This window comes from Polyodon spathula, chromosome 21 (assembly GCF_017654505.1).
Source record: "Polyodon spathula isolate WHYD16114869_AA chromosome 21, ASM1765450v1, whole genome shotgun sequence".
Lineage (NCBI taxonomy): Eukaryota > Metazoa > Chordata > Actinopteri > Acipenseriformes > Polyodontidae > Polyodon > Polyodon spathula.
In genome coordinates, this window is record NC_054554.1 from 22,979,275 (window position 1) to 23,251,774 (window position 272,500).

General features: G+C 36.8%; 3 protein-coding genes and 1 non-coding gene across 10 annotated transcripts in view; 3 read left to right on the forward strand and 1 right to left on the reverse strand.

Moving 5' to 3' along the window:
* Positions 1 to 13,754: 13,754 nt before the first annotated feature.
* On the reverse strand, positions 13,755 to 209,315 carry LOC121296410 (myocardin-like). 5 transcript variants are annotated; one of them, XM_041221934.1, is made up of 16 exons: positions 208,820 to 209,315; positions 189,369 to 189,456; positions 95,795 to 96,021; positions 35,783 to 35,848; positions 31,074 to 31,129; positions 29,852 to 29,927; positions 28,625 to 28,789; positions 26,017 to 26,195; positions 22,838 to 22,963; positions 22,319 to 22,581; positions 21,900 to 22,053; positions 20,586 to 21,539; positions 19,900 to 20,037; positions 18,891 to 19,010; positions 18,226 to 18,283; positions 13,755 to 17,793 (listed from the first exon to the last, which is right to left on the reverse strand). In XM_041221934.1, exons 3-16 carry the CDS (start codon positions 95,931 to 95,933, stop codon positions 17,243 to 17,245), a joined length of 3,045 nt encoding a protein of 1,014 aa, XP_041077868.1. In that variant the 5' UTR covers positions 95,934 to 96,021; positions 189,369 to 189,456; positions 208,820 to 209,315; the 3' UTR covers positions 13,755 to 17,242. The 5 variants fall into 5 exon arrangements, with proteins under 5 accessions (XP_041077868.1, XP_041077872.1, XP_041077871.1 ...); XM_041221938.1 differs by lacking the exon at positions 19,900 to 20,037; XM_041221937.1 differs by lacking the exon at positions 18,891 to 19,010.
* Positions 209,316 to 249,389: 40,074 nt separating this feature from the next.
* Positions 249,390 to 249,461, forward strand: trnam-cau. Its single transcript has one exon. It is a non-coding gene; the product is annotated as a tRNA-Met (tRNA).
* A 357-nt stretch (positions 249,462 to 249,818) lies between these two features.
* Positions 249,819 to 269,889, forward strand: elac2 (elaC ribonuclease Z 2). 3 transcript variants are annotated; one of them, XM_041222093.1, is made up of 25 exons: positions 249,867 to 249,957; positions 250,248 to 250,450; positions 250,739 to 250,789; positions 250,882 to 250,952; positions 251,539 to 251,603; positions 254,468 to 254,525; positions 254,826 to 254,894; positions 255,724 to 255,882; positions 256,059 to 256,117; positions 256,400 to 256,458; positions 256,568 to 256,640; positions 256,896 to 257,008; positions 257,273 to 257,371; positions 259,198 to 259,336; positions 259,556 to 259,641; positions 260,259 to 260,380; positions 261,019 to 261,115; positions 261,853 to 261,991; positions 262,767 to 262,805; positions 263,504 to 263,613; positions 263,721 to 263,820; positions 264,285 to 264,405; positions 265,584 to 265,662; positions 266,173 to 266,317; positions 269,431 to 269,889. In XM_041222093.1, exons 2-25 carry the CDS (start codon positions 250,260 to 250,262, stop codon positions 269,713 to 269,715), a joined length of 2,529 nt encoding a protein of 842 aa, XP_041078027.1. In that variant the 5' UTR covers positions 249,867 to 249,957; positions 250,248 to 250,259; the 3' UTR covers positions 269,716 to 269,889. The 3 variants fall into 3 exon arrangements, with proteins under 3 accessions (XP_041078028.1, XP_041078026.1, XP_041078027.1); XM_041222094.1 differs by lacking the exon at positions 250,248 to 250,450 and having other exon boundaries at positions 249,819 to 249,957; XM_041222092.1 differs by having other exon boundaries at positions 249,865 to 250,450.
* Positions 269,890 to 271,979: 2,090 nt separating this feature from the next.
* Positions 271,980 to 272,500, forward strand: part of LOC121296591 (dynein heavy chain 9, axonemal-like) — a 117,402-nt gene continuing 116,881 nt past the window's right edge. The window contains exon 1 of the mRNA XM_041222301.1: positions 271,980 to 272,360. Coding sequence (XP_041078235.1) covers positions 272,010 to 272,360 — 351 coding nt within the window. The 5' untranslated portion in view covers positions 271,980 to 272,009. The remainder of the gene's footprint in view (positions 272,361 to 272,500) is intronic.

The window sequence follows — 272,500 nt, forward strand, 5'->3', positions numbered from 1 at the left end:
CCCTATTCTAACCCCCCCGGCATGGTTCCATCCCAGACAATACATGCACCTATTCAATAACAAGCAGACAAACAACATAGTAGAGTCCCTTCAAGGCACCACGCCCTCTATAGTCCCTCAGGTGCCCCCTGTTCTTTGCCCCTGAGGGAGCAAAAAGTCCTGGAAGTGACCTGGCAGTTGACACGCCCTCTAGGGCTGAGGCGTCCTGGACCCCTTTGAGGGGACAGTACGGGAAGGGCCCGACACCACTGGGGAGAGTGGCAACAAGGTCGATGGAGACTCGTTGGACACTGGCACTGTTACCCGTGGCAATGGATTGTTGGACAGGGGTCCCTGGTGGCCCGGCCCAGGTAGGGGGCCAGTCGATCCAGACGGAGGACCACAAGGCGGCCTCGTGGTGGCAGTCTGACCCGGTAGACCACTTTGCCCATCTGTTCCATTACTTCACAGGACCCGACCCACTTACTGTCCAGCTTGGGACAGCGCCCTTGGGTTCTACACCCACACTTGATCCCCTGCACCTAAATGACCTTAATTGCTCTTCTGGTGCCGGTCAGCGGTCTGTAGGTTGTGACGAGCGAAGCTGTGGGCTGTCTCCAGACGATCTTGGAGTCTGGGCGTACTCAGGCCCAGGAGGTGCACTCGGTGCATCTGGCGTCCAGCCATAGGTGATTTCAGAGGGGGTGCGGAGCTCTTGTCCCAGCATGAGCAAGGCAGGAGTATAAGCGGTTGACTCCTGGACAGCAGAACGGCAAGCCAGCAAGACCAGGGGCAAGTGTACATCTCAGTCTTTCTGTTCCCTAGCCGTGGTGAGCGCTAGTTGCACCCCCAAAGTGCAGTTAAAGCGTTCAACTAATCCAGGTCTCACTGTGTCCGCTTCTTGGTCTGGTAAAGCTTACCCATCTGGCCACTTTGTGAAGTAATCAACCGCAACTAAACAAACCAGCTCCCACCTGGTCGAACGTGTAAACTTGTTTCTGTGCTTTATTTAGTTAGTTAGTTGCAAGCAAGTATATTTAATTTAATAAACTGATAGGTGTCCCATCCCCTCGTCCCCCATAAGAACTGACGTTAAAGATACTGTTTGTTTTTATGCAGATCCTTTCTACTAAAAGCAAGCATCCAGCCATTTACTTAAGAGAATTTTTCTTTTAGGAAAAATTATGCCCCCTGCCAGTCAGACGTGGCATGACTAAGCATTAAAATCTTTCAAAATTTCAAATGAATGACTGACTGTACTGTACCTGACACTATTTATTTATTTATTTATTTATTTATTTTATTATTAATTATTTATTTGTTTGTTTTTTTAATAATTACGATGAATTGAATGTATTATTTTCTAAGGATATATTTTAATGTAAATAAGAGCAAGTGAACATGCATGACTGACAGCCATTTGTCGACTTCCAATGAGAATTTGCAGTATATTTCTGTAATGTCATTTGTATTATGTGTTATAGGCAAAATAGGTTGCTGTGGCAATAAGTTTTTTTTTGGGGGGGGTGGGGGTTGCACTGGGGCATTCAATAAGGAAACCACAAATGTAAGTGAATTCATATTTCAAGATAGTTGCCATTTTGAATCTTGAATGTTGTTGCTATGAATCTGTCATGCAGTTATTACTAAGGAAATGTTTGTGTGGGAGACGTCTCATTTTCAGTGTATGTTTTGGAAAATAGTACATTAGTAGGTAAATCAATGTTAGAAACTAAGTCACAATTAAATACAGTTCGAGAAATCCATCCCCTGTTCAATAAATTCCTTTTCCCCCAGTCGCTGCATTTACCTAAACAAGAGGAGATCTGAAATCCAGGACCAGCATGGCATTTCTAACTGTTATGCTTTTACTATGCTTTTACCACCGAATACTAGATTTTCCTTGTGAAAAGCAATTCAGTTAAAAAAAACATTCACGGTGAATTAGCATACACCACTACAGCCAGTACAGTTAAGTTTAAATGATCTTCAGACTGAATACTTTGCACCATCTTGTGGATATGAAAAGTAAGATATTTATGCACCCATCCAATACTAGATATACTACTAAACACATTAAGTATTCAGGTCTAGAAGTTAACTTTATGGCAGTAATGAGGATTTGCTACCTGCCTGGAAAGTAGGTAGCAAAACTGACTTCTTTGGTAGCATTTTATTCGACAAATAATTATATATATAATAGTTGAAAAAATAAACAACTACCTACTGTTTTAAAAAGACTGAATATCCCAAACTGTCACATAGTAGGTCTATATGTAAATTGGAAGGTATTTATTGAAACCACCTTGTGTTCAACTAATTAATGGAACTAATGCAATTCCTTGTCAAAATGTATTTTGTTTTATCTTTAAATTCTACAAGAATGCAACCATATCTGTCATAAGCATCAGCCATCGTGCCATCAGTACGGTTAACCAGATTAGGCCTACGTTTCATCAGTGCGAATTAAGTGGTACGAAATGATCCTCTTATCAGTCTTCAGTTGTTGACTGAGATTTCAGTAACCAACAAATCATACATACCTATAAAGCAATTTTTTAAAAAAAAGGATTAGAAATGAAAGAGGATGTACATTTTAATAATCTAACACCGGTAACTGTGTACGTGTTCACTCAGGATCGGTCATATAAACGGCAGCGTAAGGTATCAGAAAAATGCTACTGCACAAAAAAACTGAACAACAATGCTGAAGAAAATCTTGGCCAAAACTGACCAATACTCATAGAATCCTTTTCTTTGGGTATAAAGACCCCACCTGCTCGGCGCCATGCTCTTACTGCAACCTGTTTTTCATCAATTTCCACAGAATTCGTAGAACACCAGACGATCTTCATTACTCAAGCAGGGCATGGTTGTATCTTTCGCTGTTCTTGTGTTAATTAAAGTCATGTCTATCTTCGAATGGCTATTTATACAGATTCTTAATCAACTGGCAATTTTAACTCAACTCAAATACCAAACACTGAGTACCTGGCGTTTTTATGAAATCACATAACTTGAGCTCATTATTCTGCTACCCCAAGGAACAATAGTACTCAATCAATCAACAAACTTATCTGCTCACTATTTAAAATGTAAATAACATTATCTATGTGCCCAATGAGCTATTGATGTAAAACTTAGACTGTTGCATTTTCATTGTGCATCAATATATATATATATATATATATATATATAATATAAAATATATATATAATATATATATATATATAAATGGTAAAATGATTCAATCGGTTAGTCGGCTAGTCGAATTGATTCAACTAAGTGGTGCTGAGAACGACTCCAGCGGGCATCTACCGTAGATGGCAGATAATCTCTGGGCGATCGTGGTTGACTTAGTTTACCATTGGTTAGTTAGGTGCACATAGTATATAACAGCTTTTTAAAAATGACATTCATGCTTACAGCTAAACTGACAACATGACAAACTACCTAAACTCTGTCTATTTATGCACAGACAGCACGTGAGTCTTTTGTTCGGGGAGGCTATTCCATACTTTTTCCCCTGCATTTATTGAACCCAACGATGTACAGTAAGATACACACACATATATATATATTATATATATATATATATATATATATATATATATATATATATATATATATATATATATAGATATACACACCTTCTTCAACTCATACCAAAGATTCTCAATTGGATTTAGATCGGGACTTTGACTAGGCCATTCCAGAACCTTGATTTTATTCTTCTTTAATTATTCTGAAGTAGATTTTGATGTGTGGTTTGGATCGCTGTCATGTTGGAACATCCAGTTGCGCTTTAAACCAAGTTTTGTAGTGGAGGGTTTCAGGTGATTGTAGGCCAATGTATGATAGGTCAGAGGTTCTCAAACTGCAAAACCTCCTTTTTAAAAATTGATTCATAGTGACCCCCAACTAAAAATGGAGGCGAAGGACATTTCTAGACAAGAAAGAAAAACTGAAGAAGTCAAGTGAAACAAATGACCTTCAGCGTAACCCTAGGATAACATGTGATTGAAGGTGCCGTTTTTTTTTGTTTTGTTTTTTATAACGGCTTTTAAAAAATACCAACAAGAATTGTGACGATAACTCATGGTTTTTTATTTAATATTTTTTGCATGTGTTTATGTAGTGTAGATTAAATAATTGCACATTGATTCTTTCTTTTTTGTTATTTGGTACTTTAAAAAAAAACTGCTTTAAGAATAATGGCGCCGTAACTATATGTTATCCTAGTGCAAATAAAAAAGGTATCTGTATTATCTGCCTTCATACTGAAAAACAGCCAGAAAAATGCATGATGTTCTTAATTCGTGTTGATACCAAGTTTGGATAAGAGGTTCTTCAGCTAAATGGACAGATGAACGGATGGACAGACAACCGTGTATAACCCTGTATTGATATTCTCAATAACGTATGCTAAATAATGTTCTTACCGAATTTCAAGTCAATTGGATAAGTGGTTTTATGTGGGTGCTGCCTATTTAGTGTGTAGCCAAGCAGAGCATTAAAAACTGGATCATTGTGTTGTAAAGGGCACAGCATTGCAGAAGCACAAATTTGTACACAAACATTTAACAGTCTGTGGTGGCTGGATCAAAAATATATCTAATATTGTTTGGTCTGAAACATCTGTTGCTGCTTGAAGGATGAGTTTGAAATCCACTTGTAAAATAAGTTAGGTTTGTTTAATTTTATTACTTCCAAGCAGTGAAAGAAAGAATCACCATCATGTTTTAAGAATTATATTGATGGTGTCTATATAGAAGTTTGGGGTGAAACTCAGGGCTTTACAAATCAGGACCTGTGTAGTTTTGTACAGTGTCAACATCATCATTTATATAATATGGCTCAGATGATTTATTTTGCCATGTATTTTACCAAATAAAAAGCATTAAATCAGTTCATATAATTAATGTTGTCATTTGATTTTATGGGTTCCCCAAGAGGTTTTACAATGTACAGTTAGTACTTTTTTTATTCTTCTTAATAGAAAAAAAGCCCCCTGAATAGGGAAGTCCAGTTGATGTGAAATAAAGTTGTTATTTTCTTTAACAGTTTCCATGTAAAACAGCTAAGCTGCATTTCTGTAGCTCTTTAGTAGCAATGCTGTTGGCTAAGTCTACTTGTAAAATTGTTTAGCATAGTTCAGGAAAGTTCAAGGGAGGATAGCAGTTGAGGTATGGAGACAAATAAAACCTTTCAGGTGGACTTTGGAACAGATATAATGTTTACATAAACAAGTTGTTCTGTTTTCTGAAAGCCTCACATCCCCTGTATTGATCAAAGTGATTGTAAAGTAAGTAAATGTGCTGACAGTGGAAACCAACATAAAATGAGTAAAAATGCAACGCACTACTTTTAACAGACAGCAGGTCAGTAAACTAATCAAACATACTGCTATAATATTTATATGGCCATTTGTTTTTATTTTCCAGTATAAGACATTTAAACAGTTTCATGAGTTGGCCTAGTATTTAGCTGTACAAGCTCAGTTTACGTAAAATAAAAGTTGTGCTGTATTTAGGAAAATATGCTGTCGGAAGAAGAAAACGTTTTGTCCGGATTAACAGAAAAGACTTTGTGTTGCCCTCTCCTGTGTAAACAATCTTACCACCCACCACTCTCTATCTGCTGTCTCCTAAACCATGGGAGAAGTGGACACTTCCTCCACAGGAGATTGCAATGAGTCTGAAGGTTGTGTTTTCAGTAGGTTGATGCAAATGTTTAAACTGGGTTCCCTAAACTTGTTCTAAAGGTCCTAATGGAATCGAAGAGGGTAACTATGCTGGCAAATGCTATTCTATTGAATTACAACTTCACGTTATGTGTGATCTTTAACCACACAAATCTGCTAGTTCCATACTGTGTCATCGTTTAGCAAAACATGAAGTGCAGTATTTCAATAGACACATGCTACCTAAGACAGTTTGAGTGTAGGTATGCAAGATATACAGGGAGATCCTAGAAAACCTGTGACGTTTAGCATAGTACCGAGACAAATACATTTTGAAAGAATATGCAAACATAATATTTAGTATACTTTGCACCAAGTTACAGTAAAAAATAAAATCTCAATCTCAACACATGAAGTCTCAAAGAAAGGCAAACTCTCCTGTACAGTAGAGGACGTATTTCAAACGTCACATGTGCATTGGCTTCCCTATGCATGATCTTATTTTGACACATTCATCTGTAAATTGTGTTATATGAATGCACATGGTCATTTTTGCCACCAAATGCATTTCAAGCAGTGTTTGCTCGAATATTCAAATATTTGCCCCTACGCTAATTCAGTACAGTGCTCCTTCTTTTTGAAGTGGCCTTGCTATACATTTCTTCAAATGTAAGAGCTTCTGGAATGGGAGTCACAACCACATTATAACCCATTCAGCAGTATGAAGGGCCTTCTTGGAACGAGGGAACAGTCTGTATATAACACAGCTGGTCCTGTTAAAAAGGTATCTGATTATACATTTACTGTAACATTACCACTTGGAAGATTAGTTGACTGGTGTGTTTTTTTTTATCAGTTTATCTTTATCCCCATGTTCTCATTTAAAATACCCAATTCTGAATGTTTCCCGACAGCTGCAGTTCCCTCTGCTCTCACTGCCAGTTGCCTTTTTTTTTTGCCTGCTGAACATAAGCAACCAGCTTTGGGGTCAATTCCTGTTTAATTCCAGCTCTTTTTTGAAAATCAAATCCTAATTCCAATTCATTCAAAAAGAAATTGCAATTGATATTTTAGCGACATAATAATTATTGTGATTTGTTCAACTGCTTTTATTTGAAGCCAATTTAATTGACTAGCAGTGACTTAAATTTAAGTAATTCATTGTCTCTGGGAGAAGTTCATTTTAACAGAATACAGCTCATTTCAATTTTAGTCAATGTGTTGGAATGGATTAAACAGGCATGGAAATTGAACAGGAATTGACCCCAGCCTTGTAAGCAACAGATGTTACCGTCATACCGAACCCTTGAGACAGGTCTTTGCATCAACTGACCAGTAGGGGTCACTGAAGAACAGTGAGGTGAACTATCCCCAGGTGATTTTCCTCCTTAACCCCACAGGAACACAAAGGCCAAAAGCTTGCTGATGAAGATGTATATCAGAGGTCTGGCTGCTCAAATTCATTGCCCTTGGTCACATAACTAATCTACAGCACCTTCAACAGGACAGTTCAAAACCCAGGACTGGGTGTCAGACTGAAAGCCAGTGTGCTGTAGTTCAGTAAAACTATAGTATTGATAGTAAATAATAAAAAAAAAAGTTAAGTTTTTTTTTTTTTTTTTTTTTTTTTTTTTTAAATTCACTTTAGTCTTTAGTGCTGGTGAAATGGGAACAGGGGGACAACATTGTTCATATTTAAAGATTTACAGCAGGGTTTGAGAGGGAGGGGAATAAAGTACCTTGGGTGCTGGCTGTAATTAACAGAAGCTTTCCAGAAGGAATTTGGCTGAAACATAACATATAAATATACAACTTTCCAGAAAGCCTAATATCCCTTCTTCAAACCAAAGTAAATGTGTTTACAGTGATTACACCCTCCACTGCCTGGAAACCAACAAAAATTGAGTGAAAATGCCATTGTCTTTCTAAATTTCTGTTGGTATAGAATGCCACTCAAAACAGCAGACCAGTAAACTAATCAAATATATTAATTTACATATGGCCATGTGGCTAAGTGCCCCGCCCCTGGGCTATTTATTTGTGTTGTATGTTGCGCTTAGTGTGTTAATGTTGGTGTATAATCATTGGTACACGGGATATAAATGGGTTTGTGTAACACAAGTGGTTTAAAATGCATATTGGTATTTATACGCAAGGACTGCACAGCACTTCACATGCAGGTAAAATGTAGTAATATGTGAGCACGGGGAATTGCACTTTATTAATTCACGTGCAGTTGTACCGAGACTCCAATTGAATGATTGATTAGCAATCGAGTCTCGGTACAGCTGCATAAAAGCCACATTTTTTCACTCACTCTGGGTTCTGTGTTGGGTGAGTGGAGAATGGGTATGGAGAGGAGAAAAGTAAAAACATAAATTTAAGTCACCGTGTTTGTCTGTTTAGTGTTTTGTTTGCATATTTATTTTGGCTAAAGTGTCATGTCCTGTGTTTTGTTTGTCTTACAACCTTTTATTTTCTGTTTGTTCATTTATTAAATGCTGAGTGCACTCAAACCACAATCTCATTGCCTTCACTGTTTCATATGCTGATCGAAGAGAGAAAGATGGAACCAAAAGATTTTGCAAAAACAGACATTTTTCATGCACGGATCAAATAAACAAGCTGGCTTATGTTTTCAACACTAAACTTGTATGTTTACGAAAGAAGTTGAACACTGGAGATTAAATATAATAAGTGTTAGTATTCTGGCACAACACTGGCAAGAATTAGCTGAAGAAATCCTCAATAGCAAAACACATGGGTCCATTCAAGGCTACAGTGTCTTTGAAATTCTGGATGTCCCAAAGATTAGGCATGATAGACAATGCCATTAATTATGCTGATATGTGTTCTCTGTAAAATTGGATAGGCAAAACCTGCTGACTATCTGCACCACACATCAAAATTATCTGAATGTGTTCCTCTTTGCTTAAAGACATTTTACACTTGAAAGAACTAGAGAGACAACAAATATTATCAATTGTGCCTATGATGCTTGACCTATGGGACACCCTGTAGAAAGTGATATCACATAAAACAATATTTTATTAAAAAGAGAAGAAAAAAACTTACATAGCTTGATATAACTTGGGTATTATTTAAGTGGCAAATATAATTGCATTATCCCATCGAAATAAAGTACAGTACATGCAAATGAAAATGTGAAACATACAGTATTGTGCCTAAATCGTATTCTTCAGGTGTACTTACTACTGCCATTCTATATCAGAAACAATACCTTGTTGGCTAGCCCATTTGTTTATATTGTCTGAAGGTTGCTTCAGCTTCACTTACACAAGCTTCCTCTTTCCTTGAAGACATTTTTGCAACTGAATCATTGAGCTTAGCAGGCATGTCCCTTCTTCCACCTGAAATCTATCAACCATTTTACAAGACACACTCAAAGAGCTGGTATTCTCCACATAGTCTTATATAAGTTAACCTAAATAATCACTAAAATTAATACAGATAAAAAAAAAAAATAACTCCAGTGCATCTTACCTGATTATTTTACTGTAATAAAATATCCATGTTATGGTGCTTTTGATTTTCAAATGGTATTTTGGTCAAAGCTAGATTTACTGGACTTTTTTTTGGTTAGCTCTAGGTACAATACTTTAAGGATAGTAGAGTCAAGCAAATACTAAGAAGAAATGCAATTTAAATTATAATATATATATATATATATATATATATATATATATATATATATATATATATATATATATATATATATATATATATATATATATTAGACAATTATATACAGGACAGTCACACTTTAAAAAGACCTGCTGCAAAACTTAACAAGTCACGCCACTTCATTCACTAGTGATTCCAATCTTTACTAGTATAGGAAAAATACTTTTTACTTTACTAAGGTGAATGTGTAAATATTTAAAAATGATAAAGCTGTTGATATTATTGGCACAAGGCCACTAATTCCATTTGTATATAGAAATAGAGCTGTGTTTTTATTACAGCTTTACAAACAGCCACGCAGACGTACCTAACCTTTCAGTTCAATTCCAGTGATATCTGAAACTTTTGTTAATGAAAATAAGAGATAAATATTTCTATGAATTATGTGCTGACATTTATGGGAGACAGAGCTTCAAAAGTTTAATGTGGACATAAGGTCATATTTGACTCAAGTTCAATGTACAGTGAGGACTGTTGTGTTAGGCAATCATATTGCAAATGTAAGTGCCATATATTCAAAGGTGCACGTATATAGAAATGTACTAATGAAGCAAGAAGCTGATCAATCAAAAAGCTTGGGTGTAAGCATAAAAAACACTTTATCACTAACTTACTGTGGATAACTGAGGGTCAGTTGACATGAGAAGTAGAGGATACATGAACACTGAATTGTTTACGGCACTCTGTAAGAGTAAATAACCCCAGGACTGTAACATGGTGTGTTCTGATACATTTAAATGAATGCAAGACAGAGTCCAAAATGAGGACAAATATTTGAAAATATATAAAATGATTAAATGTCAATGCTTGATGTATAATTTAAAATATCTAGCTGTGGAAGAAATTATTTTTATTTTCCAACAGATCCTTTAATTTTTGCCCAGAAGTATTTATTATATTCACAATATTGTGGTATTTTTGTTTTTAAGGAATAGATTTCTAACATTTAAGTAAACATAAAAGCCTACTGACTGGTAAATATGATCCCCCCCCCCACCCCCCCCCCCCCCCCCCCCCCCCCCCCCCCCCAACTACGGTAAATAAGTAATATTTGAAAATATTCTTGTTAATGTGTAGACTAACTTGGTTAAAAAATAAACAGATCAGAAAATAAAATGTGCTTAAGTGAATCAATCACTTTGTGATGACAATGTGTACAAAAGTCACTTGACCTGTCTTTAGCATGGTTGTACTGTGGCACACTCCCTCTGCTGGTAAATTATGTGGTGATGTGGTGAATAATTTAGCCTGTCTGTTGTCTGTTGGCCTAACTTAAAGCCAGGTCTTTTAGATTAGCTGTTCTGGGGAATGGAAAATCTTTTATTAAAATCTGTCCAATTTGTATGCACTGTATATACTAATTCTATCATTTCTAACAGTGCAGGTGTTCCAAAGCAAAATGATTAGTTTTGGAACAAACCTGAATTTTCCATGTATTTGTTTTATATTCTTTCAAAATGCAGTTGAATATTTAATTATTCTTTAATTAAATATTTTTGCGCAGAATGTTTATACAGTTTAAGCAGGGCTGGAAATAAGACTCCCATTGCATAGCCATTTGAGACATTCCTGATTTTACTATGAGTTTAAGAAGACACACCCTGAGCATTTTATCTATACACTGTGGCTAATCAAGATCATAGTGAAACCTTGAATTGATTAAACTGCTAAGCAATTGGAGTCTTACTTTCATCCCTGGTTTAAGTACAATAGTACTGAATAATTGGTGACAAAATCTACTTTCTTTTTCCCTTAAACCGACGGCCAGCTTGTGAGTGAAATTCTAATCTCTCACTTCAGTTTTTAGCTGTTTAAATAGAATCCATTGCTGAAGTTTTGAGAGGCTAATTAAATACCACCGCAATTAACCTAGGGGAGAAAAAACTTTCTTTATACCACAAAAAGGGACACAATTGATCTCATTAACACATGTAAATATTTCTGAATGAAATCTAGCTGGTTTTCATTCAAAATGTGCAGATTTCCTTAGGCATTTGGCATGCGTTGTATTAGCAGAACCAAATATAAGAATCAGAAGTTATACCCCTATCCAAAAGTTTATATACTGTATGCAAAGCAGCAGGTTTCTGACTTGTTGGAACAAGATTTCTCTATAACTAATATTTTTTTTTTTTCTATGTTCTTGGCTTGACAAAGGTAAAATAAAAAGGAATGTGTATTTGTATTGTAAGCATTTATGTTTGTTGCTGTAATGAGCACAATTATCCAGATGTCTATTGCATTATTAGGAAAAGCCTATCATTTCTAAGGCATTTCTTTATCAAAATGATCAAATACAATGAGCAATTTTAGGAATGGAACAAGCATGAACCTGGAAATAAAAGCATTTCTGTACAGGTGTGTCATTATTAATACTTTCATGTCCCGTGGATATATGATTTTGCAAAGGTAAGGACGCCATGCATTTCATAATTATTGATCATTTGGTAAAAAATCAGGTGATGTGTTGATGATGAACAGCAAATGTACAAAAAGCTAACTATTTTGGTATAGAAACTGCAATAGATTCAGACAAACCAAATACCATTTTTAAATGACAATATCGGTATTGCTTTTGTTGCATAGTGAACAGAGTAACTGTCTCGCTGGGTGGTTACTGCACAGTTTATCGCAAACACACAACAGGGAGAATTGTTTTGATTTCTGTATTATGTAAGGTCAATTTCGAGGCTTATTTATTTAGAAAATGCATTATACAAATAAAAGGGATTGGTATTTCAGTGAAATGTAACAATATTTGTGTTGGCAAAAATTGAACCTCTGTTACAGCCAATAACAAAGGGAAAAACAGTTTTCACAATATTTATTTAAAATTGATACATGTTGGCTTACTCAAGATCAATTCCATATCAAAGGCTTACAGCTTGCCGTTTCCTTGACTGAAATAACTGTATACATGTACTTGTGCCTCCTTGATATTTTCAGATTCCAGGAAACCTCTATTGATGGACTTTGTGTAAGCAAATGGTCTGTAACCTTTACATTCATCTATAAAATATTGGTGCGCTTACATTATTAGAGTAAATAAGCATCAACAGTGAGCAGTGGTTGCCAAGTGACTCACTGCTGCTATAATACAGTCCTGGTTTTGGCTAAACATTTGCACTCAACACTTAGTGACCATTGCCAGTAAAATGTTCAGACGTTGTTGTGGTGATGTTTTGTATTTCATAGTCTTACAGTTCAACTGGCACGCGCCATGCAGCCATTTATCCTTCCTAAGCAATGATTCAGCCTGACCCTTACAGATTCCTTTGCTGTATTTCATCTCTGCCATGGTTTAGTTTACATTGATAGGCTGTTTTTATAATTAGCTGAAGAGGTCATTGATTCTTACCATGCTGTCATACAAGTGGGCCAGTCTTACTCAGAAATGAAGCAGCATAATGTTTTTGATGTTGCTGGTTTTCAATCTATTACAGTCAGGTTATTAAAAGTGAGAGTGGGAAAAATACTTTGAAGTGGTCCATGGTCATCATGACACACCTATTCCGTAGAAATATTTTTTTTTTGCTTGCTTGGCTGTGCTGCACTGTAATTTTTACCATGGTATACAAGACCAAGCTGACAATCTAAAGCTCTGTGATTAGATAATAAAGGGAAATATGCTGGCTTGTTTATATGGCATGTTTATCGATTGATAGATTGACATATGTATGTTAACAGTAAAATAGTCCTTGCCTGGCTTTGTTTTAAATGTAGTGCTGGGTGCTCTATTGCAGGACAGTGCTTGGTACTGATAGGTTAAAACAATAAGCACCAGCCCTCACATTACAATGATTAGTGATAATTGGTTGAAACACTAAACCCCAACCCTCACATAGTCGATTTATGACAGTATTACAGGCAGTGCAGATCAACCATACACTGCTCATATGTTAACAAGAATACAGTTGTGTTCAGCTGCACTGACAGCACTTCCACTTCTTAGACACCTAAATAAATAAATAAATAAATTTAGTTTTTCAGTTTCTTCCAGGCATACTGCACCTTGCTTTCCATGGTGACAGGTAATATCTCTTTTGTATATAAGAGGTGGGTTTGCATAAACTTCCATAAACCCTCTGATCATTATTGAGGTACACACTAGCTTAAATCCATGAGCAATATTATGCTTTGTTATTCATTAAAGTTAATAATGGGGGGAAAAATCCAACTCAGATGACAGAAGTCCACTATATAACAAACTGGCTCTCATATGCAATTCTCCTTGTACGTGGTTTAGTTTTTTGTAATTACAGTATTGATTCTATTTAACAAAAGAATAATATTCTTTGTAAAAATCATGGAACTTTGCCCTTATAGTGTGCAGTTGTCTAGTCCCCCGTCCCCTCCCCATCCCTCCCCAAATTAAACATAACTCCGATTTTATCATAAAAGATTTATTAAGAACACACAATGCCAAATCCAGGTTTAAAGTTCAGATCAAGCTTATATACAAATAGCAAAAAAAATCTGTATGATACAGCACAATAAGCTCAAAGTACAGTATTTACAGAGTGCAAAAAATAAAGCATACAGTTGGGAAGGAATCTCGTTCATGGAATTGGTCAGTGTAACAATGACTCTTTCATAGGCTGTTCCGATTGGCAGTTACGTCCAGATACAGGCCACTTGCTACTTACATTTAAATGAAATGGCAGTTCAGAAGTGATTCAGGATACTTTTAGCATGAAGATGTTTAGCAGATTCTATGGGTGAGCTAATGTTAATGTCCAGTCTGTAATCATTCATCTTGGCTGAGGTCAAGTAGCAATGTCGTAGCTTTATGTTCAATATTATCCTTGTTCAATGATTATTTTTATATTGTTTAAGTAGCATGGGCAGTTTCTTAAAATTGAATCCCACTGAACAGTTTGAACTTTTCCTTGTTTGAATCTGACCTCTTATAGCGCAGAGCCGCTGCAGGGAGCACAGCATTTGATTTTTGGCATCAATAGACAACCAAAAAAATAAAATTATAATAAATTGATTGCAAGCTCAAACCATTCCACACAAACTACAACTTAAATGAGACAGGCGTTTAGCAGTAACATGTATTTAAAAAAGCTTGTATGGGCCTAAGTGTTGAAAACCCATAAAGCCATTACAACAGCACTGGCATATATAATACATACATGCAATTATTTTTTTCAAATTGCATAATGCAATACTTTTGTACTGATTGCATTAGTTCAACAGTAAACCAGGCACATCTTTTTGATTCTTGTAATGCAGGACATAATGTAGACATTAGCTGAAGCTGTTTGTTAACTGGACTTGGGCAGCATACCTTCAATGTTTATCCAACTGTCAAATTAACTTCTATTTTTTATTTTATTTTAATCCTTCCATAGTTTAGCCTCATAGTTAGTGTTCTGCACACAGTACCTGATTAGCAATCAGTCCAGTTAGTATACAATTCAAGGGTAATTTTGGCTGTACGGACACAAACGTTCTTTACACCTGAAAAACCCTTAATGGGTATTTTACAAGAAGCCCTTATGGAGCTGTTTTCAGCAAACTGCTTTTAAGTATAGTACTGGTATGTAAAAAAGGATGATTAAAAAAGGGATGCCTGAAGATTAGATTAGTAAGTAATAGAACAGTTTTTTTTTGTTTGTTTGTTTTTTTTTTTTATGTAAATAATATAGACCAAGATTTAAGAGGGTGTAAAATAATAAATAGTCAACTTTTCTAAATGTCTATCCTTCAACATCATTATTTTTGTATTTGATCTCAAGCTTTTTTATGTTTACATAATACCTGTGGGGAAAATTATTTATTTTTGTTATTTATTTGTCGTTTATAAAGAGCTTTTACATGAAATGTTCAAACCTTCAAACAAAAGTTGCTGGGAAAAAACAATGACCATGTTCGTATTAGTTCATATTACAGAAATGATTATCAAAAAGCTATCTTGCAAAAGAAACCAATACATAAATTATATCTGACAGAAAAACAAAAAAACCTTCTCCTTTCTTTAATAGGTAATATGATGGGGGTTTACTGATACGAGTTGTGCTTATTCAAAATGAAAGAATATTGAAACACAGCTACGGTCGTTCCAGAACTATTAAAAATACTATAATGAGGAGTGTAACACTGATATTTTATTGTAAAAGCCACATCTAAACAATACATCTTGATAGTTTCACAATACTTGTTGGTCTGTGGTTTTGTACCGCTGTATCATTTTAAAATCCTTTCAATGTAAATGGTACAGCAGCGCTGTAAACTGACATCAATGACCTAGGGACTTGCAGTATTTCAATCAGGTGATGTGTGTTTTTAATGCCACATGCATCATTCCCCCCCCCCCCCCCCCCTTTTTTCATTTATAAATATGTTCAGCATCATTTTAACAGTGTACTGTAGTACCAGGTGGATCCATACATGTGGAATGGGTTTGCGGCTTATTAACTATTAAACTTTATTTTTTTATTTTATTTTTTTACTAACTCAAACAACAATGTCAGTTGTTAGAAAGGTAAGAAAGAAGTGCTGCTTGGTTGGACCTTCTTCACCTTTTAAGATAATTATTCAATACTTTCAACATTTTTAGAAACATGAAGAAAAAAGAAATCTATACAAATGTAAAGAACAAAAAAAAAAAGAATGCAATTCAAGCATTCGATAACCAGACAAAACAAGTCTAATTGTGATTCTTAAAATCTAACGTGTGGTTAGTGTTATAATACAGCCTGATATATCCAATTGTGAAACTGCAGGAATGTCTAAGATTTACAAAAGTTGAAAGTAATAAATAAGTCTGAGAAATACAGCACTTGAGTAAAGTTAGGGGGTGGGGGTGCTACAAGACTTTAAATAATTTTGTACACACCTTGATCCCAGAATACAAATGTGTGGGGCTACATTCTAAATTAAAAATACAGATATTAGTTAGTGTACACTAGTCTTTTAAATGTAAACCCTTCTTATATTATTCACATGCATCCTCCGCTCTGAGGGGGGTCTACTTATTTTATCATACACTTTGTGATGGATGACAGGTTCTATTGCAAACATGCAAACTTTTAATGTTTTATTAATTAGTGTTTGCTGTATATGCATAGCTTTTTCCTTTGTAAAAGTGAGTTGGAAAAACTTTCCATTTATAAAAATAATGTACTTTTTTATACACTTTGTTTGTCCGCGTACTTAGTGTAGCTCTTTCTCTTTTTAAAAAGCAAACATGGTTTAAATGCTATAAAATATTTGCATGGAATGGCTTCTAAATAATTTCACTCCTAAATATAATAAAATGCAATCCTGTGATAAATCTTACTAAGCTATAACTGTGCAATGTGAGCATTCATAAAATTACAACAGCAAGACAAATTGGTAGCTTCCAGCATTTTATGTAATGCTGTTCCGAAACTGTGTTGCGACTCGTAGACACCGTCTGTCCATCCAATGTAGACCTCAATTACTTTCTGATAAACTTTTTACAAAGTACCACTGAAAAGGTATTGTATGTACAAATTGTTTATGGTTAGCAAACATATCTTTATAATAATGTACATTTCTACTGCTTATCTAATAGTTTTGCAAAAGTCTTTCCATTCAGTTTGTTTCCAGTAATATAAATATGTTTTCCTCAAGTGTTTTTTAACATCATAATACTGCATAGTAATCAAAACTGCACATCTTGAGCACAACTGGAGATATGAATCAAGGCTGGTTGTGTTTTTTTCTTTTTGCTTCACTTTTCCTTTTCAAAAGAACACACACCCTCTGTATTATAACACAATCCTGTCTCTAGCTCTGGCTATCAAACAGGATGATTTTCTAATAAAACATTTGCTATATACATCCTTTGTTTACCTTCCATTTTGGTGTAATTGCATGATTTCATAATGTCAATGGTCAAGTTTACCACTGCTCTAAATGCAGGTCCATGGCAGGATTTAAATTGAGATCTGTAACATCCAAGAACTCTGTGTTGAAGATACTGGGACCAGTTACTGGAAGAGGGGCAAACCCAGTCGCCGAACTTGGGGGTGTAAGGTCCAACCATTCCATGGTTTCCCAGGGTGACTCGTTGAAAGCGAGGTTCAAACCCTGGCCCTCGGTTGTCGACTGTGATATTCTGGCATCTATTGGAGAAAGTGGGGTCTCCATCATGTTGTGGGTGTTGAGCAGTTCCTCTTGGTGACAGCCTGAAAACCCATCAGCCATCCCTTCATGCTGGGGATTTTCAGTCTCGATTTTGAGCAGAGCAATTTCATTAGCCCTGCTCATGGGGCTGTTCAATAAGGCTTCAAGGTGGTTGTCCCGGCTACTGCTGCCATGTGCAAAGGAAGACATTTGTTTGTAAGGCCCTTGAGTTTTTCGTACAGGCACACTGGTGCTCCCTGAGGACACCGTGATACGAGGCACTTTTGATATGCAAGACCGTTCTTCTTTGGCATGAGCTGGCATTTCTGCAGGTACACAAGAGCAGAGGTTTAATAACCAGCATTATTTTATTGTTACATTTTAAGTCGTTTTCTATTAAAGCACCAAATGATATATCAGACAGCATCAAAGGCACACTTAATAAACTTCACAACCTTTTGAAGGTTTAAACCCATAAGAATTTCAACCATTCTTTTTGTTCTCATGAGAAGAAATCTGGATATAGTTAAGTGGTAAAAACTAAGCGATTTGGAAAAGAACCGGCCCCCCTCCCAAAAAAAAAAAAAAAAAAACAGACTGTCTACCTTGGAAAACAAAAACTGGTTCACTTATGAAGCAATAACTCAAAACACAAGACCTGATATGTTTAAGAGATCTCAGATTTTTGTACAGTTAAATTCCTCTAAGACTGTAATAATAATAGTGATGTCTTTACATTTATATTCATAGGTTCTCACCTCCACTCTCAATTAGGACATCTAGAAGTTCATCCATCTGCTGACTTCTAGTCAGTTGCTGAAATTAAATTGAAGATACATTTTACTCGATATTCCTGTACATGTTGTATAACAGTACTTTTTCTTGTAACAAAAACATACATTTGAAAATCTACAATTGTATGGCATAACTCTTCAGGTGTACGATTCAAAATGGCCCAGAACATTTAACAGTTAACATTCATATTTGTAGATCAGGCATCTTCAAATAGCATCTATTAAAATCAATGTTCTTTTTGTCATGTGTACACCCCCCCCCCCCCCCCCCCCCCAAATCCATAATTTAGTAATCTAAAATAGTGGGGCGTAAAAACAAGTGTCATTTTTGGACAATAAAGGATGTTCGAACTGAGATACTGTTCCTAAAAGAACCATTTTATATTTTTTGCAAAAGTAGAAAAGGGACTTTTTTAAAACAAAAATGATTTTAGATTTATTTAGCTTTGTCGCCGACAGGATTTACCAAATCTTTTTTGCATATTAACTAAAGGGAAAACACGCGTGTAAGCCAGGAAGAAGCATGCAGTGCCGTTAAAATACTGGTGAAAAGCAATGAATTAGATGGATGCATATATGAAAGGATTAACTTCTCATATCTGGCTGAATTAGATTTCAATTTAGTTTACCTGCTTTACTGCATCTTCATAGGAGGGGGGTTGTTTAATCTTTAAGTCTGAGCTACAGAAGGCAACAGTAGAGATGGGAAACTTTTGACCCGAGTGCCCAGGAGAGTGCAATATAGCCATCTATATGGAAAAAGTAAAAGTTTAGGTTATATTCGGTATTAGAAAGGGGGTTTTAAAAGAATAAATAGTAACTGGCACTCTGAAAGGGACAAAATCTAACCTTTCTGGCTGGGGGTTCTCTTCTTGATTAGCTAAACATATTCAAAGGTTTGAGTTGAAAAAGGAAGCAGTCATGTGGATGTAACTGGGTGACTAAGCAGCCGTGAAAGACAGAAATGGATAGAGAGCCTTAGAGAAAACCTCAATCTAGACAAACAAATCTCTGATTGGGAAAGGTGAGAAGTGTTTACAACCTTTTTCAAATGCTATTTGAAGACACATGTATTTAACTAACAATACATTGCGAATACCTTGAGTAGGTGTTTCAGAAAATTACCATTGGTATGCATTCCCAAACTCTCCTGTCCTTATTATGTAGTTTTGCTTTCTGCTTACAGGAAACCACATTGATAAACAGTTTGAAGGGGTGAAATATACTGAACATATGGTGTTTCAGCAGAAAGTAGAATTGCGAACACCACCTGTTTTATACTAGAGAAACAGTGTGTATCTGTGTTGCTCTTGTGTGATTGCCAATGATAAATAGGTCAAATTATAGAAAAGCAGGAGATGGTAAATTATGTATGTTTTTCCCCCTTTATTTTTGTGTTGTTATAAGCACTACTATTAAGTTGGGAACCCATTTGAAGTTGCTTGGGTCTGTCATGACCTCCAGTGCAAACTGCCGTACTGTTATAGTTTAGAATTATTCTTAGTTTTTCTGTGTTGGTATTCTTGTTGCTCTTTGGCGACACCCTAATATTTAACCCCCCCCCCCCCCCCCCAAATGTAAGAAACCTGTAAATGGAGGGTACGACCTTGTTATATTCATTTCTCGGTCATCACATACCTTGGGACTATTTGGTGCAGAGTGCTCCCTGCGGCTGAAACTGTTTTCTGTAACATTTGAGAACACTGGCTGCATATTCCTTTGGTCTGCAGAACAACAGCAAGAATTCCCTGGCTGGCCAGTACTATTCTGTGGAATCTAGAACAAGGAAAACCCTTTTAAAGTGATGCATTTTAAACGCTATCTGCTATGAACTGTACTTCTGAAATGATCAGAGAAAAAAAAATGTGGGTGGGGCGTATTCAGCAGCTGTATAAACAACTTGTTTCTTTATGATAATGGTTTTTCTTATGAATACATTGGAATGTACATTGCGGAGTTAATGTCCTCTTTCTACATTAAAGTTCTAATTGGAGACGTGTCATACATCCTTTGCTTCCACCACAGCAGCCAAACTAAATAAGAAGTCATTTCAAGAAAACCTGTGGTTTGTAAATATATGAGATTTGCATATATTTTGTAATGATGCCATGAAATGAGTGTATTCCAAGCTCATGTATTACAAAGGCAAATTGGCACATATTCCCCAGTTATGTGCTGTACAGTGTTTTTTTAAGTTAAATATAATAGTTTTGATATGAAATCCCTATTAACCAACACCATATTTTAAAAAATCTGGTATTGTTCAGAAAAAGGACTATTCTTTTAATTGAATCAAATCTCAGCAGCAGTGTATATCTCTTTACCTGGACTGGCCGTTGTCTGTTTCCATTTTGTTGCGGTGAACGACTGCGACTGTCCCCTGCCTGGGTGCTGGGGGAGACAGACAGCAGGTAGGGGTTGTTGGGGGATGGAGGGAGGCTTGCTGACTTGGCAAGAGGGGAATGCTGTGGGGAACACTGCGGGCTCAAGAATGCAGACATTGTGGGGCTTCCGCCAGCCGATTCCATGCAGCGGGGGCTCACCATGCTGGAGATCTGTGGCGGCTCACAAGAGTTTAAGCTTTCCATGCAGCTGCTGGGTAGATTGTTTTTGATGTGCTTGGACAACAACGGGCAGCTGGAAGCCACATGCTCCTGCTTGATAGAAACACCAAAGAAGTGCTGCTGCTGGTGAGGCAGCATCTGTGTCTCCTGCTGACCATGGTTCCGTTTGCGCCTGTGCAGCTGCATCTTGAGCTCCTCGACCTGCCGCTGCTCTTGGTGCAGTTTCCAGGTGAGCTCATCGATCATCTTCTGCTTCTCCACTAGCATCTTGTCCTTCTCTGTGTCCACCAGGCCGTCCATCTCTGCCTGCATGCAGCCCCCATTCATGCTGCCCATCAAACCCTCGTCGGTGCTCAGATGGCTGGGGGAAGGCTGAATGCCGAACTGCGGGGAGGACATTTGAACGTCACTGAAGCTGTCTGGTAGAGAGCCATTAACAGAGAGATCTGAAGACGCCGGAGAGATGGGTGGGGTGGAGCTAGTGCTGCCAAACTGGTAGAACCCATTGGACATGCTGCTGGATGAACTCTGAGACTGGTAGCCTGACATGGAACCCACTGGAGTCACTGGGAAGGTGACTGTTGTGATATCGCTTGATGTTGGTACCACGTTGGTGTTTGGATCCTGGAAAGGCTTGAGCCGTTCAATGAGAGCAGTTTTGGTGCCGGAAACTGGGAGACCTCTGATTCGCAGCTGCTGTCTCAGCTCAGACACCTGGAATTATGATTGAAGAGGGAGAGCCAAATGATTACATACAGTCAAATATTAAAGACCACCACCTGACCAGGTTTAGAAAGTTCCTTGAGCAGTCTCTGAAAACAGTTTTCACTGTAAAGTGATACATATTGTTTTAAGTCAATATATATATATATATATATATATATATATATATAGATATATTATATATATATATATATATATAATATATATATATATATATGATGGAGAATCTTTAGATCGTTACCTAAAGGTGGTTATTAGTTAGAGTATCTGAGTGGATTATAGTAAATGTTTTTTATACATCAAATCTACTTTTTTTTAATGTGGTTCTAAATACTAAAGATCATGACTTACTTTGAGATCATCCAGATTGGAAGGTAAGGGTGCAGGCTTTATTGGAGAGATCTGGGATTGCCCCGAAAAGGTGCTCTTAACAGGAGACAGGGAGCTGCTTGAGATAGTGCTGGTGGGTGCATTCGTAATCCTTGGCAAGGATTCACTACATTGCCTAAAACAAATATTGTATTAGGTGTTAAACATAAAATACCGTGCAGTTATAATGATGAAAATACAGAAAATGATGTTATTTCCAAGAGACCATGTGAAAACTCTTTTTGACCTCCCTCTTCCATGTGCTATTCAATCAAACTTCCAGATACAGATGGGCACTCTTCAAACCACCACCCTGTGAGCTCTGAATTGAAAACGCCCTTACGCTGCCCCTCTGGAAAAGCATGATTGCACTTCAGCATGTGGACCCCGACTGTACTCACTTGATCTGGGGCTGGGGCTGGGGCTGGTAGTTGAAGTGCTGTTGGTGCTGCTGTGGTTGGTGGTGGCGCTTCTGTTGACTCAGTATCTGGAGCTGGAGGAAGAGCTGTTGCTGCTGGAGAAGTCTGGCGTAGGCAGAGTCCATTGGGGGAGGGGACCTCTCAGCTTTCTGGTCTGGTGGAATATACTGGTGGTATTTCAGTTTCTTCACCTTTGGCTTAGTGTCTTTGGGTTTCTTGTGTCGATTCTTATCACACGTCTTTGACTATTGGATAGGGGGAAAAAAACAAGCCATTAAAAAATGCTTGATAGTCCATTTGAAATGTTTCCACATGAGTACCACATCTACTTTGCTTAAGGCAAAATACTTTCCAGGTATGCCTTATGTATTGTAATTTATTTCTTTATTTTAGAAACTCATTTGTTTGTTGAAAAGTTAAACGATTGTCTGATTTTTATGATTTTTTTTACTTTTATACTTGATTATGTGCTGCAAACACATACATTCCCTAGTATCTCACCTTCACAATAGCAGGGACAGGTATGGGTGACGTGAGCTGATGGTTTGTCGTTATTGGGCTTTCTGCTTGGTTTGTTTGATTATTGGGTAAATCATTTTCTCCATGTATTTCTCTTTTTGGAGATACCTGGAAGAGAAATACAAAGTTAATCTTTTATTATTTACGTAGATACAAATGTTATATATATAATATATATATATATATATATATATATATATATATATATATATATACATACACATACACACACACACACACACACACACACACACACAGACATATACACACACACAGTAGATGCCGGTTATCAGCAACCCTGATAAAAACAGCTTTCGATTATTAACATGTTCCCAGGAACCAATCCTGTCCCATAGACTTTAATGTAATTCTGATATTAGCAACTTCACGCTGCTTATTGAAAACTTTATTACTAGTTGCCAATAATACAGAGCACACTTGCATGATTTATGTGCATACTTCATGCAGTTTTTATAACACACTGACTTCGCAACTATGTATTTCTGGAGGACTGAGACAGAATTGTGGCTTTGAAACTGGCTACAAAACTTCACGCAAAATTGAGATGGATTCACAGTGGGAGGTGGTACATTATAAAAAGCAAGTAGCATTGTTCAATTTATTAATTTAAGATCTGATTTTGGATTTTTTTTTTTTTGCATCATTCATATTCAAAAACAAAGTGATTGGTAGAATTGAACTGTTCCAAACTCCTAAGCTAATGTGAAGCAATTTCCCAAATTCAGCTGTTCAGCTTCCTTTTAAACATACTTTATTTTCCATGCATTGCACTTGTTACAGTATATAAACAGAATACATTTATTTCACACATAAGGATGGCCTCGGGTGGCTTGCTGGTTACTAACCAGAGAACACACTGTTCTGCACTAAATGCTAGTGTGTTCATAAAATAGCTAATTTAGGAAAAAGTTACAAAAAAGATTGGAATGTTTTTTCGCTGTATGACTCATAGTATGACCTTTTACAAGGTTAACTAAATGATGCTGGATTTGGTGTAAAACATCATCCATTAAGGCAAAACATCAAAAGTGTTGATAAGAATCACTGATCTAAGACTGAGTCACTTTTTAAAATTAAACTCAGATGTGAAAAGTAGGAATTCAGCTTGAAAAAGGAAATGTCCTTTAGGCTGTCCTTGGGTCACTATGATATTGCTCTACCTTACCTATCATGACCGTTAGAACAGGACATGTGGAAACACTTGGTCACTGCTTTCAATCCTATACACGTGACACCAATAATAGTTTAATCGTCTCATGCCACTGCGCTCGCTGAACGCACAATAGTTTGGCACACTGACAGCGGTGCTGGAAAATCAAGACCCCTGTGCCAAGTACACTGTGTAACAAAGACATGGGTATGCAGAAAGAAGGTCGAAGCCAAGGATCTGTCACATCCAGGTTAACAGTCATTCAAGAGACTTTGCAGGACAAACAGTGTTCTCTTGTACCCACTATGTGCAGATATCCTTGCCGAATGACTCACATCATGTTGAAAACACTGCATTCAATATGCTACAACTTGTTAATAATCTTATACAGGATGCTTTGCAGCCCCTTTACTGAATACAATACTAAATATTGGATATTTTTGCAACACATTTAATGGGATTGTTTGCATAAATCAGATCTGATCATATCTTGTATGCTATTACTATTTATGCCAAGCAATCACAAGAAATACCATTCTTCACAGCGGTTATATTTTAACAAGAACGCTCGACTGTCCCTATAACTTACAGTGGAGGATCAACGCGGAATATTAAAGTACAGAAAAGTAGCCTAGAATTTCCTTTATATACATCCAGAAAAGAAATTGAATCTTATTAAATTGGAGAGCATTACACAATACGTTTTGGCAAAATAATCAATCTGGAATGCTGGCTATAGTTCAAATTGACCTTTAATGATAATCTAAGAAGTTAAGGTTTCTTGTACAATGGCTAGACAGTGATAGCTGGCAATAAAATCACAAGATGATGGACCTGGTATTTCTGCTGCATTCAATGGAGTGCAAGCTTAATGACTGACAAAGCGGCCCTCTTCAATCAAATGTATCAAAACACTCACACAGAGGTTCTTTTCAATATTTCAGACAAAAAACCCCAACAAAAACTGTTTTTGTATTTTTATATTTAACAAGTGCAGAAAAATAACAACAATTATTGGTACATTATTTTAGTTATAAGCACAGCTACGGAATCCCCACTAGCATTCCAGACATTTCTGCTGATCTGTGCGACCTCTATGTCTTCAAGGAACATTTGGTATTCTGGATTAAAGGTCATTAAAATGGGCTTGTCCTGCTGTTCACAGAATATACATGGAGTAAATGAAGTTGCAAGACATTGTGTATGCAAAGGTCCAACAAGAAATGTTCAAGTTGCATACCCCCTGTGAACAGGTTGGCTTCGTGGTGACGTCAGACCCAGAAGAAGATGGCACAGAAAGACAGTACTGCAGGGTATGAAAGCGCTGCTTGCGTGCTCAATTAATAAATAAAAAGGCTGAACAAAACAAAACTCTTCACAGAAACAAAAAGGCACAGTGGCCAAAGCAAACAGATACTAAACAAACACTGACCAAACCCTAAATAAAACAAGTCTCTTACAGGTGTCAAGCCAGCATGAGTAGCAGTTTTTATTTTCGTTTCAATTTCTCTTCAACTCACATTTTTTTCTCCCTGAACACACCAACCCCGTTCAGCCAAAGCTGCTAGTTTTTATATTGGGGCCGAGGGATTAACTGTCTATTAATTACCTTGTTTATCTCTCTGCCACATTTGGCACAGGGTTTCTCGTATGTGTGGTCAACAGCCAGTTTGTCAATAATCATTCGCTGTTGACCACTCATTCTCACAATTTTTTCTGGATGGAGCATTTGAACCCCATTCAGGCTGCAAACAATAACAATAAAACGGTGTGTTTTTACACACAAACAATACAATTTAAATATTAATAATAAAACAAATACAAATATAAATACATATGCACACAGGGGTGGAGTGTACCCCGTCACACACCCTAATATAGAGTTCCAATTGTGGATGCCAGAACACATGACCTGTAGAGCATGCATTGCATTCCTATCGGACAAGGCCAGGGCTGGTCCATTAGTGGATTTGGTTGTTCAAGCCCTCACCTGCTGTGCAGCTCCTGCTGAGTCTGGGGGAGACTCTTCAGGGCTCTTTGTTTCTGGGGGTGAGCACACCGAACCCTGAGACTCGTCACTCCGCAGCTGTTCAGGAGACAGACTGTCGCTGCTGCTGTCTTCTTCAAATGTGTACGAGTCTTCTTGTTTGGGGAACTTTTCATGATTCACTGCATGAATAAAGAAAGCCAACAGCAGTAGTAAATAAAGTTGCATCATGATGAACCACCTGCTACATTTAGTTAATTAAAAACTTAATGAAAATCTATTTTTAAGTTCATTGTTGTATACTGTGATGTGCGTGTTGTATGGTCATTTGACCTTTTCAGATGGGACAGTGGTTATTCATGAGTTGAATCTATCCATAACATCAAACACTCATACATTTAGAGGTACAACTGCCAAAATCACTATGTATGCGCTTTTTTTTTTTTAATAGGTGGATTTGCAAGAAAACAGGAACTGCTTTATAGACATAACAACAAATTACAAAACAGCTTCTTTGTAATCTGTATCTTAACTAGAATAAAACTGACAAGCTCTTGATTCCAATGATACCCTTACCCCCTACCCTTAATAACCACAATGCAGAGACATACATTGTCAACTAGAGGCTTAACTGCAGGACAGTAGGCAGGGGGATTCGCTTTGTATCTGAACATGTGAACTGCCAAATACAGCTCCTGGTTTTAATCCCAGCATTTTGTACACTGGCAATGTTGGGGCCTCTCTGTAAGTACAAAGGGGTGGTTTTATTTCCTACACCTGTCTATTTGGCCTTACTCAGGTTCTATACAAAACCCTGTGGACACCTGACTGCAAGCTGTCTAGTTGTGTCATATTAGGTCATTTGGAGGACTCTATGCTTGGACATAGTGGAAAAAGAAGAATAAGGTACACCTAAGGGTTGCTAACCCAAAATGCAAAGCTCTCTTTGAAATAAATTGATTTATGAATTTGTGGACTAGAAAAATCATTACAAAAGTACAGCCAAACATTTGTTATTCAGATGTTGCTCCAATGAAACTTGAAATTCGTATAAAATTTGACCCATTTTAAAGTGTTATAAAAAAAAATTAAATCAAGTTTATCATCTTAGCAATTGGTTTTCACACATTGGGGGTGAACCCAACACCTTTGAATGAAAAGTGTTAATGCACTCGTCCAAGGCCACCATGCTAGTCAAGTCAATTCGCGCCTTGACTATTTATCCCCTTTTTAAATTTATTGCCAATAAGAGTCTCCCAGTTGGTTCAGAAAGGGACAGCTGCATTATGGCAAAGATCTGTCAGAATCTTTGTAGGTGGTTTAGTAGAACCCCAAATGATAATAGCACTGGTAGCTCTAAATATGTGATTTATGAAGTTAAGGATAACAGAGTTAGTGCCAACTTTATTTTAGAAAGACAAAACAAATACCATTAGTTTTGTTAATGCAGTCTCTAAGGAAAGTGCAAGTAAATTGATTTATCCATTAGTAAAGCCTTGATTAATGCAGTTGCCACAGAGAGGACAATTATATTTTATTCGAGGAGACCAAGTTTTAAATAAAACTATACTTAACCCCAATTTCTCACAAACTGCAATTGTATCAATCAAGTATTTTTTCTAAGCAGGTGAAAACAAGATCTATGTGGATAGTCCAGAAATAAGTCTAAATTATCAATCATTTGTCAATCGTTTGTGTCTATTTTTGGGTTGCAGTATTATCTTGCAGACAGAAAAAAAGGAACACTCATTTCTTGAAATGTTTTTTCAAGTTGCCTTCTATCAGTTCTTTTTCCAGCAGCAGGAGCAGTCATCTATACAACGTGGGGATGACAAATGCCATACTTTTCTTCCTATCTTGTATTGTCCCCAAGCCTGTATATCTCCTTGATTTCAGGACCCCATGTCTCTACACTAATCTCAAACATAATGGAGCTCGGCCTCTGCTAATTTCCATTGCATGAGCTTTGTGCATACTAACCTATTGCTTGAGGTGATGACAGGACAGCAGCATAAACAGCAGCTGATATCAGCCTTCAGCTATGCACTGCATGGCAAGGGACATTTTCTCGCCCAGTGGCCAACGTGTTTTAATCAAAGTGAAAGCCCTTTACTATGCAAAGGAATGCCGCTAGAGTTTAAATGGCCTTCACAGAATTTTTTCTTTTAGTTTGTATGCACTACAAATTAAGTTTTGAAAAGCCTCAAAAATCAAACTTTACCAATAAAAAAATAATAATAAAATCTAAATTTTACTAAAAAAAAAAACCCTGCAAATGCATCGTGTTGAAAGTGTAGTTTTTTTATTTTTTTTTCAGTAAACAACAAGTAATTAACTAGCTACGTTTTATTGTTTGTCTAACAGGATACCATTGACAGGAAGAATTTAAGAGAAAGTTACAAAGTTTTTAGATTGTGTATTTATTTTGAATAGTTTCTATAAGAGAATCAGTACAAACATTTTTTGCAGATCTGAGAAATTGTGTTTGGTGACAGACAAGTGGAAAAAGCCAGTCCTTCTCTGATCATGCTATGTGTTATAGGGGATCCTCAAACACTTCGGTATGTGGTTAGCAAAGCAAGTGCATGTCTATTTTTTTATTGTCAGATACCTTTCACTGCAGCTTCTTTTACAGCGGAATCAACGGGAATGATATTCTTTTCTACCAGCTCCAAAGGGCCTGGTCTGAGTGCAATTTTCTCATTAAGATCGTCGGCTAGTCTGGCTCGCTTCAGTTTCATCTGAGTAGCTTGTAAGGACCCTTCCGCAGCGGAGTCTGCACAGTAAACATAATGATAAGCATTATTAATCCACTGTAGCAATTCCAGGCTCCACTATAAATCAATGAAAGGATTTCTACTTAAGAAAAAAGTTGTATGTGCGTTTGTATCATAACTAGGGTTTGAAGTTTTTGGCTTTTATTTTTGATCACATGATGTCCCTTTAAACTTATTTTGAGCTGATTCTGCTTCCTAATGAAACGGAAAAATCACTTAATTACAAAACAATATCACTTGTTTTCACCCTCATATCTTGACTGAGCCTGATTCTGTTTTGCTTTATTTTTTATTTCAAAATGACATGATCAATTACGTTAACTGCTCATCGCTGATCCTAATCGCCTAGTTTATCGTTGGGCTTTTGTTGTTTTCACTCATTTAACAGAGTTGTCCTGAAAGATTAAAATAAAATACCCAGTACAGAGCGTACACTGATAGCAAGTTCAGCATTTCAAATTTCCTTGATTTGTAGCAAAGAAAAAAAAAATCTTAAATCCAGTCATTAACTAGCAGTTCTCTCTTTGTTAGGATGCAGAGACAGCTTAGCAATGACTAATTAACATTTAAAGGGAGGTAGAGATTTGGAAAATAAAAACCGAAAGTTCAAGCCCTAATCATAACCACACCCCACGCGGTAATGTCTTTACCAGGCAAGTCTCTCTACAGTTACAATAATCTGAGAATGAATTGCGGGATATTAATCTCTCCTGATAAACTACTGAAACTAATCTCACTCAATTTTATTCAGGTTTACTGTATGCACCACAACTGTGTATTTGCAAAATCAAACCACTAAATGTATGGTGGCTTTGTATATAAAGTGTAGTTTGCCAAACAATATAATGACAAATTATTTGTAAAATCTGATGTGTTTTCAAATGATGTTGGTGACCCTAACGTCCCATTTTGTCAATCTTTACAGCTTTAAATATTGGAATAAAATAGCCTGAAACTTCTGGCAGAAGTTGTTGCTTGATTAAGATAAGCAGCGGTGATAAATACATACTTAGTAGCCACTTGCTTTAGAGCAAAGTGGCAACAATGAAGTCGCCTCTTACCTTGTAAAATATGCATATTGACCAAATCTGACTTCTCTGGTCTGCTTTTGATCTTGTGCTTTAAGTAATCCTCTGTCTGTAAAATATAAAAACAAGAGATGTATGTGGTAAAATAGTGACCAATGCCTTATGCTGGTGTTGTTTCAAACCAGACTCAAAGCGCAATGGGGAAGTCCTACAGACAGACTGGTGTACAACTTCATAAAAGGAGCAGCGATAACTAATCTTTAAAAGTACAAAGCAATTAATTCAAATTTTGCTTTTCTCCTAACACATGTGCTATGCTTCTGGATGACAAAACAATAACATAATATAAAAAAAAAAAAAAAAAAAAAAATCTGTATTTTAGGACAATAATTATCATTTACACATCATCTATTTTATTACATATTTTTAACTTGATACTCTGAGATATCAATCACAATCTTATCAGAGGGCTATGCATAGTGTTTTTCTTTTTCTGCTGCTCCCTGAGAGTACTTCGGTTGGTGAAGTCAGACAGTCTTCAGTATGCTGAGAAATCTCAGGGTTTACTGCCAAGTCAAATGGCAGTTTGGCTGTATACTGACAAGGGTCACTTAATTAAGGCAAAGGTGTGAAACCTACAGAAAAGAGCAGGGTTTCCATTCATTTACAAATTGAAGTCATTCACCAGGCAGCAGACCTGGCAACTACAGAGAACTGTAAGCAGTGGAAAAAAAAGTGTGCTGCTTTTGTTTTGACTATGTGTGTGTGTTTAATATATACTGGTTGAAGCTTGCAGTAAAGAAAATGTGCTTTATACTGTGTGATTTCCAAAGGGAATTATTTAATAGTAGCCCAGCATATACTTCTGAAGTCTACAGCGATGTTCTAACACTGAATAAGTTATAACAATACCGTAAACAAAATGAGCCACATGTTGAAAAAGAAAAACTGTTGGGATGCTCCCATTAAGTAAGCTGTAAAGCATCTATTCAAATATGACTTTTTAAATACATAAATAATAAACGTAAGTGTCTAATTCATTTATGACTACAGCAATAGTGGTTATGCACTACACAACTGTGAAGGCACCCTTTATCTGGTGACTGCTTGCTCTGGTTATCAATTAAGATATTGGTTTGTTCAGAGTAATGCCTTGGAAAGTTGTCATTTTGATATCTCTGTACTGTTGTTTCCTGAATTATGGCCCCCTATCATCTGTTTTATATTGAGAATTAGTACTGCTAGCAATTGTTACCTTGGATCTCTCAAGATTTTTCCTCTGCTCATGGAATACAGCTGGGCTCTTCAATGCTAGAATAATAAACACAGTCAAATCAGACTGATTACAAGGTAGATCAATAAGCCATTTGACAAGCATTTGTTAAATTAATCCTAAATAAATACACATTTGCAACAACTGGACATTCTAAAATACATGAGGCTTCAGTTACAGCATCTAAACGCCCTGTTTTAAATGTGACACCAACATAATGTATTGAACAACACCAAACATCCGTCAGGATTGTGCTCTTAGTTATGACGCAATTTTTTTTTTTTTTAATACCACGAAAAATGCAGGTCTGTCATTTCTAGGAAGTGATAGTCTTGAGGACAAACCGAGTCAGACAAAGGTTACATTTCTATTTCCAGAATTATTCCCTGCAAAGGGGCAAAAGGCAAACAAACAAAAAATATATTGCTATGACAGTGTTTGTTATATTTTACGATCATCCTGTAACAGTTTGAACAACATCTAAAGAAAGTCAAAGAAGCACTGTTGAATAATTATTACTGTATTTAAAGTGTTATGACTTAAATCGTCAAAATCACTGTAAATTAAAAGTTCAAAATGAACCCCCCCCCCATTTATTCTAGAGTGAATAACCTTCTTTAAAGGATATTAAAATCATCTGCTTGCTCTAGAGATGTCTAGAATGTTAAATTAACCACAGGCATGCCACAATGAGAGAACACATTTGTTCTGCAGCTGTTAACTCCAGTAATTGTGACCTCAGTGTTTCTCTTTGACTGCATACTAATACTGTACATGAGACCTGAGGAAGGAGGCTGCTTTATTGTCTTTATTGACCCCCACCTTTTCTCTAAAGGAAGAAAGCAGTAAGGGACACAAACACAACTAGCCTGCACATTGCACAAATCCAATATCCTGAGGTACAACAAGTAGTAGATGCACATTAAGAGAAGAGCAGAATAAAAAAGGTTATCCTTCATAGTGAAATACCCTATTTATGAATGTACTAAATAGTGTTGTGCAACAAGTGAACATCTGTAAGGGTTATGTTCAGGGTTAGGGTAAAGCGGTCATAGTTACTGTAGTGTTTAAAGACATACATCAGAATTAGGAACAAACAGAATGTGAACAAAGGGAATTCTGACAACAGGAATATAACATTATGAAGTTGTTAAGAGAAAATAATATTTAAGACAATCTTTTTTTTTTCACTGAGTGTCAAATGCTTTAGAAAAACAGATTAAAACGGAATCTGAGGAAGTGTTGTATTTGGTGGTAGTTTTACACTGGATGTGTTATTGTGATAATTGTTATTGTGAGGAATTGTGTATGGAAAGTTTGGCGTGTCAAGTCCTTTTTTGTCTACCCTTCTGAGTTCTGGCTAGTTGAAGAGCCTTATCAAACGCATTAGTAAGCGCCACAAGAATGTAGTACAGTAAAGGATAAGTAAGGGTATGTCTGTTCTTTTGATTTTATACATAAACTGACTGGGATCATATTTTAGTGTTTGCAAAAAACCCACTGAGACAGATGAACGAGCCACACACACACACACTTCCAAGTGCTTATACCACCAATCTTTTAGCCAGTGATGTAGCACCCAGAGGCCAAACAACGCTAAGAGGGCCAACTCGGAGACTAGAGGCTAATACGTACCAGATGTTTTCAAAAGAAAAAATAAGTTAGACCGAAAGCTAAATTAATAAAATAAATTGGCAAACATGCTAAATACCAGTACTGTATGTACTGCAGATCAAAAAGCAGTATATTCACTGTAATTTCTTATTGACATTTAAGGTAAATCAAGAACAACTCTTACTACTAATAACTAGTTGCTCTCATAACATTTAAGTCTGGTTAGAGAACTATCATCACTGTTCATTTGAAAATATATTGCAAGCCCCTGTTTAAAATAAATTTCAACACCCTAGCAAAACATTTCAAAAGCTTTCCATCTGTTTTGCTAAGTCTACAGTCATCTAATCAACAGATAAACTAACAATCCAACATTCTTTTAAAAGCTAACCAAGTCCGACTGATCACTTTACTGCAGGTCTTATCTCAGACAGACTCCTTGAAATGGATAAGTATGGCTTCTGGATTCCTTCCCCCTGTATACTTATGCTCAGTTATCTTTTATTTTCATGCTCATGCCCATTCAATACAATTATTGCCATTCTGTACAAGCTGGGGTCAATACACCCTGCTCACTCCCCCTTATAAAGGATTCATAAATATAAATGTTATTATTAATTTGCCACATTAATATGGATTAGAGTACTTGAGTACTTTCTTTGAACTAACATATCATTGATAATTAACCAAAAAGCAAATGGATCTGCATGTATCTGTTTGAGTGAATTTGTATGTTCTTAATCCTCTTTATCCCAGCTGAAAGTTAAGCCCAAAGTGTTTATTGCAAGACCCTAACCTGCTGCAGCAGTCAGTTACCATCTCTTAGCCCAGCAGAAAATTTAGCAGAGTCTCTAATACCTTATTCACGCTACCTAAATAATGTGCTATCAAAGTCAGAAACCTATGATTGCCATTACATTTAGTGACGATTGTGTTTTCACATTTTGTTTTAAGCATTTATATGTAAAACAATACATAAGACCATCTTATTCCCACAAGAGCATTCTAATGTAATAACTTCCAATAGGAAATCTAAAAATGCTGTACTTAAAACAAAGGTTTAATCTTTTAGGGCTGCATTTCGAATCATTTTATCAAGAAAACAGAGCTTTACATTTATTAGGTAGAAACAGGTGCTACTACTATAACTTTGTCCTAAGGAGGAGGCTTTTCATACACTAAAACATTCCTCGGAGGTCAGTTGCAGGCCTCTCTGTTATTTGTTTGCTGCCAATGGAAGCTGATGTTTAATACTTGTACATGTTCACCCCTACTAGATCAAGTTTTGTCATTGTTAGGGCTTTAGTCCTTTTCAGGAGGTGAGCTCCCTGGAACGTGGGTAGTGCTACCTGTGAGCCAGATAAAAAACCTGCCTTCAACCTGATTGGCAATGCATGGTGTCCAGCAGGTCATGTTAGGGCAAACCTCTGGACATCTCTTTTCAAATGTAATGGTATTATTTATTGATAACTGTGGCAGTGTTCCCCTCCCCTGTGTGTATTTTGTGTTATATGTTGCGTGTGGTGTGTTAATGTTGGTGTGTATATATATATATATATATATATATATATATATATATATATTATATATATATATATATATATATATATATATATATATATATATATATATATATGTGGTGCACGGTATATAATGTGGGATAGTTAGCATGAGTGTTGTTAAATATATAGTTGTATATAGGCACGGGGATTGCACAATCACTCCATGTGCAGATAAAGTATGTAATAATATGTGAGCATGGGGGTTGCACAAATTAGTGATTCAAGTGAATAATTAATTAGTAATTGAATCCTGGCACAGCCATATATATAGATGCATTTTTCACTCACTCAGGGTTGTGTGTTCGAGAGTGGAGAACGGGAGAGAGAAAGTAGGGAGTAAACTTTAAATAAAAATGACAATTGCTATTTCGTGCTGGAAGCATCAGCACGGTTCTTGTTTGTTCTTCCACTGTTTGGTTTTGTTTCGTCTGTTGTGTCTGTCTATTTAATTTGGCCAACGCACTATTTGTTTTGTGTGCAGTGTTTTGTGTTTTGTTTAAATCTTTTATTTGTTTGTTTAATAAACTCACTGAGCTTAGCCATAGCGCCTCAGTTTCACCCCGTATCGTCTGTGTTTTACTGCTGCTTTCTGAATCTGACGTCACCACCCACACGCACTACTCAAGTCATCTGTGACAATAACCCATGTAATACGCCAAATACCTGAATACAGCACTGTTTATATTATGTTAAAGCCATATAAACAGAAAATACAGCATGGCAAAAGGAAAATATTTACTCTGCTGTGTATGAGTCGTAAAATCTAACTGAAAACGATTTTGTAAAACTGTGCTTTTGCAGATTCATTTTTCTAATATAAATATTTGTGTGATGTTTGCTATAGGCACATCTTTGCAGTGCACAAGCTGATCTTGTTTTGTTTTTTTACAATTGATATCAAGCCGTAGATCCCGCATCCAATCATTTATAATATTGACTGCTAGTACACTGAAGGCACGAGCCAAAACGTTTCTCTACTTCGTTTAGTATAACATGACCTTAGAATTCTGATTGAGTGTTTTGATATTTGTCAATAGGCAAGAGACAGGAGACAATGTGGTCCAGTGGTTAAAGTCCAGGGCACAAATCCCACATCTGCCACTGACTGACTCACTGTGTGACCCTGAGCAAGTCACTTAGCCTCCTTGTGCTCCATCCAGGGGATGAGATGTTAAATCAGTGTCCTATTGTAAGTGACTCTGCATATAATGCACAGTTCACAGCCTACCTCTGTAAAGTGATTTGCATTGGTTGTCCATTATGAAAGCTGCTTTATAAAAATAAATATATTATTATTATATAGACGAAAACCATTCAAATTATTACTTTTGCCGATTTAAAATGTCACTTTTCTATTAAACAGTGTATTAATTTGCAAAATACAGATCCAGTTGGAATTCAGTAATGTACATTCTCTAAATACATTGTATATTCTAATATTAGATGTTCCAAGATGCTCCTTTTGTGTTACTCTGCAAATTGAACCAAAGAAAAAGAGAATGTCGAAGCACTTACGAGGCATAATGCCATGGTCTGCCAGCTGCTCCCTTGTCCTCCTCTGCTGAAGCCTCAATTGCAGAACTGGAAGAAGAACAAGAAGACAACACAAGTTAAGGGTAAAGTCTTACCTTAAAGGTCATCAGCACTTCTGCCTGATAAGAAGATCAGAACCATTACCTGGAATAGGGTCAGAAGGTCAGGATGAGTCTGGCACAAGCTTAGGTCAAGTTTCTACTGATCCTTAACCCTTGACTGAACACCCTCTCACCAGACTTGAAACACTGCACTGTCGAATTAGACCTCCTTATAATGTACTATGTATATAAATAACTGCTAAACATCCTAACCTAAAACTTAACAAAACACAGCATTCACTTTACTGTTTTTTCTCTCCTGCTATTTTTCTTCATTACCGTTTCAATATAAACTTGACACACATCTTTTTTTTTTTTTTTTTTTAGTTTAGTTTAGTGAAAATTTGTTTCCATGTAATACTAATCTGCAATACAAACATGAGGAACAGGTTTATTTTTTATTTTGTTTTGGTTTCCCGTTCACTTTCATCTCGTAATCATTAGTTATGTCAATAATTGATCCAAAAATCTAAGCATGGCAAAGTTATGATTAGAATTAATCACCAGAAAGAATGTGCAAGAAAAAAATTACATACAAAAAAGTTAAAATACAAGAAGGTGATAAATTGTGGGGAAAAAATACGGTCAAAATGAAATTGACAACAAAGAAACTGAATGACTTTTATGTAACTGACATTTGCCAGTATAATGTAAATATTCCCAGTGATATATAACTGAATTCCATAGCCATGCAGGCCAGTTCTGATAACCTCCAGATAAGCACTCTTCTAATAAGAATGTTTAGTCTCATAAGACGAAAGGGCTTCTATATTACTTTGTTAGATACCCTTCTTCAACTCCAGTGCAGTCAGACTGACTGTGGAGCTTTCTTGTTTTGTAAGAGGATTCTTACCCAAGAGCAAATGTTCAGCAACATGCTTAGTACTTGCAAGGTGCTTTATCTTTCCAAAACACTGCTTTATTTGAGGATTTACGAGGAGGATACCTTGCCCACTAAAGACATTACGAAGAAATTTGGAGAAATGCTGTCATGTAAAAACATACAATAACTGCAGACTTCCAAATATTTAAATAAAGCAGGATGTCGAACTATCATAAACACAGCTCCTGGCTTTTAAACAAGCTCTTATGCAGTGTGTGGTCTTTAGTAGGGTAGGGGGAGAGGGGTTGGGTGTGCCAGACAATACAAATTAATATTAGGAAGTCAATCACTAAACCATATGAATAATTGGAGTCCTGGGCATCAGAGACATAGTGTGTTCCCAGAGTTAATAAACTGTGGTGAAAAGTTGCATACATGTGGTTTCATTATGCTGTACTGTTGTGGTCACTTATTACTGGAGCCAGTGACCTGAGATTTGTCTGTTTTTTAGATGGTAGAATCCATGAAACCTTACCATGGATAAACAACATTACTGGTTCCAGAAAAAAGTGCATACTGTGCATTACCCACATGGTGTCTATATTAAGACACTGCCAGAAAGGTATGTTGGCATCCTAAATATAATATAATATAGAGTGAATGAAAACCAAAACATGCTGCCCACTTTACCAAAACAGCTGGGCTCTATTTTCAGAAAAGACAGATGCATCTTTATAGTGTTCAGCTCAGTCAATAACCTCTTTGCTTCCATGAATTTGTACCTACTTTTTGTTAAAATGTGCCGTTGTTTGGGCAAATGTAAATCAAGCCATCTGGGCATACCAGTTCCTGTTTGAAATTCCTTTCATTTTTAAATTGTTTTTTTTATTGATGCCATTTATGAATCGCTGCTACAATTTTTAATAGCCAAACACTCAATTATCATACAAATTCATAGTTTTTTACATAAACAATTCCAAACACTGAATATATAGGTCAGACCAGTCTGGTGTCTGTGTTAACAGAACCTCTGTCTCCCTCCTTTTAAATAACACCCACACATGTTTAAACTAGTAATATGAAATAAATTACCATGTCAAATACATTTTTCCTAAGGAAAGAGTTAAATTTCTCAAAAATTGTAATTTTAATTCTAAATATTGTTTTGGTAGCGTGCTAATTTTCTTGCTTGGGCTAATACTTTGTTTAAGGCTCTTTGCTTGCAAAGCCTTTAAAAGAATGAAAAAGGGAAGGTCTGAAAAGAGAACCGACAAAGATTGTGTCATCTGCAGTTGCTTAGTGACTCCAGAATGAGTGACCTTTAACCTTTCTGCATCTGGGAACGAATCTCCCTGGTCTGACAACAAAAACAAAACAAACAAAATACTACGAAAAAAGAAATAAGGAATCAATAAAGCAGCATAACAGGAGACATACAGCTATGACGACACTGATGAAGACAGTACTAGCTTTTGAAGTTATGCATATGTTTCAAAAACAGCTTTCTTTTATTACCAGACAGGACAGAGGAGCACTGCTGGAAACCTTCCCCCCCTTTAAGGGATGATAACAGTGTCATGATGCCGCCTGTTTCCACTCATTTCAACAGGAGCACCAGAGCTATCACCCCTGCTCTTAAATTAAAACTGCCCTTTCTAATAAGAGGAAATGCTGAAAATCTACTGTGCACTGCTTTGCCTACAGTGTACAAATGAAATTATCCCAGATCCTTTTGCTAAGCTTGCAATATCAGTGTACAGCGTTCCTGGAAACCTAACCTGTTCCAAGAACCTGTTTTATCCTTATAAACTGTTATGGTGTGCTACCTCTCTTCTTTAACCCTTGCAGATCAGAAGGAAATGGGCACCTCATAATCCTCAGATCTGAAGACTGACTTGAGAGGCTTTTTACCAAAAATGATCATAGAAAATGTGATTTGACTAGATCTCAGCTGTAAAAAGTATATATCTGGGCCACTGTTTTGAAGAGTATTTACCTTTTAAATACAGCATGTAAATTACTCACCAAATTTTTTTGGTTTTCATAGCATAGGGTTACAAAATAGCTAAAGCACAGGTAAGTAAGGTACTAAAAAGTATGGTAAAAGAAAGTGTAAAACAAGAAAACAAACTTTTTTTTGCTGGGTTGCGCATAAATAAAAGCCTGAGAAAATTGAAGTTTTATAGGGATGCTATCAGTGTACATTTCCTTTTAATGGCAGAGCACTTGACAGATTACTGAACTGCAACACTGGGCTATTGCATTCCTAAACACTCCACACTAGCAGTCTTCTTGTCTACCAGAGAAAAAACAAAGTTTGTTTTTCAAGGCATTTATTTTTTTAGTGGCCAAGCCAATGAGTCTTCTTTAGGCTTGGGCAGAGTGACCTGGGTGCCTTCAATATATCAGTCATGTTTACATTCCTTGATAGCCCCCCCCCCCCCCCCCCCCCCCCACCCCACCCCCAGCTTTTTTGAATAATAACAACCTTGATTGAAAACACTGCATATGAATGGTGTGAACTTAATTGGTATACAACTGTTGCAGTCTTGCAAGCTACAGCATATCAGCTGTAGTGTTTGGATGCAGAGTTTTGTTATAACTGATACCTAAAACTTCACCATTCTTATATATGAACAGAAACTACTGGTAATCGTGAGAGTGCTAGTCTGTTCTATATACCAGGGTAATCTCAGGTTTAAAGATCCTCTGGATTGAATATCTTTCCAAGCAATAAGAACCAGATGATTTACATTAATCTCTTATAAATAGTAACACCAGTTGTCTGCTGTAAATATACCTGCCAACAGTATTTTTGTACTGGGCTTGAAAGTGGGGAAGTCAACTCCCTACTGAATATGATTAGCAAAATAAAGTCACCTGATACCAATGTTTAAAAAAACAGTTGTAGTACAGTAGGTTTGCAGTTGGAGAATATGAATAACCCTAACAAAATGAACATGTTTTGCATACAAATTTATAAACTGCAGTTTTTAGTATCTGAATATTCAAAACATCTCCTAATTCAGAATAAGTTTGTTTTCCTTTCCAGTGGTCTTAGTCAGGCTGTATGAACATTCACTGGGACATGTTCCAAAGTTTCTCTATGACAGGGGCATGTGGCACTGCTGGAAGCTTCCCTCTCTTAAGCTTTACAATGAAAAGAGCATTCTTAAAAACTGCAGTTGGGACAAACTCAACCCCCCAGGGCTTCAACAACAGTTCCTTTTAATGAGGAGCAGTGGGGACCAATGTGAAGTGTGCAGCTTAGTAAACAGAAACTGTTAGCAAGCAGGTTCTGTAACTAGGAATACCTCTCTCTCCCTCAGCCCGCCCCTTTTCATGGTCTGTCATGTTTTTGAAGGCCGTTAGATCCTTTTATATCTGATTGACCAACACCAGTGGGTCCTGTTTAATTTACTCTGAACAGATTGCACTTTTCACAGCATATACAAGTCTCACCTGAGGTTTGCTTTAAGGGGTTTTTCATGCAGCTGTAGGGGAGTAACAGATTATTTAATAGGGGTCTGGTTTTTACAAACTCCTGCCTTCCCATCATGTAATTAAGATATGTAATTGAGGGGAGTTCTAACCCTGTAAACACATTTGAAATTTCATGTCTTTGTGGGTGGTTTGTAACTCCATGCTCTCTCAGAAGTGAAGCTAGATTAGGGCTTTGGTGGGAGTGCAATGAGGTCATTAAAAATGAACTGACAGCTTGCCAACAGGATCCTCTGGTCCAGACATCCAAGTTGATGGTGCTACAATCTCAATTTTCACTTGCTAAAGCATGTCAGGTCAGTTTATTCTAGTTGATATTACATAATGCTTCAAATCTCTCTCTCTCTCTCTCTCTCTCTCTCTCTCTCTCTCTCTCTCTCCTTGGTGATTGCTTTAACCATAGCCAGCAGCCCTCAAAAGGTCATTAACACCACAAGGTGGGGATTCGTGCTTCTAATACCTACCAATTCTCACTGAAATTCCTGAAAACCTGACGCCTCCATCAATACAGAGATGTGCAAGCAAGCAAATTTCTTCACACCCGCTAATGGCTTCAACTTATCAACTACCGGCTTTGTGGGGTGTTTTTAGGTGTAATGTATTAAGAGGGTTAATGGAATTTATTTTTGCAACGTGTCATACAAATAAAAGTTATTTAACTGTATGCTATTTGTCTTGAAAGCTGAGTGATGGCAACAGCTGATATATTGGGTCACTGGAAGAGGACGGTTAACAACCCAACACCTGACATGCACAGCAGTGCTTCTAAAATCCATTGTAATAATTATCATTGACAGTACCTTAAAAAATCTTATCTGTGCATTTCATTATTTGTAGAAATCTGTCTAAGGTTGCTTGAAAGCATTCAATGTATATAAAATATTTGAAGTATTTACAAACTCAAACTGCTTCTATAGATGAAATTATGTAATCAAGTCTGTTGTCTTTGACACTTAAGGTATTTTCCTGTCATGTAGCTACATAAAGGATTTGCAGTGGTGTAAAGGTTATGGCTTAGGGCACTGATGTTTATTTTTTTATTTTTTATTTTTTTAACAACCCCTTCCCATTTTCCAAGAGTGATTAGAGTTGTTATCTTGTTGAATGATAATGTGGTTCCTCAGCAGTCATGTTCATTTTAGTAAAATTTCGCTTTGGAGAAATCTGTTTAAAAATATATACAAAATAGCTTGAAGTACTATAGAAGCTGATGTAAAAAAAATATCAATTTTTTGAATAAAGTTAATAATTGCCAATTGTACCTACATTACATCGTAAATAGTTTGTTATTTTATTTTTTAAATATTGTATCATTCACATATTGTCACATCTGTAAGTGTCAACGGCTGGGGAAAGAAGTGATGTATTGGGAGGAATGTACTTGGGTTGCTATAAATAATTCTCAATGTATGTGTATGGTTAAAACTGTGATTTATAAAAATCATAGACCATAAAAATCTAATGCAAGCTTAGCCATTACATTTCTGCTGGAATAACCACAGTACCTACGAAGTACCTATCATTGCAACACACATTTCAATAACATTTTCATCAGAGAGGTGGCAGTATAGACTCAAGTTACACAAATGTTACAAAGTTATGGAACACAAGCTAATTAGAATCATAAGATCTTTTTTGGGGGAAAAAAAAAAAAAAAAAAAAAAAAAAAAACTGTACTTGGTTAACCTCCAGCAAAAGGTATGAGCTGATTCTGATCTACAAGCAAAGCTCAGACACACCCTAACCAATGCAAGCAGTCAGGCAGTCTTCTGTTTGACCAACAAACTCTTTACCAATTTTGAACAAACTGTCAAAGCAAAGTGTGAGTGATGTTACCGCTGTCACTGTCTGAGAGCTTTAGCAGTAAATACTCATTTATACTCATTTAAAAAATAGTATTGTATTTTAGTACTGGCAATTAAAAGAAAAGATAGTCATGTATACAGTTATTTACGCATATGTATTGTTGCAAATACTGCTGAATAACTTTTTGTATATAGGAACTAATTACAGTATTATTTTCATTCATTTAAATGAAAACTGCTAAAACATTATTTACAGGTGTAACTTGACAATATAAAAAGCTAATATGTGTTTGCTCATAAATGACAAGGTTCCTTTCTCAAGCGTACAACAAAAATGATACATACAAACTTTGAAACCCAATGAGCTACATCTGTTGCACGATATCCAGGTGGTACTGATAAAGCAATTTTACCATGATATAAAATGCAACTAATATTTCAAACCCCCCCCCCCCCCCCCCCCCATTGAAAACAGATGCTGGAACACTGTCAATGAGGCATCCATTCCCTCTCCAAACTCAAAAACTAATACACAATGTATTACTGATGAAAGCACATCTGTGTAGATATTAAGTAATAAACCAAATCATACCTGCATTTCTTTCACTTTACAAATAACAAGGATTCAGAACCTCACATAGTGTTATGACTGTAATTCCATTTGCGAGCTACACTAATTCCTCACTAAGAGGAAGAGATAAACAAGTCTACATACCCTTTAACTAACACAGGAGAAATGTATAAATACATACCTGAGATTACAAGCAGAAGTCATGCAATGTGTTGTCACTTGCTAAATAAGAAGAGCTGAAACAGTGGCAAGTTTATAAACTTGAGAGCAAGTCTTACCTGATCTGAACTTGCTGCGAATGAGCAGAGAATGCTCTGAACCAAGAAGAGTCATGATGATGATCTGTATACAATTCCAACAGCAAACGACAAAAACTGCAAAGCTCAAATTAAACCATTAACCAGCTCCAAGGAGTGAGTCTGATCAGTGCTAGCAAACCACTTCATTAAAAAAGGAGAGTATCTTTTTAAATTACTACACTCTGCTCTTCCCCTTGGGGTTGCTACTTCAGTCAGTCAGTCAGTCAGCCAGCCAGCCAGCAAAACTTGTGAAAGGTTTTGGTCCCATCTAGCACTGTTCCTCAATAAGACAGCAAATGATACCCCCAGCACTGGGAGGGGCTGAAAAGCTACAGATCAGCAAAACCCTCCTCCAACTAAAAGTTTACTATCAGCACAATGACCGAGCTGGAAGCTCCCCTGTCAAACTCAGCTTGGGACATCACTAGTGGGATGTTGCCTTGATATTCGATCCCACTTACTACCAACTGCAGGCCGGCCAATCAGAAGACAAGTGCCTTCTGATAGCAGAACTCCAGAGTGAAAGTAAACAGGAGTCAAGAAGCCTCATTCCCTCACCTTAACTCTTTCGCATCTAAAGGAGATTACATCTTTTTTTTCAGATGAAAAGCTGCTGGCCTGTTGCCTGACTGTCGTTTCCCAGAAGTAATTCAGCTGTTATCAGTATAAGAGTACAAAACAGTTATCCTTTGTTTGAATAAAGTGCAAGATATAAGAATACAAATACTATTACTACTACTAATAATAATAATAATAATAATAATAACACAAATAGTAAGTATAATATATAAAAACAATACTGTTATATGTTCAGTTAATATAAACTCTCTCCCACAATCTGTTTCATTGTAGTTCCATCTGTTAAAGAAAAACAAATTAGGTAGATCCAAGGTTTTGCAATCTTACTTTTCTGCGTTAAATGTAAACATTTTTTTCTTTCTTTAATCTATAACTTCAAACACTCACACATTCCAAAGGACAGCTAAATTAAAGTCAAGCAGACAAACCTGTCTAATGCGAAAACTGATGCTATCAATATTTTCTATCACTAATTTAAATTTGTATGACATTTTTTATATTATATACCTATATTAAACTCGCATTTATCTGTATTTTCTCGGGAGTGCCAACTTTTAACCCTGGTACTCCCTCAAATGGATGCATTTGCATAGGGTTTGTCATTGCATCATGTGGCAGCCTTCAATTTGCCTAATAGTATACATGCGTACTGTACTACACTTCCAGCTAACGTTTACCCACAAAACACTGCTGACAAGGTTATTGTTCGCTGCTACTAATCTGTTAAACACAGTAGACAAAGTAAAACGTACTCTCACTGTTTATACGCTATTTTAGTTTAGAAGAGTCCTTGCATTTAATGTTATGTTTCTTAAAAACCTCTTAGAAAAATTAGACTTCAGATATAAAAATACAAACTATACTGTAAAAGCAGATGTTTGCGACACATCTTTTGTATATATTTATTTATTTGTTTATAAATGCAAACATAGTCCACGTATGTATAGAGTCTGGTTATTGACCCTGACTATTTAACTGCAGTTGTTTCCACTTGATGTATTTATTAAACATTTTTTGTTACACCCCGTTCCCTACAGGAGCTGCTTGGAAGTAGCAGCTGGGAATGCACCAGCCAAGTGCTATGAGACTGATAATGTCACCATTCCCTGTTATAGGAGACGGGACAGCAATAGCTGACATAATACATACTGTAGGCTGACCATGGCACTAACTATAAATTAACTCATCTCTGATTCCTCCTTTTGCTTTCTTATTCTTATTATTATTTCTTCTTCTTATTATTATTATTATTATTAATCATCTATACAGCAGCTGTGAATAATTAACTTCTTTAGAGTGGAAAAGGCAACCATATATTGCAAGGGTGTTAAACGTTTGTCTGTGATAATGGCTCACATACTGGGGAAAAGGGACCTTTGGAGGCCCACAGAACTGCCTTGAAACATCTGTTTTATCAAATATACATAATGTACAAAAATCTATTTTTCTCTGTTGCGGTGGAGAGACCTTGTGATACTTACATACTATATACAGCACATTCAGTGCAGTTTTTCCTTTCTCATTAGTGTTTTTAAAAATGGGTCCCAAAAAGTAGGACCTCTGGTCTACAACTAGACAAAGACATTTCTTTAATGTTTCTTTCATTTCATGATTGAGCAGTACCAGTATTCTAAGTTATAGATGAAAAACATTGTGTTCGTTTATTTATATGTTGAAAAAGATGCTGTATACAACTAACCCAGGGGGACCTGTGTTTTTAAAATGTTTATTTTATAAAGTTTCACTCTGATCTTTTTATCATACATTGACCAGTAATTAAAACAAAACAAAGCAAAACAAAACAAAACAAAACATTGAACGGTTTGCATAATATACAGCACTTTAAATGGAAAGCTCTCCTTATCAGGCATATAAAAACATGTTATCTTGCACTCGGAGGCAGTAGAAAGTGACCATGATGTCCTTTTTAAATTCCAATCCAGGTCAAAGTATATTGGCATTGGTTAAATTCACTCTGGCAGGGAGAATTTAATTCCAAAGTCTTCAGTGCCCCCAAACCCCATTAGCAGAGACAGGGTGTCACATACAGATAAGGTGTTTCATCTCAGTGGAGTTACACAAGATCTTGAATCATGTTACGATATTTGTTTTTGTTAAACTACTACTTCTATTAACTTTGCATTGTTCTCCTATACCCTGTGTTCTCACATCTGTAATGTGCATTTTGATGACTAACATTAGTCACAAATAACACAGTTGCTTTCTATTAGAAAACAGCAATTTGTTGCTGTAATCACAGTTCTGTAGCTGTAAGCTATTACAATTGCTTCAACAATATAATCAGTACTGATTTCAAGATCAGTGAAACTATTACAGAGTAACATTGAAAGAATATCGAATTGAGTACAGGCCACAATTTGCATAAGCAGAAAAATCCCTGAACCCCATTACATTCATGTAACAGACTCTACTAAAAAATATTGCAAGTATTTAAAATGAATGCCTGACATATGCTATATGCTTTCCATGTTGTTGTTGTTATGGAATCTGGGGAATCCATCTATTCCTGTGGGAGTTCTTCTTCTTCTTTGATTAGGGATATGTATTCAGAAAGATATGAAAGAGGTTTAGAGCACTTTCCACCGCAGAAAGGTCAAGTGTTAATTCAACACAAAAGTATATTCTTAAAAAAAAAAAAAAAAACGTTTTAGAAGTTAGTTTTTGCTTTGACTTGTCAATGATCTCCTGTTATTTGACCAAATTTCCCTTTTATTACACTGAAGAAACCTACAATGTATAGACGATGCTAAGATAAGACTTCTGATTTATACAAAAGCATTAACCTTATGGACTCAAATAACCCAGCTGAAAGCCAGGAAACACCAGCTCTTTAAAAAATAGCTGGTATTAAAATAATCAAATCACAATGTGGCAAATGTTACATTAAGCTTCCTGTCATGTGTTTGATCCACAGAAATGTGCAATGACTTGATTTTTATTCCAAGGTTAACTGTCGCTAATGTCAGTTCCAGTTTTGTTGTTTTAAAATAGCTTAAGGCAAATACTATTGATGTTTTACTTGAAATGGACAAAGTCCTACCTCGAAAAAAGCAGCTGATAGGGTCTGGAGTGGAGACAGCCAAAGAACACTGTAGATGTTAACTGCTGTGCACTGTCTGGAGCCAGACATGTTAGTAATAGCAATAGTCCCCCCCTTGGAAAGCAGTCAGTAACCAGCAGCAAACAATTGGCTTGTCTGTGTGTTAGTAGCCAGAGCCAGAGGCAGACAAGCAGCTGGTCCTTATCTGCTTGAAGTCATCCAGTTTCAATTAGATTACTGCTTTAATTATACCTCCAACGGGTTCTGATTCTGCTTTCTGATTGGTGAAAATACTATAGGTAACCACCTTTTATAAACAACTTTAAAAGCCATCACTAATTTAAATTCAAATTAGCAGATTTAATATGCATCGGCTTCCATTTTATATAACTTAAAGAGTAGATAGCAGGGTTCTGAAAAATACAGCATTGCGCGTCCCCATGTGTTGCTACAACTGTTTAAAAATCACCTACCTGTAATTTTTATTTTCATTGGTAACATCCTGACAACTTTTTACACTTCTAACTTTAAAGTCTGTTTCAAAGTTATTTTCAAAATGTCTGCTCTAGTGCACTCAGTGCAAGGATTATTGCCCACTTTGTCAAACAGGTAACAGCAATAATGATCCATGACGTGGTATGGAACAGAAAAGCCAGAGCACTTTTTTATTGCTCCTCCTACAGTGATTTAGAGGACAGATCTCAAGCCCCAGTGCACCACAGCAGACATTTTGAAAATAGCTTTGAAACAGGCTTTAAAGTTAGAAGTGTAAAACGTTGTCAGGATGTTAACAATGAAAATAAAATGCCTTATTTTACATTATTTAAACAGTTGTAGCAACACGTGGGGACATATAACGCTATATGATTTTGGAACCCCACTACTTACCCTTTAACACAGGCTTTGGCAGCAGCTGGTGAGGTAATTGTCTAAACTGATTCCAGTGTTTTTTCTAATTCCATTTTCATCAGTTTTCCGATCAAACAGCACACAACGTTGCTTGCAAGTAAACTTTTTTACTTTTGCATCGGTACTCAAAATTTGTATTTTCTATACAGAATATGAGGGGTTAATGTTCTTTCCCTTGTCCAAATGTCACTTCTATCTCTGTCTGCTTCGTGGCACATGGCCCATCAGGATAGCTGAGATTTGACTTCCTATTCCTTTTTTTGTTGTTGTGGATTTCTTTAAGAAATTAAATCTCAGTTAAGCCAGCCGCAGGAGAGGATAAGTTAATAACAGCTCATCAGTAATGGCAGACTTCATAAAGAGCTGCCCTGAAAAAATGAAATGAAAACTGACAAGTTGAGTATGGAGCCAAAACCTCATAGCTCTACTGAGAGATCATGAACATTTACTTTGGTGTGAAAGTGTGAGATTTCCTTCTCGCTGGCAAAAGCAATCTGAATGGAATCTAAACTAAAATACAAGTGAAATCACATGGCTGACTCACATGGGCTGCAAGACGAGGAAACTAAAACACGAGACTATTATTTTATACTCTTGTTGTGTTTACATGTACGTGATAGATTTTGTTTTGCTTACTTTTTATGATGTTGGCTATGAGCCTTCCATAGGAAAGAAAAATGTCGCAATGCTTTTGGTTACTTTGTCAGCACTCAGACCCCGGGGGTCTTCAACAGTCTGTTCTTTTAACTGCCAGTTATTAACTTTATGAGGTGCTGCCTAGATGACATGGCCAAACTGGTCTGTTAATTTGACAGTTGATGATTTAATGTGTGATGTGCCTGTTCTGAATATTGTCTCTATTAAACTATGGAGATGATTAGGGATGGAACTTTTGTCAGTGTTTTTTGTTTCGTGCTCAAAATACCATAATAAAAAAAAAAAAATAGTCTGTTAGAGGAATGCATTTGTTTTAACATGCATGATTCTTCACTGAGACATCACAAAACCCTTTAAGCGTTGCGACTTTATGTGATAACAGTTTTATTAATATAACCACTGCCTGACTGTGTTGGTGGAGGTCAACTCCGAGTGAGCCCAAATTGAATGTCATTCATATGTTGGTGTACAGCTCACTGTATCAGCACAATTTTTCAATAAGGACCTACATTCTCACGATTATAACTTGCTTTTAGCGAATCCTAAAGACTTGTAGCGATCAAGTCCGTTATTGATTCATTGTGCCAATGGGAATATGACATCCAACTTGCTTTCTGTCAAGCGCTGTTTTCACATTATGTGAACAGATAACATGTTAAATGATGTTTCAATGAAGAACCTCTGCTCAAAACAAGTATATTCCTCTAAAAGATGAGTGGTCTTAGGCTGCACTTGGTCTTAGTCCAGCTTTCATTGTAGAGACTCTACTGTGTCTCTTATTTATACAAGAAGAACAGGAATACTTAGTTAACAATTATAATCCAAACAATAATTATGTTACATTTAAAATTCTCTCTCCGAACCTATAAAATATTGACTTCAGTGACGGTTAAATGCATGTGGCATATATCTGATTATTTCAGTTTGGTCTGTTCCAATCCTTGTCCGTTTTTCAGGTAACACAAAAAAAGATATCAAAAATACAGATCTGGAAGGACTGTGTTTTCAAATAAGTAGACTTCCACTTAGATGTACTGTAGTTGGTTTTGTTGGTACAGCACTATATTTTCAACAGAAGTAGTATTTTAATTCAAAACGATGATTCTGAAAATATAACTTGCCAAAAGAGACAACACATGGACTGTAAAACTGACATATTGTAGAGGTATGTAAAATTCCCCATTAACGACCGAACAGCAAAATTTTTTTTAAAATGTTACCCATTCACAGGACTGTAAAATATAAAAGGCATAGCAATTTAGCGAAAGTTTAAAAAATTAAAACAGTATGCAAAGTCAGTATTCAAAATTGCAGAATTTAGTGCTCGATAAGGTCCTAATGTCACAGTTCACTTGCAAATGAAAATGCACAAAAGCAACTAAAGATCATAGAGTTAAAAAAAAAATACATCACATTACCATAGCTTATCTCATTCGTTTTGTTTTGGCTACATTTTCGTCAGGTGATATTGGAGGAAGCGCTGTGTAACTGCACGATGAAAACAGACTGACTATATAAATGCAGGCTGTGACGGATAACCAAATAAACTGGAACACTGAAGAGATTTTATATCAGAAAACTGGTGACGGAGTTGGAAATCGCGTGTGACGGGTAAGTGCATTCATTTGTTACAAATATATAATGGGAACTGATTTGTTTCTTAATACAAGGACGCTCATAACATCTCCACACATTGTCTTCCGTCAGGTCTGTCAAGGGCAAAACAGCATTTATCAGTGAATAAAACACTCCACCACTCTCTCTGCTGCTACCTAAGATGTTCTCTGGCCCACAGAAGATGGCGATGTAGTCTCTCAGCTGTCAACATGTTACGCCTGAACGGCCTTCACAGGACAACATCTGAAACCTGGTGCAAAGCATGCATCGCAGATGTACTGCCTGTATTGCTTCTAATGCTGGCCACTAGCCTGTGACTTTCACAGTATCCCCCGTCCCCTCATAACTTTAGACAGTAACATGTAAATTGTTAATCAGCACAATATAAAGTCACTACACCTCCTCTAAAACAGAGTTTGTCATATTTAGTAAATGTTAGCCAACTATACTGCAAGTGATAAGTTTCTTTTGATGTTCAAATATAAATAATAAGTTTCTTTTGATGCTCAGTATACGTGCCCAATGAAAGTGTTAAAAGCAAGCCTTGCCCAGAACAACTGGAAACTGCTAGAGACTGGAAAATGCTGGCAGATGTTGGTCAATGGCTTATTTTTCCACCTGAGATTGCCACCACTAACCTTCGACCAGATATTGTCCAGTGGTCTGGATCAGCAAGCCTTGTTCACCTGGTAGAGGTAACAGTGCTATGGAAGGATACGATAGATGAGGAGTATGAGAGGAAGAAACTGCGGTATGTTCAACTAGCCACTTAAATGGAACAGCGAGGATGGACAGGCCGGGTTTACTCAGTGGAGGTGGGTTGTCGAGGATTTGTGGCACACTCTACAACCCGGTTTCTCAGAGATGTTGGATTCAGTGGCCAAGAGTTGTGTCTCACAGTGAAGAACTTATCTGAAGCAGCAGAGGAGCAGCAACAACTGGCTGTCATTGAAGATTCTGGTTGGGGATCTCAAGCACAATAGAAAGAAAGAAACATTAATGTACAGGTAAGTAAGCTGGGCTGAGTTGAGTGGGGGACGGAGAGAGGTGATGCTGGGATGCCAGAATCACCGTCAAGCCCTCTTGAGGTGTCGTGGGCTAGTCGATGAAACACCAAGGATGAAAGGTGCCCACTTGAAGACCCCAGAGATGTACCCTACTTAGCTCTATCAAGACGGTTGTCATGCTGATGCGCTGGGGAGACCACACTGTGGTTGATCGCCGGAGCCAGCATCGCAGCCGTTGTGTGTGCTGATGCGTTGGGGAGGCAAATTAAGCTGATCCCTGGAGCCAGCATAACACTTCAGCAATCAACACCAGGCAGAAGGATATCTACATCATCAGAAGGAAGGAAACACAAATGGATGGAGATGCAAATGGATCACATTAGCTTACTGTAAAGCTATGTCTTAGTTTGTGCTTATCTTGCTGAGAGCCGAGTTCAAATAAGCATGAAGTTTTAACATCTACTCTCATGTAATGGAAATCTTGATGTAAAACTTAGACGGTTGTGTTTTCATTGTGCATCAGTATATTTTTGCAATACAACAAGCATTTAATACAATAATTTAAGGCAATAAATGTAAATTGAGTGAAACATGCATTATTTGTTTTGATTAATAGTTCTCTATTAAGGGAAATGGGATCAGGCCACCACAACATTAAAAACAGCTTTTTTTAGTTTCAGACAAGCAAGCCACTCCTTATGAAGGTCATGGTTTCTGTAAATGTTTATCTAATCTCAGAGGGTAACTCAAGGGTCTGCTGCCAACAGACTGACTGTACAGTAGAGAAGTTTACAGCTATTGGCTGTGCAATGTTCATTTTTAATAAAATTGAACAAACCGAGCATGTGTGCATTTCACCTGACACAAATATTGTGCTTTAACACAGCACCCCAATTTTCAATTCCATACGGGCTATTATCCCGGTAGATGTGTTAACCAGTAGCTAGAAATTATTAATACCCATGATGAACTGTTTCATTGGTACTGACCTAAAGGTTCCTTAAAGTTCAAGTAATGCTTTAGTTAAAGCCATAAGGACAAGTTTGCTTTTCAATTAGAATCTGAATGCCCCATAGACTTAATTTGCAGTAATGCTCATGTTTTGTGAATTTATTACCATGCCTCATGCAAGTCATTGAAGTATATTGTTGAAGTCTAAAATGTCTCCAGCATTGTTATTACCCCCAAAAAACTAGTAGATCCTTCCTTTAGCAGTATTCAAACCATATGAACAGCAAACACAGATGTCTTAACAGTTTTGTTTAAAACATGCTATCAAAGAACAAAAACGACACAAACAAACAGGTCTCAAATTGAAAGTTAGAGAAAGAAACATTCACTAAATGTGAATAGACATTCACACAACCCTTTCCTACCTGGATATGTTGAATTCTAATCCACAGACCAACAAATTAAATAAGGATATCTGTCAAAACACACCAAAGGTAACCCTGTCCCTGTTTGCTCAGTTCTAGAAATCAGACAGTGAGCTACTTACATAGGTCTTCTGTGCTCTGATACATGAATTAAGACTGTGTCATACAACCAAATACCCTTCAGGAGAGGAGCCTTCAAGAGATATTCTAACCAAAAGACCTGAAAACAAATTTCTAGGAAAGAGCGCTTTCTATTCAATACACCTGTTTCCTGAATTGCTTGTACTCACTATTTCTGAAACAGAACTTTTGGAAATGAATCCACCTGTTATTGGAGAGCATATCTTCTACAATACCCAACAATAGCTTGAATTTACTCAAGATATACCAAGAACACAAGATATATACTGGTATTACTCCTGGGTAAGTAAACCCCAGTGCTTTAAATGATTATTTTCCTGATCCAAATGCCTTTATGTTTGACTTTTCACTGCAAAAAAAAAAAAAAAAAACACAGAAAGAAGACATTTGTTCTAGAATGCAGTTTTTGCCCAAAAAGGAAAAACACAATGACAAAAATACAAAAGTATTAATGTACACACTTCCCTCTTAATGAAGCGATTAAAAGATTTTCATAGCTAGTCATTACGGGTGGAGACCACATTAACCAGTGATATAAGAATGTGAATCAAAATCTCAAATTTAACACTTTGAGAAAGACTCATTAGTATTTATTAACTCCTTAAAAGGTACATAAGGACCTTTTTATTTTATTGTGTTCCCATGTGTTGCTACAACTGTATACTTAAGGTGTGTGTAGTGTTTTATTATTTATTTATTTATTTATTTACATTTGACCACTATTTTAAACTTTTAAATTGCATTCCCTGCCTCAAGATGGTTTCCCATGTACCTGCATGGACCTCTCAGAACTACATTTCCCATCATGGGTAAATCCATCTCAGTTACAAATGTAAAAAGCATGTGTTCATGTTCTGTCATTTGTTAATGAAAATGCATTTATATGAAGGAAACTATTAAAACCAGAGAACAGCTGAAACTTTTTTTTTTTTATGTTTCATTTTTATTACCATTTTCAATTGAATTGGCGATTCTGTTATTGCAAATACAAAAACTAACCAAAATGCAGTTTCACTGAAAGCACTTTAGTTTCAGATACAAACAAAAAAAAAGTTCAGCACTTCAATACATTCCAAACTCTTTTAGTTTTCCAGCAACTCTGACAGCTGACTATATTTTTGGTGATGCAACGTCATTAAATAAAATAAATAGTCTCAAACTGACATCATTTTAACTAGTGTTTGATGAAAGACTCCAATTTATTATATTCAGCATGAGGTATATTCAAAGTATAACACATGCCCAAGTAAAGGTTAACACGATTTGCTAAGTGATTTTGAAGACATGGCTTTCATTAGCTCAAACTAAAAAAGGCTGAACCTTAAGAACTTGTCCCTAACAAATTCTTAACTAATAATTCTTCTTTTTTTTTTTTTTGAATCACTTTGTGTAATTTCCTGTTTCATTAATCCCACCATGTAACTCCAAGAATCACGTCTAATTTACAAGTACAACTGGTAAAAACACTGATATTTTACAGTCATACTATGCCGCTCTTCAAGAAATGCCTAAACCAAGCATCAATCCAATTTCATGAGCTGGCCTCGATAAATAGAGTAGTTAAAATTCAAGTGTGGCATTTGTGACATGCTACAGGGGTATTCAAATGTAAATCAAGTTAATAAAGAATAATATATACAGTACTTCCAATACATATCAAAAACCAGCATTCACAATAAAGAAAAGATGATGTGATAGACTTCATACCCTGAATAATAATCTCACTTCTTTAGATTTATATTTTAAGTCTTCAAGCAACTGGACAACTGCTGAATCGTTTCACCCTGAAATATCTTCATTAGATAAGCCATGAAAGACAGCTAGTTTGCAAGTATGTGAAGCCGTCCAAAAAAATAAAACAAAAAAAAGATTGTGTGTTTTCAAAGACATGTTAAAGACAATTTGAAGGCAAAAGTAAACAACGTCCTGGACCATTTAAACAAGCCAGGTCCCTTTGCTATATCATATGTTATTCATCACACTTGCCACAACCTCCCCACCCCCTCACCTCCCAGTGGGTAGACACAAGCCATTTCTGCATAGTCCAAGCATTTGTGATTTATATTTTGCATTGGACGCCAGTGTAGGACTGCACCTTTAGGGCGCTGCATAATTCTAACCCTCAAAGCTGAGGTCAAGAGACCACTCAGTCAAAGCATCTGAAATGACCTTCTCCCCCCAAGCTAGCAGTTTCATCATATGATGTTCATTATAATGATGTTCAAGGATGACTTGAAGTTGATCATACCATTTAAAACAAAACAAAAATACAAAAAGCTAGGCAGAAGCTTAATCAACATTTATATTTTTAAGTTTAAAAACAACTGTTTACTAGATATAAAATGTGTGTAATATTTGTAAATAAAATTTTATCTTTATGGTATCAACGGCATATTTTTAACAGGTGTGGCCCATACACTGTATAAAAAGTATACCGAATGTGTTTTATTTCCATGTCAGATCCATACAAATTAGGAGGCAAAAATGTTAATTTCAGGGTTCATACAGAGGTTGTCTTTACTGGCTTGGAAATATTTTTACTAACGTGAACAGAGCTTTAATACAAGCCTTAACTTTGAAAGAATGAACATTGAGAAGTTCTAAAGTGTTCATTAAATACAAAGCAAATAAAGGTGTTGATCAACTATTTTCCCTGAATATTTACCAGTTGAGCAAAGAGTTTGTTCAATTGCAGTAAAAACATGGATTGAGCAAAACTAGCATCTTGGATGGTTCCAGACACAGACAAACCTTTTCATTCAGAAAAAAGGATGACCTGTGAAATAAGTAGTACCATTTTATAGTGCAATGGATTTTGGCCTCTGAGAGAAAAATTATTTGAACATGCTGCCTGCGGTGAAGACTCATAGCATGCTTCTTTCTTTTACGTTCTTAGGCTATCATTACGCAACTCGGTTAGCAGAGATCAGCATGATCCCTAATTAAAACTCCCTGTTGTTTTATTTACTTTAACAGTGCATGTGAGTGTCTTTAGAGTACTCTTGCCTATAAAAGTACTGGGCCTTCATTAATATTTATTTCTAAATGGCTGTCTGTGGTAGCACTGATGGCAAATAGTCAGTTGACACAACAAGGACTTACATAATCTTTTTGTTTGGTCATATATTGTGTTCATAATAATGTATCAAACATGGACACTGATAAAAGATAGAAAAGATAAGGCCGCTGTTATTTATGTAAAGCCCCTTTCAGGGCCAGATTAACCTATTGTGGGCCTTGCCAAACATATTTGTGGGCACCCATTTGCGGAAAAGACAGGAGATAGACTCAGAAGTTGTCTTTGACACATCACGTTTTTTTGAGCACCACAAATATTTTTTTCATCATTTTCTTACTCACCAGTTGTTCCTCCATGCTCTGCCTCTCATCTGCAATATATGCTGGAGAAGTATGCTCAAAACACTCACGCAACAAAAATACTCCCCAGAGTTCAAAACACTGACTTTAAAAACACTCTGGTCATGTTCATAACGCTCTACTTCTAAGTTCAGAACAGCACACTACGTGCTTTCAAAACACCCTCAAGCTCAAAAACTTACACAGTACATTAAGTTAAAAGCATTTATGTTGCTTTTTAGTTATAGTATTACATTGTATTTCTCCTAAAAGTTTTTCAGCTAAAGTGAACTGAATTAACCAACATAACAATGTACTAATAGAAACTGTAACTGTACAAAAGTACTGTATATGTTATGAAAAAACAAAATACATTGATGAAATAAAACTAATCGGCTAAATGTATTATATGTAGCTATTTGATTGAAAGGGAGTGTTTTGAACATGAATTCAAAGCTCAGCAGAGTGTATGAATGTTCGTTCATTACACTCTAGAGTGTTATCAACTTCAGCCGCTCCCTTTATCCAGACTGGTTTTCCTTCCTCTCTCCCTTCCCTCAGAGGAGGCTCCAGGGAGGATGACAACAGTGAATAAAATGTTTCAGTAGCGGTTGTAATGGTGGTCATCTCCTTCTCCCCCTCATAGCGAGCTTGTAGCCCTTATATACTGCCCCGCCCCTTCTCGCTTCTGAGAATCCGGTTGGCAGAGACCTCTTGTTAGCCTTCGCCTGTCGCCCAATCAGCATGCCCACCACCTGTCCACCACAGAGGTCCTCTGAGGATGTTAAAGGGGTCGCCAGCCCTCCTGAGGTCGTCACAATATAAACACACATTTCTATTGAAATGTATTTGCGATGTGCACACTTAAACATATCTAGGTCGTCATGGGCCCCTTTTGAGTTTGGGCCTGGCGCTGTGGCGCCATTGTAAAACCCAGCCTTGGCCCCTTCCATTACAACAAGGCCAACTGCTGGTTGAGTAGGTGTAGGATCAGCATTGAACAGACACATTTTCATTCTCTTCAAGCCCACAGTGTAGTCATGTTGATTTTCTCTCAGGGAAAAGAAACTGTTCATACCTTTACACTAATTGTTGGAATTATATTCGTGCAAATGAATACAATACAATTATATGCAATAGCCATGCACATCAATGTTAAGATTTTCTCTGTTTGGAAAGTTTTGGTAATTCTACCTGGCAGAAGACCAATGTTCCTTACTAAAATGCATAATAGCTTATTACACAAAACTCAGACATTGACCTGAGTTCCTGGGGTAGTTAAGGTAACAGCGCTGGACTGATGACAGTGAACATTAGTGTGCTGGCTTTTCATAATATTCATAACTTAAGGCATACTTGGGATTCATTTCAAGTCAAATGTCTGGATTTTTTGGCAGTTACGGTTGTTTCTTTTTACATCATATGTTGTAACCTCCCACCAAAAAGAAGATAAGAATGTTATATCTCATACCTCATTACACTGATCTGTAGAAAACTATGACATTTAAATAGAATGGATATATTGAAATTGTTTAAAAAATAAGAAGTTGCTAAATGAGTTTTCATGTTTGTATAGTTTATGTTCAGTTTTCTCAAAATGGTTATTCCAATATTACAAACTATGGCATACCAAAACATGCTTAACACAAACTTGGACACATCTGGAGATATTAACCTAAGTTACAACATGCTACTTTTACATCAACTACATTTTGTACTTTCCCCAGCTTCATCTAGGAACTGATGAGTTGTTTTAAAACTTTCCCTATTTATTACCGGACTTGAGTGCAATGTGTAATGGAGAAAGTAAATTTCGAGAAAGCTGGCTTTTTTGAAAAACGCGTTTCTATATTCTGCATAAATAACTATGCTATAGTCTTCATTTAGTCCCACAGCATTATCCAAAACCCTAATAGCCATCTTGAAAAACTGGAATTCTAACAAGCACAATACTGCAGCAACATAGAAGCTTTAGGTCTATGTACCATCAAGTTGAGTATATTGCTCTGGTTTGTTTAAATTTAAAATGTGACAAGGTCCCCTGTTTTCTGTCTGATTACACTAGTCAGGCTGTTCTAAATCTCTAGCATGAAAGGGGTTACCATAAGTAAGCATGGTGTAATGCCTAATCTGCGTATTACTCCTCTTGAATTTGACACAGTGGAGGAATCTCTCCCTAGACAAATGGGGCTGAAGGAGGCAATACCGGTTTGAAATACTAATTGATACGTTACAGTTATTCAAACTCAAATGGTCAGAGTGCATCTAGAAAACCGATCCTTGATAACAGGGGCTGTCCATTTTGGTTCCTTCTGGTAACTGGTTCCTGGCACAGAGTGGTTATAGACTGGTGGCTGAATCACAGGGGAATTATTCCAGTTGTTGGCAATATTTGTTGGCAACAAGGTGGAAAGGGTTAGTTGGTATTCAATCATATATTTTGAGGCTTCGGCACTGATAAAGGCATTAGCTCACATGTCTGACTTTTTCCACAAACTTTTACCTGCTAAATTAAACTCATGCCAAATCAATGGAGCCAATCAATCAAATCGAAATCACTATGAGCACTTATCTACAGCACAGTTGTAATTTCCTTGGGGTCATCTCTGTAATGTCTAAACAGGAAACATTTTAACATATTCATTACATCTCGTGAAACCTTAACAAAAAAAAAAGGCCCTGGTACAATGTGTAAATGTTGATTGAAGGGTTTAGTAAGAGGTATTGAAAGTCTCATGACTGGATACTTCAAATGGTTCCACAATGAATTCATGTGTTACATATATAATTATATTTAGATTTTAGACACCTCTTACGTGTTGCCATGTCGAGGTGGCAAGGTTATGCAGTGTTTCTGACAGCTAAAATAAACCGTAAAACGTTGCTTATATAGCAACAGGCACACACAAAAAGCACCATTTCAAGTGAAAATAGCCTGGGGTTGTAGTGTGGATGGGGGTTTGCATGGCAATTGTCCAGGGAATCTTTTCAAATCGTTTCCTGAGACTCCTCATGCAAAGTTAAGGTCAGGTGGTAATGCATGACTAGTGGACAGGTAATGAAGTAAAACAGCAGCTGGAGAGAAAAGGAGAGTAACGAGATAGGGAACTTAAACAATGTGTTTTGTAATCTATATATGGTCTTGCCTGAATTTGATACAGTTCCATTGAAAACCCCAACCTTATTTTTCATGTTCAATCTTAATTACAATCTTAATATTAGTTTACTGGAACACAACATAACAAAGAAAGAATGCTAAATCACAGATTACTATAATAAAGCACAGAAAACGCATGTGGCAAACTGCTACATTAGGTGCAAAAAACGTAGGGGACAATTTTGACTAATGGACAAAGTGAACAAATGCAATGCTTGTCTGTTCCTAAACATGCTAGTGATTTAAAAAGAAATGCCATATATACTTAATTCTCCCCCACCCCCTCCAAAGACAAATCATAATAAGTCAAATGATGAAATAAAAAATGTTTTCCAAGAAAACTGACTAGCAAGATATTTATATCCAATAAGAACAGTGAGTAGTTAGTTGGTGAACAGGGGAAGTGTGCAGCCTGGCAGGAGTACTTTAATAATCCAAAATGAAGATATGGCTGGTGTCTTTCTCGTACGTTTTTGATGTATGTCATATGCTGCTTCATTATCAAAGATCCCAACTAAAAACAGTGCTCTCGGTACCCAAGCCCTAAAATATATGTCTCAATTATTAAAGTTTTCCTTAAAAAGCCAGGAACCCATTTTGAACAATGCAGTCCATATCTGTAACCCCTACATTCAAAGAGTCTCAAAAAAAATTAAAACTAATTCTAAAATCTCAAATGTGTTAATGCAACACCTGCCAGAATTATTTTTGGGAACATTGTAAAAGCATTAAAACTTCTCCAGAATCTCTCTGGGCATTCTAAGTAATGAACTAAAGGCTCAGTTCCACAAGCATTCAACATCAAATATTTTACTTTGAAAGTCACCTGTTTCCTGGGTAACGGCATTACAGAGCATCTGCATCATAAAGTATTCGCTTAAAAAAACTATTTGAACAGCCAGCCCCTGGTGTGCAAGCTGTATCGATGTATTGTTGTCATCACAGCTTCACTGACTACCCTCATTGAGTCTGTAGCTATTAATATCTTTATAATGTTACATTAGCAATGAACCCTTGAGCTACTCGTATACCTGTCCAGACTGTGCCGTACTAATGCCATGCATTTGCATTGCATATATTTTAAATCTGCAGTTATTTTCTGTCATGGCATTCAATGTTTGTTCCAACTCCATCGCTTTATTTGTGAAAAGGGTCTGGTTTGTGTGGCTGATATTTATCTTTCCTCATTTGACCTAGGTTCCAAATGATACAGTACGTGACAGGACTGTCAATGTTAAACAACCTGGACTAGCTTTCTTCCAGTCTATAATGACACAATTCCAGTGACCTAAGTCAGGGATTCTCAAACTTTTTTTGCTGGGCCCTCCATTGGAAATGTTTCAGGTCCCCCCAGTACATTATCATATGAAATGACTGCACATATTACACAGGAAGGTTAAATGAAGCATGGACATGCAGTTATTACGCCTGCAGTCAACGGTGCTGGAACTTTTCTAAAAGTGGGTGTGAGGCAAAATCCATGGGTGAGGGAGTTAGGTGGTAACAACGATTTTCAGGAATACATATTTTTATTTTTAGCTAATATAAAATGCACTTTTATTTCGACCAAACATCTCAACTGTAAAATAACCAGTTTACTTTACAGACCACAGAGGCGGAAGTGTTTAAATCAACGGCAAGCTTGACATTTGTGTCACTTGTGTTCCTGCTTCAAGATGGTTGTTCTGTGTGAATTAAGATTTAATTTTGCCATCAGAAATTAAACAAAGCAATGAAAAACTTCCATACAGTATCGGTACCGTCTACTTGTAGTAGACTCCTCTGATTTGTAAATAGCGCCTGCTTCTTTAAGTTCCACTTTCAAAGTCTCTTCTTCAGGGGTATGTAGACATTTAAGAAACACGTGTTACTGTCTGAAAAAAACTTGTGTCTGCAGCCAACGGGCAGTTCTGGGTGCTGGACGTACAGTAAAATACTTGCGAACAAACTGAGTTTGCCAGTGATTGTAGCAGTAATCATAACACTGACCAAGGATTGTGGCAAACAGAGAAACCATGTGAAACACAAAAAACCTGAACATTTAAAAAACTGCAGTGGGGAAGGTGATGCTGTGGTAGTTTTTTATACTGTAGTAGATATTTTTATTTATTTATTTTAAATAGGAAAAGCCCACGTGAATTGGGTAGCCACTTCCATTGTTTGTATTTTTGTATTGGGTCTTTTAATCGGTTAGAAAATGAGAAGCCTTACTCTTAAAGTATGTCAGTATTTTTTGTGATCACGCAACCCCACTACAATAGTCTTGCGACCCCCCTTTTGGGTTGGGACTGCCAGTTTGAGAAACTCTGACCTAAAGTTGTTTATATGGAGTGAAAAAAAAAAAAGTCAGATTCCTTGCATATCGTCATAGACAAAGTTAACAGGCCTTCGGAGAGACTAATGTCTTCATGTCAGGATCTGCTGGAAATTGCAGGTTCATTTAAAACTATGTCATTGATACTTATTGAATAAAATATGTCTACATTTGGTTAGCATGTGACGGCACCATCAGGTCACAACACGCCTATATTAGTGGCAACATCTTATCTTGCCTGGAAATCTGATTTTAAAAAGCTGGAATGGTTTGTGTCTGGAGTTTTCAACAAATACATGAAGTGACGTGTCATGCTTTTAAAACAAATTTGTAAAGAACATGGAGCATTTCCAACATCCAAAAATTACTGCAGATTACATTTTTGCAATCATTAGATGATTTTGAAAGTAGGGCTTTAGAGATTCCTTTTCTCCAAGTTTTAACCCCCCTAATTTGTTAGTCCTGAGATTAAGTAAAGATCAATTTCCAATAATCTTGGGACACTGCATGAGGTATGTACAAATTATTGCATTTCTGTGAGCCACTAGTCATAATGTATATACAGTACAGTATCTTAAATGTACAAAGGTTACATAGCAAAGTGGGAGAATATAGGATATTATAATCTATATGCTTCCTAAAATGTTTTTTTTTTGCGGCTGCTATCAGATTAAATGTTTTAACCTTTTCTATACTGCTGATAAGTGTTGAGAGTGTTAAGTACTTTTTCATATTCAACACTGCTGATTTTACAGTGGCTCTCAAAAGCATTCACCCCCCCTTTGGACTTTTTCACATTTTATTGTGTTACAACATGTAATCAAAATGGAATTAATTAGGTGAACAGCAATTTTCAACTCTTTATATATATATATATATATATATATATATATATATATATATATATATATATATATATATATATATATATATATAGATAGATGCAAAGGAAGAAAATCATTCTCTAAGTTGAATTGTTTTATTTAGGTTAACATATAGTACTTTCTTTTCCATACATTGTACTTTTCATGGAGTGCTGTGGTAAGGGTGGCCAATCCACTCAAGCTAAAAATTATAATAAGTTGTGAAAATGTGGTAAGTAGTGCACAGGTGTATAGGTGATGCAGTGCTCAATACAATGACAAACAACAAAGTACTGGTGAAATGATGTTTATTTATAATCACTTAATTTGGATTATAAATAAAAGCACTAATAAAGCAATAATAAAAGGTGGACTGGGTTTCAGTCCCGAAATAATATAAACACGTTTACAAGTCCAGAGTGAGTGCTGAAGTGCAAGTGGTGCAGTACAGTTTATTAGTGAACACGAGTGCAGTGAAGTCCGGGTTGGGTGCTGGCCTTAAGCAACAGATCCCGGATTGTGTTAGCCGTCTTTCAAGAACAAACCGAAACAGTTAGACTGACAAACAAACAAAGCACAATAACACTCGCGATTATTAATTAGGTCTGTTTTCCCACAGGTCCTTTCAGTAACCAACCAAAGTAACAGATAACTGGGCCACTTCCCCTAAATACCCTCAGTTGTGCCCTCTTTCGGTGGCATGGCCAATCACGTATCTGCCAATCCATGACTGACACATCGCCTACCCCATTGGGATGGCTTCTGGTATCGTGGCCCTGCCCTATTCCTGGATGGCCAGCTTCTGACTGACCCTGGAATGAACTGCAAACCATCCATTACGGGGCACTCTGCTCCCGTTATACTGTGCCCCAACAGGTCGGAAGGGAGATTTTTTACTAGGATTCATTAGCTCTCTGTCACAAGTTCATAGTAAATTAATATCTTCAGGAGTGGCAAAAGTCTTTTCTCTTGCTTCCATTTTTGATGCCATAACAACCATTATGTTGATGCTTCAGTGTTCTCTTGGCTTACTAGTAGATTGTCTACAGGGTCAAATTGTACATATTAGCTTTCCCCTTTAATACTAGGGTTAGGGTTAACATTAGCATGTATAAAGCTGTTGCCTTGGCTGATTGAGTTCTTGCTTAAAAAAAAAAAAAAAAAAAAAAAAAGTTACATTCCAATTTCACAGCAAATTACAAATCAATATTTGCTTTAGTTTGACAGCTAGCAGGGTACCATCAATCTTCACCAAATTGCCAACTTTGCTCCAGTAGCCGTAGTGTATGTATGTTTATTATAAAGCTCTCATGGCTATTTTCAAGTAACCAGCAATTGATTGATGTCAAAAAATTTACTTTTTACATCATAGCATGGTCATTTTGTTTTTGTAACCACGGTCACTGGCACAGCCAAAAGATGTTATGATAACAAAACAAGAGAATGATTTTATTGGAATGTTCTGAGGGCTCTTTACCTGACAAGAAGTCCCTTGCATACAGATATATGGATGTGAAAAGCAAGATCATCACCCTTAAGCCCAGATTTTCTTTTGATGACTTTTCCTACCACACGCTGTATTCTTTGATTTTCGTTCTTATCACCGGTGTTGTCAAGTATAAATGAACCCTTTCACTGTTTTGATCTCTGGCCATATAAATGATACACTGCTTTACATCATGTTGGCAAAACATTTGATTTTATAAAACATTCCGCTTTGATTATGACACCAGGGAATCTTTGTTTTGTATCCCAAAATCGCATTTTTTTGTTTATAGTTTAGAGTATATATATATATATATATATATATAAACTATTCTGAAATAGCGTAATATTTCACCCTCATGTCTCGTAGAGCTCCAGTCTCAGAGACCCAGAATTATCTTGCACAAGTATGAAGAGAGTATTTGTCCAAAATTGTTCATGTTGCATGACCTAAGATTGTGGATCTACTGTTCTCCTTCTGTAAAACCACATATGGTACTGTGGAAGGGTGGTGGGTAATTCACTGACACCGGAGACAGACAGGTGATTTTGGCTACACCGCACAGGTGCCCAGTTTTATTTCGAGTTGCTATTTTTTCTTTTGTCCCGCAGATGGCGCTGTGGGTCCGTGGTCTGATTTACCAACAATGGTAAACAGAACCACGGGCATACCAAGCGACGGTACACAATACCGGCGCCCTTGCAGGTGCTTCGAAACAATAATTCAAAACAGAAGGCACAAAGAAAGAGAGAAAATAAAACAGTAACAAAATTACAAAGAAAAGGTGATGCACTTGACAGCTATATCCCAGTCGCCGCTACCCGTGTGACCCAGATCACCGTCCTACACTGCCGGCTAACTAGCCTGCTCTGTTACAATACTCCGGGGTCTGCCCAAGGGTTCCCCGCTCTCACTTTCTCGATGTGAGACTTTCTTTTTCTCCCAGCTGATTCCCGGTCCTGGACCAGAGCTTCCGCACTCTCTGCGCGTTTAACAGGGCAGACCTGAGGAAACAAAAGAGTGTTAACTTATAGGGCTAACAATCTCCCCAAGACCCACCTCCCAGCCATTCAGAGAGGGGGAAAGTCCACACACCCACTTTCCCACCTCCCCGTGTCACTGCCATGACTCACAGGAGGTTGTTGGACGACTGCCACCCTCTTCCTGCAGCAATGTGAACACGCCAGCAGTCAGCTCAGATCTCCCCTGCTACAGGTACCATTTCAAAACACTCCATCTCCCAGCATCCTGTGTCATTTGAATCACTTGACTACAGGACTCTGATTGAATCACTACATGCTCACTCCAGTTCCAGCCTGTCCAAGCTCTGAGCTGAATATACTATAACAGGAATTACAAACAATAAACCTGAAATCACCAAAAAAATAATAATAATGTAAAACAGTAAGAAATAAAATATGTAGTGAAGTCAGACCAACTGTGAGCATTTAATGTTTAAAAAATACAGTTAGCAGTAAAGTGAATTCACTCTCACAACAAATGTACCTAGACCAAAGCCTGAAGATTCTTTTCATGTTTACGTTTTGTAGAAGTGTGACTTGACTGTGTTCACTTATTTGCCAAGTCCGGATGTTTTGCTCTGTGCTCAGTCAGCACTATGTGCACTGAGGTATGTGACAGCAGCGATTAGGGTTTGGCAACTCAGGATACCGAAAAATCTTTAACTCTCATTTTGAAAATGATAACAAAGACTTCTTCTCTATTATTAAACAAGGCTACTGCCAAACCTTTGTGCATTGTCATATTTGATTGTACCTTTTAGGATCCTGACTATGTACTGTTTTTTTTTTTTTCATTGAAACTGATAGCAAAAACTATCAGGTGTTTTGAAATATCATTGGGCTCAAATATCCTGTTTTTAGAAACAATCTTTTACAGTATCTTTAAATGGCTAGTGAGCAATGTATTCCAGGAGCCTTGTAGGAACCTTGGCCTACAATACTGAAACTCCTGTTATATTAAAAATACTGTAAGTCACATCTTGTTGCTTTATTATTAAATATTAAAATGGATAGAAACATTTTTCAAACTACAACTAAGAAATAAAACCAAGCCTTGGTGCCAAAACGTTTAAACATTTGAACTCCTGAAAATGAAGCGGTTTGTATTTTGATCAGTTTAAGTTAGGAGAGAGTGACATTCCCAAGCAACATTTCTATTTTTCCCCATTTGCCAGTGTAGCATTGTGCCTTTAAAACACGTGTGGCCTCAATAGCTCACAGAAAAAGCACTTCGGACATCAGGAACACCAGAGTGTAAAATGAACATGTTCCCTCTGCTACACAGTGCTCTGAGTAGATGTACAGAAAATCATACAAAGTAAATCTAAACAACAAAGAATGTTCAGAGAACTAATTTCCTATGCACTCCAACTTGCCCTTTTAAAATGCTATGCTTAACAATGGATGGCAATGGAGCAAAGTAAGGCCAAAGGAGAAAAAGCCACTTGCTTGTAACAGGTTTACTTAGTATTTAATTCTCTTAATATTGCTCCTAAGTTTAGCTAATTACATCATTTTAGTATGTGACACCACTGCAGTGTGCATTTAAGAATTATTTTGTGACAGACGGGAAAGATCCAATATCAAACAAATATCACAAATACTTAATAATAATAATGCTGAAATGATACTCATTGAACCGAAACATACAGGGTTTAATGGAACTATGCTTTAAGCTAAAATCAGTCAAACACTAGAAAACATTTCATATGTCTGATTTATGTAAATATTTATACAGCATCTACCAAAGGCTTCAACTTTGCTTTCACCCAAGTACAAAAGAATGAGTACAATACAGCCCCACAAATAACAATATAGCTGAAGTTCCAGGCCAAGACCATCATATATAAACTAATTATCCCAACAAACCAGAAGTCAACATGTACTTCCTTGACTGTTATTGATGGGGATTTTATGTCACATTGGGCCCAGTATAAATATGAAAGTCTGCTGCAATATTTTCCAAATAAACAAACAAACATGGATTATTTAAGGTTAATTTGGCCTTGGGCTATGTGAGCTCTGTTTTTCTTTTTTTTTCTTTTTTATTCCTGCTGCGGCCTTTTAAGAGGGCTGTGTCTCTCTAGGGACATAGAGACTCCTGGTCTGGGATCTACAAGCATGCCCAGCGAGTTAACCTATGTATTATTCCAATAGGTCGACAAAGCACAGATTAATCAGTTTGAATTGGGCATGGTAGTGCCTGGTTCTATCAGACCTCAGCTGCAACCTGTGTACTTAAGAACTACTGTGGCAACCCAGAATATAACTATAGTGCTGATCCGTGACACATGGAAACGGTGAGCAGGAAGTTTGTAATGTGGGTCAATATTAGTCCAGGGAATTCAAATGTGCTTTTAATTCCACATCCATCTTAGTGTTGCTATTTGAATTTAGGTTAATTATAGCAATGATGGGTCTGATTAATCTGGATATTTATCCAGCATCTATTAAATTCTACAGAAGTGCAAAAATGTAAAAAATAAAAATACCCGTTTGATACAGGTACAGTAGCCAAAAATGTTACTACTAAAGACTGACACAATTGAGTAGAAGTAATGATGGGGCATAGCAACAAACATGCTTATAAACATTCTGCTTTGAACAAATAGAGTAAACTAATGAATCCGCTCTTAAACAGAGGGGTTTTTTTTTCTTGTAGTACGCATTACTGCTTACTGTTTTTTAACTTCCTGGTATAAATCCCAGTAGTTTAATTAGATTGTCTGTGACAATATGTGATAAAACAGCCACCTCGCACTTCAGCTTCCTTAAATTATCAGTCTGCTGCAATACAGGATGATTAACTCCATGTGCTTGCTCTCCAAGGGCTTCAAGTGCACCCTGTTTGCGAACCAGTTCTTTGATATCAGTGTAACAGGTGTCAGCTGTCTAAGGAGGTGCCACCAGGAGCTTGGATGAAGATTAGGGTTGGATCCGTCTAACATTTTCTCCAGATTAAACGGATCTAATCCAGCGTGCTGACAGTAAGGGCTGGCTATTATTGCACATTTATTGCATGCGTTATCTAATAAAACAGAAAGATACTGTAGGTACCCCATTAGCACTAAGTGCTCAAATAATCACTTCTATTTTTAAAAGCAACAGGAGAAATATCACATTTACAGCATTGTCACCATCATTGCCTATATTTTGGTACTGAAATTCATTAAAATAGTGTCACTGACAAAGATTTACTTTATAGATAATTTTGAGGCTGGTTTAGTGTACAGGGAAATAACTCAGCTACTGAGTGGGTATATCTAAGTAATGGAGATGTTTGAGTTACACACAGGCAGCCCTAAAGTTATAGCAATTCTGCGTCACGCATTTTCAACTTGACTTTTTGTAAGTACATTTTGTTGACAAAGAAAATGTTTTCCGCCAGTACTGGCGCTTGTCAACACTAGAATTTCAAATTGAGCTGGGATGAAAATGCTGTGGGTTTCTCAATTTTAGAAAACAGGACCAGTGAAGTAACATTTTTAAAGAAGAGTACTGAAATACGATAGCCATTTTTTACAGTTTGAAACAGTTTAAAAACAGGATTGTTAATTGGTATAGAGGATGAATATCAAATCCAAGTACCGGTACAGTATCAGTATGCAATCAAGAACGGGTGTTATTATTTCAAAATTATATACAAGTGCAGGTGCCCGTTTAATTGAAACAAAGGCACTTTGAAATAACAAGGTCAGTGCATATTTTATTTAGTGGCCAGAGCCTGAGCTGTGCTGAGGTTTAAAAAGTATAAATGTTGGGCCTATTGCATAGTGATTCTGTACTCAGCCAGTATATCAGATGTACAGACATGGAATCTCTCTAGCAGTGTAAAAGGCACTCATTTATGAAATACTTGTTTCTGTGGCTTTAGTGATCCTAGCTTTTTATCAAGAAAGATACTATTTGTTTAAGTGATGGTTCATTAAATATAAAATATAAGACACAGCTTTCCTTATTGTCTACAGGAAAGACTTTTTCCTCTTGTGTCTCTTGGAATAATCTCAAAACAGCACTATCTATCTGTCCCCAAACGAATGAGCTAGACCACCCTGCTTCGAAATAACAAATACAACAATGGGAATAACAGGTCAACTGAAAAACTGATTTTTTAAAATCAGAACATCTTTTCTAAAGGATTGTATATATATATTATACAATAATATATATTATATATATATAATGTATATATATATATATATATATATATATCCCTGACTTTATGTTACATTTATTGTTATTTTAAATAATTAGAGATGGGGTTTCCTTCCCTTTATCGCTTTTTTAGTAGCTAGCCATTCTATCTGAATGTTGCACTGCTTTGCATTGCAATGCCCTGCATTGGAGCTTCGAGTACTGGATGAAAGTTCTGAGGTTTCTAATTTTGTGATTTTATTACATTGTATGGGTGTCGCAGTTTCCTTCATGCTGATGCCTCCCAGGGGTGTGTTTGTAATGCCTGTTAAAACCTGAACCACATGAAGGTGCACAGTAAGACTGAGAGGTGACCTTTTCAAAGTATTTTAAGGGACAGAACATAATTTAAAAGATTTGTGAATAACAGCATATTTACAAGATGATTGTCAGCAGCGCCTCGCTTCTTAATAATTGTGATATGACTGAATCAAAGTTTAGCTGATCTAAATGTTTATATTAGTAATAGCCAGCACTACTTTAAAGTCCCTGATCTGGCCTATATTACATATTACAGGCTACTTGTTCTTTAAAAAGCCACATCTGAAAAAATGTACCAGTCCAATATTTTAAATAAATTAGAAACTAAACCAAAAGTAAAATAATAAGTCTGGTTAAACCATGCTTACTACATAGGATAATACCATCAAGCTTATGTGATGGTTGCTAATTGAGTTCCCACCCCATTCTAGGACTACTGTCATCACAACTGCTGTCTAACAGCAATACCTGCTCTGAATGGAAGCAGCTGCAAGTGCCTGCACAGCTGCTTCCAGTGTGAATGACACCATGTGCTGTGTTAAAGCGCTGCTCACTTCACCTGCCTCTTATTTTGTGTGTTAACACAAGGCTTTTGGTGCATGCTTTTCTTTCCCAAGCTCTGAATTATGCTTTCTATGTATGCTCAGTATACCCCAGTGACATCACTTGATGAGCCCCATGTCCATCCAGCACATGAACATTGTGGGGGGTGGGGAGAAGTGTTTATAAACACAGCACAAAGAAAATGAACATACTGTCGGCACAAGACTATGTTAGAACTTTTCTTTTTTTCTTTTGTACATGGTAAATGCATGGGTTGATACTTGGGTGCACTCTGAGAAAATGCAGTTACTCCTTTCATTTCATATATAAACCCATGTGCCCACCTCCCAAAGTATAAGCTTCCTTACAGCTGAAGATTAATTGCAAGGCATGGGAGCCAAGGCAGTAATATTATTTAAAGCCTTGAATTTTATTTCATTTAGATACACTGTCCTGCATACAAGCCCCATTGTTTATCTAGTGTATACGCACTCTTATTACACATAACCACATACACCAATGGTATTTGAACATTTACACTGTAATATTATAATAATAATAATAATAATAATAATAATACACTGCTCCAGTTACAGGATATTCAGAGATGTATATATTAAGCATGTGTATGCAATCACTCATCAACACACACTTCTAGTATGCATAATCAATTGCTGTATTAGTGGTCAACACACTATTTACTGGGTATGGAGGGAGAGAAGTTAGGGCACCCTTTTCCAGCACAGGCTGAAATGTTGGATATATATATATAATCTACTTTACAGACAGTAGGCATCCCACATTCACATTTCTCTAGCAACTGCTGAAATAGTAACAGCTGAATCATTCAATGTGGGAGCCTGCTATAATAGTGAGCTCTCCGTATTATAAATGTGGGTTGATTTCCTTTGTAACGTCATGGGTACCTGATAACCTCAACAAAAAAAATGGATAAAAGATTCTCAATATCACTGGTTTTGATGTCACCCACAAACAAGTGTCCCCATTGGCAACAGATATCTCCTGTCTTCTGTCTCCTCCTTTTATAACTATTGTATACCATCATGTACAAACCTTGGTGCAAGAGGCTTTACAAACTGCTGCCGTGTTTATAGCAGGTGCTTGATCCTGGTGGATAGACAGCTAAAACATTTAAGGGGTTACCTTTTCTGAAATGCATTTCATAAGTCTGCTGATCAACATCTGCAAAACGGGCCTCTTGAGAAGTAAATAAGCCACTGATGTCTCTGCCTGAAATGCAGACAGACTGACCCATGGTACTGAGCCAACATGTAGTATATGTTATGATCTCATATCTGAGAACAAACCACTGCAGTCTAGCTTTGGGTAAAGAAATTGGCTCTGGTGTAAATAATGTTACTATAGCTTAAGAGTGAAGAAATTAAAGTATTTTCAAAAATATGTTAGTGTTAAATAAACATAAACAGCTCCTACATCTCCAGAAAATGGGGCTGGTTTGGAATACAAGGAAGTGTGGTTTATAAAACATTCCAATGTGTGACACAGTGTACACATATATAAGTAAATGGTCTTCCACACCTGTGCAGGAACATTCCAGGAATGTTTATGTTTACATTCAAGCCCTCATTTTGGAAAATAAATCCTGTAGGGGGACACTGAACTTGACCCAAAACATACAGTTTGATTATTTTAGTTTTTATATGTATATGTTACAGGGACTGTTCAGAAGCTGCCATAATACAATATCAGATTAATAGTAATTGATAAAGACAACTGTATGTAACATAATATACATTATGTTCATTAATTACTTCTGAAATATTACTTCCTAAAATATGACAACATTTATTAAAAGTACACTGTACAAAATAAGGCTAATTTATGAAGGTGTTCTGGTGACACTATAAACTCAAGAGAGTGAATCCCAAAATAAAATTACAGCTTTAAATGAACAGTAGAGTGTAGAGAATGTATTATAATTATTTGTAAATGCTTTGACGTTCTTGATGGTAAATAATGTTTCTCGTTTTTGAATCTGGACATTCTTCTGATATAATGTTTTTGTCCATTGGTTTGTACAGCTGTTCAGTGAAGAGGCTTGTGTTTATTAATTATGTGCAGTCTTTTCACCCTACAGTTGTCCCGCGACAACCATAAACAACAGGACTGTAAACATCCGTAGTTTATACAGACGCAAACATTGTAAATCATTTTTAATTAGTTGCAAAAGTCAAAAATGATTTACAGAAGGACAAGAGAAAAAAATGGTAAACAGGCATACCAAGCGCTGAGAACTGACAAGAACAATCCTTGTAGTAATGTAGCTTAGGCAACAATAAGGCAGTAACCTGTGCTTAAAAACTACATCACCAGGCATGGTCTGATGTCACCAAATACAAAAGGTACAAAATATGCAAATACAAAAAAAAAAAAAAGGACAAGGTTAATTTGAAACAGGTGGTGTAGAAAAACAACAGACAGCTCACACGCTTAACATGCCGGTCATAAATGGGTCAGGAATTGCATTTAAAATGAGTTGCTATGTAACTTTAATTGGGCACACACCCATTGCTCCAAAATAATTCTGTTTATGAAACAAAACATATGCATTTGGCTGGAAACAAGGGTCAGCCTCTTACTTTTAAAGCAGCAGTCAAGCTTGAGGTACAGTATGGGATGTGTGATTGTGAGAGACAGAACCGGTAGAAGAGAGACATCACATCTAGGATGAAGGAGAGCAGTGGGACCACGTGTGCTATAATGCTTCACTCTTCAATGTGTCACACAGCATAGTAAGTAGAGCTTATGAATGTACTGTGCGAGCCTTCTATGTTTATGTACACAACATGTCATTACTCAGACAGTCGAAGGAGAGGCTGTCAGACTGTCACTGTCTCGCTCATGCAGAAATTACCACATAAATAAAAGTTGAATGGACATCAGTGAGAAATATAATGTTCTTTATGATGCCAGTGTCAGTGGTTATAAAGACAAAAAGAAATACGCCATATGCTAAGAAATAACAGAACTGGAAATTGATGGCATGTCTATCTCTCTTTATTTCAACTTAATTTTAGTCAGTGATGGGGAGCGCCACACACTGGTTTCATATTTATGTAAAATTATGCTTCTTTTTTTTTAATAATGTTTACCAATAATAATAATCACATTCACACACTAATGGAAGATTTTATTAAAAAGTGAAAATCATGTATTTACAAATAAATGTGTAGATGTATTCTTTAATGATTTTCATGTTAAACCAGATCACATATAAACATGAACTGTTAAATGTCATTTTTTACTGTGTGACGATTTCTTTGTTTTATTTATTTTATCTCTACAAAAGGAGCAAAAGTAGACAGTATTTTGTTTTCATGAATAGCTACAGATATGTTTTTCTATTTTCTGTACATGTGCTGTTTGTGTAGTTTGCTTCGCTCCCAGTGCGCATAGCCCTTAAGTCTGTCAATGGAGTAGTTGCCAGCCATGTGGAAATATCTTATGCCGTTACTAGCAGCAACCCCCCCCCCAAAAAAAACTAAATGTAGTGGCTTGAGATTAAAAAGTAGTCAACACGGGTTTATCAAGCCACAACGGTGTTGGATACTTCACACCCTGAAGAGCTTGTGGTATGATAGAAGGTGCTTTGTCTAGAACTGTGGTTCTCAAACTGGTGTCCAAGGAAACTGATAGACAATATACATAAAACTTCACTCTCACTGCAGTACAGTTTTTCTTATTTGGTGCCTATTCAGAATTTTTGATCAAAAGTCGTCTTCAAAACAAAAAAAGCTCTGGCTAAGGACACTTTTGCTTCTTGAACTTTGCAGCCAGATGAAACAGAGTTAAACTTTTCAAATGGACGTGATTGAAACCACAACAGACCACTATCACAACACTCATGACTAGGAATACATCCTTTAAACTTGGATGTCTTTCTTTTTGATTAACCCTTTTTCTGCCACTTTTTGGATGGCCATAATACCTACTAAAGTCACTTTAGTTTGTACCAAATTTCTTTACGTGTTTTGAGATGCGTTATTATACATGAAATATGGAGAAAACAAAATAGTGCCATTGTTATGGGGATTAGTTGTACGTCTAACCTGAAGTCTGAAACTGGTGTGCTAAATTAATGATGTCTGCTGTCGTCACAGTATATTTTCCAGCATTTTACTGTATGTTTGCTAAAAACAGAATAAAAAATACATTTCAAGGTTCCCTCACTTTGAAGGCATTGGTTTGTACTCACAAGAGGAGAGTTTCTCAGTCATTTCAGGTGCTCTGGCAGCTACTTTCATCACAGCAATTCAAACAGAATATGAGGTGTCAGACCATTTCCAAAATGCCACCGATACTGGTAGTAGTTACCCTTTTGGGATTTACACCCTAACAGCTGGAAGGATACACAAGAATCAAGAAGATATAGCAATGAAGGAAATGGCGGTCTTTAAGTTTGAACAGACTTGCCCTTATCCTCACCCCTAGGCAGCATATAAAATGACTCGGACTCCCATTTAGGTCAGCTATCAATTTGCACTTGTCCTGGCACACTAACAAGAATATTCAGGCCAAGTAGACAGCATGAAGGAAGCAGCATCCAATGATGCTAGGAGTGACTTGTATAGATATAAAAAGTTTTAAAACTGGATCAACTCATGTTCCAATGTCCAATAGCTCACATTTTATAATTACTGAACATAGTTTTTACTTTGGTGCTATGGCATAAAAATGTCTTGCATTCACTTAATTTATTTTGCTTGTGTATATTATAGCTAATTAACTTATTTGTAGATGATTTAACCTAGACCTTCCGGTAGTTAAGAAATGCATTTCTTCTGTTTTAGTAATGTTTAAAATGCCACTCAGACCACTTAAATTCAGAAATATTTCTAGGAATTCGCGCCATCTAGCCGAAACTGTGATTAAACCAGTTACCAGCAAATATGGTGGTCTTTTAATTGTGATATTTCTATAAGTATTCTCTAATTCTATGCACAAAGTCAATTAATCTAATGGAGGCGTTTTACATCAGAAAAAAACAAGGCCCCTTCCTGGTGTGTTATTTGCAAGTCATGCCCCCATCGTAACCTATGAGAATCAGCAGGATTCAACACAGCAAATCCCTAGCAAACAAACTGAGGACAAAACAGGAACTATCATCTAAAAACCAAATTATCCACAACAACAACTAAAAGGGAAAACAATAATATATGTAAACATAGACCAAGTTACCTTGCATTTATTGACTGAACACAGATGGTTTGTTGAAATGAATTAAAGTTAAAAAAGTATAGATGCTAGAACAATAAGAAATGATAGGAGGTGTTGAAGGGCAATGTCGCCTTAGGGATCTAATGGAAGTGCATAAAGCACTCAAGACTGCTTCGTATAATCTCCGTGATGGGGAGAAAGTCTTTATTACTCTGCCTGTCATTTATTATTCTTCCACTTATTCTTATCACTTCCTCTTCTTCATATACAAGAGATAGAGTGGACAGATTCACAATCTTGGTCTTCTAATATACTGATCCTTTTTCGAAACAAGGTTTGCTTTTTCAGGTAGACATTGTGTATCTGGTTGCAGAGAACCAAAGGCGGACATTCTGGACTGGTGTAGTGACATCATAAATCACTTAAATGCTACCCTATTTTTCAATGACTGGATTGTACTTGTATTACACCCTAGCTTGCTTTAGTTTGATCAAACTTACAATAGAACAGATTCTCTTATCCAAAGCTGTAATCATTATTTCTTAAAGACTATTGTTTGTACTGAGGTAATGTTCCTGCATGATGTAATGTTGTAAGGGAGTTTGTAAACTGGCACAAAAAAGAGATTATATCTCCAAAATCAATAAATAATTCCCAGCTTAATGTGTTGGTAGATACTGTAGTCAAGTTGGGATTGTCTAATCCTCTCCACCCCCGGGTGGGACCCCCCTTTCCTCCTCGCAAGTTGACGCGATTGTAAGCTTGTGAGTGAACTTGTATACTAGTCATTCTAGATGTAGAAACTGCTCATAGTCTTAAGATACAAATTCATGTGGAGAGTCTAAATATGTTGAGCAACCCCAGAACTCCACTTGAACGACACCCCGTACTGCAATCTCTAGCACAACCAAATCCACAAACTACCAGTGCATTACCAGCTTTAAAACAGTTCTAGTTCATTGTTAAGGCAATTTAAATGAAGCTTGTGGAGCAGAGTACAGTACATATCTAACTAAGCAATACATCTGTCTAGGCTCTCAGACTCTTGGCATGAGACGAGCAATGGCTGTTGTAACTCCAGTTGCATTTCAGATTATGTTACAAAATGCCTTAGTGGAACATAAGAAAACATGCTCATGTTCACATTCAGACCATCAATCTGCACAAGCCATTGATGTATTAGGTCACGCAAACACAAACACCTACGTGGTGTGTTACATGCAAATACGAGAATCAACAGCAAATCCCTAGCAAATAAACTGTGGACAAAATCTTCATTGAAGTTGCCTTTCTACATCAGTGCCTTGGTGCTTCTGCACCCCTGGTGCTTGGATGTTTTGTGCATTGGTGCTTAGCCCCAGCATGTCGAGATGTCGCAATGCTTCCCCCTCAAGACAAACATTTCCTTTGTGTCACGTGTCTGAGTAAGCAGCACACCCCAGAACAGACTCTGTCCTCAATGGTGGTGCCCCGGATGTCTCAGGCTTCAACCCCCCCCAGCCCTTCCTGGTGTTCCCGGATTTTCTGGATGCTAAATAAGTAAATAAGTTTGTTATTAATTTTATCGTAAAGACAATGACTCGAGTCAGATGGAGACATCTTTTGAGCAGGGAGTCACGTTGAGTCGAGTCTTTGCTTGCAGGAACTTGAGTCAAGTCAAGTCATTTGATGGCAATGACTCAAGTTGAGTCACAAAAAACTGCGACTTGACTGCAAGTCGAGTCATTAGCTCAAGTAATTACAACTCTGTTTTTTACTTCCAATTTTAACATCTTGCTTTTATTTTCTGCCTTAGTCATGCGAAGGTAAAGGTACAACAATACATACAAAATAAAACAAAAGCCCTTCGTAGCGATATAAAAGAAACAACCAAACATTCGACTCTCAGAGAGATCTGTAATAAGAAACGTTTGCTGTCAAAAAATGTACATTTTGTCTTAAATCCTATCAGTTCTGGAGGTAGTTACAGTGTAACTCCCCTCTTGAGGATGTGGAAACACATGGAATATTTTCATTTCTAACAGAGATACTTAAAATGCAGAGGTTTCTCGGTTTATAAAAACACTGCAGTTCAGCAGTAAGTAAATGGATGGTTATTATCCTTAAGTAGACATTGAATGATTACTATGCATGGGTTAAACAGTAGCTGCAAATGAACAATAAAAACTAACATTTAACCACACTTAAACTGTATTTCCACAAATTCTACTGTAAATACTAAAGATTCCACATATGCTTAATCCAATTTTCTATATATATTAATCTTATATATATATATATATATATATATATATATATATACACATATACACACACACACACACACACACACACTATCTTGTGTTATACTTGATGTTTTATTTAATATTCTCCTGCCCTGGTTATCATCATGCTTAGCCCAGACACATTCTTTGTTAACTTTGTTAAATAAATAATTATGTCTGTTTATAAAGGTTGCACCACATAATTGCCAGCATTTGTAATGACAGGATTTCAGGTTAATCCATAAAAAATCCAATATATGATAAACATCTAGCGTTAATACATATGCAGTAAACATCTAGAGGTAAGACACGGTTTGTGTCCAGAATTGGTGGGACTGACAAAGTTTGAGTCATTTTCAAATAAATGCGGTTTAAGAAAGTGTGCCAAAGTGAAATTTTGGTTTTAAATGGTAATTAGGCTAACATGAACCTGTTATGCCTTGAATGTCATCGCAACTCTCAAACAAATCTCCACAGGTAGTTTAATTTGAGTGAAGAAATACTTAGCACAGATCACTTTTCTGTCTTCAGTCTCCTAAATGTAAATCTACTCAAATTTCCTCCAACTAAAGTTGAGCCAGTTGGCTGTTTGACTCCAGACAAAATCCACATACACTTCGTGGGTTACTGTGGAGCACTTTTCTGCAAAGGAAAATGTAGCATTTTGATTCAGTTTGACATTGTGGTCATATAATTAATAGCAAGTCTCTAACTCATCTATTTGTCTCAAGTGGTTAGAAAGATTAAGGAAATATTAATTTGATGATAATCATTAAAACAGAAATTTCTGCAGAACAACTAGATACCCCATTCCTTCTGCTTCTGTAAACACATTTATCTGACGATTTATTTATCATTTGAAGTGTGATCTTTCTCAACAGCTGTAATCAAACACTGGTCCCATGGTGAATTTTAATTCTAATCTGAAGAATTTTAAACCCACCTCAAAATCAACCTGGTTGTTCTACGGCATGTTGCCACATTTCAGTTTCAGAAAAACTGAACCCCACATGCAGTTCATGATCCTGTGATGTGTTGTTAATTTGTTTGTCAATTTATTACTATTTCTTTACTATTAATGTTTAATAAATTCATCAGCATAATCTTTGGATAGACTCTGAGCAAGCCTGAATAAAGCAGAATTTCTATAAGGAAGCCAGTGTACAAAAGACCACTAGAGATTTTGAATGCAAACACTTAACTAAAAAATGTTAAAATATATACTTCCAATACAGATCCCAATAATGGTCTTATTATACCTGGCATCAGGCATCAGGACTTTTGCAGATGGCCATGACACACTTGACCACAGCTCAAGTAATCCTCTTCTATATAAAGCTTGATTTATATTCCAGTGAGTGTTAGATCTATATATTACAGCTCAGACACTGCCAACTGCACAGTAAACACAACTATAAACTGTTCTACTATCAGTATCTAATATGACAGTGTAATATGAATCTTTTTTCAGTCATGCTAAATTTTTCATTAAAAACCTCATGTTTATTTTCTGTCTGAACTGCTTTTCAGCTGCAGCCTGCATTCAGTATGTTGCTGTCATCAGCTGCATGCCTTAATCAGGAACATATGCTTCAAATTGAAATTAACATATGGTGTGTACCTCAGCTGTAAAACCTACAAATAATTATTCTGTACCTGCAACATGTATAAATCTCTGCTAGTACAGGTCTGGAATTTAGCAAAATGATTTCATCTTGCATACAACCGAACTTCTCTTCATTCTAATTAATGACCTGTCATGCTAAACAATAAGGCACATAACTTGCACCATGCAGTTTTGTTATGTTTCTTGAAGAAGAATTCAAAGCTTGTCAGAAGTGTAAGGTTTTATTATCGGTCAGGCTATTCCATTATGTCATGGTTTAGTTGATTGTGTCACATTAATTATGTTGAGCAAAGCATACTGCACAGGTTACTGTTCTCATTAAAACACAATACTGGCTTCCTTGTGCAGATTAGCCAGACCACTCTGCCCTAAGACCACAGCGCACACTATTTTTAGCTTCCTTGAAGCATTGATTAACTTGTTGCTTTGTTTTAATAAATCATATAATAAAACGTACTGTTCCTTCATTGGGCTGCCTGTCTATGTATTGTACTGTATAAGGCAATGTATTTAAAGAGTAGCTTCACTTTTTTTCTTTTCTGTCCCATCCCATTATGTTATCATTTAGTAAGATTCAGGGGGTGGGAGTTAGGGCTGCTTAATTAATGTCTATCATTATTAACTCTCTATATAAGGCACAATCTCACACACTCCCCGTCTAGTGTTTTTGCTTTATAGCAAAAGCTCAGGCGCCAACATTTGTGCTTCCACTTAACGTCGCTATATCTAAACTTTGTTGCCTCGCTTCTTTCACTGCAGGTCACTTCTATGCTGGCAAGATATTATCAATCATTTTCCTACCTGCTCTGGCGATTTCTCTTATCATTCAGCTTCTCTATTTTGCTGCAGGAGCTCCAACGTTCGTCTCCTGCAACCATCCAGTCTCCAGTCCCTTCAGCTTCATAAGCAACATTTAAGACACAAAGCCCCTCATTCATCCATCACCGTCTCAATCACTTCAATTAATACACGGCTCAAACAATATGGACAAACAGGTCGCTTCCAACGCTGCAGCATTCTCTATCAAGCCCAGTGTTCGCCACTCCAGTCATGGCCATCGTCTTGGCTCAGCACTTCTGCGTCAGCCGCCCTCAATGGTCCATAGCAAGCGCCTGTAGTTAGAAATCAAGTTCAGCGACCAACATATGGCTTTTGCTTTCAATACTTTTGCAACATTAAGGGCTAGATCAAAGCTATTTTCCAGCTAGTTTTAATTTATTTTCTGAAGACGACATTTTGAAGTACAGTTCTAATTTAAGACTGGTTGCAAGCACTAAAAGAAATGGCTGAGTTGTTGTTTTGTCAAGTTTATTTTCAGAAACAGGGTTCACATTGCTATTTCTACTGGACTTCCCCATCCCGTACACTTCCCTGCTACTGAACTAAAGGTTTTTTCATAATGTATTATCGCATATACACAATAACTTACACTCAGCAACCTGGGATCTTTACTATCTTTACTAGGCCATTTCAATTACGCAATTCGCATCATCCCCCTGGGTAGAACTTTAATTTCTCGCTCATTTTCTACAAGTCAGGAAGTGCAGAAAAGTATATCCACCCAATCCATAAAGGACATCAAAGGTGTGCATTTATTAATTCAAAACTGGAATAGGGTCTCACTACTCTACGATGACTACATCTCAGCCCCTCACAACTCGCCCCTTTTCAGACACCTCATTTCTAGGATTCAGGGGTTTGATGAATCGCCAGATTTTGCAAGCTGCAGCTCTGCAATAGTCTCTCTCCATCTGGCTCTAGGCACAATTAAATCATATTCATGGGATCCAGTATCACTATCGTTTATTGCAGTTTTCCCCTATCTCGCTGTCTGTCACAGTAGTCCATCTCACACTGCAAAGAATCATCAAGCATAGGCCGAGTCCAATTTAGCATCAGTAATTGCATCTGGTTCTCTTTCAGCCTTTACCATTAGGCACCACACTCTCTCCAAACATTCAAAAGCAAATAGCAAATAATCGGCTTCCACCAACTGGAAACAGTTTAAACAATAACATTCAGGTATTTTACCAAATAAATAATCAACGGTAAAGATACCAGTGTTACTGGCAACAAATTCCACACTGCCGTCAGGAGCTGGATCAATTTTTATTTTACATCTCTTAGATAGAGAGGTATTATGTTCTAGGAGCACCATAAACATCTTCCCCCGAGTCAGTCCTCAACCACATTTTCAGCAGTTTGTGCATTCACAGCCCATCCTACCTCTCTCTGCCAAATACAATCTGATATACCATCAGAGCATTTAGTAGAAACATTCCAATTTGCGAGAGTTATTTATCACAATAATCAAATATTCTATCGTGCATCAAGTTTTATTCTAATGATAACCTCTAGATGGCAGTATAACAATATACTCATCCAGATCAAATCAATTGGGTTTGCAGCAGCCTCAAAGCAATATATTCTTTATCCTCTCAGATTATACAGCGGCCTCAGATCTATGCATTCTTTATCTCTTCTGCCCAAAAGACAGCCCATCTTCGGCTCAATCTAACCGCCTTAACACAACATCACTACCGATGGCTGGTCCACCATTCACTATTACAGATAACTGCTTCAGCAGATCTCTGCTCTCTGTAGCTGGGCTTCTGCCCACTACTTCCTTAGATCTCTGCACTGTTCAACAGATCCCACACTCTACTCTTAATCACTCCTCACTACAGCAGATTTCGGATCTCTCTTCAGATCTGCTTACTTTTGCAGCACGCAAAAGTTGCTTTAGTTTACCATTTTAAATCTGCAACTGCCCTCCTCCAGACCTTCCAATGCTCCAGCTTGCCTCCAATACTCTGATTGTGCCAGCTATTTCACTTGACTTCCTCAGCAATCTAGTCATATGTCCACTCATCCTTTCAAAATACTACAAATGTTAATACATGGTACAAGGCTGGAAATCTGTCTTGATTATGAGTTAAGGAGTTCCACTATTAGGAAATGTCTGGAGTTATGAAACCAAAACCTCTAAATGTGAGTTCACCTTTTACATTCCAAGAAGACATGATAATAGCAAACTGCTGATCAATCCCTTATTAACTAACACATAGGATGCCCTCACCACACTCCTCTCAAAAAACTGGCCTTTTTCCCCAACCTTATACCCCCCCATTCAGTTTGGATCGGAGCAGCTACTTTCAAAGCAAACCTCAATCTCCATCTAATCAAAACATGGGGTGCCGGTCCCCTGCAGGAATCAATTTATACATCCGTTCATCCAATACATACATAGCAATAGCCCATCAAAGACTAGTTCATGCCTGGATTGGGCCTACCTGACTGCCGGGGCCACCAGAGGTTTTCCCCTTCTAGCAAAGGTTTTTTTTCCTGTCCACTGAGGCAGGAAATCACACAACCACACCACACTAACTATTTTAACCTCTCCAGTTTGTTCTTTCCCATCTTTTCCAGCTATTTCTTTTATGTTATGCACTTGCGCGTCTCCTGTTGCTTGTCTCATGGTGGGGTTTCTGCGGAGAGCTGGGGGTCCATTCTTTGGGGCACAAGTGAGTCTCACTTCCCTGACCTCAGGTCTGCTTCAACGACCTCGTCGTTGCTCTGGGGGGGTTCTCACCACTGTGAGTCAGAGGGGACCCCCAGCCACATTATCCTGTTGCAGCTCATGCGCTCATCTTACCTCGTCACCGGAGGCCCTGTTCTATTTCCCTCGGGACGTGGCCTACTTTATGCTCTCAATGCCGAGCCCCAGACTAACCCATCTCTCTTTGTTGCAGGTTCCCTCTCTGCTCCCGGCTTTGGAGGCCTGTGCCTATCCTTGTCCGAGGTCAGCACCAGATCAGTCAGGGAACTCTTTTCTATCTCTCCTTTCAGGACCTGATTCAGACTTTTCTTTTCCCTGAGAGGCGCCTCTGCCGAGTCAAAGCCCTTTTATGTGTATTCAGATCCTCAAGGCTTCAGCCTTTGACCAAGCCCAGTCCTACATAAAGGGGACTTATCGGCCAGGGATCTCTTTCTATCCTAACTTCAAGTCCTGGCCCTTCCAAGCCTGCCTCTAAAGTCCAGACCATCGGCTCGCCTTCTATCCTAAGTCTGGGTTCTCTCTGTCCGTCTCTGTCCCACTAAAAAGCTTGTTTCTGTTTTCTCTATCCTATCCTTACAGCCTGGAGTGGATTGTTCTCTAGCCTTCCATCTCTGGAGGCCTGGGTTTCTGGTAAAATTAGCTTGGTGGGCCACACCACTGAATAACACAACATTTATTCAGAACATATGAGCACCTTTGAATGTGGAATAAAAAAAGATAGTCCAAAATTTGATGGACAAACAGACCAAAGTGATTCCTCAATACCAAAGTGGGTAGTCACTCTAGGACAGGATTGGGACATGCTCACAGGACATTGTTAGAAAGTTCACATTGATCCTGCCTGTGTTATCCCAACTAGGTGATAAGATGGAGGGAATTAGTGTTCAGTGCTACAAGTGCAGAATCTTTCACAAGGAAGCAAGAATATTCTGCAATATAACCAAGAAAATACTAACTACACTGGTGTGGAAAATAAACAGAAAAATAAATACTGGTACAAAAAGAAGCAACATACACTTTAGCACACCGCCTGTTTGTTGTTAAGGTAATTCCTATGGGTAGAGTTGTAGCTAATTGCTTACAATTGTGTTTTGTTAAGGCTGATTAGTTACATATGCAAGTTTGTACTGCTCTCCTCACTGCAATAAATTAAACATGTGACAAACAATTGACTATGTTTTAAGCACTGTGATAAACTGATTGCTCTGGTTTGAATGCCAGACAGTATCAATCCAATCTTTAATCACGTCTAGTTTAACAACTTCTACCTCCTCTACTGCCAGAGACTGTATCATTTCAGTTGTTTATTATTATTAATAATAACAATAACAACAACAACAATAATAGTATTATAAATTTAGAGATTCCAATTTTTTCCCATGTTTTTCTCCCAATTTTAGAATGCTCCTTCACAGCATTCCCCACAGCAGCTCAGGAGAACTTAAGTTCAATGAACGAGCTCCAATCTCACAACCAAGCCAACATCCAGGAATTCTAGAGGCCGGTAGCTTGGTGAAATTTGCCATTGAGGTCAAAAGCCAGCCATGCAGGTGTCACCAGGCTCCTGCTCAATACGGTCTGCTGTAGGGTTATGAGGAGAAACCCTGCGCATGTGATCGTGCCTTTATCCAGTGAGCCACTTGGGGACCTGTACACATTATTCTATCAAAAAAAAAATCTTGAGGAGATGGGAACCTATTTTATCTAAACTGACTACACAAAGTACAACTATCTGTATTTTCCTGTTAAGGAGAATTAGGACATTCTATTGGAACATTTTATCAGTACTTCACAGATTAGATTTTTTCCCCACATTTTCCAGTCAAAGACAATATTCACTCTTCATAAAATGTTTGTAACAGTAACACACACACACACAAATAAAAAACCTTTAACAAATGTCATGTCTCTTCTGTTCTCGGGTTACTGTGCCTCAGTGGTCACTTAATTCAATTTGTGAAAACTATATTTTATGCTGCTATTTTTATGTCTGTAAATAGCCTGAGTTAAATGACCCCAAAACTTCCACAGGATCATACTGCAGCAGTGTGTAGAAAAAAAAAACAACCTGACAGAGACTAAACTCTGAATTTTAATGAAAAAGACAAATGCACATCAAAGAGAAAATAAGGATATTTATACTTTGCCATAGGTGAACGAGATTCTTAACATGTTTACCTATCATTAACACAGTTTCCCACAAGTTTTGTACTGTTTTGCTATTTGCCTTTATTTTCATTTTGATGCAGGTGAATCTCACTTTAAAACCTCCATATCGCAATATGTTTAATAGAAGTACACAAATTCACTTCCTGTGTTGCAGGTAATAGGACCCCCACCAGGGGTCATTTACATTTTGATAAACAAACAATTAGCATTGGAATTACCTTAAATATCTGGTGTGTATTTTCTGTCAAATTTTATAACAAATCTAGAATTAGATTGTTTTCTTATGTTGCTGCTTTTTTGGCGGAATGTACTACCCTGAGACATTCGATAATATTAAATGTAATATTGCAAAACTGGTGCAATATGAATGATCATTTTCTTCATTTGTTTACAGTTAAAACACTTTGATTTAGAAGAATGCATTTAGTATTTTGTAAAAATCTACTTTAGATCGCTATTCAACATCGTAAAAATGCTTTTAAAAAATAACATTTATTTGTTCGACCTTTCCCTTGTATTGTTTTGTGCTGGTCACGATGAGTGGTTCTGGGCTCTGATGTTCCAGTACTGGGTTATTACCATGTGTTTGTCTAAATCTGTCTTTGAGCTTTTCTGGAAAATTCTGCCAAGCGCTGAACAGACACCTCAATATGAACTCAATACTGGATACACTCAGAAAAATTCAATATAATTGCTAATGTCATAAAAGGGATGGATAAGGTGAAACAATAAACACTGCATGTTAAGCCAACTGCTCTTTAAAACTGTAATACCTACAGTAATTGTATAGTTTCTTACAGAAAATAACGTGTTTGTAGGTGAGGTGTGGTAGATGTGATAAGTGCAATTAACTGATCTGACCATATCTACATAGCGTATTCCTTACTGTCTTAACTGGAGTGTCTTTTGAAATACGACTGCTTGTTCCAATATGTGCAATGTGAATGTGTGCAGGTGTGAGAGGCTGAGCATCCGAATTAGATAGCATTGGTGCCATCTCCTGGTTCATGAACCTCTTTGTCTTGGTTACAGTTACAGTGTATTCCATTGTCCTGCTGTGTCCTAGTGAGTTACAAGTTATTATTAGAGGTCTTCAAGGCATTTGCTACATTTAAGGTGAAAATAAATACAAAAATATCTTTAAAAATTATTAATATTAAATAGGGGAAGTGCAAAACCCAAATACTAAACAGTGGGGTAAAAACACATTGATAATCTTTTGTAAATATAACTAATAAAATTATATAACTACTAAAAAATTACAGTGCTCATAATCACACATAATCTTCTGAATAACAGATTACAGGATGTTAAACTTTCCATTGCTACGGTAGTTTTTCATTAAAATGTAAGCCATATAAAAGTTTATGCCTTTCTGATAATAATCAACCCCTTTCACAACATGTCAATAGATCCTTAAACCTATGACCCCAGTCTCTTTCTGTCACCTCATAGTAAATACATATGAACCTTGAACATATAGGTTGTTTTCATGTTTAATATACAGCACATCATATCTCCAGCACCAGAGTGCCTCTCCATACACAAACACAATGCAGTTAGTCTCTTGAGATGCAACATATTATTAGTAGCTTTTAATTATTAATTGACACAATATGATGGTATCTGTGGACTGGCTACCTATTGAAGTTGCCTCCCGGGTGCCTATGGCCTAAATTAGGAGGTCACATATGAGCCATTTGTGTCACCAGGACTCAGGTTGGTCACCACAATAAAACAATAGTGCCTGACAGGGTTTGTTAACATATTTCCATGACTCTTGCCTGTGCTAATACTAGTTTCTTGCAACATCATGCTAGTTTATATTTGCTATGAACATCCATACATTCCTGTTAGGTGAACCACTCTTGGCTGAAGATGTGAATTTTTTAAAGCTTACAACACAATTAATTTCCAGTCAAGTGAACATATGCCATATGTGAATAACATTGTTGATGTTTTATTCATGTGGCTGAGATCAGACTTTACTGTACTTTGCTATAATGAATTTACCTTTTTTTTCTTCTTCTAACTGTGATATCATTAAATGTGATATCAATTATAGGAGTGTGTGCAAACAAAATTATTCTGTTTTCAGTTTTTCTGTTTAGCAAATTCATGATGATTACGTACATTTCTTCACCTGCCAGGTTCCTTAAAAACAACACTATATACTCCTACTTCGATAAACTGAACCCAACACAAAACAAACCTTATATAAAAAATGCAACTTACAAAATGATCCACAAACCCCACCTGTTACTTGATTAAACAATGCCGGTAGGAAACTTGTGCCAACCACTCTTTGGTATCTTTACCAAACAAATGTGTTTTTAAAAGACCAATAATTTGTTGGTCAAATGAAAAGAATGAACATTACCTCTGCAGCACTCTCTCAGGAATGTTGATCTTTAGAAAAAAAATAAATAAAAGGAACAGTCTTGTTATTTTGGCTCATGAAAAAATCTATTGTAAGCCTTTAAAAACTCAATTTCACTCAAAATAATAATACACTATTGTCCTGATCTGTGGCGGAGTGACAAAAAAGATACCCCAGAAACTAAATTAAAAAATCTAAATGATCAAGACTTTTCCACACTTTTGTTCTTTTGAATTTTGGACATATTGTTACAATTCTGAATTGTCGATTGGCTGATCTAAATCAGCCTGTAACCCTCGTTGAGACAAGCCACCCCTAGATTTTAAAACATCACCCTGAATCGCATCAACTGTGTGTGATTATCCCAGAATCCCCCCTAGAAACAGGTGGATGCAAGCCAAGTGGGTTCAGCATTGCTGTAAAATGCTCTTATACAATCCAGATGTGGTGTCTCCTGGTGGGGTATAGGATTGATCAAATCAACACTAATGAAAGTTAGCCAAGTATTCATTTTACTAGAAAGAGTACAAGCAAATAACCACATTATTGTTAAGTCTAAAACTACAGGGTATCTATACATAAGAGGATTGCAATACAGTATTTATCTTACAAGTCCATTGTACCACTAAATATCCTTAAACACGCGAATCACCCAATCTTCAAATTCATGCAAAATATATTAAATAAGCAATCCATGCCACAAGTCCAGTGGTACCACGGAGTATATTGTATTGGTTTTCAGCCTTTTTTTAACACTACCCCTTCTGTTGGGAAGTTTCAGCTAAAGTGCCCTTTACAATTGTCACTCAATGAATGCTAGTTGCAAGAAAAGGCTGAATAATAAATGTTTTCCCTGTTTATTTAATATATACTTTTTCACAACAGCCTGGGACTAACAAACTGCTGGTTTAAGACAAAATACCGAACAGTATCTTCATTCTTAATGTAATTATATGTCTTTGGAAGCACTGAATTAAGATAGTATTTATGAATCTCTTTGGAAACAGTTGTACTGGCTTTCTATTCTGAAAAGTCATTATAAATACAAAATAGTCTGCACTGGAAATGTTTATCACGTTACCATTTACTTCCCACCTCAGCATAATTGTGTGTGCCTTTTAAAATGTTTACTGTATCAAAAACATTAACCTCAAGATAGAACTATAATATCAATGATAACAAAATTATATATATTAAAGCCACCATAAACAGTATCCAAAGGGACTCTGTATAACTTTGTCGCTTTGCAGTTTTTGTAGAATCTTGTGCTTTTTTCATTTGTTTTTCTTTTGCAAGTAAGAATTATATCCATTGCAAACACCAAACACATCCAGGCACTTGCTGTGACTAAAATGCAGCCACAGTAATAAATAAAACATATACTGTCAAAAGTATGAGTATTGTGATTATTATTTATGTTTACCAGAGCATTTATACTTCTAAAAAAAACACAGAAACTCAGTGCTTCAGTGATACGATAAGTTATCAACCATCACCAGACACTTGCTTCACCGATATATCAGAGATGAACTCGAAATTACGCATGCATACAGGTGTTAAAATGTTTGATTTGATAGATTATGTGTTGTTCTTTCATCTGCGGTTCACTTTGAGCTGCTAAGCAAAGATTAATTAACTATACACAGTGTTTTAGACAATATATAATACCTTTAAAAAAAAAACATTTTCTTTTACTTTCATTTTTATTTGTGCATTTCGGAGTCATCCTGCATACCCCCTGTGGCCCTTAGACCCAAGAAAACCCCTGGTATATTGGATGGAACATTGGTTCTTCATTTTACCATTTTTCTGCAATGTTGATCGAAAAGACAAACCACACATTAAATCACACACACCCTGTCGTTCACAGCTCCTTGAAAATGGGTAACATTTTGGGGGTACTACTGCGATCATCTATTCACGATTAGCAAGATCTAGAGTATGCAAGTGAGGTCAGATATGAGTGTGCATGCTGAGATTACCAGCAAGTATTTCTTGCTGGCTCCTGAACGAAGTGAAGTGATCCAAACTCTGCTGAAAGTGCCGGTAACCCAAGAGCACTTGATCAAGCAGTTACTCTGAAGCTTCAAAACAGGGCACAATTATAACCAGATGGATGTAAACTCTCAACCTCAGCCACCACAAAATCAAGCTGGAATTTACATAAAAGCACCTTCTTGAGACCACTGGCACGATCCCTATTGTAATCCTGCTCTTTAACCTTTTCATGCATGTGGTATTTTAACACTGGTTATAGTTATGCTTCTTGCAACCTTGATGTGTGCCTCTCAATTTACCAATACAAGAATGGCAGCTGTTTAACATTTTTCACCATTGCTATATTAACTTTTTGGCTACTAGTTGCTGTTAAATTCCTTGTCACTAAAGTAACATGATTTACCAACATTTCTAAACATGAAAATGAAATGAATTCCTACAGCCATGGATTTTTAGTTCTACAAATCCATTTGAGAAATTCACATTTTTCACAATCTTTTTAGCATAGAGAGAACATCTGCAAATGAGTAAATGTATAAAAACCTGGGTGACACATTCTATTTTTACAACAGAAGCATATTTATACATTTAAATAGAAATAATTAGTGAAGTTATCATGGTATCAAAAGGCTGTAACCTCCTCCACTGTATTTGTTTATTTTTTTTTAACACACTTTCCCTTGACAAAGATTCAGGGAAATTCAAACATACAGCCTTTTAAAAAGAAATTTGTAGACTATATCTGCAAACATCAGATGACTAATACTTCTGCATTTCAGATGTGGTCGCTGTCCACCTCATGTTTTAAAAGTAATAAAATTACTATTTAAATGTTTTACTTAATCACCAAACCTTTAAACTTAGGCCACTTTTGTTGACCATCTGTCCATGACCTGCAGGTATTTTTTTAAACCTGCACGTTCTACAACCCATGCTTGCAAAATATGGAAAATATTCATCGTCTAAGCAATTTTCATAAAAACAGTGAAAGACCTCAACCTGGATACCAAGTTCAGTAGATTTGACATAAAATAAAAAACTTGCAGTTATTTTAGGGAAGGTTAAGCAATTCAGACCTGCAACTTTGCCTCTTCTGCCAGAGCAATGTGCTAGTCAACAGCAGTGAGATTTGTGTTTTTGTTTTGTGTGAAGAATTGGGTGGTGAAAGTGAGGGTTGACATTGCTTATATACATAAACCGGTGAATAGGTACATTTGAGTAACTGTATTCATTTTCTCAATAAATCTTCAGTTGCACAGTTTAAGAGTAATTTAAATGTTAAATTAAATGTTAAATTACTCAGTTTTTTTAAACAAAAATGCTCTTATGCACATGTCATTTTCTGCCTTGGTTCAATTATTACATCATTGAAACATTCTTTAAATAGAATTAGGCTCACCAAGATTCTTAGCAATATCCCTCTCCTGAAGACTAACATGTCTATTCAAGAACAATCGAAGACCAACACAACACGTTAAATAAAATAATTTACATTTCATAGCAACCCTAAAGTACCTGCAAGTTGTTTTGTTTAAGTAAATTTGAAAATAACAACAACTGCTGAACTGTAACATGACAAATGTATTGTAACAAAGCTTTGAAAATAACCCCTGGAGAGGTTTGGGCATTTAAATCATGACACAATTAGCCTTATTTACTTTTTAAAAATTCTGCACAGCTTCATGACCTGTGTTCCCTGTTTAATGACGCTATTCAGTCAAACTGCCTCCTCAACAACAAATTTGATATTATTTATAATATTTCTTCTTGTTGTTATGTTACGCATGGCAACGAAAAAAAATTGCAGCAGGGCACATCTACACACAGTAATTACAGCAGTTCTGTAGGTTTATTAAAATATTCATTTAGTTTTTCAGTGCTTCATAAGACCTTGTATGGTTTACACCAGCAAACGAAATCCCACAACAATATGCATATACATATTTGACTTGCATATCTGATCCTGTAGTCCAATACAAATTTTAGCAAGTCAATTTCAAAGCTAAAAAAAAACAAATAATGGCTTTAAATCTTAGAATTAATGAAAAACCCGAACCTCTGTGTTTACATAATCAGTATGAGCAACACTCTTCATTTTGAAAAAAAAACAAAATCAAACAAAAACAGCGTACAGCAACAAGTTCTGTTACAGCTTTCCCACGTTTGGAAATTACTACAGTAATTCTGTAATATTCTCCAATATTTACTGCACACAATCACAAAATGAGCCATACTAAAATGACTGACAAAACAATTATAAATAAGCATATATTCAGATTACAAAGCCCATCTTTGTATTAGATAAATACTCCCACTGGAAACTGCACATGCCAATATCGGTTAATATATCAGAGTTAAAAACTGACACAAGTTCTGCACCCAGTCCTGGGTTTCAAAACAACCATTGTTTAGGTATATCATTGAAATTACCAAGTGCCAGCAAAGCAAGCTCAACTAAATCTATTCTGTACTGACAGTACTTCTCACAGTCTTGCCTATATTTAACTGACTGCACAAACTACTGCTTGCTGATCATTTACATAATACATTTTATTGATGGTAGTTCTGAAACCCAGGCTTTGCTGGATAGCTAGCTTGTGTTTCTAACCCAGTAAAAACAATCTTTAACTTGAACTCTCATGTCCTAACAAAAAACTGGCACAGTTATAGGAAAATACCAGTTCTAAAAATATAATATTTGCCTTAACCATGGTAATGGTAAAAATCATGAATGGCTTAACTTGAAGAGATGCCAAAAATGTTCTACCTCTTCTCTCAATTAGTGTTGCCCAACCACCAACCATTACATCATGGAAAAAAATAGCCATGGAGTCATAGATTCATCAATCTAAAAATATTGTTTATATCACAGGATTCCAGAAATTCTTTGAGCTTAAACCTTGTGATTCAAGTGGCATTTAAGCTGGTCTGAAAGTCCAGAGAGGAGTGATATTTAAGAGTGGATTAATCATCAGCTGGTTTTGATACAATGTTCAAACAATCATGTTTTATCTGGCTTCAGAAATCACTTGGCAAAATATTGCATACTTACCTATTTACCTGGTATGTGTCCTGGCAAGAAAATATTACACTATTTTAAAGTGCTATTGAAAATGATGACAGTTTGAAGCTATTAAAGTGTGACAAGCATTTTATACTACTTACTCACTTTATTCCAACTATACTTAGTAATTTATTGTTATTACTGGTCATTTATACTTTTTTTATTTTAATGTAAATGTTATTTATGATATAATGATTACAAATTGAAGTTATACAACTTTATGGGTGTGCACAAACCCATCAGAAGGCTCCTTAAACCGCTGTACAGTATGGTACAAAAAGGATTATCCTGAGTAGTTAATATGAACATAAAATATGTTATTTTTATTCAAAACTTTCAATACAAATCTATAAATACTACATCTAGCTAGGGAACAACAACTATCAGGGTAAAATGTGTTTTATTAGATAGTCTCCATTTTTTATTTTTCTAGGGGAAAGTTCACAAATTTGCTGCACTGTGCATGTTTCTTTCTAATTTCTAATTTAAATTTAAGTTGTATTCAGTTCTGACTCTCAGCTGGAATGAATTCTCTGGACTCATGTATAGTATTCTAGAATGAATATCAACAACTTTTCCATTAATATTCATGACAAACTTGATCAACATTTCACTTAATGATTATATTTTTTTTTTTCATACACACAAAATACAGAATATGCTTGTGCTGAATGGCACTGAGAGCACACATACTTAAAATGGGTACTACTTCCACAACAGATATGCTGCCAATGCCCTCTTTCCATCTACTTCTGAAAATCAATCCTGTTCATTTCCTTCAACAGCAGAGCCATAACAATGTGCTTTGAAGTGGGCTTACCACGCACCAGTGACCCCCGTAGTCTGGCCAGATGCCTGCGGGTTTGCCTGTAGACTGCCCAGAGCTGCCCAGCTCTCTGCTTTCCTGTCTAAGCACTCTCTGCTTGACCCTCTCCAATCTGGTTTCCGCTCTGTTCACTCCACTGAAATTGTTCTCCTGTCTGTCACTAACTCACCAAACTCTGCCCATGCTGCCTCGCTCTCCACTGTCCTAACTCTCCTCGATCTCTTTGCTGCCTTTGACACTGTCTATCTCTATTCTCCTCTCTCGCTGACCTGGGAATCTTTGGCACTGCTCTGGCCTGGTTCTCCTCCTACCTCTCCGACCGCACCTACCAGGTAGCCTGGCACGACAACCTCCACACCTCATCCTCTCTCAAAAGGAGTCTTGGGTCCTCTCTTGTTCTCTCTCTACACCCGCTCATCGCATCCTATGATTTCTCATACCATTTCTATGCTGATGATGCTCAGATCTTCCTCTCCTTCCCCCTTCTGACCCCCCATACCCTCCCTTAGCTCTACCTGCATCTGCTATCTCCACCTGCATGCACTTGCATCACCTCAAACTCAACCTCTCTAAATCCGACCTCCTTTACTTCCCCCTCCTCTGATCTCCATTCCTCTGGAATCGATCACGCTAACCTCAGAGTAACCCTGGACCCCTGCCTCTCCTACTCCCAGCAGATCTCCACTCTAGCACACACCTGCTGATTCTGCCTGAGCAACATATGACGAATCCGGCCCTTCCTCACCAACTACTCGACGCAACTCCTCATCCAGGCCCTGGTACTCTCCAGTCAAGACTACTGCAACTCCCTCCTGGCTGGCCTCCCTGCGTCCGCCACCCGTCCTCTCCAGCTCATCCAGAACTCTGCTGCTCTTCTGGCATTCTCTCTGCCTCACTTCTTCCATGCTACTCCACTGCTCCGTTCACTCCACTGGCTCCCAATCACTGCTAGCATCCAGTTCAAGACTCTTGTACTCACCTACCGATGCCTTGACCAGACTGCATCCAGCTACCTCCAGACCCTCATCTCTCCATACACTCCTACCCAACCTCGCCACTCCACCTGCACTAGAAGAATGGCTGTACCTCATCTAAGCTCCCCTGCCTCCAGAGCCCGGTCCTTGTATTTCACATGCACTCGTATCTAACCCTGATGTAACTATCAACACTTATCTGCTCTTGAACTGCCCCGATATCAAATCGTACTGTGTTTTGTATCTTGCTCTTAATTGTACTGTAATTCTTTATGTATTTTTTGTATACAGCTGTTAGTCACTGTGGGTAAGGGCATCTGCTAAGAAATTAATAATAATAATACACAGGTACTAAAAAGACTCTTGTTCAATTAGACATATTTATGCTATTTCAACAATTAAACACAAAGATACATAGATAAGTGGCTGGTTATTGATGTTGTTTTAGAGATTATCTAGTTATCCAGCCTATAGCCAATGCAGTAGAGACAAAGATACCTATTTCATTTGTAATATCTTGGGTTGGATTCGCTCTTAATGGGATATAAAATATATTGGGATATATTATTTTCCAATCTCTTTCGACCAAACGGCTAGGATTCAGATTAGTATTTGGTAAAACATGCGATTTTTTTCTTAAATGGTGTGTTTTCCCTTTGCATACCTTCACTCACATTTGATACATAGTTTCTACTGACTACACTAGCACTATTGAGAAGTAGAAAATAAATGTTTTAAATGAAGTTGTTGAAAAAAATTGAAACTGTCCACTTTCAATTTAAAAGGACTCCACTGTCTTTGTGGGGACAAAAGAAAGACCTTTACTTAAAACAGATATTTGAGAATCAGTGAAGGAGTGATGAGATAAGTTGATCACTACCAGTTCTTGTAACATTGGGACCTGCATATCTGTATCAGTAGATTTCTTTCTCCTTGATCGCCTCAGAATTTTGTTTTCTTAAACTTTGCAGGTTAAAATATACTTATTTGTGATACACTTAAACACAGAAATAAAAATAAGGGGTCACCAAATTAAAAATAGATTTATCCTGCCTCTAAAGCAGCTTTAGATCTTTTTTTAAAGAAGAAAGGTAAAATGAAACAAGGACATGTTTTTTTTTTTTTTTTTAATTGTTTTAAACTATTTGCATCATACAGTACTCAACTATCAATGTAAATATATTTTAATAATTTAAATGGCCACTTGAGACCTGAAACACTTGTATTTCATTATTGCTAAAAACAACATAAAATGAACACTTAAATACATTAAAAAATATATTTTTACAACATGAATTTCAGTGAAAGAAGTGTGACAGGGCAAAAACGGACAGGGCTTACAATCAGGAAAGGGGGGCAGTACGTGAAAGTGATGGAATTTTTTTTGTGTTCAACATAATTGTATTTATTTTTTATTAAAATACTGAAACTTCAACAAAGCCTCCACTGCATGTCAGCGCTCTGAAGTACGATATTAACGCACTTTTATGGATGACAGATGCTAAATGACGGAACGGATCCAGTGTGCAATGGCTGTAAGTCTGCTTTGCGTTCATACATATGTAAAGGCCAGCTCTAGTCTTGGAACACAGGCCCTGTGCCAGATCGAAACGGAGATCCTGTGCTGCCTTTTCTGTTTTGGAGCGTTCACATATGAGAAAAGGCAGTCCTGGGCTGCCATAAATCACAAGAGTGAATGGAGTCTTAGAGAATCACACCTGGTTGTGCGTGATCTCTTTGTCTTTGTGGATTTCCAGAACTGCCAAAAGGACTAACAATAAAGCTCCTAATCCCATATGTTTTTTAAACATGTAAAATGTTATCAGTATAACAAAAACACCAGTTGAAAAAATACCTCCTTTTTATGCCTGTTATGCCATTTGAGCTATTATTAAGCTTGAATGTGTCGTTAATAAGCTTCTGAAAACAGTAGCAGCATGTAAACGGGTCTGTTTTCTGATATAGTGCACAGAAGGCCATACTTTGGCAGACCGACACCTAGGATACATAATTTAGTGTAAAACACCAACTTTCACAATGAAAAGAGGAATAGTTTTATTAAACCATCAGCTTTTTATTTGATTAGCTAGTTATGGTTAAATGGAAGGTCATCAACAAAAACTAAAGACGGTTTAAAGTGACTGTTTTAAAAAAACTAAGGTGTCTCCTACAGATCCCGGAATGAGAAAAGGTGCAAATTTACAAAACTACTACAGACGACTGGCATATTATATGACCTTGATGCACTGACTTGTCAAGTGAAAGCATCGTATAGAATAGCATAACTTACCATTCTTCCTCTCTGTTAGTGGTGGCAGCTGCTGGTTGATCTGCAAAGTGAGGTCCCGCATTTCATCAGTGACGAAATCCCATTTGAAGTGACTCTCACTACTGCACCGAGCTGCATCATCAAGACTGCCAGGCTCCATTCATCAGTGTTGGGAAGGATCGCTGCATATGCCTGTCGCTCCACTTTGAAACATCAGGGTTGCAAAACGTTAGGAAACTGAAGCCCAACTGTAAAAAAAGAATGCAAGTTGTTGAGCAATAAATCACTGGTAACTGAATTCTCCAATAGGTAAGTGAAACACATGTTGCAGTTACTGGGCCAACATGGATTTTCATTTTAACAATGAGTAAGAGCAGAGCAAATGAGCATGCTTCTTTTAATTTTTAATTGTATTCTTTTAAATAAAAAATGAAATGAAACAAAAAACAGTGAACGCTTACACCCTTTTGTTTAGAAGTACTCGGATCATATTGAAGTTGCTGCATTTGTAAGCAGCAGGCTAGACTTTCAAAGCCAGGTTTTAATATGCTGTTGAGCCCATTGTATTTGTTTGTCCAGGTCATGGGTGCACTGCTGCACCATTTAAAATAGAAACTGTTACAAAACAGGTAGTACCTTGTGCTATAAAATAGCCTGCATAAATCCATCTATGTCTTAGCCCAGCAGAGTATACATTGATAAAATCAACCCAAAGATTTATTATTCATAAAATCTAAATGTTTCTGCTTTAAACGTTCCAGGATGCTTCATAGTACAAGTGCAACTATATAATTATTTGTAAGAAAGTTCTACAGTATTTATTCTTAATAAAATGTAGTTACCTGTACCCTAGTTTGATCCTGCATTTACTCCTGCATTCCCACGTGTGTTTGATTTTCAGAATAATCGTCGTAAGCCTTTACGATTCAGTCCACCTCAGTAAGCTGAAGCAATAGCCACCTTAATAATCATCCCAAAGTTCACAAAGAAGCAAAAAAAATATTATTGCATTATTGGCCTTCCCTTCAAATAAATAGCTAATGCAATGTAAAGGAAACTAGGCAATCTCCACCTGTGGCATTTTTATTTAAATGCAGATCTAAAACGTAATATAAAACTTATTTGTGGAACTCCTGCCTTTACTGTTTATTTCACCATTTTTACTTGTCAATTTTACAGCACAGCAAAGCCTTTTGGTTTTGTTTTTTCTGCAAATCTGCCATCAGCCTGGAGATACTGCAGTGTCCATACAGCGTAGCTCGATTATATTTTATTTACAAAGCTTAAGCACACTTTTGAGCCCCAGAACGTGTCTCCCTTCAAACACTTCTGCCATCATATTAATTTATGGACTGTACAAAGTACAGAGCTTGCATGGTCTCCATCAGTCCATAAATGTTACATACGCAAAGTCCTGATTTCAGTAGCTTTCAGAGCCCCCAGTGTGTCTACTGTGAAATATGATTAGGGTTTCATCCTGATCCTTTTCTATTACTTTCATCATTCAACATTTACAGAAGAAAGCCCCCATAGTACACTATATACACACTGCCATGTTTTTATTCATATATTGTGTTTGGAAAACCACTTTGATGCAGAAGACAAATGTATTCTGTATTGTCATATAGAATAAAGGAACTATTTTATGGTCTATTCAAGTGGCTAGTCTCTCAAGACCAACTTTATCTAAAACACATCTAAGGACAGAGATTCTAACATTTAGGACAGGCTTTTGTTTGTTGTCTGTACATCATATGTGACAGTGCTTTGTATATTTTTTCATGGTATGCTGGCAGTTTTTATACTTCATTTGATACAGTAATACCACACATCACTGTAAAGGAAGGGAACATATATTATATTTTCATGCCAAAATGCATCTTGTTTCCCATGTCTGAGAATTTTTAAGAATCCTGCCCCTGGCAAACATTATCTTGATCTAAGAAATGAGACAAATACTAAATAACCAATTCCAGTAAACATTTCCTAATGAGCCTTTCCATGAGAATAAAGGCCCCTGCTCCAACATCTAACTAAGACAACAATATCACAATGATAGTACTGCAGGATAATTATATATATAGTATAGCAGTTACTATAGCTTTAACCTGCTGTTTCAACCAGATAAAAAAAGACACTGCAGTTAATCTAGCAACTGTCTATTGTTCAACTACTGGAGGTCTCTGTCAGGGAACGTGTGTCTGTATAGTACTTCTGTTTCTACATAGTGTGTGTATGATTTTTAACAGAGTTTTTCCTGTTTGTATTCTACTTCTAATCTGAAAATCATTATTTGTTGTGATTTGTTTGCATTCGTTGGGATTCATATACACTGTGCAAATTACAAAACCTGCTAATTATATTTGACAGACAGGTTAATGGGCATGTGCACATATGCTGGGTGTAATTTAAAACCTTTTAGACCAACTAACTTCTTTCTCAGACAAACTTAATTCACTTCAAATGCTATAGCCACAAAGCTTGTACGCTCTGCTTGTTCGGTCTCTAGGGGTGCCTTAAAAGACTTAACTGATAACTGAATGAGAAATAAAAGTAGTTAAATTGTATCTGTCATTTTTATTGCTTTATTCAAATGAAATCTACTTAATCAAAATTACAGATCAGACCTACTAACATTGTATCTGATTTGTGTAATTCCCTCTTGTCTGTGTGTCAGAAAAAAAAGTACAGTTAATTATTTAGCACACACTTTTATCCAAATTGGCTTACAGAAATTAAACAAAATATAAAGCTACTAAACTAAATGCAAACTATTTCTTAAGGAAAAATAAAACAGAAAAAGAAAAATAAGGACAAAGAGAAATGGCAGCTGAAAAGACACAGCAGACATTTAAAAACAAAATGAAGAATTTTAAACATTTCAAATACACAACTAACTAATAAAATAACACAATACATAATAACACAGAACAGCCAGTGGGCCCGATATTCGAAAGGTTTGCGCACATCGCAGAGGGGTATAAGCATCGCAAATGGCGTTGTGCCAAAATTGTGTCAAGTTACCATATTCGAAACGTCCTTTTGCGAGTCACAATCCATTCGGCGCTGGGCAGACATAAAATGTATGAATTGCACAATATGGGGGGAGTGGCAGACAATATGCATGATCCTGCTATGTTCGAAGATATGCGCCAAGAACAAAACCAGGTTTGTGACGTGCAGAATAAGGATTGTAAAAGGACTGCATTAACTCCGTCCACACTACCATTCCAGCACTGATTACAAACAGGCAACAATGGAAAACGTTGGCAGCATGCAGCGTGTCCGTCAACATGTGAATGTGAATGATGCAAGGCACACCCAGCAACACCAACCCCGACATAGGTGAAGATATGCTGAAAGGGTGTACCAGCCTCAGCACACATACGAGGAGCTCAGCAATGAGCAAATCTTGTCCAGGTATCGTCTCGACTCATCTATGCCACATGCTGCATGATGACCTGGCCAGAATAAACCTGTGCAGTCATGCCTTGTCTGAGCAATTGGTAGTGTCTGTGTTTATGTGTGTCCTGGCTACCGGGACCTTCCAGTCAGCCGTGTCCCGCCACCTTGACCGGTTCACAACCGCATTGCTGCGACGTGCTGTGGAACATATTAAATTCCCCAGTACCAGAGCAAATGGAGATAATGCAGGGTTTTTATGAGGTAGTGCACCTGCCACGCGTGGTAGGTGCAATTGACTGCACCCATATTGCTATCCGGGCACCTGTTCCATCGGGATTCCAGTTGTATTCAAAATAGTGGGAAATTTGAATAGCTATTCCATGCCATGTAAACGGGGTATTCCGAATGAATCCATCCGTATTATGGATACCGAATACCCACTTAGTATTAGGATACTATCGGAATACTAGCCCTTCTAGACACCTTAAGAAAACCTTTTTTTTTTCCTAGACACACAAGTTTTATAATCTATAATATGTAAGACGATGGCTTGTGTGCCCAACAAAGCCTTTGCAAAAACTGTGCACAAATACTTGTATGACCCCAAACTGGGTGCCGACTAGATCAAAAAAATCAATGCCAGGAACTAATTAATATATATATATATATATATATATATATATATATATATATATACATATACACACACACACACATATACACACACACACACTGTACTGTGCAAAAGTTTTAGGCAGGTGTGAAAAAATATTGTAAAGTAAGAATGCTTTCAAAAATAGACTTGTTAATATATTTATCAATTAACAAAATGCAAAGTGATTGAACAAAAGAACAATCTACATCAAATCAATATTTGGTGTGACCACCCTTTGCCTTCAAAACAGCATCAATTCTTCTAGGTACACTTTTAGGCACACAGTTTTTGAAGGAACTCGGCCGGTAGGTTGGCCCAAACATCTTGGAGAACTAACCAGTTCTTCTGTGGATTTAGGCAGCCTCAGTTGCTTCTCTCTCTTCATATAATCCCAGACAGACTCAATGATGTTGAGATCAGGGCTCTGTGGGGGCCATACCATCACTTCCAGGACTCCTTGTTCTTTATGCTGAAGATAGTTCTTAATGACTTTCGCTGTATGTTTGGGGTTGTTTTCATGCTGCAGAATAAATTTGGGGCCAATCAGATGCCTCCCTGATGGTATTGCATGATGGATAAGTATCTGCCTGTACTTCAGCATTGAGGAGACCATTAATTCTGACCAAATCCCCAACTCCATTTGACAGTTTACTGTCAAAAGTCATACACCATGGCAGGATGAAGAGGGGAGGGAGGTGCTGCCTGTTATCTTTGCTGTGTGTTGTCACACATCTGTAAATTAATTGTATAAATACGTGATATACCCATCTTGTGGCCCATTGCTTTATTTGGCTCTTCCGTAATGCACAGCATCCTACGGGTGAGGGGTGGGCAGCTGCAGTTAACATTTTCCTAAAGTCAGATCAGTGATACGATCAACCAACCAAATACCTGTATTTTCTCTGCAGCAGTCCAATCATAAGTTAGCTGAGGTGGGACACAGTTCTGTTAACTGTAATTTCTGGCCGTTTTTATGCAGCTGTCCAATCTACTGAATGTCGGTGTTGCTAATTGTACTGAGACTGTTCATTTATTGAGAAATCATAGTAGGCTAGAATTAACATTTTATTCGTATTTAGAATGAATTGATTCTTGCAAAAAAGATGGCACAACGAAAAAAATCCATTCCCACGACACTCAAAACCTTACAAACTGGGCTTAATCATGATGTTCAAAAGGGTGAGTAGAACGAATAACAACGCATTTTTGTGTATTGTGTACATAAAAATGCTTGATTGATGTTTACTTTGCAGGTGAATGACCTTGTTACATTTACAAATCAGAGAGTGTGTCATCACAGTAGACTGTCACGGCACGACTTATATAAAAAAAGAAAAAATGGTCAAATTGCTAAAAAAACTTCTGTATTCCACTGTCTCAACTGCTTTGTGCCATTTTGGAATATCTCTCATTTTGTGCCAAAGCACTATTTGCGAGGCACAAATTTAGCGAGGGGATTGCGCGAAGATCGGGCCCAGTGTCCTTTCCTGATGTCCTTACACGATTGCCGCACACATCGGCAAGGAAGATTTCGTAGCAAGCCTTAATTTGAGGCAGCAGAAACAAGTGTGTGATTGACTCATGTGAAAACAACAAAGTCCAGTGATGACATATATTATATCATATCAGCTATTTCCTTTTCATGTGCCTTAATGTTCCAGAAACACTATAAAATGCTGCTCAGTTTTAATTTGATTTAGTTAACTTTGCTGTGGGGGACATTTTGCTAAATGTACTGGGCATATGAAGCAAATAAAATGTTAAAGCAAATCTATATATACATTTCCTTACTTAAAAGTACGTACTGAAGGTATTCCCGTTGAAAGCATTCCTTACAATAAGTATTGGACCTGCCCCATAAGTTTGTTATAAAGATGATGCTACACATCCTATTTTTCTATGGGGCCTATGAGTTGCCATTTCTAATGTTTGTAAAAGAGTTCCACTGTGGAAAAAGCAAACAAAGGGAAAGGGATAGAAAACATTAAATATGGCACCAAGGAGCTGAAGAGTGTGTGGACAAAGAAGATGTGTACCATCTAGTTGAGGTGAAAGTATCCTGTGTGATATCAAACCCAGCACATAACTTGGGTGATTTATCATTTGCATTGAGACCATGCTGGGTTTGACTCAGATGACCAGCAAGAAGATGGTTAACAAATCTACCTGCTGGCTGTGCCAGTCCATACCATCATGGCTAGGCCTGTCTACCATCTAGAACTGGGTCAGGTGGTACGGTACAGACACTCTGTCTGCTGGTCATTCTTTCTCCAATCATTGTTTAAAAATGTGGGTGGTCAGAGTTTACCTGTTCGTTGATCTTTTGTATGGGCTATAATTCTGTCAGGCTGTACTGGAGCCAATGAGAAAGTCTAGTTGCTTCGTGATACCAGTTGGTGATAATCAGGAGGGAGACCTGCTGTGTGGCCAGACCAATCAGTGAAAACAACAAAGTAATGACCAGAGGAAGAAGGCTTTTAACAAGCCTGCCACAGTCCAAACAAAAAAGTGTTGTATTAATAGACAGTGCTGGCTCTTGTGTCTATAAAGACTTTATGGATAACCCCAGTCTGTATTTATTTGCTCACAGCAGTTTGTAGTGATCCTAGTTTTTTATACTCCTGTATTCACACAGGCATGACTATTCTAATACCGCAGTCTAAACATTATATCTAAACTGCCATCGACCGCTACATTTATTAAGATAAATTTGGCAGGATTTGGCCAAACAAGACTAGGTTGCGTAGGAAGAACAATTTCACGTGGCCTATCAAACTGCAAAGTATAATAAAAGTTAACATTCATAATCTATTTTGGTCCTTAAATGCCAAGTTGACAACCAGCTGCACCTTTTCATTGTAAAATGAGAGAATGTAAAAGTTGTTATCTAAAAAGGCAGCATACATCTATGTAAATCTGGCAATTCAATTTAAAACATGCAAATATGAAAAAAACACTGCACCAATACATATTCATGAGAAGGGTTCAAAAATGATCTTAGCATAGACAACAGATATGTATGTATTTATTTAATGTATTTCAATTTGTTTCTTCATTAGTGGCAATGGAAGGTTAAACAAATAAACATTTTCCAAAATTAGCAAATTTATGTCCAGTGAGTTCACTAACATAAGGCATTGTACCTTATGCAGGACCTCTTTTGGTTGCAATTTACTGCACCCAAAAAAAGATAATGAAGCATTTATCATGTGAAATATGAGTGCAGAAATCTTTATTAAACAATGTAGTATTATAAACAGTTTCTATTGGAACATTCCAGGTGAACTCTCTATGGAAAAATCTTTTAGATTACATTTGTTTAGAGCCTATACTACTGTGAGTTGCCAACTACTTGATCAAACCCAGAACCTGAGCTATTGTATGTAAACATATATTTCTATTCGATACTGCGTTACACTTGGAATATTTGCACATAAACAAAATTTCTCCCTATGGTATATGTCAAGCTATTAATTTATTGATCCATTAACATGCTCCCAGCTGAAGTAATACTTGGGAAGGTTGTCATTATATCGTTCTTTATTAGACTAAATAATTCTGCTGAAGGAAGTTGAACTAATTCAGTCTGTTTACTCTTGACCCCTCTGTTTGCATATTAAGAAAGATGCTTTTAATCCTATTTATTTATAAAAGAAAATCCTAAAGGATGGAATGGGACACATGCGAGGAAGAGTCATATTTCAAATCTGACAGTGGCTTGTGTCTAGAAATTATAAACACAATTAAAAAGGCTTAGAGGGGATTTTCTAAACAAACTTTCATACGTTTTTGTTTATAGATTCTCCTGTATGCTGTCATTTTGAAAAAAAAAGGCATAATACTGCAGTATTGACGTCAAAAGTCAAGAAGACTTAAGACTATATTTGACCTTGACCCATATTTGACTCCTGTGCACCCCGACCACTTTCAAACAAAATGTCTCATTTTAAGTCGCTCGACAACACCCGCAATTCATGATTTTTAGGCATTTAACAAATCTGTCTCTGTGAAGATTTACAATCACCCTCCACCAACGGGAGTACCAACCAAGCGAATGAGACCAATAACCTTGGACTCAGACAGCGAATAAAAAATAAAACAAAAAGCATACCCCATTGACACACCTTTTCCTTAAATACATTATTCTTTGCAGTTCAATATCTACCCAATTTAATTTCACTGTTCCTGAATTATCAAAAATAATTATATGTAAGATTCTTTAATATTGACTTAATTTACGTTATAATTATTCATTAAATGCAGTTTGTCTTTATTTATCACAGATAATACCCACGTATTGTAAAAAATAATAGATGGGCTTCAGCGAGTTAAAGGAAGCTAATTACATGTAAAATAATTTCATCTTGGGTTTCTGTGACAGTTTATAAAGTATATATAGTACTAGGTTTAAGAAAGGGTTAAGAAGTTTTACATTTTCTAGGTTAATGTTGCAAAAGAAGACATTGAGGAAAGTGCAGGTATAACAGACCACCAAAAAATAAGACTTGCAAAATGAGTTTTCTTGAACTCATTGTGGTACCAGAAACACTTCTTGGGTTATTGTATGTGTACACTGAAAGTGATCCAAGACAAAGTCACCACTAAAAATTGAATCCTGATGATCTTGGCTTTCAACTTTAATACATATTGCTGTTGTAATTAGCTTCAAATGAATAAGCAAACGAACAAGATTTATTATAACAGCAAATTATTAAAGTGTTACTCTTCTATAATTTCTCTTTGGTGACTTTGCCAACAGGCGCCAAAATCTTTTTTTCTGCCAAAACTACAAACAAGACCAATTTTGCTTATAGCATAAGACTAGTTAGTGGATTATCTAAAAATGATCATGTTTGTGTGTGGTTTTGAATAAATGTACACCTGATTATCTTGTATATATTGTGTAAATGAGGTATACCATTGTGAAAGGAAGCAAAACATAGTGAAGCATAATAAAATCATAGGGAGAACACGGGAAATCACCATTGGCAGGCATAGGAAAAGCTATGGGCACATACATGACTTACAGTATGTACATGGAGATTTATACACTAATTCATATGTAATCATATCCAAACTCTAAACATAACTTATGTTAATATTATTGTAATTTTAGCAGCACCCATCTGTAAAAGATTCAATAGCTCTGCCATTTCTCTTAATATCTCACCTAACCATTAAGTGATTTCATTAAGTGTAGTTAAAAGTACATGGCTGATGTCTGCACAACAGAACAATGATTTCTATGCAGGAAGCCAATTTTCATGTTAAATTTGCCTTGTGTATATAGTAAATGCATTGTACATTTAATTGCTGCCTGGTGTTTTTACATAAGCCCCATAATCACAGTTTAAGGTAAAAGCGTTCGCAAGTTGAACTCTAAAGCAAAGAGCACCTGTTCTATGTAGCAGTATTTAACAGCAGATCTTAGAAATCTCCAACAAGAGAGAGGTTATAGCATGCACGTGACAAAAAACAATAATAGTCAGACCACTGACATGAGGCACAAGACAACATTTTAATCACAGCCAATAAAAAAGCACAGCCACAAAGCGCAATCAGATCAAAAGATAGTGTTCCAGAGAATCTTTCCATGTAGTTGTAACTGATGGGCACAACTTAAAAGTCCACCCGAGTTCGAATCCCCCAAATTTATGAGCACCATGTACAGCTGGACATGAGGGAACGTTTGCAGCTCTGCTTTTATCTTCCTGTCTGTGGCTGTGATACTTGTTATTTGAAGAGTTTTAGACCCATCTTCAAAGACCTGTGTCACAGTTACTATTGATAGTATCTCTGTATAGGATGATATGATATATTAGGAATTCCTTTGCTAATATAAGAACAGACACACAGTCTTTATGGTATCAAGATATTAAATATTCCTTTTCTTATCAAGTTCACAATTGACTGATATTTTAGCAACCACTGCTGGAAAGAACTCTCTCCAGCTTCCTTCCAAGGGGTGGAAGTTTCCTTATTCATTTGTATCCAATTAACTTAGACAGAGTAGAACACTCCCTGAATACACCCCAGAAAATAAGCAATTTTAATAATGTCATGATTTGTTTTCACTTACTGCTGATATATCTGTGACAGGTATATAAATGTAGATAATAAATCATTTTTATATAGCACCTTGCATAGTGGACCACCATCACAAAGCGCTTTACAAGTTAAGAGACTAGGGTGTGTGAACTATGCATCAGCTGCAGAGTCACTTAAAACAATGTCTCACTCGAAACACAGCATAAGGAGGTTAAGTGACTTGCTCAGGGTCACACAATGAGTCAGTGGCTGAATTGAGCTTTGAACCGGGGACTTGCTGGTTACAAGCACATTTCTTTAAACACTGGACCATACAGCCTCCTTAATGTATATAACACATTATCGGTTTGAAAAATAAAGTGCCAAACATGTGCTTGTTCCACCAGTTTTCAGGTATGACAACAAACCACGTATCCTTTCTATGTGGATATCTGTTGCACACGATTGATGCAGAAAAAAGTTTATGGTCTCTCATAATCCCTATTATTATTAGCACTAGAAAGGTAGCATAGTTTACCTAAGCACTGCAGATTAAGTTCACCCAATAATGCTGCACCTGTACTCCGACAATGATGGCTTCTTTCAAGATGATAATGCACCCATCCACCCTGCCAGCATTGAGGAGCATGACAGACTTTGGAAATATTCCATGGCCACCACAATCACCGGATATCAATCCAATTTGACATCACCAGCCTCTACCAACCTCTTGGCACCAATTGCATATAACAGTAATGACTGAATAGAATATCATCCCTGGAGACACCTTAAAAGCACCTTGTAACTTCATTACAAACCGTAACTACTGTTTTAATAACACTATGTAACACAATTTTTTGTTCCTGGGTAGTAAGTGTTATTTCCTAATTGCTTATGCCTCAAAAGTATAGAAAATGGCTATTATTCCCCACAAACTTTGCTTTTGTGACCAGGACAGCGATATTTCAAAATATCACTATTTCCAATGAGAAAACAGGCGCTTTTGTGTCTTTTCATTCACATAGTCAGAAAAAATATGAATCCAAATTAACATGTATTTATACTAAAGTAATACAAAAATGACTACAAAAGAGTTAGAAGTGAGTAGTTTTTTGAGATTTACGATTATACTGTAAATTTATGTTGATCTTGTATTAAATGTGAGATGAACACTTTCTCCACTAAAAAGACCACACAACAACAAAGTTTGGACATGTTACTAGAAAGGGAACATACATATCATTTACCTCAGCAATCCACAGGGAATCATTTTGCAATTCTTATCAAACATTCGGTGAGCCTTTCAACTTTTACAGAGTAACCAGAAGCAGATGTGAGAGGTGGTACCTGGACTGAAACAGTAGAGACTGAATTAAGACGTGTAAGAAATCCCTGTGGGCAACTACAGCATCACATTAAAGACATTAAGAGTAGATGACGGGTAAATAATTCCCCACTACTAAAATACCTCTTTCAAGTTTAAAGTGCATGCCGATAATCCTGATTTAGATAACAGATTTATTTCTATGTGCAACCATGCAGTTATTTCTTATGTATTGCTTCACTGGCCTTTGAAATGTCTGATGGCTTAACCATGAACTCACTTTTTTTGTTGCTATCAAGATAAGTGTTTCTTATTGTGATAACTCAAATTTATTTTTAAACATTTGTTTTATATAGTTTGTTGCTCTTCGGGTCTAGTTACAATAGACATATGTAACACAGGTTAGATCAGTCTTAAAAATGGTGAGATTCAGCACCATCTAGCGAACACCTACAGTGGATAAGTTTACTTTTGCATTGCAGACAATATATAGTAGATGTGCACTAGATGCCTACTATGACGACACTAGGGGGACTTTTCAAACATCATTATTGCAGCAAACTCATGTTATTGGCACGACAGCTTTAGTAGCAATTCATTTTCAGATGGAATTTGTTAATAAAATCAATCCGATAATGCTTTGAATTCGAGCCTGGGGTCATTAATTAACACATTTCTCGTTAAAGCTTAAATGTCGCAGGTCATGTACATCAATTCCTGTCTCAACAACTATATAAGGAGAACTCGTTAATCAAAATGCGTGCTAATGAGATAAAGAGAAACAAATTGGTCACCCAACGTTTGAGTCAACTTGCATTACGGGGGAAATGGGAGCCACAAACTTACCATGCTATCACTGATTCCACACAATAACAGGTCGCGTTATAATTGGGTAGCACAGTATATACTGCTTATTAACAACCTCTCGGTTTCCAGCAAAAAAGTTGTCATTAACCGAAAGTTGCCAACAAGTGAAAAGCACCGTTTAAGTGTATTTATATGGAATTATATATATTGTAGTTATACAAATATGGCACTGAAATACATGTTGTTAAAAACACGAAATATTCAAAACATAGAACGGTTTGCTTCACACGTGTGTAAAATAAAATAAAGGAGCAGACATAAATAGTGCTACACAACGATGTACTACAATTATCCTTACAATGAGTAAAGCGAACAAAAAAAAAAAAAAAAAGTGTTGTACTGTGCCAGAGAGAGAATGAATTTTGGTTATAAATCTCCCTCCTGACCTGTGAGGGTGCTGTGCAAAGGGAACAGAGTGCCCTGGAGTTGATGGTCAGACAATTCATTTCAAGGGTTAAGTGGAAGTTGGCCATTTAGAAAGAGGGCTTGGAGGAGAAACGGTTGCACTCACTAAACAAGGGGGTGTGACTCATGGTACAAAAGGGGATGTGGCTAAGCGATCTGTTCCTTGTTTAAAAGGACGGAGAATAAAGAAGCCATGAGTGTTCAATGTTTGTTTTGTCGAACACTAACTGTAATTGCTTATTATTAGATCGCTAACACGTACCGGGAGCTGCCACTTGTAAGGCCAGCACCAACCTGGACAACACTTTTCCACTGTACACCAATAAATTGTATTTCACAACTTGCACGTAAACCACTCACTCTGGACTTGTGATCGTGTATGTTAATACTTGTATTAACAATTTGGGACTGCTACCCGTTGTTCAGAAACAGTGCTATGCACATTGCTGTGTATTGCCTGGGATTATTCTTTGCGGTTGCCAGACCAGGATTACAAAAACAAAACCTGTTTGGATTGTGAACTTTGTTGTGTCTTCTGTTTCATAATCGCATGACCTCTACACCTGCGCACTGCAAGCAACTTTGCCACATGTACTTACAATCAATTCTAAAGAACACAATTTTAAAATATAAAATTGTCCAACTTTGTTGGCTTTTTACAATGTACACTGTAAATCCATCTCAATTTTGCGTGCAGCAGTTGAAGTCAGTGTGTTATAAAAGCTGCATGAAATATGCGCATAAATCATGCAAGTCCGCTCTGTAGCACTGGCAGCTAGTAAGAAAGGTGTCAATAAGCAGTGTGCAGTTGCTTAAAGCAGAATTCCATTAACATTAATGTCTAAGGGAGGGATATGGTTCCTAGGAAAATGTTTAATAACTGAAAGCTGTCTATCAGGGTTGCTAATAACTGAAATCTACTGTATTTAATATTACAAGGTACACAGCTGTGTATCTAATTTGTGCTGCTGCTCAAACCCAAAAGGATGTGAGCTCCAAAATGAAGGCACCTTCGCCATCTCCCACCACACCACCTAGATAAGGGCAGGAATACTATCCGATCAAAACAGGGGGCCACCACCTCCAATTTCACCTGCAACCTGCCAGATAAATACTGCAGCCAGCATCAGAGTTGTTTTGTTTTGTTGCTAAATGTACAGAGGGAGGCAAATAGTGGGCAAGGTTACATCATCAAGATATTGGATATCATGAAGGACCAACAAGGGCATCAGTTGGCTGTTGTGCAAAACCTAACTGACCACCAGTCTTATGGCTGAAAATCACCAGGCTCTGGTACAGTAGGTGTCTGAAATAGGTACTGGTCTTGGGGAGTTTATAGCTAGCATGCTTCCTATTCTGAAAACTTAGTTCTCAGGTGCAGGAGGTGTACACGGACAACAGACACCTCCCGTTTCCCAGGCTGTGTCTGTCCCTCTGCGTCACACTGGCCGACATGCAGGTAGAGGGGAAAAAAAATGTTGTATTTTCATTTTTTTGGGGTGGGCTCGTAAGCCATCTATATATAATAGTATAGAAAAGGCTTAAATATTTTCATAACTACAAATATTAATTATCTGGGTAGTCTGTAAGAAATTAACCATGGTCCTGTACACCCTCTCTCAGTATGGCAGCCATGGTCTGTCAATCTCAAGCTCTAAAATTCAATTTGCTGCTGCAAAGCAAAGCTATACTGTAGTTTGTTTATTCTATTTTAACACCAAATAAGTTAGATACTGTTTAAAGAGGACTACTTTTTCGTTAATTAAAACCCTCCTTTTCCAAGTGCAAATAAACTGATAAATTAGGACAATTAAAGCAGATTTCCTTTTAATTCCCATGGAAACAAAATAGATAGTCGTAAGAAGCACTGCTTGTTAAGATAAACATTATTTTTGTAAATCAACATAGATTATTTCAGCGCGATTATTTAACTAAATAGGTATATCAACAAAATAAATCAATGCTACAAACAGATTTGTTTATTAACACTTGTTACATCACAGGCTTTTTAATAGTCTTTGTTCAGATGTTCTGATTCTTCCATTTCAGACTTACAGTCCTCATTGAACTCAGGAATAGAATCCAAGAGAGGTTTTTTTTCCCCCCCAGACAGTACAGGTAGTTGTGAAATTTGATTGCAACTTTATTGAAAATTTAAACACAATTAATGCTGGATTCTTGGTCGTGCATCATGTGCTTGCAGGCCTTTAAATTTAATTTGTCATCACATTTTGGAGCCTTTTACACCTCCACAAGAGAATGCAAAGTGAAGTACTCACCGTATCGTACCGTCTTGAATTACAGTATGAGGTTACTTTACTGGGAGAGCTGGCAACTAGCATAGTTTCGCCTTGCACTTTTCAAATGTTGTTTAAAATGCATTTTTCTTCTGAGGCAGAGAATAGCTTAAACTTTCTACTGTTTATAAGAGTCCCTGTTTGTAAATACAGAATGCTTAAGTTTAAGCAATCTTGGAAACTTCCAAAACACTGCTAGCTTCTCTGATTTAATCACGTAAGTTTGTAGGTATTTTTTTGACTAAATACTTTCAGTAACCTTTAAAAATCTTGATTAAAATCACCTGAAATATACAGTAGTTATGAACCATCCATGAACTTCAAAGAGAGATCAAACTACCAACAGTGTCTTCAGGGTTAATGTTTCCAGCTCAATATGTTACACAACGGAGCTTCACAAAGTTATTACATCAAATCTCTACAATCTAGACACAAGCCAGATTCTTTGTGCTTTTTGAACTATGTTTTTTTTCTTTTTTTGAGCAGGCCACCAATTGTGCCGAAGCAATGCCAAAATGGGGTTTGTGACGCATTCTTATTTACACAAGGGGGCTAGACTGAGACCACCCGATCTAAGTTACATCAGCACAGCAGTCTTTTACAAGGAGGAAAAATATTAAAGTGCTGTTTATTTTAAAAACACTTGTATATCATTGACCAAGGTTGTTTAAAAAATAAAATAAAATAAAACATAACTAAAGTTCACTAAGTGTTCTGATGTGTATCAGACAGCTGCTCTATTCAATGTACTGTATTCAATTAGCATGTTTGCTATACAAGAAATCAAATAGTTTTAAAAGGCATTAATAGTTTTTTTTTTTTACATTTATATTTCCCTGCTAATTTAGAATGTTTGCTATAATTCCGGGTGCCTTATGGTTTTATTGTTCCAATAATAAGTAATTACTTTTTTTTTATTTCAAAATCTGCTTTTATCTAGCTTTGAGTTTGTTTGGTGAATTCTAAGTGCCGGTACTGAAATTATTTCCTTATTTTGTTTCCATGAAACACATTCTGTTTGATGGTGTTTTATCGTTTTCCTAAAATGTGTTGACTGCAGGTGTAAATTACTGCAGTGTAACAAAGTGCGGGGAAAAGTGTTGGATAGAGTATATATTCGACTGCGGTTTGTACACAATAGCTGTGTGTTGTAAAGGAAAGTGTAGTTTAGTTGCTTTGGAACCATGAACTACATTTTCCAGGACTTTCCAGGAAGTGTCCAAGCAGGTACTTACCTGGTGTTAATTAGAAACATGTCCGATCAGTTAAGGCACGTATGTAAGCAGGGTTGAAGCAACAGGGCGGGGCTTGTTTTGGAAGCTCAGTCCTGTCCACAGACACAACGTGTTGCATCAAACTTTAAACGGTATCGTCTCTGTTCTTTATTAGAGATATGCAATGTGTTTTGATTGGTAAGCAGAGCAGCCATCCGATATTATAGTTTAGTTTTCTCCTAAAGTATTTTGTTTAGTTCTCCAGGGTGGAGATACTTTGGTTTCAGTTGTAAATGTCAGATGTACAAATACAGGTTTTCAAACTAAACAAAACAATGAAGAAAATAAAAATACACAAGCATTGTCTCATTTTGTATCAGATTCCTACTGTTGTAAGTATCCTTTCTTTACACTAGAGGACCGTGGTAAAGACCGACAACTGTGACTAAAAACATCTCACTTTGTCACAGTAGTTACAATTGAACCTGGGTTTAGGACGGTAGTGTGCTATTAACTATGGCTAATAGCAACAGTACTTCATTAAATAGAAAGAATGTTGGTTTACTTTACTGAATTTAGTTTGTATTCAGGAAAATGTATTACCAAGAGAGGCGAAAAGGTTCTTACATGGGTCTGACAGTGGTGACTCTTCGGAGGAGGCACTGCCTACAACAACTTTAAAATAAGTTATTTAATTGTTTTATATGTAATATTCAACATTTATTTTACGCAGCAGATGCCGTCCGATCCAAATTCTCGCAAATCCAAACTTAGTCAACACTGTACATTCAGAGGCAGCTGATGCGCTTTTGCTTCCTCTATAGTTATGATTAACATGTCTATTGGCCAATCATATGCTTCCATTTCTTCAGATGGCTAGCATGTAACGCATGAGTTAAGCCGTCTAAAATAACAGCCAAAGGCGGCTTCCCATCCCCTTATGCCTGTTTTAGCCAATGATCGGACGTGTGCCATCCCACATTGATGACCGCAGATGCTAACACTAATGAGATTGAAAGGAGAAGCACGGGTTGTAACGAACAACGTAGTATTAGAGAGTAGTTTGATTTATTTAATTTTCAATAAATATTTTTAATTACAATTAGGGGGCCAAGCAACAAAGTTGCTGCAACCCTATTGTTACTGGGCTTCCAAGCCAGAATGGCTTGGGAAGCCTATTGCTATTGTAAAGATTTTAATTTGAATTTTTTTTCTTAGTATTATCGTCGTTTTTCCTCCAAAAACTTTAAACTCCACCTGTTCACAAGCAGTGTAACCAATCAACATGAAACTTAGGCAGTATCATCTTGTGCAGATTACAGTTCAGATACAAAATAAAATTGCGCTCCTGCATCAACTAAGATGACCGCGTGACATTTTTTGGAAAAACCTTTCAAAATCTTCTTGGGAACCAGTGAACCGATTGACTGAAACTTATGTCATCAGCAACCAAACCCGCTTCAGGTATGCAACGCAGAAGTTGCTGTGATAATTTTTACTATCAAACTGGGTGCTACCACAAGCCAAAACAGCACCAAATATCAAACTGGTTCTGTTTGAAAACCGTTTAACCAACTAACTCTGAACTTGGTAGGCATCGTCCTGGGGACAACAGAATAAAAATAGGGAAAAATTGTTCGTTTGTGAAACAAGATGGCTGCCAGACCTACATTTGCGCCTTAAATTTAAAACTGCTTCAGTTGAAAAATGACTTATTTGATTAACTCCAAAGTTGACAATCATCACCCCTGTGTCAATACAATTGACCTTTCAAAAATGGTGTTTGTGTGTAAAACTTTCAAAATCTTCAGTCAAATGTAAAACTAGTTTATAACTCCTTACAGAGTGCAGATGGGTTAGTGGTTACTATGGAGCACATATAGGAACCCACATATGTCATATTCAGAAATTGCCTTGACCATGACCTTTGACTTCTCCTTGCAGTCAAATGCTAAATTAGCTTATAACAAGTGCAGATAGGGTCATGGTTATTATGGAACACATATAGAAGCCCATATATGCTCTATCAAAAAATGCCCTTGCCAGTGACCTCTGACCTTTGCTAAAGGTCAAATGCAAAACTTGCTTATATCTCCTTTGAGTGCAGACAGTGCCACAGTTATTATAGAACACATATAAACCCATATATGCTCTATCAATAAATGTCCTTGCCCATGACCTCTGACTGCTCCTAAAATGAAAAACTTAACTCAACTCCTTACAGAGTGCCGATAGGGTCATATTTACTATGGAACCAATTTACGAATCTCTATATGCTCTACCAAAAAATGTCCACTCATATTGCGCTTAGCCCCCAATCATTGCTGCTTGCAGCTATATTTAAAATTACTGTTTCTGTTTTTTTATTACTTTTGGGAGGAGGTTTTCTATCAGCCACGCTTGCTTCAAGAGATATAGTCGAGTAATGTACCTTGCTCCAGAACTAAAAAATGTGTAGGATTTGCTTCTTTTAGATTAAATAGATGAGATATATAATAGAATAAATTTCAATGGGCTATAGTTTTCTTTTCTGCTGGCTGGTGGAGAGAATGTATTTAACAGCTTTGAATTGGGGTAATACGTGAAGTGTGGCGGAGTGTCCCGCCCATATATATATATATATATATATATATTATATTATATATATATATATATAAACACACATACACACGCGACAAATTAAAATATACCAATATGGTTGTATATTATCTGTAATATAAATATATATTTCTGTTTTCTACGGATGGACAAAAGTGTACATGAAGTTTTGAGATCCCTAACTTCACATGATATGGGGTAAAGGGATTTTCATCCCTGGAAGTCTCATTAATAAGGTAATTTATTAATGGGTAATTAAGTATCCAGCCACGAATATTAAAAAAGACCAGCTCTCGGCGTAGAAGGGAGAAAGTGTCATTGGAGAGATGTGAGTCTAAAGTAAATAACAAGGAATATAACAATTGCTAAGTGTGCTGGTTTATACACCAGCACAATACTTGTTTGGCCAACGCGCCCTTTGTTTTGTGTCTTTTGGGTTTGTTTAACTTTTGTTTATGTAGTATTTAATAAACTGAGCGCCGTTGCGTTTCAGTTTTGCCCTGCCATTCACTTGTTTTGAGTCTGTTTTTGGTCTGATGTCACCCCTGCAAAGCCATCCTGTTCACAGAAGATATAAAAGTGTTGTCAGTCAGAATAAAATAAGATTATTTTGCTGCTGTTGGCTTAAGGGGATCCCAAGACCTCTGCTTTTTTCTTCTTCCCCATTTCTTTTTGAACACCAGCATCCACTGCTAGTGAATCATATAGCCACATAAATATAGATACCTTGAAGACATTTTCTAATTTTACTGATATTCTCTATTTCTTGCATTTAGTTTGGTCGTGGTATAAATGGTTAGTAAATATTTGTTTGTTGAATACTTTGCTTAAGAGTCCCAAGTGTGATAAAGTACAGAACTTGTCGTTTGCAAAGGACTGTTTCATTTGAAAATGTATTTTTCAATTATGTCACAACCACACCTTTGCTAGATGGGAGATAGTCAGGTGTCCAGTGTCGAAGGCGATGACACTTAACGAAAGACAATGTCAATTATCTTGCAGCCATTGATTGCCGAGGAGGACATTTGTGTTATTATAAACCAAACAAATGCCTTTGGTGAATGGAGTATTTTTAAAATTTAAAAACTACATGTGGGGTAACGACCGCTCTACTTTAAAACATACTGGTTAAGGCGATCAACAAGGACAGTACTTTCATTTAGGGAATTACAATTAAAGGGGAATTTACTGATTGTGTGGATTTGTTGACTGGTTTCTTGTAACAAACCCTCAGTTTTCTGCAACAAATGAGCCATTTGAAGAATCCTATAAAGTTCAACGGAGCTACAGAACCCCCATTTACACATTCATTCTCTCTGCAGCATGGACGCCTGTGCGCAAAACCTGTCTTCTGTCACATCTAATAAGCAAGTGTTTCAGGATTTGTTTAAAAGTAAATAGACATCTGAATAATAAAAGAATGGGGATTACGCATTCCCCGATTCACTGCTCAAGCTGTTAGAAAATGACTTTTTAACAGAGCCATTTTGCGATTCTATAATAAACAACAGCATGGCTATATTGAAAATATTTACTTAATCCTCTAAAATGACTTATGGCAACATTGGCTACTAAATAGAATGTCATGAGTGTTATGGCGTCAGGTGCCACAGACAGTATAAATATTCTCTGTACACTTGTTTATAGGAAAACCCCATCTGGATTTGGCTGAAACAGCCAGACATGCCAGTGACCCCAGTTTTTTCTAATGGAAAATATAACACAAGTGTTTGCGAAGCTAGAAAAACTACAGCAGTCAACTGTCAAATGACAGACGCAAGACTGTTGGAAAGACTCAATAAAATTTACAAGTGACTGCCGTCTAGGATTTACACCAAAAATCCCCATAATCCTAACAATGCAAGTGCACATTACGGTGTCTTGTGCAATAATAAAAAGGACTCATTTTTAATATAGGGGCAAAAACAGACTCCTACAAGGCTTGGTGCCAACATAAGAGCAGCTTTTACAGTATACAATGAATTTTGCCGATATACTGTACATGCCTGTTTTTATCTTAACCTTGAAAACACACATCACAAAAGCATCTAAGCCTTGAATTAAATTAAATTGTTTACTTTAAAATAATGTATTTATCCAGTTACTACTTACTGATAATCCTTCGATATTAGCAATTAGTTGTTAAAGCAATTCATGTATAATACTAACCCCACTATCTTTATATATTTTACTTCTGCAGAATGGAAGTTTAATAAATTTTAAATAAATTTAACAATCCAAACTTTGTTATATCTACACTGTTATGAGCAATTTCATTTAGTCTAGATTTTTTTTTTTTTTTTTTTTACGTTATAAAAGCTGTTAGCTGATGTAGGATACTTTAGTTTATCAAAGACAAGATCTGTACTATAAACTGTTGTGGTATTTTATATATACAATTGAATTAAAATACAGAGGTTTAACTGTGTTAAAGCAGCTAAAGTGAAATAAAAACAGGTTCAAAGCAGAATGATTTTTTAAAATTTGATTTCATTACTGGGGAATGCGTTTATAACTTACAAATGAATTCTGTGACCCCATAGTTGCACAGCATACATACTAGTGGCTTAAATGAACACTTAGAATGTACGTTAGCGGCTTCCAGGTTCACTGGGAATTTAAAGTGTAATCTGGTTCATTTCTGTACTACAGAAATGTTTAGTGCAGATCATAGGGACTGTGTTCATTTTGATCTACAGTCTACCTAAACTATTCTGTCAAGTAAAGAGCTACACTGGAAAAAAAATAATATTTGAAGGTATTTCACTGATAAAAGTGCACAGTCTCAGTTTATGAGCAGCACAGATCACTTTTATATAACATGTTTTCTTGTGACACACAGAATTGATCAAAAGCTTTGTTTTATTAAAATTAATCTCTTAATCTTAGTTTAAAACTACTCACTTCTAAATCTTTTGTAGTCCTCTTTGTATTACTTTAGTATAAATACATGTTAATTTGGATTCATATGTTGTTTTTTTCTGACTTTATATGAATGAAAAGACACACATTTGCCCATTTTCCCATTGGAAATAGTGATATTTTAAAATATCACTGTCCTGGTCACAAAAGCAAGGTTTGTAGGGAATAATAGCCATTTTCTATACTTTTGAGGCATAAGCAATTAGGAAATAACACTTACTACGCAGGAACAAAAATTGTGTTACATAGTGTAATTAAAGCGAAGGAAAAGTGAGAGCAAGCCTAGACATGCTATAATGATCCTGCAGATAGTACTGTTACTTTCCGAATAACTGAAAGTTTGGCTGTCCTACCTGTGGTGGTATAACGGTTGGTCCAGGTCCCAGTTCTGCAGTCGCAAGATGGGAGTAGACACAAGAATGTTTAGATGAGGCTGTCTGGACCTAAGCTGGGTTCAGGCTTGGTGTCCCAAAAGCCATCTAGTTCTGCTTTTTGAAGTACAGTATAACACACAGAAGACGGAACTATGGAAAAACACAACAAAGTTTACAAACAAGAGGAGGCCATTTGGCCCATCTTGCTCGTTTGGTGGTTAGTAGCTTATTGACCCAGAATCTCAATCAGCTTCTTTAAGGATCCCAGGGTGTCAGCTTCAACAACAATACAAGGGAGTTGTTTCCAGACCCTCACAATACTGTGTAAAAAGGTGCATCTTATTTTCAGTTCTGAATGCCCCCTCATCTAATCTCCAATTGTGACCCCTGGTCCTTGTTTCTTTTTTCAGGTTAACAAAGTCTCCTGGGTTGACATTGTCAATACCTTTTAGAATTTTAAATGCATAGTCTTCTTTGTTCAAGACTCAATTCAATTCTTTAAGCCTGTCTGCATATGACATGCCTTTTAAACCCAAACTAATTCTGGTTGCTCTTCTTTGCACTCTTTCAGGAGGAACAATATCCTTTTTGTGGCAAGGTGGCCAGAACTGAACACAATATTCTAGATGAGCTCTTACTAATGCATTGTAAAGCTTTAACATTACTTCCCTTGATTTAAATTCAACACTTTTCACTATATATCTGAGCATTGTATTGGCCTTTTTTTTAGTTTCTCTACTTTGTCTAGATGAAGACAATTCTGCTAGACAACAAACTCCTAGGTCTTTTTCATAGATTCCTTCTTCAATTTCTGAATATCCCATATGATATTTATAATGCCTGCATGCAATACCTAACTTCTCTATTAAATGTCATTTGCCATGAGTCTGCCCAGTTTTAAATGCTGTCTAGATCATTTTAAATGACCTTTGCTGCTGCAACAGTGTTTGCCACTTCTCCTATTTTTCTATTGTCTGCAAATTTAACAAGTTCGCTTACTATACCAGAATCTAAGTGATTAATGTAGATAAGGAATAGTAGAGGACCTAATACTGATCACAATGGTACTCCACTGGTTACCTCGCTCCATTTTGAGATTTCTCCTCTAATCAGTACTGTTTTCTACATGTTAACTACTCCCTATCCATGTGCGTGCATTTCCTTGAATCCATATATATATATATATAATATATATATATATATATATATATATATATATATATATATATATATATATATATATATATATATATATATATATATATATATATATATATATCTATCTATCTATCTATCTATCTATCTATCTTCACCAGGGACTGCTTGCCCACTGCCCTCTCGGTCACCTTCTCTCGACATCTCTGACCACTGCTTTACCTCCTTCTCTCTGTCGCTCCCAGCCATTCCTGATCCGTCGATCCCCTCTATCACCTCTCCGTCTCTGTCTTTCTTTCAACTCTCTCGCACCTCCCTCTATCAGCTCCTCCCAAATCTCTGTTGACCTGGCTACCCCCACCCTTGTCTCGTCCCTCACCTCCTGACTTGGCTCCCTTTGCCCTCTCACCCCTCTACCTGCCCGCTTCTCCTCGCCCAGCCCTGGCTCTCCTCCGTGCACTGTTTGGCTCATACCGAACTGTGCTCTGCTTAAAGGAAATGGGAGAAAACCAACCTCCCTGCCACCTTGGATCTCTATCGCTTGCTCCTCTCTTCCTTCTCTTCTACACTCACCTCTGCCAAAAGCTCCTACTTCCATTCTATCATTTAGTCTTCCACTAAGAATCCTCGTAAACTTCTCTACCTTCTCCTCCCTCCTTAACCATCTCCATCTTGGCTGACTTTGCCTCCTTCTCCTCTAAAATTGCAAACTCTTCACTACCTTGCCTCCTTCCCCACCCATACCCTGTCCCATGCTCACTCTCTACCCATCACCCTCTGCACCCCCTACTAGTCTACCCTTCTTGCATCGCTTGAACTCTCTGCTCCCTGCTCCAGAGCCATAAACCCACCACATGTGCTCTGCACTCCCTCCCAGCTCACCAATTCCAGGCTGCTGCCTGCTGTACTCCCTTTTATTTATTCTCTTCTCAACACCATTCTGCTCTCTGGTTTTTTCCCCTCCTGCTTTCAAACAAGCCTGCATCACCCTTCTCTTTAAAAAACCCTCCCTGGATCTCTCATCCCTCCAGAATTACTGTCCTGTCTCCCTCCTACTATTCCTCTCTAAAAGCGAGAGGTACACCACCAGCTCTCAGCTTTCCTGTCAACACATTCTCTGCTCAACCCTCTCCAATCTGGTTTTGCCCTGCGCACATGCCCTGGACATTAATCTGTAAGCGCACATGTAAGGTATGCAAATATATTTGTAAAGACAAAATTGAAATCACAAATACAGAACTCAATCTTAAAAAAGTCCCTCATGCAAAACTAGCAACCTTGTTAATGGTATATTTTGCCAGAAATGTAATAAAATTAAATATGTAGGAGAGACAGGTACAAAATTATTCAAACTTATACAGAATCACCTGTCAAAGAAATACAAAAGTAAATGAACCAGTGATTCAGCACTTGACAAGGAACAAGCATAACATGAATGACCTAAAATGTGAAAAAATGTAAGACATTGTATAATATAGAAGACTAAATGAAAATAAATGGATAAATAAATCAGTACCATGATGTCTGAAAGTTTAAATAGAAAGGAATAGTAGATCATTAGATCATCAATCACAGTATGTGGTGAACAACATCACAATCACATTAACAGATTTAAATAGAAATAACTTGGTATAGTTGCCATGACATCCAAAGGCTACAAGTACCTTGACTGTTTCAAACACACTTTTCCTTTCCCTATGTAAACATATCGAAACGTTGGGAAGTTGGCTTTTTTGAGCATTAATGCATAATTAAAGTATTCCTTTAAACCAGGATGCTAAAGTATTCCTCTTATTCCTCTCAGTATTTATGCACTGTACATAACAGAAGTGCATAATATATATATATATAGATAGATAGAGATAGATAGATAGATATAGATAGACACAGACACACGCCTATTGGTATCTCTACTGGACCTGGCATCCATCATTTCCTTCATTTTGTACAAGGTAGGAGAGATTTCATCCTGAAGAACTATGTTGCATTACTTACAAAAATAAAATACAAAGTTGTATACTGCAAGTATACTTGTGCCAAATGAGGATAGAATAATGGTACCAATAGTATACTAAAACCAGACACTTCTGGCACAAGTATGCTTGCAGTATGTTACTTTTTTGTAAGGGATGACATTGGATTCTGATCCAAACTTCTTAATACCCTCTGTTAAATGTTTAACACTATGGGTTGTGAAAAACAACAAATGAAACAAATGTGCACACATCATATTAAAATGTGCAAGTTTCGTGTATTAAGAATATTAATCAAATACTAAATACAGTACACCCTCACTATAATCAGTATTTAACCGTACAACTAAGGCCATATAGCGAGGATGTAAACAGTATATCTACACTCGGCTGACGGTTTGGACCCGAGATGATCTGTGAGCGGAATCTCGGTTGAGAAACTGCTGTTTGAGTAACAGAACGTTATCTTTTTAGAGAGTAAAAAAATCAGATTGCACGTTGGGCAAGCAGCCAAAAAAAATACGTTGTCCGACAGATTTGTTTGGTTGTCCCCGATTTTGCAAGCCCTGGTGTGTGTATGTGTTCGGGGGGGGGGTTCTGTTTTGTACAGTGTTTCTGCTGGGGGTTACATGAAATTAAGTCAGAAAAATGGGATCTTGATTACTGAAAAATTGTGAGCCACAAGCAAGATTCCTGCTCCGGTTTACATGGGTTTTTACAGTTATTTTAATAGTGAGAAAGTGATTGACCCTGCCCTTAAAGTCGTGCTGCCAAAAGGACATCCTTTTGCTGTTTCACGATGTAGTCGCATGCCATCACACAGTCATGACTGTAGAGTCGATTTTCAAGTGCATGTAAACCAAGCCACTGACAACTGTATGCACAGAACAATATAGAACAAGCAAATCAGTTGTTAGTATCATGGTAAAGTATTAAATTGACTGATTTACAGTTCTTGAGTTAAAGATATTCCCTATAACTACCAATGCTATGGTTTTTTCAGACAAATGCAAAACAGTGTGACATACAGATGGACAAATCCACGGACAGATAGTTACCCCCATATATTCCCAGAATATTCTAAGTTATGCCAATTAATGTTAATACCAAGTTTATATCACAACAAATCCAAGTTTGTGTGCACTGTATCCCAGTCGCTGGGATTTCCTCCCCTAGGTGGGATAATCGGGGAAGAAGGATTGTGAAAGCATTACAGGGATTGAAGAGCAAAAATAAATTGCATTTAAAATACCAAATTCAGGTTAGCAGCAAGCTGTATTGGATATACCAGTGCACAAGGAGTTAATCTTAATCATATCCCTCATAAACCAAACCATTTCAGAGTCTCATACAAAATACCAAGTAGGTAAACAAGGTTTTAGCACAAAATGAAATCAATCCAGTATTTATTTTTTGTGGGTTTATTCCCACTCATTAAAAGTGGTTGATCTATGGTGTTTAAAATCTCGCCTTGTAACCCACTAAACAGCTGCCTAAGGTATTCCAGACTTTCTTAAAATGACCCTGCACTGTACAGAACACATTGCACTTGCCTAAAAAAGTTCTTCTGATTTACTGAAGAATAATATGTACCAATTGAGAAGAAAAAAATTACACAAGATAAATTGCACATCAAATATTTTTGTATATCTTTTTTTCACCTACTTTTGCTTTCTGGGTTTTGCCAACTGGGTTTGGTCAGAGCCTAGTAACTGACCTAAAGGATGAATTAACCGCAAGGTACAAGAAGATCTTTAAAAAAATGTTGCTTTTTGCCAACGTTGACTTGTTCACATCACTAATTTAGACATTATGTTTGAAATGTTCTCTATACAAAAGTCAAACCAATGCATGCTACCAAGTTACGGAACCCTGGAGACGAGACTCATCCCAGGAAGTCTCCGCCTGGATCAGTAGGAGTCTAAGCACGATGAGGTACACTATTCCCAGTTCATTGAACCACATTGTTTCTTGTGAAATCAGTCTTGAATACAGAATGGCCTGTCAACCAAACAACTATCTTGGTCATCATATTTATACTGTATATTGCAGATTGATTATAGGTAAAGGATTTCTTACATAACAAACGAATCACTTGTGTGAGAGACAGCCCCTTTACACAAAAGCATGTGCTAGAGTTTTGTTTACTTTTTCACACAATCTTTATGATGAGTGAGTCTGCAATAAAATCTCATGAACCATGTCTGTTGCCCTTTATATGTTTGCTAAATAGATAGCTGTAAACTGAACTGCAATTCATTAGTGACAAATAAATCAAATCTGACAATCCGTCAGCACAGCACAGATGAGAACAAACTACAAGTTTGTTAGTGCCCACTTGAGCTGCAATGTTTTAAAGATCTCTATAGAGCAACACTCAGCTTTTACAGCTATAGCTTGCACTACTGCAGTGACGCTAATCAAGTTGAGCAATACATTATTCAGATGGTATTTTAAAGAGGAGCTAAAAATAAACATAAATAAATAAATAAATAAAATTGCATTGCCAATTAGCTACTATTGAATAAACATCTACTGCAATGCCACGCAGTACGGCTGGTTGAGGTACTTCAACTACCAACAAAACTGTAGTAAAAACACTACAGGCTATAGGAAGCAGGCTTCTGCTGCACATATGACTGTTAGTTCATTGACTCCATTATAGGACAACCACACAGAACTGCACTACAGAAACTCCCAAGGACCCACAATGCCAGTTCAATAATCTTGTTGGCTGGTGCTTTACATCTGCTAAAAACAGGAATGCACTGAAGTTTTTATGATTGATTTACTCTTGGTGTAACAGATCTGTAGCACGCCGTTTGGCAAAATAAACTTGCAACTGGGTGGGTTGCGGCATTAAAACTATTGAAAATGTAGCTGATCCTGACCCAACCACCCAAGACCAATAACCAACATGAGAAATTGGCTGTTGTTTAACTTGGTTCTTTTAAAACTCAAAACACCTGGTCAAGTACACAGTTTGCCCCCCACCTAGTCAAGCTTAACTAGTTAACCATGAAAACAGTATAAGATAGATAACAAGTGAACACATAATGGTGGTGACTAATCTATGTCAACATTGCCAGTTTATTTTCAACAAGCTGTTGTGTGATTAAAAAATGGTGACTCTAAGGTCAAGATGTCATTTGGTGAAATAAAAAGACTGGAGGAAAAACTTGATGACTTCATCGCACCTATGACATGGCCAACTGGCATGAGCTCAATCAACCTCTTAAAAGACGAGTGCACGGTCCAAACAGTGTAGTATTTTGTATACCTTTCAATACACAGCTCCTGTTTTCAAGCAAAGTGTGAACATCTTTGGAGATCTAATTACCTAATATTGTTGTTTTTGCACAAAATCAGAAACTATAACCTTTAGAATGTAACTTATTTTTTTTCATAGACAGAGTGATTAGAAAGTAAGCTTACCACATCAATGATATGGTGTGTTGATGTGGTAAACTTACTTTCTAATCACCCTGTATATATATATATTTTCTATAATATTGTGTACCATATAACACTAATATTACACTGTAGACAATGCAATAGGTGCATAAGAAAGTGTACAGTTATTGCCATCATGCAAACACTTTTTGCCATTGCAGTATGAAAACTCTGAAAGTACTTGTCATTCACAGCTATTAAACAGTCAATAGTGATTAATTTAGAAATACTAAAAGAAGCTTGACAATTATATCATTGGGAAGACAGTGAATTTGTTTATTTTAGTTTAATAACACTAGCAACATATGTTTTTTGTAATATTCAATACCAAAATAATGACGGTGGAAAATACAATCAATTGTGCATTCACCACAGCTTTGTCTATTAATTACAGTTATGCTGCTGTAATTACAATTATAATTACACTAAAAAGTAACACGAACAACTACACACATAAACCATGCATGCCAACAATTTCCTAATGTCCTGCATCCCGATGCATAAGAAATTCCCAATATTTACCCATAGAAATTTTTAAGAGATAAATATATATATATATATATATATATATATATATATAATAGTATAAGATATTTTATATATATAGACGGGTTATATATATCAATCAATGCGACGCTGTGTCTTCATGTGGCTGACACATCTGATGATCACTAACTTTACCAAAGGGAAGAAAAGCGCTTCGTGTCTATTTTGCTGTCATGGATGGTCGTGCAGTGTACTATATGGCCACATGCTGAGTTTTTTTCATACGCTGACCCCCTCCCACTGGTGTTCTAAACAAAATGCGTAAGGGTACTTACTGTTCATGAATTGTTTTTTGTAAACATAGGTATGAAGTAAAATTCTGTTAATTTATTTTTTTTCTGTAAACTCCATTTTGGTAAATATTCATTGCTAGGTACAGTAATTCTCTTAAATATTTATTTTCTTCAGGTAAACTTTAACTCATTCTGAAGTTAAACAAACTGATTTAATAATGCTCAATGAATAAATAAATAAATAATAATAATTAAAAAAACAGATGTTATTAGCCTAAACAAGATTTGATGTACCTCACCCTGTTTTGCATAGGTCAGCCAACTGGAAACCACTTGATATTAATTTTAATAGTCTGAAGCCCTTCTAGAAATTTTGAAGACCTCAGAAAAGAGTTTCCTGCATCAAAAATACAGTAATTCTCACAATGAAGCTTATCAAAATGCCTGCTCTTATCACAGGAGACCAAGTGTTTGCTTCCACATTTCAAGCAATGTTTGACACAGCACACCTGCAGCCGTCTCTTCCAAATCTAAACAACCTGTTTAAATAGTTCAAAAGACTGGCATATTTCGTGAACTAAAGAAAAATACTTGCTAACGTAAGGCCCATCAGTGTTCACCCAGTTCCTATTAGCCGATTGATCCCAAAACCTTGTCAAATTAGGTATTAAAGCATCAACAATGTAGCTTGGTCACCCATTCCATACACTCAACACTCACTCTTTGTGTAAAAACAAGTGCTTCCTACCCTCTGTCCCAAGTCTATCTCCACTTAATTTTCAACTGGGTGTCCTCTATATTTATACATAAAATTGCATGCTGCAATTATCTAAACAAAACATACCAAACAGCCAAGTAAGAATGAAAAGATTAGTCATAAGGGTCACACAATGCTTGTGTGAACTTGATATACAGAATCACAGATACATCTGTGTACACAGTAAAAAACAAGGAGGTATTGTCAATATCATACAGAAACTAAAAAGTCACATGTCCATTTTAAGTCAGCTATCTTAGGTCACAGATCAACATGACCGGTCTGTTGACAGAACTAGTTCATCTGTATTAGTCATGGAAAGAATAAAAAAAACACAATGAAAAATGATCACCCCAACATGGTTAAAGCAACCTTTTAAGACACAAAAAAATGATTAAATCCTGGTGTTCAAAGGAAGGACAGAGAGCCCATCAACCAATGGCTTCCAGCCACGTTTTTTATAATCCAAAGTGGGAGATGTCTCTCTTGATAGTTCTTCTAATAAAAAAGGTGTTTGAAAGCACTATTTAAAAAGGGGGTTAGTAATGCTGTACCTCATTTATTTACTTAAATGACTTAAGCCTCAGTTAATCAAACCATTCACTCGCACTAAATTTGTCTCATGTTGCTACTAGGCCTTAAACAGTTACAGACTTGTAACTGTTGGGCTATTGATCTGGTGGGCAGATTTTTTAAACATCTGTTATGTTACTCTGGTTAAAAAAAAAAAAAAAAAAAAACGCATTTGAAAACAATTTTTTTTTTTTTTTTTTTTTTTTTTTTTTTACAACCATACCATTGTATTCTCTATCAACATTGAATGTTTGCAGATCCAACTGTGCGAGATAGATTTGGTATATACCTACACTTTATATCAGTCTGTTGGCAAGTCTCTAACAGACATTCATACAGCACTTGTAATATATATTGTGTGTTGAAGAGGTTACTGATAGCAGGGGCTTCAGAATATAAATATAGTATTTTACTCTAAGACTTTGTGACCCAGTCATAGTAAATCCATTTGGCAACAAGCCAGGACATGCTCTTGAATCTACCATAATCCTGTCATTTGTTCTCCAGTTCCTTTTGAGGAACGTTCATAGAAAAAAAATATTTTAAATAACTGGACAAAATACAGACCTAGACTTACTTTAACCCCAAACCTTTCATAGAAATGTGATGAAAATAAACCAAAAAATCAGACTCAAGCAATAACACAGCTGTGCCAAAGCAGTCTTTTTAAGCACTTATGACCTTTTGCTCAGTTTTAATGGCCCCTTTCCTATCTAGAGGAAATGGGGAGCATTTTCATCTGCCACAGTCCTTTATTATCCATTGTAAGAGTTAATGGATATTTTATATACAATGAAGTTGGCTTTTAGTACGGTGTTGTTAAGTCTAATTGGAGAAGATGTGTTTATTTTGTCTGATTTCCGATTCACCAAGCAGGTTTGAAAAGTCCTGACAAGAAAGGGTTGTAGTGCTTATATCTCATATCTTTTTATTACAATGGTACAAGACCAATACCCACCAGGGACTTACCCTTAGTCATGTTTTACTTTGACATTTATTGAGCACATTTCTGCATTTCTATTTTACTCTGCTCGCTTGCTGTATATGCTGATGATCTTATATGCATTGTAAGTGGTTCTAGACTAGTAGTGTGCCTAATTTTGTGATTTGAGTTTTAAACAGGTTTTAAATAGACCAGATATTAAATTGATGGTATTCCGATCAGCTCTCAGACCCTGCAACTTAATTCGCACTGTCTATTGAATATGTAAACCATGGTAGTAGTTCCATTTTTATCTTGACCTTATATTGTCGTTCAATGTCCAGATTGTTTATTTTTAATTCAGAAACGACAACTCTGTAAACGTATTTTTCTAATCAAAATAACGATCTTGATGGTTTTAATTTTCCATTAATGTTCATTTTAATTGCAAATGTATAGTAGCCTATTTGTAAAGGAATACAATAGGCCATCTAAAGCATTTCAGTCCTGCACATGTGATGGAAACACGTGAGCCAAAGTAATGTGAGTGAGTGGTTACTGAGGAGAGTCACAGCATGGTGGAGTTGGCTTCTTTAACTTGGCCAGTAATTCATATTACGTACTGGAATTATATTGTCAGCTCCATGACCCTTAACTACTAAGCTACTAACTGACTAAGCCTTAGTTAATGCTGGAATTCCCTTCAACAAGTAATAGTAACTGGACGAGAAGACAAAGATTGCTGTGGCTGGCCTGTTCCCCTTTAAAATGTTTTTTAATCCATTTCGTCTTTTTAATCCAATGCACTTACAACACACTTCTAGGATTTAAAATGCTACTGTTAACAGCCATAGCTTCCAAGGGCTTTGTGGTTTCAGATTCAACTGGAAACCTTCAACCTTCCAATTTTGAAGCCAACTGCATTAGTCTTACTTCAGTCTGTTTTCTTTGAAAGTTGGTCATGCGTGTGTGACAGAGTTCAAATGAATCTGATTCTCCCTCCCGACCTGCGAGGGCGCCGTATAGGAACAGTGTGTTCCGGACTGGACAGTTTGGCAGTTCATTCCAGAGTCAGTTGGAAGTCGGCCACCCAGAAAGGGGGTAGAGTCAAACCAGAAGTTATCGCCTCAATGTGGTAGGCAATGTGTCAGTCATGGATTGGAGGATACATGATTGCACTCTCTACCGAAGGGGGCGTGACTGAGGATGGGCGTGACTGTGATGAAGCAATCTGTTCCTTTGTTATGGTTATGAAAAGCCCTGTAAAAGAATGGTACCAGCAAAATGTATCCTTGAGTGTTTTTCGTGTTGTATCTGTCCGTCTATTAATTGCCACCTTTGTAATTCATAGAAGACTAAACCTGGGAGCTGTCACTAATCTGGACTGCACTGCACTACTGTTTTACTGGTGCTGTATAAATCACCACTTACACTAGGAGCACTCACTATTAGACTGATCATGTGTATATAAAGTGTGTGTTATTATTATTATTATTAGTATTATTTCGGGACTGAACCGTGTGTTTTACCTGCACTATACATATTGTTGTGTAGAGCCAGGTGTTATCATTTAAGGTTGCCAAACAAGCAATCCATCGCCAATAAAGAGATGTTCCTCACCGTGAACTGTGTTGTGTTTGTTATTACTGAGCACTGCATCACCTCTACACCTGCGCACAACAAACCACTTTGCCACAGCGGGATACACAAGATTAGGTTGATAAACCAATTATTAACCAAATATGCTATAATGAGATCATTGCCCATGACTTCATTCCATGGCACACATTCATCAATACCGTATGCTTCTGTCCTCCGTGACAGGCCACTTGTAAACATGAACCCATTGTTTATGAAACACCATACAGTACATAGTGAAAAATCAAAGAGGTTTATGGGTTGGATAAATGGGAGAGAGGCATCAGAGAACTGGCTACAATTCTACTGTAAGTATATCTGAAGTATGTGATATTTGGCATAACAAGACTACTTAAAAAAAACACAAGGAGTATTATTTCATAATTATAACTAATAAATCATTGAGCTTTTAATAAAAATGACTTATGAACACGTTGATTTCTATAGTCTTCTCATGAACAGTAAATAAACTGGTGGAATATAAAAGACACTTAGCATTATTACTGTGGAGTCGTGACTCAAATTCATATTTAATGTTACATTTCCAAGAAAACGAGTGCTATTAGCACAGATAAATTAGAATAAGTTAACAGTCAACCTTTTCTTTTATGAAGTAAGGCTGTATTCTCACTCACAGAACCACAGCCATGACAGGTGCATGTAATACGGGAACACAAAATGAACAGCATACAGATGAGGCCAGTACATGCTGCACTGTAAGGTTTAAAGTAATCATATCCTTCATATACCAGTATACATGTACTTGGATTTCTCAGCTGGAGGTTACCTACACAAGATGTAATGTGTTGTATGGCAATAAACTTGATTAAACTGCTGCCTAAATGACACAGTGCACATTGAATTCAACCTTTTCACTTGTAGCAAACAATGTAAATGGAAAGCTGAAGTAAGCCATTGAAAAACACCAGCACATTCCTAAAGACAAACAATTGTGTGACAAATGACAGAAGTGTTTCACGAAAGCCTTCACGCAACAATTTGACAAGTACCATGTGTGGAAATTTTTACTATCCAAGATTACGAATACCTTTCACTGTATAATTAAGTGCTTCCAAAAAACGAATGAGCAGCATGTACACTAAAATGATCATCACTGCCAGAACACAGGATACATCTTTACAGATTTAATATTTAGTCTAGGGCATTTGAGAAAAAATATTTCAGCTAAGCTTCTGAATTGACTAATGTACAGTGGCTTGTGAAAGTATTGACCCCCCTTGGCATTTTTCCTATTTTGTTGCCTTACAACCTGGAATTAAAATGGATTTATTTGGAGTTCATGTAATGGACATACACAAAATAGTCCGAATTGGTGAAGTGAAATGAAAAAAATAACTTGTTTCAAAAAATTCTAAAAAATAAATAACGGAAAAATGGTCCAATAAAGTCCACCTGTGTGCAATCTAAGTGTCACATGATCTGTCACATGATCTCAGTATATATACACCTGTTCTGAAAGGCCCCAGAGTCTGCAACACCACTAAGCAAGGGGCACCAGCAAGCAAGCAGCACCATGAAGACCAAGGAGCTCTCCAAACAGGTCAAGGACAAAGTTGTGGATAAGTACTGATCAGGGTTGGGTTATAAAAAAATATCCGAAACTTTGAACATCCCACGGAGCACAATTAAAGCCATTATTAAAAAAATGGAAACAATATGGCACCTTAACAAACCTGGCAAGAGGGCCGCCCACCAAAACTCACAGACCAGGCAAGGAGGGCATTAAATCAGAGGCAACAAAGACCAAAGATAACCCTGAAGGAGCTGCAAAGCTCCACAGTGGAGATTGGAGTATCTGTCCATAGGACCACTTTAAGCCTTACACTCCACAGAGCTGGGCTTTACGGAACAGTGGCCAGAAAAAAGCCATTGCTTAAAGAAAAAAATAAGCAAACATGTTTGGTGTTCGCCAAAAGGCATGTGGGAGACTCCCCAAACATATGGAAGAAGGTACTCTGGTCAGATGAGACTAAAATTGAGCTTTTTGGCCATCAAGGAAAACATTATGTCTGGCGCAAACCCAACACCTCTCATCACCCCGAGAACACCATCCCCACAGTAAAGCATAGTGGTGGCAGCATCATGCTGTGGGAATGTTTTTCATCGGCAGGGACTGGGAAACTGGTCAGAATTGATGGAATGATGGATGGCGCTAAATACAGGGAAATTCTTGAGGGAAACCTGTTTGTCTTCCAGAGATTTGAGACTGGGACGGAGGTTCGCCTTTCAGCAGCACAATGACCCTAAGCATACTGCTAAAGCAACACTCGAGTGGTTTAGGGGGAAACATTTAAATGTCTTGGAATGGTCTAGTCAAAAATCAGACCTCAATCCAATTGAAAATCTGTGGTATGACTTAAAGATTGCTGTACACTAGCGGAACTCATCCAACTTGAAGGAGCTGGAGCAGTTTTGCCTTGAAGAATGGGCAAAAATCCCAGTGGCTAGATGTGCCAAGCTTATAGATACATACCCCAAGAGACTTGCAGCTGTAATTGCTGCAAAAGGTGGCTCTACAAAGTATTGACTTTGGGGGGGTGAATACTTATGCACACTCAAGTTTTCAGTTTTTTTGTTATACTTCTTGTTTGTTTCATAATAAATAATATTTTGCATCTTCAAAGTGGTAGGCATGTTGTGTAAATCAAATGTACAAACCTCCAAAAAATCTATTTTAATTCCAGGTTGTAAGTCAACAAAATAGGAAAAATGCCAAGGGGGGGGGGGGGGGGGGGGGGGGGGGGGGGGGGGGGGGGGTACTTTTGCAAGCCACTGTATATAAAACCAAACTTATCAATTCACATTGCCACATTTTACTGCAAAAGTATAATTTATTATCCGCTAAGGCTGTCACCTGTAAATGTGTAAATGCTCCGCCCCCCCCCCCCCCCCCCCCCCCCCCCTTGTATTAAGTCGCAATCACGTATTAACTCAATGGTCATCATTACGTATCCTAACTTTTTTTCTTGCAAAGACTGTAGATTATTTTATTTTATTTTATTTTTTTAAATGCTTGCATATCAGCACTGGGAACACATATTTTATTGCATCTTTTGTACTGAGCATAATAGTTAATGTGTAGCTCTTAAAGCAATCAACAATGTGCATCAAATACACATAGGGGCCTAAGAATTGCAGATATTTGTAGAAACATTCAACCTGGTTATACTCATATTCAAGGTCCAAAAGAGGCTAGAAGTGTATTATGCAAGTTTGGATAAAATATGAGAATCCAAGGCAGCACGGTGTAGCGTACAGCTCTTGCCAAGTTTTGCATCCATGTATAGAATAATTAATTTGGCTTCATAAAGAATGAAACCTGCTTAATGTTACGATAACATATAGAATTACATACAGCTTTGTGGTTTTCCCATATACTTAAATTTTAAAAAATGTGACATTTCAAAATATAACAGGAAATACTGTCCAACTATTACGGCTTCCAGTTGACTTTTAATAAATGATAAAGAAAAGATTTGAATTCATTTTTTCAGTTTTTTTTTTTTTAAATTGTCTCATTCCTAAACTTCTAAACTTTCTGGCCATAGCTGTAGAATGTGACTGACAGTATAAGTATATACAAGTTCACATATTGAATAAGGATCTTTAAAAAACAAAAAAGGACACAGAAAAGGTCCACTATGAACTGAACGCTGGGTTTGAAGTACATGTATGAATCACTTCAGATTCTGGAACTTATTCTGACAGATTATTTGGAGCAGCAGCAGTCAGGAAAAGAGTAATCATTTTGTTCCTTCTAATTTAAACGTAATGCACTATTTGGTGATATTGGATCACCGCAATAAAGGCGTGCATTGCTTCTTTAGCTTCTATTATTGTGTATGTTGGCTGTTTCTATGAAATACTTCAAGTAGCCATATTCCTGGCTTCTTTGCCTTGTTATCTTTCACTTAGTATGCCGGTGACATTTGTAATATTCAGTCGCTGGCACAAATCGCTGCATGTTCCATTAGATAGGCAGGTATCACTGCAGAAACAGTTAAAGACATCTAGCAAAGTGCATTGAGGTATCTTAGGCAGCCAAGGTGGGACTCAAAATATTTACTTTAACGGTATGTTTTGTATCAGGTATGCCCCGTTCACGACAGTTTTGACACCCACCCCCGCTTCATGAAAGTCTGGATTTGGCCCTGTAGGTGATGTATGCCAGGCAAAACAATCATATAGCTCAGTAATGAGGAAGATACTCACCCACTAGAAGTAAGAGACTTCTCTTAATTCACGGTTTTAAAAAACAGGTGACTGCCCCCACAACGCAAGTTGTGTCACACAAGAAAATCCTTCCGCAACTTTTAAAGTTGGATTCCACAATCATTTTAAATTTTATATAAAAACATATAAATGTCTTTATCTGTTTATATCAGTGGTGGCCAAATCATGATCCATGGGTGGACAGGACTAAAATATAAGCATAGAACAGTTTTTGTTATAGCTGATGGAAAGCCTTGTGTGTTGTCCAGTAGCACACATGAATATATCCATACAGTTTCTGCATTCGTGTGCGACTAGAAATTCTTAAAAGTTGATTACAAAAAATAAACCTTTTTTTCAGCGAAAGTATGGTGAAAATACACACACGATAACTCAGTCGTAATGTACTCTGGGAATGTAGTTTATTGGTGTGCACTGCCCACTGTTAATCATACATTAAAAACTACAAATGCCATACCCCGACAATTTCACAGATTTATCAGTATGATGGTTACTCGTTTCCAGATAGCATGAAAACCTGTCAAACCACGATGACGAAAATAACTAATTATTTTCATGCAATTGGAAGTTTCAAGAGAAAATCGCAATGAATGAAACTCAGATATGTTGGTGTCTTCACAATAAATGAGCAATGAAGGCATGTCAGAAGATGAAAGCGAATTGGGAACTTCAAGAAGAACTGTTAGTTACAGTGTGTTCACAGTTGTAAGTAACAAAAGTTCAACCAACAGTGGCTAAAAGATTTCCCTGGCTTAAGTTTGACAATATTAAAATGAAATCCATGTTTTACATGTTTTGTTAGGATGCAGGGGAACTGATGGCAACCAAGACTGCATTTAACAAGGAGCCAGAAGTTCATATGTGAAAATATATTAAAAACACAGTGCTTCAAAATGGCACGCAATGTGCGGAAAGGCATACATCCAGAAACGTCAGCCAGACCATCCCTCTACCATAAACAGGCAAGTAGCACATTCAGAGGAAGATGCTCAGGCAGTTAAAAATCATTTAAGTTTCATTTTAAATTTCAGTGTGCGCCAAATGTTTTGGAGTACATGTGCCAAAAGTTAGAGTAGATCCCTGCCTACACCAAGATTTCAAGACTCGGATGAAAAATGCTGGTAAGTTTCTGTTTTATAACTTTATGCTTAATATAATAAATGCTTTGTGTTGTTTGTTATATTTTTGTTTTGTTTTATTATTGCCATCTTACATATTGGGCACCACTATTACATTAAATCCCTCCAATAATTATTGGTCATAGCTTACTGGTGGATCGTGGAGCCTGTTGAGATCCATCAAAATCGATTGCAGTGTTTAGTGTATTGGCTATCACTGGTTATCACCCAGTGTTCATCTTCATCAAAAAGCATACCTTGACCTAAACTTTTAAACAGTTTAAATGTAAAACTTACAGATCAACCTATATCCTTCTGGGAAAAGCCACACAAATCATCTACCAGTACATGATAGTGATTGTTCTGGGATAACACATAACAAATACAGGGTTGATGCAATGTAAGGAGATCCTGGTGCTGTAAATTGTTTAAAAAAAAAAAAAAAAGTCGAGTCAATCAATCAAGTAGGCAAACGGCACAACAATTCCACCATCTGTAAATTGGGTTAACCAGTAGTACCGGTACTTTACTTGTTACTGTCAGGCAAGTATTGAAGGCATGCTCTTGATAAAGATTTCACTTGTACAAAAGGTTTAATTTCCCTTTTTACGCAGACCCAGAAATTGATTTTTAAAAGCACTTTCACACTGTTTTATTAATTACACAAATAAAATAAAAACAAAAATTGAACTCGCACATGTTCTAACTAAACTTTGCACAGTCCCTAAACTCACAAATCAGAGCTAAGCTGTTTATCAGCCACCAAGAATAAACGTTACAACACAAAACAAAAAGGTTTACACGCTAATTTTTTATTTTGAAAAAATTTACTCAGACAGCATGTACTGCAAACTACAATCACGCATCTTCCCTATGATGTAGACTCTTCTCTTACTCTATACATGTATATAATGGATACAAACCCAGTATGTGTGTGTGTCCTATCTTGGCTAGAATGCCTATATCTTGACTATTTGTGACAAATAGTCTCAACATTCCAAGCAGATGTTGGAATAATCACACTTTGAGATGTTACAATGACTGTTTACTGAATGGTTGTTCTTTCTGTAAAATGGAAATCAAACAGGTTACTTTGGTAGTGGTTTCCTGTAGAAAGAGCCCAGTACTAATATGGCAATTATCTTGGTTTAATTGGCAAATATAGTTCATTACCTAAACACAAAAAAATGTAGCCCTTTTTTGTTTTAACTTTATTCAGTGCTTTCTACTTCCAAATTTTTTATATATTATATATATATAAAATTTTAATTATTATTTTTTTATGAGGCAAAATTCTACATTGACAGTTGTGTCTTTCCCACGCTATCTTATATGGCTCCAGAGCCTGTTTTGGTTTATGCGAGTCAGTGCAAATATTCTTGGAAAACAGATCGACATTCATCTGTAATCATCTATATACGCTTAACGGAAACCTTAATGCCTGTCTTCTTCATGGAAATAAAAGTGTGCAGTGCAAAGTTTGTATTTGCTTTTAAATTAATAACACATGCAGCATCCGCTCACCATTGCAAGATGTTGCTTTGCTGTCTCAGGAAATTCAAGAAAACGTTTGACACGTGTGCTGGGTGATCTTAGCTTTCCTGTGGTTTTGTTGATTTGTACACTACATCCAGAACAAACAAAGACTAACCAATGTAATTCACCAAAGCCTTCTGTAATGCAGGAGCTAAGAATGTTTTGTACATATAGTCCAGAGAAAAAAAACAAATTAAAATTAGCATTTCAAAACAATCTTGTTTCCAAAAATGGCAATCAAATCAAATGAAGAGAACCAGACTCTAAACATAAAACTGAAGTCTGTGAAAGACTATGTGAAATTCATCTAGCTTGAAACACAGTTGCATGGTTACATAAAATGTAAAGAATTGCTTTTATGACAAAGTGAAATCTGCTAAATGAATAAACCTTACTGTGGGCCACCATTTGCAAAGATTTCATGCCAAAGGGTTCAATGTTCTTGTACAATACCTACAATCCAACTACATCTGATTTCCGTTACAAGAGAGTAAGTGTTAACTTTGTGCTGATATTGGACTCGGCTCTCACTAAGATAAGCACCAACTAAGACTTCGCTTATTTTACTGTAATCTAATGTGATCCATCTGCATTTCCTTTCATCTGATGATGTAGATATCCTTTTGCCTGGTGTTGATGGCTGCAGTGTAATGCTGGCTCCAGGTATCAGCTTATTTTGCCTCCCTGGCACATCAGCACAAACAACTGCTGTAATGCTGGCTCGAGGGATCAACCACAGTGCGGCCTCCCTAGCACATCAGCATGACAACTGTGTGGACTGAGCCGAGTAGGGTACTTCTCTGGAGTCTTCAAATGGGCACCTTACATCTTTGGTGTTTTGTTGACTAGCCCACGACACCTTAAGAGGGCTCAACGGTGATTCTGGCATCCCAGTATCACCCTCCTCCATTCAGCTAAGCTCAGCTTACTTACCTTCCTTTAAATGGATGTTGCTTTCTTTCTACTGTGCTTGAGGTCCCAAATCAGAATCTTATCTCAACCAGAGCCAGTTACTGCTCCTCTCTGCTGCTTCAGATAAGTTCTTCACTATGCGTCACAACTCTTGATCACTGAATCTGATGTCTGAGAAACAGAGTTGTAGAGTTGTCCTAGACGGGTTTTGGTTTTAATACCTTTTCTTGGTTGTGCTCCCCTGGACGGAGAAATGTTGTTCTTCATATGTCATATATTGCTGGCATTGGTGGTAACCTGTTCATGCTGGGATTGTCTTCCAATGCAAGGCCAAACATCGCAGCACCTGGTCATGACGCCAAGTAAACCGTCCTTGGCTAAGACTCGTCCTTGGCTAAGACTCGTCCTTGGCTAGGAATACAGTTGAGTATCGAGTATGATGCCAAAATCTTAACGTCTTTAATTATCAAGAGATCCCCAAAAAAATGCATAGCCACATATTGTCACCCATATTAGGTCAAGCTATTGTAACATTTTTCTCTTTCCCTATTATTGAACATATAAAAATATGTGGACTTCATGACATATCAGCATTTGTAACAATGGCAACAGAATTTACAAATGAACCGGAAGCTCCTTTTTACACGGCTGCTGAATTGTGCTTGAACAAACTGAAAGCATAAAGTACTCTCCTGTAGCAATAGGCATGGAAAAATATGAAATAGAATAAAGACAGCTGGTACATTATTTCAAAGCTTACAATGCAATGCCAGAATGTAAAACATGAGTTGAAGTGGAAATTTCAAATCACTACCCCCATTAGGTACTTATTATGTCAGTTCAAACACCATTATGCAAATAAAGCTAGCTGAAACTTTATAAGCAACTTTCTTTTTTTTAGTGTAAAAACCTTTAGGTTCTTGAAGTAGAATGAAGATATCAAAGATTGCCAAATGAACAGCCCACTGTAGCAGTGACTATAACTGAAACAAATGAAAAAACACAATAAAACTCATTGAAGCAACTGATCTCAGAGCCACTCAGTTGTATTAATATCACCATAAACTACCCCTGCAATAAAGTGATACGGGGTATTTAAAGGTACTCTGGGTTTCTAGATATTCCCATTTGTAGTGTAGTGGAATACACTAGAAAGCAGGGGCCAGAGTAGGATGTTGATTTACAAAAGTCTCCCTATTCTGTGCAATCTCTGTGCTTTTAAGCAAACACTGGCTATTGGGCATGGGCAGCTTACCAATTCAGCACCTATGTAAATATTTAAAAAAAGAAAGAATAAGAAGTGGACTATTTGTCCTGGCCACATTCATGTTATTAACTGTAGATACAAAATCTAATGAAAAAAAAAAAAAAAAAACATGTAATTACAACCCCTAAATATTTGTGTGCCATAGCAACAATAACAATTCCGAATTTTTTTTGTTTTATTTTTTTAAATCTGATTAGGCTCCTTATGAGCACAGTAACTATCCCAATGAACTGTTGAGTGCTATTCTTTACATCTACAACCCGCAATATGGGTCATACCTCAGCACCTCTGAAAGCTCTGTCCCGCCTAACATCCTAGCTGTTGTTGGTCCATATATTCTGGACATTAGGATTTAATACAGAATATTGACTACGTTAGAATTAATCAGTCACCGTAGCTTCATTAGTTTTCTGCTTATTAAACAGTTGCCTGTTTAAAACACACTTGCTTCTACTTAAGACTACAGGTTGTACTTGCAGTCTTTTCAAACCTAATTAAAAATCTTAAATGCTTAGAGAGAGAGACGTACTGTGGAACTCATCATATATGAACACTCTTAAACAGTATCCAGGGTTCTTGTACTAGAAATACCGGTTTAGAGAATAAATGTGAAAGCAACAGTGCTCCCACAAAAATGGGACTTTGCTCCACTACATTAAAGTTGTTGGTGTGTATTACTTTATTCTATAACTCAACTTCAGAGGGATAGGCAAAGTAGTTTACATTCCTCAAAGTCACAGTCTCAAATTGTCACATTACAGTACACGAAACCAAACATTTAAATTTCTAATAAATGACTCAATATGTTGTATGTTACACTGGATTTCTGTAAGATAACAAAAATATAAAGCTTATTTGACTTGTAATATGATGTGTTAAGTACCTGTTAAATACACAGCGAGAGATTATTATATATGATTCTTTTTTCCCCCTACTAAAAAAAACACACACTAAACAAATAAACGCGCAACACTTACTATGTACATATAACGCCCCTGAAGCCATGGGCGCCTCAATCTAGCACGTAAATTACAAACTAATGTACACACGGAGTAAACACATTTTATTTTATGGTAGTAAGGTTCAAAGAAAATGCAACATAAACTACATACAGAACAGCAATCCTTCTGAGATTCTTATAGGTGGTTTTGTTTTGTTTTTAGTTCAATTGTAGTAAATCCCGTACAAATAAAAACAATCTCCTTACTATCTATGAGAAGATTTAGTTTCGGTTTCTCTTGCAGAAAAATTACAAACAAGCAAGTTACAATGAGAAAAAAATAACCGAGTAGGATATAGTGCAGTTTTCACAGAAACCAAATTGATATTCCTAGGTAATTTTTGGTGCAGAAAAACATATACGTCACACTCTTGAATTTAACTGCCACACCAGCATTGTCCCGCCCCTTAACAACAAACACACATTCCTGATTCATTGGTACAGAACTCCCTGATCTTCTAACTCCAACCTAATAGGCTCTCGGTAACTGTCACCGATAAATGTACTGCAGTCAAAGTAGGTTAGCCGCACATGCTGCTACATACAGGTAGGCTACCGTATTACAGAAAATAAGCAACCACGATACTTCTAAAATGTCATAAATCATGTAATAAAATCTTGCAGCTTTGAAAATCGTAGTATTTTTAATAAAGGCTGTCCTTTTAAGCGTCACAGTCATTTTGATCAATTTAAAATAAATGCTGCTATATATCATCAGAGTTGACTCGCAGCTTGAAAAACTGATGGGGCACAGCCCGCCCCCTCCCCCCCCAAAAAATTAAAGAAGTGAAACTGCGCTCAACCCCGATGCACGATTTTACCAATTTTTATGTAAACATTAAGCTAGCTTACAAACATTACCAGATCTTTCAGCACAGTTACAATCCAGACTGTTACAATCAAAACAGCTGCAAACAACACTTTACAGGCAATGGAAGTATCGCCACACTCTCGTGGTATTAAGAACATTCTGAACTAGAGAAGGCAGGATCGGTTTCTGTTGATGTCTCTGGCGTTGGTGGTTTAGCTTTTTTGTTTTAGAAAAACTCCAAATGTAGCTGTCTTTTTACCATTGTACAGGGCTACATCAAATTCACTCCATTTTAGCACATGTTTTCGCTGACTGACTCTCTTTGGTTATGTTATTAAGGTTTGAAAGTTTGAAATAAACTGTGCACTTACATATTCTCTACCCACTTACGAAAAACATAAAAAAAATATATATTTATTTTTAAATAATAAACACTGGCAGCAGGGGCGTAGCCAGGATTTTATTTCGTGAGGAGATGAAAATGGTAACTTATCACAGTGGTGCTATTGGCAACCTGATTTCTTATTTGTGCATTGACGTTTTATTTAATTTTTTTTATTTTAACATTAGACTAATCAAATTACTTGAACTTAACAAGTGCATCAGATGTCAATTTCACATCATGATAATAAATAAAGAAAACTATATAGAAATTCATTTGGACTTATGGCTGTTCATTTTTGTTAACTAATATTTTGTGTTCAAAGCAAAGCAAACCATTTTATTTCATCTTACAAATCCTGACTAATTTAGATACCGTTTGAATGGCAAAGGACTGCCAGTGGTAGCTGTATAGCTTGGACGGTTCATCAACAGTTTTCTACCGTTTAGACCAAAACAAATGGCAATTTTTAAATTATTGTTTCCTTTCCCCTACCGCTGTCAGGCCATACGTCACGTCATTCACACAGTGTTCCGTCATCTTGCGCGTCCATTTGTACTGTAATGGAGAAAGCCGTGTGCATTGTCCAATCAGAAGAGTTCAAGGTTGAACCTCTCATGAATGACAGTAAATAGCCCAATCACAAACAGAAATTTGAAACACGTGCTTTGGCAGACAGCAACTATGTCATTGGTCAGTTGTGAGTGGCGGTTCATGTTTACTAATTGAAAGCTGTACTGACTGAAGCGTATTGAGGCCATCAAAAAAAATAACGGTTTCAGCACTTTTTTTCCTGTAACAGTGGCTAAGCCACTGTCTGGCAGAAATCCACGCGTCGCCTCAGTATATCAAGCATTCTGTATATCATGCACAAATTTGCGTGAAAGTATGACAATTGTTATCCTGTTAAGTGGCATACTTGGAATGAGAGCTGAAAGTGAGTCATTGTATATAAGAATGTTTAGAAATTGTTCCAAATGTCAAGCATAATAACCCCCCTATTTATGTATTTATTTATTTAGGAACCATTTGGTTCACTATTATCCATTACTGAGAGCAAAAAAAGGTCCATGTTCTGAATAGCTTGGAACCCGCTTTTCCAGGACTGTACCTCACAGATTAAGTAAAAGAGCAGGCCAGTATTACTGCTCCCCCTGTGTGTGGTCATACACAGAACAGGTTCACGGCCTGGAAGAAAACCTCAGCTGGAACGAATTAAATAACCAATGGCTGTTTCCCCATTATCACTCCCCACAGAGGGATAAAGATAGAAAGAACAAGCCATTCATCAAATCTCTTAAACCACTTCAAGCTCCTTTATTTGTCGCAAAACTTCAAATGAAATACAACATTTCAGTGTAGAAGACTGTTTTAGTGGAAACTTTTTTTTTCTTGTTTCAACATAAATATAACAAATATTTCTAACGTCTGAATAGCTGAATATTTTGCAAGGATTTCCAAAGAAAGTATTACAAATAATAAAAACAAAAGATATTGCTGTTGATAGTTATCAGACAGACATTTAAAGAGATATGAAATGTCTGCCCTGTTTTCTTTGTTCTTGAAGGGAGTACTTTGTCCTTTTGCCAATAAGGTTACTTGTTAACTAACTTAATTCAAGTATGCTGTAAATACTGTTGTCTCCAATAAACATATCTATTATGTGTTTATGCTTCAGCATTATATTATTCACACTGGGTGGTAGGCGCCTACATTAAAAATCTGAAAAAGTATGTTTGAAACATTACAATATATTTATCTAACTGAAGAGCAACCCCTTTTTCACTGCATAGTTGTTTATTACTAGTTTGCTAACATTGTTTGTTTAATCAAAGAAAGACACAAAACTAAGTCTGTAATATCTTAACACCCAAACCCCACTCTTACACTGGTGCAACACATGACTGGTAACCTCTTTTAGTCTATTGTATTTGCAAGCTAGGCTCAGAAGCCCATAGTCCCACATGTGTGTTTACATTGTGTGCACAATAGTGTGCTTATGGATAAATTGGTTCCTAGTCTTCGTCAGGTACCTGAATTAGTCTCTTGTTAGAATAAAGGTTCTCTATTGAAAAAAATATCCATGTAATTTCTGTTAAAAACCCCATACAGGTATACCAGTGTGCTTGAATTGGCCAATACACAGCCCACCATGTGCAAATAACTATATTTTCCAAAAGAACAAATGAAAAAAAAAACACAAGTTGTATATCCTACATAAATCCAATCTCACCTGATGCTCCCGTCCATTCACTACTTTGTGTAAATCGTATATGTGCAGTTTTGAAAGATACACGTACATGTATTTCCATTTAAAAAAATGATATCTGCTACTAGGTTAAATAAATCTGTTTACAAATTTTGCTTTACGTATGTCTTGCACATCCTTGGTCGTTTCATCTAGGGTAAAAAATGACCCCCTTCCACTTTGCCCCAAACAGCGGATTCCCCTATTATCATGCCTTGTTCTGCAAGACTTGACCGACGTGGAACGACCAAGTGAGACTGTAACAGATGACTCAAAAGGCAATGGAACTGAGGACTTTATTTAACCTGGTCTACTACCAAATACCATGATTTAAAGTGAAAATCAATATGTATTGTAACTGAGTCTTATGGCTCAGGTTCGTTTAGCCCTTTAAAATAAAGGACCAGGCACAAGATTAAAGGTTTAAAGCATTTGTGCGCTAATTTTAACAAAAATAAAAACAAAATGAAAACAAACACCTAGCTCTTGTGAGCACTAACTAAACACGAGCAGGAACCTGCTCTAAATAAGCCAAACAGCCAAGTGGTTTACTGGCTGAAAACAAAACACACAGTTTTCTTTATATTTACACAATAGGAACACACAGTACCTTTCCGTGATGGTTCAGCAGCAAGGTACACTTCATGCTTCCTTCTGCTCAGCCATCCTGAAGAGACTGACTGCATCTCTTAAATACCCTGCACCTGGTTCTAGTTTACAATTACTTCCAGGTGCAGGGGATAATTAACAATAAAATAATTAAACAAAATGTGCATATGCTTATGTTTTATGCAGGGAGGATATTAACCCTCTCCCTGCTGTGTTACAGTATACACAGTTGTAGTCAAAAGTTTACATACCTCAATGGAAATGTATAATTTCTAGAAATTTCTCAAACAAATGATAGGAAAAATCTTTTGTGGCAAAAGTTTTGCTTTTGTGGATGAGGAAAGAAAAGTTACAAGAAATAGATGTCTACAGTTATTTATTTTAGCATTTTTGTATTTTTTTTTGCAAAACCTCAAAAGTACTCATACCTTGACAAGAAAAATGAAATTAATAGCTAGTTTAGGCACCTTTAGCAATAATAATCTCTTTTAAATGATTAGGATATTTGTCAATGAGCTTTTGTTATGATTCTTTAATGATTTTTGACCATTCTTCAAAACAAAGTTGTTCCAGTTCATTCAGATTCTGAGGACTTCTCTAGCGCACAGCCTTCAACCCATGCCACGGATTCTCAATCAGGACTTTGACTATGCCATTCTAGAACCTTGATTTTATTCTTCAACCATGCTGAAGTAGATTGTGATCGCTGTTGTTTTGGAATGTCCAGTTGCGCTTTAAACCAAGTTTTGTAGAGGAGGACTTTAGATGACTGGCCAATATCTTTTGGTATGCTATGGAATCCATTTTACCATGTATTGGAACCAAGTTTCCTGTGCCATTAGAGGAAAAACAGCCCCATATAAGGATATTACCACCTCCATGCTTGACAGTATGTATGGTTTTCTTTTCTTTGTATGCCTCACCAGACTTTCTCTAAACGTAATGACTATCAGTGTAACCAAATAGCTCGATTTTTGTTTCATCACTCCACAAAACTTTTGACTAGAACTCAGATCCATCATTCAGATGCCGTTTTGCAAACTTAAAACGATTTGTCCTTGTGATATTTTTCTTTTTCCTTGGTCTGCGACCATTGAGACCTTCACCTTGCAATATTCGACCTGTGGTTGAATTGGAAACCCCAGTCCCACTTGCAGTCAATTCACTCTGAATATCTTTGGCAGTCAATTGTTCTTCACCTTCCTCACAATCCTTCTACTTGTTCTTGTTGAAAGAACCTTCTTACTTCCAAAACGAGGGAGCTTTGTGACAGTACCTTGAGTCTTGTACATCTTGATAATAGAAACAATAGTTGAAATTGGGATACTCAAATGCTGGGAAATCTTCTTGTATCCTTCTCCAGCTTTATGACAATAAATTATTTTCTGCCTAAAGCCTTCAGTTAACTCTTTACTTTTTCCCCATATTGACTTATTGGTAATGACAGCAATTATCCTATTCCTAACACTTTTTTACTGTAAGAATGTTCACCTACAATCCAGCTTTTCTAGACTTTTCTAGAATTAGGTTCTGCATTATCTTATACTTTGTTTCCATAGTCAAGCCAACTGAAGTACACACCCTAATTGGGTGTGTGTTCTACGAATATAATGAATAAATTGTAGATTGAAACTGATAAAAAAAATATACTTTTACTGTTGTTAATGCACAAATAAAGTTAAACATAATAAACGTGTATTGAATTCAGATGCTTGAACTGAAAGTGTAACATCCAGTGCAGCACATTTTATAATTCCACATTCAACAAACACAAAAGGTGACTGATGACTTTTAATGTTCTGCTGACAGTTTGAATTAAAGTTTATTTTTATTAAATTTAGCAATCATTTTCAAGCACCATTTTACATTATGATTTTAAGAGTTATACTACACTGTGTAAACTATTTACTTAAGATATTTTTGGCCTTCTTACAGTAAACTTATCATCGTATTCCAGAAACAGAGCAAACAGATTGTCAGATAAGTTTCCAAACTACCTGCATCTGCTTTTCCTGGTTTTAATCAAAAGTGCTTTTTTTACTTAGTAGTACATAGTCCCTATACTCTTTTTGACCCAATATATTTAATTCATATTTTCTTTCAATAGTTTGTTTCATAAAAAGAAAACAAATATTTTAAAATCCCCTCTGTTACCTTTAAAACTCTATTGTTGTTGGTTTTCTTGTCTTCTATTTAAGATCTTTTTGGTTCTTTGTACAGTAAAACCTCAGAGTTAGGGACAACTTGGGAATGAAGGTTTGTTCGTAACTTTGCTTTGTTTAAAACTAAAATGTTCCAGGTAAAATTTGCCTGTACTTGCTTTGAAATCTAACTCACCTTTCTGAATAAAAGATTGATGATTGCCATTACATGAGTGTAGATGTTAAACTACATGTTGATTTGAACTCGACTCTCGCCAAGATAAGCACCAACTAAGACGTAGCTTTATAGTAAACTAATGTGATCCATCCTCATCTCCATCCATTTGCATTGCTTTCCATCTGATGATGTAGATATCCTTCAGTTGGTGTTGACTGATGAAGTGTAATGCTGGCTCCAGGGATCAGCTTATTTTGCCTCCCCAGTGCATCAGCACACACAACGGCTGCGATGCTGGCTCCGGAGATCAACCCAGTGAGGTCTCCCCAGTGCATGACAACCGTCTGGATTGAGCTAAGTAGGGTACATCTCTGGAGTCTTCAAGTGGGCACCTCAGTGTTTCACTGACTAGTCCACGACACCTCAAGAGGGCTCAACAGTGATTCGGGCATCCTAGCATCACCCCCCTCCATCCCCCACTCAGCTCAGCCCAGCTTACTTACCTGTATATCAGCGTTGCTTTCTTTCTATTGTGCTTGAGATCCCCATCCAGCATCTTTCCGTCTCAACCGCAACCAGTTGCTGCTGCTTTCTGCTGCTTTAGATAAGTTCTTCACTGTGCGACACAACTCTTGGCCACTGAACCCGACATTTCTGAGAAACCGGGTTGTGCCACAAATCCTTGACAACCTACCTCCACTGGGTAAACTCGGACTCTCCATCCTCGCTGTTCTGCTTCAGCAGCTAGTTGAGCATACCGAAGTTTCTTCCTCATACATCTCAGCCACAGCATCCTCCAATGGCACTGTTAACTCTACCAGATGAGCAAGGTGTGCTGATCCAGACCACAAGACAATGTCTGGTCAAAGGTTAGTGGTGGCAATCTCAGGTGGAAAAATAAGCCGTTGACCAACATCTGCCAGCATCTTCCAGTCTCTAGCAGCTTTGAGTTGTCCTGGGCGAGGCTTGTTTTTAACACCTTTTCTTGGTGGTTGCTCTCCTGGACGGATGAATATTGTTTTTTGTGTGTAATGCTTTGATGGAACTGGTGGCAACTTATTGGTCAGGTTATGCTTGTCTTCCAATGCTAAGGCCAAACATCGCAGCACCTGGTCATGGAGCCAAGTAAACCGTCCTTGGCTGACCCACCTTACATCCTGTCAAAATGTGCCATAATGTTGCAGGTGATGAACACAAAGGACATCTGGGATCCTCACCCACCCAGAGGTTTAGGTTCTGTGGTGATGGGAGAACATCATATGTTGATCTGATGAGGAAAGTGATCCTGCTCTGTTTCATTGTCCATAGGTTTTACCAGCCGATCTTGCATTTTTCCACACTCTCCCATCTCATCCATTCTCCTCAAAGCTTATTGTATGCTTGAGTGATTGTGTACTTTTGGTTGAAAGTGGGGTGTTCGGTAGACTGGTCATTTTGTAACATTTGTAACAACTCTGGGGTTCTACTGTATTTCATTCTTCTATGCAGTATGCAGATTATTTTAAGATAAAGTTTCTTCCTAGTGCCTCATCACTTTGTGTGTAGAGTACAAGTCTAGTGATCTAGCAGCAATCAGACAATGGCACTGCTTTTATTTTTATGTATGGCATGGAAATATATGCCCATCTTAAATGAACGTTAAAAAATGTTAAAAATCAATAAGAGATTTTTAGCACGATAACATTTTAAATCACCCTTGTTTTGTTTGCCTGTTCTCCACATAATTAATTGTGCTTACTAGTGTTGTTGAGACCTATACCATTCTTTAGGTGGTCTTTTCACTGATTTGGTCGTCATTTACCCTGTGATGTCTACATCTATTTACAACTCCTTTTGTAAGGTTTTATTGCTAGCTGCTGTACGCTGTATAAGAAACAGTCGATGGCAAGACTTTTATATTACTTTTATTTACATTACATAGCCTTTTGTAAAGGTTACACGTTAAGAGGCTGCTCCTTGACGTGTTAGGAATTCGGCTGGTGGCCAGGATCTGCTGTATTGCTAAAGAAAGGCAAGATATTTTTTTCATTATACTACACCGGTTGTAGGCAACGTTTCCCAAAGACTGGCTACCTGGATACTGCCTCTGCTTATTAAACTACTGAACAATAAGCTGCAATAGAGTTTTATTTTTAGATCACCACAAGAACTCTGTTCAGCTGCATTAATGCAAAGCATTTCTACTGTGCCAACAGGTTAATAAAGAACTAAGTCTTCCCTCCACAAATCTTTGGCACTCGTGAATCAATGTAGAATGGATGGGGGGTGGCACACTTTTGCCTGTCAGAACCCACCCAGACCCCTTGCATAGTATACTAATATAAAGTATCTACGAATAGACAATCATGCAATATTTAAGTACATGCAAAACGTTTTTATGAAGCACTACACTACTGTTACCCCAGATTCCATCCAGTTGCCAAATGACTGGATGGATTATTTATTTAAGGATATCTAGATTTGTTGAACAAGGAGTCTGACTGTGTTACAACTGACAAAACTCTCCCACCCCATTTTTTTCTGAATGCATTGTCTATCCCAATAGTTATTGATTGTTTGTACCATTGAATAGATTGAGGAAGAATTCCAGATGTATAGCACAGATTTTGAGGAGGTTGTCAGCCAACCCCATCTCCCAAAACCAAAAGAAACAAAACACAGTAAAAAAAAAAAAAAAAAAAAACCCACACAACTGATTTTAACTGTTTAATTGTTGTCACGTGTTAACTTCTTCCACTTACAAAGTAATATATCTTTAATATAATATAAGTAAAATAAATTCTGGTGACAGTGTCCATGCGTAAAAGAGCAAAAGTATGGCTCTTCTGTTTTGATTTCACATTAGTATTGTAAACATGACATGTTTTTATTAGCATTGTCTTGGTGAAGACTGAGGAGGTCAAAGAAGTTTTCAAGTGTTTTTATTATTATATTAAATCAGTGTGACACTTCATCATTCCTTTTTTAATGTTGGAGCCGGTGCTGTCAGAAGCAAAAACAAATACAACCCATAAACCTGTCATTGCACAGGGTTGGAACACTGTTCAGTAGGGCAGATGTAAGCGTCTGCAGTTCACAAAAACATGGGAAATTTTAAAACTGGTCAAATATTAGATTTTCAGGGCAAATACCATATGCAGGCTGAAATGGCACACCCTGGAAAGGGTTTCGGAATGTTTTGACCCTCCTCCAACTCCAATTAATGACAAAAGCATTTATTAATATATATATATATATATATATATATATATATATATATATATATATATATATATATATATATATATATTAATAAATGCTTTTGTCATTAATTGGAGTTGGAGGAGTATATTAGTATATTCAATAAAACTGAGTCAATATCTGCTAAGACAAAACCTAAATCATTCCAATCATATGTTAAATAAACATATAACAAAAAAATGTTAGGCTAGGCTATCAGATGTATTTATATTTTTCCCAAATATACCCAAAAGAGAACATTAAGAAAATGTATACCTAGGTCAATATAAATCTTTGTAAAAGGAAATCACAGCAATGTATCATTACTGTATAGTGTAATAATAATAAGAGGGTTGTTGAGTTTTTATGTTTTATGAAATTAAAATAATGAGAGTAACGTGTAGCTATTAGGACATTACTGAATCTAAATTTTGCATACTTGTTCTTAGAGAAGGAGGGTAGTTAGTCAGCCTGAAAAAACAAAGCAGTGCACAAGGTTGAAATGATTGTTCCATACTGTTCTGCCACTTGAGCTCCAATGCCATGATATTTCCAATGGATAATCTCTTAATTGGGCTAGAACTCCAATAGTAGATAGTCTTAAATCTTGGGTTAACTACAGAATATAATATAATTACATCCATATTTCTTACTGAATTTCCAAGGAATTTCCACTTGCTTGTAAAACTGTTATGCATGTGGAAATGAGATAAAGAAAGCATTTGATACTACAAGTGATAAGGGGTTGTAGGGTTGAATAACATTGTTGTATTTAACAAAACAGAAAAATTATATCTGGAATGTACTGTATGAATTTCATTTTGGGATCTAACTTGAATACATTCAAGTCCAGCAACAGAACGACTGGGCGAATTGCATTGTTCCAAATAAAGCTGTCTTGCTAAGCAGATGTGAAGCTTGATCTACCGTAAGGGAAGTCATTCTCAGAACCGAGCTGCTTAATTTAGGCTTAAATATACTTTGTACTTCATGAATGTTCATGGAGCACTGTGTTTATTTCATGAGGATGGTGGTGGATAACCAATTTGCCTTTTCCTCAATGTTGAATAACTACAGAACTCCATGAATGTTTATGGAGTATCCTCTATATATCCCCCTGACATATTGCATAAAGTCACATTTGCAGCCAAGGACAAACTCAACCTAGATGTTAGAACAAGCATTGTAATATCTAAAATATGCATCATGTTTAGGAAAAAATATGACTTGCAATTCAGCTACCAAAATAAAAGTATTTTAATTTAAATAAAAAGTTACTGTTTTAAATAAGTTTTTCTGAAATATTTCTCTTTAAACCAATCATGTAAAAGAGCTTAAAATACATTTCACCCCAGGACCTGCTGCGTGCATTACAAGTGCATTAACACCAGGACAGTATGCAAGGAAGAAGTCTGGACAAAAGCCATATAACCGCATGCCTGAAGCTCTGCCAAAAGCAGGAAATATCTACTGCTTAATGTTACAGCATCAACACACTCCTGCAGAGAATATGAATTGTGTTTCATTTGAACAAACAAATGTTATGTTCAGGGATGCTGGTCAAACGTCTACTGGCTTTCACACAAGCCGATCATAAATCTCTATAAAAGTCATGCACTCAGAACAAAGTGAAACTGTTTTATTAAGGAGTGGAAGGTCACGGTTAGCCAATCTTTTCATGTTTCTCTCCATGGTTCCTACATGCTCAACCCGTTCTCTTGTCAAAGAGTATTGTTAGAATTGGAGGTTTATGTGCAATTATTTGAAATTAGTCAGTTTCATTTAATTTCAGTTTTATAAAGTAGAATATTAAATTCATTATCAAAATCCAATAAGTCTACTTCTTGTAACTGAGCCGAGTCATAAGGGGGTGATGCGGCCCTCAGACATCCTTGGCTCTTCGGTTACTGCAGGTTGTTCAACCTCACTTTAAACCAGTTCAATAGAATGCTTCATCTTTAAAGCCCTGCTCGCACTTGGATTTTCATACCAGTATTGTTGCAGAACAGCATTGCAACGTCTGTTCACACTGGAGTTGTTACCGCTGTCATACTGGTGTGAAACCCAAACACCAGCAAGTCTTGCACACTTTCACCAAGGATATTATACTACCGAGATTCTCAACTCCCCCTTTACTTTTGACATGCTTGTTTAATTAACGTATTGTTTTAAATATTTACAGAGAAGTAAAAACTGGCGGCCAATACCAATAAATCACTTTTTTAATTGCACCTTTCTACTCTGTTTTCTGCGCTTGCGCCATCTCTGGTACTGCATTCAGAAAATAATGTTTTTCATATAGATTATGGTATGTCATCATAACTACAAGTTATGTTTTTCGTCAAGACACCCTGGGCAAGAGTAAAATAGACTTCACAAGTTTTTTTTATATATTTTTATACATCGATAAAATAACCTCAAAACAGCTCAATCTAACACCACTCCATTGACAGTCAAAAGAAAATCTTCTCTCGAGCTCTCTGTCCCACAACCCTTTGTGCGCAGCATGACAGAGGTCTCCATACAGAATCAGTGGATTTGATTATCTCTGATGTAAGAGTATTGATATAAACCAGATTAAACGTGGACAGGTATATCACAACAGTACGGATGCTGAAAAGTGCTTTAGGACAGAAAGTATTATCGTATGTGTTTGTTCTAAACCGAAACTAATTTTACCAGTGTACGAGTGTGGTATAAGAATCAAGCTTTGAAAATCTGCTTTCATTTTTTTTTGTTTTAAGGGGCTCAGCCCTTAGGAAAATCCACCCAGAACCACAAAAAAAGAATGCATTAGCATGGAAAATTCTGATCAATAAAACATCTCTGATCTGTATTGTAAACAAACCATCTAAAAAAGGCAGTATAAACATTATCATTGCAGTATTAATGCCCTAAGGGTTTATCATAATCTGCAGGTTACAAAGTGCAGGAAACATCCCGGAAACCGCACAGTTATGAATACACAATACACTTGGTGAATAATGGGAAACATTGTATAAAAGTAGAATTTCTTTACATTTTCAGGATGTCCTGTAAAGGTGATGAAAATACATCATTCATATCATGTTCATTTATGAACTATTACTGTATGCTCCGTATACAGTGCTCCCTCACTATAAGGCTCTCGGTTTTAGCTCTGATATAATGGTCCTACAGCATGTCCCTCAATTCCCTATACTAGTGATTCATGCAATATTTCTACATTAAATACATAGTGTGGTTCAAACTATAAACAACTCTTAGTCTAACTTCTGTTTCTGCCTCTCCCTTGTAAGCGAGAATGAGAAGTTTATTTATTTATTTCATTACTTGTATTACTAATGATGATTTGAATTAAAAACGTATAATTACTAACAAAATATAATATAAGCTTAACAGTTAATATGAGTATGCGTGTTAGATTAAGAAAATCCTGTAAGCAGAAGTTGCCTGGAGTTGATGATCGATGTCTCAAGAGAACAGATTGTCTAACGTGGGGGGGGGGGGGGGGGGGGGGTCGGGGGGGTCTGCGTAATTACAGACTTTTGAAGTTCTCTCTAGCGCTGTAACCTTACTCGTGTGATTACAATAAAGCAACCTCTGGTTTTGAAACTGGAACTTGGTGTGTGACACATCTCTTTCCTTACACCCTTTTGATACAGTATCTGAACTGAACAAAAGCTATGCTGGCACTTTATACCACAGGCATCTTATTTAGCATCATTTTATAACTAAGTAGATATTAGTCCTATTATGTGGTTCTCTTTCCTAATGTATTAATTTTTTTGCTGCGAGAGGGGCTGCGGATTTCTCCAGGAGACGAGATGCTTCAGCTTCCCATCAGCCCCGCTCCAGCACCCGAACCCGGGGCGAGCCCATTCCCTCTTCTCCCGACCCGCTCTCGTTCTCGCACTTGGTTTGCTTATCTGTCGCTTCGAACTGAACTCCCGACTGCCATTTAGCTAAGCTATTTATAGTTTAAAAACTGTCAGTTAAAATGATCCACGAGTGGGAATGTTACATTTTTTTTTGTATAAAATATAGCGTTGATTACGTTGATTCACAGAATTTTTCTTCACTATATGTGCATTATAGAGAGGGAGTTATTTTATTTTGTATTTTAGTCAGATGTGTGTTGTTATGTGTTCCACAGCGCCCTACAACCCCTCCCTCATTTATAATGCTCTTTGGTTATAACACTCATACTGTGTATGTCACAACACCCGCACGACAGCACTGTAGTATTACTGTGTTCACATTAAATTCTAAAACAAAAGGAATTGCAAAAGGGTGTACACTATTTATTCCAAACCAAAACATATTTAAAATCCCAATCTAGGTCAAAGTAACTCTTGGCTAAATCTCTTCAAATAAATAGCCAACACATCAACTAGGAAAAAAATCTAGCTAACCAAAGCATTACTGAAATATAGCATAACACCATGTTTATCACTGAGCTTGTATCACATTATTTGATTGTTTTGCTTTGTCATGAGGAAGTGTGACTGGCTGGTCAGGGAAAGGAAAATAAAAGGCTTTAATTAAACAAAATACACAAAACAAAAGGCACGATGACCAAATAAAAAGAATAAACACAAAATGTTATTAACAAAAAGTTATAAACACAAAATATACACCAATAAACCACTCACTCTCTCACACAGGTCTTTTCAGTCTCACAAACACACACCAGCTAACACTCCCAACCTCTCCCTTTCATACAAGTGCTAAAGTTTCTTCTCGAAGTCCAGGAGGAAGAACAGAGGCTTCATTTGACCCAACTCAGCGACATCCCCGGGCGACGGCAGGCAGGTGGCATCCCCGGGCAGTGCGGGCGTGGTATCCCTGGACAACAGCAGCAGCGGACCCTTGGGAGGTGAATTCAGGAGGGGAGCCGCTGGCAATGAAGGAGGCAGCGGGAGCTCCACTTCTCACTCGTACCCTGTAACCGGTGGCTCCCCAGGTGATGCAGAGCAACAGGCAACCCAAGGCGATGCGGAGCAACGGGCAACCCCAGGCGATGCGGAGCAACGGGCAACCCCAGGCGATGCGGAGCAACGGGCAACCCCAGGCGATGCGGAGCAACGGGCAACAACGCAGGAACCTCTGGCCAGGGTGGCAGTGGTCAGAGTTACTCCTCACTGTTGGCTGGTGGAGGCAGCTCCAGCTCCTCTGGTGGTGGAGGTCAGTGTAAAAACCTGTTTCCTTCTAGCAGTAGGGCTGGGCTGGGGTTGCTGCCGGCTCCTCCAATAGCAGGGTTATGGCTGGTGACGCTGCTGGTTCCTCCGACAGCAGGGGTGGGGTTGCTGTTGGTTCCTCCAACAGCAGGGCTGAGGCTGGGGTTGCTGCCAGTTCATCCAACAGCAGGGGTAGTGCAGGTGGCGCTGCCGGTTCCTCCGACAGGAGGGCTGATGCTGGTGGTCGGCATCTCCGCGGGGCTCCCTTCAGCAGCAAATAAAGGGGCTGCTGTGGACCACCAGCTTCACTCCCTTGCCCCCCCCCCCCCCCCCCCCCAAAAAAAAATCTGGGCGTTGGGCCTCCAGCTTCTCCCCCTCCAGCTCACAGGACTGTAGCTCTACCCATCCGGCTCTTGGGACAGCAGCGACAACTCCTCCCCTTCTTTTTTTTTTTAAACAAAACAAACAACAAAAATCCTGTACTCCTGCTCCGAGTCTCCAGAGGCGCTGTCTCACTTCTGAACACCAACTGTGACAGGCTGGTCGGGGTAAGGAGATTCAGAGTCAGGAAGTGCAGGGAAAATAAAAGACTTTAATTAAACAAAATGCACAAAACAAAAGGCATGATGGCCAAAAAAAAAAAGAACAAACACAAAACACTATTAACAACAAGTTATAAACACAAAATATACACCAATAGACCCCTTTCTCTCTCTCTCTCTCACACACACACACTCACTCACTCACTCACTCACTCACTCACAAACACACACACACATCTTTTCACTCTCACAAACATTCACCAACTAACACCCTGTTCACACTTACTGAGTCGGCCTTGGGCCATCTCTGGGCCGCCTCAAAATTTTCGTTCACAGTTGAGGTTTTAGGGGGCCTAAGTGCGTTCACATATGTGGCTGAAAAGGAAGCCTAAATTGCGGCGTAGTGCTTGTCGGGAATGTAAACAGTGATGTAAACATCGCATTCCCGGAAGTCAACATAAGAGAGTGAGCTGGGAAATTTTCAGACGTAAATATGGCAATCTTATTTTTTGCAACACTGTTGGTACTGTACTTATTGCATAAGATACGATAAAGGTGTGTGTTGACAATGTAGTAGGTTACTGTGGAAAGAAGCGATCGTGTTGGATCATGTGTAAATGCAGCAAACAAGGACGTGACAATACAGATTATTATATTAATGGTGGCTGAATATGCAACGTCATATGCATTATTTATCAATATTGAGATTTACAATGTTAGCTACAATCTGAAATGTGTGTGTGTGTGTGTGTGTGTGTGTGTATATATATATATATATATATATATATATATATATATATATATATATATATATATATATATGCACACACATCCCACATATATAGAGAGAGAGTGCGCAAGTTTTATCATTTTGCTGAAAGCTGTGTTGGTGTATTCAGTGCATTCCCCATTGCTATTTTCCAGGCTGGAGATCGCCGTAGGTTCCATAAAATCCAAGATGCATGGTGCGTTTATCTCTGGCCTGCTGCTCAGTGTTTCCAAGAGTTCTCTTGCAGATGTTCACCACAGAGATAACACAGACATAAAGGAGATAGCTGCTTCTGCATTCAGTGCTAAAAGAATATAACAGACATTTGCAGAGCTTTTTGAGATGTTATAATAATAAAATAATGACTTGGATCGCATTATTGATAAAATGAGTGATCAGGACAGTATTTACGTCTATAAAGAGGTATGTGAAAAATACAGCGAACAAGGGGTGGGTGGAGATGCAAGACTGTCCTTTTGCGATTCAATATATTTTAAACCTGCTTTAAAACCGCGATTCAATATCTTTTAAACCGCGCCTGTTAAGCGTAGAATAAATGGACCGCTAAGGGTTAATTAATCATACCAGCTGCGACCCCTTAAAACCGACACTGTTTGATCTACTACGTTCGACCTAGTAGGGGAGTGGTTTGAGTTACGTTACCGCATTGACGTGTTAAGGCCTGCCCAGGGCCTGCGTTGGGTTCACACATGCAGATGCGGCAGTGGTACTTTATGCTGCATCAAAAAGCTGGTCTAAATTTCACCCGGCCCAGGGCCGCTTTTTCATTTTTTGAGCATTCCCACATGAGATAAGGCAGCCCTGAGCCGGCCTAAACCGCAAGTGTGAATGGGGTGTAAAACTCCCAACCACTCCCTTTATACAGGTGCTGCAGCTTATTGGGCAATTCGCACCTCATCAGCTGCAGCACCTTTCACACATTCCTCACACAAACTCATTCACTCAGATCCACACAGAAAGACTCACATCCACTCTAAACACCACAAAACAAAGACAGGCTGCACCCTGTCACAGGAAGACATCCAATATATTGTACTGTTGGTTTACTTTGTCTTTTAGTTATGCCTCCATTTTTCTGATTGTGTGATTCTACATTGTTTTTAAGAAAAAAAAAGTCTAAAATGCGCTACCTTCTAGATTAAGGTTTCTACACAGTGAACACAGGGTGAGCATTTGCAATAAGGTTCTTTAAACAAAGCAATAAGAAATGTGGTGTTAATGATTAGGTAAGTATTTGTTTGGGGAAATGGAAGTACATGCAATATACCGAGGATATATATTTCGATTTAATTAATATACAGCGTTGACAACATGTTACGTCAGATAACAATAAATATTGCTCCTCATTTTCTAATTTCCAACGTGTGTTTATTTGGAAAAAATGTGACCAGGAAAATGGTTTATGGATTTGTCCCTTGGCTAACACATTTACAGAAATATTTTTAGCCAAGTTTATATAAATATATGTATGCAAAGTAGAATAAAAACGCAAGGCTCAGTTGTAATCGTAAATGTTAACTGCTCTTAAAGACATAACTTATTTCCCAGCTGAACATACGAGACCCCAAACATGTATAAAATCCATTTGCTTTATTAAGGAACTTCAATAGAGGCATTTGCTCAAAATAAGAATGTAAAGGTCTAATTAAACTTCTAAGAGTAAGTAGCTTCACTTGTCATGTTGCTTTGTTTCTACTGTCCTTACTTTAAGAAGCATGCTATCGTTCTGAGTGGCCCTAGGTTTTATTTCTCCAATACTGAGTTATTGTTTTCTCTACACAGTATCTGCCTTTACCGTTAAGTAGCTTTGAGCTTGTCTGGAGAATCCTAAGTTCTAGGACTGTCCAACCTTTGCCAGCCCCACCTACTTTTAAATGTAAAAGAATGTAAAAAAAAAAAAAGGAAAAAGCCAGTAAAAATGACATTGAAAGCTACTTACTTTTTGCCTTCCCAGAGAGTAGTTTACAATCTAGCTACTATGAAATTACTGTGTTTTGTTCAAGGAATGATTTAAGCAACAGCTCCTGTCGATGAAGGCTCTACCATGTGGTAGTTGACCGCAACAGGAGTTCTGCGCCCCCAGCCTGAGCCGAGGGCTTGAATGAAAGTCAAGTACCACATAGTACAGCGTTCATCAAGATTAGAAAACATTTTGTTATTATTATTTTCTTTAAAACTTAAATTTACCTTGAACGTGTAATGATTTGTTGGGTGCCCTTCTGCTGAAAAAAGGGAAAAATACAAGGGAAATACAGTAGTTGGATCAAAGGATCACATACATAATTACAGAAAAAAAAAAAAATCACTTTTTTAATTGTCATAGTTTATCTGGATAGTGCCCGGTCTGTTGTTGTTAAATGATGCTGAGCTCCAGTCAAGCTAACAGGTTGTGATTAATTACATTATACCGATTTCTGATACAAATATATGTACATACAGCCAGACAAGGAAAGTGATGTCAGCTTTGGCTTATAGTCCAGGACTTGAAAAGTCATAATTAAATGTCAATTTCACATAGAATTTTAATACTTTGTTAAAGCTAAAATACTTATCATAAAAATCATGACCACAAAAGCCCCTTGGGTCAGAAATAAAACACTGTGCACATAAATCAGGAAATCAAACTAGCAATGAATAAATTACTAAGCAGCTGAAAATGAACAGTTTCTTTTGAGACTGAATGTAGTGATACAGAACATTGAATTAAAAACCATGCAATAATTACAGCAGGGATGTTGTTCTACAACATTTTTTTTTACCACTCCAGTAGACACACACACACAGGTTTTGTAGGAATTGCCAGTACAATTAAGCAATGTATAGGACAGCCCAGAACTTGAGCTTGTTGTATAACACTATAGAATGCTGAGGATGTTTCAATTAATCAGAGTGCATATGAATAGAAAATATAGCTGTATTAGCAATAAAACAGTATATAATTGAGTTGTAGGACTGTGAGCATCTGTGTATGGGTTATAGCTAGGGCTTGAACTTTTCGGGTTTTATTTTCCAAATCTCTACCTCCCTTTAAATGTTAATTAGCAGTTATTAAGCTGTGACTGCATCCTAATAAAGTGAAAACTACTAATTAAAGACTGGGTTTCAGATGATTTGTTTTCATTGCTACAATTTGAAATACTGGACTTGCTGTCAGTGTACACTCTGTACTGGGTATTTTATGCTGAAAAGAAAATCTGTCAGGACAACTCTGTTAAATGAGAGAATAACAAAAGCACAATGATAAACTATGTGACTGCAAGAATGAAATGCAATTAGGATCAGAGATGAGCAATCAATATAAGCTATAAAGGTAAAAACAAGTGAAATGTTTTTGACTTTAATTAGGAAACAGAACTGGCTCAAGATAAGTTTAAAGGGACGTCGTGTGGTCACAATAAAACCTGAAAACTTTAAGCCCTAGTTATATCCACATTGCACACATAAACATTCACTTCTTGTGCTGACAAAGTATATTGCACTGTAATTTACTCATAATTTATACCCATTTTTTGGTACAACTATGTCTGACTGTGGTAATTACTGTAGTAGTGGTACTGCTGTTGCAATTTAGCAGTACTGTACAAAGTAAGACCTTTTTCTCAGTGTTCTTAGATACATTGTGATGGAGTTTCTGAGGAGGTGGAAATGGTTTATCACCAAACCACCATCAAGTAGAATTACTTGAACAGAATTACAATCACTGAACCCTGTAGAAGCCTAGAGTTCTACATTGTAATTGGGCAAAAGGAATGAGAGATTGGCTTAAGTATTTATAGTTATATAATGGAGAGCTTTATTGGACACAACGGAAGGCCACAGAAATGTTTGGTATGGACTAACGGGCAACATGTGGAAAACCACTTGAAAGGAAACATACAGTAACTTATATTTAATATATTTATATTTCATTTGAGTTGAGGTAGCCAACTCATAAATACTAATTGCATCATGCAGAATATGTCATTCGAAGGGCCAGATGGAATAAATAAATTTAAAAATATCAGATTGCATTTTTTGTTTTACAAAAAAGAAAACAGGGCTGCTGAAGTTCAACCACATATGTGTAACAATGTGGTGTCAGCAGATTGGATGAGGATATTATGCATTTTTGCAATGCAACATTCCATGAGCATGCCATTGTATCCTACATCTATTGAAATGATCACAAATACAGAATTCAAAACAGAAAAATTTGCAGCAAATTTATGGTATGGTACCAAATTTACCATATCGTGTGCTTGTTTCATTTAGGAAAACATGAGACCTATGAGACAATAACAATGCATATACAGCTATAGGGTTCTGCAAAATGCATGCTAAATTTGAGTTTCTTTAAAATTGCAAAGTCATGCAAATTTTAAGAGCTATTGATCTAGTGATCTCCAATCCTGGTCCTGGAGGGCCGGTGTCCCTCCTGGTTTTTGTTCCAACTGTACCCTAAATTAATTAAATGGTCCAATTAAGTGCTTACTAGAAGTTTAATTGGTCCAATTAAGTAATTAAGATACAGTTGGAACAAAACCAGGAGGGACACCAGCCCTCCATGACCAGGATTGGAGACCCCTGGTCTAAACAGAGCTAAACAGCAGCAGATAGAAACACTGCAATCATTTAAATAATTAAAATATTAACCGTTTTATAGACAGTAATAAAAGGGAGACTATCATGCACTTTTTGATGCTTTATTAATTAACAGCAACAATATTTGGACCCCTACCAGTACCATTCAGATCGGTTGAATAGACCAGTGGTTCTCAACCTGTTCCTGGGGGAAAACTGCCCTGCTGGTTTTTGTTCAAATCAAGCACTCAATTACATAATTTGAACCATTAATTGAACTAATACTTTGCCTAGTCTAAGCTTTTTAAATAGAGTAGCTTATAAAAAGTTTAAGAATTTATGTTCATTATACAATTTTATACCTAAAGTGAAATCTCCACCTGTTTAAAATAATTAAACAGCTCAGATTAAGCAAATTCTTAGCTCAATTGAGGGTTCAATTATGTAATTGAGTGCTTGGTTGGAACAAAAACCAGCAGTGCGGTGTTCCCCTAGGACCAGGGTTGAGAACCACTGGAATAGACTACAACACATTGTCACCGACAGTTCGAATATTTAAACTGTAAGTCTAGCTGTTTATTTAATCTATTCAGGTGCTTCATACTTTAAACACTTATGCAAAATGTTCATTTTAACATATGCATCTCAAGGGTTTTATTCATTTATTACAAAACTACTTTTGGACAGTGTTAGAGGCATCATTAATACATGGTGCTCCTAGGTAATCCTTAACTTCCTGGATGAAATGTACAGGTTAATGAAAGGCTTGACTAATAGTCTTTTTTCAAATGACTGCTTTTGTACACTACTTCAGAGGGAGGTAACGAGCATGAAATTCAATTATACAGCACACGCTCAGCCACTTGATCCAGAACTGTCTGTGTTAATCCCATCCATGCTCAGGAGGATTTTCTAAAGGCCATGGTTTTTGACTGGTGTTTTACCTAAGCACAAAAAGACTGTTGACTCATTTTCTCTGAAGTAAAACCTTAAAGTGTATCTTAGATTAACAAAAAATGGTATGCACTGTACTGTATATGAGTTGACATTATGACTTGGTTAGAAGTTGGTAAAGCAGGTGGTTAAAGATTTTTAAACGCATTATACACACGTACTGCATTCCTTTAATATTGGTCAATTGAAACTGATAGTTAGGCCAGTTCTAACCAGAGTCAGTCACCTCTTTTAACCCAATTGAATGTTTACGTTCTTAAAGCTTCTCCAAGCTCACTTCAGTATGCAATTTAAAACAGGATTCTGCGGGATACCCATTGTATGGACTGTTGTCATTTTTTCATAACCTCAAGTACTCCAAAATATTCATCCTTCCTTCTGTACAAAATGTTAATTATTTCTGCCATGCTGTGGCAATGTGGTAGGGTAAAAGCCCTGCCGAGGCACGTGTGTATGTGCTGGTGTGGGAAATATTGGGTTGGCAAGGAGAGGGTTCATTTCCTCCATCAAAACATGAGGAAATGCAACAGGTGTATAAATAGGGTGATCACGGGTGCTAGAGAGAATGGTTAGGGTAAATGTTGGTGAAGGTATGTGTGCTGTATTTACATCCATGTCCGTGTTTTATTTACCTTTTGCATAGCCTTTTGTTTTGGCCCTTGTGCCGTTTGTTTTGTTCCTGTCTTTTGTTTGTTTGTATTATTATTTATAATAAAAGTGCACATTAGGACTTTGAAACTGCAATTCCTGTGTCCGAGTCTCCCTTCCTGGTCAAAACAACATTGCTAGAGACGTTGTTCTGTCACACATGCCTTATAACACACGTGTATTTAAATAAACTGGTTCATAGTCAAAATGCACATATATTGGTAGAAATAGATTAGATAATTTTTTACGTATTATGATCATACATAGACATAGAGGACAGGCAACAAACTCATTATCTACTTAAGTGTAAATACTTCTGTCATCAAGAGTGAAAACACTAGTTGGGTCAAATTATGATTAAAAGGCTCACAGTGTCTCTTATAGAAACTAACACCAGATAAACCTGGTGTTTAAAGCCAAGAATGCAAGGGAGGTTTCCTGCAATGATTCAGAGTAAGAACATATAATACGTCCAGGTCTCATCCCAAATCCTTGAACACAACTAAACATTAGGAGTTACTGAACGTTCTTTACTCAAATATTTTTTTTTGTTTTGTTTTAGTAATTTGTAGCTAAATTATACAGAATGCTTTCAGAATTATTAGATGCTACACGACACTGTAAAAACAAGAATGGATCCATGTTATTATTTATAGCCTGTTTTTGCTGCAGTTCACAATGAGAAACAAACTGTTACAAAACAAAGACTCTTCAAGTCATCGTCCAAAACAGAAAAACAATTCCATTTGAAACGTATACTGAGTAATATAAATACAATCTATAATACTGTCTTATTATAAATGGCTCTGTTGTCTAAGGCTACAGTTCATTTGCTCTCAATTACAGTTGACAGTCTTTATTCTAACTTGCACCTCATTATAACATGCAACGAGGTCCCTGCAAGAATGAGAGAGGAATGAACTTGGGAAGTGAACCTGGAAAGGCCACTGTTATTCAGGACAGCAGAATTGAATAGGAGAATGAGAAACATGGTGTGACAGGGATGATTGAGTGGAGACGTCAGGCCTGAAGCAGGAACTGCAACACGCAGGTAGGAACTCGGATGTAAAGCGCACTGCGACGCTATTTTTATTTACAAAAATAAAAATAAAAGAGTTGAACAAAAAAAAAAAACACTGCTCACAGAGCAAAATAAAAAGGTTGAACACTAAATCATGAACACAAAAACAACAAAACCCAGGTCAGGCTGGGCAATTGTTTTGCTTTTTAGTTTCTTTTCTTCTCTCTCGCTTACTCTCATTCTTTTCTCCAAAACACGCACACCTAGAGTGCAGACAGTTGCAGGTTTTTATACAGGTGACCATCACCCAATTAGCAACAATGAATCAATTAATTAACTCTGGAGATGTTCACCTTCTGCACAAGGTTTTAAAATAAACAATTAACTAAACAAAACGCACAGCTTTCTGCTGTTATTTATAAAAAAAAAAATCATAATACAAAATACAGTCAACTCAAAACAATAACAAAGAATCGCTGTTTTAAATAAAATAAATGTGTAGGGCTCTTTCCTACTGCCCTGCCACATATACCCCCCCCCCATTGAAAGCCATCCCTCAAGCCCCTTATGTTTTTCCCCCCTTCTTGAGGGAAGGTTAGTCCACTGTCCGGCTCCCTCATGGCAGAACAAAAACCCAGCAACAGGGGACCCAGGTATAGTGGATGGGGCGTTGGGAGCACAGGGAGGCAAGCAGTGGGCTGCAGCCCTAGGCAGAGGTGCAAGCCCAGGCAAACGTGCAGCAACATCTGGGCAACCAGTGGGAGCGGAGCAGGAAACCAGACGACCCATTGTGCCTGCCTGTGCCGCGACCTGGGAGTTAGGCCCAGCGACCAGAGATCCAGACATGCAGCCTGGGTGTCTGAGAGCCAAGATTGAGGGAGCCAACCCCCAGACGCCGGGCTGTGGCCCACTGGTGGTGGAGGTAGGCTCATGTGACAGGGATGGTTGAGGGGTGACTTCAGGACAGAAGCAGGAACTGCAACACAGAGGTAGGATGCATATTTTAGCCTGTTAGTCTTATTCCCCTTTCTTAACTGAGCTATTCTTACTGCAACACATCCTTTAAGTCCTGATTTCAAGAATGATCTTTGATTTGATGGACAATGACAACTGTGTCGTCTGCCAGTTCTGTTGTCAACTCAACACTTGTCTTCTTTCTATTCCTTAAGGATATTATCTTCAAGTATTGATCATCCTTGTTAGACAGCTTTTTGAGTCTTCCAGTCCTGAGTTTGTCAATTACAGATGATGTTTCTCTGTACTTGTTGATTAAGCTTTGGTTACCACACCTTGAAAATCAAGCGATGTGAGCTATATTACTCAGTGTTCTTCCTTCTTTATGCAAGTCAAGGTTGTTATAATAGTAGAAAACACTAGTGGAGGCTTTGAGTAAATTGTTGATGCTCATAATGCATCGGAGGAGAAAAATGCAACATATGTAAGACTTTTGCACAGCGTTGTGTGTGTGTGTGTGTGTGTGCATGTGTGTGTGTGTGTATACAGTGCCTACAGAAAGTCCCCCTTGAACTTTTCTCACATTTTGTTGTGTCAGTGCCTCAGAGTTTCATACATTTAAATGAGGATGTGTTTCCACTTATCTACAAACCATACTCCACACTGTTAAGGGGAAAAAAGTTTTTATTTGCAAAAAAATATATATAAATTAAATACAAAACTGAAAGATCATAATTGGATAAGTCTCCACCCCCCTGAGTTAATACTTGGTGGAAGCACCTTTGGCAGCAATTACAGCTGTCAGTCTGTTGGGATAGGTCTCTACCAACTTTGCACACCCAGATCTGGCAATATTTGACCATTCTTCTTTACAAAACTATTCAAGCTGTTAAGTTCCTTAGGGAGCATTGATGGACAGCAATCTTCAAGTCATGCCACAAATTTGCTATTGGATTTAGGTCGGGGCTCTGACTGGGCCTCTCAAGGACATTTACCTTTTTGTTCCTTACCCACTCCAGTGTCGCTTTGGCTGTGTGCTTTGGGTCGTTGTCATGATGAAAGGTGAACTTCTGTCCCAGTTTCAGATTTCTTGCAGAGGGCAGCAAGTTTTCCTCAAGGACTTCTCTGTACTTTGCTCCATTAATTTTCCCTTCTATCCTGACAAGTGCCCCAGTCCCTGCCAAGGAGAAACATCCCCATAACAAGATGCTGCCACCACCATGCTTCACAGTAGGGATGGTGTTCTTTGGGTGATGCACTGTGTTGGGTTTGTGCCAGATATAACGCTTTGCATTTAGGCAAAAAAGTTCAATTTTAGTTTTGTCAGACCACAAACTTTTTGCCACATGGCTACAGAATCTCCTGAGTGTTTTTTTGCATACTTCAAACGAGATTCAAGGTTGGATTTCTTGAGTAATGGCTTCCTTCTTGCCACCCTACCATACAGACCAGATTTGTGGAGTGCTTGGGATATTGTTGTCACATGCACACTGTGACCAGTCTTGGCCATAAAAGCCTGTAGCTCTTCAAATTTGCCATTGGCCTCTTGGTAGGCTCTCTGATCAGTCTTCTTCTTGCTCGGTCATCCAGTTTGGAGGGCGGCCTGATCTAGGCAGGGTCTTGGTGGTGCCATATACCTTCCTATCAAGGCTTTTAATATTTTGTTATACCCATCCCCTGATCTGTGCCTTTCAACAACTTTGTACCAGAGTTTTTTTGAAAACACATTGGTGCTCATGGTTAAATCTTTGCTTTGAAATGCACTACGCAGCAGAGAGAACCTACAGGAGCTGCTGAATTCATCCTGAAATCATGTGAATCACTACAATTTAACACAGGTGGAGCTAATTTAGGATTGCTATTACAAGGGGGGTGGACACTTATCCACCCAAACTATTTCAGTTTTTATTATTTATTTATTTTCCACAAATTTCTAGAATATTTTTTCACTTGGAAGTTGTGGGTTAGGTAAATAGATAGATAAATGAAAAATGTTTTAATGCATTTTAATTCCAGACCATAAGGCAACAAAAGGTGAAAATTTTGAAAGGGGTGTAGACTTTCTATAGGCACAGTCTCTCTCTCTCTCTCTCTCTCTCTCTCTCTCTCTCTCTCTCTCTCTCTCTCTCTCTATCATATATATATATATAATATATATATATATATATATATATATATAAAGTTCAATTCTGGTTTATGTAAGACACTACACTAACACCTGCAGTACTGTTATTTTTGTAAACACACATTGGGAAGTAAAGGATGCTAGTATGTTTATAGATCTAAAACGCAATGGTGGGCAAAGTTGTTTAATTAAACAGCAATAGTAATACAAACACATAATACAATTTTAGACAAATATGTACTGCACATTAAGATGTTGAGAAATAATTCTCATAAAAAAGTCTTTAAAATTCACATTACCTAAATAATGCAAGATCAAGGCTAACTGAAAATGTGGCTCTGAATAAAGTGCTTTTTCAATGCAAGTCGATTGGTAAGTTTTAGGTAGTGAATGAAGTTTAATTTAGCAATTATGTCCCCATGTACAATTTTTTAAGAACACACCGAGTATCAGACAAAAACCCTAAACAGTCTCCTCCCTGTAAAATACAGTGTAAAAAAGATATAGAGACATTTTCTTGTTTATTGCCATGGTTTTCTATGTTTTTTTTTTTTTTTTGGGAATGCTTTTGAACAAGAAAATCATAGGTAATTGTAATGTAATTGTGCATGACTTCCGCAAATTCAAAGTGTGTTGCAAACGTTAGATTAGCCTTTTACTCAATAGTATCAGCAGGCAAGCAGTAAAATACTATAAACGAATAGGAAAGCTGAAACTGATTAATATCACTGGTAGACTGAAAATGTCATTAATCTGATCGTCTGAGCATTTCTTAATGCTTTTGAAGTTAAGCTATATTGTGCAACATCTAGCATGAATCCATGGCCCAGTGTCACAACACTGGCGCCAATTAAGATATGCAAGAGACACAGATATTAATGGAATACACTTTGCAGTAAACCGCCCTAATCATTTATCTGCTTGGTTTGGAACTCTGGACACAGCTTTGCAAATTTGTCTTTAGCATTTCCTTGGTTTGCAGTCAATACTTGTAAATTGTATTTACGACTAGCTGCTCAACTCAGTAGAATCATTCTTTAGAACCAAGTATGGATTGCTGAATCAAAGGCTGTATTTTAAAAACAGATTAATACAAGGCTGTAGCTTGGGAGGTCCCTGAAGTTCTACTACGCTTCACATCAATCACAGAGACACTTTGATCTGTCAACCATTGCACCACTAAACTTTGTAGGAAATGTCAAGATCATTATTTCACACATATTTGGCAGCCTCTGAACCTGGAATTCATTTATAAATGTGGTTACTAAAGTTTCATGTGACTAATCAGAAATAGTTACTGCAGGATGCTAAATTATTTTCAAAGTAGAATTTAATAATATAGTATAGATATTTAAAGTCTGGTATTAAAGAAGTAATGTGTGTGCATAATCAGGTACTGTATTACAAACTGTTTATTGAGTGGAGTTACACTTTGATTAACTTTCAATAATCAACAAAACAGGCTTTCACGGTGGTAAAATAATTATAGGAATTCGGAGTTGCCTAGAAGTTGATTGCTACCAAGTTGAAATGTGTCTCAAACTCAGTAGACTTTTTGGTTTTGCTGAATCAAAATCACCAATCCAACCATCCCTTTAAAGAAAAGACATGCAAGTAAAGGTGTGCCTCTAAGCAGAAATACAGTTAAAAAAAAAAAAAATACTGTTCCTTCCTAATTGTCCTAGCAACGCATTCAAAGCCTAAAGCTGCACTTCAGTGCCCTACTCCCGTGTTCAGTATTATAATTTAAATACAGTATTATTCCTGATTGACTGTTTACTACAGTACGTTAGTTTACAGTATCTCTGTTTAAGTGACCAGGAGCTGTACCTGGCCAGACTCTGTTTGTTTACATTCCAAAAAGCACAGAAGCACTGCTGGCAAACAAACTCCCTTCCTGAAGCCTTCATGCCACTGTCACTCAATGAACTAAACATGCTGTTGCTATAACACACAGCAATAATACTGTGTCTTGAAAGCTCAGCTGAAGCCAAACAAAAATAGCATTTTTCCAACTTTAAAGTTTCTTAAATGTGTTTAAATATTTCTCCAAGCAAAGAACTGATTTGTTGTGTTCTATCTGAACACATGGTAAAAGGTTAATTGGCTACAAACAAAAAACATCCTGAAATGGGTCAGGAGTGTCTTGTTAACAAAAACTTGTATGGAACCATTTGCATACAATGGATTAGGAATAAACAAAAGGTACAGAGATCCTGATACGGTAACATACTGGTGCTGATGTGGTACTGGAATCAGTATTGGTTTATACCAAAACAGGAGCAACATGTTACCAATGTCTCATGCTATTGTAGCAGCCATTTTATCACAAAATATCCTTGATTTCGGTACAAATAAGAAAATATCAGGTAGTAAGTTTGTTTTTAGGAGGCCTTGAAAGCTTTATTATAGTAGATTTTCCATGTATCAATTGCTGTGCTTCTGGCCAGTAATAGATCTTTCTGGTGATTGATTTGGATTGAGACAGAGTTCTGGTTTGGGATTCTCCATTAGAAATATACTCATGTGATGACTATAGCATACTGTAGTGTTCGCAGCGGTAACAGAGATGACACAGATGTCTTCCTAATACTGTAGATAAATCTAAGTCATTAAATCTAAGAGCTATTGTCCTTTAAATCCTGGATTTTAATATTATTTGCTGCTTCTGAGTCATTGTGAATGGGAGCCTTTGTGACATTTGTTTATTGAAACTGCACCATATCATGTTATCCAGTATAACATGATCTGGAATGTCAATGAAAGTGAATGGCACTTTTGATTTTCATAGCACTATTCTTAATCATCAAATGAAAGATCAAGTACCACTGCATTTCCAGGTTCGGCTTTGCTTATTTAAGATTTTTATTATGTAATGTCTTGGTTAAAGTGTTCTTTTTAACAGCAGCATATTTGTCATGCACAGCTTGTAACATTATAAACAAATAGTTGTCCTTTGAACTATTACTCATGCCTCAGGCAAGTATAAATGGGAAAACACAAACCCCCCTAAATCCCTGTAATACTAGACAAATTATAATTGAACTGCTGGCTTAAAACTGGCCAGATAAACGGTACACCATATTATATATAGCAGCCCTTTAGATTGTGTCATGTTGTGCTGTGTGGGAAAGACAAAATGGGGCAGAATATGTCACAGAGGTCTACCAGCTCCCAGAGCTACTTTCTATCTATTTCATCTGTGATCACCATCATCCACATACTGCAGCACTTAAGAAATGTCAAGATATCCTTTGTTTCTCAGAATTTATTTTATGTAGTTCTACAGAAACTGGTATACATTTTAAAACGGGTTAGAATTAAATTAATCATGGTTTAAAAAAATAAATAGAAAATTGTCGAATATGTAATGCAACTCATAATAAACTATTTTCCCCGAGAGTTAAATATCTCTTCACTTAAGATGCATACTTTGTATATGGTTGAGGAACATGCAAATATGGAAGTAATTGTCATTTATGAGTAAAGAAAATATTCTTAGTTACAGAAAGTGTTTAATTGCAGCATTTCTTTTAACCTCCCACAGTGGAAAATACAATCAGGCCCAATGGTAACTGCTTATGAATGCTTATGAATGTAACAGAATCAGAATGCTTGCTGTGAGTTTTTCTAGTGCTTGTGCAATGTGCTGGACTGACAGCAGATTCAGTAGACACAGACGCAATGCAAGCTTCACCACGCTGCCCTTCCAATGTACCTCTCCTTGTCCTGGAGGGACCATCCTCTCCACGGGTTGTGAAGGTTGTTGTTACATACCTATGCAATCTTAGGCTTCATGCAGTTGGTTTGGCGCCATGGACTGACAACCTACCACTGGAAACTGTGCAGCGACCAGCAGAACATATTTAACACAGGGCCCTCAGCCACCAGACTGACTTTTCATGAAGTCTATTTTAATGATCTAAACTGTGGCGGGGTCTTAATATCACCATCCTAAAATGTATGAGTCTGATTTTTCACAGACCTCATTTCACTGTATTTATTGTATGTTGTGATGTTAGTAAGTGGCTGAATACAATGTCCTGGGGGAAGACCCAAATTGGATTACTATAGTGAGTTTCACAGCGGCAGTATTTCAATACACTACTGTTTAGATCATTAAATAGACTGTGGGATCTAGTCAATTGATCTAAACCAAATATGTTTAAATCATTACAAGGGGACTTTATGAAAACTAGCATCACTAACAGTGATTTAAAAGTCTTTAAAAAGTATGGTTGTGGTCAATCTACTTTTACATTACCAAATTACATTTTACATTACCACATTTTTTAAAATGTATTTTTATTTACTGTTACTGGCAAGTTTGTTTTTGAAACATTCACTCCTGTTTTTTTTAAAGGAGAAAACTAATGTTGGAAAATAAACATGTAAGAGTGGCAGGAATGACACCTCCCCCATTCTTCTGCCTACCCTGTGCTCTTTTCCTTTACTATCATTAATGTAAATAAAAACGGGCTGTTACCGCGGTTTGTTACAATTACTGTATCTGTCTGATTCCATAAGGGCACTACCTAAAAACACTACAGTATTGAGGAGGCATGTCCCTGCCAAACAACATGGACTTTAATACAGAATTACTGTGGTTAAAACAGACTCGTTTATAAGGTATATACTGTGTAATACATACAGTTTCATGTTCCACAAGCAGGTCTTTTGTGTTTAATAAGTAACGTTTAATACACACACTACAGTTTAATACATACATTTTTCAGGTAGATAGATAGACAGTTAAGGTATATCCTGGACAGTAAATGACAGTCACGGAGGCATTTGAAATGTCAGGCAGGAAAAACAGTTGTTGTTTACATTTAGTTATTAATTTTTTTGTTGGCTCAGCCGTTGCACAGTTTAAACGTATAACATATTGTGACAAAGCTCGAATGACACTTGGTGTTAAATCTCCTTCCCGACCTGTGAGGGCACTAGGTAATGGGAACAGAGTACCCTGGGCTAAAAGGCATGACAATTTATTCCCGTGGGTAGGTGGAAGATGGTCGTCTAGAAAAGGGGCGGAGCTACAGTACCTGAACTCAATGACCCAGATGGGAAACAGCGGCCATCTTGGCCCAAGGTGGAACCATGCGGCCGCCGAGTCCCATCATTGCAAACAGCTGTGCTATGCTCGTTGATTGGCTGATGTGGGGCAACGTACTAATTGCAGGACTAGACTTGGCAGTATTTAAGCAGCATGGTTTTGCCACTCGGTCTCGCTGTCCTGAACTGGAAACATGTAAGAGACGTGCTGTGCTTTGTTGTATTGCTTTCACCAACCTGCTGTGATTCACAGAATCCTGAAACTTTGGAAGATCTCGGTGGATTACAGTGGTGGGAAAAAAAACCAGAACAAGTTCTTACTCCTTGGAAGGGAGCCAAGAAGCGGCGAGAGGAAACCCACCGCAGTAGTATGGAGGAACCTAGTGCTTCCTTTGTTGTTTTTTTGTAACTGCAGTGTTTTTGTTTACCCTTTTTATTTGAAACCTGAATTGCTGGTATTCCAGATGGTTTTCTAGTTTGTTTTCTGCAATACTGGACTGTTTCTTCTCATTTTGTGTTAAATAAAGTCCTGAGCAGATACCATTGTTGGTACAGGACGCCAGTACTAAATGTCACTTCCGGCTCCTGTGTGCTGTCATTTCTGGTCCTTCCCTAAGGTCCGCCCACTACCCTCCCACAGGGTAAAACCTGGACAATTACCAGCGATACACGCCGCTGTATCACTCTAACATTTATTAATTACAGGCGTTTGCCTTAAGGCTCTGGACGTTGTAATTATTTAAAAAAAACACCCTTGTACCTGAAAGTAATTGTCTGTGTGATTTTATATCCGCTCTGCACTGCACTCACCTGTATTCACTCACCACTTTGCCACACTACAATTTTAATTACTTTTAGCTTTTTAGCATTTTGAATTGTGTTTACTACGCACTTCAGTGATAAAGCACTGATTTCCATTGTACCTTGGAGTCCGTTATAAGTGGAGTGCACCTGTATTAATGTGATTTGTTAAAAATTGGGTCCTGGTCATTATAGGGAGGACAAAAGCACAAACTCAAACTACATGCTACAGCTGCATGTAAATATTTGTACATTGTGTTTGAAAAAAGCTCTATTTGATATAATTCAGTCACTCAAATAAGCAAACTTGCAAAATGTAATATAAGTAAAAACTTGCATACGTCTTCAAATCGAAGAGTCCATACAAAGTGCAGGCGTTAAAAGGTGAGACATGAATATGGATCTAATTATACATGGCATTAAGTGCTTGCCATAATATTTGATTTGCACTATAGAGAAATTCTTGACAGTACTGTTTACAGAATGAATGTCCCAAACATGCTGTATATAAATCAATATTTCTTGAAATGATGGCCAGGCATGCACCAGTCCTCTACATTATAAACACATTGGGCACTATGGGATATATCACACAGGAGACATGTAGTAAAACCTGTTTGTTGCACTTGACAATGTATTAATTCAGAAGATGTTTTTTTAGGAGGTTCTGAGTACACCCGAGCCACATGTTCCAGCGCTCAAGATATACAAGTTTTTTTTTTTTTTTTTTGGTTTATGTCATGATAATGGTGTTATTGATCTTTTTGCTTTCATTATAATTTACTGTAAAACATGCCCTTTTGTAGTAAAAAAAAATCCCCCACACGTTTGGAGTTTAGTCCAGTAAGAGATGCCAGTCTGTTATTTGTGTATTCCTGTCCCCCGTTTAATGCTATAAATCATACTGATAATAATTTTGAATACATTTAAGGATCCTTATTTGAGCAAAAATAAAAAAAGCAGACCAGAGACGTATTTTCTGGGAAATAATGATTACTCTATTTCCCAACTCTGCTAGATATTCTAGTAATCTAGAAAGTATTGTTGTGTTTAAGCTCTAGTAATGTGTTTGTTATTTTTCTGTTTAAATCAATTCTGTTTTAAAAAGTTTGGTATCTGTGAAATTGGCTTCTTAACAGTATTAAAGGTCAGTCAAGTGACCAACAAAATGAAGCCTTAATAGGGTGGTGGTCCCCGATAAATAGAATTTCTTGTCAAACATGCATACCATAGGATTTAAAACAGTTTCACTTTACCAAATGATTTAACTGGTAAACATTTTAGGACAGTTTACATTTTATTTTTCTTCATTTTAACCAAGGGATAAATGAGTGATGTCATGTTGCATCCAAATTTAACAGTTTCAAAATGCAAAACAAAAAGGTGTTTGGCAGCATACTGGGACTGCAGATGGACTTTAATACTGAATACAGGGGTGAGCTTGACACTTTTCATATTATATTGTATATATTCAATGCAACCTAGTTCATTCAAAGCCCTTTGTGCTACAAAGCAATGCCCCCACCCCCACCCCCCCAAAGCCCAAAGACTGAAGCAACAAGATTGACTTACTTAGTTGCATTCATGCCATGATTAATACATTTCAGATAAGTCGTATTGACAAAATATGTTTTCTCAGGCATCTTACCAGGGATTACAGGTGGCGTGTGAGTTTTGTGACTACTGATACATAATTATGGCTGTTTTCCAGGGCTATTGAATAGTGTTTGCACAGTGACTTATGTTCATATTATAGTATTGTATTTCTCTAATGTATATTTTCATTCCACCTTTATAATGGATGGCATAGGAGAGGGCAGCTTGCTGGCACTCCCATGAGGCTTCTGTAGTGTATGATTGCAGTATGCAATGTAACACTTCGTTTTCGTTAAAATAAACAATAGTCCAAAAGAATGCAAACCTCTGCAGTTACATAAATAAACAAATTTTGTAACCTTAAAAAAGGGTCAAAAGCAAACAGGCATTTCAATTTGAAATACTCATAGGCATGAAAACTGACTGTGGTCTCACCTTTCTACGGATCTGTAAAACTGTTCAATTAAATTAAATATACAGGGTTGGCCAAAGAAAGATGAATCACCTGTCACTCATGTGTAGGACCACCATAGAACAGCATTTAAGGAGTTTAGGGAGAATGGTATTCAGATCCGCCACTGTTTAGTGGGGCGTCATTCTTAAAACAACTGCAATTCATGTACTGGAATGTTTACATTTAAACCAATAACATTCTGTTTGTAAAATTAACAATTACAACCGTTAACCATGGATATCAGGACTGCTCAGTCCTTGACAACCTTCCAGCGCCTCCTCAAAATACACCTGTTCAGACACCATCTGTAAACATCACAACTCTCGACCATAATAGACTGTATGGCACCCAATTGTACCAGTGGGGGACGTTATCCAATACTTTAGAACATAGATTAGGACCAGATAACAGACTTAGGACAGAGTGTATGAGACACTTCATTAAACAGAGATAATGAGGTTATGGAATGGACTACCAAGCCACATTGTCAATGCTGAATTACTGAATCCTTAAGACTCGACAAAGTATTGGGATCAATCAGCTGCTGTACTGGGAACCGAGCACTAGTGGAACAAATGGCCTTGTTTATAAGTTTTCTTTTGTTTCTTAGACAAATCTACTTTCAATAGAGTACTTTTTCATAATACTTGCAAAACCATCACATACAGTATGTTGCTTGTTGTCATTGTAATAACTTTTACATCCTTATTGTCTCCGTATTCCCAAACAGCAGCTATTTTTGACATCTATTTAGCTTATAAACTATTTTAGGCTCATTACGACACTGCACCTGCTACTAGAAAGCTGCCACATTTTTTCCGAGCCCGAAAGGAACAAATCCATAAATATCTTTCCCATGAGTTCAGGGTTTAAAATAAAAACTATGACAGGACAAGCCCGGATTGCAGGCATAATTATGCCATGGGAACCTTTTGTTAGATTAATATTAGATCAAACAAGACTTTATTTTGGAACTTTATATTGTAAATGTAATGCAACAAAAAGGATACTCATCTACAGTGTGTATACATATAGAAATATATAATTAAAGTAATGGAGAAACCCAAAGCAAGCAAATAAATAAATAAATAAATAATACCCTTTAAAATACCACTTCAGTAGTTTATACAGTCCTGATTTTGCTCCAATTGACAGACTGTTACGGCACCTTCAATATTAAGGCCACCTGTATTAAGGCTGGCATCTGCAGTCTCAAGCCTTAGTTACATTATCTCTCAACAGATCAACATGCTAAAAACTATGCTAAAAGAACCAATATAAATGGATTAAACCCAACAACTTTTAATAATCCAAACTATGACATTCATTTATTACAAGAAATTCTAGTACAGTACCACCATTTTAGCTTACAAAATACTGTGTGAGTCGATAATGGATAACCAAGACAAGATACTAATGTGGCTACTCCCAGCTGTAGTAGAACATGGGTGGGCTTATTGTCTGGTTTCTGAGATCAAAGGTAATCCCAAATCAAATGCTCTTCAGTTTTTGTGCCAAATTGTGCCACTGAGAATAGCCAGATAGTTTCAGTTCACAAAATTAAGGAACATCTGATTGCTGTCCAATTCTATGGGAATAATAAAGCATTAACCATTGCTTGTATTTTGTAGAATTCTCAGGCACAAAATAAAACATAGTAAAAAAATAAAATAATACACAGATGTTATGAAAGATAATTATAGTATTTTGATATGTATTGAGTTGCATCTTTTGTTCTGATCAAAACGAGAACCCTCCACCCCACCTAATTCCCACGCCCACAGCAACCTAGCCGAGTATCCCATGTGACTACAGTAGCTGAGAATCCGGTTGCAGTGGCTTTCCCTTCTATCATTCCAGTGCTAATCTGTGATTAAGCAATAAGCAGTCAACCTTCCACCCTTCAACTACTCCCACCTGGAACACGCATGTCATTTGGAGAGGCTGATTAGTGCCAGCCCAGAATCAAAAATAACATTTGAAAAAAAATAACCAGGGTGCACGTAGGACTTCTGAGCTTTTTAACCTTGGTCCTGCATTCGTTAATTCTGTTAGCGGTCAAATATTTAGGAATAATAAATAAATAAATAAATAAATATTGAGAGGACGTCCCAAATGGTTCTTGAATGGGTTTTTCATTCTTTTTTAACATTTACAGTTACCATATTGAGTTATTATCACTTGTCTCTTTACACTGGCTTTGAGTTTGCTTTCAGGTTGTCATGAGCATCAGGCCTGAGCACCCTTCCTTGTTCTACTCAAATCATGAGACAATGTGACTAACTGCTAGCCCTACCTACTCTACATATATATTGACAGAGAGAGTAGATGGGGCTGGGAGAGTTGAAAGTATACATTGTCACATGATTGCAGTGGAACGAGGCAGGTTGTTTGTCCCAGACAAGCGCAAAGCCATTTAAAGGCAGTATTACAGGACAATGATTATAACTCAATATGGGAGCAACAGAACATTCAGAATTATTTTGCTACACAAGTGCAAGCATTTGAGAATTCACAGCTGTTTGAAACCCAAGAAGACAATGGACAGTTTTGCTTTACAGATTAGATCCCAAATTACTGCTTGGAGAGGTTTTAAAATAACACATACAGTAAAGCTTAATTTATATTCCTACTATTTCAACTGGATCTGTGGCCTATTGAGATGGACAAGACCAATGTAGCTATCTTGTCCATTTAACACTGGATAAATAGTTATGGATTTACATTATACTGTTGCTTCTTCCCAACATTTTCACTAAGCTTTATTATGACCTGGCCATTCCATAATAGTCTCCAGTGTTTTGGCAGTTCTTAAAAGCTGACCTGTATGCATTCTTTCTTTGCTTTAATTGAGATACAAAGACATAAATAAAATAAAAAATAAACACAGAACAGAGCAATGACAGGACTCTAAACAGTAAGCACATGCTGATCATAAATACTATATAAAAATATATATTATTCAGCCTGTTCAAGGACATTCCAAAACTGTATTGTACTTTATGACCAATAGAGATATTACTCTATAATGTCTGTTTTTTGAAGCCTGTTGTTTTCTCTGAAGTATTAAAGAATGAAGGCTTCCCATATTCATTACTAGACTGTATGTTTTTTTTCTAAGGTTACATTATAAACATTAATGACCCTCATAGATATTCATATTTAGTCTTTCTTAACTTTTGGCAACACAACAAAGCAAACCATACACACATTTACTTATAGCAATAAACACTATGCTGCTCTCTGAACTCAAGCCAATTACAATACAACACTGACCTTACAAGAACTGACAAAAGTGTCTTTATGTAACCATCTGCTTGAGAAAATACATTTAGTTTTAAAGAATGGTTTAGGACAAAAAGAAAGTATAATTCATTAGATAAATACTATCAATACTTTTTTTTCTGCCCTTCAACCTAAACATCAAGAAATATCTTTAACTTGACTTGACTCTGTTTTGTTATATTTTTATCTATGTGATCTGGGTTTAGGTTTATTTTGTATTGTAAATTACAGTAAATTAATATTTACAAAAACAATAAAATAACCAGTAAGACCTGAGTAATGACTTGTTATATCCATTTAAAATTAAAAAGCAAAATCCTCTTATAAAGAAGTTTTTTTAATAATCAAATTGCAGAAGTCCACTACTGACTCACAGAGCTGGTACAACATAGTTCTTCTGATACTCTGCTCAACTCTTCCATGTAAGGACAATTTATAAAGCACCTTGTATGTGTGTATATATGTGACCATATATATATGTGTGTATATATATATATATATATATATATATATATATATATATATATATATATACAGCTCTGGAAAAAATTCAGAGACCACTGCAAAATTATCAGTTTCTCTGGTTTTACTATTTATCTGTATGTGTTTGGGTAAAATGAACATTTTTGTTTTATTCTATAAACTACTGACAACATTTCTCCCAACTTCCAAATAAAAATATTGTCATTTAGCGCACAATACTAATGTTTTAACTTAGGAAGAGTTCAGAAATCAATATTTGGTGGAATAACCCTGATTTTCAAGCACAGCTTTCATACATCTTGGCATGCTCTCCACCAGTCTTTCACATTGATGTTGGGTGACTTTATGCCACTCCTGGCGCAAAAATTCAAGCAGCTCGGCTTTGTTTGATGGCTTGTGACCATCCATCTTCCTCTTGATCACATTCCAGAGGTTTTCAATGGGGTTCAGGTCTGGAGATTGGGCTGGTCATGACAGGGTCTTGATCTGGTGGTCCTCCATCCACACCTTGATTGACCTGGCTGTGTGGCATGGAGCATTGTCCTGATGGAAAAACCAATCCTCAGAGTTGGGGCACATTGTCAGAGCAGAAGGAAGCAAGTTTTCTTCCAGGACAACCTTGTACTTGGTTTGATTCACGCGCCCTTCACAAAGACAAATCTCCCCGATTCCAGCCTTGCTGAAGCACCCCCAGATGAGTCCAATTTTCAGCTTTGCCCAACACCTGGTCATCTCATGGTTAGACGGAGACCTGGAGAGGCCTACAAGCCACAATGTCTCGCACCCACTGTGAAATGTGGTGGAGGATCGGTGATGATCTGGGGGTGCTTCAGCAAGGCTGGAATCAGGCAGCGTTGGCATGAATCAAGCCAGGTCAATCAAGGTGTGGTTGGAGGACCACCAGATCAAGACCCTGTCATGGCCAGCCCAATCTCCAGACCTGAACCCCATTGAAAACCTCTGGAATGTGATCAAGAGGAAGATGGATGGTCACAAGCCATCAAACAAAGCCGAGCTGCTTGAATTTTTGCGTCAGGAGTGGTATAAAGTCACCCAACATCAATGTGAAAGACTGGTGGAGAGCATGCCAAGACGCATGAAAGCTGTGCTTGAAAATCAGGGTTATTCCACCAAATATTGATTTCTGAACTCTTCCTCAGTTAAAACATTAGTATTGTGTTGTTCAAAAATGAATGTGAACTTATTTTCTTTGCATTATTCGAGGTCTGACAACACTGCATCTTTTTTGTTATTTTGACCAGTTGTCATTTTCTGCAAATAAATGCTCTAAATGACAATATTTTTATTTGGAATTTGGGAGAAATGTTGTCAGTAGTTTATAGAATAAAACAAAAATGTTCATTTTACCCAAACACATACCTATAAATAGTAAAACCAGAGAAAGTGAATTTTGCAGTGGTCTTAATTTTTTCCAGAGCTGTATGTATATATATATATATATATATATATATATATATATATATATATATATATATATATATATATACTACATACATCACACACACACACACACACACACACACACACACACACACACACACACACACACACACACACACATATACTTGTAAACTGAAAGTGTGAAAAACTTTCAAGAGTTTTTTTAGAGAAAACAATTCTTTTTAAAGAAAAAATCTTTTGTAGCAAAAGTTTTGTTTTTGTGGATGAGGAAAAAAGGTTACAAGAAATAGATGTCTACAATTATTTATTTCAGCAATTTTTTTCCCCAAAAAACTAAAAAATGCTAATTCAGAAGTATTCATACAGTTTGGTGCTATAATAATAATAATAATAATAATAATAATAATATTCTTTATTTTATATAGCGCCTTTCATAAATAAATATCGCAAAGCGCTTAACAAAAGTGAAAACAGAAAATAAATAAATACATAAATAAAACATACAAAATATATTAAAACAGTTGGAATTAAAAAATGCAATGACAGTAAAAGTCATAAGAATGCTAATTTAAATAAATTAGTTTTGAGGTGGGATTAAAAATAGATAGAGACTCAGATCTCAGAAGGAAATGTGTCCCACAGCTTAGGAGCATAGGAGGAAAAAGCCCAGTCACCCACTGTACGCAGTTTAGTCAGGGGAACAACCATAGGCCGTCATTGGTGGATCGCAAAGCACGACTAGGAGTGTAGGGGGTAACTAACTCAGAAATGTAAGAGGGGGAGGTACCTCTATTGGCTTTGAAAGTCAGCAGCAGTACTTTGTAGTCAATGCGGTATTAGACCAGTAACCAGAAAACAAAACTTGTATAGTGTTCTCTGGAAAGCAAACCTCAGGTACTACCTGTGTGCTGGTTTTATGGGGATGTGGTTTTATAGGGGTCCTCTAGGTCTACCATGGTTAACCAGTTGTTTAGCCTCATGAACTGCAACAACCTTGTGAAGTTAGAATCTTGAACCGTCTTCAACTCAGATAAAGATTTAGCTGTCTGAGATCGAGGATCAGTCTGAGGTGGCCATCCCGTTTTGGCACCTGGAATAGAATTCCCTATTCTTGCTGAGGGGGTCTAGTATGCAAATGACTCACCTGAAAAGAACCACCTGAACAACGGCTTGTGGGTCCATGACAGTTGTTGTTGTCACGCCCCAAAAGGAGGAGTGCTGTATTGGAACTGAAGATTAAAAAGGACTATTGAAACCACATACTAAGTTCAAACCAGTCAGGAATTATAAAAGTACAATTTACTAGGAAACCATGTGGACAAACATACTGGCTAATTTCATCAAAACACAGACTTTCTAGTTTGAATTAAAACGCTGCCTCAACAAAAGAACCTCCAGCGATGCAGGAAAGCTGGATGCAGACCCCAGAAAGAAACACAAGGAGCCCTGGGAGGCGTGTCCATTCTCACTGACAGAGCGTGGTGATGCCGAGTGCTGAGCGGGTGTGATCATATGAAGTGCTACCAACCAGGGCTTCTTCAGCATGCTCAAGAACCAGACAGACAATGCCCTTATCACGTCTGTCCTCTGAAGGCAACTTGGCCTTGCAAGAAACACATGCATGAAACCCAGGCAAGGCACAGCAGGGCCTCTGTTCTATGTAGCAGTGCACACAGTAGTAACAGTAAACAGCTTCAGTACACACAGTAGTGCGCTCAGTAAACAAAGCCAGCGGACAGTGTCAGTGTAAATAGCAGACAGTGTCAGAGCGCACAGTGTACAGTATCACTGGACACAATAGACAGTGTCAGTGCCACTCGGTACCAGTACTCTGGGCACTCGGTAGCGAACGGTAACCTTGGTAGTGTTAGTGTTGCAGTTATCGTTAGTGGCATGTTAACAGGGATGCCCATCTGTAAAAACAGACACTGGCTAACTTTCCAGTCACTACAGACATGAGACTGGAAGCAGTCTGCTTGTAAACAAGCCTTTGTAAAAGTGTGCTGATAGCTACACTAACACAGTAATGAGCTGCTAATGTAGGCAAGCCCACAGTAGCTGCTTGGTTTCGTTTCAATCCTTACCTCTGTAAGAAAAAAGAAACCCAATATTAATATATTACAATAACTACACACAACCACAGAAAGCAAAGCAAACACGGTTGAACACGTTGTATTTATTTATTTTTACTTTTTTTTTTTTTTTTTTAAGTAGTAGAACAGAGAGCACAAACCGACTTAACACACAGATTTCTAAGATGGACATAATTCATATCTCCAAATGCTGGATGCGTGCCCATAGTTTGCTGTAACACCACATTAAATTAGTCATAAAAGCTCTCACTTTTTTATTTTTAAGTATTAAAAGGCAGTGGGAAAACAACATGACCCATTAAATCACAAGAACACCCATCTTAATTGAAGTTGCTTTTATCAGAGCCACAAACATTAGAGTTACATTCTGCAGACTTCCATATGAATTCAAATAGTGTTTCCTTAAGCCTTATTAGTCTATTTACTCTACCAAAATGATATTCAGATGACATTGTTAAAAAAAAATTTACACACCAGAAAATGTGGTGAGAGGCTGGGAGCTTTGGGTTACAAAACATTTCCCATATGTTTCAGTCAACTACATTGTCAGACATATGGAGATGCAAATGTTTCAGAGTCACTTTGAATCATACTGGGGAGATAGACAAAATAAGAGAAAGGATCTGTAGCGTACACTTTTGAAAAGTCTACCTTATGTAAATTGATTAAATATGTAAAGAGATGCATCCCCCTGTTGCTAGCATACCTAAACATCCCTTAGAATAATTCAATCATTGAGGAAGGGTGTTCCCTATTGACAGTGTTATGGCAGGTGTTTTTTTTTTTTTCAACCCTGTACATTTACTCATTATAACTTAAAGGGATACTTTAAATCATCTACAAACTGATTATTTGGTACTGATACACTATATTATATTCAGTGCTGTCCTCCCAGCACTATCATCTTGTGATTTACTGACCTCCTTACCTAGTTTACAGTAGTAAAAAGGAGGAATTGCAAGGTAAATGAGGCTTATCTACCAGGGCTGCTTCTCTCCCTTATTAAAAGCATCAGTAAGATTTACCCAGCATGTACTGCAGGTGCACTGCGATCTAAACACAAGACTTCCACAGAGGATCACTTAGACTTCACTAAGTTGTCTTTTTGGGAGAGAAAAACTGTGTCATACAATCAATGAAAATAAATAGGATGGACAACATTAAATAATCCTCTCCCCTACTCATCATTATTTTAATTTTTGTTCTTTAATTACATCTGTGAAACTTAATTTAAAAAAGGTTTGAGCTCAGCATGGTTCATAGCAATACAAAACGACGACTGATTGCATCCAGTCAGTTAACTCAGCTGGCCCATCACAGACTCTAGCAAGACTCTAACTCTCACATTGACGCACAAAGCCCTTGTGAGGAACTAACCAGAAGCGTCTTGTAACACTCTTTGGTAGAGAACATAATGTTATGAACATTGCTGAGCTCAGATTTTAAAAATAACTATCAAGGATGTGATAAAAAAAATGGAAGAAAAAAAAGAATTGTAAAAATCAAAGACCACAAATGATGAATGGGTGAAAAAATGATTTAATACAGTTTGGATCCCCAAGCAGCATGGTTGACACCTTGGGAAATAAATCACTATGGAGTCAGTTCTCCTTATCAAGCTTCAACACATCTAGGAGGAGACTTCCCAGGCAGGGCTACTGCCTTTACTGCAAGCAGCTTGGTAACAAAATCTGCAGCCAAAAGTACTTGTGTATGCCCATGATGTTATTTCGCTTTTGGGCTAGCCACACAGTTTCCATAATTGAAAGATTAAATAAACAATATCAGAAATAGATAAACAGACCCTGAAACATGGCTCTCACAAATCAGACCCAAAGGACACATTTCAGATAAATTAGAGACACATTGTTTAAATTGGCAACAGGAATCATGTTGTCATCCCCCCTCCCCCCAATGAACATAATCTTGGAATCTCTTGAATGCTCCATTAGATTACTTTAATTTACAAGCATAAATACAATTATACATTTTTAATGTCTGTATTATTCTGGCCTGGATTTAATCAATACATCGTACCAGTCTTTCTAAGTACTTTCATAAGTAAGTTTCACATGGTTTTGAACAAAGCACATGTTATATTAAGTATGTACTTATTAATATTAATAAAAAATAAAAAAAGTATCTGGTACTATTGTAGTTTTAAATTATGCTGCGCTGTTAGTGGTAGGTCGTTTTACCCTTCCTTCAGCTCCTTCCTTTCTAATGAACGTGCTGCTTCTCTGAGGACTGACATGCTTTGGAGCCTGTGACATGGCCCAAAGTAAAATTAACTAGTTATCTCCAAAAGCTAAAGTAAATAGTTACAACCTACCTGCTGATTAAAGACCAATTACCTGGACTGTACGCCTTCTGCTGTCTGTTAAGATAATTAGAAATGTATTGGGGGAAAAAAAGGAGTGTACTCCCAGAAGTGTATTCTTTATATATTTTACACAGGGCTGTTGATTTATTGCAGTGCAAATGATTGATTCTCCCATCAGAGCTGTTAATTTAATTTTAAATTACTTTGATTTAGTTCTGCAGAATTGCCAAGTATACTGAATTATTGGTTTCACTTACTTTTTTTAAAGAAATGCGTTCAGAATGTGGACAAAAACTAAAACACACTGTAAATAAACTTGTCAGGATATTATCATGACATGGTAAAGCTGCAATGCCCCTCTGTCACGTTTAAGTTTACACCACAAATTGACATTCTTCCATAGTTCAGCATTCTGTGCACTCATAAACCAGAGTGTTGGCATACTAGTTTATTAACATTATTTAACATAGTTTTAGCTGTAGACCTAGAAACCTTCTCTCTGAAAACAACCATCCTCCTGCTACTACCTGCAGCAGTGTGGTGTGAGTGCCATATATGAAACTCTGCGTTTCAATATTTTACAAAAAATGTCTATAAAGCCAATAGTCTCAACAAGGGTGTACTATGCAACAACCCTATTAAAATACTATCTCTCCATTTTTTTTTTAAAGCGTATAACAAATATTAGACTACCTAAAGAGACTTTATAAAGAGCAATGGTACTGTAATTAAATATCAAAGGTTGGACATTCAACCCGTTTTCCAGAATCACTATTGGGAATATTAATTGTGAAACATTAAATTTTGTAAATTATAGAATACAATTACAGGAATGTTATTTGTATAAATCAAATCAGTTTGGCCACGCACAGCCCAGTTTGCACAAAACTTGCGAAACATACTGTACAAGTTGCTTGTCCAAGCTCGGCATTTCTCTCAGCCGGTAAACGGTTAATACGAACTCCTTAATTTTTTCTTTTTTTTTTTTTTTTACTTGAGACACAAGTGATCAATGATCATACCGGAATCTATATATTTAGGTATTTTTTGCCCATATAAAGCAGTTTACCTACCCAGTTTAACCTATATGCTGATTCTATCAATCAATTTGCAGCTTCACTGTGTCACTACCATGCATCCTCCCCTATACACAAGGTAAAAAACAAATGACAAAACTTACAAATACATATGTTGTGTCCAGACAGGTTTTTTGACAGATTATTTGTTTTATTCAGTACGTATTTCTGCTTCAACTCTCCCACTTATTTGGCCTCAAGTGTTACAATATTATTCTTAGTAGCCACATCACGTCTCTAGTATCCAGTATTAGCATTTTTTGAAACTCAGATATTCTATTCAAGACTGTTTTTAGTTGTTTATTTTACCTGGAAGAGGAGTCATATACAGTGATTGAAGTTAGTGAAAAAGTGAAAGAATTCTTAACCATAACATTGACTTCTGATCATGATGTTTATCAAAAATACCCATTGCTAGGTCAAATCTGTACAATGTTCAAAGTATCAGAAATGCACCCTGACCCTCGAGGGAAAATGTTATTGAAATTCATTTTATATATATATATATATATATATATATATATATATATATATATATATATATATATATACACTACATGTACTGTGTACACCCCACTGTATATGCGAGAGAGAGAGAGAGAGAGAGAGAAAGAGGCATAGGATAAAACCCTATAACCTAAACAGAGTCATCTGCAGTTCAAACTTATTTAAAAGGACAAAACATTTAATGAAATAAATACCACATTGTTAGAATTCTAGGAAAAAGACGGCTGTCATGGCTTGAATGAGATAAAGGTCTGTCATTCACAGTAACTGCTTACTCCTATGAATCATTATGAGATGAGGTCATCAAAACCACAACAAATTTCCATTTAGAGGCACGGTGTCAATGCACTTAACATTGCAGGACAAAATATTTGAATTCCATAGGACCTTTACCAGGACTATGCAGAATGTTTTCAATGCTTTTAAAAACATAGCAGCTTTCTTGACTTTCCCTTATTTTTCTGGAGATCATTTTTTCAGAGTTGGTGGGAAATCACATACATCCTGCCATAGCACTCTAGATTCACTCAGTGTGTGCAGCACTATAATCATCCCACCTGACACCACCTAAAGTCCTTTGCACAGGAAGCAGTGTCAGGGAGTAAACACTTTACTGTAATCAGAATACATTTTTCAGTAACTTGTAACTGCAATCGTTCAGAGGAGGGAACAAGTGGGTTTGATAGCTCAATTTTCAAGCTGCAGCCTAACAAAATTGAAAACAAAACAAAAAATGATATATACAATGTAAATGGTACCTGAGAAGTAATTATTTGTGACTAACTTTTTTTTCAAAGTAATAAGTTACTGTAACTAGTTACAACTTCAAATAAAAAGGCTGCATGTTCCATTATAAAACTGCTGAAAATCAGATGGACATATAGACCTACAACTCCTACGAAATTGACAAGTCAAAGCAGGCTGTGGGTTCAAACAACAGAGCAGAGCAAGTGTCAAGAATTCCCTTGACTTCTTCACAGACCACTACTTCTAAATAACAGACACTATTACGAACAATACAGTTTTTCTAACAATATCTTAATTAGTGCAATCACAGTGGAAATGGTGTGTTAAACCGTTACACTTCATCTGTGCCGGGGTGGTTTACAATTATAACCCAATACCAATGAATTTGACTTAGATTGGGATTTACAGCTCTGAATTGTAACCCTGTCAGTCTGAAGCACTTGTCTTTGTTTAACTGATATATTAAAACATAACCATTTTATAATACATTCATTTGTTTGTCACAAGACCCATGTATTCATTAACTGCAACATTTACCGCTAACAATGGTCCAACACTTTTCTTATGATTATTGTGTTATTTAAGAAATATCACTGTGGCAAGATGACAGAGGGTGAGGCTCAGAAACAGATTCAAAGTTCAAAAATAAAGCTTTTAATCAACAATACATCAAATAAATAGGCACAAGGGCCAAACAAAAGTTTCAAAACAAAAACAATTAAACACAAAACAAAACTTACAAAATAAATCTTCCAGGCTGGGTGTTGCCTTCACTGGTTTCAAACACACAAAAAAACCTCTCTCTCTCTCTCTCTCTCTCTCTCTCTCTCTCTCTCTCTCTCTCTCTCTCTCTCTCTCTCTCTCTCTCTCTCTCTCTCTCTCTCTCTCTCTCTCTCTCTCTCTCTCTCAAAACTCTCCCCCTACTGGGAGGCTGAGGCCAGGCTGGGTGTTGCCTTCACTGGTTTCAAACACACAAAAAAAAAAAATCTCTCTCTCTCTCTCTCTCTCTCTCTCTCTCCTCCTTTTTATGCCAGGTGGCTAAATGATAATTGAATAATTACATTAGTTGATTGCTCCCACCTGGGGCAATCAACCTGGTCAGGGAGGAGAATTTAACTCCATCCCTGCCAGTATTTCCAAGGGCAGAGCCCTGCTCTGCCACAATCACCTACCTTTCTAACACTTGCAGTAATATTTGCACAACAGTCTATAAAGCCAAATTAGTCTGTCAAATACATTTTTAGAGATCATTCCTGAAAACACAGTTTCAGATACAATAGAAATTTTGTTAAGGTTGTAGACCTTTTTGCCTTTGTTCAGCCAGATCGAACATATCTCCCAATGAACTTATGTTTTTACACCAACTGATCATCCAGTTGTAACTTCAAGCAACAAAGGAAATAACACCACAGCCAATTATATTTATCTGAAAATACCAAGTATATTATAAATATGTACAGGTGATCCCCTTGACACTGTTTCACGTGTGTAGATCCGAAGTGAGTCAGCTAACGGGTGTGAATATTATTTTTATTATTATTATTTATTTCTTAGCAGACGCCCTTCTCCAGGGTGACTTACAACTGTTACAAAATATTACAGTACAAAGTATCATATTACAGAATATTATAATACAAATAAGAGCAGTTATGAAAGTACAAGAAGGTGGCTGAGCAGTCCTGATATCCATGGATAGGTTGTTCCATCATTGGGGGGGGGGGGGGGGGCTAGAGGGGGGTAGGGAGAAAACAGGATGGGTCCCAGGACTGAGCCTTGAGGGACATCTGTCGAAAGAGAGCAAGAGGCGGTGGGTGAGCTGCGCCAGGACACTCGGTACGTGTGCTAGGAGAGGTAGCAGGAGAATCAGGCAAGAACAGTGCCGGAGAGTCACAGGTCAGCAAGGGAGGACAGGAGAATAGAGCGGTAAACTATGTCAAAGGCAGCAGAGAGTTCGAGGAGAATTGGACAGAGGAGAGGGAGGTGGCATGAGCAGAGAGTAGAGTTTATGACAGAGAGAAGAGCAGTTTCAGTGGAGTGTGTGTGGTGAAAGCCAGATTGGAGGTGGTCAAGCAGGGAATGTGTTGACAGGAAAGCAGAGAGCTTGTGGTGTACTACTCACTGGAGGGTTTTAGAGAGGAATGGAAGGAGGGAGACAGTAGTTCTGGAGGGATGAGGGATCTAGGGAGGTTTTTTTTTAAGATGGGGGTTACGCTTGCTTTTTTGAAGGCAGAGGGGAAGCAGCCAGAGAGTAGAGAGGCATTGAGGAGATGGGCAGCATCCTGGAAGTGTGTGTGGGGGGGGGGGGGGGGGGGTCCAGGTCACACGTGGTGGGTTTATGGCTCTGGATCAGGGAGCGGAGATGAAGTGGACTGACTTATTTTGACGTATTTCCTTTTCTATGGAGCTATTTGATCAAACTGTCCAGAAACAGGAAGATACACACTGTTATTTGAAATACATATAATGGTTTATTTTAGTGATCTAAACAGCTGCACCCAAAAATGTGTTAACCTGATTTGTAGAGCTCAGTATTTCTATAATATTTAGTGATGTTAATATGATCTTAATAGCAATGCACTTCTTGCGTGAACCACTGGTAAAATGGTACCAAAGTGGTAGTCATATTTTAACACACCTACTAATACCTGTCATAGGTGAGGGACAATGGAACTGGTTACAGTCAGGCGCAAGGAACACCCATCAATACCCACCAATGCAAAGCATTGAACCATATCATCCGTGACCAACGTGTAACCTTGGTTCTAAATAAATTGCGTAGTCTGCAGGTCATTCTGCTAAGGTTTCTTCAGGGTAAGACAGTAGTGTTAAAATGGTACCCCATGTATTACACATATTAATACTAAGTCAATTGGATGGGCCTGGTGGCTTTATCCTCACACACTAAAATGGTTGCCCTTCCAAGTGCATTGTGTGTTATATTTTGGATAATCAACGAGGACTTTAGTTTGTGCTGCTGATAATAAAGCACTATTCATTATAATTGTATTTAAAGAAAAAAAGGGCAATTAAAAGGAATGAAGTAACTATATTCTTAAACCAGACCTGTCCTACACAAGGGTTAATACAACTTTGAATTCTGTATCAGTACAAACACATTTAAATGTGAAAACATTTAGAGCAATGGATTGCTGGGGTATCGTGTACTAATAAGCATTCTTGTAGAGTAGGACTTGAGCCCAAGGTTATTAAAATTCCTATTTATCTTCATTTTTTGAATCCTGTATGATGAAAGGTATTCACCAGTTAAAACATCCAGTGCACATTAGCTCAAGATGTGTATTGATATTATCATGTTTACATGAAGTAGAAGACCTATGATTACTTTTCAGAATATTTTGTTTTTAGTGGTATTAATTGTTTTTTTGTGGAATTTACTGTTGGCCTTGGAAATTGTGTTCATGCACTAACTGGAATGCTTCAGAGCCGCATGGAATCCTACCAATTGAATTAATAACTAAACATATAACAGTTGTGCCAGAAAAAAAAAAACCAACAGATTTCTTTGTATGCAACAAACTGTTCTTGAATTACTCAGAATCAAAAGTAAGGTTTATAGATCTTTAACATATGTTATGTACATTATAACCTGTCAACGTGGTTGCAACAACTTCTAAATTAATTTGCATCCATGATCATAAACTTAGGTGCATGTATAGATTTAAAAATATGTGTTCTTTGACAAGGGGGAAAAAGTACTACAGTTTTCAATTGTCAACATAGTTCAACTTCTGCCATGCATCAAGATAGTGTATTATTACACTTACAAGAAGCTGCTACCAAAACGTAACGCGTGTTGTTAGGCTACCACTATGTCTGCTTGTTTAGAGTATAGTTCAAAACACGTAGACTGCCATATAAAACAATCCACAGTATTAGTTTTTTTTCCTCTAACTACTCCTCCATCTGTTCTTGTTTAGGCCTTGTGTATGTCCATCCATCCATGTCAGGGTTATTCAAAAGTACCTGTCAAACGTCTTCTTGGTCCAGTTGATTTAAATCCTGTTGAATCCCTCTTAAACGTACATGGGTATATCAATTTCGTCATCTGTAACTTAGAAAGACAAGGCTAGGATTAGCTTTTCTACAGGATGTGCACGTGACATTTGAGCCTAATAGCTAGGATTTATAATCAATTAACTCTTATTAGGGTTACAATGGTCACCTGTCCTGCTTTCATTGTGCTGGAAATCTTTGTTATATGCAGGTGTTATTCGGGACATTATTTAAAAGTGTAACCAAAAAAGAAAATGTTTTTTTTTTTTAAAACCTGTATCATCCATTAAGATACATGGCAGATAAAACATTCGTGTTGTCTTACAATTCGCAATAACGCTACCTGATATTGGTACATATGATGTTGTATTACAATAAAATCTAGAAGCATATGCAGATTTATTAACGCTATTAATAACAATTGAGGATGCTGGTTTTAAATTTTCACTCTGTTCACAGTGTACAGAAGATTTCACCAGGGAGAAATTAAGAAAAAAAAAAAAAATCTGGAAAAGTGACAAATCAGTTTTGTTAAAACAGGCAGTTTTCTCTGAACAGTAGCAACAGTGGTGGGCTTTCTCTCAAGAGCATTACTTTCTTATTGGCATTTGCATTGCATAACCACACTGCTGAATATCTTACTAAGGAATCCAAGTTGGGAACATGACTGCTTCCAGACTCTATTGGGTTTCAGGAGACTGTCCTTCAGCAAAGGATGCCATATGCATTTCTACAAGAGGAAGCACTTTCGCACATTTATTTAAGAAGATTCAGTATCTAAAACACAGAAACGCAAGAGGTTGTTTTTTTTTTGTTTGTTTTTTTTTTAACTTGGTGTTTAATCACCTCAAGTTGCAATCCTTGTATTAAAATGGTATGGATAATTAGCGAATTTTAGCCTTCCATCGAGTTTAAAATAAAAAAAACACAACACATGGACAGATGCTTGCACATGAGTGAAGAGGATTGACATTTATATACACGAATGAAACATTAAGATTGATTATTTATTAAATTAGGTTTACTATTTCACTGCTCTTTTCCTATAAATGTGTGCAGACATTGTTTGGTCACTTAATTGTGACCTGTACCTAAAGCCTTGACACAATGTCACATAGACTTCAAAGGGTGTTGGAAGGTGTCTCTGGGGATGTTAATGTATTCAGTCATTAATTTTTGCAATTGCTGCAAAGAGGTAGGCAGAGGATCGGAATGTGTTGTTCAAGTTCATCCTAAACTGGGCTGAGATCTGGGGATTGCGGTGGCCATGGAAGATGTCTGAAGCCTGTCATGTTCCTTAACCCAATTCTGGCACATTGGGTGGGTGCATTATCATCTTTAAAGTAGCCATCACCATCAGGGTAGAAATGCAGCATTATTGGGCAGGGGGTGATCCGCAACAATATAAACTACTCCATTTTTTTGGACTTAAATTAAGTGACCCAGGGTATACCAGCGCCCACACAAGGTTAATGCCAAGTCCAGTTGATAGCAAACACATCTGTAATACATATTCAGTTGATCCGATAAAAAGGTATTACAAATCAACAAATGTGGTTGTATTTCTTGTATTTGGACCAGCACATCTTATCATGTTCGATTAAAAAATAAGTTGTTTAAATGCAGAGACAAATACCTAATTACTATGCATCTAATGTTTCAGTACTAATAAGTTCCTCATTGCAACAAACCTGTTGTACTTTATTAGGAAACTTGGAAGCTGTTTCTCACAACGAAAGCACAATATACAGCAATACTAGATTAACACAGATTAACTTCAAGGAAGACTTCAAGAACAAAAAACAACATCACTCTGGTGTTTTTGAAATACAACAAAGCTTTGCCCTTTAGGAGAATCAAAAAATAATTACATTTCTTTAATCATATTCTTAAAAACAACATTTTGCAAGCACAACTAAAGGTTTCCAGCTGTAATAAAGAAAACTGTTGAATAAATGAGTTATTCTTTTCTTTCTCTGGCCAACTACACGCAACTACTGCAACTAACAACGTCAAATATCCACATATGATTAGCAAATTAATGTCTTTCATCTCCACAAACAGATCATGAACATCTGCACGATTGTGACGATCTGTGCCAAAGCCATATAATAATTTATGATCTGAATTAGAATACAGCTGTTTTCAGGCACATGAGCTGGAAGCAAGTAAAGACAGGCTGTAGTGTTTGTGGAACAGTAGGTAACACACAGTGAACCACAAAAACTAAACACAATTTCCAGGTGCAGCCTCACATTTCTCTCTCTCTCTCTCTCTCTCTCTCTCTCTCTCTTTTTTTAAACAGTTAATTCAACTATACGAGCTAATTTATTTTTTACGTGTGTGGTGACTATACTGTTACTATATTTTTGGATTGTGGGCACTCCTTTCTATACTGCAGTTGAAATATATGGTACTAATCACAAAAGGAATGTTTTGTTAAGGATTTCTATTTTAAAGCCCATTTTGATGGATTAAATATACAGTAGTTTGCAGTTAATTGAACATTTTTTAACAGTTTTAAAAGAGGATGTATTCATTTCTTCTCATTTTAAAACAATTGTTTAACATAACAGAGTGTTTAGAAACACTCCCTAAAATATTCCTTAAAAAAATCCTTAAAACATGCCTCAACATTTTGTGAATAGGGATTGCAAAAACAGGCAGACAAAAGTGGGAGAAGTTTTGCTATTCTGTCTTAACAAGTCAAATATATAGCTAACGAAGGAAGATTTTCCTAACGTGTTACATACTCTGCAGGGTTTAGAATGAACGGTGTTTTAATCCAAATGCTGACATGCATTGCTGTTTTTATATTCAATATCCTGGTCCTTTTAACTTAACCAAGCTGAATAACAAAACGCTGTAAACTGTGTCACAAAAGGATTGACAGAAATCTTGTGCTGGCTGACTAACTCAATAACAATATAAAAAGGTCACATTGTAACAAGTTTCAGTATATACTACATAAAGTAGAAAAATGTTAAATGTTCTGGCTCTTGCATTCATCCTGCAAAGGTACTTACATTTGTTCTACTGTACTGTATTTTGATTGATTTCTTTATTTTAAATTGCCACTTTAAATTTACAAATTGTTTTTGGATTCCATTTCCATTCCTAATATATTCTGACCTATATATTTGTAAGATCACTTGTTTACTAAGGTGACCCTAGTGAAGTTAGGGCTATTGGTCTTGCTTAGTCTCTCTATTCATCATTATTCTCTGTGCCCTGGGGTAAAGAATTTGACGGCTATAGATTGTTGCTATAACAAGTTGTCTTCTTTTTGTCTTGTAAAAACTTTCTGCATATTGCCATTTCAGCTACATATTTTACCTTCACACATCACCAATAACTTTTCTGTTACAGATAATTAAAGCTGCCCTAAAATAAACTTTCCTTTCTAAAGTTTATGCAATGGGCCATCCTTTTACAGGGTGCCAAAGTTACAATTACCAGTGGTTAAATACTGACACAACTTAAAGGGGCCAAAAACTATATCCACGCACACTTTAATTCAACCTCTCTACAGTATGTTCACATTGTATAAACTATCATATTTACAACATTTTCCATAAACCTTGACGGATGTTGTTTTTGGAATCCTCTTTGTTCAAAATATTTACAACATGTCTCTGATAACAAAGATTTCCATTTAGCCCGGTGCAGATGTTTAGGTGCAAACAAGGGCTAAACTTACTTTGTGTTTGTAGGTAGCTTTAAGGAAATGTCACATGTAAAACTACGCAGGGGTAGCCTGTTCAAGGTGTTTAACATTTAAAAAGAACACAAGTATGAACTTGCAGTGCCAACTTTGCTTTTAGGCACACTTCTTCAGGGGTGAGCACGGCTCTGGTTTTGTTTTCACATAAAGGACTCAAGATGCCACGAGACAAAGAGGCAAAAACTTCAGGCCACTAAAGGATTTTTAGTTTAATACAGAGGGGAAAAGATATGTTTTTGTAAACCAAAGTCTCCTCGGTGAAGCATGTGATAATCGATGAATGGAATATAATGCATTTGGATAGAAAATAAGGTGCTCTACAAACTATGTAGATTTTGGTTAAAGTAGGGTCATACAGACAGTTTGTTCATTTGTAACTTTAAAATACAAGTTAAAACTTATAAGACACTGAGTCAAGTCGACAAACATTTTGGTTAGGACCTCTGTTTGTGTATAATTCATTATTGATATTAACAAAGTGGCAAGTTTTAATTTGCATTGTGCTATTTCATGTACAAGAGCAGACAACGCAAGTATACAGTGGGACAGGGATCCCATTTAATTGATGTCACTGTGGGTAAATCAGTAGTTCACAGTAGATCAGCAAGTTTAATATTTTACCTAAAATACAGTTTTTGACAGTTGCTTGTAAGCTTTTGCTTGTATCTACGGTCAGGCTGAGTTGCAGTATCATGTAAGTATATCTAATATGCAGTACCACCTTCGTGCAGCATTGCCGCAAGCAGAAATACACCAACAAATGAAAAGCGTCAACTTCGAGAACTCTTTCAAGAACACTGTAAGGCCATGAATTGAGTTAAATACAACAGACTAACCAATCTCCAGCAAAGTGTGGGATGATGTATTTACTGTAAGTAAATGTTCTTTTATGAAAAATAATATTCAAACATTAGTAATATGAAAAAAAAAAACAGCTTTGATTAAAATGGATACAGTTGCTCAACAAAAATATACGATTAACTGAAATACACTTTTCAATCTTAAGATTAATAAAAAATGGTTTTAAATTGCTCAGCTAGAGCTTTGTACATATCCTGCGCTAGAGAAGAAATACTTTACATCTCAAAAGACAGACTTGTCAACTTGTAAAAATGCACTTATGTAACATGTTCACAGTTTCTATAACAGCTGTAGATATTAATTATCGTCACAGAAATGCTTTCCAACCCCTGGCCCTAAAACCCAAGGCTGGCCTTTCCAAACTCATCCGGATACTGGATCGAGTGTGGATGCACAGCTGTTTAAACACTAACTGCAGATTAGCGAGTAAATTGGGATACGTTATCTCTTTTCAGGCTACTTCAGCCTTTTGCTGAACGCGTGTTACTTTTTTTTATTTTTATATTGGTAACATCTGCTGAGGTTTGGCGTCCGAAATGCATGATGGCCTGTGCTGCAGATGTTTGGCCAACAAAGACTAAAAGTTTGGACTTTACTTTATAGAGAAGCGTGGTAATATTTAATTCTTGAATGAGGACTCCACCATTTGAATTGACTGTATAGTCAAACCATTAAAAGGGATTGTAAGCATACAATAAGCAGAATTAACAACTATCAGGAGTTCACCAGTGTTGATTTTGCTGTGGAACTTATAGGACTAGGTATTGCATTGATTACAACAGTGTTCACCACATTTCAGAAATCAGTCTGCTGCACTTTATATGTACAATACCAAAGACAAGAATGCTATCAACATACACATTGCACTGTTCTGTGTGCTTTGTTATGCTGTTACACTAATAACTAATACTGAACAGTAACTTACTTACTTGTAAATCTTCTAACCTTATGATTTTTACCCCCCCCCCCCCCCCCCCCCCCCCAAATTCTGTTGCTGATGGGCTCTTTCTGTATGTTAGTGGGAAAGTGCAATTTTTATTTCAACTAATGTTCATGTTCTTTTAAACCAAAAGTACCTTTACAGAACTCAACACCAAAAAGACCTGGGAATAACATGCCATAAAACTTCAAACAGAATTCCAGTAATAATGTGTGTGGGCTAGTAATTCTAGGAAAACATTTAATATCATTTACTGGTATCCTTATAGATAAACAAAGATAAATAAAAAAATAAAAAAAACATTATGCCCAGAGTAGTTCCAGGTGAATTTACAATTACAGTGGAAGTAAAATCTTGAGATAAGCACTGACCAAAGATATCTTCTGGCAACAAAATGCATTTGCTAACATACAGTATCAAACAACAATATATATATATATATATATATATATATATATATATATATATATATATATATATATATATAGTGATATCTGTCCCGTTACCTGTTCGGAATATTGCTTTGTGGTGTTTTCGTGGGGTTGGCAGGACCACCATATACCGTCCTTCCCTGACAAAAACATTTGAGAGACTGTGGTGGAAAATCTGCTATAATTGGAATTCGATTTGATGATAACTTAGGCTCCAGCCACATGCTACTATAAATCCTGTTTGGAGAAACCTTTCCTGGTTTGTGCTGTGTTTTTTTTTTTTTTGCAGTTTAAGTGCTAGAGCGCACTTTTAATAAAAACAAAATAAAAAGGTTGGACAAAACAGGTCTCACACGCAATTAGCAGAAAAAAATTAGCCTTGACTACAAAGGTTTCAAACTAATAACAGATTGTAAAGAAATAAAAACAGTTTTTTATTATAAAATGCTACAGACAGATTGTAGTGAACCGTTTTTTTTTTTTTTTTTTTTTAAAGCGACCGGACACGTCTTCAGACTTGAATTACATATTACTCATGTGGAATTCAACAATAATGTGTGAATATTCAGAATCCCAACTTCTCAAGACATCGATTTAAAGATGAAGATACGTTACTGAACAGGATAATGCTCCCAAGCATTTTTATAAGAAACTGACTTCTAAAAGGAACTGTATCCTTTTAAACCTTGTCATAAATCCAACAAAACATCTTTGGGATTACATGTCAAAGAAAACGAATGGCTGCCAAAGCCAACGGGTATAGGGGCATACGAAAATAATGAATTACTCTAGTGCGAATTGAATCCAATACCATCCCATTAGATTTCGTCAAGCGCCTTATGCATGCCATACAGAAATGTGGAAGTTGTGAAGCAGCTTCAAATAACTGTAGGTTAGACAGTCTTAGCTGCTATCGAATATATGTGGTTATTTCAATGGATGATGTTATAGGTCTAGGGCTTACCATAAAATGAAGCGTAATTAAAGATTGTTGTCAAATGGGGAAAAATGATATGGCAATGTCCTGATAATCCCTGGCAACCTGCCTGGTACCTGATCCCCAGAAACTGGAAGCAAGATCCCTGTGTTTTGAATACTAAAAGCAGCTTGAAGTCATTGAGAAACATATCGAGTCAAAACATTTCTCATTGAATTTATTACATTTCTTTTAGTATTATAAATGCAGCAATGCACTGCTGTTTATTGGTTATATAACTACTCCCCGCTGTAAGTACCAACACTAGGAAAACACAGGAAAATACTTCTCAAAGCTGAATACAAAAAATGTAATAATATACACGGAAAATGCTTCAAAATATCTCAAATGAATTTTGCTTGGTGTGTGTTCTGAATAATTCTCTGTTGTTTCTCTTTAGATGTGACCATGCTTACAAACTATTCCAGCAACAATTGCAGCTGTAAAGCTTCCTAGAGGTAGATTTTCAGATGTGAGATGGGCAAGCATATCAACATTGCACACATTTTTAGTGCACAAAGCTTTACCTAAGGGCAACCCTAATATGATTCATGCAGAAACAACTGACAGTCATTTGTAGAGCACACATAATGGGCTTTTAAAACAGGTAAGGAATTAAATATTACAATAATGTGTGCTATACAGGGGCCCTTACACACCTAGTTCACTTGCAAGTTATTTGAATCGTGGTTCAATTGCAAACATTTTCTTCAGGTTTACTTCGGTTCTTTTCACATCAGAAAAATGCAAGTGAACTTGAGTTTCTTTTAAAGTGTATTCAAATGTGTCTGCTTGGCTCACGTGCAGCTTCGTCCAGACTAGATTTCTATTGGTTTCACATTGGACTTTCCAAATGCACTCAGCTCTCTTGCTGATTACTAGAGCGGAAGTTCTGTCTGGAACAAGGTTGCCAACTGTCCATAAAAGTTACAGAAAGTCAGTAAAAAAAAAAAAGTTACATTAACACTGTCTATAAAACTGTAAATAACAAAAAAATTCAGTGATTTTAAATAAACAATAGTATCTTTGTATTGCTTTGTGTCTTTCCCAATCAGCTTGATTGACATATGCCTACACCTTATGTGATGGCAGTGAAAAATATTAAAAAAATAATGCCAATTAACAATATCCTGCACCCACAAGTACATGCCTTTACCAGGGGAGACCCTCACAGACCTCCTGACTGTATGACTCCCCCTGCACACCACGCGGCCGTCTCTTTACCAGGGAGACTCTCTGGGACCCCCTTGCTCCCCCGACTGATTTTTTGCTGGAATCATTACCTCATCAATTGACAGCTCTTGTTCAGGCACAAAATGAAAATGAGTTACCAACGTATTCATCAGCGGCAGTTTGCTTAGCTTGTTGGATTTTTTTTACTGGCTCTTCATTGGACAAATGCAAAAATCTCCACATATCTGAAAACAGATTTCTATTCATTGCCGTTTGGTAACGTGGAGTGTCAACTAGAAATTGCTTTGGATGATGAGTTTGACTTGTATCGCCTCTTCACCACATAATGCTCCATTGATAGCCTGATTTCCCAAAAAGCTTAAATTTCTGACAATTTAAAAAGCGTCCACATCTTGTGCTTTATCAGGATACTTTCTGATAAACTGATCGGCATTCCTGTTTGTATTTCCCCCAGTATTGTCACCCTACAAAAGATTACAAAATGACAGAGCATAAGATGATTTAAAGAAACATGCAGGAATATTTCTACAACCTGCCATTACCCTGAAAAAGAATTCTCCTGTCGCTTTACTGTAGTCCAGTCTGGGTCTGTGTGTACTAACCCCTCAAAATCTTCCTCTGAGATTGAAATGAAATCTACAACTCAATCAGACAACCCCCTACTTGACTTTTCACTAAACAGCTCCAAGTCGGACATTGTTTTTGTAAATTCATCACAAATATCAACCTTTACAAATTACTGTATACATTTTCGTAGTTGTTGAATCTTCTTCGATTTTGCCTCAGAAACACTTTAAAAAACCTGCTTTCTTTCTCTTTATTTAGGGAAATCTCCCAGTCCTTCTAATTCCTTGTATCTGTAAACCAAGCGAAGGAAAAGATTAATGATTCTCCGACCCCTTTATGCTACCCCGCATGATCCCTTGGTAAACGATTGCAGCTGCCTCTATTGCTTGCAGCTGCTACCTCGTTTACCTTCCGGGTCAATACGTTCCTGCAACGAAGTCTCGCCTTCTTCCAGACCGACTTCCCGACCGAGGAAATTAACTGTCAGGCCAGCCCGTCCAAAGACTTCCCCTTTCGCTACTTATCGCACTCATAGGTTGGGAGGGAGATTTACAACCTGAACTCATTATATTTCTCTCACAACGTGCTATTGTGGTGTGTGTGTGTGCGTTAAACAAGCCCTACATGGCGTATGTGCAACAGTGGTGAGACCCTTTCCAAGTGAACTGGAGTACGTTTGGTTTCACCTTGCAAAAAGTTGAAAAGAAACATAGTGGAAAATGTATCGAGACCACTTCCCACAGAACCAAGATCACCATTTCAAGCGATCTCAGTTCATTTGGTTTAAGCAAACCGAACAGCTCTTTAATCCACATCAAACGGTCAAACGACCTAGGTGTGAAAGTACCTTAAAGTATCCCTGTTTTGCTAGTATAATATACTTGGCATGAGTGGAGTCTATTAGTGATATCCTCAGTGATATATAGCGGTCTTTCATAAAGCTACGTTATAGGGCTGCTGATGTCAACATGTGTTCTAATTTCTCTACATTCTACCATTTGCTTAGAGATATACACTTCTAATTTACAATTGCTCTGTGCTACACAACCCAAGCAGAAAACATCCACACATTGCCTATTTTATTTTAATATTACAATTAATAGCATTGGTGATCTTTGTTTAATGGAATCCACCTGGTGTCAAACAAACAAACAAAAGTTCAGTGTTTATAAACACTGTTAGTGAGAGAGAGCGAGAGAGCTAGTTAGCTGTATAAAGGTTAAGAATGATATTACTCCCAGTGGGAAAGATATATATATATATATTATATATATTATATATATATATATATATATATATATATATATATATATATATTTTTTTTTTTGTCAAAAACAGTAACATGAGTATGTTGCCTGTATGAAACCTCCTTAAAGGAATTCCACGGTACATTGTGAAAACAACAGCCTAATGAATACTTAAAGGATTAACACAGAATAAAGAATACATCAATTTCTGTTTATTCTTACAGTATAATAACAAAATTACCAACCCCCAAGAAACTATTTCCATGCATTTTTTAACTTGAAAAGCATTTGATACTGACACCCTAAGGTTTTGAAAGTGGTCTTCTTTCTCAGAATTTAAAATAAGTTAGATAAATTCAAAACAGACCCCTACAAATGACACATCTCCTTCCTAATTACTGTAGTAATTCAACTATAAATATGACCTAGTCTTCACGCTCATTTGCAACTCCTCATAAACCCAGACACCATTTGGTCAAAGTCCAAAAAAAATTCCATAGAGGAATTAAAAGGAAGAGTTTGTAACATGCAAAAATAAATTGAACTAGAAGCTGCAAGCAACTTAACGGTTTCCAAAGAGTTGTTGTGAAATGTAAGCATTTTGATTGGTTGAATAAAGCACACATGGGTTCCCATATGTGTTCCATAGTAACCATTACCCTATCTGCACTCTTTAAGGAGTTATAAGCAAGTTTTGCATTTGACCTTTGCACAGATCACGGGCAAGGACTTTTTTGATAGAGCACATATGGGTTCCTGTATGTGTTCCTGTCACAGAGACGGCCGAAGTGGGCGGCGTCAGAACCAGGAAAAGTAATGAAATGCACAAAACACAGGACGGATGAAATGAAGTGATGAAGACGCCTGTTGGCGCCGGTTTAATACAAAATAAAAGGTTTACACAAACACGAAAAACACAGGACACGGCACTCTACGCCAAAATAAATAGACAAACGAAAACAGACTAAACTTAACAAAACGGTGCACGGACAGACACTGACAAACACGGTGAGCAGATACTTTGTTATTATTATTACTACTTTACTTATTTCCTCCGTCTCCAATCCCGTTCTCCGCTCACCGAACACCCAACCGCCAGTATGTGACAACGTGCATCTATATATACTATTGTGCTGGGATTCAATTACCAATTAATTATTCACTTGAATCCCAGCACGTGAATTAATAAAGTGCAATTCCCCGTGCTCACATATTACTACATTTTACTTGCACGTGAAGTGCTGTGCAATCCTCGTGCCTAAATACACATATACATTTTTAAACACTCGTGTTACACAGACCCGTTTATATCCCGTGTACCAATGTCTATACACCAACATTTAAACACACCACACGCAACACATAACAGATAATATACACAGGGGCGGGCACTTTGTTACAGTTCCATAGTAACCATGACTATCTGCACTCTAAGGAGTTATAAAGCCAGTTTTGCATTTTACAGACATTTGAAAAATTGGCTCAAAAATTCCAATATGGCTGCCAAACCATGCGACCAATCAACTTCATTCTTTTGTTGACATTAATTCACATTTAATGCATGCAAAGTTTTACTTCAATTGGCATAACAGAGAAGACGACATTAGAATATTTTTGCCAAACCATGTGACCGATTGACTTCTCTTGAAAAAATCTAAATCTAGGGCAAAGGGTGGTCTCTGCCCCAAGTTTCACACCTCTACAATAAGCGGTTCGGAGAAGTTTTTTGTCCAGAATTCTTGAAAAATCCAATATGGCTGCCAAACCATCTAACTTATAACCCTCGTTTTCACTCTGACACAACTTCCAAAAGCCTTCTATCACCACTCTGTGAAGATTATCGAGTCTACAACATTCTACCTTAAATGAATACTGCAATATATGTTAATTGACCATAGCAGAAATTTGATTGGCTTGTGGTAGCCATGAACAAATTTGATAGACAGCCTTGCCAAGGCTTATGTTTATATTTTGAAGCCTAATAAAACTAATAAGAGAAATGATAGGCTTCCCAGCCATGGGCTGGGAAGCCTAAAATTAATTTCCATGCACATTTCCATGTTGTTTGGATATATTGAACATTTTAATAGAAGTTTTTTTTTTTTTTTTTTAATATTGTACCCACTAAAGCAATCTCATGAGATATTAACATGGGGTAATCTAGTGATGAACATAAGTGACATAATGTATGTACAGTGCTCCCTTGCTATAAGGCCCTGTGTTAGTACATGCCTCAGATATAATGCTCCTACAGCATGTCCCTCAATTCCCTATACTAGTGATTCATGCAATATTTCTACAGTAAATACAGTACCGGTGTTGTTCAAACTATAAACAACTTCTCAGTCTAACTTTCGTTTCTGTCTCTCCCTTTGATACAGTATCTGCAATTTATAACACAGACACCTTATTCAGAATCAATTTTATAACTAAATAAATCTTAGGCCTATTACATGACTATCTTTCCTAATGTATTTAATTTTTTGCTGAGAGAGGAGCTGTGGCTTTCTCCGTGAGACGAGACGCTTGAGCTTCGCTTCAGCCCCGCTCCAGCAGCCGAACCTGAGGCGAGTCCATTCCCTCTTCCACTCACCCAACCCACTCTCCTTCTCACACTTGGCTTGCTTGCCTTATGCTTCGAACTGAACTCCCGACCACTGTTTAGCCAGGCTCTTTATAGTTTAAAAACTGCTATTTAAAATGATGCGTTGATTACATGGTGCTTTATGCATGGTTAATTCACTATGTGCATTATAGAGAGGGAGTTATTTTTTTGTTGTATTTTTAGTCAGATGTGTTTGGATAATTATTTTAAATTTAGGCTATCCACTTTCTTATTATTTAAAATTCACATGGCTTATCAAATAAGGAAACAATCACAAACAATGGTTTAAAAACTGCAGAATACCATTTAACCTTTACAAACCTACTACAAAGTTATTACACTGATCTAACAAGCCTGACTAATCCAATAACAATGTAATGTCCTAACTCAGTAATAGCAAAATTAATTATTGCTTCGATCTGACCATGTTCAAGTTTTTTGTTAGTTTGAACGCAACTGCTAAATTATGTGTGTTCCACTTATGACTTCAACTTAAAAGACTGAACTAACACATACAGTACATTAACTTCAGGTTAATTTAAAAAAAAAATATCCCTTGACACTGTTCATTGAAGTCGTTTGAGCTGTATCTGGGTCAAGGACAATTATTTTTATGTTAACCCAGTGGAATCCCTGTCAAAAGTTGTCCCGGGCTGAATCACGTAGTAAGTGTTGGGCAGCATATCCATGAGACACTGAATCAATTTCCATAAGCAGGTGATCGAGACCAAATCGAGTGTCCGACACAGAGGACACAAGAGGTTTTAAATCTTGGACTGCAGAAAATAAAAACATTGTGAAAATATGATCTGGGAAATACTGAAGGTTGGGGAATTAACTTAAAACAATTAAACTAAAATCTAATTTATTCAGTTTGATATTGGTATAAGATTAGCTTTTCATGGAGCAAGTGGAAAAGTGTCACGCGTGTGAGGCAGTTCAGCCACGCACTGAGGTGAAGTGCTACAAAGATACATCTGTAAAATTGATAATACATTTTACAAGGTGTCTACAGCACTATATCTCACATTTACGACATGGAAAATGTAATTTAATAAATTCCCATCAGCAGTAAATAAATAAATTAAATACATATACTGCAACTTAAAACAGACAACAAAAAAAGAATGAAACCAATGTATAATACACTGTGGAAGCTGCGTTTTGGTCTCTGTGAGCTGCAAACATTGTCCTATGGCTCTCAGTACTGCTTATCATGTTGTACAGCATAATCAGCTCTTCCCTTAGAATATAGGTCCGGAATGCCACTGCATCCTTTGTAGATTATTTGAGGGGAGGACAGGAAGCAGATTTCATTTTGAAGGGATGAAAAATAAACAGCTAAAAAAGACTGAAATGTGTCAAAATAGTTGGTAAACACTAATTAAGTGGAATTGGGGCCCAAGTTAAATAGTGACATAGCTATACATTTCTGATTAAGGGAAAAAAATTTAAAGATATATATATATATTATATATAATAGGATATATGATATATAATATATATATATATATATATATTACACACACACAACAAACACTTACCTATAGAAAGTCTACACCCCCTTTCAAAATGTTCACCTTTTGTTGCCTTATAGCCTGGAATTAAAATGCACTCAGTTTAACAAACTCTTTCATGAAAAGTTAAATTGCATTTACCCCTATATATAGGTATTATTATTATTATTATTATTATTATTATTATTATTATTATTATTATTATTATAAATAACAATAAAATCAACTAAAGACAGCCTGTAAATATCGGAACACAAGCGTGTATTAAGGTAGGCTTGCAGCACAATAAAAAAAACAAACAAACATGGTTTTAAAATTAATAAAAACAACAAGTATGTTCTTTATTAACACATATTATATTATATAGTTTAGCAGCTGTTAGCCAGTTCCATTGCAAAGCGAGGGTGAAGCCTACTTAAGCGATCGTGCTTCAAGTAATTAACATTAGCTGTATTTAAGTAACATTATAAAGGTGGTGTTGTTTTAATTAGGTAATCTACTGTTTGCTCCTTCGCCCCGCAGTTGTGGAATCACCTTCCTATGGATGTCAGGATTGCCCAGTCCCTGACCACCTTCCGGCGTCTCCTCAAGACACACCTCTTCAGGCAACATCTGCAAAACTCAACTCTTCCCTTCTGGACAATATAACACTATTTAATCCTGCATTTAACCCAATCTGTAGTATTTTGTATTTCACCTGCACTCGTATCGAACCCTGATCAACACTTATCTGCTCTGTCAAGTTGTACTGTGTTTTGTATTTGCTCTTATTAGAACTGAAATCATTGTATTTTGTATATTACTCTTAATTGTACTGTAATTATTGACATGTATTTTTTTGTATACAACTGTAAGTCGCCCAGGGTATCTGCTAAGAAATAAATAAACAACAACAACCCCCCCCCCCCTTTTTTTTTTTTTAGTCAACCTTTAGAATTTCTAGTGGCACAAGTGCGCCTAAATTAAAATGTAGGTTCGCACAAGCAAATTTGTTGTCGCATATGCGACCAAATTAGTGGCACTGTAGAGCCCTGTTATGTTTCCAATTTAGTTCCTGAGAAGAATAGTCTCCGCAGTTCTTATTATTGAGGTGTTCTTGCCCCCCTTTTTTTTTTTTTAGCTCGCTGTATGTTATTGCATTTTCTTTAAATTCTCAAATTAATAAATCAAAACCCGGGTTTATATATAAGGGCTGTCAAACAATTAACAATTTTGATAGGTTAATTTATGGGCATTAGTTGATTAATCGGTAGATTAATCTGTGCACATTTTTTAAATAAAGGTAACGCTATTATAGCAGCTGTCCTGCTTAATAGAATCTAAAAAAAATAAAATAAATTAAAGCATTTTTATTATGTTTATTTTAGTAAATGTAACACGATTTGTTTAATCCATTATAGATGTGTACTTGGCTTCCTTCTTGTACTTCTGCATCTAGCAGAACCTGAGGCACCGAAGAGATGAAGCCATTCTGAATCTTGTTACAGGTACCAGAGAATACTGTGGTTATTGACAAGCGATTGCTTAACATGCTTTTAGTCAGAAGTCAGAGAAAGTTTAAATGTAACACGATAGCAGTTAATTTATGGGCTTATAGGTGACGAGATCGAGTGTAGATAGTTCTCGTAGATTCGAATCTAAGATAATTTTCTGGTCCACTTTTTTGAAAAGGCTTGGATATATAGCAGCGTGTCCTATTTAAGAGCTTAAAAAAAATGCTTCTAAAGCAGTTTCCATGCTGTTTAGTTTTATAAATGTAACCATAATTGCAATCATTAGAGAGTGTACTGCGCAGGTAATGGTTGTTTTACTTCTGCATCTATCAAACCCTGACGTGCACCGAAACCCCCGATGTTCTTAATCTTGCTTGCTTGTACCGAATCTCGTGGATATTTTCACAAACATCGTGGTAGGATAATCAATTAGTAAAATTCACACTTTATTATGACTTCTCTTCATGAAGATGCCAGAGTATAGTATCCCATAGATGCGGTCTGAGTCCACTGAGGGTGAAAACAACATATATGAATCATTTCAGAATCTTCACAGGGTTATTTAAATACAGCTCCGTGGTGTACTGCAAGTGACTATGTTCTTATGAACAGTTTTGAGTTACAGTTTGTCCAAAAATTTTGAGCATTGCAGTGACTTTGGGAATGCTCATGTTTTTGTGCTGACTTCGATAGACACCCTAGATTGTTGTAGCCAGTGCTATTCCATTTAATCTTTTCTGAATTGAACATAATACAGCTCCAGCAGTATACTTTCTCTAATTGACAGCTACCGACAAGCCATGGATGCCTTTCATAATTTCAATTTCTGAAGTGGTGAGTATACCCCTTCACTTCAGCTATTTCGGTGTATACCTCAATTTTTCTGAGAAAGTTCTTAAAATTGATTCGTAACCAAATCTCCATTGCCATATCACTTTTTTTTTTTAATTTGTAAAAAGTAATTAGAAATATTACTTTGAAGTTCTCACTATAATGCTCAATCACGGTCTCTACAATACTTAACTGTCGATGTATTCGATCCCTACGGTCTCTACAATATGGGGCAATTAGTGCTTTCAGCTCATCTCACTCTGTAGACCGAGGCATATTTATGTACTCCGCCAGTAGATTGGTCATTTTATGTGCAATATTGCGTGACATTCAGCTATTCTTATACCGAGCATATTTATGTCCCGCCTCTGCTCACTAATGATTGGATACCTGTATAACAAGGGGCGGCAGATCATTCACTCCAAACTGGTTAAACTTACTAAAGACATTTCAACCATTTATGCCCCACCTCTGCTCACTTATCATTGGACTGCCTCGGAAAAACAAATTTCTATTGGTTGATTTTAATTTAAATACAAAAATAAAATTCTGCATGATAAAATGAATCTTTGATCAACATTTTAGTTGATTAATCGGAGCAGCACTAACAAACCTTGTTGTGTGGGTATATATATATATATAACATATATAAATATATATATATATATATAATATACAGATGCATATGCTTATATATTGAACAGTACAATATCCTACTATGAAAGGAATGTTTCGTTATATTTTGTGTGTGTGTGTGTGTGGTTTGGTGGTGGTGGTGGGGGGGGTCGACAGATGTGCTTATGTTTTGAACCAGTTAGCATGATCCTTTTAAAAGGAATGTTGTCAGTAGTGCTGCAAAACTAATATAGAAGCACTTTGGATTAATCTAAGTAGACAGCCAGAAAATTTGAGAATATAGGCCTAACTGTAGTTCTGAAACAATAACTCTTATTATTAACTAATACATTTTTTGACATTTTTTGACAATATCCAAGGTAAATTTCTGAATGTTTAAAGTAATGGATAGCTAATTCGAATTGAAAAGGTACAACAAAATGTTCCAAAAATTTTTATTTAAAATCACAAACATCTGTGTTTCTGGTTACTTTTAAACACTATTTTAAACACTAAATAAACAAGAGACCACATTTAAGAGTAATGACTTTACAACCTGTCACTGTGATTACAATGCTCTGAGACAAGCTACAGTTTTGTACTCTCTATTAATGTCTTCAAACTACATTTACAGCTTCTGCAAAATGAATATGGTAGACTTGATATATTTAAGCATTGCATTTTATAACCCTCAAAAGACAATTTTAGCTGGATAGACACATGCTTCCTTCATCCTTCATGCTGTTACTATCATACTGTTCACCGAATATATGGTATGTGTGTGTATACAGTATATCGAGTGCTGGACTCAAAGTACAAGCCAATATCAATTGGACATATAATACATGATATATTTAACAATGTAAAAGAAATTTCAGGTGGCTGTATCACATCAATATCCAGTTCTGCTATATATTATAAACAAGTACAGGGCACAGAAGAATATACTGTGGTAGAAAGTTCCCAAACTTTATGGCACATACCCCCTCATAATATGAGGCACCCTGTGGACCACCACCTAAGTTGTACAGATAGGGTTAACTCTTCATCTTAAAAATTCAGACATGATCAACCCACGTTGAGAATATTAAACTATTAACTTGATCCTGAACCTAGTGATTTGAATGCTTAAAGGGTGCTCTTTATACTGTAACACAGACTGCAAACATGGTTTTCTCAAGCAAGAATTTAGAGGTGTACACCCAACAGTTCTTAAAATTTACTTGCCGGACTTGTCTAGCCAACCGGAGTTGTACATTCGTAAAAATGTAAATTCCAGTACAGGCTGGACATTCGTGTAAAATGTTGGATATAATATAGATAACATTATGTATTTTGCGAAGATAAAAAAAAAAAACATTGTTTAAAAATGTTGTTTGTTTTCACATAATTAAGCACTTTTGGCATTTCAATAAATTAAATACATAAATCAATACATAAAAAAGCACTACTACTGTGAAATGCCAAAAGTACTGTAGGCAAGTACAATAAGATGATCCAGCAAAATGAGAATACTTTCAACACCCTCACCTACTATATTGTACACCTGTGTGCTCTACAACTAGAATAGTACACCCTACCTAGCCTTCTGCAAATACAAATAAATGCATCAGTCCACTGAAAGGGAGGTTTCTGGTGGTCGGGGGGGGGGGGGGGGGGGGGGGGGGTGTTACTTTTTAATCTCGGAGGGTGTATGGGGGTAGGGGGGCGGGTGCTTCCTGGGTGCAATCCGGTTGTGGTGTTATTGTAGGCAAGGACATTTTAAATCCGGTTGACAGGGGATCGGGGGATGTTTATATTATCTGCTCACCTGTGGTCACCCTACCAAACATATATCTACACTGTGGGTCTGATAAGGATGACTTTCATAAACATCAGTCTCCAGGTAAATCCAAAACAAATCTTCTTTTTTTATTTGAGGAGGGGGGGGGGGGGGGGGGGGGGGGGGTTGTACTGTTACTTATCTGCTTATTTTAAGACCTGTTAGGTTTTTAAAATCTCATCAGCAACATCTATACTTCTGTGTATTACCATACTACAATAAATACAGTACAGTCTGATAAATTCTTAAATACAATTATTTCATGAATTGGGACATCTATGTACCTCAGTATTTGCACACATCTTTTTTTTTCACAAGAATACACATCTTTACTGATGCACAGATATATAGATACTACGGTTCGTAGCTGTGCATTTTTAAAGATGTGATAACATACCCATTGAATTTGAATCACCATGACTAGTAGGAAGAAAATACAACACATAGAAAAGAACACTGGGCCCGCCTATTGTAAGTTAACACACATTGCACAGCAGGTAGCATTATTAGCTCAGAATGCAATGCTTCGTTAAAATATGACCAACGTTATTCAATTAGCTCTACGTTTTGGAACCAAAGAGAGGGACGTAATACATACCTGTTTTAGTAGCTGTAGTGCGGGGTGTTATGCCTCTCAGATTAAATTGGCTGATTCCGATGGGTATAACGCGTTATAGGCTATGAATTTAACTAACTGCTACATTAAACTTTTCCAAGTCCATAAAGTTTCTGTGCTATGTAGGTGCTGAGTCTTAAAAGCCCTGCGAGAGAGGCTCGCATGAACAGCAGAAACCGAAGCGAAGGGCAGCAAGGCTCACAGAAATATTTAAAGCTCTTAAGTACTTAGCTTTCCACGTGTGTCGTGGGAACTGTTTTTATAACAGAACTTCATGAATTACTGTTGTCGGGTTATTTTTTTTTTTCTTTCTACGAGGTTATTAGAATCTCTGTGCAACTAAAAGCCAGCTTCGGTTGTCCTCTTTCCTCGTGACTTCGTCCTCCTGTTAGCCTTTGCAATTCCTGCTCAGTGTAGTGTTAAAAACACAGGTATTGCAGAAATACACTACTGTAATGGTGTTGTATTCGATAGTACTTCTTCTACATTGTGCATTAAATTCGTTTTCTTGAATACAGCATTTGTATCGCACACATGTCATTGGCGAATCGAATAAGCATACCAGTAATTGATGGTTATAATTGACTTCCCCTGCTACAACTTGGCAGCACGTTTCGTACTCTTCTTTTGCCTCTTTCCACACATCAATCCTAAAAATAGGCTTGGAATGGCTAATACAATCAATACAGTTATGTGTAGTGCCACTAATATTAAAGGAACCAGCACACATCACTTTTACTCACGCGCAACCTAAATAATGAATGGGTTGAGTGCAGGTGGAACATATACTCGTCCGACTTAAGCGATGTGCTCAGCAAGAAAAAGGTAACGGAATGGTGTCTGTTGCTCCCAGTAGAGTTTACGTAGTATTTGGTTTCCGTTTTCTATTAACTCTTTGTAAATGTATGTGCGTTGTATTGCCGAAACAAACGCAGTAACGAGGCATTACAACTTTAAGCAAACGGATTATTAGGTTTGGCAGTACAACAGTACAAAGACCTTGCCCCCATTTTAATGAACAATGGCATGATTCCCACAGCTTACACATCTGTTATAACTCTTTTTTTTTTCATGTAATGCTAATAAGTAGCAAACTAGTGCTTTTAAGCCTAGTAATTATTCCAGCAATACTGAAGTCTCTCCTTCTAAATGAAGCAAAAGCTGTATACAGTGTTAAAAACTCCATGGCAACCCAATATTCCATTGCACTGCCATACAGTATTCACCAATTTGTCATTTTTGTATGTTAACCCACTAACATAATCATCTACATTATTGGTAGTCTAATGAGATAGACTTCTATCCATTTTAATCATCTTACCATGTACAATGTGTTTCTCCCCAATTTTAAATGTTCAATTATGTTTCCTTAAACCACTCCTTGTTCTATTGTGATGGTTGACTTAGAGCCAATAAAGTAACTGTATGACAATATTTAAAGAGAACTATCTTTCTCTCACAGGTTTAGTTCTATTGCAGTGTATGATACTGCAGTATTTTGTTTAATCCTCCTATTATGTTCAGAATTTAGGTACGTCTGTTATGTTATGCAATTTCAAACTAATTTAAACAGCCTTAAATTGATTAAATGTTTTTATTTGCAAAAGTGTTACTCTTTTATGCTCTTTTAGTCCAGGAGCTGTGATAAAACATCTTTGACTGCCAACCTGGGAGCTCCTCATTTTGGAATGTCTTTATCAGTGAGGTGCTGTACAGAGAAAATTAGGCTCTGCCTTGTAGATATATATTATTTGTTTGTTTTATTGTTTATACATATCTCCAGACAGGTGCAGCCATTTCCAGAAATAATAATACAAGTAATAATAATAATAATATAATAATAATAATAATAATAATAATAATAATAATAATAATAATAATAATAATAATAATAATAAAATAACAAATTAAAGAAGTTTGTTTTATTCCTTCACACAAATCTACTTAGATAAATGCCACGGGTCACAGTAACTCATGAAACATCTTATTTGTATACATGACTTGTTCTAAAAAAAAAAAAAAAAAAAACATCATCACAGAGGTTGTGTTTTCTGTGTAGTTCATGACCCCAGCTTAGGAAAAGTCATAAAATAATATACAGAAAATGAAAAGAAAAATAACGTTTAAGCGAATTGGAAACTAGAGTCGGGTCAAGTAGACCCGAAACCTAATAGGAGGGTTAATGTGTGTTTGGATGACTAACATAAAAAATGTAATACCTTCTAGTATTGCCAGTTGTGAGTTTATTGCCTAATTACACTGTGTAACAATTTTTTTTTTTTTTTTTTTGTTCCTGGATAGTAAGTGTTATTTTCTAATTGCTTATGCCTCAAAAGTATAGAAAATGGCTATTATTCCCCACAAACTTTGCTTTTGTGACCAGGACAGTGATATTTCAAAATATCACTATTTCCAATGGGAAAATGGGCAAATGTGTGTCTTTTCATTCACATAAAGTCAGAATAAAACAACATATGAATCCAAATTAACATGTATTTATACTAAAGTAATAAAAAAATGACTACAAAAGATTTAGAAGTGAGTAGTTTTTCGAGATACTGTATTTACAGTATAATTGTAAATCTCGAAAAACTACCCGTTCTCCCATTGGAAATAGTGATATTTTGAAATATCACTGTCCTGGTCACAAAAGCAAAGTTTGTGGGGAATAATAGCCATTTTCTATACTTTTGAGGCATAAGCAATTAGGAAATAACACTTACTGCCCAGGAACAAAAATTGTGTTACATAGTGTTACCTAATTGCAGCAAGGAGTACCCATAATCTAAAACTGCTACAGGTGGCACACTCTTTTTTTCACCTGTTGACAAGGAACGTGCAGGGGGTTAGACAGAACATCAGGAACAGCTGTGGTATGTAACACATACTTTTGTGAAAATGGGCCGTCCCACATGTGATTGATGCAAGATGGAAATGGCTCAACAAATCAAAACTGCAAATTAACCATAATAAACGGGCTGGTGTCCCTGGCTCATCTTACTTGGGTGTGGAATATAAACTAACTGTGCTTTCAGCAACAACTGGTTTCTGAAGTAGGATTTACAAAGACAAACATGTGGAAGGATCCCTTATAAAAGTTCAACATAGTAAAATCATAACAAGGTGTAACAAAGCATAGTGAAAGCTGAGCTAGTATGGTCAAGCATATTATAAATCATGGTAAACCACGGTAAATGCATACTATAACCTTTGGAAAAACTAGTGCAAATTTACAGTGGTAAACGTTTAGAAGGGATATAGTAAACTGGCAACAAGGAACTTTAAAACTGAACACTAACTTTTAACTTCACATTAAGACAAACAAGTCTTCAACTTCATCATAGGACTGGAATTCCTGTTAGACCTGCATTAAATATTCTTCTGTTTGCAGACATCTGTTTGCTATTTAGCTGCATTGTTAGTTACCCACTCCTCCAACAATCGCTATTAAAAACCAGAACCCCCCCCCCCCCACGAAGCTCAGTGTAATATACTATCTAAATCACCCATTGCCAACAAAAACAGGTACTGCAAAGTATAGCAGTGTACACATGTGGTGTGTCTCAACAGGACATGTAGGAGTAATGAAGAATTAAATCAAGGGTAAAGTGCAGTCCAGAAATTACATAGTAACTCATGCACACACAAATAATTATCACCACAATACCTGTTGTTGTAAGAACAGTAATCAAATCACAAAATTAGGCCCAAAATGTTTTGGTTTGTTTTTAACAAAGTGCATTTTTCCCTGTCCACTTTTGCCCACAGTCATATGAGGAGGGAAGTATAACTGTAGCATCTCTGATTCGACTACTGCGGATTTGGTGACTGTGGTTTGTTTGACGAACCCAGAGTTTTCTAACTTATACACAGTTTCCTTTGACAAATCCAAAGATTCCTATGTACTCATGCAGGATGCAGGAATTCACAGTTTTCAATTGAATTGGAAAATCAATTTTAAGAACAATGAGTGATGTCATACAAATGTTTCAAATATCCATACTTGTTCTGTTTGAATACAATATAATTAGTTTACAAAGAAGAGTCCAAAAAATGATTTAAAAAATGAACAAATAACTGCAGTTGCAGATTGACACCTATACTTTCATGTGAGCATTTGTGCTTGAAGTGTTTCTTGTACTGTCTGATGTTTTTGTAAATATGAGACATGAACATGTTTTTGCTGTTGGATTTTTCATTCAACTAAGGGAGAGCCTGGGGAGTTAAGTAATGTATCAGTCTGCTACACATATTTAAGAACTAGCTGAAAACATAGATCCCTTGTTTTGACTGCTCTCCCAGGTTAGATCACTGCGGAATCATTTTAACATTGTGCATCTGTACTTGCTATTTTTATTTTGTATTTGTACTTGCTATTTAATAAAAATAATAATAATAATCAGGAACTGAATTAAAAGGCCTGTATTAAACAAATATAAAAAGCTTCATGCCTTTACCTGTATAATGTTGCAAAGAAATCTCTACTCCCCCAAAGGGATGTACACACCAGGGAGCCTGTGTTCAACCTGACTACATGACTAGTGCTGGATACTTTGCAGTCATGCTGTTATCAGCTGAGCCACTCAGGGACCCCCCAGAATAAACTTCTAAACCTGTCTAAAATGTTTGAAAAAGGCATCAAACTTGATTTAATTAATCAAAATGGCCTTTAAAAAAAGTAATTATTAAAGTTGTTGAAGTTTAAAAATAGAGCCAAGGAGTACTAAGAAGAAATTTGAAGTCAGACCTGTTCGAACCTGTATAATATTGTAGGTTTCTGTTAATGAAACTATTGTTTTGCAATAGACCATTTGTAATCTGTTTTACTAGATTGCTTTTAAACTATATCAAATCCCAATCAGAAATAATTGATTTGAAGAGAATTGTTGAAGTTTAAATGAATTGTTTCACTGTTTTAGAAAAAAGAGCAGTGTTTACTAAACTACAGATAACGTTGAAATTAAACACAGTAAAAGTGATTTTCAATTACAGGTAGATCTGCCTGTGCTTGATTTTATTGATTGTATCTCCATGACACACTTAGCAGGTTTTTCTGTTTTCTTCATTGCTGCAGTAATCGTGGAAGAGAGTTTCTCTCCCAATACAAAATACAAACTTTTCTGGCTTCAGATAAAGTTCACAGATTTGGAAAGGCTGTTGTTTCTGACAGCTCCAAGAAAATTAAAATAATGACAGTTTATCATTGTTGCTGTCCAAAAAAACCATAGTTTCATGGAAACCTGACTGATAATTTTCAAGGACTTGGATGAAATGCTATATTTGTGGACAACATGCTTATAAAAACATTTTTCATGGAAAATGCTTCAATTTTTTGTCCATAACATTTTTGGCTGCTTTTAATAAAGTTGCAGTTCAGAAAAAAATATGAATAATGTACTTTCAGGTACATATACTGTAAGTCGGAAAAAAAAACAACAAAAAAAACAATCAGTCAATTATGAAAGCGATGCTCTGTTAGTATGAATATTTTTGATGGGACTAATACCAAAGCTTTTCTGTTGTGAAGCATTCTCAAAACCATTCCATGGAACAAAAACAATGTATATTTGAATTTGACACTTACAAAAAGAATATTTAGCTAGAAATGTATCCTGTCACGTGTTATCAGTATACATAAATCACCCAGGAATCATATCTGAATGATTTTATTCACAATATACTACATCATTTTTGAAATAGCATTATAAATCATATATGAGAAATCAACTGTTAAAGGATTTCTCAACATTCTAGCCTATTTTAGTCTGTACATAGTATATAAAACACAAATCTAAAAGTTAGAATAAATATAATAAGTAGTGTGCAAGGGGTCTCTATTCTAAAATACATCATTTATGAGCATCCAGAACCCATACTGCACAAGATGAACATTTCTATACAACAAGACACTCTGTACTTGATGTTTTAACATGCATTTTAAAATAGCCAGATACAAACCTAACGTCTAATGCATTGTGAGTGGCAATTAATTTAACAACTGTTCAGGTATGGTATATCTAAACTGTCACAATGACATTTATTACTCCAATGTTTATATCACAGTCATATTTTTTTTATTTCACTTATCTTTTTCAATATTGGCCATTTTGTTATTTATATACATGAGTGCACAGGGAGAGTCATACAGTCAGGTGTGCGCAGGTTTGCATCTAGGATGTGCAAAGTTGCCGGTCTTCACTGAGGATTCCACAGAGACCGTTGTATTGGCTCAGGTGCTCCTGTGGGTTAGGGAAGCCAAATCAGCAGGGTCTGTTTTCCACACTGTTCTACAGCAGATCCTACTGGCCAGGCGCCTGGTGAACTCAAAGCAGACATACCTGTACGACTGGCCTTTTTCCACCAGGCCGGTAACTCAGTAACATCTGCTTACAAGCTCTTGCATGCTAAAAGTGGACGCTATTTTTCCACTGTGACATCTCTTTAAACAGTTGAACGTAACCCAAATGTTAAAGAACTTGATATTAAAATTTACAGTAAATGTGTGATTAATCTATGGTGCTTCCATCAGACCTATACACAGTAGCTTAGTGACAGGATAAACAGCCTTCATCTAGGTAAAGTAGTGATAAGCTATGAATGAGTATTACTGTTTTTACAGAATGTTTTCTGAAAATGTAGCTTCGTATTTCAGATATAGTTCCCCCTTTGGCCTTAGATTTAAAAAAAAAAGCAAATATAAACTGATACACAAGGGGCCTTATTTACAAAAAGGGCACTAAACATTATGGTGCACTATAATTGCAATTAATGTGCACGTTCATTATTTCCGTATTTACTATTGCAGTTCACGCGAAATAGTGGGCATGTTATGGCGCACGCTGATTTTATTGCGCCACATTATGGTAATCAGAATGAATATGTGCTTTGTATGGTACTGCATGATAATGTGTTTAAATAAGGCACCATGCTGCGACTAGCGAGATAAGCTTTACTCACACTGTATTTACTTAAGGGCGATAATCATAGTGTGCACCTTAATGGGAGTGATAATTAGTTTGTTTGGAAACTAGGCTTTAACTACTGATAATGCACTATTTAAACCTATTTTTCTGGACTGAAATCTATCTGTCATCATGGAGGCATAACTTGCATTAAAGTTATCATATTCAGCAGTGAAAACTACCTGTAAATAACAGGTTATATTAAGCATAAATAAATGTGAATTAATGTTATAATTTCTTCGATTTTATTATATAGCTTATTACATTGGTAGAAACAATAGTGTGGTTAAATAAAACACTGGACCAAACAAGGTATTAGAATTTAAAACAATTTCCTCCACTAGAATTTTTAATTCCTCTGCATGCAGTTTTAGTTTGTGTTGTCTCTGCCTGTCCCCTGTGGAGTGCTGTGTCTGCTTTTTGCTCATTTTCGGTCAATGTAAGCCACCTCCACCTTTCACAATTAGCCACTGGCTACTCAGCCATCCTGAAAAACCTGGATGCCTCTTTTAAACCCTGCACTTGGCTCTAATTTACAATATGAACCAGGTGCAGGTGATAATTAACCATAAAATAATTAAACAAAACTTGCTTTCTAGGCAGGGAAGATATTAATCTTCTCCCATGTCTTTTTAAGACACCACACATTTAACTGCCACTTCCCTGCACCTTTAAAAGACCACCCACCCTCAAGCCTGATTTCTTTAATCGCCCATCTCCATGGACCGGCTTAAGGGTGGATCCCTCCAGCACTACCAAGGAGGGACCGAGAACCGACGATAAGGGACCCCACCGTGGTGACAAGGGCAACTGGCGTGACGACCGGAGACCTGGTGAGTGGTGCAGCAGGCAGAGGTCTGCGGATGGGTACTGCTGTAGTGACCTCTGAACTGCCAGGGGGAGCACAGCAACAGGCAGGGGGAGCCCAAGCAACGTCTTCCGTCTGCATCACAATGTCTGGGGTTGCAGAGGGAACGCAGTAGGGAACCAGGAGAGGAACTGTGCCTGGTGGGTCCTTAGGCTGGGTGTCCCAAGCATGGGGAAAGGATCCACACTTTCTGGTGGCGGGCGACCTCTCAGCGGTGGAGGTTTAAGCGGAGGTGGAGGTGTGCTGTTCACCTCCTCCTCGATTAAAAAAAGCCACTAGCCCATGGCACAGGAGACAACGACGGCTCCTCCGTCTCTGGCTCAGGAGACAACACTGGCTTCACCTCCTCATGTGCTGGAGACAGCAGGGCTTCCCCTTCTGGGGCTGAAGACAGCGGGACTTCTCATTCTTGAGCTGGAGACAGCTGGGCTTCTCTCGCCTGCTCCCACATTTGGAGAAGCAACTCCAGCTCGGTCGGCTCCCGCTCCAGTAGCCCTAGCTCCTGCTTGCACTTCCTATTCTGCTCCACTTGAGCAGCTGTGTTTCCGCTTGAGCAGATTAATTCTGTATCCATTTTCTGGGTTGTAGGGGTGCTCAAGTTCGCTGCCACCTCATATAACAAGGCTGTACTCACAGTCATTTGTTTGCCCCTATAAAAATGACCCAGCAAACAGAAAATAGAGTTTTTATGCACTGATTATTTTTTTTATAACAAATATAAATAAATAAATAAATAAATAAATAAATAAACACGTAGCTTCTTCGGAACACTGAGAATACAGATCCAGGAATCTAGCTAACACATGACAGCCAGGCTGTTTAGCTGTTATAAAACAAAACACACAGTTTAATGCAATTTTGCACAGTCACACACAGTACCTTTCCATGCCAGCTCGGCAGCAGTGTACACCTCCTGCTTCCTTCTACTCAGCCATCCTGAATGGCCCGGCTGCCTCTCTTTTAAACCCTGCACCTGGCTCTAATTTACAATATGAACCAGGTGCAGGTGATAATTAACCATAAAACAATAATTAAACAATTAAACAAAACATGATTTTTAGGCAGGGAGGACATTAACCCTCTCCCTGCTTACACATCCTATAGGATATTTCAATTGGCAGAACATTATCATTCTACGCGAAACAGTAGGCAAAACCTACACAGAGAGATAGAGTTCATTACAGAAAATTGTTTCACTTGGTGATTAATGCAAAACAGGTTTTGTTTGTTTTCACAACAGATGATAATTGTACCAAAAATCAGGCACAGAACTTGTTTTTGTGCTTGGTCTCATTAGTCTGCTTGTAATGTTATCTTTGTATTTTAGGGTTTAGTTTCTTGCTTGACCAATTTATTGGAAACTTGAGCACACTGAGGTGTGTTATTTTAAAAAGAAATGAAATCACAAATACCTTTTGTAAAGCTTAGAGATAACTCATAGCCTTCTGGAGTGGTCAGTGGGTTTGGAATTGTTACTCTATGAGTCTAGGGGCTGTTTATGTTCTTTCATTCTTTTGTGTGTGCAAATAACTTAATCTATTTTAAACTGTCTATTTCTGACACAGACTTTGGAATGTGTGGCTTTGTGCCAGGGCCTAAATTTGTCTGCAGGATTTTACCCCATAACACAGTCTGACAGAAATTTTATATTTCAGGGACTTTATAAAAGGGCTGTAAGGGGCCAAGTGGCTTTGTTTTTTAATGGTTCAGTTAATGACCGAAGTTAGTGGCTTTAATTGGCTTAACCCCTATTATCAGTCTCTCAAGAAGTCAAAAACATGTTATTCAATTCCGCAGCCAAATTCGAATCGATCTTACAAATCAAGTATAATAGACCGTATAGTTACAATAAACACTGTGGCGTGCATGCTGTTGTTGAAATGTTGTTACTGAAAGTTGATGATTATCAGTTCCTGAAAAAATCTGCTGAAAATCCCAGGGAACTGGGACCAATACTCTTACTGGGCACTGACTTGGCATATAAAATACCCAAAGCAAATAAGTAAAAAAAAAAAAAAAAAAAACTTAAAACATAACAGAAAGTTATTTATGTTTTAAACTTATAACTTACAAGTGTTAAGACAAACATGATGTCTTCAAGTTTGAATATTGTGTTACTTTCAAATTCGGTTTAATATCTCAGCATATCATTACATCTACCTACCCTAATGCTAAACGAAAGAGTAAATAGCTTAAAATGTTATTTCTCTATGTTCAACTTGCCTTTTTGTGATAATAATAATTATTCTGAGGGGTTCCCACTACAAATACCCAAACTGTGTTTGTTCATTTCCTGCCTGTGAAAAGGTTCTTTCATCGGAGTTCATAAGCTGCTCTTCTGTTCTAGGTCCCTAACATGCATATATGTGTCTTAGTAGAACTAAGAACCAGCCCCATCTTGTGATCTACTACTATGGATCGAGTTTTGTTTCGCTGGCAACACACTGCTGTTGCATTAGATGGTGCAGAACTGAAGGACAGCTCCAGAACTCAGGTGAAAGCATCTTAACACACACTTATCAAATCATAAAATAATAAACAGTTAAAACAAAAACAAAACAAACAAAAAAAAAAGTAAAAGATGATGTCATTTGAAGCTTCTTACTTTTAAAGGAACAACTAAGGTTTATATACGGATTCCAAATAAACCAAGATGTGTATTAAAAATGTGTTTTTCATTTTAAGAAAGAAACTGCTGCAAATATTAATAATAATAATAAACAGAGCAAATGCTTAGTAAATCCGACATATTGTTTTTAAATGCTTTGTTGTTTTCTTTTTATCTGGCAAGATAACAAGCTCTGGTACTGTTTCCACCCTGCTTGTGCCCTTTTGCATTGACGCAGAGTAGTGGAATTTATTAAAATATTTTGGGCAAACGACAAGAAAAACATGCAAATATGACACCTGATGATAAACAACCGAAGGCTGGCTTTATTTTTGGGGCTGTTTCTTAGTTTCAATACAAAATGGAAAGGTTATCATATTTAAAAGGAAACTAAACACAGGATTCAATTCAATTACATTGTCGTAAATGCCGTATAGATATCGTAAAGTCGAATCAGGGGAATAATGCATTTATCCTTACAAAGGTACCACAAAATGTTCCTGTCAAGATACTGCACTCTGATTGGTTACCATATTATTGTTATAAAACAATAAACAATCCACTCCCAAAACCCTAAACCTAAGGTCAGTATCCTATACTGCAGCCATTACATATCTAAAGTAGTTCATGTTTGTCAGTGAATAAGATTGTTTTGTTATGACAATATCAGTACAAAAAAAGATTTGAGACAAACAAAAGGCCCACCGAATACAAAGGGGTATCTTATCTAAGCACTCTGCAAAACAAAAAAAAAAACAAAAAAACAAAAGAGATTTCTGGAGCTCTTGAAGTGCACTTCAGACATTTGTTTCTAATTAGGTTTGGCTCCTGGGATTAACCCCAGCAGATACGTACCTTCTGAACATTTCAACTTCTATAAACAACCAATCTTCTTGTTACAAAGCTGATCGTTTTCAGGCATAGTTCTGCTGCCCTCTGCCAAGAAGTCTAGATGTTTTCAAACTAACACGTTTGACTAATAATCTTATTTTGAATGTTCATTTACATCACATATTAAAAATGTCTCAGTTAAATCTACACCAGAAAACATTGAAAGGCCAACGGTCACCTTGTTATTTTAGAACAGACTGTGTACAACCTGTAAGCTATCATATTTGCAATGATTGTTTAAAAAATTGCTTGAAATACAGCTTCCAAACTTATTTCCATTATACTCTCAGTTTGAGTCCCCATTTGTTGTATGAAATGCAACATAACAAAAAAACTATATCCTTTACATTACTACTGAATGGCTATCAGAACATTATTTAACAATTTGGGATGGAACAGTAACATAACAGTATGTTTTTTAGTAATATCAAGCTTATAATTAGATGAATGAGTGAAAACTTACAATTCATTTTTAAACTCTTATTTGCATTAGCAACATTTCCACCGGTCTCCCTTTTCTTGTGCCAACGTCGTTTTTACACTGTAGGTTAGTTTCACACAAGTTTTGCCGATAACACTTTATATTAAGTGTCTATAATTACTGTGTATTTATATAGTAGTTGCTTAGTACATACTGTACTGTACATGTGTACTTACACACAATTACACTGTTATTATGCATAGTTACAATGTACTTAATGTGTAAATCTTTTAGATGATATAACCATGGGTTCACATAACTTTTAACATTAGGTTCTCACGTGAGTACCAACAGAAATGATTTAGTATTCACCAAAATTAGGGGTCATCATCCAAGTTGCTGTCTATCCAAGTCACTCCACCTCCTCCTCCGACAGTTCAAATGTGATGGCAATTATTAAAATTATTGCTCATATGAACTAGAGTGGTTCCACCTATCACTCCATTTTTCAATAAACCATGAAGCAGCCATTGATAGTGCTAGCAGGGAGAGACAGTCGTTAAATTGGAACTCTCCTGGAGATCGTTGACTGAGCCTGCAGACCCAGAGGTTAGGCAGGTATGGCTCACCTTGCAAGCGTGAGCACCCTCGCTGCCTTTATGAAAAACGCTTTGCTGTTAAAAATACACTGACGGTACTCCTTTGCGCCTTAAAGAACAATATCGAAGTCAGCATTTTTCTTTATTGGTTCGCATGCGTACCTGCTTACCAGTTATGTAAACCCATGGATATAACCCTTAACCCTTTTCTGATACAATTGTGTACTAACATACTGTATATGGTGTAAAAATACAGAGGTCAATTGTAACTATGCTTATTAACATTGTAATTATGTGTAAGTACACATGTACTTACTGAGTAACTAAATACACTGTGCAGAGCCTTTTAAGGTTATAGCTTAAACCACTCCCCTTTTGTGAGCGGATCTCCTCCTCCTCACTGAGGGCAAAGAATAGAATAGTAGTAAGTTGGAGAAAGAAAGTCGGCAGGAGAGTGAGGGTTAGTAAAGGAACCAGGGAAGAGTTACAGTGTAAGTATAGGTCTGGCTGAAACCAGCATGCCTAAATCAGAACCTTGCTGCATCTTCTGAAGGCTTATTTGCTTCTTATAGGCCTTCATCTACATTCACAATTCTGCAGGGTCAGAGTCTATCCAGAATAAATGCATTAGGGATGCAAATATTGTTTAATGGTATACATGTATTAAATTTGAATGTTTGAAAAAGAGAGTAAGCCATCCCTTATATTTGGGGCATGTTCTGTTTAACCTCCAACCTTATTTGACGTAGTTGTTTTGAACCAAGCAAAAACAACTAAAAAACTCATGAATCTGCTAAGATTCCTACATTGAAAGTGATTAAATGTCTTCTACTAATAATCATATGCTGGCAATTATGCGAAAAGTCAGTTGGAAAAATCATTAATTGTTGGCATCCAATCAGAAGCAATTTTATTAAAAACAATGTTATCAAAATGTCAGATATTATGACTTTAATCAGTATTGTTGTTTGAAGTGTGTCATGGTAGTGATTTGCTTTTCTTTGATCTTTAAAGAACAACAGTAAAGAAAAGAGAAATTGAAAACATGGAGTATTTAACAGGAAAGGCTTCTTATTTGTGACTTGGTCACTCAGGTGCTAATTCATTGTCTGTATTACTAGTTAACAATAAGAAAATAAGAAAGTTTACAAATGAGAGGAGGTCATTTGGCCCATCTTGCTCGTTTGGTTGTTAGTAGCTTATTGATCCCAGAATCTCATCAGGCAGCTTCTTGAAGGATCCCAGGGTGTCAGTTTCAATAACATTACTGGGGAGTTGGTTCCAGATCCTCACAATTCTCTGTGTAAAAAAGTGCCTCCTATTTTCTGTTCTGAATGCCCCTTTGTCTAATCTCAATTTGTGACCCCTGGTCTTTGTTTCTTTTTTCAGGTTGAAAAAGTCCCTTGGATGACATTGACTATGCTTTGAATTCACCCTTATTTTTTTTTAAAAAAAGAGATTAGTTTCAAAGATGTTTATTAAGCATATACTCACCCTATGTACTTCACACTCTGTGATATGAATGGGTAATCCAAATGGATGAATTCCAGCTATTATTACAATTCTAATGAATAATGAACTGATGGTTAACAAAAATGAGACCACTTTGTCCTACATCCCAGCTGAACTGTTGCTTGCTTTTTTAAATGACAAGTGTGCTTTTTTCCCGGCTGGTATGTGTCTTATTTTTATAAACACTGTTATGTTTATGGACATGCTTGTAACAGGCACACTTAGCAGCCTGTATTTAGTTTTGGAACAGGGTGGGATACGATGTTACAGAAGGCTGGTCTGCTGGTAAAGTAACTGACTAGATTTATGTTATGCTCGGATATGGCTACTTTCTTTTTTTTTTGGGTGCTTGAATGGCACCAGTGAAGATTTATTCTTTATTTAATCTACAATCTACGTACTATTGAGTTTCCTATTTGTTATCCTATTATGTGTGATCACTACCATTCTGTATTGCTGCTTACATCATTATGTATAACGGATGCAAATCACTTTGAAATTGGTGCTAAACTGTTTTGAAAGAGAGCCCACTGGTGCTAAATGATCAAACCTGCCCTAATCAAGCCTCTCTCACACCTTCCCACTTGACTTCTCTCCTGTGTATGTGGAGGAGTACGGGTGGGTCATGTGAGTAGTCCAGACCCAATAAGAAACTATCATCATCTATGGTTACTCAGGAATAAAACAAAAATAATAATAACAATACTGGTGCCAGAATTGAATGTTGCTGGTTCTATTTGAGGTATTGTCAAATTTGCACCTCTGTATAAGTTTACCAAACTTAATGAGTAATGTCTCATTTCAAACACAGGGACTGCATCTGAAAAGACTCCTAAAGCTTAAATGATGGCTTTAGAAAATACACTAGAGGGTTGAGCTATAATGTCTGACCATTGTGCAACTGTGACATTTTTAAATTAGTTCATAGAAATTAATTACAGCTGTGGCACGTCGCTAGTGGTCATTTCTAAAAACCACATCCCTTGTGTTTCTGTCACCCAATTAAAGAACTGTTGCTTATTTAACAAAGTTTTGGAGATTATTGATGGAGACTGAACACCAATAACAAAACTACATTGCTTTTATTCCATACAAAAGAGGACACAAAAAGGTCTGCACATGTTTATCAAATACTGATCCCTGTGACTATATGTATTGTATTTTCAATGTGGGAATTGTGGGGTTGTGCATAACCTGACTGATTTACTTGAGCTCAAAAGTTTTGTTATAGTATCACAAAAACTGCATTCTTAGATATTGGAACTGTGATATCAAGGTTTTGTTTTGGAACTGACTTGATGTACTCCCAATGATGAAACACATGTTAAGCAAATGTTCAAATTTTTGACAGGGCCCTGTAAAAGCCAGTCAGCTTGTAAGTATTATGAAATACCAGGAGGTGCAAGCCAAGCTGTATCTCACCAATGCAAAGTGAAGTCCCCACTCTGATCTCTTACAGCTAGGAGACAGTGAAGACACCGCATGGGGAGAATTACCGCTGTGCCAGAGTTAGTGCAATTCATGCTGTGAAAAATATTACAATAACAACTCCTGCAGGTTTTACCATTATGAAGTACAGCAGGTACACTTCAGTTTCTAGGGATGATTAAAAAGACTGTTGCTACTGGACCCCAGGCTTGCTAATCCAATGCAGATGTCAATAGTTTACTTAATTTTATGACAGAGCTGACAAGAAAACAACCAAGTATGTAAAACAGTGTTGAAGCAAAACATTTTCTGGATATCAATGGGGGGGCTTTTTAAAATTGTGCATTTTTAAAAATGTTTTAGAGAATGCTTTGCGTTGTATTTTTCAAATATGTTACATTCTTCAAAACCAAAACAGCAAACCTAATGGAAAATGATGAATCCTCAAATACAACTCATGTCATCTCTTTTTTTTTTTTGTGGAAATAATGAATAATGTTTTAAAAAAGGTCAAACTTCTGAAGGCGGCTGAAGCTGAAAGGTTTCTGTCTTTTGAGTTTCTCAAAAAGTGTATGCATATTTTAAAAAGGAAAATACAATAAGGTGGTTAACCTGAAAAGCAGCCAAACGACAGGTACATATTACTATCACTTACACTTCAAAAACACATTCTGAAAAAAATAGATTGATTATGCAGTATGGGCAAAATGCAACAAAGGGTTAAAGGCTCTTGTGCACATTACTTCTCATATGAGCTTTGGTGCACAGTGCAACGCTAACATGCTTCCCTACCTCACTTCCTCACAAAAAGTTCTTCAGAATATCTTCAGAAGCTATTTTTGCTGGCAAATCATTATCTCGGAAATCTAGAGTAAGCGGAAACAACAAAATAATACCACACTCAAAATATTAAACAGATAATAAAATTCAAAATTCAAAACAAATTACAATCATAGTATTTAATCATTAATTTAAATTTTATTTGGATCAAATACTTGACTTTCACACGTTGGCCCTGAAGGCCCAAAATGTTGCCTGAATCACTACCCTAAATTTAAACTACTTATTATTCTATTTTTATTTGTATTTTTTTTATCATCATGGTCCTGTAAATGAGGAAACTATAAAAACGAAAAAAAAATCACAATTGCTTCTATCTAATAGAAGCTAAGATAATAGTGTATAGCCCTAATTTAATAGTCTTGTTCATAAGAAGAAAAACATACATTTTTGTTGTAGCTTTCTCTAGGATGTCAAAAACCAGTGCGCAACAAAGACTTTAATATGACCAGGGACTGTACGCCTGAAAGCCAATATAAACTGCACTCTGTTGTTTTTATATGTGTCGGTTGTTTAAATTTACTAGCGAAAGCTTTTACCACCAACTGGAATAAAACTGGAAAATATGCAGTTTGACTGTGAGAAGTACTGTTCAGGATGTGGAGTCACAGTAGAGACTACAGCCACAGTTAAGAAGTAAAAGAGTTGGGAGTGGAGATGTAATAGTGAAGGCACTAACAACTGTATTGTATATTGACTATATACTCTAATATATATTTTAAAGGTGGTCTTAGCTCAGAGTTTAAAATGCAACAAGAAAAAGCAAGACATTTACACCAAACATACCTTTATTAGTAGTCAGAATAAATAATATTAGTAGGTAAGTGTTCCAGTGTCTCTGTCTAGAACAAGTACGTCAGTGGCATGAATTCACCACCATGGCTGTAAATTCAAAAGCTATAATGAAACAGTTTAGTGAAAATTAGACAACTGGTATCTAAGAGCTAGATGTCATTAAGTAAGTATATTAGGTGTGTTATATATTACTGTAGGTGCAGAGCATGTTCACATGCACAGCACGCACAAAATAGTTACAATGTAGATCATGACGTGTAAGATCACATGTTAGCTGCAATATAAAAGGGAAGGCATGTGTACGCTTCTAAAACCAAGTTTCATCACATACGAACATAAGAACAAAAGAATGTTTACAAATGAGAGGAGGTAATTCAGGCCATCTTACTCGTTTGGTTGTTAGTAGCTTATTGATCCCAGAATCTCATCAAGCAGCTTCTCGAAGGATCCCAGGGTGTCAGCCACAACAACATCACTGGGGATTTGGTTCCAGACCCTCACAATTCTCTGTATAAAAAAGTGCCTCCTATTTTCTGTTCTGAATGCCCCTTTGTGAACACTGGTCCTTGTTTCTTTTTTCAGGTCGAAAAAGTCCCCTGGGTCAACATTGTCAGTACCGTTTAGAATTCTGAATGCTTGAATCAGATCGCTGCATAGTCTTCTTTGTTCAAGACTGAATAGATTCAATTCTTTAAGCCTGTCTGCATATGACATTTCTAGTTGCTCTTCTTTGCACTCTTTGTAGAGCAGCAATATCATTTTTGTAGAGAGGTGACCAGAACTGAACACAATATTCTAGATGAGGTCTTACTAATGCATTGTAAAGTTTTAACATTACTTCCCTTGATTTAAATTCATCACAACAGACGAAAACATGTCAAGTATAATGTTATTTAAAAAAAAGAAAAAATCCAATCAGTAAAAAAAAAAAAAAAAGGGCAAACTTGCTTGAGAATTAATAGGTGTTATGAGGCAGGTTGGTCATATGTCAGATGATGGAGGGGAATGAGTGGAATCTATGCAAGTTCATCAAGTGGTGAACTGCCAGCAATGTACTGTAAACATATTGTTAGCATAACTTTCAGTACTGACAACAAAATAACCAGGCTTGAGGTTGCATTTACAGAAATATGGCATGTGGTTTTTAAATTTGTCACATTCGAATAAACTTCAATGACTACAACCATGTGTATTGTATTTTAGAGGGGAAGGAGGTTAGAGATGCAAATCAATTGTCTGCTGATAAATTATAAACAGGCCAAGGACGTGCTCTAATAGAAAATAGAAAATTCAAATAAACAAGCAAGTGCTTGTTTGGTGGCATCGTACTAATGTTAGTTCTGAGTAACTGAATATCTATTCAATATATAGAGGCACACTATGGCCATGGAATAATGCTTTGTGCATGTTTACAGCAAAACAGGCATATTTGTTGTACTAACGCTTTTTTTGTGTTTCGATGCTTTTATTTTGCCAGGTTATTGGTGAACTCCTGATGAAGTCTTCTTATTGGACCTGTTTTTTGCACGGCCCTGCCTTTTTGCTCAGTGATACTACAAATAAAACTAGAGCACTTGTTTTTGTGAATAACATCTACCCCTACAGTTGAGGTGCAGCTCTGTGCACTTTTTGTAGTACAGTAACACTTAGTGTTCATGCGGAACACTTAGTGTTCCGTACTTTCAATGAGCTTTGAATGTGGCTGAGTACATGGGCATTACACAAAGGTAAGAGTAGGTAATGTATCACCTAATTAAGAGTACAGACTGCAGACCATGTGTTGTCATGAGAGACAACATTTATAGACCTGTACTGAAGATTAACAAAAGCATACAGTAAACAGGATATATATTTCAAATGTTGTGCTGAAAAAATGTGGGGTTTTTTGTTTTATTTTTTTCTTCCAGAGGTGCAAACCAAGGTTCCTGCCCTGTCACAGTAAGGTACAAGTTTCATTTTGGAAAAATATCACCTCCTTGTAACTTAAAAAAATGTTCAGGTGAAATGACATAGTCGGACTACAAATATAATATAATCCCAACCAATTATCCCCTGACAATTTAAGTAGACCCCTGTCTATAGGGAGTGTTACTCCATGTGCATGTTCCGAGGGCCCGAACTCAAGCCGGGGGTCCCAAAATGGTTATGTGTTGTTATTTTTATTTATTTATTTTTTACATATACAGATGTGTGTCTAAACTGGAAAAAACTTCACTCACTGCTATTCGAACAGGGGTATGTATCTCAAAATTGTTCTGACAGGTGTTACGCAGAGATCTGTACCCCATAGAACTGATTTTTAATCAACTTAACATGTATGAAAGCCTCAGAAAACATGTAACTAATAGAGAGTACTGTAGTAACATGAGCTCACCATCATGTATACTAGGCGTCAAGTACAGCTAGTCTAGGAATGCACAGTGGTTTTATTTAGCATAGTCTCTGACACTGATATTTAAAACCACATCAATGAAATCCTTATTGTGGCCTGCAGCACATCGTGCTAAAACCAGAAGACACTGAGTAAACCATGTTACCACGATCAATTATGTCATCAAAGTTGTTAATTCTGTTTCGACTGATTTTGTTCAATGAGTATTACTCCTGCTGGTGTTTAGTAAACAAAAAAATGGAAGTGAAGTTTAGAATTAGAGGTAAATGATCCAATTTGTATCTGCTTTGTACAAAAGTAAGCTCCTCTTTCTGCTGAACTTTCAATCTGCAATATGTCACCTTAACAGTTAAGTGAGCTGGATTGGCGGGGTTGAAAGTAATGGTTTGGAATAATGTGTTGATGTGTATACACTGGGAGACATCTCAAACTGGGTCTACAGAACATGTACAATCTAGCTAATTGAAGGATGCATTGCACAATTGTAGGGTGGGTTAACATGGCTAGCAAAAGGAACAGTTCCAATAAACAGAGTGTATGTTTGCTGCAAAACCAGGTTTCTTTAGTTATAACATTCTGGGTAAAGTTGTATATATATATATATATATATATATATATATATATATATATATATATATATATATATATATAGCACAGCAACAGTTTCTAATAGTAATATATATATGATCACAGTTAGAGTTTGCAATTCTTGGAAAAAAACAAATTTATTTAAATACTTTTTTTTGTTTAATATTAGTTTTAATATCTTATGGTTTTATGTCAGACAATTAATACTGTTAAATAACTAAATGATGTGATTTTCTTCTTCTTCTTCTTCTTCTTCTTCTTCTTCTTCTTCTTCTTCTTCTTCTTCTTCTTCATTGTAGTAGTAGCCGTTGCAGTAGAACTAGTAGGAAGCGTGCGTGTCTATATAAACTAATTGACAGCCTTGTTATTTACAGTTGTCGTGTGTCCCCTGTAAGATAATAACACTGCCTGTGCCTCCTGTCTTTAATAAACACTAGAGTCTTCACCAACTTCGCCTCACACCAGCTGTACAAACAAACCAGCGAATTCAGCAGCTCAAAAGGCTGCAACAACATATGAAACACAAATTGAATACGAATGAATGTGAGAAACCTGATAAACTAGAAAAAAATCCTCTGTTTATCTAATTTTAACAAATAAAGTGAAGCCTGCAGTACAAAGGTATAATTCTATTGTTATTTTGTTCACATTGATAAATCACTTAAGCTGTCTCCTTATTATGTTAATTTGGGTGTTTATTATTATTTATTATTATTATTATTATTATTATTATTATTATTATTATTATTATTATTATTATTATTATAGTAGTAGTAGTCGTATTAGTAATTGTAGCTGTTGTAATAATAATAATTTTGTTAAGACAATAAAATGTTCTGAATCCAAATGTCCTTTTCTGCTTTAATATACAAAACTGCCTAACAATGTAATGTTTAATTTAATTTTTTAAGTTTAATGATGTCAGCAGACATGTTCCTTTTACACTTTTCATGTTATTGTATGCAAGTCATCATTATAAGTTCTCATTAATCCTTTTATAATTAGCTGTTCTGGTTAAAGAAAAGCCTTACTATATCTACTTAAGATGGGGTTGTCTGATAGTTTTGACCTGTAATATGATTCAGAAAAAGATTTAAAATGAGTGTGTAGTTTTATTGGATAACTATTGTTGTTAAAAAATGTAGACTGCAGCTTCACTAAGCTGTTTCAAGATAATATGATCTGAAAAACAGTCCCATCCAAATAATGAAAAATAACTGTGTACTAATTATATGTTTTTTAAAAACAACCTCAGTCTATAATAAACTGTGAGCTAGCCAAGTCATTCAAGTGATTAAAAAGATCATTCTTAGCAAAAGAAGCAATACACCAATCACAAAGCTTTAACTAAATAATTTGTTTTTTTAAGATTAACAGACAAGAACAGTTTTATGAATATCACATGTTGTTATATTTTGAAATCTAAATACTGATCTAAATGCTGCTGAAATCTATATTAATCCTGAGGGGGTCCACAGCACGTGTGGGCGACCCCACCCCCCACCCCCACCCCCACCCCCACCCCCCCCCCCATACTATGACCCATTTATTTACAGTACTACCAACAGTTACAGCTGTATTAAGATCCGCTACTATTTAGATCATTAAATAGATCCTGCTGTGTTTATTGGATAACGGTTTTTAAAATGTGCAGATATTGGAAATGTCTCTATTAGGTCTTTCGCCATGTAAAGAGCATAATATACTTCTGTTATTTATATCGTTCTCAAGGTCCCCAGACAGCCATTACTAACCCAATATCCTGTTACAGAGTGAGTCGTTCTGCGCTGATGGTTTTGGCTGTCCACCAAAGCATGAAAGTATGAAAATTGTCCAGTCATGGGACTCCGGCTCGGTGTAACCACCAATGTTCAAGTGTCCTGAACTTGTTCCAAAGCAGCCAGCTAAAGATAATGCTGCAAACATGGAGCTATTCGCAACTATTTGTGACGGCACATATTTTAAATGATCGCAATGCCGAGTGATTACAGCTAAATGAGGATAGATAAACAATGTTCACTTCCTTTAGGCGTTTTTATCAGCTTTCCCATAGTCGCTGCCTTGTGTTTTACCCTTCACTGCGGAATGTGCCAAACCTCTGAGAGTTCAGGTCTTGAAATGACTTGACATACTGAACAGATGAATTAAGAGCAGAGTCATTACTTCAAGGATTCTCACTCAACAGTGTGCATTAACCACTTTCAAGACATTTCTCTGGAAGACCCAAATAATCCTTTAGCTAGGAGGAAAACTTTATTAGCTTTGCGAACAGTAAAATACTGAAAGTATACCTGCGAGCACACCATATCCTAGGGGGTAAAGCAAAAGTTTAGTAATAATAGTCCAAATTATACAAATAAAAGCAAACTAATTATATCATCGTACTGCTCTTCCTTTTGTATTTTAGTCACAAGTTAATAAACTGAGCTCAGTGGGCTTTTTGGCCTGACAATTCGTTCCATGGGGTAAAAGGAAGTGGAGCATCTAGGAAGAGGATGGAGCTTTGATACATGAATGCATTGACCTGGAAGGGAAATGATGTGACAGCCACAGATTGGAGGAGTGGCTGCAGTTGTTTACCAAGGGGTCATGTATGACGGTATATTAAGGTGACAAAGTGATGTGATCGGTTCCTTGTTTTGGTTAGAGACTGAATAACCTCGAAGGACAAAAACTTGCATCACACACCCTACCCAAGACTGGTGACCGTGATTGTACCTTGTGGGAGAGATACGTTTTATTATTATTTGGAACTGCAACCCATGTTATTTTCCTATGCTTTACCATTGCTGTGTATTGCTAGGGACCTTTTCCTTTGGTCACCAGACCTGGACTGTATAAAAATAAACCATTTCCTTTGGAATATAAATCTCTGTCTGGCTCATTACGCATGGCATCACTCCTGCACCTGTACACAGTAGACCACTTTGCCACAGTGACATTGTTAAATATGATTTTTTAAGTCTGTTTGGATGAATGAAATAAGGTTTTGTGATTTAACCATTCTCAACTATTTTTAAAGACTAAGACCTCTTTCACATTTAGTGAGCAGGCCTTTGGCTGTCTCTGGGATGCCTCAAATTTCCCGTTCACAGTTGAGGTTTTAGGGGGCGTTAGTGCGTTCACATATGTGGCTGAAAAAAAAGCCTAAATTGCAGCGTAGTGCTTGTCGGGAATGTAAACAGTGATGTAAACATCGCATTCCCGGAAGTCAACATAAGAGAGTGAGCTGGGAAATTCACAAACATAAATATGGCCATCTTATTTTTTGCAATGCTGTTGGTACTGTACTTATTGCATAATACGACAAAGGTGTGTGTTGACAATGCAGTCGGTTACTGTTGAAAGAAGCAATCGTATTGGATCACGTGTAAATGCAGCAAACAAGGGCATGTACATTACATTAATCACAATACAAATTATTATATTAACGGTGACTGAATATGCAACGTTGTATGCATTATTTATCAATATTGAGATTTACAATCTTAGCTACAATCTGAAATGTGTGTGTGTGTGTGTGTGTGTGTGTGTGTGTGTGTGTGTGTGTGTGTGTGTATATATATATATATATATATATATATATATATATAGTGCTGTGAAAAAGTATTTGCCCCCTGTCTGATTTTCTGCATTTTTGCACATTTTTCACATTGAATTTGATTAGATCTTTCTGTGGGTTGTTGTAGTATTACATAGAGGCAGTCTGAGAGAAAAAAATGACACCAAAGTTTGGTGCTTCTTTCATTTATTTGGTGTGCAAGCATACTGAAATGGGCTTCTAGGACGATAGTGTAAAGTTAGAACATAGTTTTGTTCTAATAAAAGCTGCACGATGAAGAAATACTTACCATTCATGACTGACCCATCATCATCATCAAAAGTGTTGGTGTGTTCAGTGCATTCCCCATTGCTATTTTCCGGGCTGGAGATCGCCGTAGGTTCCATAGAATCCAAGATTCGTTGTGGGTTTATCTCTGGCCTGCTCAGTATTTCCGAGAGTTCTTGGAAAAACTTGTAGGTTTTTCTCTGAATTCCACTCAAAAGGGCATAGCTGATGGTGCCCCTTGCAACACAGCACTCAAAGAATATCACAGACATTTGCAGAGCTTTTTGAGATGTTGTAGTAATAAAATAATTACTTGGATCGCATTATTGAGGAGTTTGGTGATAAAACGAGTGATCAGGAGAGGATTTATCAGTATGCACGTCTATAAAGAGGTATGTGAAAAATACAGCGAGCAAGGGGTGAGGCTTGGCTGGAGATACAGTACTGAGTGTCCTTTTGCGGTTCAATGCGAAAATAAATTGGACCTGACTTGTCTGACAAGCTCTGAATAAATGGACCGCTAAGGGTTAATTTCTGCATCATCCCAGTTGATACCTCTTAAAACTGACATTGTTTGATCTACTACAGTTATGCTTAGCAACTGTAGCTCTGTTACGCGCTAATAGAGTAGTGATTTGAGCTACATCACTGTATTGACGCGATAAGGCCAGCCCTTACATTTGGTTCGCACATACAGATATGCTGGCCCAATGCCCTGCTGGCATTGTTTACTTCAAGCCACATCAAAAAGCTGGTTTAAATTTCACCTGGCCCAGGGCCGCCTTTTCATTTTTCGAGCGTTCACACATGAGACAAGGCGACCCTGGGTCAGCCTAATCCAAAAGTATAAACAGGGTCTAAATTTATGGATATAAATCCTGTTGTCTTTATCAAGCTCCTGTAAACTGTCAGTGCGGCATTCCGTTCATAAGAAGACTTTTATTTCATGATTTATATAACCTGTATACATTTGGTTGCTGCTGTGCTGTCGGGTTTTATAGTGCCTCTCCAAAATGAATGAATTTGTTTCCATTGCAACACACCCTATTCCCTTATTTGGGGAATATTAGGAAGTTTGCGGATTTCCCAAAATTTTAACACAATGTGGCTAGACCAGGATAATCCATAACTTCAGAATATTTAATTAAAAAGGTAGACAGACATTTTGACCAGTGCCATCATCACTTTACTGATTACAACTGTTCTATTGTGGTGTTTTCTGGCTTGTCTGTTTTTGCAACTTTCCAATTGGCACTCTACGGACAAAGGAAACTTATGTAAATATAAAACAAATTCTGTGTAACTTGAGGAAAATTTTGTGGAAATTTTTCTTGTTACAAAATTCTATGTCAATGAACATGCCTGTACAGTGTATTTTTGTTTTCTTACAAATAAAGTTTGTTTAAAAATAAAGATTTGTGCTATATATGGCAGGGCTAGGATAGGGAATCCTTTTGCAATTAGGACAAGTGTGTTATCAAATAACCAGTACTTTGTTCTTCGCCTACCAGCTTGAAGCCTTCAATGTGTGTGAATAAAATACGTGATCATGTGTGTTTAACCAAGATCGTTTGTATTTAGCACAGAGATTAGTTTGTTGGAATATAATCCCACCTGGTATATCTGAGTGTGTGTCAGGGAGAAGGTGCCCGCAGCGGGACTTCCCATTTAGTGGGAGTTTTTTGGCAAACTTTTTTTCCCCTGTGTTTTGTTTTGTATTTTTTCAGTACACTTTGTTTGTGTATGTCTCTCCACACTGAGTTTTAACATTGTGGCAGCCAACTACCATTTTGCATCTGGACTATTTGTAAATATTGTAAATAAAATCTGAACGCCTGTGCAGGCGTGTTCCAATGCAACCTCCTTGTCTCTCCTGTCTTGCAGTGGATACTCAAACCCCAGTTACACCCATGTTACAATGCCATTAAATAAAAAGGCAGGAAATGGTTAGTTTAATAGGTGCATTTCCATTTGCAACATTTTCTTTTTCTTTTTTTTTTTTAAATTAAATTGCTCTCTGGAATGAATAGCTTTGAAAAATACAGGCCAATATGCCAATAGCCCACTTTAGTGCTTTCCCATGATATAAACACCCTGGGTAAGTGGAAATGGAACTTCATTTACATGAAGATGTCATCAGTGGAAGGAGAAACTTCAATGAATCATTCCCTGACTCCTTTTGTTTTCCTTGAAAATTGAAAACGGCCTGTCTGATCACATAAGCCTTTTCCAGTGCTGATGCGTTTTGAAGGCTGTGGTAGGTCCTGTTCACATCCAGCACAGTGACTACAACCTGGAACGCAGCTATAAGCACAGCATATGGCCTTTTAATATATTGTGTAAGCATTTTCCTCAAGCTAAATTCATCTTCGAGGGTAAAAAAAAAAACAGAAAAGGAAATTCGAAAGTGAAATACAAGATGGAATCTAATGTGCTTTTAATTTACTGAGAAGGCCATTTTTCTCCTGAGTCTCAGTAAAATGTTGGATGTAGTTTTTTTTATTTCTCAAAACTGTGAATCTATGACTACGCACTAACTAAGGTGTCTTTACATATAGTATTGTCCAACCAAACTGTTGCCAGCCACCCCAGTGCTTATTCATGAAGGCCCAAAACTGGCTAATGTACAACGTGTGATTTACAGATGATAAATGGCCAACCTAGAGCTTACTTGCACTGGGTAATTAGTAATGGTTTCTCCTAGATTGGAATAACCTTGAGATCAACCTATTGTTGGGGACTGTCTATAATCATGATATGTGCTGCCAGTGCCGAGTGTGGACGTCCTTTCAACCAGTTTTCAGATTGTGTTGTCAAAATGTAACTGGAATAATCAAATAGCAGTGCCCGGTTACCGAGGGAATATTTACATGTGGCCAGCAGTATTAAACATGAGCTGACGACAACATCACCTGGTAACTTCCAGAAATAATCCCTTGGTTACCTAGTGATTTTCCCGATTATTTTGTATATGCAGTGCTTTGGATATTAAAGTTGACATCTTCATCTCTCTGTGCAGTTTTACAAAGGACAGAAGATGTGATTGGAATTTAAAAGAAGCGGCACCCCAGAGGCTATGGAACTGCTGCTGAATTGACCATTGAACTGAATTGAGTTGCGCATAATGAAATTGTAATGCTGGTTTCACCTGGACTGTAGTATAACTGCATCGCTGTAATTACACTTTTAGCAGGTTGAGGGTATGCGTAAAGGGGATTAATTTGTGCTGTTGCTGCTTAATAATTGAAAGGCTATCTGTGCTTCCATTGGCTGAAATGAGCCTTATCATTGCATAAACTCAAGTTGTTATGGTGGCAATGTTGGTGGTAACTGACAGGAGACCAGTAATGAGGTAAAAATAAAAAACAAAAAAAGACAATATAAATATTACCTCAGATTAAATGATTCGGAATCAATTAGTCATAGAAGAATGAAGTAGAATATAACCACAATTGAATAAAGTATGACAGCCCAGGAGGTAGAGAAAACCCAGGGCTTTATACAAAGTAGTACACATTTTTGTTTTTTAAAGGTTTTAATTTATAGTCAATCTGCAATGGGACACCTATTCACTATAACTTCTATACATCCATATAAGGATTTTGCTTATTGTAAAGTGTTACAGAGGAGTACATGTTCATCTACAGTCCACATTCACTTGAATTTCGATTTGAAACCAATCATCATGGTATTGGCAGATTGGGCAGAGTTCAAAAGACAATAAAATCTACCTCAGATTCAACTGATTCGGATCAACTTAGTCATAGATGAAGTAGAATATAACCACAATGTAATAAGTACTGACAGCCCAGGCTTATACAAGTACCACATTTAAAGTTATAGTCATCTCTGCAATGACACACAGATTAAAAAAAAAAAAAAAAAAAAGAGGCTAGATACAGACTTGCTTCTATGTTTAATATCCAGTGCTGCATCATATTTTATTCTTTCACTGTCCAGAATACTGAAGAGCCTTCAAGAAAAAAGAAATCCGACACATGCCTGTTTCTTTTTTTAAGGTGATGCACAAGTGTTTTAATAAACATGGTTTGTCACTATTAGGATAATGTTATTCTATGGATAAAATAAGATTTAATTAAACACAACACAAGTAAAAAATAAAGAGAGGCATTTCAAGTTATAATTGCACTGCCAATTTGTACGTTGATTTCAGTGCATATGCTTTTCTTATAATGACATACAATCCTGCTTATCCTGCTACAGAGCTGAGTTTACAGCCAATTTAGTAATTCTGCAAAGCTATAGGATCAGATATTTGGTCACTATTGACTGCAATAAACGATTACTTTAGACAGTTACTGGATTAGCTCTGATGACAATGCAAATAGACATTGGCATGTTGAACTGTTTAGCCCAATTCAATTCGAAGATGACCGCCAAATTGAATACTTTTAGGATATGCCTGCTTGTCAGATATTCTCTGAGCATTTAATATCAAAGCTGCCAATAGGCCCCTCTGCGGAGTGATGTCCTCGCTCCCGCCTCACCGAGGTAATAGTCACTGAACGGAGATCTCAGCCCCTTTTGCCTTTCACAGACAGGTAGTCAAAGTGGTGAGTATTACTCTAACCATTTTTTCCAGTTGTGACTGAGAGCTCCTTCTTGAGTTTTTCTAAGTTTCCTTGCAATTAATTGCTGGAAGTAGGCTTGCCACTTCTCAGGAATCAGAATCTCATCAACTGAAGGCTAACGCATACGCAACTGTGTTTCGTTTAAAAAAAAAAAAAATCTTTCTTCATCGGCCAACCTCGCTCAGCGATTGTAGCCTACTTTCTAACCTCAGCAGCTATCTGCACATTCCTTCTAATTTTTCTTCTGCTCTTTGCAGCTGTAAAAAAAAAAAAAAGGAGAGAAGGGAGACATGACCCTCCAGCGAGTCTAGCCTTGCTCTGCAACCACTGCTGACTCGAGGGCTTTGGGAGTACAATTGATTTTACTGTCAGTAAAAAAAAAAAAAAAAAAGACAACACTACTTGTTAAATAAATAACCCACGCCCTTCCTCCATTAGGCCTTGGCCTTATTGTTGAGCAGACCATGAGTACCACTCACCCATAAGGTGTGTTAGTGTGTAAAAAAAAAAAAAGGAACAGGGTTTTTTTCTTTTTCTTTCTTCTGTCCTTTCTCCAGGTTCGTGACTGAACTACCCTGCTGCAAGCTATGTGCTGTTTCTTGTTGTGTGCTGTTTATTTTACACGCGCTGTTTATTATACACACACCGTTCAAAAGATATTTTTTTCAGAGTAAAAGACACTGCAAAGCAAAGGACACTCAGTACTGCATCTCCAGCTAAGCCCCACCCCTTGTTCGCTGTATTTTTCACATACCTCTTCATAGTCGTGCATATTGATAAATCCTCTCCTCACCAAACCCCTCAATAATGCAATCCAAGTCATTATTTTATTACTATAGCATCTCAAAAACCTCTACAAATGTCTTTGATATTCTTTGAGTGCTGGATGCAGAAGCAGCTATCTTCTTTGTGTCCATGTTATTTCTGTGGTGCAGGGATTATGTGTATTGCTCAGATACGCCCCCTTTTTTTTTTTTTTGCGACTTCTCTCAACTCCTATCGGTCTCACTCAGCCATTGAAAGGTTTTCTCTGCTTTTTCCAGAGAAAAAATGACTAGAGACACTGTGCTTGACATCTTATTGATGATGTCAGACCCTCCGACATCGGACCGCAAAGGGTTAAGGATGGGAGTTATTTACAACCGTCAAGCAGTGACAACAGACTCACCGGTTGGGGGCAGTCTGGGTAGGCAGAGGAGTCCGCATATCCTGGTCAGGCCACTGGATGTCCCTGCGCATATATCCCTGGATGTCCCTATATATAGACACAGTAATCTCTCTCTCTCTCTCTCTCTCTCTCTCTCTCTCTCTCTCTCTCTCTCTCTCTCTCTCTCTCTCTCTCTCTATCTCTCTATATATATATATATATATATATATATATATATATATATATATATATATATATATATATATATATATATATATATATATATATATTTTTTTATTGACGACATGACTGTATAAAATATTTAATGAGATATATAAGACTAACTTATTTTAAACAAATTATTAAAATCTAGATAAGTATTACGTTTTGATTGGCTCTTGTAATGCTGAAATTTGCATGTTTCCCAATTAGCATTACAAGAGCCAATCAAATCGCGTGAAAGCAGAAAGCATACAGAGCTTATTTGCATACAAACTCCAGATTTAGCTGGCCAGTTAGATATTTAGCTAAATGTTAAATCTTGTTGAGATTTAAGCTTTAGTTAAATATTTATCTAAATGTTAAATCTTGTTAAGAGATTTAAGATTTAGTTACATATTTAGCTAAATGTTAAATCTTGTAACTGATTTTATAAATTACATCTGAATGTACACATTTAAAAAAATATTTATTTATTCTCACAACATTTATAAATCTGAGGACAAAAATACAATATTTAAGTTAAATCTGGGAAAAAATACAATATTTAAGTTAAATCTGGGAAAAAATACAAAATTTAATTTAAATCTGCTGAGTAGGCTTATGTTCGCCAACTCTTCTTAGATCGCTTGTTATAAACACTGTCACATGTGAATCAGCTAATCATCCCTCTCTGATTGGACAGTTCAATACAACTCCTTATTATTATTATTGGTTGTTATTACATTATTAATAATACTGTCCTTTTTATACGCTTGTGTCAGTGGGGTTTCTCGTGTTCATTTTATGTTCGGATGTTGTGGGTAATATTGTTCTGAAGTGTGACGTATAGGTTTTATATTGCCTTATATTTTAATGACTTATTCCGGGCTTTGCCTGTTGAAACCGTAGTCTGGTACTGCTTCTCAGGCAGAGTCCGAATTAGCGAATTGCCCGCATTTCGGGCTTTGCCTGTGACACATACATCACTATAACATAGTGCAACAAAAGAACAAAGAGACCAGGCAGCTGACCCTGAAATGCTGTTGTTGTTGTTGTTGTTATTATTATTATTATTATTATATTATTATTATTATTATTATTATTATTATTATGGTGCTGTGAACCCAGGGTATTAATGTTGACTCTACACTGTCTAGTAGGAGAGTAATGCCTTGTTTTCTTTCCCCACTGCCTTATTTTTCTGGACCCTGCAGGGTACGGGCTCCAGTGGGGAAATCATAGTTGTGTTAACCTATAACACAGCTACTGTAAAGCTAGAACATATAAAACAGAAGACAAGACTGTGATGTGATTATACTATAACTGGGGATAATAATAATAAAAAAAGGCTTTAAGTGTCTATTGAATGACTAAACCAGGGTTCAGCAACCTGAGTTAACCACTTGTGAGGCCCTCAATCATCCTTGAAGGCTGCAAGGGCCCCCCTGTAATACAGCTCGGTTATAAGAAGTTGAATTCTTGGATTAAACTGGGTTGCATTGCATAGACTGCAAAGAGAGGTAGCTTTAAATGCACCTGTCTTGAAAATTATTAGAAGCTACTATTGATTGAAAGTTGACATGGGGAGTTAACTGCCTAGTTCAATCCCTGCTGGACTTTTAGAGATGGTTCCAAAGATTTATCTGACAATCACATGATCATATTTTCAGATTATAATGTTGTTGTTTTTTTTTTTTTTCTTTGTATTGAAGCCAAAATATGTTTAATCATCTCAATGCTGTTGATTATCTGGTTCTGGTCTGATTTAAATACTTTTGTTTAAACAAAAACAGCAATAAATGAATAATGTTTTATGATACAGACCTACGGCCACGGACCTCTGATTAATAGTGGTTCTTATCCCCTTCTCCTGCAGGACTACTCATGACATTTATATGTGACACATGAACAATGGGAATGGGAAAACTAGGGTGATAGTTAAACTAGCCTAGTCATATACTAGTTAAATCAACCTGGTTGGGATTTTTTTGTCACACTATGAACTTGTATAAATAAAACAGACCCTTCATAGTGATTTGAATTAAGAACTAGTAAACCACAGAGTACTAACCAGAGCTGGGCCAAACTTAGGTTTCAAGCTAGAGTACTCCATGGAATACCTCTAAACTCAATCACTTTGAATTAGAACATCATTCAGGTATTTGAAACAGTCACCAACCTGAAAAGGAAGGCTGGAACATTTCTAATGGTCTCTTTCATATTTGTAATGAATAAGTCATGTATGGCTTTGTTGAGTTGTGTTATTGTCCATTGAGTCATTTTACCAAAGTGGAAATGAACGTACACATTCCCAGTTTCTAACACTTGATAGTATTTCATTCTAAGTTTAACAAACATAAACAGAGTTTGAATCTGACCACCCTGTTAGAGCGGTTCTGTTAAAACATTTTGATATTGTGTCATACAAATCTAAACTTTGGCACTGCAGAATTCCTTACAACATCAGTGAATATGATGTGAGCCATTCTGTGCAACGCTACGTGGCCTGACATTGAGATATACAGTTTAGTGATTGCTAATACATTTCTGAGCAGTGCCGATTTATTGCAGTTTACTTTAATGACAAAACAATTGGAAAATTGACAGCACTCTTCATTACTGCTGCTATTTTATAGTTAAAAATATATTAATTAAGTTTGAGAAAACTCAGACCAATTTAGACTGAATGACCACTAAGCTATTTAAAATGTAAATGAAAATCCTTGGCTTGTTTTCAATCTCTGCATTACGCATAGAATAAGCATCACAGAATCAACATAGATCATATGACAAGTGATAACAGGACACAGTACACTTTCAATAAACAAATGTCACAAAAGTTCTCATTTACTACACAACCTGTAGCTGGATGGCTGATTCTTTTTGAAATCAGTCTGACAGAAGAAGCAGCACATTACTGACTTTTTCATTAAAATCCAAGATCATAAAAAAAAAAAAAAGAAATGTTTAGAATTTGTTGCATAACAGATGCAGTTAGAGGACACATCAAGAAAGACAACAGCTTGAATAAAGACCTCCATTCTCCGCTGCTGCAGATAGTAGCATGGTGATGGCTGTTCACTTCACAGAGTGAAGCTTTAAAGAGGGAGAAAGTGAGTGCATGCAGCTAAAACTACCTCAGGTGATATAAACAAATGTTTGGTTTCCCATGATCACAGAGTGCACAGAAGGCTGAACTGTGGGAGAATTTAGTAAACATTCACCCATAGATTTTTTTTTTTTTAGCGTGTGTGTATACATATATATATATATATATATATATATATATATATATATATATATAATATACTAGTACTTTTTTTTTTTTTTGTTTTTTTTTTCTTTTTTTATAGGCAAGAAATAATTAACAAATCAATTGTTCATAGTTTTTTTTTTGTATAAAATAAAAATAACAATCTGATTTAAAATCTTGCACAAGATTTTTTTTTTTTTTGTATGAGAAATATGTTGTTACACACAATTCTGTATATTTACTATAAATAGCATAAACATGCCTTTATAGTATATATACAGGTAGCTAGCAGATATTTTCAGAAGTTTCACAAACTCTTTAATATTCTAGCACCCCTTAGTGGACATAGTGGGTAATGTTCAACAAGACTTTACTTGTAATTGTTTTCTCTAATCCAGTTTCATAATTCAAAGTGTATTTAAAGTATCTAATTATTTTTTATGCCATTCATGTGTAGTTTTAGAACACTTTCCTTTCTAGTTCTGCTTGCAGGATAGTGTTTGGATGTGTCCTTTAATGAGAGGTTTTATTTATTAGCAACATTTTATTGGAAATAACTGTTTTTATAATATTGTTATTTGATTGAATTTAAGTAACCTATATTTTATCCAAGGTGCAGATAATGTATAGTCCTCCTAATGCAGCTTTTATATATTACAGAATACATACAGTACATGAGGGCTGCCATCTGTGAAACAAATTTATCAGTCATGTGAGACACTAATTTACAATCTATTTTATCTATATGAACATTTTATTGTGATATATCTTGTACTACATTTAAATAATGATTCCATGCTTCACTCAGTGTCCCACAATCAAGTATACACTGTAATATACTTTAGGGCCTGTTTGCACTTTGCTTTTATATTTTAGTTTCTGTACAACTTGTTCGCATTTCCTTGGGGAGTTTTAGCAGCCTTTTTTCCAAATAATTTTTTTTTATTATTATTATGCTGATAAGACTTAAAAGGAGATACTTACAGCTCTTGTTTTCATTATCTATGTTTTGAAGTCTCAAGAAATGTACGGCATAGTCCAATTTTAAAATTATAATAATAACAGCATTTGTTAATGTATTGTTAAGCTAGTTGTCAGCAATTTAATACACAGGGCTTTAAACAAAAAAATGCCCAGTAAAATACAGTGACCATTTACTTTTCAGCTTGAAGCCCATTTCAAGCCCTGTCAACACCAGAAATGAACTACTTTACTGTTACAAACCACTCAAATTCATGTACTGTAAAACTCATTCTAGCACAATACCACTGTGCTAGCATCTCTGCTCTGGCTTATGGTCCGATTCAGGATAGATTTTAAGATGTTGCTTTTAACTTATAAGGCATTAAATGGCCTTGCACCATCGTATTTATATTATCTTTTAATACCATGTATTCCTAGACACTTTACGTCTTTTTAAGTCTTGAAGACATTGAAAATGACTTCTATTTGAAATGTTTGTCATTGATTTAGCACTTCAAAATTCTGAACTAATGTTTAATAGTTGTGGACGAAAAAGGGGACAGTAAAAAAACTAATGGCATCTGCCACTGGGACTGACCTAAAAGCGCTTTGAAATCAGGCTTGTTACATTTCCATCAGCAATTGGGACACCCTCACCCCCAATTAGAATTGTGGGCTGGTACAAACTCACGCAGGGGCTGGTTTTATATTTTCGACTGCTGAAAAGCATGTAGGCCGAACATGAAGGCTGTGAGTATATATTGTCAGTGTATTACACAGGTCATTTTATATTTTTGTGTCCGGTTGCAGATTGGATTATAGGCTGTAGATGGAACCAGGAGCAGAACCAGTATTGATACTAGAACGAGATGAAATTGAGTTTTAAATACTGGTTTCATGGTGCATGGTGCAGAAATATGGTATTAAAAAAAGTAATGTTAAGCAACTTACCTTTTAACATCAGAACATTAAGGACTAAATAATAATAAAATAAAAATCCTTCATTCTTTAATTAACTATTTTTTAAAAGGAGAAACAAATTATGTTAATGTGAACAAAATGAAAAACAAAACACCCCAAGAGTGCTTAAGACAACTTGAAATATATGACCGTTGTTTGGTTCTAAATTGGTAAAATTAGCAGGTGTTTAACCTTGTTTAAAAAAAAAAAAAAAAAAAGGAGTCAATTAAAGACTGATTAATGGCTTTGAAACTATGGTCCTTTGGGACTTAATGCAAAAATATTAAATTAAAAAATTTAATTGTGGTTCACCAATATATATATATAATATATATATATATATATATATATATTATATTTAATTTTTTTAAGTTTTAATATAATTGAATAAAACCTGTGTTCTTTGCTTGGTGTAAAATAAATGAGAAGTCCCTTGGTTTATATTTAAATTCCCATCACATTAAATAGTTCCTTTGGGACGTGGTATAACTCTCACGTCCAGCCTTGCACATGAAATAAACAACAAGTAGAGCACGGTGGCTTCTTCCTACCCAAGTTGCCGGAATAATTGAATTCTGAAGATTTTTATAAACTAAGTTCATGCACAGTGAAACAAGGCAAAGGTGACATTATTTTAATGCAGTGCTACCTTAAAAGCAGTACAAAATAAAATGAATAAGTGTAAACTAAGAAGGGGTTAAATGATATTAACTTCATGGTTGATGCAGACATAAGATAAATTACTTAATATTTGTGGGGAAAAAATCAAATCAAGACCAGATATTGCAGTATTAGGATTAGCTTTCAGTGAAGATCATTTTAGGCATGCACCATGTAACCAGTCTGTGAAACTCAATCACCTTTCTTTCCTGTTGACATTACATAGGCCTAATGCCACGTGTACATATGCCACTGGAAAGAGATTAAAAACTGCTATCTTTTGTTTTTTTTCAAAATAAATATCTTCTTGTAATGTATCATGTATGCATTTTTTGTATTCTGGAAGAATCAGTAAGTTTTGTTTGTAAGCAATCATTTTTCATTAGTCACTGAGCATGTGTGCTTCTTTACATATATTGAACAATTCACAATAATAGCTATACAACATAGAACACAGCTGCTATTTATTTGCAATTGTGCTACATTTTGCAGTTAATGTCAGTCACTATATTTGCAAATGCAGAATGCGATTGTGATTTTAATAGATTTTTTTTTTTACAGGTTCTTATTGTTTTATTAAAATTCCCACTGAGTGCTTCTGGGTTCTGTTGCTGCAATATTGAAATATTATCATTTTCCTCTCCCTTTACCTGACCTGAGTCCCACTGTAGAATCTAAGTACCTGCACTGGATAGCCTTCCTCATTCCATTCAAATCATAAGACAATATGGCCTTTTGACTTAAACAGACCCATCTACTCTGCATATAAAGTGGGGCTGGTAGAATTCAAAGGTCATATTGTCATAGGATTTGGTTAAAATAAGAAGGACTGTTCAGTGCCGGCACTTAGGATTCTCCAGGCAATCTTATGCTTTCTATTTCTGAAAACAAAGCAATGGCTAGTCCAGGATTCAGGAAGCAACACTTTATTGATATCCAACTCGCTGTTTGAAAAAGAAAAAAAAAAAAAAACACTTGGACAGCCTTCCTCAACTAGATTCAACAATAAATGATATCATTTTCACATTATTTCTCTTTTCAGGTCATCTGCTTCAAATTACTATATCTTTCTGTTGTTGGAAACCAAAACCGCAGTATTTACTAGCAACATCCAGAGACCCAAATATTTATTTTCACAAATTGTAAAGCCAGGTAAAAGAGAAGCAATGCCTGGAGATAGAACCAGTATTTAAAACAACATTTTCATTATGCTATGCTGTGACAGGGATGGCTGTGTGGGGACGTCAGGCCAGAAACAGGAAGTGAAACACTCAGGTAGTAGTGGGGTGAAAACGCGCACTGCAGAGCTAGTTTTATTTGAACAAAAATAAATAAAATCTTTGAACACAATGAAAACACTGCTCACAGAGCAAAATAAATATTTTAAATAAAACAAAATCATGAACACTAAACAAAATAGTGAAGAAAAGTCCAGAGGTCTCCCCTGGGCTTGTTGAGAATCACCTTTGCTGAGGGAAGTCGGCATGGCCAGACCTCCAAGGCGAGGCAGTGAGCTTCACTTCCTTCGAGGGGCACTGGACACTGGAAGGAGAAAGAAGGAAGAAACATGCAAGGCCAAGGGTCTCCCCTAACTCTCAGAGAGCTGCCTTGGTGGAGCAGAGGCTGACGTGGCTGGACTTCAAGTCTTGGAAACAGATTTGCTTCCCCAGAGGGTGAGTCTGCCATGGGTGAAAAGAGAGTGAGTACAAGAAAGGAAATGTGAAATGGGTTTACAAAGGTTTGGCCAGGGACCCCCCCCTCTGGCTCGTGGAGAACCATCCTGATGGAATGAACTAGCAGTTAAATAGGAAGTTTGACAGATAGTTTGAAGGGGGCAGAACAGGGGGGAGGAGTCCTGGGTGCTGCCCCCTGATCCACACACCAAGACTGTGATGACGAAGGCGTTGTTCAAGATCATTCCAAACATTCTCTGGATAGATCTCAATATCATGGTGGCCATGGAAGATTCCTGAAGTCTCTGTCATGTCCCTCAAATCATTTGTGTACATTTCTGGCACGGTGGATGTCTCAGAAGTTGCCATCACAGTACAAGTGCAGCATTGTTGGATAGACTTGATCCACAAAGATGAAGCCAAATCCAATCTGGTTGAAAGGTCCTAATAAAGTGTCCATACAATTCAATGTTGGATAAGGTAACAATTTAATTGTAACTCAGCAATTTAATATAAAATCACATTTTAATCAAATAATATTAAATAGTCAATTGAGAGTTTTTGATTACATTTAATATGCAGTTGTTTAGTTAAAAAAAAAAAAAAAAAAAAACTATGCAGGAAATGCTAATATTTATCCTCCATCTGGAAGACTTGGCTCATGACTATCAAAGTGAGATGAAAATAATCACTGAAAATTATGTAATCGAAAGGTAGTATTTCCACAAAATATTAAGTTACCCATTAAATTAGTCTTGCGGTGAGTTCATTCTATAAGCGTGTTCCAAATGTTTATTAAAACATTTTCTTTTGATCAATTATATTAATAAGACCAAGGGAAACACACATGCATTTCTCCTCGACTTTTTAGAGGAAGTTAGTTGACACTTGCCTTGGGTTAATCAAAAAGTAGCATACACTACATTTACTGCCAGTTCATTCTAGGCTTGCATGACATTTGATATGACAAAAACAAAACACCCTTTTAGAAAATGTGCCATTGAAAAGGTACTCAATACATTACAATACAATTCAATGAAACAGTGGCTTCAATGATTTCATTCATTGAATTCTCCACTTCTGAAGTGAGACAATTTAATTGTCAAGAACTTGTTGACAAGTCTACGGTCAGTTTCTATGGTAACAAAGGCAGGTACTGTAGAAAATTGAATCCATTTTCTTCCCTAAGAGTGGCTACTGTTTTTTTTTTGTTTTTTTTCACCTCCACTAACCCTGCATCGGAGCCCCATCTTGTCTGCTCTGTTGGGACCCCTGGGTAGAAAAATTCCCAATTTGGACATTCATCACACACACAGACATACCGCGGGGTACTATTGAATTGATCTTGAGCTGCAGCCAATCTTATATAGATATAAAACATGTTTTCTTAATAAAAGACTGAGATTTTACACGAGCTTATACTTGGATATTCACTATATTCAGTGTAAATGTGTTTTATCCTCTTGTTTAATTTATTAGCCCGTTCTCCTATGCCACAGCTGAAAAATGTGTTGTGTAGTAAAACTGATAAAAGCCTTAATAGGTGAATTTCTCATAGAATTTTGTTTAACGGTGTGGTAATAGGGTCCACAACTGTTTATGTAGCAGGATGGGCTGGATGGTCATTAATTAGGGAATACAGACTAATGGATGTTGCTATGGCCACCTCCCCATGCACATTAGAGCATAGGGTTAAGCATTTCAATTCAGCAAGGGAAATGTTTCAAGCAGATTTCTGTAGCCCCTGGACATGAGACATTACTTCATCTCTTAACATTTTGAGCAATGGGTCTTACTATTCCACAAGCATCAACTGAAAATTAATTGCTTTTGCTTCAGAACAGAAAAAAAAATGACATACTGCCAATCACCTGTCATTTAGAACTACATGAGCCCATATTGCATTGAAAAACATGTTCATTACTCTTTAATTCTCTTTCACTTCCAGACTCAGTTAACAATTGTATTTTAAAACCCCCAAATGGCCAGTTATGTTTCTTTAGGGCAACACTTTGTTTTTAGCACTGTCAACTGCTTATTAATTTAATTTAAAGACTCTATTTAAGTTCTCATGTCAACTGTTTTTTCAGTTCTTATGTAAACCATTTAAAATGTATCTTCCATGATGAAATGGGTCAAAGTTTAGCCCTCTTGCTTTTTTTTATTCAGTAATGTGAGTACAGTTTCTATCCACATGTGACAATGCCAAGACATAGGTTAAAACATAAGGTGGTGTTCACCCAGTGTATATAAAATAGCTTTACAGCTATGACCAAACATTTGGCATTACACATCATGTAATCAAAAACATAAAAAAAATAAATAAAAAAAAGCAAAAGAAGCCAGAAGCCATATTAGTGGTACAATATTCCATGTTAGATTTTGAAATGTCACACTTTTTTAGTTTTGTCAGTTTTTCTTTAAAACAAACTACAAAACGGTATGCAATTCTATATGTTAACTTAACATTATTCAGCAGGTTTCATTCTGCTTTCTAGAGCAACAATCAATTACTAATTCTATAGGGTAATGAAAAACTTTTGTCCATAGAGGTACACATTTCAGGTGGTTTACATAATAAGGACTTGCTGAAAACACTTGTTCTGTATTCTGTTATATACAAACAAAGCTACAAGAGGTCTTTTTTAAAATGATTTAAGGAGTACGTGTTATCTTTTATAAGTGCTGTGTGCAAGCCATGACCGTTAACTTGGATTCGTGTGGGTTAATTACATGTGTAGGTGACAAGCTTGGTAGCGCTGTTTGCAAAGTGACTGATAGAATCGCCATCGCCTCACGGTTTTTAGGAACTTTGCTGTGCCTCGTATGAAACATGGCCAATGCAAAATACATCAGGGGGAAGCTTCATCACTCCAGCTAAAAGGGCACCCTTTGCAGTGAAAACAAATAGCAGGAAGGTATCATGGGGTACATATCATAAATGTTTTAAGGGTACGTCCACTTTCATATGCATAAGCATTTTCATATGCTAAGTTGTAGGCATTCTTAGTTTACGGTGCTGAGAAAAAGAAAAAAAATAAGATTACCTACCGTACCAAGTTGAGACAGATAAAATGTAATAGACTGGCGAGAGAGTAATATGTTTAAGTGGAAACAATATAGTTAAAAAAATAATACAACAATGAAACAGTTTGAGAACAACATTTGAGAGATGAAAAACATGAACAGCGATAGATGTAACCGAAATGACCCAGGTCAACAGATAGCACAGCACACCATTGTTAGGGGTTCACCCTTTCTGTGTTCCACTCGTAAATGCATTTGAAGAAATATCACGCTCATTTTTTGATTTTCACTACTCCAAAATAGCAAATGCCATAAACAAAGTAACTTCAGTGCGCTTACTGTTAGCAGAGTGGCGCAGCGGAAGCGTGCTGGGCCCATAACCCAGAGGTCGATGGATCGAAACCATCCTCTGCTATGCTTTTTTTTTTAAAACTATTATTAAATTTGATAATATTGCCTTTTGTTAAAATAAATAATTATACACAACATAAATGTGATTGTTAAATAAACTGATGTAAGCTAGCTTCCTCATAATTAGAATGAAACCAATAAGGTACGATTCCATACGTGATTATAAAAAATACACATGATAATAACACATTTTGTCAATTGGAATTCTTGTTTGAAATACATACGTCTACAAAATGACGTATATGTAGCTTTATAAAACTCAATTTAATGTGAGCACATTTATCGGGAACGTGTCTTTAAAATTATTATGGGTGGAGTTTAAGAGTTAAAATGTCATAATAAAGCACCGGAAGCGTTTTCTGGCAAGAAAGGGGCCATGTGATAGCAGGGCAGAGATCGGTGATATTGGGACTAATGGCCGGCAGGTTCAAGCGAAACAAGAGTATTGGATGGGTATATAGTAAAGGCAAGCTCACCGTTGATGTAGAACTCAATTACCGGTAAAGAAAAAAAACAACCTGTAAAACAAAGACCAAAAGAAAAAAAAAGCAAACAACATTAACGTCATTGTCAAAAGAGCACAGTGCTACAATATATTAGTTTATGTGGCATTAAAGGCACGCCAGCGTTACTGTTTGTTCTCTGAATGTTTGCTATAAAGAAGAGAACCCTTTTAATAAACTTAACATCGTTTGCAGCACGTCAGTGGGTTCATAAATGCTTAGTTCCTGGTATTATTAAACAGCGTTGTTGTTACAGCGTGTTGACTGCAGACTCTTTTCTTCGGCAGTCTTTTTGCAAAATGTCTGCTGAGAGTCAGAGAAACGCCTCGAAAAAAGCCAAACAATCAAAAGAGACTCTGAGACACATCAAAACACGAGAACAGAGAAAAAATGTGGACCAGCACGGACCTGCCACTGTCTATGTGCAGGTTGTGGGTGCTGGTAGTCGGGATAATGGGCCGTCCTTGTACGTTTTCTCAGAATTTAATAGGTAAATATTTGTGTTACCACAACCATACCGCATTCACAAATTAACGTTTTGTAAGTATGTGTTTTTATACAATACATTCCAAATGATGTGGAATTTGACAAATAACAGAAACGGTTATTTAATATAATTCATTTTTTAAACCCGCTATTCTTTCTATATCGACTAGATGCAAGGTAATATTAGAGATCTGAGAATCCAGCAAAACATCAAGGAATTCATTTTAAATTATGCCATTGTTTATTATGTGCTGTACTTTTACATTTCGTCATCTGTGCGTATCTTTTTCAGGTATCTCTTCAACTGTGGAGAAGGCACTCAAAGACTGATGCAAGAACACAAGCAAGTTGACTGTTGCTTTATTTGTTTGTTTAGCTGAAACTACTTTTGTACAAGTTTCTTTAACTAATTCAGAATACTCCTCCTTCCTCCAGATTAAAAGCTGCCCGTCTGGATAACATTTTCTTAACAAGAATGAGTTGGCAAAATGTTGGAGGATTATCAGGTAGGATTAAGCAGTGACTAGAGGGGAAAAAAAGATACCCCCAACCCTAACTAACTATACTTTTTAATTTTGAGCCAACAGCCCTCAAATGAAAAACAGTGGGTGTCTCCATGGTTCTTTGAAGTTAGTTACTACTACCATGCTGGTTTAATTTGCACAGAAAGCAATTCTTTTGTTTGCATAGGGATTACAATTTGACAGTGGAGCAGGACTACAATTGGTTCTGTGTGGGATAAGGTATACATATTTAAATCTGTGTTGCCACACTGGATATAGCTTAACAAGCATAATAAGTATGGCAATAATCATTTCCGAATACAAATGATGGTGATCAAAGTAGCATTTTGATTTAGAAATTGCAGCACATTTTAGTTTTACTGTATTTGAATAATTTCTTAATTTGACTACTGCATAGGGATGTAGAATTCAGAAGTTCAGACCCTATGGCAAAATGTCTGTTTGCCTCTGTTTTTAACTTTGCACCCTTTGGGGTATTGTACAGTGCCTTGATGCTTGACTGACCTCTAAAAAGTTGAATGACGGTTATATACTAATGTATTGTTAAACACCTGCCCCTTGTATTTAGGGATGATATTAACATTGAAGGATACAGGGGTTCCTGAGTGTGTTCTGTCTGGACCTCCACAGCTGGTAAGTACTTATACAAATTTCACAGTAGTGAAAGACGTAGGTAAAATCTCTCACTTTTCCAAGTAAAATATTGATTGTCTGATGAAAACAGGACCACACATGCATGTCTAATAAAAATAAATAAATAAATTCTCATGTGACTGGATTTAAAGTAAGCTATAATTTCTTATACACATGGCTTGGTTTTTTGGTGCAATAAAGAAACCTACATATCAATGTATCTGGGCAAATGTAATTTAACAGTACCTATACTGTTACCCAAAAACAGGGATGTCAAACTCAATTTTACCAAGGGTCTTATCTTAATTTAACGTTTGATTCGCGGGCCACAAAATGCACACCTTTTACATATAGAAAACACATGTTGGCATTCAGAGTTTTTAATACCTACACATGTATGTTATATATGACTTGTTAATTTAAAACACATGTTCTCTATCTTACCTAGTTGCTGCCCTGTACGTTCTAATTTACTGAAGAAATCTGGCACATTTATTGTGAGACAAGCTTGTCAATATCGGGATTCATGTTTTGTGCTGAAATAATCTTTAGCACGGAGTGTAGATGTTTGTCATTCAGTTGTGATCTTTGCGTGGATTTACTAATCTTCATTAGTGAAAATAGCTGTTCGCAGAAGTACGTACTGCCAATCACTGACATGATGCGTGCAGCCTGAATGTGGAGCTGTGGGAATGTGGCTGGAAGGAACGGGTAAAACTGCTCAGCCGAGACAGAATCAAACTTAACCTTCAGTGTGCTATTGCACTGCAATTCAATAAATTCCATCTGGATGTCTTCTGGTGCAGTTTCCACGTCTACGCCAAACTGGTTTGAAAAAAGCTAGAACTGGAACTGCTACTTGCGAAAATCTGAAAAATGGTGCTTAAATTCCACATGCAACACGTTCAGTTTTGCAGTAAACTCGCTACCAGGAAAAGTAAAATCCTCCATAGAATCACATACAGCTTGGCACATTAGGAAATGGGAAAGGTTTCCTTGCTGCTTGTGTTTTTCCACACATGTAACTTTAGCTGAAGCACCTTAACACCATCATACATTTCAGTTATGACTTGTTTACAGCCTTGCAGTTTCACATTTAAATTGTTGAGCTGTTGGGTTATATCGCAGAGAAATCCCAAATCACACAACCACTTTGCATCTGAAAGGTGTAATTTCTTTCCCTTTATTGTGCATGAAAATTTCTATTTCTTGATGCAATTCAAAGAACCTTTTAATTACTGCACCGCGGCTAAGTCAGCGAACTTTGGCGTGTTGCGGCAAAACACCGTATTGAGCATTAAGCTCGTCAAGCAACTTTTGTAATTTCTGGCAATTCAAACCTTTCGCCCTGATGAAATGTATCGTTTTCACAACTGTGACCATTATGTGATCCATTTTCAGCACCTTCCCACACAGCGCTTGCTGGTGTAGAATACAGTGGTACGTTATAAGTGTCGTTGGACAATTCACCTCTTGTAGTTTTTTGCACACCAAAGCAACAAGCCCATTTTTTGCACCACACATGGGAGGCGCTCCGTCTGTTGTCAATCCAACTAAGTTCTTTTATGTTGCACGTGCGCAATTCTCAAGCTGTTGAAATATATTGTTTGCTGTGGTAGTGAGGTGCATAGCAACATCCAAAAACTCTTGGGTAATAGTGAAGTCTGCATCAACACCCCGGATAAAAATAGATAACGCAGCTGTGTCAGTAATATCTGCTGTCGTCAGATGCAAGAGAAAAGGCTACGAAATCGCTTGCTTTTTCAGTGAGCTCTCTTGAAGATCGGTTGCCAGGTCATCCACTCTTTCAGCCACGGTATTTCTTGAAATACTGACATTGGAAAACACACGCTTTTTCTCAGGACAGACTATTTCTGTGACTTTAAGCATGCAGTCTTTTACAAAAGCACCATCAAAAAGTGATTTGACAACTTTGTGTTTAGCTCTGACACAAGGTAACTTGCCTTTACTACCACATCACTTTACTTTTTGCCTTTTTAAATATGTTTTGCTGTAAATCGGGTTCTTTTTAATTCGGCCAGCTTTTCTTGCCTTTGCTTTCCTTCAAACTTGCCATATTTTTCTTTGTCTCATTTCATAGTGGTGCCTTAAATTTAATTATTTCATCACCGCAGTACTTCCCTTACATACCAAGCAAATGGGTTTTTCTTGCTGCTTTACAAATAGATATTCAGACTCCCATCTTTCCTGAAACAATCTGCCTTCCTTATCAATCTTTCTTTTCTTGGACATTTTGAGTTATATTATCATTCTTGACGGCCAGTAGGCTACAGTGTCTAACAGAAAACACCAAGCACCAAGCACGAGATTATGATTAAAACACACCTTAAGCATCAAGGGCCGTATTCGGCCCGCGGGCCTTGAGTTTGACATCCCTACCTAAAACAAATGTGTAACTTCTTGTGCCATCTAGTGGCCACTTATTGGTCTTGCAAAAAAAAAAAAAAAAAAAAGAAAAAAACTGTCTCAAGACTTTTAAAATGTCATGGTGCTATTTTTTATTTATTTATTGCTTCTAATGTAGCTGTATATGCTTAAGGGTTGGTTTAAAATGTTTTTTTTTTTATTATTTTTTATTGGAGGAGCAGTGTATCATTCTAAGCGCCCAGAGAGGCCCTCTCAGGTGAACACAAACGTACATCTCATTAAAATAGGGCCCAATGAAGGAGTTATATTTGTTAAATATTGCTGTACCTGTGTGTTGATTTCCTATTGCATGTATGTATCCCTGTGTATTTATCATTTCCCCTAGACATGGTGTAATTTATGTTATGACTAATGGTAAAACCATTGCTGTTTTAAATACCTGTCTAACAATTCTTATCTTGTGTGTATCCTTGAAGGATAATTATGTGAATGCAATCCAAGTCTTCTCTGGACCATTAGAAGAAATCAAAATAGGTACACAATTCATTTTTCAAACTGATTTCCTCAATACGCAATGCAGTCATATGTGTGTGTAATACCCATAACCAGTAAAGAGCCTCTGTTTAGCATCTCTGCAGACCACTTTTATCCAGGCTTTATATCCTGAATTAATACTGGAAATGCTTCTTGTTTGAACTGCCTGGAAGATATTGTAGAATATGTAACATCTTATTATAAATAAATAAATATTGTTTTCGGGTTGAACTTATGACACTGCTTAATGCGGATTGTGTGCATTCATTTAAAGGAAAGTCTTTTTGTTACTTTTTATAGCTGTACGACCCTACACAGAACCACAGTACTCTGATAATACCATGACTGTTAATCAAGTACCTATATTTGGTAAGTGTCTTTGTGTTTTATCTGTTGGCCTGTGTCATTTCGGTTACATCTAGTAGAACAGTTTAAAAAAGGCGAGAGTAGTATTTTATTTTTTTTTTTCAGGTGTGAATACTACATTGCCTTATCTGGTTTTTGCTACCCCTTCTAGTGAAGGAATGTGTTTGTCAAAGTGTTTGGAACGAGGAACCATATTGCAGATTTACTATCAGTATTTTGCAAGTGTACTCTACTAAACACTTTTTTTCATATCATTAACCTACGGTGCTGGATTTTGGCTGTTTGTAGACTACCAGAAGGATCAAAATTGCTGAAGCTAGTGTTTTGTGTGTGTGTGTGTGTGTGTATATGTGTATATATGTATATGTAACAATGTGTATATATATATATATATATATATATATATATATATATATATATATATATATATATATATATATATATATATATATACTATTAATTATTGGCCAAATGAAGGCTGCATTTACTGTTCAACACAACATGTACACTTCTTGTAAACCCAGCTTAACAAATCTGCACAAGATAGCTGTAGTCACGCAAGGCCAAATTGGAACATTAACAAATATTTACATATACCCTCCCATATTTTTTATATAAATTAGGTTATTTTAATTCAGCATGGCTGAGTTTCAGTGCAATATATTTTTAAAGGCTATTGCTGCTTCATCCTGGTTGAGATCAGGAAAAACAGACAGCAGTTTGATAACAGGAAACACAATTTAAGCAGTGTTTAAGGATGAACTATTAGGAGTTTAGGACTGTATAAATCACCATAGCCAGTTTAATTTATTTTCCCCATTGCTCCATGCAGCACAGCTGAAGCCCAGCAAACGGAAGAGGTCCCCCAGCCCAGAGAGAGACAGCCCCAGCAACTCCCCTCGGTCTCGCTCTCCACAGGCCGAGCGCTGGAACCTAGAGGACAGCGAGGAGCTTGTCAACGCCAGGGAGAGAGAGAGCCCTGGCAGACCGGGTAAGCAGGCAGTGTGTTGTAATTACACTGTAGTTAATGCAAACAAAAGCATATTTATTTCTACACCCTGCGCTTTCTGTCAGCAGTGTTTCGGTATTATGTAATCATGAACTTGTTTGATGGGTATAAAAATACTCTATTTTTATACAATCTTTTTATTACTGTTTTTAATAAAGGAGGAAGTCCAAGAATCTCTATGAGAGATCCTTCTTTGGTGGTGGCTTTTGTTTGTAAGGTAAGATGTACAATTACACATATATATATATAATCATACACACACACACACACAGTGATGGTACCTAGATGTACTTGCCTACAAATGTCGCATGTGCCACACTTACATTTTTACAGGTACATACATGTGGGTGTAGTTTATGGCCCAGATAGTGGGGGGAGTAGTATGTTACGACAGTAGACTAATAAATCTGTTACTTAAAGATATTACGTTAATAAATTTATCGGCCCATTTTAAAATAGTTTTTGTTAGAACTGCTTTTAATACTCTTTTTCATTGCAGCTTCATCCTAAAAAGGGAAATTTCTTGGTGGCCAAAGCCAAAGACTTGGGTCTACCACTGTAAGTAGTTCCATTGCCGTGTGCAGAAATTTTCTTTTCAGCCTTTGTCACCCTGAATCTTCATACAGTCATGGTGTTTTTTTTTTTTTTTTTTTCATTATCATTCTAGTGGCACGCCAGCTATAGGCCCCATTGTTGCTGCACTTAAAAATGGAAAAACTGTAACCTTTGAAGGGAAAGAGGTAAGGAACCATGATAAATAATGAAATATCCAGGAATAGTAGTACAATATGAAGTGAAGTGCAATTTATAACATCGTTTACTGAAGTAAATATGTCATGCCAAGGATTCTAAATACAAACCGCTCTCTCGGTTACTCCACTATATTAAACTAAAATAACATTGTGTTGACTGTACAGCAGATACACATGATTTTTGAAAGAGCCGAACGAGCCACAGTTACTTTTATTAGTGAGGTTGTTTTGCTGATGTTGCAGATATTACCTGGAGAGGTGTGTACTCCAGCAGACCCGGGCCCTGCCTTCATTGTTGTGGAGTGTCCCAGTGAAGACTTCATCAAACCAGTCTGTAACAATGAACACCTGAAGAGGTACAGACTTGTAGCTTTTTCTATTACTTTCGTAATAGTCGCTACACGGAGCACAGGACTTGCTCAACCCACCCCGAACATGAATACAATAGTATACAGTTGCTACTTGCTTTAAAAGGGCTAACCTTGAGTGTAATCCCTGGACTGCAGTCTCCACTGTCATGTAACAGGGTTTTCACATTCACATATGCACACTAGCTGCAGTGCAATAAACTGCTGGAGTTCAGTTTGTTACCTCTACTGTTTTGTTGCATTGTTTTTCAGGTACCATGCCGGAGGAGCAGAAGACCCTGCATCCTTAGTTGTTCATATGACACCGGAATCGATTTTGCAAACTGACAGATATAAGGAGTGGATGGAGAGGTACAGTAAGCACAGTTGGACAGCATTCTGAACATGCCATGGATCTTAATACCACTGTCCTGAAATGTATGAACTTGATTTTGCAAGGACTTCATTTTATTTTATTTATTGTATATAGTAATATTAATGCATAAGTCAATCAAGGAAAAATCCCATCTTGCTTAATCCTTAATCTAGATCAGGGGTTCTCAACTGGGGGTCCTTGCCCCCTAGGGGGCCTTGGGGAGGTTTCAAGGGGTCCTCCAAAAATAAACCAAAGAATGTGTTATTTTCTCTGCATGCTTATGACACACTGAAACCTATTAGCTTCAGCATGTCATAAGCATGTGCAGAAATGAATGCATTCTCAGGTTTCGTAACATGTTCTCGGGTTTCGTATGGTGTAATAGAGCTGGAGCGGGAGCACAACAGATTACAAAGCAGAGTAAATATTGTTGGAAACGCATAAACACCAGATATGGATTCATTTTTTATTCGACCAGCAGCATCAAAACAACAAAACCCACAGAATGATGATACAAAAAGTAAAGGCTGAACAGCAAGGAGGTGGTGTTGAGAGTAAAAAACAGCCGTTCTTAACCCTGCAAAACGAAGACAGCTACTTGAATTTCAGTTTTATTTGTACTGGAAGTGGAGATATACCTCAACCGCAGTGTGTAATTTGTGAACAAGTGCTGTCCAATGAATGTTTGAAACCCTCTGAATTACAGAGACATTTAATTACCAAGCCTGAAATATATAAAAACAAGCAACGTTCAATTTTTGAGCGAAAAGGCAAAGAACTGCTTGGTACTAAAGCCGTAATGAAATCCACAGCTACTGCATATAAAAAGCTTGTAGTGTCATCGTACATGGTGGCGCAGAAATTTGCTAAACCAAAAAAATCTCATACTATTGCTGAGGAGTTGATTATGTGGCATTGAAATTGTAAAGGAAATGCCTGGAGAGCAGAAGGCCAAAGAACTGGCAAATACCAGTGTCAAATTACACTGTCAAACAACGGATCACTTATGTCAGAAGACCTAGTTTTGCAGTGCATTGGTCAGCTGCGTGAACAATGCATTCAAAAGGAAACTACAACTCTGGAAAGTTTGTGTCTGTGGGGGGACTACTGATATGCTCAGCGAAACATTGACTTTGACGTAATCAGACCGCAGCTGGCAGTGCATCTGTCTGATCTACTCAACAAATGTAATACTTCCTTTCCTGTACTCATGATGGAACAAGCTGCTACACACCTGTGGACTTTAAACCCCATTAGTGAGAATATTGAAGATAAACAATCACCCTCTGTGCCATAAAAGCTTTTGGAAGAGCTCATTGACATTTCATCAGACAGCTCCCTCAGAACCATGTTCGGTGAAATGCAGCTGGAGACATTTTGGTGTGAGTGCTCCAATGAATACAGCACTGCTTTTTCAGTAGCACTGAAGTGTTGGTCCCATTCAGTACAACCTGCTTACGCGAAACCGGATTTTCAGCCATGACATTGATGAAAACAAAGTGTGTGTGCAATATAATGTATAACTTATTTTTAATAAGTGAACAATAGATTACATTCAATTAAATTTGGGACCCTTACGCTGCAGATGTATACATAATAAAAAGTTTCTGGTTTTGTCTTAATTTAAAATGTGTGTGAAATATTTTTCATCCCCCAAATGACAGGTAGCAGTGCTATAAGCTGTATAAGCCACTTGAAACCGCACAGTCCACTGTGGTTTATATATATAAAATAGTGGGCCATGGAATTTTTATAGCTGGGGGCGGGGCGGGGGTGGATCGTAGATTTGTTTTTGACATCATCTTGGTGTTTTTGACTGCAGGTTTGGACCTACTACAGAACACCTGATCTTGAATGAACAAGCACACACAATCCATAACGTTCGGAGTCACAAGATTCAAACCCAACTCAATCTTATTCACCCAGAGATCTTTCCAGCACTGAGGAACAGTGAAACAAAGGTACCTCTGTAGATTCATTTCACTTTTGAGTTCTGGAACTGTGAGTCATTCAGTGAAGATTGGTGGTAGTTGCTTTTATACTGTATTTTACAGAAAGTGTAATATTTATTGTACTTCTGATTAATCAGTTTAGCTGTGATTATGTTGTTGCTTCTAGAACTGAATCTGAAACTTGAAAATCAGAGGCTGATGCAGGGTTTACTTTTTTTATCATTTCAGGAGAAACAGGCTGCCCTGCATGTGCCCAGTGTCCGGGGGGAGTGTTTGCTCAAGTATCAGCTGAGGCCCAAGTTTGAGTGGCAAAGGTCAGTCTGTATATCTGGTACTGGACATGTAATTATAAAACAAAAGTGATACAAATCATTTCAAATTCACAGAACTAAGAGTGATTGAAAACAGAATAAACTCCAACTCCTTTAAAAGTAAAGTTTTAGGAATACTGCGTTATTCTGATTTTATCAAAACAAAAAAATAAAAACATTTTGTGAAAAGGACCCCTGGTTTTCAGCAGTTGTAGAATATCAGAGATAGCTGCACTCAAAACTGCAGGCAAGTAAACTAAGCTAATATACTCATCTGTGTCCATTTTTATTTGTATGCAGTGGGAGTCTTTGTTTCATCCCTGAGTAAGATACCGAAACTTCCTAATTTGATTTCCTAGAGCAGTCTTTCTGCAAAGTTACTTGGTGCTGAAATAGTTAAGCTACCTTGAATTTTATCATGTAGGTACTTGGTTTAAAAAAATAATTTTCCCCCCGCCTTCAAAAGCACACAAGTTAATGAAACACCGATGTAAACAATTTGGAAATACTGCTCATTGTGTTTTTACATTCAGTAGCTTCTGTAATGCTAACTCTGAATGCTATCACTATTTTTATGACAAGTGCAGATGTCATTTAAAAGTTGATTTTTCAATTTGCAGAGATGCCGTTCCTTTGTGCGACTCCCGTGAGTTTATTAAAGAAGCGACCGAGCTTCCTGGATTCCTGGAAAGAGTGGAGGAGTGTAAACAGTCCCTGGCAACAGATCCCACAGTTTTATCTGGTAATTAGTCTTTTAAACCATTAAATGGGAGTGGATAACACAGCAGACTGGTAGTCTCAAAATACCGTTTCATGTTTAGAGTTGGTTAAAAATAAGTCAATCTGTTTGTGCAGTGGTTAAGATGATTGAGAACTGCAAGGTTGGTAGCTTGCTGACCTCAGTTACTCTTACCAACCTTAAAGGTGCTTCAGTTATTTTAGATTAAACACGCAAGGTTGTTTCAGATAATCATAGCACAGATAGCCAGTCAGTTATTACACAGAAGCAGCAAAAAGCCAATCAGACTATGGAAATATTCATGCAGTCATATTACTAAATGTGTAATTATAGCCATACACTTATATAACAGCCCCTTATAAAACTTGCATCACAATTGAAATATATTTTAGTTTGGTAACTTTTATTTTGGTGCATTTTCTTAAACATCTTGCTGATGAAAATGTATACCCTAACCACACTTTGTTAATAATACACGATCAGCACAAGTTGAAACCACCTGATTTGCCTTATACTTTAATCAAAGTTTTCAAAAAGAGATTTTCTTTTTCAAGATCCTTGTGTTTTTGTTGGAAACCTCCCTGTTCAGTTGTTCTTTATATGCCCTCTGTAAAACACACTATATTGTGGTGTTTTCTCAGGGAAAGCTGACCGGTATCCAGAAGTGGTGTTTCTTGGGACTGGATCTGCCCTCCCTATGAAGATTCGGAATGTCAGCGCAACATTGCTGAACATCAGGTAAAATGTGTTTTAAAAATAAACTGCAGTGTGTTTTTGTAAATGGTTGAAAGTTATAAAATAAGCATTTGCACATGTTGTGGCCTCTTGATTGTAAAATGTAAACAAATTAGAATAAAACCTGCCTATGTAATACAATCTGCTAAAAACAATAAGCAGTCAGCCAAAAGCAATAGAACTAGCTAATGCCATTTATGAAAACTGTTTGCTTTTATACCTTCCAAGTTTAGTTTAGTTTTATTTATTTATTTTTTTAATCAACTTCAAACTTGATTTAATTAAGGAGCTTTTAAAATCAGGCTTTAACAAAATCCTTAACTGTCCATGAGAGTCGGACCCTTTTATCTCAGTGTTTGAATAGTCTTCTGCTGTGTCCCATTTTACAAAATAGAAATTGTCTAAAATAACATCGTCCTGTAACAAAATTACCAAAACTAGACATTCACTCAACCTGGAGGTTACAAAGAAAAATGTTTTGTTTTGTTTGTTTATTTTCTTGGTAAATGTTGTTCATTAGCCTGTTGGCTGAAAAACTAGGACAATGTCCTTGCAGACAGCCAGTGGTTTAGCGAGTGTGCACGTCCAAGTATGTTTGAGATTCTGAAGTTTGGAATATGCAGTACTGACAGTTGGGAATTTGTTGGGTAAAGTACATTTCCTTATGTGAAAATGAGAAATTAATAGCTAAGAATAGCTTAAAAGTATTGCAGTATTTTTGACCGGTTTCTTCTCTTTAGCCCTACTCAGTCTATGCTGCTGGACTGTGGCGAAGGCACTTTTGGACAGCTGTGCCGTCACTATGGCAACAACGTAGATGAGGTCCTGAGTAATTTGTCGGCAGTTTTCATTTCGCATATGCACGCAGACCATCACACAGTATGTATTCAAATTATTTAATATTCTTATGGCATAGTTTAGCTTCTAGATAAGCTAAGCACTTTTCCCTGTGTATTGCACTGTACAAAATAAATACGTTTCTTTGTCGGTACATAATGAATATTTGTCAAAAAAGGTTGATATTAACTTTGGTACAGTTAACAAGTATCACAGATGTATTCTTGTTGTGGCATTATACGTTCAGCTGGTATACCAGAGTGTAACAGTCAGCCTGCCTTTGCAGCACTCAGTACCACATTAAGTTCTGTTTCTCACCTATATATTTCTTGCATCCACCAGTAGTGTTTTGAAACTTTCTATGCATGCGCGAATCTTAGAACTTAAAACTCAAGGTTCTCTGTGGAGGTTCATCATTCATCCGAAGTGACAGGATATGGATACACTCAGGTGTATCGGAGGAATTTAAACAGAAGACATGTTAGTGGTACAAAAGGCCAAAGGCAATCTTTAAACTGTTTTTGAGTTTTTAAAAATCACCAGATTATGTGAACTGAAACACACAACGATACACTGTGAAATAGTTGAGATGACTTTGATATTTCATACTCGTACCAAGTTGGTCTTAAGTTTATTATTTATAAAATAGTTATGCTTGAAGCTTTAAGTATTATTTGCCTAGAGAAAGCAATTTACGTCTTAAGAACATTTGATGTTTTTTTTTTTTTTACGGTTTGGCTCTGTACTGCAATAACTGCCTTGCTTTCAAAGGAATGAGTACACTTTTGATCTTTTCCTTATCTTTCATTCTGCTTAGGGCCTGTTAAATTTACTATTACAGCGGGAGAGAGCTTTGGTAAGCATCCAGTTGGTTTCTGTGTCTTCTTTATATATGCATGTTGAGATTTTTTTTTTTTTTCATTGTAATTTCACTTTTGGCACCTAATGGTCCTAAAAATGGTTTGATGCTTGTGAATTATGTGTTCATGACGGACGCCAAGAGACCTCAACTCAATAAAAATATTGGAAAGGATTGGATGTTTAATAAATCCAAAATAATAAACTTGTGCATCTACCACCTATACTTCTGAATGTTTAATTACTTGCCTGTTTGTAATCATGCCTGTTTCATATAACTTTGTTTCTGTTTAGATCACCTGGCTATTTAATTAATGCCATTGTTTTTGTTTTTAATTACGATGAAGCTATGTAAAGAGGCATTTTTAGAAATGACCGCTAGGAGTGTGCAACTGTGATTCGACCCTGCCTGCAACCGTGTCTGTGAGTTAGTAGATAAATTGTTCTATACAAAATCTGAGGGGCCAGAAATTATAACTGCACACCCTTAGTGGGTTTTGTTTCTAACCATCTCACCTGGTGTAGATTTGCTGCAACAATAGGCATGGCAAATCATCATCTATATCTGAAACAATAACAGAATGATGAACGCACACAATTAGATATTAAAATAAATAAATACTTTCAAGTTAATGTAAGTTTAAGCACATATTCAAGACTTTTTTTTATCCTCTGCATTTATCGTTATTCCCTTAGAATTCCCTAGGAAGACCCTTCACACCAGTTCTTCTGGTTGCTCCACTTCAGATCATGACATGGCTAAACCAGTACCATGATCACTGCCAGGGAATCCTCAGCCATATAAAGTGAGTATGCACTGAGGATGCCTGTAGGTGACGGTAGCGTCCGCATTGCAAGCATTTTGTGTGCTTTGCCAGCTTGATCTTCAGTGTGTGATCTTGATTTCTTTCAGCTTCATTCCAGGCAGATTCCTCACAGAGGGAGCTGATGTTCCCAAGTACAAAACCAAGACCTTCATCCAGTCCCTGCTTAAGAAGTTAGATTTGGAAAAGGTAACTAGTTTTGTTTTAGATATTCACTTTTCTGTGTCCGGCATTGTTTGGCCGGTTCTTAGTCTTTGCTGGTACAGTACTGGAGTTGGATGCAAACAAAAAAAGAAATGTAGTGCACACTTTTGTGTAAATGGGCTATCCTTGGCTTGCATTACTGATTTAAGTAATTAAGTTGTTGTACAAAGAGAATCCATGGCATCTATTTAATATATGCAATATATGTTGGAAGTCTATACCAAAGCCTGACAGACTTTCAGACAGTGCTGATTGTAGGCCTTCAGTTGTGCTTCCATAGCCAAGACAAAAACCTGATGTGTCTCAAGGGTCTGTCCCTCAAAACCAATGACTCATCTCGGATGCATCATAAGGAGTAGGTGCCACCCTGGCTATTGATGCTGGTATGGCATGTTTTTCTAAAAGCTTTGACTAATTTGCTTGTCCTGATTTTTACCTTGTGCTCTTAGTTCCAGACCTGTGTGGTTCGTCACTGTAAAAACGCCTTTGCCTGCTCTTTAACCCATCATTCTGGTTGGAAAATCATCTTTTCTGGAGACACGATGCCTTGTAATGCTCTGGTACAGCTGGGTTAGTAAATGCTTTGTATAATTAAACACTTTCTAAACATACAAATTAAAAAGGACACTGTCAGACACACATTTTTGGTATATAATTATTTTTTATTTATTTATTTTCTTGGCCTACCAAAAAATATACATATTCAGTTGGCTCTCGCTAATCTGAATCCCAGTTGTCCTAATTGACCTATAATTATCCAAATTAATATTCTTGTCGCCATCAGCTGTAAAAACTTCACTATCAATTTTGTGTTGCACATGTCATGTTAATACAAATGTTTGAACTGATTAAATACGATCTGATTAAATTGAGTCCAGTCCTTACTGATTTGGATTAGGAAGAGTCTACTGCATGTGGTTATTCATAGCTGTTGAAAGGGAGGAAGTATGTTACCAACATGCAGATTAGATTGGAGTGGTTGGGACCTGGGGGGGGGGGGGGGGCCCCAACCCTGGGTGTGTGTTGTCTTTTATGTTGTATGTGGTGATTGGTCACTCCAAATTGCTGTGTGTGTGTGATGTGTGATGTGGTTGTCCTGTGACCGCAGGGGTCATGGCGTCCCATCCAGGGTGTAGTTCTGCCTTGCGCCCTGTGTCTGCCTGGTTAGGCTCCGGCTCACTGCGACCCTATAAAGGATTAAGGGTTTAATGATAATGGATAGATGTTGTATGCGGTGTGTATGTATTGGTGCACAGGGTATAATTTGGGTTATGTGGCACAAAGTATCCAACATTATACTTTTCCCTTTCCAGTCCAATGTCGGACCATGTCCAACTTCATCAAAAAGACGTAAAGCATAGGTCTCTAGTCATTTTTTTCTCTGGAAAAAGCAGAAAAAAAAACCTTTCAATGGCCGAGTGAGACGATAGGAACTGATTTATAGGCAGGGCTGACTGTTCAGTGTATCCACTCACAAATTCCTTAAGGTGTGTGTCATAAGCTGACCCCAGTCCCTTTAATCTTTGCTGACGATGATTGATTAAGCTTCATTGGTTTTAGTGTTTTTGTCATTATTCATCAACTTCATAAAATAGTACAATTTTTAGTCTGTTAAGATTTAATGTTTGCTTAATGCTTACTCTAAACAAAGCATGCAAACAAACAGTGTTTACTGACATAAGCCTGGACTGTGAGGCCTTGATTTGTTTTTTAAAACCTCAGTGTGTATTTGTGAACTTGTGCCACAGGAAAGGACGCCACATTGCTTATTCACGAAGCTACACTGGAGGATGGTATGGAAGAGGAGGCTACTGAAAAAAAACACAGGTAAACCTTTGATGAAAGCGCTGCGCTGTAGCCACTACGCTATACTGGCAATACACGCGAAAGCATCAGAGTAACATTGTTTTAGAAAAAGTGGGAGAAACATGGCTTCAGTTTGGGTAGTGTTGTGTGTGACACATTTATAGATGTATTCCTAGTTAATGTAATTAAGAAATAACTCCCCACATGAAACCCAATATATTAACGTATATACAACTTAAATTATTATCTAATTTCATGTGAAATCAGTAAAGCAGAGAGCTTACAAGTAGTGTCAGATGTAGCAGTCAAAAAGGGTATCTTTTTATTTTTTGTTTACTTTCTAAAAAAAAAAAACAATTACTGAAATGATTGCATGAAATTAATATTAGTATTGTGGGCTTCATGCCACACATTAAAATTACCTAGTCCAAGTTGACAGTGAAATATCGAAACACAGTTCATGAAAAGGGTGTTTTGTTTTGTCTAACTTAAATTTGTGTTCAAGTAACAGAAATGTGTCTCTCTTTGTAGCACTACCTCTCAGGCCATTGGCATCGGAATGGAAATGAATGCAGAGTTCATCATGCTGAACCATTTTAGTCAGAGATATGCTAAAATCCCCCTCTTTAGTGCAGATTTCAATGAAAAGGTTGGAATAGCTTTTGACCACATGAGGGTGAGTGTAATCTTATTGTAGTCTGCGCACTTCCTTTTGCTTTGTGGGCTATCTGTGTTACAAAGATTCATGTATTGAGAAAAAGCACATCTTAAACAAGCAAGTTGAACAAAAGAGGCTGAGCTGAGAGGCTGCTTCCACTGTAAAGAAGGTCCCACTCCAGGATCCTTTTACACCAGACACATCCCTAATTTATACCCCAGCTCTGCCATATTATAGCACAAAATACAAAAAAACACTGTTTACCTATGCAGGATCTCAGCCCTGCCACCAGGCTTCTTTTAGACAATATCAAACGGGAGGTATTTCCCTCTGGCCCGCCCAACCAATAGATTACACAGCCTAAAGAGCTTTCTTCTTGGCCGATCACTTTTGTTTATGACTGTAGGTAGTACTTCTTTTTTTTTTTTTTTTTTTCTTTTTTTTAAATACAAAATATCAGTAAAAAAGCCTGAGATCCACCACAGCATTAGCGACTATTACAACACAGAAGATATCTACATTAGATTAGAAACAATGTATTTTATCTGACCAAATTATACGTTTTTAGATCAGGTGACAGTGTGTAATTAATTTATAATGCAATTCAGCCTTAAGATGTTGTTTAATGGTAACACTATGTAACACAATTTTTGTTCCTGGGCAGTAAGTGTTATTTCCTAATTGCTTATGCCTCAAAAGTATAGAAAATGGCTATTATTCCCCGCAGACTTTGCTTTTGTGACCAGGACAGTGATATTTCAAAATGTCACTATTTCCAATGGGAAAACGGGCAAATGTGTGTCTTTTCGTTCACATAAAGTCAGAAAAAAACAACATATGAATCCAAATTAACATGTATTTGTACTAAAGTAATACAAAAATGACTTCAAAAGATTTAGAAGTGAGTAGTAAATCTCGAAAAACTACTCACTTCTAAATCTTTTGTAGTCATTTTTGTATTACTTTAGTATAAATACATGTTAATTTGGATTCATATGTTTTTTTCTGACTTTATGTGAAATATCACTGTCCTGGTCACAAAAGCAAAGTTTGTGGGGAATAATAGCCATTTTCTATACTTTTGAGGCATAAGCAATTAGGAAATAACACTTACTACCCAGGAACAAAACAAAACAAAAAATGTGTTACACAGTGTAATCAAATATCAGGCATTACCTTTGTGGTTTATCTTGCCACCCAACTCAAAAACCCAACCCAAATGGTAAAAGGGATACAGTGGACAAATATGCTGTTTACACTACCTAAATAATGCAAGCTAATCATGATTGTACAAGATTGAAGTGCATGGCAGTAATGTGGTTTAACAGGTGTTTATGTAGTGTAGATGTATGGTACTATAGTCTTCTATAGTAGGTTGGTGACTGTCTCTTTACCACTCCTGTATTTAACATCTTTATCCCAATCCCTGCTCATCCTCAGTTGCTCAGAAGCTGGAGTTTGTAAGGTTAAGGATAGAGAAATGTTGGTTCACATTGTGCTTTTTCAAAAAAAATATACCTTATTTCTCTGAGACTGCACCTTTGAATGCAAGTACCTAGAGGGTAGGTGAGGTCATGCCTTATGTACTGTAGTTCAGAAAGTCACTTAACCAGGATGCTCTCTGTCAACTGCTTACCTTCAAGCCTGCCCAACACAGTCAAGTTACCAGACAGCAATGCCCTCTTTTCAAATGTTACTCAACTATCTGTCAATAGAGGGAGCAAGTTAACAGTTTTGGTGTTCAAGACAATACCTTATACCTTATAATAAAGTTTTGCAAAACAATTTAATAAAAATCAGATTTTAATGATCATTTAATTTCACACATTTCTAACAAGTTTAAATCTCCATGACTTAATTATCTGTATAAAAATAATAATAATAATAATAATAATAATAATAATAATAATAATAATAATAATAATAATAATAGTTCATGTGTAATTCAGCCTGGCATTTTGCTGAATAAGACCATTTAAATATTTATTATAGATTTAATCTGCGTGCAGAAAATTTAGAGGTGGTATAGTCCTGATGCTGCAGATCAAATTGGAAATTAGCCAATAAATTATTGTACTTGTACAGATACATGAGCCACGCAATTGTCTTATCAGCACAAGTCATTTTTAAAGTGCACTCAGGTATTTATTTATTTATGTATATTTTTTTTTGGGACTATTGCAAACCTAATCAAATGCTTCTTATATTGGTCTATTTGATACCCAAAAGCACTTGTCTGTGGAAATGGTGTACCCCTTGACAACATCTAGGATTCTTGGCATTTTGACGATTTTTAAAATCATTAGTAAAAAGATGAGTTTTATTTTTGTAGGACTTCGTAATGTTATTCAGTATTCTAAAGGTAATTCCTGATCCAGTGGTCCACATTCTTGGGAGAGGTTTCCTTTATTCGTGGTTGACTCATAAACCGTGTGATTGAAAAGAAGGTGCAAAGAAGGCAGGTGTCGTCTTCTTGCAGTAAAGATCTTTGCAATTCATTCCTCAGGTGGTGAGAAAATGTCTGACGGTTGTAAGAATGTCCATTTTGATTACCCTTTTGATAATCATATTCCATAATTGTTGTAAGAGGTTGAGTAACCACCCTTTAGTCCCATTGAGCTGGAGTGACCCATAAGTTTCTGATGGCATTTTCAAACAATGTACCCTTCACCAATGGAAGACACTCGACCTGATTGTGTTTCATTACTGCTGTTTTCTTATGAAAGCTTTTTCTTGATAATCGTGTCCATTTATGTAAAAATGTTTGGTGTGGACATTCCTTGGCATATGTTTTCTGAGTGTATTGGAACTTGGGTAATGATGACCTTATGCATAAGTCCTTGCTTCAGTCTGGTTAATAAAAGCGACTGTGCATATTAGAAATAGCCTACACTTTATTAAACTTTGCACATACATTTGTTGTTATTCAACATCCTTATGTATGCCTGACGTATTGTGATTAAACTATTTTACCCCAAGTGATGGCTTACTTGTAAATGAAAGATATATCTTTCAAACAGTGTTCCTGAATCTGATGTGGATTTGACAGACATTAAAGTTTGTGCCGTAGATGTTCAGAAAGTAATTAACAGTGGTTTTAATTAAATCTAATAAACATTTCTGCTTATCAGATTCGGTTCGGTGACTTTGGAGCCATACCTAAACTGATCCCACCATTGAAAGCGCTGTTTGCAGAGGAGATTGAGGAAATGGTGGAAAGGCGAGAGAAGCGGGAGCTGAAACAGATGAAAGAGGCCAGTTTAGATGTGTTGGACTCTGACCGCATGAACGGTACGCAGGCCCAGCCATCGGTGAACAAAATTGCAGGAACTGAGGACCCAACCCCTGACAGTAACAAGCGAGAGCTGGAACAACCACACCCAGAGGGGGAGAGCAAAAAACTGAAAGTTATCTAGGGAGAAGGAAGGAAGGAAGAAAGAAAGACAATTGACTCTGTGACTTTATGCACTGTTAAAGGTTTAGTAACAAGGTTTTAAGTCCTACTGAGATCTCTTTACAAGGGAGACCTGGTCGAGAAGGTGGCATATCATAAAATAAAAAAACAAACAGCAGCATTGGCTGATTCGCTTCATATCCACTGTCATTTTTTTCATTGTTTAGTAATTTCTATAAGTGGGCCGGTTTTCAAGACCATCCTCTCGTGGATTCTAGGATTTCAACTATCATCATCTCGGTGATAGAGGCATGTATGTTAGACATATTGGCTACATTGTTGCTTCATATTATTTTAACAGTTTAGGAACATATAAAGTAGGGTAGCCTCTGACACATCTTTTATAAGCTGTCTCGACCCATAAAACTCCTTACATCTTGTGATCTGTCCTGCATGTGAACCTGCCTGTGCACCAGTAAAATACATAAGGTACAGAAAATGAAATGAATGAATATATAAATAGATAGATAGAAATGGTAGTTTTAAGTTTGCTGTTTTGCTTTGTTTATAAAGCTAATTTTTATTTGGCCTCCTGTTATTGCATATTTGACTTAATTTAGGCATGAAACGCATGTATTCTATTTTATAAATACTATGCAAGAGGAAATTGATTTGTATGTAAAACTACCAAATAAATTATTTCCAGAACTTCCATTATTTAGGTTCACTCTTTCTGAGGTAGGTTTTTGTTATTTTAAATGTACAGTTAGATGCATTAGCCATGCACAACTGGTTTTCATTTATTTTCAGGTTAAAGTAGATAGCTGGGCAGGAACATGTACAGTGTTGATGATCGTCTTGCCATTTGCTGGACTACAAGCATGTTTCCCATGACCTGCGTACACTAACAATTATGTTTACTTGTTCATTAACACTATGAGTTCCTGTTCACCATAAGTGTCTACTCTAGACCTGAAACAAAAAAGACATTTTGTAATGTTTTACCTTGTAGTGTTCTTTAAGTGAATCTGTATCCTTAAGCACATTGTCAGATGCAGGGCACTATTCACAACGCTTCCACACAGGAATTATTTAAAGAAATCATTATTTAAAGCATGTTTTATATGCATAATATCCCTTCTAGACTGTTGAAAGTAGAGATGAGTTTATCTTGGTGGGAAGAAAGCTTGACCCCTGCTATACTTTGACTTGAGGAAATTCAGCTTAATAAGAGCAAGCTAAGTACATATATGACCCTGAACTAATGTCCCCAAACCATGAAACCCTCATTTTCTTTTGGCTGAAATTATGTGTTCTTTAAAGAACTTGTCTATTTTTTCCATGTGTACTGAATCATATGCAGGCCTACTACAATACAATTGAATACACACAAATAAGAATGTATGCCGTAGTTAAGTACAGTTGTGCAAATGTGCCTGAGTTGAACGTAGTTTCAATTTTGGGCTGTCCCATCCTTATAGACCCTTCTCACTTCATTTTGAATGAAAACATTCTCTGATAAAAATTCTGGAAATAAATTATTGATACAGCCTTTTTATATTAAAGTACTTTCTGTACCCAGCTGAAACTTCAATAAACTGCTGGTGACCAGACTGGAGTTGGGAAGGGAATGTTTATTGGCCTGTTACTGGGGCAGGTATATCAACACCCCATACAACGATACAAGCAAATAAACTGATTTATGAGCGCAGACAATAAACTTCCCATGACTTTAACGTTAAGAGTTTTTAATAGACTTATTTATGGACCAGCTAAATCGGCACCAGGAGAAAGCATTATCCTGATGACTGCTGGTAAATTGTAAACCAGTTGATGGGTGCTGGTACATGCGTGAAAGGCAAGCTCTGGACATAAACTGCCATGCATACGGTTTGAGCTACTTGTAACTTAAAAAAAATAAAATAAAAATACATGTAAAATAAGTATTATTCAAATCTGTTCAGTCAATAAAACAGCAAAACAGTCACAGACAAAAAGAAAAAGACATAGGCAAAGCTTATAAAAAATCTAAGTGAAGTTTGCATAGTTGAATATTTAACTTTGAGCCTTGGATCGTGTTTAGTGATGCGAAAACTTCTAATCAGTTACCAGGCAATGTAGCAACAATCACCTGGAAGAAAAAAGAAATCTGGGTCTGACTCATAGCATAGTTGTCCCTGAAGCAACAGCGACTTCATTAATGCAAACAGGCTGTTGCTATGGCAGCAGAGACTCTCTAAACTAAGGACCTGGGCATCGTTCCTCTGTTTAACAGTGTTAGTAAAATCTTTGCTCCGGACACAGCAGCATCTAAAAATGGGGGACACACCGGCTACAGACAACAGATACGCTTTCATAGAAGATTATGTGTTAAAAACAATGAAACTGAAGCCCGATCGCTGGCAGAAATGTATAGGGACGGAAGAGTACAAGCAGCTAATTCAGGGTTTTTTAGATAGAACTGATCAGTTTGTACTTGTTGTGTCATTGAGCGCAGCCGGACAATTGGCCACTTCCGCTGAATTTCCAGCAAGTAGTAAAAATAAAGCTGTTTACTTCGTGAAAAAGTCCAAAGATGTCCTTACTTCAGACTCGATTAAAAGTAATTTGGTTTACGGGGATTTGTCTTATGCCCCTCTGGAGCAGTTTTCATCCCTCGTGGAGGAGGTAAGATGCATATTTAACGTGAAAACGTCACACGGCAGATAACATGTGTAGTGCATACGCTACTAGAGTTGCTTTGCACCTGTATTTTACAACACTTACTTTAATGCATGTTTAACTTTATAGCGTGCGTTAGAATAATG

Excerpts from the sequence above, each read along its gene's own strand:
- elac2 (XM_041222092.1), top strand. The coding sequence starts at position 250,104 with ATGTTTGCTATAAAGAAGAGAACCCTTTTAATAAACTTAACATCGTTT. Across the intron at positions 261,992-262,766 it reads TGCACGCAGACCATCACACA|GGCCTGTTAAATTTACTATT; the intron begins GTATGTATTCAA and ends CATTCTGCTTAG. Across the intron at positions 263,614-263,720 it reads GGAATCCTCAGCCATATAAA|CTTCATTCCAGGCAGATTCC; the intron begins GTGAGTATGCAC and ends GATTTCTTTCAG.
- LOC121296410 (XM_041221934.1), bottom strand. The coding sequence starts at position 95,933 with ATGGAGCCTGGCAGTCTTGATGATGCAGCTCGGTGCAGTAGTGAGAGT. Across the intron at positions 22,964-26,016 it reads CAGCAGGAGCTGCACAGCAG|GTATCTCCAAAAAGAGAAAT; the intron begins GTGAGGGCTTGA and ends TTTCTCTTCCAG. Across the intron at positions 20,038-20,585 it reads ACAGACAACGGCCAGTCCAG|ATTCCACAGAATAGTACTGG; the intron begins GTAAAGAGATAT and ends TCCTTGTTCTAG.